Source organism: Giraffa tippelskirchi, chromosome 10, assembly GCF_054371585.1.
Source record: "Giraffa tippelskirchi isolate mGirTip1 chromosome 10, T2T-mGirTip1v1.2.pri, whole genome shotgun sequence".
In the NCBI taxonomy this organism is placed as follows: Eukaryota; Metazoa; Chordata; class Mammalia; order Artiodactyla; family Giraffidae; genus Giraffa; species Giraffa tippelskirchi.
Genome location: NC_137284.1, coordinates 10,418,196 through 10,663,911, shown reverse-complemented (window position 1 = coordinate 10,663,911; position 245,716 = coordinate 10,418,196). Strand labels below are relative to the sequence as shown.

The window sequence follows — 245,716 nt, the reverse complement described above, 5'->3', positions numbered from 1 at the left end:
GCAGTCACTCGGATCCATCAGTTCCCCAAACCTCCCAGCTCACCGTCGGGTCAGCTCCCAGCTCAGCCCCGCAGGCGATACACTTCTGCCGAGGGACCCTTCCAGGCAGACGCTGCAGAGCCTCCCGGGGCAGGCCCGACACGCCAGCCCACCTTCCGACCAGCTGGGTCCAGAGCTCCAGGCACAGGCTCTGGGCGCCATCCAGCCCCTTCCACAGGTCCCATTTTGTCTGCCAACTCCGTTCCAACCCTTGGGGAATTCTGCTGGGTGAGATGAAGCCCTGTCCTCTAGACACGAGCTGGACAGGGCCCAGCAAGTCTGCCCCCGCTGCCCGGAAGGTCAGGGACGTCCATGTCCATGGAACTGGCACGGTCCACCTGGTACCACTGGCTGGGGTTCCCTGGCAAGGTGGGCGGGCACCCAGACTAGGTCTGGCACAGGCTGGCTCTGGCACCAGGCCAGACCAGTGACCGCCCCAACAGAGAGTGCTGACCTTACGGGTGGCATGTGCCACCTGCCGGGCATGCCCAGGGGACAGGGTGCTGGCTCCATGCAGGGCCGCTTGGGCCCATCCGAGAGGCCTCGATGCCTTTGGGGATCCTCTGCGGCCGGCTTTTCTTCCAGCCAAGAGTCCTCTGCTCAGGACTGGGCCTTTGGCCCCTATCCCCCAGCCCCCACACCCTCCTCGAGGCCCTCCTCACCACACCTCTCTCTGCTCTCTGCTCCAGCCTCACTCCCCTGGGGGAAGGAGCTATTGAAAACGGTCCAGCGGATTCAATAAGAATTCAAAGTCCCTAAGAGAATAGGGGGTGGGTGGGCGGGCAGGTGGGCGGGGTGGAGGAGGAGGGGGGACCGCCCACTCCTCCTCTACCTGTCCCTCGGGGACAGTCCTCCATTGTCACCAATGTCACCTCGTGCTGCCTTCACTGTCCCTTGGGCCTGAGCTTGGGGTCAGCTGGGCCCTAGCTGCCCGGGGCCTGTCTTTGTCCACCTGACGCCCACCTGTTCTTCTGCCTTCCACTGTCCCTCACTTGTCACCTGCTGGCCTGGGGGTTCCCACGCTGGTCCAGCCTGCTCGAGCCCTTCTTCCCGAACCAGGAGGGGCTGTGAGGTTCTCTTCCCCTCCACCATCCCCTGGTCCTGAGCCCCCCAGCCTGTTAGTCAAGCTGTCCCCACAAGGCCACTGAACAGCACGACCCAAGGCCAAGGTGTGGGGGGTGGTCCTGTCTTCCTGGAAATGTTACAGCCTGGGGGTGCTGGCTACCTTGACCCAAGCCCCATAGAAGTCATACATCCAGCCCTGCCTTTCAGACCGGCCATGGCCCGTTGGGCAGTCCTGTGATCAGTTCGAGACTCTGACTCAAGCCTGGGAGGCAGGCCTGGGAGGTCTGGGCCAGTGCAGGTGGGGTGGGTGGGGGGTGGGAGGGGAGAGTTTGTCCTTGAAACGGTCAGATGGTCAGGCCTCCCTGGGCCGTCCCACACCCCAGCCCCGTCCCTAACCTTGATGGCCCTCACAGTGTATAGCCCTGATCTGCCCCTGGCCAGGCCCTGATTCTTGTCCCCCACACTAGCCAGCAGCCTCTGCCCCTCACTTGTGCCCACGGGTGGAGGGCTGGTCTTGGGGTTGAGAGAGAAGACCTGCTGTGCCCCCTGGCCCGTGGGGTGTCCCCCACACTCCCTAGGAATGACGTACCCGGCAGAGCTGCTGTGGGGGGAAGCAGAGTCCGCTAGCAGGTGGACAGACAGAGGAGACTTTAAGTACTACTATCCCCAAGGACAAGTTCAGAGAGGGCTGGGGCCATGGCTGGTGGCCCTCAGGACCTGAACTCTCTCCCAGAGCGACGGCACCAGCCCAGGCTTTCTTTCTCTGGCCTTGCTCACTCGCTCACCGCAAGGTCACCTCTCCCTGCCTCCCTCTCTGCTGCCGTCCTGCCTGCCCACTGCAACGCTGACCCCTGTGGGCCGGCCGAGGCCCTGCCCTGCCAGGGGACAGGGACACAGAGTGGCCAGGCCAGCCCAGCTTCGGGATGAACAGAAGATGGAGACGGAGGGGCGGGAGAGGGCTGCCTGTCTATGGGAGGGTGGAGGAGAGGTTGCGGGCCCGGCTGGGGGGAGGCGGGGCAGAGTTTGGAGCAGGAGTGACAGAGGTGCGGGGTGGGGGGCTGGTCTTCCTTCTTCACTGGGCTCGGGCTTTGCCCCGCAGTCCGTTGCTTCGGCCAAGGAAGAGAATTCAGATCCAGAAGAGAATGGCCTGGGGGCCAGGGGCCCACACAGAGCTTGCCTGTCCCCTGTTGGGGTAAGGGTCTTAGCAGTAGGCTGAGGCCTGTGGGGACTTGCAGCAGAGGGCATGGGTTACAGGAAAGAGTACCACAGGGACCATCTGGAACCAGCCTGGGGCATGGGGGAGCAGGAGAGGACAGGAGACGAAGATCTTATTTTGAAAGGATTGGGCCGCAGGTGTTCCAGGCAGTGGGATGAAATGATGAGGATGTAAAAGGTCCACTGGCCTTTGGGGGACCAGAGGGATGGGCCTGAATCACACAGGAATTCATTGGCGTATCTTACTCCCACCCACTGCCAGCCTTGGGGGACACACACCCTGCCTGGGGGAGCAGAGTCCGGGGAGCCTGGGGTGAGCTGGGGAAGGGGGAAAGCCTGGCCTGGAGCTATAGGGATGAGAGGAGGTGGGCAGGGATGCCACGGGGTGCAGAGTCCAGACTCAGGTCCCTGGCCCCTCAGAGATTCCCAGAGATCTAGGATCAAAAGCAAATTCTGCCCTCTGCAGCCTGTTTCTGACCCCATCCAGCCCACTGCCCACCTCAGACAGAAGTAAACCAGTTGTAAGTAAGGCCAGTCTGTTTCCATCAGAATTGGCCCTGCCAGAGGACTGGTGAGTCCTGCAACTGGAGTGGGCAAGACAGGTCTCCGGCCCAGACAGGGAGGCCCATTCAAGGAGCAGAAGGAAAAGGTGAGGGGCTGCCAGCAGGCCAGGGGGCAGCACTGGGCTCCAGGCCCTCTGCCCAGAAGATGCCAAGCACATCAAGTTGGCCTCCGTGGAGAGGGCAGAGGTGCTTGGGGTTGTGGTGATGTCATGGTGGCCATGCGTGGGGGAAAGAAGAGGGAAGGAGAGGGGACAAGGGTAAGGCCCAGGCCACTGGCCCTAACAGGAGGCTGCTAGCCTGTCAGGGGGAGGGGAGTGTTCTCACTGCATCCCCTCTTCCATCTTCACACCCCAGGGCTGGTCTCCGCACTGAGCTATTGGCTTCTGAGAGGGTGATCCAAGCAAGAGAACGCCTCTGTCCTTGGTCCCAGTGTTGGAAGCTGGCAGCCCACATGGGGGAATATGCCAGGGTGGGTGATCTGGGTCCCGAGAGATGAAGGGAGGGGTCTCCAAAGGCAGTGTCCCTTCTGCCATCACCTAGAGGACATTCACAGGTGGCCATGAGGCTGCAGAGTGGGAGACTGAGTCCTCTTTCACACATATACACAAGCACAGAATGAGTGCAATGCCTGGCACCCAGGAGGTCGTCCTGGGTGGGCCCGATCTCCTATGACTTGATGAGGGTGAGGACAGACCGGGGACAGGCTGAGCCTGCCCCTAGAAGGAAAGAGCAAATGTGGGGCTGGGGTAAGAGTGGGCAAAGCTGGCACCAGAAGGAGTGCTCTCAAAAGCCTTGGGGCTCTAGGGCCCTTCTGCAGAGGGCCTCAGAGCTGTCCCTCCCCCCACCCAGGGCCCCCAGACCCCGGAGGTTAGCATCAGTAAGCCTAGAGGCTCTTGGTCTGGGAGCAAGTCCTCGGGTTTGGGTGTCGTGCTTTCAGCATCAGAGAGAAACCCAGAAGCAGAGACCCTGCTGCCAGGACTGGCAGACTCGGGTGCTGGGTCTGGGGTGGGGCACCCCAGGTGGGAGTTGAGACGGAGCCTGGGGAGGAGCCGCAGGGGACCTGCCTACAGGTGGGCACTGTGTGAGGAGGCGTCATCAGGAGCCAAGGAGGAAATGGCAGAGCATTTCCCGAGAAAGGTGGAAAGATTTCTGCTTCCAGGACGCCTGGCAGACGTGGGCTTTCAGGCCACTCCCCGGCTTGGGCTCCGCAGAAATGCAAAGGAGCACGGCCCCTCCCCCTCCCACCCCCGACAGGACAGGAGTGAGTTTGGGGTTCTTTGCTTCCCCCCTCCCCAAGGCCAGGAGAACATCCCCCTGGCACCCCTATTCTCGCCAATCTCTGCTCGCCTTCCCTTCAGGTACCCCTGCCTCCCTCCTCATCGTTCCTGGGGCTCACCGCCCTCCAGAAGCCCCCCTCCCCTGCGGCTGCACCAGATTTCCACTTGCCCCCCGGCACCCTCTCGGTTCACAGTTGTCACGGCCGATGTCACTCTGCTTCCCGGTGCCCACAACCTTGGCTGAAAGCTGCCCAGGGTCCTTGTCCTGAGGTCCCCTAGCACTGGGGGTACCAGTGCTAGGGGACCCAGGGGTGCCTGTGAGGGCACTGCGGGGGCGGCAGCTCCCCGTTCAGCCACACACGTTGTCCTTGGGCTGCGGGGGGTGGGGGGGGAGGTCCTTGTGGGGACACTGCGAAGCCGGCGCCGGGCATCAAGCTTGGCAGTGCCCGGACTGACTGCGGGGGGCCGGGGTCCGAGCTGCTGCCGCTCCAGCCCGCGCCCCCGGGGCTGTGGTGACCCTGGGTGAGGGGAGTCCGTGCGGCTCGGTTGGACAGCAGCCCCCGGCTGGGGCTCCGAGACGGCGCCCGGTGCTGCCGCCGTCCTGCCCGCCGGTGCGGGGCGCCCCAGACCGCGCGGGGCCGAGCTTACCTGGGCTGGCCGCCTCCGGGTCCCGGTACATGGTCCCCTCGTCGTCGGCTCCCTCCGGGCTCTTCAGAGCCGCCCGCGGCCGCGCGTTGCTCCGCCGCCGCTGCAGGGCATGGGGCCGGGCGACCCCCGGGGGCGGGTCCGAGGGCGGGGGCCGTGCGGGCTGCACCGAGCCGCGGAGCCGGGGAGCGGGGGCCGCCCGCCAGCCCTCCCGCCCGCCCGCCGAGCACGCTGCCGCCGCCGCCGCCTCCGAGCCGCGCCGAGCCTCCTCCCTCCGGCCTGCGCGCCGCGTGTGCGCGCTGGAGCGTGTGTGAGTGTGTACGAGGCGGTGTGTATGTGTGTGTGTGTGAGCGCGTGTGTGAGCGCGCCCGGGACACCGCCGGCGCCGCCCGCCCGCCGCCGAGCGCCGCGGCCACCGCCACCGCCTGGCGTCCGCCGGTGCCCGCTGCCGGCCGCGAACCGTACTGCAGCCCGCGCCCGCCGCCGCCCGGAGCCGCCCCGAGGGCACTGCCGCCGCCCCGCGCCCCGCCCGCCTGCAGCCCCCGCGGGGAGGGCACGGAGCCCGCCGGCGGGGCTCTTCGGGCCTGCGGGTCCCACCGCACTGGGCACCCCAGCCGGCCGGTGCGCCCCAGATGGCAGCGGCTTCGAACTCGGTAGGGCGGCGAGGCCGGCCACCTCCTCCGAGGTGCCCTTTGACTCCGTTCCAAAAGGCGTGCAGATCCGCTCCGCGTTTTCCACTCGGTGGCGGCTGAAGGGCGTCAGCTCGGGACTCGACAGAGCGGCGGTCCAGAGGAGGGAAGCTGGTGTGTGCAAAAACCAGGAGTGGACTTTTGCCAACGCTGAGCTGGGTCCACCACGTTGGCCATGCCCACAGCTTGCTCACAGCTGGAACTGATATGTCTAACATCTCGACCCTCAGTGAGGGACTAGGCCTAGTGACCCTCCCCACTTAACCCAGCCACACAGTAGAAGGAAACACGTTTTAACCTCTGTCCTTGTTTCCCTCCTACCACTTTGCTGCCCTCTTGTTTTCCTTGACCCCAGCCCTTCAGTGAGTAAGAAGGAAGGGCCTCCTTCCCCGCCCAACCCCAGGGCTCACTTGGCCTTCTCTGCCCCTGTCAGCTCAACACAGTCCAAGTCAGGTGAACCGTAATTCTCCTCTCTCTACAGAATTGGAACTGTTTGATTCTGGGGCAGGGAGGAGAAGGGGCCATCTCCCAAGGCTTGTCAAAGCATGGAACCAATCCATTGCTGGTTTCAGGTCCAGAAACGCCTCCCTGCACGTACCTACACACCTAATCAATGATACCACCTCCTCTACAGTATCCCCACCCCCACCCCCTCGCAACACATACACACATGCAGGCACACAAGTACACTCCTACACAAGGAGGTACAGACACCGAAGCATCAAATACAGGGCCTGCCCCTACCCTGAACTGAAGGGGATAAGCAGGAGGGCCATATCCCGGGGACTGCCGCAGCATCGTCCCCTCCCCTCCACTGAGAATGCAGTCAGCAGGGAAACCAGGCTTTCCAGAGTCATGGATTCCTACTGTCACCTCGAGAAATGGACTTTATACTGCACAGCTCACACCTAGCCACACCTCCACCTTCCCACAGAGCAGCAGGCAGCCAGCACTCCAGGGACAAGCCTCCATCTCAAGTCTCCCCCAGCACATTCACTCACACACACACACCATCTCCGTGAACTCACATGGAGCCTATAACACACACACATTCACCTCCACCCACAGCTTTTCTGGTTGAGAAACAGACACGGAAATTCCCCCAAGCAAACCTCCATGAAGACTGTTCCGGTAGAGAACAGATTTCCTTGGATTGAATGTTCTAATTAAAAATGGAAGGGGGGAAAAAAGGCATCTGTAGGTTCTAGCCCATAATTCCTCAGTGGCCAGAAATCTCAGCTCCTCTGCCCCTGGTCAAGGGCCGTTGTGTTTCACACACTCTGCAGCCAGTCACATCCACGGTCAAAAATTCAGGTACTCTCCACACACCCCTTTTTCACACACCCCAGAAAGCCAAGCCAACAGGCTGGGATTCCAAGGTCTCTAGGCTTGGCTTATTCCCACCCCCACCCCCACCCCCAGCCACCTCTCTCATTGCCCTGTGTTAGTCGCTCAGTCAAGTCCAACTCTTTGCAACCCCAGGGACTGTAGCCCACGAGGCTCCTCTGTGCATGGAATTCTCCAGGCAAGAATACTAGAGTGGGTAGCCATTCTTTTCTCCAGGGGACCTTCCTGACCCAGGGATTGAACCCAGGTCTCCGGCCTTGCAGGCAGACTCTTTACTGTCTGAGCCACTAGGGAAGCCCAGTGCCCTGGTGAAGAGCAAATAATGCACCCCTCCCCACACCCACCCTTTCCATCCCTTTGCCCACACCCCTGTCATGAATGGACACCGCACAAAAAAACTCCCGGTTCAGGAATCTCCTGAATCCATCAACCTGAGAATCCAGAAAGGGTACAGCAGAATTCATCACTGTGACTCACTAGGTCTTTATAAGCATCTAGAATCATGGAGTGTTTCAGTTGGTGGAAAGGACCTCTGAGAGATGACCCAGGCCACCCCTCAGGTGACAGATGGGGAAAATGAGGCCTTGAGGGGAAGCTAGAGGCCCAGAGCTAAAGCCCAGGGAGCTGGTGAGAGAACCAGGAGTAGAACCCTTGGTCCTGACTCCCAGCCTTGTGCCAACCACTGTGAGATTTGTGAGAAGACCCAGTACTTGCTCCCACCCAAGAGCTTATAGCTTATCCCTTACAAAACTAAAAACCTCAATCTCATTCCCTGCCAGCAGGCATTAGACAACCGTTGTTCCAGAATGTCAGAGCTGGACAGTCCCTCGGACATACTGGACAAACCCCATGAGATATCATTGTGGAATCTGAGGCTCTGGGGGCATTGGAAACCTCAGGTGGGTTTTTCTTTCCTGCTTGACACAGGAAAAGCTCTAAAGACACTCTTTCACTGGGCCTCAGTCACTCTGTCTAGGGGATGCAGAGTCATCGGAAAGAGGAAAGAATATAGATTTATGTGGCTCTGCCATTCATGGCTGTGTGACCTTGGGCAGACTACTTGACACCTCTGGGCCTCAGTTTCCTCATCTGTACAATGGAGAGAATAATGCCCACTTCCTTCGACTATTATAAAGATTAAATGAGATGGTACAATTAAAGCACGTAAAATGATACTGGGAGCATAGCACTTAGTCTTGATTGATTCTGAATGCCATTATCATTTGTTTATCCTTAACAGGGATACCACATACTCCCCATTCCCATGCTTTGCCTGTCAGGGAAGTTCTTCCAGATGTCTAACCTTGAACTGTTCTCCTGCTTGTGAAGGCTACCCTCTCCTGCTGGAGCACCACTGAACGCCAAGCCAACTGTGAGTGCCTGTCTTCTGAGCACTCCCCGAGGGCTGGGCACAAGCAAGAAATGAAGCCTGGGGGAGTGAGCAGTTTCTCTGAGAAAGGAGATCAGAGGGTGTGAATCACCCCTGTTCTGTCTGGTCCCTCGAAGGTGGTAAGGGTCTGGGAATTTTGCCTCCCCACTTCCCATCTCTCTCTCATTCTCTGATGCTGCTGGCCCCTGTGTCCTGGGTTCCATGACATGGCAGGAAATGCTGGCAGCACCAGGTTCTCCAAGGACCGGTGCAGTGCTTGCTGTGGACCCCTCAGGCCTGTTTCTGATATGGTGCTGTCATCAGAGCCCAGGTGTCCTGGGTCAGCTTCCAGAGGGATGGGGAGCAGGGAGGGACGTTCTGTCCCTGCAGGAGCAGATGCCAGGCCTGCACTCTCCTAAACAGGGCCCCTGAGGCCGCCTGGCTCCGTTGCTAGGTCACGGCTGGAGGCAGGGCTCTTGGGTTCCCCTGGCCTCCACCTGGCATGGTCTCCAATGCTGCTGTCTCCCCACAGCTTCTGTCCCCCCCTACCCCACCCTCCTGGCCATAGGCTGAATTATTAATAAAATGCTGAGGAAGCCGTTTGTGCAGCTCACGTGACAGAACAAACACACCTCTCTCCTCACCACCATCCATGTAGCAGGAGACTTAGGCTGAGCACCACTCCCGATCCAGGAGGGGCAGGCTCCAAGAGGTAGCTGTGCAGGACAATGGCAGAGCCTCCCGATGTGCCAGGCCAGGAGTGACTTGTTCCTCCACCTTGTCCCCCATCCCTGCACATATACCCTCCCCAGGCTTCCCTTTCCTCATCTACAGAACACAAAAGTCTGGAGAAGGTATAACATTAACGGATGCCATCTCCCCACAAACGACTCAACGGCAAACTCCTAGAAGGTAGCTGCAGCCCTCTCTCTGCCCACCTCATCACAATGGAGACGCCACGCTTGTCTACCCAGAGCCCACGCTTGTCAGTCTTCTGCTGGGTCTTCCTTTGGATACCTGATACTAAAGAGGCAGGGTCTGGCCTGCAGCATCCTGGGAAGAATCCGAGACTCAAATTCTGGTCCTGCCTCTGCCACTATCTAGCTGTTTGGCCTTGGCCAGTTACTTGACACCTCTGGGCCTCAGTTTTCTCATCCATAAAATAGGGCTAATAGTTGTACCACACAGGTCTGTGAGAATACACTGGGGAGATGGCAAGGCAAGGGCTAGGTGTCTTTCTTGCTTCCCTGGGGGTGATCCCAAGCACCAAAGGCACTACTCCAAGCTGACCTCCAATAGCCCTGAGCCCCCATTCCACACCCTTGGGTCATGTCATAGGGTCAGAAACTCTCTTTGCAGAAACCTCTTACCCACTCCCAACCCCACCCACATCCTTTCTCCCTGTAACCTCCTCCGTATCCAGATTCTGGCTCTGGATCTCTCTCTCCATGGTCACCCTGACACCCTTGAGGAGTGGTTCAGCCACTCAAACCACTTGTCACCCCAAAAGATGAAAGCTAGTTCCCTTTGTCCTTGCCAGTCCCTGCTCGCCACAGCTTCAGTCAGAATCTTGGCCTTTGGCCTCTGTTTTGAGACACCCCTACCCCAGTCTCAGACAACTCTGGGCCCCTGATACAGAACCACAGAGGACTGGTGAGATGCCCTTATCAGGGTGCACTGTGGCAGCATCTTGGCTTGCCAATTACAAGCTGAGTGACCGGAGGTAAGTGATTCGATCCTTCTGAGCCTCAGTTTACCAGTCTGTACCACAAGGGTGTTGATTTTTAGTCTTGATTTGGCCTTGGACACCTTTGGGAATCTAATGAACTCCATGGACCTCTCTTCCCTAGGAAAAAGCATATTCAAATACAGACACAACATTCTGTCCATAGTGGTGGGGAGAGGGTCCTATAGATTCCAAATAAAAATCCCTGAGCCAGAGGTTTACAAGGTGGCTTCCAGCTCTGACAGTCTGAGCCCAGTTCTCTGCCCAACTCACCCTCCCGGCAGGGATTCCTGGGTCATGCTGGGGGTGGGCTAGTGGTCTAGCCCCAACGTTTCTCCCTCCTGCCTCAGTGACCTCCTCCCCCAGCACTCGGTGTGGCTGGAGCCAGTTTGCTGGCAGCTCAGACTAACATTTCAGTATCTCCTGGAGTCTACTGAACAGGCTCCACCTGCCTTTCAAGGTATTTAAAGGTTCTTTGACCAAATGCTGTTTGATCCTCCGCTGATGGGAACCAAGCAGCAGCTCTTTCACCAACGGCCCCCCTCCTCCCATATATTAGTGACTAAGAGTTCTTTTGATATTGCAGAATCCTTCTGTGGTTTGTTCAAAGCCCTGGCCCTTGCGGCCACCTCCCCCAGAGACCCAAGCCGGTCAGCTCCAGCCGCCACGGCCCACCCCCAGCGGTGGCCTAGTTAATGGGGGCCTCTCAGTGCTAGACGGCTCGGCCTGCAGTGGCGGGACCCCAGTCCCCGAGCCCAGCTGGTAGAAGGTCCAGTTCAGTCAAGCCCCGCTCCCCGCAGACAGCCCCCCCCGGCCCGCACCCCCACCCCCGCCTGGTCCAGAGAGGATGGAATCGGAGTAAATATCCCCCAGACTCCAGCCGAACACGCCTCTTCTTCCCTCTCTAATGAGGCTGCATAGACGGGCATGCGGCCCACGGGATCGATTCACCTGTTTCCAGGGTCCAATAAAAGAAAGATCCCTTAGCCTGAGAAGGGGAAAACCGAGGCTTTCAACAGTCTCGGGTATAGCTCTCGGTCTGTGAGGGGACAGGAGCCGGCACCCACCGACTCAAGACCTTCGCCCCCTCCGCAAGCCCCCAGCACAGCCCATGCCACTCGCCCCTCGGCGCTCCAGTTCCTCCAGGGCGGCGCAGAAAGAAAGCGCGCCTCGGGTGGGCCCCTGCGGCAAAATCCGCAGGGGGCGGGGGACGAGGCATGGGGATCGAGGGCGCCAGCCCCCGGCGACAGGCGCTCCCACCCAGCGCGGCTGTCCTTTTCGTCAACTTGGACGGACCCACCTACAGCGCCCGCAGCCGAGTCTGGGGCCGGGCGGGGGCCGAGGCAGGGACGCGCGTGCGCGGAGGGGGCGCCGCGGAGCCCGCGTGAGCTGAATTACCGCGTACGGGAGAGGACGCGTCCACGTCCGCCCCGGAGGAGGAGGCACCGCAGGCGCGGGGGCCCCCCGGGGACTGAGGCCCCCCTCCCATCCCCGCGCCCCATCTGGAGTTGCAGACTTTAGTAGGGGTGGGGTCCCCTTTCTCAGCAGGTGAAAGGGTTATCCGCGCACAGAAAGCTGTGACTCTGCCCCAGTTCCACGAAACCCACTCTGCGCTTGGGAGGGTCACGGGAGGGGCCCTAGCACTCCGGGAGCTGGGCGAGTTCAGGTTGCCAGGCCCCCTTCCTCGCTAAAGGCTCTGGGGGCTCCTGGGCTCCTTGGCCCGACTAGACCGAGCGCCAGAATCCAATCCCAGCCCTGTAATAATCATAATAGCAGCAGCCACCATTTATTGAGCTCTGAGGGCTTGCCAGGCCCAAGTGCCAAGTGCATAACGCACATTATCCCTCTTAATAGTCGCAGCAGCCCGATGAAGGAAGTCCTGTTGTGATCCCCTCGGGAAGGTGAAGAAAAGGCTGAAGATCACAGGGGGTGTGGCTCGTCTGAGGTCACACAGCCAGGAAGGGTGGGGGAGGGGGCAGTCCCCCCTGCTGCACCTCCCGGTTCCGACCAGGTCTAGAACCCAAGCACTCCAATCGCTGGCTTGACTGCCTTTCACCGGGGAGCATTCCGGGGGCTGGGCAGGCACCAGGGTCCCTCTGGGCCGCCTCCCCCCACACACACCTCTTGAGAAGTGAGGGGGGAAAAGAGGGAGACGATAGGGAACCACCCCCACCTCTCTGGAAACTCCGTTTCTTCCTGGATCCCCTGTCTTTCTGCTCCTCTCCCTCCACAACTGTGAGAATTCTCCAAGACTCTGTCCTCAGTCCCATTTCTTTCTCGCCCCACATTCTGTCTTGCATGAGCTCATCCACTCCCAGGGCCTCAGCTTTTGCTTTAGCCCAACTCCCAGCTCTTGTCTCCAGGGCCCTGACCTCCCTCCCAAGCTGGCATCTGCCTTCCTAATGAAGCGTCTCCATCCTGGTGATGGAATGAACTCGTCATCTCCATGGGAAGCAGTCCTTCCCTCCCAGGATCACGCCATACCTGTTAAGGCCTCTTCACTCTCCCAGACTCCAGATGGGCACCCCAGAGCCCCCCCCCTGCTCTGCCCCCACATCTAATGGGTTTCCAGATCCTTTAGATCTTCCTCTGTGGAGCCTCTCACACCTTCACTGCAAACTTGGCAGCTGCCTCCCTCAGTTAGACACTCTAAGACACTCCAGCACACTCTGATCTCTGGCCCCGAGCACTTTGATGGCTCCCCACTGTCGGTGGAGTCAGGCATGAGCAACTTGGCCCGACCCAGAGTACCACCCCTGCCCCCCACCACCCCTAGTTGGAGGACCTCGTCCTTCTTGTCTTGCACAATGCCCTACCTTCAGCTGAAAACTGTTCCTGAGTTTCTGCCAGGTGTTTCCACCCTTAAACACCCAACTCAAATTTTTCTTCCTCCAGGGAGTCATCCCTGATTCTCCCAGGTAATTCTCCTCCTCTGTAGGCCCATGGTACTTCTTCATCACTACTCCGATGTATTTGTACATCTCTCCAGTCCTGCTCTCTGCCCACCTCCCCCATCCATGCTATGAATCGGGAGCTCTTTAAAGGCAAGGATAGCCCCTTCCTATCCATCCTCATCTTCCTTTCTTCGTTTTTTAAATTGATCCATTCAGCAGACATTGTGCCACTGTGTGCTAGTGACTGCATATTCACAATCCCTCTCTGAGCTCATCCCCGGGGTAACTGGCCTACAGTGGGATAAGTACACTAATGGAGGAATGCCCTCGGCAAATGTGTCTCCAGGCTCCCGAATGCCAGGCCCTGGCCTGGACGGTATTCGAGAAAGTAAGCTCAAATAAGACCAAGCCCGCACTCCAGGATTGTTGATCTATAGAAACAGGATGACATGTACACAGATGCAGGTGTGAACAAAGTGCTCTGAGACCACAGAGAACAAAACAGTGACTTTGCCCTGGGGAAATCCAGAAGCTTCTCAAATACCGTCGTTGCACCAAGTGGGGGCCTCTTACATCTTTGCTGTATTAAATTGGATGGGAGAAGAAAGGGGAAACAATAGAGACTGAAGAAGAAAAGGAAGAGAGGGCAATGACTGAGCATTTTCACAACATCTGCATGGAGTGGCCCTGCCACCCATCCCAGTGGGATGTCTCGGGGACAAATTAGATCATGGATGTGCGGCATTCTGAACTCTTGGGAAGAAACGAGTTATATATACATTTCGATGACATTATTAGTCTGTCCCTGTCGGAAGGGCAAGTTCTTCTCTCCAGGAAGCCTCAGTTTCCCCCCCCCCCGGAAAACTAGATGTACCCTCTGATAGCTCGCATCTCTCTCTGGACCTCAGTTTCCCCATCTGCAAGGTGAGGATGTGAGATGTGCGAGTTTCCTCCTCCAAGGAGCTGCTGCTGCCGGGGACAGCTGGGGCTGACCAGGAGACGCCCTCCGTCCTCCTGTCCGGCACACCCTGGGCTTCGCTCCGGAGTCCCCATGATGACACAAAGGCCACTCCCTGTCCTGTTTGTCTTTCTGGTCAAACAAGGCTAGGCAGAAAGTGAGGCAAGTGTGGACTTTTCCACCGGAGACCAGAAGTTCTGTAAATTTAGAGGCACAGGCTTCAGGCTTCTGTTCTGAAAAGGCCTCCTGGTGGGCCCCTCTCTGCCATCCCAGGTCCAAGGTCTGGATTCCTCTGGGGAAACCCTATCTTTTTCTAAACCCCCATGGGCTGCCTCCTCTATGGCCAGAAGTGTTGGGGTACAAGATGCCCCAGCGAAAAGGGATGGAGGCTGGATCTGGAGGAGAGAAGCTGGTTCTAGGAACCTCCTTTCCCCTGTGAAGTGTGATCCCATTCCCTGGGCTTGGCTGACTCGTTATCCCATCCAACCCTGTAAATCAGACACCTCAGCTGTGTTCCTGTGTACCTCCCCTGTCTTCCTCACTTGCCACAGTGAGCTGGTGGCAAGGCTGGCAAGGCCTGGCCTTTCCCCCTTCCTGGCTACCTCCCCAGCTTGCCCCAGACTCCCCTCTCCCCCCGTGTTGCTCATCCACTACCCTGGCCAGGGTCCTCTCGCCTCTCACCAGCTTCTTCTCTGGGTCTCCTCCTCTGTCTCCTGCTGGCTCCCCTCCCACCCACCATCCATGAGCATCACAGCACAAATGTGACCATGTCACTCTTCAGCTCAAATCCTTTTCATGAATTCCCATTGCTCTTGGGGAAAAGCTCCCTCCCTGCTGGCAGGCTGGGCCCTTCCTGATCTAATGAGAGATGAAGTGTTCTTTGAGAGGGTTCTGAGTAATGGATAGTGTGGGGGACAGGGGGCAGGGCGCATTGCAGAGAAAGCAAAAGGCAAATGCAAAGGTGGGAGGCGTGATGAGCCCGGTGGGGAAAAAGTCTGAAACCTGCCTGAAGTGGGTGTCCAGGGGGCATTAGACACTCCTCCAGTGTGCCAGCCCTCTCCTCCTGCTGAGTGGACAACAGTGACCAAACAGGGAGCCCCCCGCCCTGGGGGGGCTGGCATCTAGCAAGCAATCAGCAGTAAGCAGAGGAAGTAAATGTCATAGTATTAGGTGTGTTAGGGAAGAAAGGAAGGGTCTGGAGAAGTAAGGGTGATCTGGAATACTGAGGATGGACTGCAGTCTTAAGACAGGGTAATCAAGGACTTCCCTGATGGCCCAGCGGTAAAGAATCTGCTTTGCAATACAAGGGACACTGGTTCAATCCCTGGTTGGAGAACTATTTCAAGATCCCACGTGCTGTGGAGCAACTAAGCCCATGTGCCACAACTACTGAGCCCGTGTGCCACAACAAAGAGACCCCACGTGATGCAACAAAGATCCTGAACGCTGCAACTAACACTCCAGGTGGCCAAATAAGTAAATAAATGTACAAAAAAAAAAAAAGACAGGGTGGTCAGGACAGGCCTTGTTGACAAGGTGGCACCTGAGCAAAGACTTTAGGGAGGTGAGGGATTCAGACCTGTGGCTGTCTCGGTAAGAGTGAACCAGGGATCACAAACAGCAAGTGCAAAGGCCCTGGTGTGGGATGGTGCCTGGAAAGTTCGCCAAAAGGCTTGTGGGGCTGGAGAAAAATGAGTGAGGAAGAGAGGAATGGCAGAGGGGGTCAGGAGAGGAAGCGGGAGTGGGGAGTGAGGGCCATCATGAGAACTTTGGGAGATGGGAAGCTTCTGCAGAGTTGGATGAAGAAGAACATGAGCTGACTTACATTGTAAAAGAATTGCTCTGGCTATGTGTCAAGGAAGCAGGGGTAGGGAGACCAGGAAGGAGGTTGTTGCAATAATCCAGGCAAGCAATGAGGCAGCTCAAATCAGGGTAGCTGCCATGGGGGTGGGGGTGTGAGTGGGGGGAAGTGATTGGATTCCAGATCTATTTTGAAGGCAGAACTAACGGGATTTCCTGATGGATTGGATGTGGGTTGTGACAAAAAGGGAACAGGCCACATCACTCCAAGGTTTTGGCCTGAGCAGTGGAAGGAGGGGCTTGCCATCCACCGGAATGAGAAATCTGTGTTACAGCAAACCCTCTTTCTCGGCCTTTTAAAAAATTATCATCCACCCCAAGAAGCCTTGTAGACTCTTCCCCTATAATCACCCCCTTCGTATGAAATTGTAATTCCACAGCTGTGATGTATATATGTTTATGTACTTTGGCCCTTTGGAGAGTCACAAACCACTGCAATATTTAAGAGTTTTTTCCCCCACCCCAAATCAATTTCCCCCTCCTTGGGGGAGATGGTGCCCCAAGGGAGAATGCGTGTGTTAGAGCAAGTTGGGTGACCCTAACCCTAACTGCAAGGTCTGGGAGAAGAGAAAGAACCAGCAGAGGAGACCAAGGAGGCATATCCAGAGAAGCTGGAAAAAAACCAGGGGAGCACAACAGTAGAGGGACGGCTACCCAACTGTCCAGTGCTGTGGGAAGGGCCAATGTGGCCACACTGAGCTGGCTGCTGGGTTTAGCCACACAGAGGCCATTGGACAGGAGTACTTCCCATGGAGTGATGGGCGGGGAGGCCAGACTGGGGTGATTTTGAGAGAAGCAGGAGAGACATGGATGACAACAGACACAATCAACTCTGAGCAGTTCCCCTGGAGAGGGGAGCAGGGGAGTGGCAGTATCTGGGTGGGGGGGGGGTCAGGGGAGTAGGATCAAGATGGCAGGAAAACAGTTTGTTCATCAATAGGTGGAAAGGATCTGATGGCAAGGGTAAAGCTGATGATGTGAGAGGAAGGGAGAACGAGCTTCTGGAGTGGGGAGGCTTGCTGGAGTGGTGTCCTTGAGCAGAGCAGAGCTTGGGCTCCGAGTGGTGCAGGGAGCGTGGGTAGTCGAGTCTCCTAGGACGAGGCAGGGTGAGTGGGTGCAGATGCTGGCGGGGGCGGCTGTGCCCCTGCAAATCTGGAAGCACTTCTGAGAGGCTGGATTGTCTTGGGGGAGTGGGAAGCAAGGTCACAGCTGAGCGTGAGGGTGGGGGAGGCAGGGGTGGGTGTGAGGAGAGGAGATCTCGAGAAACAGTACCCCCTGCACGCACGGGCCAGGGGTGGCAGATGCAAAAGCAGCAGCGAGGCTTCCTGCCCCACCCCAGGCTCAGGTCAGCCGCCCACCCTCTAAGCATTCCCAGGCCTCTCCTCACACCCTCAGATTTTAGATGTTTTCTGCTCTATTTCCTTCAGGAGAGGGTCTCTTCCTTAGCATTCCTGTTACCAGCAAGGGCTGTGCAGTCAGGCAGCCAGTGTTTGAATTCTCTTCCCTGACTCACTTGCTGGGTAAATGTGGACAAGCGTTTTAGTGTCCCCATGCCTCAGTTCTCCCATCTGTGGACTGGAGGCAATGGTAAGAGTTGTTGCCAAGCACGGAGGAGGGCTCAGTGCATGAAGAGTGAAAGCCTGGTGAGTGAGGGGAGGGGAGTTTGCTCTGGGTGCCTGCAGCCCAGGAGTGGGGAGAAGAGGGCTGGTGTGGGATCTGTGCCCCCTGCTCAGCTCCCACCGTGTGATCTGAGGGTCCCGACCTAGCTCTCAGGTGGGCAGCGGTCAACTGGGGACAACCCCCCCACCCCCACCCAGCATAACCCAGGACAGTCCCTAACTCAGCCCTTGACCAGGGCCACAGTGGCCACTCCCTGGCACCTCTTCCTCTGGCCTGACCCCACCCTCAGGACTTCCTGCTCAGCCAGGCCCTTCCTGTTTTTCCTCCTGGCCCCTGGAGGCTGTTTCACCTAACGAAACTTTCTTCAAGAATGTTCCTTTCTCTTTCTAGAGCCCAGAACTTTCTAGACATGGCAGACTTCCAGGTGTGGACCTTCAAGTTCCCTGGAAAATAGTCTACTGGCTAGTCCTGCCTCTGAGGCTGTGATGTCGGGGATGGGGGGTGAGGGGTGGGGGGAAGGGCTCTGCTGAAGCGATGTGTGTGTGTGTGTGTGTGTGTGTGTGTGTGTGTATGTGTGTGGAGGGAGAGGATAGAAGGATTCATGGGGGCAACACCAGGGAAAGACTTCAGGATGGGAGCTGCCCTCTCTAGGCTGGGGCTCACAGACTCACTCTGCCCAACTGGGGCCTCTTGGCTCCTGGACTTGCACTCATCCCCCCACCCCCTTGCAACCTGGAGGTAGACACCCTCACGGAGGCTTGCAGGTAGTGAGAGCTAATGGCCAGAATGGGCTGTGTGGTCTATTAGAGCTGCAATGTTCCTTATATTCCCAAATGCCTGGTGGGGAGGGAGCTGCTAAGTGCGGGTGGTGGTGAGGCCAAAGTGGAAGTGGGGGCCCGTGAAGTGCTCAGCTGGCTCTGCCCCTCACCCCTCTAATGAACCAGGCAGCATCCACCATCAGCTTGGCTCTCAGGCCAGACTGACACCTGGCTCCTCTGATCACTCGTGCGTCCTGCAAGCAGGCAGCCTAATAGAGTCCAGGCCTTGGGAGCCTCGCAGACTGGCTGCTGCCTCTTTCCCATCCCTTGTGTCCAGCCTGACCCTCAGTTAGTGCTTAAGGTACCCCAGAGAGTAAGAGTCAGTGCCCTCAGGCAAGGTCAGGAACAGTTCCTGGAGCTGAAGGCCTTCAGTCATCACTTAGCAATGTCCTCCCTGTGCTGTGGGAAGGGACCAAACAGAAAGGGCATGGGACCTGCCTAAGGGGGCACAGCCGTTCTTCCTAGGATCCTGGCTACTTTCCTGTACTGTAGCCAGATTCCCCCACTTCCCTCTGGGGGACTTGATAGTTAAACATATCAAGCCACAAGTAGTATAATACACAGTGATAACTTTTCCCTTTTATTGAGGGCGTGCCATGTGTCAGGACGCTGGGAACACAGCCGTGAGTGAGGCCGAGTCTATCCTTTTGGGGCTCTTGTTATGGCATTCAGTTCAGTTCAGTTCAGTTCAGTAGCTCAGTCATGTCCGACTCTTTGCCTCTCTGTCCATCACCAACTCCCGGAGTCTACCCAAACCCATGTCCATCGAGTCGGTGATGCCATCCAACCATCTCATCCTCTGTCGTCCCCTTCTCCTCCCGCCCCCAATCCTACCCAGCATTAGGGTCTTTTCCGATGAGTCAACCCTTCGCATGAGGTGGCCAAAGTATTGGAGTTTCAGCTTCAACATCAGACCTTCCAATGAACACCCAGGATTGATCTCTTTTAGGATGGATTGATTGGATCTCCTTGCAGTCCAAGGGACTCTCAAGAGTCTTCTCCAACACCACAGCTCAAAAGCATCAATTCTGCGGCGCTCAGCTTTCTTCACCGTCCAACTCTCACATCCATACGTGACCACTGGAAAAACCATAGCCTTGACTAGACGGACTTTTGTTGGCAAAGTAATGTCTCTGCTTTTAAATATGCTATCTAGGTGGGCCATAACCTTCCTTCCAAGGAGTAAGCGTCTTTTAATTTCATGGCTGCAGTCACCATCAGCAGTGATTCTGGAGCCCAAAAAAATAAAGTCTGACACTGTTTCCACTGTTTCCCCATCTATTTCCCATGGAGTGATGGGACCAGATGCCATGATCTTAGTTTTCTGAACGTTGAGCTTTAAGCCAACTTTTTCACTCTCCTCCTTCACCTTCATCAAGAGGCTCTTTAGTTCTTCTTCACTTTCTGCCATAAGGGTGGTGTCATCCGCATATCTGAGGTTATTGATATTTCTCCCGGCAATCTTGATTCCAGCTTGTGTTTCTTCCAGCCCAGCGTTTCTCATGATGTACTCTGCATATAAGTTAAATAAGCAGGGTGACAATATATAGCCTTGACGTACTCCTTTTCCTATTTGGAACCAGTCTGTTGTTCCATGTCCAGTTCTAACTGTTGCTTCCTGACCTGCATACAGGTTTCTCAAGAGACAGGTCAGATGATCTGGTATTCCCATCTCTTTCAGAATTTTCCACAGTTTATTGTGATCCACACAGTCAAAGGCTTTGGCATAGTCAATAAAGCAGAAATATATGTTTTTCTGGAACTCTCTTGCTTTTTCGATGATCCAGCGGATATTGGCAATTTGATCTCTGGTTCCTCTGCCTTTTCTAAAACCAGCTTGAACATCTGGAAGTTCACGGTTCACGTATTGCTGAAGCCTGGCTTGGAGAATTTTGAGCATTACTTTACTAGCATGTGAGATGAGTGCAATTGTGCGGTAGTTTGAGCATTGTTTGGCATTGCCTTTCTTCGAGATTGGAACGAAAACTGACCTTTTCCAGTCCTGTGGCCACTGCTGAGTTTTCCAACTTTGCTGGCATATTGAGTGCAGCACTTTCACAGCATCACCTTTGAGGATTTGAAATAGCTCAACTGGAATTCCATCACCTCCACTAGCTTTGTTCATAGTGATGCTTTCCAAGGCCCACTTGACTTCACATTCCAGGATGTCTGGCTCTAGGTGAGTGATCACGCCATCGTGATTATCTGGGTCATGAAGATCTTTTTTGTACAGTTGTTCTGTGTATTCTTGCCACCTCTTCTTAATATCTTCTGCTTCTGTTAGGTCCATGCCATTTTTGTCCTTTATCAAGCCTATCTTTGCATGAAATGTTCCTTTGGTTTCTCTAATTTTCTTGAAGAGATCTCTAGTCTTTCCCAATCTGTTGTTTTCCTCTATTTCTTTGCACTGATCGCTGAGGAAGGCTTTCTTATCTCTCCTTGCTATTCTTTGGAACTCTGCATTGAGATGGGAATATCTTTCCTTTTCTCCTTTGCTTTTTGCTTCTCTTCTCTTCCCAGCTATCTGTAAGGCCTCCTCAGACAGCCATTTTGCTTTTTTGCATTTCTTTTCCATGGGGATTTTCTTGATCCCTGTCTCCTGTACAATGTCACGAACCTCTGTCCATAGTTCGTCAGGCACTCTGTCTGTCAGGTCTAGTCCCTTAAATCTATTTGTCACTTCCACTGTATACTCATAAGGGATTTGATCTAGGTCATACCTGAATGGTCTAGTGGTTTTCCCTACTTTCTTCAATTTTAGTCTGAATTTGGCAATAAGGAGTTCATGATCTGAGCCACAGTCTGCTCCTGGTCTTGTTTTTGCTGACTGTATAGAGCTTCTCCATCTTTGGCTGCAAAGTATATAATCAATCTGATTTCGGTGTTGACCATCTGGTGATGTCCACATGTAGAGTCTTCTCTTGTGCTGTTGGAAAGTCCTTATAGTACTCTATGTGGTCAGTATTGTTATCCTTGTTATCCCCAGCTTACGTGGGGATGGAGAAACTGAGACTCGGAGAGACTAGGGTGTGAAGTGAGGCCCCATAGCCAGTGACTGGCAGAGCTGGCGTTCCAGCCCAGGTCAGTCAGCCTCCAGCTGCAGCTCAGCTTCTTAACCACTGATATACCAGGAGAGCTTGGGCTAGGGGATAGAAGGCATGTATTGGCCACTCACTGGGGTCTGGGCTTTGAGACAATCTTCTCCTCCCAGGGCCTCAGTTCCCATATCTGTAAGTGATTCAGAAGATTCCTTCCAGCATTTCTTTAATTCTGGAATTTTGAAAGATCTGGAAGTCTGGCTTCCTGGAACGTTGAGGCAGAGATTCTTTTTCTCCCTGCCATTCACCTCAGTTGGTGGGACAGGAACCCGGTCCACCTATGCACAAACCTTTTCAGCACAGGGAGGCATAGAAGCTGTGGTCCGGCTTGGATTCTGGCCCTGCAGCAGCCTGGCCTGGCTGTGTCACAGTCCTCAAGGGGACGCTGCTTTCCATCCCCACCGCTGGTCCCCGCCCGGGACTAGACGCTGAAGGCCCAAGTCTAGTCCTGACTCTGCCTCCTTTAACCTGCTGTGTTACCTTGGAGAAGCCCAGGCCCTTTTGGGCCTCAATTTTCCCATTTATTGATGTTTTTGTGTTCATTTGTGTCTGACTGTTTGCAACCTCGTAGACTATACCCCACCAGGCTCCTCTGTCCATGGAATTTTCCAGGCAAGAATATTGGAGCAGGTCGCCAGTTCCTGCTCCAGGAGATCTTCCTGACCCAGGGATCAAACCTGCATCTCCTGCGTCTCCTGAATTGGCAGGCAGATTAATGACTGCTGCACCACCTGAGAATCCCATTTCTTGGATGAGACCATTCCTGCTGCCCCCCGACTCTGCCAATCTGATTCATAAGCTTATCAAGTCGTTCATGGGGGTCAGGCTTTCAGGGAATTGAGCCAGACTCAGTGTGTCTGCTGGTGATGAACTCCACTCCCTCCCCATACTCCCCCTATAAACCACGAGGAGAAGAATAGCCTGTGTGAAACTGGCCCTAGGGCTCCCCCCTCACCTTTCTGTCCTTCCAGCCCCCACACCTAGGTTCCCAGTCCCCAGCCCACCATGAGAGATGCCTTTTCCACCCCTCCCCAGGCAGTCCGGGGGTGTGCAGCCACAAGATCACGACAGGTAGGGTTGGGTGGTATTGAGGGCTCAGCAGAAAGGCATTTCTCATCGTGGGCACGCTTGCCAGGTGGTGGGAGGACCATTTCTTTCTTTTCTTTTTTTATCCCCATCGACAGTGGCTGGGAGAGAGAGGGGGCCAGGAAGAGAGACTTCTGAGACAGGGAGACTCCACAGCCTGGGCTCAGACTGGTGAGCAAGATCTCTCTGCATCTGACCCCTGCAGACTCAGTCCCCAACCCAGGCTGCACCCCCTGGCCAGGCTGGGAAAGACTGTGCCTGCTCTGTTTTCTTTTGGGTCTCTCAAAATATTAATCATGTGGGCCTGAGGGCCCCAGCCCATTTATCAGACGAGGCAACTGAGGCTCAGAGTGGAGAAGTGACTGGCAGCTCAGGGGGCATGGGGCCAATGGTCAACCTCTTGGGATTCCCCTGGTCTCTTCAAGCAGGGATAGGAATTAGGGAAACTCATTCGGTGGAAGAGAATGATCTCCTTTCTTTTGTTGATATTAGAGGGATGGGAAAGAGCCAGGGAATCAGGAGGCTAGCCCAAATACTTAGTTTCCAGAATGAACCATGCTTCCTCTACACTCCAGACTCTGCCTCAGCTGTTCCCTCTTCCAGGAACCCTTCCCTCCGCTGGCTAACTTCTACTGATCCTTCAAGTCAGTTTAGATGTTGCCTCCTCCAGGGAGCCTTCCCTGGTTTTCCTAGGGTCAAGTAAGCCCTGTTGTGTGCTCCCAACTGCTTCCTGGGCTTCCCCTGCTAGTGCGCCAATCATCTGCTATGTAGTTGTGTTTCTCGACAGCAGACTTGGAGCTCCTTGAGGGTAAGGCTGTGCCTTATTAGCCTTTAATATCCATATCCACTACCCAGCATGGAGCGGGGTATAGTTTGCCCCGAGAGATATTCGTTGAATGACTGAATGGACATCTATAGAGATCAACTATGTCCCAGGCCTGTGTAGGGCATTCAGCCCTAGCACCATGGAGCACCCACATACACAGTGGTCCAAGACATTGTCCAGGGTGAGCCTAGACAGGGTGTGCTGGGAGCTCAGAAAACAGAGGGGCAGCGTTGGAGAAGGGATCCTAGGAGACTCTGCCCAGAAGAGATGTGAGGATCCTGGAATGATTGCTTGGACCAAGGGTTAGGGCTGGGGGTGGTGGGGCTGGCTTAGTGACCTGAGAATGGGTCACTTTGTCTCAAACTTGGGGCCGCACTCAGGAGTGGACTGGTGAAAGGGCTGCTAGACAGAGAAGCCGGGTCACGTTACGGAGAGCCGTTTCCAGGTGAGACCAGAAAGGGCAAGCCTTGTGCTCAAGGTAACACAGCTAGGTAGTGGCTCCCAGCCAGGGCTCTGTGCCACCCACTGCCCTGTCCCCCGACCTGGCAGCATCCTGGTTCCTGGCAAACAAGCTGCCCCAGAACCTGGGGATACAGCACCAGAGGGAGGTGACAATAAAAGCTTATCAAACAGCATGTAGGAGGCAGCCACAGATTTCAGCGGCTAAGTAAGCTGTGTCTAATGTTCACTTAGCCGAGAGTGAACCTCCGAAATGTCAGTGTCCGCGGTCTGACCCTGCAGCGGCCAAGGCTGTTGAAACCAGGGAAATGGAGTCACTCGGCGTTCCTAGAGCTCCCGGCCAGGCTGTGGTGGAGGTGGGAGAGTTTTCTGACGCCAGACCGTACTGGTAGCCTTAGCTGGCTGCTCCTCAGGGAGCATCTTTTGGTCTTGGGGAGGCCATCCGGGAGCACGGAGTTAGAGCTGCCCGTTCACAGATGGGGAAATGGAGGAGGCTGGTCTGGGAACCCACTGTGGAACACTTGAGAGCCTGGTTTCACCCAGGAGTCTGCTGCTGCCGAGTACCTGGGAGCCCCTCCCCCAGGAGGCAGAGGAGAGGGGTTCTGTACTCATCAGCCCCCAACCCCCAGGAATATATAGATGCGGCCCCATATGGACCCCACCCCCCAGGACTATAGAAAAGAGGCCCCATATAGATCCCACCCCCCAAAACTATAGAAATGGGGCTCCATATGGACCACATTGGTGTCAGCCTCACCTCTGAGCCCACACACATGGTCTTGGGACCTGCCTCTGCCCTGTGTCCCTGTGCAACCTCAGGCAAATGCTTAGCCCTCCCATGCCTCAGTTTCCCCATTTGTCAAGTGGCTGGAAAGTACTCCAGGATTTTGTTTTTCTACATTATCTTTCAAATGATGAATAAGGCGGCTGCCCCACACCCTCCCTTACTCTGCTCTGCTTTTCCTGTTCTCCAAAACACAGAGTTGTGTTTTGTTGACTATAGTATCCCCAGCCCTGCATCTGTACCTGTCACATTGTAGGTCCTCAAAAAATTGAAACTTCCAGCAGGCATGTCTCTTCCTGATTAACTGCCTCCTCCCAACCCCAATCACAGTGAGGGTGGCTCAGACCATAAAGAATCTGCCTGCAATGCAAGAGACCTGGGTTCGATCCCTGGGTCGGGAAGGTCCCCTGCAGAAGGGAATGGCAACCCACTCCAGTACTCTTGCCTGGAGAATTCCATGGATAGAGGAGTCTGGCAGGCTACAGTCCATGGGGTCCCAAAGAGTTGGACACGACTGAGCAACTAACATTGTCCCAACCCCCAGGTTCTGCTTAGTCCCCTCTCAGATGGGGCTCTTTGCAGACCCCTGCACACAGGTTGATATGCAAATCTGGAAGCTTCCCTGGTTCTATTCCACCCTCTCCTTTCCATAGTGGGTGCGTGGGAGCCGGCCATGGCTTCTTTTAGATCCCCCTGGCATGGCTAGGACGAGTGCCAGGGCGTTGGTGGTACAGCCAGTGCTCTGTAGACTTGTTTACAGTCTGCCTGTGACTCACCCAAAACAGCCCAGAGAAGGCTCTGCCCAGGCTGGGCCCAGGCTCAGGGAACCAAGGGAGACACGATCTGAAAAGCCCGCTGGGCTCCTGGACCCAGGGGAGTGGTGTGCTATCCTCCTGGGATCCCCTGCCAGGGGAGCAGGCTCAGGGACTTGAGGGAACAAGGATGGGCCAGGCTGGAACAGGACTGAGAACCTGGCTCTGGCCCACTGATTCTCTCACTGCCAGTCCTTTATCAGGGCCTCACTCTGGGCTGGGATTAGGGGCCCAGAGATGAAACACCCAGGTCTTGGCCTTCAGGAACTTGCAGGGTAATACGGAGACTTTATGAACCCATGGACTGTAACCTGCCAGGCTCTTCTGTCCATGGAATTCTCCAGGCAAGAATACTGGAGTGGGTAGCTATTCCCTTTGCCAGGGGATCTTCCCGACCCAGGGATTGAACCCGGGTCTCCTGCATTGCAGGCAGATTCTTTATGGTCTGAGCCACCAGGCAGGCCCATAGAAGGTAGTGGGTATTATTGGCTGTAACGGAGGCAACCATGGGGATTGATGTGGGGTTTCCTACGAGGTTGTCAATCATTCGGTGGGCTGAGGCTGCACCAAGGAAGTGATTTCCTGGCTAAAGGACCAGCACACTCAAAGGCACAAAGGTAGTGCTCAAACCCCAGCAAGCAGTGGGAAGCCGGTCCTGTCCTCCTGGGCTGTAACCTCAGGCCACTCCCTTCCCTCTCGCATTGTTTCATCTCTCTGAGTGGAGATGGTGTTACTTGGGTAAGTGGTTAGGGGGTGTCCTACGAGTTTTCCGTGGGGCTCTCCTGCTCTGGCAGGGGCACTGTGGGAGAGAGACGGGGGTGAGTGGCTGACGGGGCAGGGATCTGGGCGACAGTGAGGTCATGGTGGTTGGGCACACAGGATAAACAGGGCTGTGTGTTTAGGCAAGGAGGGGAGCTGGGATCAGGGCACTGCCAGCCAATTAGACTGTTCTCCAGGCCCAGTGTTTGCTGATGGAATAAGGGAGACGGGTGTGTCAACAGTGAGGAATGAGGTGGCCCTGAACTGCACACACACATGGGCTGTCCCTGGAGTGAACTCTGGAGGTCTCTGCGCAGGGCGTCAGCGGGCAGGAGCCCGGGAAGCCTGATACCCTAGGAGCTCCTTATGCCCGCTAGTGGAGGTGCTCAGAGTATGCGGCCCAGTCTGGGTCCCCAGCCCTCTTCCTGGGCTCTGGTTCAGCCCAAGAGAGGGGCCGGGGAGTGAGGCCACCCCCTCTGGGAGGAGAGAGAACCCTGAGTCTCTGTCTCGCTCCACTGGGGAAGTTCCACCGTTTGGGTCCAAGACTGACTCTGCCACCAATTTGATGGGTGATGTCCCCATCCCCCCGCCCCCCAACTCAGGCCCTTTCTTTTCTGGACTTCAGCTTTACTCTCTGAAAATGAGAGGCAGGGAGAGAAGCACTTTCGCAGTTTTCCAATGGCACTCCGTCTTTGTTTCCACCAGAGCACTTCTGCTTTAAGCAGTTTGCCTGAGGATTCCTTCCTGCACCAAACAGTGGCTGGGCTGAGCACCCCTGTTGTGCCAGGTCGGGGTAAAGTTTAAAGGGACAGCCTGGCCAGGTTCCGGCTTGAGAAGGGGAGCCCCACTCCCACAGCCTGCACTGGGGCCACGTGCAGCTCTAGGGCTTGGTGAGGGGGCTCCAGGGTGACACCGGCCGTGACTCACATCCCAGGGCTGCCATTTTCTAGCTGTGTTACCTTCTGGGGCCCTAGTGCCTCAGGCTCCTCACTGTGGATGAGGAGAATGCCTGCCCCACCCCCCTGAGATCACCTGGCATAAAGCCTTCAAAGGGTGCACGGTGGGTGCTCTGTAAGCCTCATGCATGCTAAGTCGCTTCGGTTGTGTTTGACTCTTTGCGACCCCATGGACTGTAGCCCACCAGTCTCCTCTGTCCACGGGGATTCTCCAGGCTAGAATACTGGAGTGGGTTGCCGTTTCCTCCTCCAGGGGATCTTCCCGACCCAGGGATTGAACCCTCATCTCTTATGTTTCCTGCATTGGCAGGTAGGTTCTTTACCACTAGCGCCACCTGGGGAGACCCATTGCTATTATTATTCCTGAGGGTTCTGATGGCTCCTCCCAGTTCTGGGAAGGGGCAGCCATGGAGAACAAGTCCAGTGATCCAGGCAGGGGGAAGACAGAGGGGACTGAGAACCCCAGAGGTGGTGGGCAGCCTGGGATGGGGTGGAGCCAGCAGGTGCTTCTGCCTTCATCCCTCTGCACTGCACCCCATGCCCAGCCCAGAGAAGTCAGCAGTTCAGTGTCCCCTACGGGACTCTAACACATGCAGGAGCCACAGGAAAGACACACGGGGAAACACCTTCGCACACGAGGTCCCGGTGGCTGAGGAAGCCGGGAGGGGGCTGGACAGCCATGTCACCTTGCAGATGAGACCTTGAGGTTCAAGAGTCAGGGAAATGAAGCATTGAATGTCCATCAGGGGCCAGAGACAGACCCCAGCCTCCTGAGCCCACAGCCTGGATCCCTGACCCACTGGTGGGAGGCAGAGCGAGGCTCAGAGCCCCGAACACCAGGCCAAGCGAACCTCAGGTCCATCTGCCCTTCTAGGGGCAGGAACACCCTGGCACACCCTCTGCAGAGCCTCCTCCCCAGGGGAAGCAGACGGTGCGGGGCCTGCGGAGAACTGGCTGTCTCGGAGCCCAGCTGTTGCACAGATGTGAGGGGTGGAGGGAGGCGGGGCGAATGGGGGTGAGGACCCTTGGCAGCCCCGGGAGTGGTAATGAGCAGATTAGAGTTATTACAGACGGATGATTCGGAGCTCACTAGCTCACCCCAGCAACCGCCAGCAAAGGGCAGATCACCGCGACTCCGCAGCCGTCATGCCAGGCCCGCTGCGCCCCTGTCCTCCCATGACCATGACTCCGAGGCAGCCTCTGTGGCCTTCCCACGCCTCATTAGAGCCTCATGGGCATGCCTGCTGGCTCTCTGCCCTGACATCGCCCTTCCCCCACCTCCCAGGCTTGGTGAGGGGAACCTGAAGCCTGCTTTGGGGCATTGGTAAGTGAGCACAGGATTCCTGCTCAGGGAAATTGGTATAAAGTGCCCCCATCCACTTGGAACCGGGGCAGGACAGGGTGTGGCAGGACCCATCCTTGCCTGTCTGGTCACCTTGACCAGGCGTCTGAAAACAGAGGGGACTGCTTAGATCCGGGTCAGGGACACCGCTGTCTGCAGTGAGGGCAGGTCCTCCCTCCCCGCTGGCTTCCTGTCTTCCCATCTGCTTCCTCCCAGAGCAGGAAGAGGGAACCAACATGTCACGTAGCTTAGGGCTGAACACCAGAGTGACAGTAATAAAAAAGAACAGCTGAGACTTAGTGCTTACTATGTTCTAACAGGTTCTGCTCTATGTGCTGGACATGTTCTAATTCCCTTTGTCGTCAGAACAGCCCTAAGAGGTGTACTACCATCATCCCCATTTTATAGATGAGATGACTGAGGCCCAGAGAGGTTAAGTAACTGGCCCAAGGTCACACAGCTGGGCAGTACAGCTGGGCTTCAGTCTCAGCATCCTAACTTCAGAAGCCTCTCTTTCAGCTACCATATTCTGCATGTCACTGCACCCGCTCCAGGGCCTCTGTTCCTGAGTTGGTGCCCACATCACCTCCTCTAGGAATCATTTAGAAAGACACTTCTCATTTCGCCTGTTCCCCCAATCAGAAACACCCTGTGGGGTCCCAGTGCTCCTATCCTGGCTTTTGAACCCCATCTTTCCTGGCCTCCTGACCTCCCTCCATTCCCCGTGGTCATCCTCCACATGGTAGAGACCAAGCACACATCTCACACTTCTCGTCCACTTTATGAACCATCCCACCTCTAGACACTTCACGTGGACTATGCCCTCTTCCTGGAATGCTTGCTCATTGCTGTAGGTTCTAACTGACTCCAGCACCCCTGGCCTGTGTAACTGAGCTGACCCAGGATATACAACCCCTCCAGAGGCACAGTGAGAGAAGGTGGGGTAGGGGGGAGAGGCAGAAAAGAAATCAGGGGCTTTGGGGGGTAGGTATGTGACTTCAGGGCAAGTCACCAGCTCTCTGAGCCTCAGTTTCTGCAAAACAGGAATGTTCATCCCAGCTTCTCATGAGGTCTAACGATGATGGAGGTGATGGTCCCAATATAGCTGGTCTACGACCACCAGTTGGAACAGGTGTAGGGTGATCCCTCCTCTGTCTGTGGAGTTCAGCAAAGACCCTCTGGGGTTGGCAATGCAGGAAAAGCCATCACCCTAGGCCTTTGTTTCTAGGGAACACCTACCTTCAGTCCTCTCTGCTCTGCTCCCACCACTAATAGCAAAGCTGGGAAGGGGTTTCGGTACCCAGGGACCAGTCCTGGCGGAGGGCCCACCCCCGTCTCCGAGAGCCCAGCACCAGCCATCCCCCACTCTGGGAGGGGGTGGAAGGCACCCTCCCTCCTCCACGTTGCTGTCTCCTCAAAGAGTCAGAATCCAGGGAGACGGTCTCCTGGCAGCACGGCTTCGGCTGCTCGCCTTGCATGGGTGTCTGCAATGCTGGTCACGCCCGAGGGCCGCAAGTGCTTTGGCGTCAGGGCTGACTGGACCCTGGGAGCAGGCCGGTGTCTGCCCAGGGAGGCTGGAGACAGGGCCAGCCCTGGGTGCGCACTTCCCAGGAGGGCAGGTGACAGTACGGTAGCGGGGGCAGATGAGACGGCGGTCCTGGCTTCCCCGGGGCCTGTTCCTTTGGGAGGGAGAGCAGCTGGCATGCAGGTGCTCAGAGAGTGGGGAGAGCCTTCCCCAATGGACTCTGAACACCCTGGGTGCCAGCAGGGGCAGAAAACCGGGGGGGCAGGGCATGGGATTTGACAGTGGCTGTTGGGAATGTTCAGTATTCAGTGCTCCCTCACACTAGAGGCAGTGGTGACTTCAGCTCCAGGATCGTCCCACACCTCTTCACATTTACCCTCTCCTTCCTCAGTGTGTCCGCTCTGTGCCAACCTCAGCCGGACGTGGGCAGAATGTAATGAGGGCCGACCTGTACTCTGGGACTTTATACCAGCGTTGGGGCCATGGCTGAGCAGGTGCCTATACAGCTCCTCGGTCCCAGTGTTTTCCCACCTTTGGGGTGAACTTGAGGTCCTAGGCCTGGCCCATCTAGGTCCTGGGGGTCCTGCCTCACTGCCTAGGATCCTGGGCATAGCTTCTGAGGTTCCCTGGTCTCCATTCCCACCACTGGACACACAGAACCAAAAGCACATCTGAAGCTTGGTCTCTGCCAAAAGAATCTAGTTTTTTTTTTTTTTTTTTTGGCCACGCCAAAAGGCTTGTGGGATCTGGGTTCCCCGACCAGGGATCGAACCCACGTCTCCTGCAGTGGAAGTTCAGAGTCCTAACCACTGGACCTTGATGGAATTCCCATAGGAGAGTCTAATTTTTAAAATGGACTTTAAAAAATAATTTACAAAAATTACTTTAAAAATAATTCACCTTTGTATTTTTGAGTGGGTCATGCACTTGCACGATTCAAAATTCAAAAGGGATATACAAGGGAAGGTCATTCCTCCACTCTGGGCTGCCCATCCAGGTCCCCTCTCCAAAAGGAGCGCTATTGCCAGCTCCTGTGTGTTCTTCCAGACGGTTCCGGAGAACCATCACATTCACACCTGTTCTCATTTGTTCTCTTTTTCAATGCATATACATCTTGCTCTGTACCTGGCTTTCTTCCCTTAAAACTATTTCTTGATTATTGTTGTATGTCAGCTGAAAACTGGTTCCCCGCTCTTATTTTATGGCTGCAGATTACTTCATTGTACAGAAGGACTGCAAATGATTTAACTGATCTCCTATTGATGCATGTTTAGCTTGTTTCTAGTGTTGAGCAATTACATTAAATATTATAACAAATAACCGTGTACCTATGCCACTTCAAATGTGTGCCAGCGAGCCTGTAGACAAATTCCCACAAGTGGAACGGCGGGCTGGGATGTGGCTAGGAGCACCCATGAAGGAAAGGAGGGGGTCAAATGGCCCTCGCTGGGGCTCTCTCATCCTCCCCTCCCACCAGTCGTGCCTGCGTTTGCCTGTTCACCCACATCCTTGCCAGCACAGCGTTTTATCAAACTCTGTGAGCTTTGCCAATCAGATATTTGAATAATGGTTTGTCGCTGTGGTTAGAAATTTTAAAACAGCAATTATATCGGTGGCTGTTTACTGAGCAGGAAGGCACCGTGCCAAGCACGTGTTGCATGTGACATTATGCTCATTTCTCACAGAGAACCGTTGGAAACAGATAGCAGTTGTCTGACTTTATATGGAACAAAACTGAAGCCCAGAGAGGTTGGGTATTTCCCTAAGATCCCACAGCCTTCAAGAGGCAGACGGGAGATTGGAACCCAGGTTGTCTGCCTGGAGCCCATGCTCCGTCCTTGTTTCTGGCTGCTGTCCAGCTCTGGGCTGCTCAGGATCCCCCAGGGTGAGGACCACCCCCTCCTAGCCCTCCCCAATCCCACCCGGGCTTTGGGCCTCGGCCCCCCCAAGGATGTTGCTTCCCAGAAGTGGGTAATGGACAAGACTTGGTCCCTACTGTCCTGCCCAGGGGTGGGGCTTCCCTAAGAAGAACTGCCAGAGCCCCTGCTCCACCCTCTTAGGGCAGAGGCTCAGCAGGAGGGTGGCCCACTGGTCCTAAGCTCCAGGCAGGTGGCATCCTAGAAGGCAGAGCCAATACCAGCTCCCACGGCAGGCACTCACAGGGGTTCGTTTCCCAGCAGCAACTTCCGCGGGCAGCTCCCCCAGGCCTTTCCTTTCCGGAGTCCTCCCCCCCTGTCCTCTCCAGGAAACCCACAACCCCAGCGGCCTGTCCACATTTAGTGCTGGGTCCCCCGGGCCTGGCCCCTTTGCCCTCTGAGTCCACGCCCCCTAGTGTCTCAGGCACAACAACAATCAGCTGGTGAGTGTTTCTGGATTCTCCTTTGAGGGCCCAGAGGCGGGGAAGGGAAGGCACTGAGCCAGGGGTCAGGAGTCCACCTCACTCTGTGGTCCTGGGCTGGTCGCTCTGCCTCCCCAGCCTCACCTCACCTACACCTCCTGCAAGTGTCAAGCGCCTCCCTGACCTGCCCCCTCCTCCAGGCTGGCCTCTGGGCAAGAAGGCTGAGGAGACTCCAGCTGCCTAGGAGGAGCGGTTCCCCTAACACCACCCACCAGGTGGCTCCTGGGGGACTGTGAGCCCTTTACCACTAAGGCCTTTTCCCTACTCCACTCCCTCGGGCCCCAAACACTCAAAACTCTGAACTCTGGGCTGGTCTGTTCAGCACCATAGAGCAGTGGAGAAGGGCTCCGCAGGGCAGGGGTGTGTGTGTGTGTGTGGAGTAGGGAGAGAGAGAGGCAGAGAGAGAGAATGAGAAAGTTTGCAAACGAAGATTGAGCCCTGGGAAGTGTTCTGCCTGGAAGCCTTCCGAGGAGGCTGTGGACAGCGTCCTGGGGGACTCAAGAGTGGCAGGTTTGTCACTCAGGCAAGGATGAGCTGTTATCAAGCACCCACGGGGTGTCAAGCTCGTCACTGGTTGCTGGGGGTACATGGAGCTCTCAAAGCAAAGAGAGGAGAAGGTGGCTTCAGCCCCAGAGGATTCCAGACACACGGAAGAGCGGCTGACTTAGAAAGATCCTTGACTGTTGCCCTTGGGTCTCTGCTGAGTCTGAGGCTCAGAGAGGCTAGGTGAAGGTCTTGAGGTCGCTCTGCAAGCCAGATACAGAGTCCTGAGTCCGGGACTCCTGGCCCAGTGCTCCCTGCAAGGCATCACCTACCACGCAGTTGAGCGGAACACATGCCCAGACTCTCAGTGCCTGATGTGGGCTGTGGAGGGCATCTTTTTGGGTCTGCTGGGCTAAGCAGATGGAGGGAAGGTGGCCGAGAATGGTGGGGGCTGAGGAAAGTGTAGAGACCTGCTCACTGCCTGTCGGAGGTGACGGTGACCCAGGTCTGAGTTCCAGCCCCAGCATTCCACACGCATGTGATCTTGTCAGGGTTCTTCTCTGAACCTCGGTTTCGTCTCTTGGGACAGCAGGATAACAACAGGATGTTAGCAGGTTTAAAGAAAAGCCTCTGGCCTGTAGCAGGGCTCCACAATTCTGCCCAGGAATCTCGTAGAGTGGAACTGGCCCCGGACAGAATCTGGGGGAAGCCAGATAAACAGAAAAGAGGGCTGTTTGGTGTCCAGTTGTTCTTGTCTGGCCCCTAGAATCTCTCAGTCGTGGAGCCAGGGGAGCTGGTGGTGGAAATTTCAGGCAGACAGCCAGAGTCCACCCAGAGGGGCCCCAGTCCACACCAGCCAGAGCAGCTCCCACCCCCTGCCCCCAGCCCTGCTGAGACCACTCCCCCATCACACCCGGGGCCTCCCTGGGGAGGTGCCCGCAGCAACGGGGAATCCCAGAGCTACCCATTTCCAGACACGGCCCAGGACATCTGCTGTGCCCGTGCTGCCCAGAACTGCTGGCTGGCATACAGACAGACAGGCAGGCTGGCCAGCGGGCACCCGGGAGTGTAAATTCCACATTTGCATTGTGGATGTTCCTGGCCCCAAGGGCTGCTGACCTTTACAGCTGCTGCCTGAGTCCTCCTTTTCCTGTCAAGACCTCTGGGCTCAGCCTGGCTGGCCATCCCTCGGATGCTGGAGTCTTCTGGAATAGCAGGAGAGGCAGGGGGGCCAGGGACTGCTGGGCAGGGGGCTTGAGAGGTGGGGCCCACCTCTTCATCCAGGCGGGGGTGGGGCCCACTGTCCCCTGACTCAGCATCAGCTATGCTCTCCCCCCACTCCGCCCAGTCACTGCCTGACTCACGGGCAGCTTGGGCCCCAGATTAGCAATGTCACTGAGACATCGGTCGCCCCCGGCTGGCATCTCCCCTGGGATTGCCCCATCTACACTGAGTGACAGCAGTGCTGAGCACAGTGGCAGCTTTTCTGGGCTCAGCAGTCAGGCCTGCCCTTCTGAGGGGCAGAAACCTCTACCCTCTACCACTCCCGGCCCCAGAGGACTCTTGTCACGGGTGGCTTGGTCAGGCAGCTGGCTGGGAAAATTCCCCCAGATGCATCTAAATTAAAATCCGTCTAAGTGATAATCATTCAGTCATGTCCGACTTTTTGCAACTCCGTGGACTCTAGCCCGTCAGTCTCCTCTGTCCATAGAATTCTCCAGGCAAGAATACTAGAGTGGGCAACTAGAGTTGCTATTTCCTTCTCCAGGGGATCTTCCCGACCTAGGGATCAAACCTGAGTCTCCTGCATTGCAGGCAGATGCTTTACCATCTGAGTCATCTTAAAGCCCTCCAAGAATGCAGGCTTTGCCCAGCTCCCAGGACCAGTGACTCCTGCCCCTGGGGGCTCACAATCAGAAGATCCCATTTACTCACATTTATCATCTACCCCACAGATCTCTCTGGAACCTGGTGCTGGGGTTGCTTTGATGAGTGTTATGGGTTGAAACATATCCCTCTCCTCCTGACCCACCTCCAGAGGATACATTGAAGGCCTAACCCGCATGAACTAAGTTCGAACATGAACTTATTTGGAAAAAGGGTCATTGCAGATGGAATCAAGTTGAGAGGAGATTGTACTGAAGTAGGGCAGACCTTAATTCAATATGACTGATGGTGTCCTTATCAGAAAAGGGAAGATGGCTGTGTGAAGACGCAGACACAAGAAGAGAACACCACGTGATGGCATGGGCCGGGACAGGAGAGGTGCGTCTACATGCACAAGAACGCCAGGATTTCCGGCAATAGTGGAAGGAAGCTAGAAGAGGCAAGGGGGATTCTCCCCAACGGATCTCAGTGGCACCAGAGCCCTGCTGACGCGTTGACCTCAGACTTCTGGCCTCCAGAACTGTGAGACAATGCATTATTACAGTTGTAAGGCACCCAGTTTGTGGCACTTTGTTACAGCAGCTCTAGGCAATGAATACAGTAAGTGACACCGTTCTGGTTCACTGGAGCTTACAGTGTAGCAAGGCGACAGGGGCCCATTAACAAACGTATAGAATCAGGGCACTCTGCTAACAGTAGCTGACCTTTACGGAGTGTTCGCTCCCTGCCTGGCACTGTTACAAGGCTTTTCATGTACCAATTTTAAGAAATTTATTTATTTATTTATTTGGCTCCGAAGGATCTTAGTTCTGGCGTGCGGGATCTTTAGTGGTGGCATGTGGGATCTAGTCCCCTGACCAGGGATCGAGCCCAGGCCCCCTGCATTGGGAGTGCAGAGTCTTAGCCACTGGACCGCCAGGAACGTCTCTGTGTAACAATTTTAACCTCCATACCAAAACCATGAAGTAGGTGGTGCTTTTAGGATGTCCATTTTACAGATGAGTCAATTGAGGGACAGAAAATTTGGATAGATTGCCTGTCAATTGCCAATAGTTGGCGTATTGCAGAGAGAGGATTTGAGCACAGGCAGTTTGGCTCTGGATCTGATGCACTTTGCCACCACTCTACATCCCTATGAAGCAAACAGGAGGAAAATCAAGAATGTAGACGTTGGGGGTGGTGTTTAGAAAGACAACCAAGGATCCTCTTAAATGCAGGTGGTGGGGCGAGACTTCCCTGATGGTCCAGTGGCTAGAACTCTGTTCATCTGATGCAGGGGGCCCAGTGTGATCCTTGGTTGGGGAACTAGTTCCCACATGCCGCAACTAAGATTCCAAGTGCCGCAACTAAAGATCCCACGTGCCATAAGGAAGACAATACATATAAATGAGGAAATATTTAAAAAACTACAAATGGGACATATAACCTCCTCTTGCTCAGACCTTCAATGACTCGCCTTCCTCAAAGTCCAGGCTCCCCTATGGGCCCCTCTTCCATCCTCCCAACGGCAGCTGAGCCCGGCGGAGGCTAAGAGGGCAGGCTCGAGAGGGAGGCAGATCTGAGCTTGAGTCTCTATTCTGCCACTGATGAGTTGTGTGACTTCAGAGCCTCAGCCCTTTCATCTGTAAAATGGGAATGCAAAGAGGACCCCATGGATGTGGGAGGGTTCCATGAGATAGCGAAAAGTGCCCTCTTGCAGCAGGTACTACCTCCATTGTCCCCATGCCCACTGCATGACTCCAGTTGCCCCTCCCTGGAGGAAGTTGCAGCAAAACAGGCCCTGACAGGCTGGCAGGTCCCCATGCCTTTGCTCATGCCGTCCCTTCTGCCTGGGTACCTTTCCTGCCCTTCTTTGCTTCCTCCAACTTGAGGTATCCTTGGTTCTGCCCTCCACCCCCACCTGGACTTTGGTGTCCCCCACCGGGGTCTTCTAGGGACACCTCCCAAGGAGCCTGGAAACCCCGCCACAGGAGAGGCCCTGCACCTTAGCTCCTCTATCCCCTGGCAGAGGTTGAGCCCCGGTCTTGCCTCAGTTTACCCATCCTAACTGCTCTGGTGCCTGGCATCCTTGCCCTTCTCTCACTTGTCCATCTGCCTACCAGCCGGCCCCCCATCATCCCCTCACTCACTAGCTACCCTGCCACCCCCCTGTCAGCCAAGTGTCAGCCCCAGCAGGGGGTGGAAGAGGGGACACCCCCTTCTCTCCAGCTGACAGGCAGATTATATGGCTGTTTTTCCCAGAAAACAGTGGGTGACGAGGGTAATTAACTGCCTGCCAGCTAGCCACCCCGAGCAGCCGGCTCTGCCCCTGGGAGATGGTGACAGTAGAGAAGTCCTCCTTCACCTCCCCCTATGGCCAATGTCTCCTCTCCTCCAGAAAGATTCTGGGTGCCAGAGCCTTGGGGTCCCCAGCCCCTGAGTCCTCTGATGGGGGCTTGTTAATGGAGCCATGTCATGTTGGCCAGGGGAGAGGTAAGAGTTTTGCCTGTGGCCTTAGAAGGTCTGGGTTCCAGTACTCCCTTGTTTTGCTATGTGACCTTTGGCAAGTCGCTTCTCCTCTCTAAATCCCAGGGCCCTAGTATCCACATGGAGGGGATGAGCTTCAAGGCCCCTCCATCCTGTGACTTATGGCAAACGCAGCTAACTACCCACGATACCCATTCCCCTTTTGCTAACCACACTCCAATTTTGTGAAGGGTTGCCTTGTCCCCTATCCCCATGGATGGATCAGGGCTAACCTGAGCTAATCATGCTCCCCAATTTCCCATGACTCTATGTCTGACCAATAAAGCATAAGCAGAAGTTAATTGTTTAGGGTTTCAAGAGAGTTTTTGCTTTTTTTAATAAGAAGCAGACTGAGCTGTCGTGTTCCTTTGACTCCAACTTCTCTTTTTCTTGCCAGGAACCTAGACATAATGCCTGGAGTTATGGCAGCCACTGTGGCACCATGAGGTTGAAAACTGACATCTAAGGATGGGCTTACCTCTAGATTCCTTGATATGTGAGAAGAGAAATCCCTGAAATGTTTAAGCCACAGTTTTCAGGTTTTCTTTGGCTAGTGATCAAATGTTTTTCTCACCAATGCAGATTGTAATCTGTCTGTGAATGTCTCCATTGCTCTAGGCCACTGTAGGATATTTAGACCCTATGGCACTATTACATGCCTGTTAACCGACTGAGTGGATAGTAAGGATCAAGTTTATATAAGTTTATGATAATAATAATAATTGTCATATCATTATTACTATTATTATTACAACCCCATATATTGAGGATTTGCTATACCCTTTATATGAAGTATTATCTCATTTAATACTGACAGTAACACTATGAAGCAGAACCCTAACTGTTCCCATTTTATAGATGAGGAAAACTGAGGCCAGGATGGGTCACACAGCTGGCAGATGGTTAGGCTGAAATTTACTCTGTGTCTGTGGTCTCCAGCCCACACTTTCTGTTCTCCTCTCCTTACACTTTTGGGTCAGCTTGATCATTTTGTCTTTTGCCCAAAGAACAGGCTAGGGAGGAAGAATGGTTGCTCTAGATAGCGTGGCCCTGGAGGTTCCCAGAATCTTAGCTGTCATAGGCAACTGTGCTGAGCTTGGGGAATTGAGGTCTGGGATGAGGGCTGGAAGTCAGGGGAGGCTGAAAGAGAGGTTCTGGGAGCGAGCGGTTCAGAGGGCTCACGGTGGACCAGGCAATGAGGAGTCTGTTCCCAGGGTCCCCGGCCTCAGTGATCCAGACCATGAGGGGACCATGAGGTGCCGCCCACCTGGCCCAGACCCCTCTGGGAAGAACCCACTGTTCTCAGAGTTATCACCACAGAGGAAAAGCCTATGGAGGAAACCAGGCCCAGCCCCTCTCCTGGCCCCTTGGGCTGGTGCCTCCTTGCTCAGCCAACTTGGCCAAGGGCCTGATCTGGGAAGGAGCCCTGAGCCAGGCAGCAGGTCCTCGCCCTCCAAGGGCTCATACTCTACGTCAGCCTGGAGAGCTCCTATTCCAGAGGAGGAGAGCTGGGGAAACGTGAGAGCTGAGGGCAGAGAAGGGAGGGAAGGAGGGCTCCAGGGAGTGGGACCCGCACGGCCCAGGCCTGCTGGCTGGGCAGGGAGGGGCTTCGCAGCGGCCGTGTGAGGGGCAGAGAAGAGAGAGGAGGATGGGGGGTAAGCGGAGGTCAGCCCTGGGGTTTGAGAAGCCACACTGTGCCACATGGAGGAGTGGAGTGTGGAGGAGTGGGCGACGAGCCAGAAAGAAGGAACAGGCGTTGGGCTAGCGTTTGAAGCAGCCCTCAGGTGTCTCCTGGCTTAGATGTGCTGCGTCTCCAAAGATATAGTTTAGAAAACCATGCAGAATGGGCTGCATGGAAACATTCATGAGAATGAACCCACCGAGATGAGGGACCCAGGGAGAGTCTGCAGTTTCCCTCAGTCCCACCCTCAGACTGCGGGGCGAGAGTTGTTTTCTGTTCCAGTGTTTCCTGTGAATTAATGCCGTATCCACAACGATGCCCGTGGTGGCTGAGGAACATTTATCTTGCAATGTTTAAACAATTTCTATTACTCTTAAATCCGTACAGATAAATTTAGATATAACGTGAGCGGAGTATGATACTGATTCTTTACATTATCAAGGATGGGCATTGAACACTAGAATGGCTGAGAGTGTTATTTTTTTTAAATGTCTCATAACATTTAATTTTAATTAATTAAAAAATAAAAATAAAAATTTGACTTTTAGATGTTTTCTTAATTGAATTTGTATTCTGCCTTATAATGTCAATAAATAATTTTAATATGTTAAAAATGTATATTTTTTGAAAAATATTAAAACATTTTTACATTTTACTATAATTCATCATTGTCGTGAAAACATATTTTATCTCTTTAGTCTTTTCAGATCACTCCTTTTACTAGAACACAAATTAGTATTTTTGGTGAAATGAAGGCATGAACATTTTTTGTGGAATAAAACTATAATAATTTATGAATAATGCATGTCTTTATTTTATCACTTGTCCGAACACAGCCGTTCCATCAACAGAATACCCAAACACACCAGCTTTCAATCATATACAAAGCATAGCTTTATACATACTTTTCAATTTTACCACTATGGAGATATATTTGTCAAGGTAAGAGAAGGGAATATATTTTATTTAACAGCTTGTTTGCTTGATTTTTAAATATTTAGGCATATGGTGTGTGGATCTCCATTTATGCTCTTGCAAATATTAGAGACAAGTCTAGGTAGTTTTATTGATATATAATTCACACATCATAAAGTTCATCCTTTTCAACTGTACATTTCAGTAGTTTTCATTATATTCAAAAAGTTATTCGTCTACCCACTCACCATCTAATCCCAGAACATGGCCCGCCCAAAGAAACCCTGCTCCTATTAGCAGTCATTTCCCATCCTTCCCTGCCCCTGAGGCCCTGGAAATCACTAATCTACTTCCTATTTCTATAAATGTGCCTATTCTGGGTATTTCATATAAATGGGATTATACGTGTGGCCTTAGTGTCTGCCTCTTTCATGTAGCGTAATGTCTTCAAGGATCATCCTTGTTGTAGCATGTGCCAGAATTCTGCCCCTTTAAAAGGCTGAATAACATTCCATCACATTGGATATACCATGTTGATATCCATTTATCAACTGATAGGCATTTAGATTGTTTGTGTTTTTTGGCTCTTGAGAATAATGCAGCTATAAACATTCAAGTACAATTTTTTGGTGGACATATGATTTCAGTTCTCTTGGGTGTATACCTATGAGTAGGATTGCTGGATCTTTCCTGGTAGAGAATCTGCCTGCTATGTGACAGATCCAGGTTCGATCCCTGGGTTAGTAAGATCCCCTGCAGAAGGGACTGGCTACCCACTCCAGTATTCTTGCCTGGAAAATTCCATGGATAGAGGAGCCTGGCTAGAGGATTCCATGGATAGAGGAGTCCACGGGGTCACAAAGTTGGACATGACTGAGAGCAACTAGCACACTTTCACAGTAATCTGTATTTAACTTCTGAGGAATTGCTGAACAGTTTTCCAAAGTGGCTGCACCATTTTTTGCATTCCCGCCAGCAATGCACAGGGGTTCCAATTTCTTCACACCCTTGCCAGGACTTGTTATTGTCTGACTTTTTGACTCCAGCCTTCTTAGTTGATCTCACTGTGGTTTCCATCTGCCTTTCCCAGATGACCAGTGGTGTTGGTCATTGGTGTTGTTCAACACCAATGGTGGTGTTTCCCAGATGACCAATCTTTCGTGTGCTCTTTAGCCATTTGCAGATCTTTTCTTTGGAGAAATGCTTATTCAGTTCCTTTGCCTGCTTTTGAACTGGGTGATTCCGGTCTGGTTTTTTTTTTTTTTCCATTTATTTTTATTTTATTATTTTTTTGGCCATGCTGCATGGCATGTGGGATCTTAGTTTCTGGAGCAGGGATCGAACCTGCATCCCCTGAGTTGGAAGCTCAGAGTCTTAACCACTGGACCACCAGGGAAGCTCCCAGGCCAAGTCTGGTTTTAATACTTGTAAAGATACAGCAACAATCACTATGGATCCAACACAGAAGCCTTATGTTTCCTTTCACACTAGCCTGTGCATTTTGGGATGGGCAGACTGCCTTTTTTGGGGGGGGTCATACTGGGTGGCTTGCTGGATCTTTGTTCCCCAACCAGGAGCTGAATCTGGGACCTTGACTGTTAAAGTGTGGGGTCCTAACCACTGGACCACCAAGGAATCCCCCAGATTGGCTTTTCGTCATTGCAGACCTGGTTCCTACTGCCTCCCTTTCTCACTTTCTCGGTAAAGCCTTCTTGGTAATCCTTCCCTGCTTCTCAGAGTGATAACTGACCACACTGCAGTCGATCATTGTTGCTTGTAGCCCGTAGCTGGGAACTTGGAGCCAGCTGGCCTGGTTCACACCCAGACCCCCAAGTCTCAGCCATGCAAACCTGGGCGGTTAACTTCTCAGTGTCTCCTCTGTGAGATGGAATTGCAAAGTCTTTGTCATGGCCTTGTTGGAAGCACTTGCTGAGAACACACACATAAATCCTGCTGCATGTTGTGCGTGACCTGTTCTTGGTGGCTGTTCCCTAGGCAGAGCACTGCCAATGACAGAGGGTCACAACTTTCAGGGCAGGACTTGCCGTTTATGGATGATATTAACTGGAGGAAGCTGTTGTGATATCTGGCTGAAAATCGCCTCCCCATGAGTCACCCCCACTGCAGGGTCTTGGGGCAGCAGCCTCTGCTTGCCGAGTCCTCCGGTTTGGGGCAAAGGCTATGGGTCCCCCCACCTCTTCCAGCCCCAACTGTCCATCCACCCTTCCCTTCTGTGTCACCCACACCTCCTCCCTCCTTCCTGAGTGGCGTGTGACTGCTCAGGGGACGTGAGAGGCAGCTGGAAAGTGACACAACACCCGTAATTACCCTTGTTCCTTCCGTATCCCTGTGCCTAAATTTAGCCAGCAGAGCCTGGGCACTGGGGACCTGAGTCCTCCCCCATCAAGCCCCCCACCCTCAGCAAAGACAGGAAAATGAGCCCCAGGACAAGGCTTCTCACCCAGCACCTGCTCCTCACTGCCCCAGGGGTGGGTAAGGGATGCTGCTAAGAGGCCAGCTGGGGGCACTGGGCTCCAGAAGGGGCTGTTGCTGCTGCTGCTGACGGAGCAGGGTGCCACTTTGCCACTCCCTGCCCTTCTTAATGATGGGGAAGCCTGGGAGGGAGGGTCAGAGAAAGTGGTCAGGCTCAGAAATCAGACAGCCCTGGGTTCTTAGCTTCTGCTCTGCCACCTGACAACTGTGTGACCCTGGGCAAGTCAGCAAACCTCTCTGGGTGTGTTTCCTCATCTGAAAAATGAGGACAATCATAGAATCTCCCAAGTAAGGTAGTTGTGAAATTGAAATGAAATGATGCAAGGAAAGCATGTAACACCAAGCGGGTGCCCAACAGATGGTATCAAGGCCCACCCCCTCCAGGAAGCCTTCCTGGCTGGCTCCAGCACAAGTCCCCCGGGTCCCCCAGGGGCAGCATGTGTCTGCTGCTGACTGCGGCTCCCTCCCAGGCTCCAGGAAAAGATCCACAAGGGGAGGGCTTGATTGTTGCTTGTCTTCAAGTTTGCAGGAGAGAGTTGCGGTAAACTCCAGGTCATTGCTGTTTGGGATAAATAGACAAAGAGGGGGCCAGCAGGTGGGACTAGAAGGCTGGACCCCGAGGAAGGGAGTCAACTGAGGGAAAATGTGCCTCCCCAGCTCTGCACCCCAGAGACGGCGACAGTGGCTTCACACTGGAGCCGGGAGCCAAGGTGTCCAGGGTGGGCGCCACCAGAATTAGTCAAGGTTGGGATCACCCTCATTTCTGGGTCTCTGGGTCTCAGTTCCTCATCTGCAAAATGGGGCAGTAAATGTCAGCCTCCTACGGGTGGACAGAAGATGAAGTGGGGTAGCTGACTGGGCACCCACCCCGTGCTCCCTGTGGATGGGGCCTCCAGCTGTGTGGGGTGAAGCCTGAATCTCCTGTTTCGCCCGATGAGACAGCTGTGGGCCCTCTGGGCAACTTCCCTGAATACAGCTCTGACACACACATGCACGCACTGCTTCTTAGCCACCCTGGAGCTCCTGGGCACAATCCCTCAGGGGCACGTTGGGGAACAGGGGGTGCTGGGGCAGCCAGTCCCATGGCACTGGCCCCTGGCCTCCCCACACCCTTAGTGCCAAGCTGTCATCTGGACTCACAAGACAGTTATACCTCACTGATGAGGCACTTGCATTATCCTACATCACCATAAGGAGTTGGGGGCACAGAGGGGTTAAGGAATGTTACAGAAGGACAGAACTTGGGTTCGGACCCAGACAGTCTGGCCTCAGAATCTGTGCTGGAAGCGACTACATGCCTCTGCTGCCCTGGATGAGTTTAGCCCTTCTCCTCTGAAGGGCTGGAGTGATTAGACAGCTTTACAGAGTGGGAGGTGATGCTTCAAGGTGTTGAGGTAACACCTCAGAACTTAGATTCTTCACCGGAATTTCTCTTCACTGAGGGGGCTCATGGAGTTTGAGCTTCTCTCTTGAAATATCTAATAATAATAAAACAACTAGCAGCTAATACTCTTCCAGCCCATTTCATACACTACATGCTCATCCTAAAACTTGGCATGTAACTCATTTCATCCTCATGATGGCCCAAAGAGGAGGGGAATTGTGAATTTCTTCATTGTCCAGATGAGGAAACTGAGGCTCATAGATGATAAGTCACTGGGCGAATCTCAGAGCTCGTGGTGGAGCCGGACCAAACCCAGGAGGCAGCTTGGCTCCAGTCATTCATTCATCCCTCCCCCACCCCACCAGCCTCAGCCTCCTGCCTCCATCTGCTGTACCTGGTGCAAAGCCCCCCTCCCTTCCCCCTGTCCACCCCCATGTTGGGAAGCTGCGTCCTGGCCACCAGGAGGGACCTTCCCCCAGCAGCCAGGATACTGAGGAGCAGCCCAAGCAGCGCCCTCCTTGCCACTCCAGCCAGGAGGGAAGGGTGGGCTTGTCCTAGGATAGTCCCAGGTCATCCCGGCAGGGCCCCTGCTGGCCTACCCCGCCTCCCTCTGCAGGCGTGGCCTGGCTGAAAGCTCTGGGAGCCTCACAAGCTGCTACTGAAGGTAAACACGAGACTCAGAGACAGAACGACCTGAGCCCCTTAGGAGGCTTAGAAATGTTTTCCCAGCTGCCTCCCTTTCTCTACCTGGCTCCTGCCCGGGATCCAGTAAGTGGTATGAGCCTAAGAGCAGCTCTGGGGCCCTTAACAACTACTCCTTCAGCCACGCAAGGAGAAGGTTGCTCCCATAAAGGGCTCCATTAAATCCTTAGCCAAGGGCTCTATTCTCCCTTTCCATCTCAGCCGAGGGGGGAGGCCACTTGACCAGTCCTCTCAGAGAGAGCTGAACACTTAAGGTCTTCGTTAAGTGGCAGCTTATCATCATAGTTCTCATGATCATTTCATCATGATCATGATGAAATAAATGATCAGAGATAAAAGACCACACAACCCTGTGCGTTGAGAAAGGGGTTAAAGGGATCCACCCAGGCATGCCAAAGGAGTAATGAAAGTTTCACTCCTCCAACAGTGAGTGGCTCAACCTTCTGGTACCTCTCTGGGCATGTGACTCTCCAGCTGGGGGTTGGGTACCTGAGTGATACCATCCAGAAGAACAGGCAGTCTGGATGTGCGGCCTGGCCCAGGGAACCAAGCTCTCTCAGGATGTTGTATATTATCTGCAGTAAAGATGGTACATTTCCTAGCATTCTGTTGAAACTACAGGGAAGGGAGACTGGAAAGGATCCAGTGGGTGAGGGATGATACCTGGAATAGAATTGTTTCGTGCCTGTTGTTACTGCTTAACAGGTGTAAATGCCCCCGGGGTTTTCCTTTCTCATTTGGTTTTGTTTACAGATTTATTTCAGTGGCAGAACAATTGGGTACAAGGGTTCTGGAGGTTCTCTTCTGACCTGTGTGTTGTTTAGAATTATGTTCAGCTGAAGGAGACAGAAAAGCTCAAAGAAATAATGTGTTGAACAATAGAGAATCTCTTTTCTCCCAAGCAAACAACATTTGGAAGGACTAGTCCAGGACTGATGTGGCAGCTCCATGAACATCAGAACCCAGATCACCTCCTTCTTGTTGTTCCATCTTCATCCTTAACACGTGGTGTCTACCTCATGATCTAAGGTAGCTGCTCCAGCTCCAGCAATCACATAAACACTCCAGCAGTGGAAAAGAAGAAGCAGAAAGGGTAGAAACCTGTCTTTAAGTGACATTTCTTACACCCCAGTGGCAGAGGTTATTCACATGGGTCATAGTTTACTATAAAGAAGGCTGAGAAATATCTTTATTTCAAACGGTTATGTGCCCAGCAAAAAATCAGGAGTACTATGGCAAAGAAGATGGGGAGCACAGATTTGGGGGCATAGTTAGCAGTCTTTAGTACACCGTAATGTTCTTCCATTCCACTGGCCATGTATTTTCTGGCAGTGTGTTCCAGGCACCCTGGGCTCACCCTCAACTTATGCTCATGTGTTACTCTTAACTCCTCTACACAAAACCAGAACTACCCTGAGAGCAAGACCTGGCTCCCGAAACATGGTCCTTACCCTGGCTTTCAAGGCTCTTGGATGTTGGGTTTCATCACCTGCTATTAACCCCTTGCAGCCCTCGCCCAGTGGCTCTGAGCCCCCACTTGCTCCATGAACCCAGATTACTCCCTCTGCTGGCATGCCTCATCTGGGGCCTCCTCTGGGGCCTCCTCTGCCAGGGGGTCCCCGATTCAACCCCAAAGACTCACCACGGAAACATTGTCTTGTCAGTGCAGCCTCCCTAGGCCCTCTGGGGAGAATCAGAACCCTTTCTCCTGCCCTCCCTTGGGCTTCAGGAGCCTTCCGTCATCCCTCTATTTATAGCCTGTTCAAGTCAGGTGCCCCTGGACACATTGCCTGGAGAGAGGGAGGGGCCCCAGGCTGGGAGAGCAGGTTCTGTGACCTGCCTCGGGAAGGGCTCGGAGTTTTCAGGACGGCTCCACTGGCCTGATGTTCCCACATTCATCTGTCTACTGGAAGATGGGGGAGACAGAGCTCCCATACCTGGAGCAGCCCCATCACCGTGCAAGCAGATGGTCTCCTGTCTCCCCAGCTTTGCCTAGTGCCTTGGGGTCTGGGCTGTGCTCCTCTCCAACCCTGGAGGAGGAGTCCAGCCCTGGGCTGGACCCTGCCTCCACCATTGCTGCTGTGAGTGACAGGTTCAGGTTAGATGTCTCCATCTAACTGGGGAGGGGACTCAGTCCTGCTCTGGGGTAGGGTTGCGGCCGAGATGCCCCGACTGGGTGGGAGGGCAGGAGCTGGCTGTAACTCTGGGGAGGCAAGGAGGCTCTCTCCCCCTATACTCAGTCTCCCCCTTGCTTTTCTGGAAGGTCCAGGCCACCCATCCTGGATGTCAGAGAAGCATCCATGCTTCGGAAAGCCAAGCAGGGGACTTCCCTGATGCTCCAGTGGTTAAGATTCTGCGCTTCCAATGCAGGTGGCACAAGTTCGATCCCTGGTTGGAGAACTGAGGTCCCACCTGCTGTGCCGTGACACCAAAAAAAAAAAAAAGAAAAATACCCAATGAACAAAAACAAAACAAAGAAAAAACCACAGGAAGCCAAGCAGGGAAGAGAAGGGTCTTGCAGCCCTACACTCAATGTCACTGTCACCCCACCTGGGCCAGCCCCTCCTGTCAATGCTATACCTGGATCCAATGCTACTGGATCCTGTGCATAAGCCCCCTCCCCAAATGACAGCCTTCCCACCCCCATCCCCGAAGGCCTCTCCCCACCCCAGTCCCCCATCAGCACCATCCCCTTTCCTCCCAGTACCCTGACAAATCTGAATTCTAAGCCAGAGTGACCTGGGGGTCCTGAGCCCAACACACACCCCCTCTGCTCCCACCCCCCACTTCCACCCCACTTTCCATTAAAGACGCCAACACAAGCGTCAAGGACAGCCACCAGCTGCCCGCTGAGTGCCTGCCCTGCCCTTTCACAAGCCTCCATGCCCATCCCCGACTGCCGGGACCGAGGGACACATTGTCACCACCAGGGCTCACAGGCCTAGCTGACCGGGACCTTCCTGCCTGCTGTGGGCCATGTGACAGGCTGAGTCCAGTACACCTGCCCAGAGCTTTACCTGAACCAGGGCTGGGCTCCGGTGTTTAGAACCAGACACACCTAGCGGTATGACCTTGGGCAAGTTACTAACCTCCTCTGAGCCTCTGCCATTTGTAGCTGACCCCAATCTGGCATGCCTCCCAGGGCGGGCCGTGGTAAAAATCCACCTGCCGATGATGGAGACACAAAAGACATAGGTTTGATCCCTGGGTTGGGAAGAGGTGGGTGGTCCCCTGGAGGAGGAAATGGCAACCCGCTCCAGTATTCATGCCTGGAGAATCCCACGGACAGAGGAGCCTGGTGGGCTCCAGTCTATGGGGTCGCGAAGAGTCGGACACAACTGAGCCTCATGCACATGGACATCAGCCTTCCCAGGAACTATTGGACACTGTGGGTTTGAGACACCTCTCTTCTCTCCCTTACCCTTAGAAAGAGGCTCCCCCATAAGGGGTGGGTTGGGAGGGAGAGGGAGGACCAGTGTGTCTTCTGATCTTGCCCCAGGAGCTGGCCCCCAGGCCCACCTAGCTCAAAGTGGGGGAGGCCACACAGGCTGAGGAGGAAGGTGCTGGTGCCCAGGAGAAAGTCTGGGGCGCCTCCTAGTGGACACCAAGGGGATGTCTATCTGAGCAGAGGACACAGTCACCCAGCTTGTAGTCCCGCCCTGTAATTAATGGCTCTCAGCTCACAGTCGGGGTCCAGTAATGACCCATTGCTGCCAGCTCTGGCAAAAGCCACCTCTCTTCAGGGAACCTCAGTTTCCTCATCCCCCGAATGGAACTGATGATGACAATACCACCGCATGGGACCACAGCGAGGTTTCCGTGTGCCTTGCACACAGTAATGTTTCTCAAGGTCCAGCGAGGCAGGAGCTCACCCGAGGGGCACAGTGAGTAGTGGCCGAGTCAGGGTAATGAGCCAGGGGTTCAGACTCCTGGTCCAGTGCTCTTTCCACTCCTGGGTGCTGTTCAGTGTGCCCTTGGACTCGCCAGGCCTTTTAATTCCCCCTTGTGTCTCTAGACGTTTTCAGATGTTTTAGCACTGTTGGAACAAGCTTACGGCTGTGTCCAATTAACCTTCCTGCCAACCGTTATGGGACATGATATCTTTTCCAGGGCTGGCTGGGATATCTCTCTTCCCATCTCCCTTCCAAAAGACAGAAGCCTCCCGTGAGCCCTGAGGTGGCTGTCATGTCCCTCTAGCTGGGGTCACGTGACCCCATGCAAGGCTGACCAGCTCAACCAGGCCCCAGGTGGGACCTTGTTTCTGCTCCAGGTAAGAAACAGGGGTTGGGGTGGAGGTGGAGAGAAAAGAGGCCTCCCCAGGGGAGAAGAGGGGTGCAGAAGGGGAGCCCCAGCCTCAGAGGATGAGTTTACGTGGTGTCTAATGAAAAGGGCCCCTCCTGAAATGCACTCTCCCGAATTCCTCTATGGTGGTGATGGGGGTGACCTGGGGGACATGGAGGAGATCAGAGGGGAATTTGGCCCTGCCTGATGCTGTGTTTCCACAGTGGGCTCTCTCTTTTTACCTGGGTTTTGTGCTTATCTGGGGTGGCTGGAGCGCCTCCCTGACTCCCTCATGCCAGGTCCATATTTCTGCGGCCCCTAGAATCCCCTTTTTCAGCCTGGGAGGGCTCCGGGGCCTCACTGAGGATCTGAAGGGATTGCACTCAGATATCTGCACATGATCTGTGTGCTCAGGTTCGTGTCCAATTCTTTGCGACCCCATGGACTGTAGGCCACCAGGCTCCTCTGTCCATGGGATTCCCCAGGCAAGAACACTGGAGTGGGTTGCCCTTTCCTCTCCAGGGGATCTTCCTGGCCCAGGGATGGAACCTGTGTCTCTTGTGTCTCCTGCATTGGCAGGCAGGTTCTTTACCACCAGCGCCGCCTGGGGAGCCTGTATGTGCTATTCAGTTTCAGTTCAGTCGCTCAGTCGTGTCCGACTCTCTGCGACCCCATGAATTGCAGCACGCCAGGCCTCTCTGTCCATCACCAACTCCCGGAGTCTACCCAAACCCATGTTCATCGAGTCGGTGATGCCATCCAACCATCTCATCCTCTGTTGTCCCCTTCTCCTCCTGCCCCCAATTCTACCCAGCATTAGGGTCTTTTCCAATGAGTCAACCCTTCGCATGAGGTGGCCAAAGTATTGGAGCTTCAGCTTCAACATCAGACCTTCCAATGAACACCCAGGATTGATCTCTTTTAGGATGGATTGATTGGATCTCCTTGCAGTCCAAGAAACTCTCAAGAGTCTTCTCCAACACCACAGTTCAAAAGCATCAATTCTGCGGCGCTCAGCTTTCTTCACCGTCCAACTCTCACATCCATACATGACCACTGGAAAACCCATAGCCTTGACTAGACGGACTTTTGTTGGCAAAGTAATGTCTCTGCTTTTAAACATGCTATCTAGGTTGGCCATAACCTTCCTTCCAAGGAGTAAGCGTCTTTTAATTTCATGGCTGCAGTCACCATCAGCAGTGATTCTGGAGCCCAAAAAAGTAAAGTCTGACACTGTTTCCACTGTTTCCCCATCTATTTCCCATGGAGTGATGGGACCAGATGCCATGATCTTAGTTTTCTGAACGTTGAGCTTTAAGCCAACTTTTTCACTCTCCTCCTTCACCTTCATCAAGAGGCTCTTTAGTTCTTCTTCACTTTCTGCCATAAGGGTGGTGTCATCCGCATATCTGAGGTTATTGATATTTCTCTCGGCAATCTTGATTCCAGCTTGTGTTTCTTCCAGCCCAGCGTTTCTCATGATGTACTCTGCATATAAGTTAAATAAGCAGGGTGACAATATACAGCCTTGACGTACTCCTTTTCCTATTTGGAACCAGTCTGTTGTTCCATGTCCAGTTCTAACTGTTGCTTCCTGACCTGCATACAGGTTTCTCAAGAGACAGGTCAGATGGTCTGTATGTGCTATATACCCAGCTTTTAACAAACCACCCACAAGTACACAGATGCACAGACAGGCAAAGACAGAGACTGCATGATCACACAGCCCTGAAAGCTCACACACACACACATACACGTACTGGGTCCAAAAACTAGAGTCAGGCCCTTGGGAAGTGGGCCAAGCCTGGGGTATGAGTGGATGGTTGGGAGGCAGTAGGGGTTCCGAGCAGAGCTGTGCCCCCTCCCAGATACGTGTCTTTGCAGGGGGAGACCCCCACGAGGGTGTGGGACGGTGAGGACTCACTTAGGCCTGAAGCTGGTAAGCTGATCCACACTGGGGATCCGATGGCTCCATGAGGCCAGGGTGGAGCCAGCCCTGGAAGTTCTCCCCTACGATCCCAGCTGAACCAGCTCTTACCTCCTCCCTGCTCAGCCCCTTACAGACCTAGCCCCACCTCCACTTTCATTTTTCTCCCATCTCCCCTCCCCCACTCCTCCCCTGGGGTCATCTCCTCCTGACCTTTGCTTAGCTGGCCCTTTACCCCAGTCCCTGACAGACACCAGCTTGCCCTCCAAGACCCAGCATAATGCTTCCGTCTTTCTCTCTCTTTTTTTGGCCACTCTGCTCAACTTGCAGGACCTTAGCTCCCTGACCGGGGATTGAATCTAGGCCCTCGGCAGTGGAAGCGCGGAATCCTAGCCACTGGACTGGTAGGGAAATCCCAACACCTCCTTCTCAGAGAAGCTTTCCTGCCACCCTCTCTCTGATGCAGGATCAATCCCTGCCTCCTGGTGCCCTGGGGCCCGTGTACACACCTCTTCCATAGCTCCAAAGGCTCCTTGGTGTGATGCTCGGAACGCACCTAACTTCTGGACCCTGCTAACGGGGGCTGTGCGTTTTTCTCTTCTGTACTAAGGGCAACGGGAGGCTGGGCAACAGTTTTGATGGAGCTTGTAGGATCGGATTTGTGATCTCAAAAGGTCACTAGGCAGCTAGCTGCCTGGTGGAGGGAGGCAGGGAGAGGGAGCACGGGACTTCTAATCGTCAGGATAGGGGGTTGAGACAGGAAAGGTGAGCAGGTTCAGGAGATATTCAGGGTATAGCCTCCCCCCACCGCCAACCAGTGGTCCCCAAGCCTGGCTATGCACCCAATTCCCTGGGGGAGACTTTAAAAAACAGATTCTTAAGCTCTACCTGGATACACCTAAATAGGATCTCAGGAGTCAGAGACAGAATCAGTAATTTTTTTTAAATTGTGATTAAAAAAAGACATTACATAAAATTTATCATCTTGACCATTTCTCAGGGTACCATTTCTCATGTTAAGTAAATTCACATTGTTGTGAAAAAGATCTGCAGAACTTTTCATATCTTACAAATCTGAAACTCAACACTCACTAAACAACTCGCCACCCCCACCCCAACCCAGGCCCTGGTAATTACCACTCTTCTTTCTGTCTCTTTGAATTTGACTACTTCTGATGCCTCATTTAAGTGGAATCATGCAGCATTTGTCTTAAAAAATTTTTTCCTTTATTTGGCTGTGCAGCATGTGGGATCTAGTTCCCTGACCAGGGGTTGAACCTGGTCCCCAGCATTGGGAGTGCGGATTCTTAACCACTGGACCACCAAGGAAGTCCCTCTGTATTTTTTAGGATCCCCAAGTAGCTCAGATGAAGGTGGCGTGTGGTCCAGAGTTTGGAAACTACTGTCCATGTTACCCAAGCTGGAAGGACCCCTCTCCCTTTCTCTTTGCTCCTAGGAGAAAAATCAGATCCTAGCGCCCTCTGACTTTCAGAGGACAGTGTTCACTTTGACCTCTGGGGAGAATCATCTCTCAGACAGGATGCTGAAGACAACTAAAGTCAGACCAGATAATAACTCAACAACCCATATTATTGTTCATTTTCATGATCTACGTTTATGTAGTGTTTTAGATTCTGGTTACTCATGTCTGTTCCTAAACCAGCAGCAACAGTATACTTGGGGGCCGGTGAGAAAATGTGGAGTCTCAGGACCCACTTGGGGTTCCTCTGGATAGTAAAGTTTTAGAAGCTCAGCTTTGGGGCTTAAAGAGTGGGTGGGCTGGGGGCTGGGGGAAGGAGAGGTGGTTGAGAGGCTGGGGAGGTGGCCCAGGTTGGCATGGGCTTGGTTTGTCTCTCCCACTCCACTGCCACGGTCTTGAATAAGTTCAGAACTCCAGGCTTAACCCCTCAGTTACCTGCCTCCTGGTCAGCTCTCCGGGGCTCAGCTACAAATTCCCAAGGCTCAGCCTCTGTGTGGGACATGGGCTGTCTTCTTCACAGCCCAGCTGTGGAGGATACCCTGCCCTTGGCCAGCTCCCTCCCCAGCCTGGCCTGACACAGACCCTTGCAGCAGGGCACCGGTTCTTGTGACGTCCAGCAATCCCATCAGGTCCTCGCGATGACCCTGAGAGATCATGGTCATAACAATGGCTTACTGAACACGTATTAAACTCCAGGCACTGGGAGAAGGGGCTCAGGCTTTCAAGGACACCATGAGGTTGCCACAGGGGTTATCTCTACTTGGCAGATGAGGACACTGAGGCTCAGAAGGATTGAAATGAGTTGTACAAAGTGATAGGACTTAGCACAAGTGCTATAAGTGCTAGAGCTCGGATTTGAGTTTCCATTAGTCTATCAAGTCTGAGTTGTTTTTTTTTTAATTTATTTATTTGGCCTCGATAGGTCTTATTAACAATTAGCCACATGTGGGATGTATTGGGGCTTCCCAGGTGGCTCTAGTGAAAAAGAACCTGCCTGCCAATGCAGGAGACATGAGACATGGGTTTGATCCCTGGGTTGGGAAGACTCCCTGAAGGAGGGTATGGCAACCCACTCCAGTATTCTTGCCTGGAGAATCCCATGGATAGAGGTGCCTGATGGGCTACAGTCCATGGGGCCACAAAGAGTCAGACATGACTGAAGCAGCTTAGCTCGCTAGCTTGTGGGATGTATTAATAGTCCTCTGACCAGGGATCGAACCTGGGCCCCTTGCATTGGGAGAAAGAAGCCGCAGCCACTGGACCACTAGGGAAGTCCCCGTTATATCTGAGTTCTTAACCAGGATGCCTCCTTCTTGCTGTCTTTTTACAGAAGGGGACCCTGAAATTCAATTCTGTAATTTACCCAAGGTCAAATGGCTGATAAGTGCCAAACCTTGGACTTGAACTCAAGACTGTGTACCCCAGACCCCAGATTCTTTACTGATGAACCTGCTCTCTATCCCAGCAGCGTGTCCACACACTGGTCTGTCCACCCCATTTCCAGCCGCCTCAGACCCTTCCGCCTGGGTTGTCATATCAGTGCTAACCGGCACCGGCGGACCAGGGTCCCTGGAGCCATAGCTGCAGCCGGGAACACAGGGAGCTCAGCACTGCAGGCAGAAATGGAAAGTGACACTTCCTGGCCCCATGGGTCCTCGCCTGAGTCGGGGAGCAGATCACGCACCTGGGCACGGGAGGTGGCAGAGCGCAGCAGCTGTCAGAGGATCAGGAGGCGAAGGGAATGGAAACTGACAGCTCACCCACTCGGGCACCGCTGGGCACCCAGCACCACCGCTGGGTTGGAAGCTGGCGGGGGCAGGGCAGCCGAGATCCTGGGATGACCCCTGGCTTTCAGTGGGCTACCCACACAGTGGCAGGAGGACTAGGGTCTGTAAGCATGGATTCAAATAGCGGGTGACCCCTCATTAGCTCCACAACTGCAGTGCGTGCGTGGTCCTTGCGACCCTACAGACTGCAGGCAAGTTGCTTAACCGCTCTGGGCCTCGGCGCCTCGTGTATCAGATGTGGACGGTCACAGTACCTCTGGCATTGCTAAGAGCCTTAGGAGTGTCAGCATATATAAAAATGCCTAGCTCCCAGTAAACATCATCATTTGAGTTGACCAAGTCCAAGAGAGGCAATTTACACCCTGCCGCTGTGGGGGACAGATGAATTATAACTAGGAGAAGCTGGTCATACCTGGCATACAGCAAGATCTAGAGCTGTAATTGTTGCTGTTGCTGTTGTTTAGTTGCTAAGTCGTGTCTGACCCTTTTGTGACCCCATGGACTGTAGCCTGCCAAGCTCCTCTGTCCATGGGATTTCCCAGGCAAGAATACTGGAATGGGTAGCCATTTCTTTCTCCAGGGCATCTTCCCGACCCAGGGATCGAACCCGTGTGTCCTGCTTGGCAGGCGGATTCTTTACCACTGAGCCTCTAGGGAAGCCCATATCAGCAATAGGTATTATTATTAGGAGCAAGACAGGCTACTTAACTTGCAGAATCCAGTACAAATGAAAATGTGGGGTCCTTGTTAAAAAATGATTAAGAATTTCAAGATGGCAACAGCAGAACATTATCCCAAGCTTGGGGCCCTGAGCTACTTGCGCATGTTGCTAAGTCATGTCTGACTGTTTGTGATCCCATGGACTACAGCACGCCAGGCTTCCCTGTCCTTCACTATCTCCCGGAGTTTGCTCAAATTCATGTCCATTGAGTCGGTGATGCCATCCAACCATCTCATCCTCTGCCACCCTCTACACATGTTAGACACCCGGGAAGCTGGCCCTGAGCAGGAGATAGGACACCCCGGTCGTTAGAGCGGCTCCATGGTCCATCCTCAGGAAGGTTGCCCTTCTGCTCAATGCCGAATCTAAGTGAGGGCTTCCCTGAGCTTGCCTTCCCTGGTCTCCAGATTATTCCAGAAGCACTTGTGACTGGGAGCATCCAACTTGTCCTGCATAAGGAGGAGGCCCTTGGGGCTGCCCCCTGGGCTTTGAGCCCTTCCAGACAGGCCCAGAGTCCTTGAATGTTAGGGCCCTTTGAGATTATCTCCAGGCCCACCCCAAGACAGGCAGGCCCTGCCCAAGGACACACAGGATGCTGCGGCAGGGCAGGACGAGGACCCTGGCCTCTGACTTCCCGCCTGGGAGTTCTGTCTCAGGGAACCAGCTGAGACGCAGTGGGGGTTCCAGGCCCGGTGGTGGGAGAAGTGTGTGAGGGGGGAAGGGCAGTCTTCCATGGGGAGGATGGGTTTTCAGCATGGAGGAGGGGAGTTTCTGTTCTCTTGGCTTCTCCCTGTTTCTGCAATGGCACACACTGCTTTTGTAATACCAGGGGAGAAATACCATAAATGAGCCTTCAGTTAAGGAATAGCATAGCATTCTCATAGGAACCAAGAAGACAAGCCCTTGATGCAAAGTACATTCAGAGGGAAGAAAAAAATTTAAAAATAGAAAGACGGTTAGATCAGAGCAACTGATCTTGTTGTAATAACTCCTCAAGGCTTACCTCCCTCCATGAGAACCCTGGTTCGAGGGACTGAGATGTCTCAGCTGGGCTCTGAGATTTTGGGTGGGGGTCCGTGTGTGTGTGTATGTGTGTGTAGTGTGCTGTGTGAGTGACTGAGTATGTGGGGTGAGGGACAGTCAGTCCCTCCAGAAGCCAGGCCCCAGGGGAGAGGAGGGAGGCAGATGGCCCCAGAGAGCATGCAGTCTCTGAAACCAGGCACAGTACAGCCGGAATCCAGCCCCATCAACGGCTCTGGTTCTCTGAGCTGCAGTTTCCTCATTTATAAAATGGAGAGAATGACGTCTGCTTCACAGGTTTGGAGCTCTGGGGATTAAAGAAAATGAGCTGGCTCAAAGAGTTAGCACGTAGTAGGTGTTCAACCGCCATGAACACCTCCCTCCAGCCGTGACCCCTCCCCCTTATGCTGACATTGTAACTGGGCGGTTTGAGAAGCTTATCCTCACCGTTGTCGGTGATCTGCCCCAGGGAGGGCAAGGGGAGAGGGTGGCATCGTAGAGGCCAGTATGCAATGGCATCGTAGGAGCCATGGCATCCTCAGCGGGTCACCACCAAGCCTGTTCTCAGCGGGATGGACCCTCCTCCCAAGCTAACCAATGCCCGCTGAACCCTTGACGAGACCCTAGAGTAGCCATTTGGTGGAGAGTGGAGACCCCTAGTGGCCTCATGGGGGACTGCCGTCTCCTTGGGAAACCCACCAGGAGCGGAGCTCCTCTGGGAACTTTCCTCTGTGTGGCCATCTTTCTTGAGTCCCTATTAAATGCCAGAGCTGGCACTAGGTGCTGTGCAAGCAGAGAGAAGAGAAGCCCACCGTCTCAGGGAAACCCACCGCCAGGAGATTTGCAGAGGTTGTTCCCCGCCAACTTGTACTCCCATATCCATCCACAAGGAGGAGAACGCAGGGGTCAGTCTGGGACCTGGGTCAAGACACTCCCTCTCCCACAAAGCACCTGGAATAAACAAGATTCAACAGTTAATATGATTATTAAAGGTATAAAAGGGCAGACGCTTTGGGTTAGGGGTCATGCTCCCTTGCCCTTCTCTGAGCACATTGGAAACTGCCAGATACTCGCATAAAATAAGTGCTTACTCATATGGCATCTCGTCTGATCTCTGAGGAACAGGTACTAAAGACTAGACTGTGGATGAGAGAGCTGGTGCTTAGGGAGGTTTAGATAATTAAGTAAGAGTCAGGATTTGAACTCAGGTCCACCTGGCTCCAGGGTCTGTGCTCTTATGCAAGAGGATCTGCCAAGTGGGGCAGCCTGTGACTTGCCAAGCAAACAGACTCACCTCTCTGGGCGTCAGAGTCCTTATCATACAGGCTAGATGTTTTGCTTTGTTTTTGTTGTTATTGTTTTAAGCTCACGTGGGCACTGGTTCCCAGTCCCGACTCTGCATGGGGTTCACTAGATTTCCTTGGTCTGGGTGCATCCTGAGCCTTGGGATCACAGAGCATCCCAGGTGATTCTGAGATGCAAGGAAGACTGGGACAAGACCCAGAGGTTAAACTGTATTTATTCTGCCAGGTGGTATTAAGCCTAGGGTGGGGAGGAGGGTTCTTCCTCCATCTCCCTGTGTCCAGTTCTGCTCAATTCTCTTTTATTATTTATTTATTAGAGAAAAATCACTTCCTCTAAAGTGTACAGTTCAGGAGGTTGTTCAGACAGTAAAGAATTCTCCTGTAATGCGGGAGACCTGGGTTCAATCCCTGTGTCAGGAAGATCCCCTGGAGGACGGCATGACAAGCCACTCCAGTATTCTTGCCTGGAGAATCCCCATGGACAGAGGAGCCTGGCGGGCTACAGTCCATGGGGTCACAAAGAATCAGACACAACTGAGCGACTAAGCACACACAGCATGAAGTGCACAGTTCAGTGGGCTTTAGTATGTTCCACAAGGTTGTGCAAACATTACCACATCATATTTCAGAAAGCTTTCATCACCCCAAAAGAAACCTTGTACCTATCAGCAATCCTTCCCCATCAGCTCTCCTGCTAGCCCCTGGCAATCTCTAGTCGACTGTCTGTCTCTACAGATTTGTCTTTTCTGGACATTTCACATAAATGGAGTGTACATGGCTTTCTGTGTCCAGCTTCTCTCATTTACCTTTATATCTTCAAGGTTCATCCTTGTTGTAACATGTACCAATTCCATATGGCGACATCACACTCAAAAAATCCATTCATCAGTTGCCAGGTGGTTTAAAGGCTCTGATATTCTCTTGGCCAAGAAAGGTGACTGGGTTTACCCAGGTGGAGGGGCCAAGGGTGACGCCAGGGAGCCCGGATGCTGCCTCTGAAGCCTGCCTGAAGGAAAACCCAGAGGGGCAGGGATGTGAAAACCAACCCTAAAAAGCTCCAAGGGGCAGATCCAGAGCAGCCATGAGAGGTGGGCCATAACTGCTCCCCCCGCTTCCATGAAGATAACCAGAGACCCAGGCAAAGTTGTATCCACAAAGCTGCATCATTGCAGCACAGCTGAACAGTGAAACACAGAAATAACCTGGGTGTCCAAGAAAATAGGGAACTCATTCCATAAGCAATGTTACTTCTATCTGAGGGAATACCATGCAGTCAAACATGATGCAGTATCAGCTCACTTTTATTATAGTGCCAAACCCTGCTTGTGCATTTCACATGTGCTGACTCTCACGGCTCAACCCTCATGACAAAAACATGAGGAAGGTGCTCTTGGGATCCTCATTTTAAATGAGGAGATGAAAGTCGAGAACTGTTAGGTAACTTGCCCAAGGTTGTGCAGCTAGCAAGCGGCGTGGCTAAGATCTGAACCAGGGTCTGCTTGCTTGGTATCTCTGCTCCACCACCTCTCCGAGGATAGAAAAAAATTTACCAACATGAGAAACCATTCACAAAATATTAGTTCAGTGAATAAATCAGTTCATGGGATAATATGCAGGGTACCAAGTAAGACTGGAAGGAAAAACACCAGACTGTGCAGAGGGATCTCCGCACAGTTGGAGCAAGTATAATTTTTGTTTTCTGCTCTGCGTTTGTATTTTCCCAGTTTTGTACAATACAAGGGACATGTTTTCATTTTTGGGAAGAAAAGTATTTTATTTGGTTCATGTGAAAAATAAACAACATTCATATATAGATGGTGGGAATTCAATATGGAGCATTCCCTACGAAGGGCAATAGTTTAATATTTATCAAAGTTGCAAATGCATTTGCCCTTTGACTCAGCAACCCTGGGTGGCTCAGACTGTAAAGAATCTGCCTGCAATGCAGGAGATCTGGGTTCGATCCCTGGGTCAGGAAGATTCCTGGAGAAGGGAATGGCTACCCACTCCAGTGTTCTTGCCTTGAAAAGGCCATGGACAGAGGAGCCTGGTGGGTTATAGCTGCAAAGAGTTGGACACAGCTAAGTGATTAACACTTTTTCACTTTTCAGCAATCCTAAATCTACGTTTTATCCTATAGGTAGAGCTGTTCATAAATGAATACAAGGCTGCTCCCTATGAAAAGTGAAAGTGAAAGTGAAGTCGCTCAGTCGTGTCCAACTCTTTGTGACCCCATGGACTGTAGCCTACTAGGCTCCTCCGACCATGGGATTTTCCAAGCAAGAATACTGAAGTGGATTGCCATTTCCTTCTCCAGGAGATCTTCCCGACTCAGAGATTGAACCCAGGTTTCCCGCATTGTAGACAGACGCTTTACTGTCTGAGCCACCAGGGAAGTCTCTACTCCCTATACCATTGCTTATTATAACAAAAGCTTGGAGGCAAATTAAACATGCACTGTATATAAATAATCTTTGGAAGGAATACTATACAGCCGTAAAAAGAATGAGGCTGCTTTCTATACTGCTAGGAAAAGAGCACTGGGATATTTTTTCAATGAAAAGGGTGAGATTCAGAACCGTGTATTCATAACAATAACTTACTTTCTGTGTGAGAAAGTAAGGAAGGGAGAAAATATTTTTTGTCTGCTTGTGCTTTATCATGATGCTGGCAGGCAAGGTGATAATCAGAATATTTTACAGCTAGCACACAACAGATTACAGCTGGCCTTATAACCACTGCAGAAAGGACACCCAAGAAACTAAGAAGTGACTGCCCTTAGAGACAGGAAAGTGGGGTGCACGGGACAGGGGTGGGGACAAGACTGACTTCTCAGATTCTGACATCTTATACTGTTTAAATTTTCGATTCATGGCACTGAATTACCCGGTTGAAAAATATGATTTCAAAAACACCAGAGGCAAAATCGTGGCTTCCAGTCCCTGCTATCCCCATGTCTTGGAGGAGAGAGCACTTGGATTGCATGAGCCCTGGGTATCAGGGCACCCTCCGTTGCTGTGGCCCAGGCGTGTAGAAGAGGGCATAGGTAAGCGGCGGAAGTGTTCCTCCCGTTTTCAGAGATCCCTACGGGCTTTCTGGTGGGGGAAAACTTTCCTCAGCTGCTTCGGCTTGGCACAGTGCTTGGAGCATAGTAGGCTCTTAGGAAGCATCTGTCTAATTAATTGCTCCCCTGCTGGCCTGATTATTTCACTGTTGGGGTGGTAAGCCTCTTACCTACACAGATCTGCCCTGTGGCTTAAGCCATGGAGTTGCTGGTACTCGGGGCCACATTACTTTAATCAGATAATCAGATTACTCTTTCCCCTGCATCTGGCAGAGACCAGGCATTACAGAAAGGGAAATGAAAGCATAAAGCATTCATCCTGTTGGGCAGACATTTATTAAGCACCTGCCACACATAGGTCCTAGGCCTAGGTCTGCCACGCAGCAAGCCCTTGGACTGCCTCTCCTGGGGCAGCCATTCTCCAGCACCCCTTGCAGCTAACGTCAATGGTGCATTCACCTGCAGCATCTCTCTTGGTCCTTCGCCCAGCCCTGCATGGGATGCCATGCTTAGTCGCTCAATAGTGTCCTACTCTTCGTGACCCCATGGACTATAGCCTGCCAGGCTCCTCTGTCCATGGGGATTCTCCAGGCAAGAATTCTGGGGTGGGTTGCCATTTCCTTCTCCGGGGTATCTTCCCAACCCAGGGATCAAACCCGGGTCTCCCACATTCCAGGTGGGTTCTTTGCTGTCTGAGCCACCAGGGAAGCCCATGGGAAGTGCTTTCATTATTCAATGCCTATGGGTGCAAGTGACACAAACCAGACTCAAACGCATTTAAGCAGGAAGAGATTTGTATTGGCTAGTACAACTGAAGGTAAGTAGGTTTCAGGTATGGTGAGATCAAGACTCTAGCTGTTTTTGTTTTCTTTCTTCTGTATCCCCTTTGTCCTCAGGCCGGCTTGCCTCATAGCTGAGAGATGTCACCAGTAGGAGAAAACAGTATGTTTTCCTGTCCGTATCCATCAGAAGAGACACTTAGCTTTCCAGATCTCTCTCAAGAATAAGGAAGATTCTTTCCCCAAAACTTCAAAAGCTTTGAATAAGTCTAACCTCACATCTTACTAACACAGATTGACTTAGAACTTCCCACCCCATAATCCAATGGTTCTCAACCCTGGGGCTGCACATAAGAATTACACAGGGAGTTTTTGGGGATAAAAAAAAAGTCTGATTCCCAAGCCCTTCTACCCTGGGTCCCATTAAATCAGAAACTATGTGGGTGGGGCCCAGGCATCAACATTTTAGGAAAGCTTTCTGGGTGCTTCTAACGCACCCTGAGGGCCTCAGGGTTAGGCTTAGGGCATTGTCTCCCAAGGAAGTCGTCTGTCCGGTGACAGAGAGCTGGCCTGACTGAACCAGAAAACTTCACACCTGTGGCCCACTGCTGGCCCCTGCCGCCTGTAATAGACTAGCAATTAATAATTTTAATAAATCCTATAATTTTCTTGTGAGCAGCATAATTATATCACTTAGCAATTTGTGTGCGTGCTCAAAGCATTAATTTGCTCAACGTAAACATCTAAAATATGCCACAATTATCGTAAGCCGTGTGAGCATGTCTTGTTTTTTTTTTTTTTAATAAGCTGGGAGCTTCCAGAACTGGATGTAGCCCAGGGCCTCTGGGCTCATGAGAGATTCCCACCTGATGTGGGCCCAAGCTGAGTCACTCGGCCCAGGACCCCTCCCTTCTTTGGAGGTTTGAAATTTTGATCCCAGTTCTTCCTTGCCCTGTAGCGGCTTTGGGACGTTACCCCTTCACAGGGGCGTTGTGGTGGAAGGGGAGCCCTTCCTGCTCTTGCCTGTGAACTTGATCGTGTGACTTGCTTTGACCCTTGGAAGATGAGGTGAACAGGGGTCCTAAACCTGCTTTCCTGGCTGAGCTTTCCCCTCCTCCCTTTGCACATCTGCCATAGCCCCAGGAAGAACACATCCAGATGTGGGCCCCTTCAGGCTGGGCCCCAGGAGGAGCCGAGCATCTGAGCTGAGCTGGACCTTCTGCGTGGAGCAGAGCCACACGGCCAAGCCCAGCCCCTCTGCAGACCCATGAATGTGAGAAGTTGTGATTGTCCTTTTAAGCCACTGAGTTTGGGGACTTGCCTGGCGGTCCAGTGGCTAAGAATCCACATGCCAATGCAGAGGACATGGATTCGATCCCTAGTTCAGAAAGATCCCACATGCCATGGGGCGACTAAGTCCGTGTGCCCCAACTACTGAAGCCTGCACACCTAGAGCCCGTGCTACTCAACAAGAGAAACCTGGGCACTGCAACTAGAGAGTAGCCCTGACTCACTGCAGCTGGAGAAAGCCCACGCACAGCAAAGAAGACCCAGTATAGCGAAAGAAAAAAAAAAAAATTAAAAAGCCTTAAGAAAACTGGTGACTTTCAAATGAAAAAAAACAGAAATAAGCCACTGAGTTTGGGCTTGTTTTGTTACACAGCACAATTGCCACCTTCATTGCCTGTTACACCTTCCCAGACTGTGCAGTGGACAGACATACCCCTAAGCTCTTTTGGTCCCAGAGAACATTAGGGACCAAGCATAGTGACAAGAAGGGTCTGAACAGAAAGCATTTCCCTTCTGCGATCCAATGATAGCATCTTATGTTTATGAAGGTTGTGGCCAGGCCTTAGTCCAAGCCTAGTGATTACAAGCAGAGGTTATTTTGGAAACAGTTTGCCTGGGTTTGAAGCCCAGCTCCACCACTTGCATGCTGTGTGACCCCGAACAGTCACTTAACTTCTCTGAGCCTCGGGTACCTCATCTGTCCAATGAAGATGTTAATAAGCTGCTTTGTCTGCTTCTGTTGTGCAGATGAAACAAATTAATTTGTCTGAAATGTGTAGAGCAGGGCCTGGCACACATTGTAAACATTATATAAGTGTGAGCTCCTATTATTAAGCACTGTCCATGCATCTAATTCTCTCAACAAAGCAACCTGAGAACCTTATCACTGTTTTGTGGATAAAGGAACTGAGGTTAAGAGGGGTTAAATAACTTGTCCAAGGTTACATAACATGTGAGTCACTGAGCTAAGGTATGAAAACAATTCCATCTGATTCCAAAACACTTTTTATCTCTGTATCCAGCACGTTTGAAGCAAACGTGGTGCCTGTCAGGAAATAAGGCATGTTGACGAATGAATGAACAGGCATGGCTGATGGATAGCAGGCTGGACCGTGACCAGAACTCCTTATCCAGTGCTGTCTTTACTTACCCCAGCTTTTAACTGAGCTGGGACTGGCTGGTGAGTGGGAACCTCCTCCAGAATGGTGTGGGAGGATGGAGGGCCATGGAAGCTGCCCTAGCTTAGGAGGCAGGGTCCCACATTCCCATCCTGGCTCTGCCCCATCCACCTGGGCATCCCTAGGCCAGTGGCTCTGCAGACTCTCTGAGAGCCAGTTAGTTTAACCAGTGCAGGTTAAAGCAGGAGCCTGCAGGGAGGAGAGCCAGGGAGCGGCAGGGCAGCCAATGCCAAGGTCTCCCTCCTGTCCTCCGCTGCCTGCGAAAGGCTCTGACCTCTGAGGGAAATCTGAGCCCTGCTGAGCTGGCACATTCTGGGGTCTAGACAGCTGTGTCTCCGTGCCCCCCAGCCCAGGGCGAAGGCCTGTGCCTCCGAAAGGCAAGGACAGGTGTGGAGCCTGCTCAGGGCGTCAACGTGCCCTGGGGTGGACCCATAAGCTGAGTCTAGAGGGTTCCAGAGTCATATACGCCAAGATGTTTCCTGACAGAGAGGGGCAGGGCAAGCAGAGCCCTGTGGCCTGGTGCAGGGGAAAGAGAAAAGACTCGGAGGCAGAGACCAGCGGTCACTTCCCAGCTCTGGTCACTTACCCACATGGAGCCTTAGTTCCCTTGGAATGAGAGTCACGATTCCTGCATCTTGGGGCTGCATGTAAGCTCCAAAGGGGCTCCCTGGAGGGAGAGGTCCCTCTGTAAACTCTAAGGGCTTGGGCCCCAGGAGGGCACTTCCTGGACCTCAGTTTCTGCATCTAAAATGAGAGCAAGGAGCTCAAGGATGCTTCAGCCCAGCCTTGCAAGAAGTGGTCAGTGTAAGTCAGCATGACTCCTGAGATGAAACGTGGCTTCTGGTGTGATGCTCTGTGAAGGAGACCACTGTCACCCACCACGCGTCCTTGTCCAAAACACCTCGTAACCAGAGCCCAACAGTTCTCCTGGTGACATAGGAGATAGAAGAATGAACTTAACAAGGCCAGGGGGAAACAAGGAGACGAAACCTGAAGGTGGAGCATTTGGCGAGACAACCAGTCTGGTCCTCAGAAGCCTTTGTCATAGAAAATTTAAGTGTGAGTCGCTCAGTCGTGTCTGGCTCTTTTTGACCCCATGGACCGTAGCCTTCTAGGTTCCTCTGTCCAGGGGATTTTCCAGGCAAGAATACTGGAGTGATTGCAGTATGGCAACACTGATGGCCATTTCTCCAGGGGAGCTTGCTGACCCAGGGATCAAACCCTTGCCTCCTGCATTGCAGGCAGACTCTTTACTGTCTGAGCCACCAAGGAAGCCCGTCATAAGAAAAGGACTTGCCAAACCAAAAGAGACCTAAGTGCATCCAACCAGAGGGTCACAGGGGAGTCTACATGAATCGGCTTAAAGGACACTGGGGGACAAAGAGGGATTTTGAATATGTGCTGTGCAGTAGGTAAGACAAAAGTGTTTTGATGGAGAGGTTGAGATTGTTAATTGGGGGGTGGGGGAAGCAGATTACAAAGCATCAAGGGCATTATGAGCTTGTCTTGATGATTATATATATCTATAAGCATAAACAGAGATCTGGGAAGACAGACAATAAGGTATTTACAGTGATCCTCCCCAGATGGTAGGAATAGAGATGGTTTTGTTTTTTTATTTTTGTTTATCTATGTGTTCCAACGTTCTACGATGTACATATACAGCTTTGGCGATAATCAAAATGTTTTAAGTTAGAGAATTTCTCTGCACAATCCCTAACTCTGACGGTTTCCTCTGGCCTCAGCCTCCTCTCTGAGCCTCTGCCCCGTCTCCAACCTGCCCTCAACACTGACCAGGCGCTGGTGTCTTCATCACAGCTTCCCTTCCTCCCACCCTCTCTCTCATCATGTTTCCACGCGGAGGAGTGTCCCTTGAATTGCGGTAATCTTCCAGCCTCTCCCTCCTCCTCCCCTGCAGAGAAGTGACTGATGTCCAAGTTTGGGAGAGTGCTTGGGCACGCCCAGCCCAGCCCCTTCTCTTTGGGAAGGCTTTACCACATCCGCGCTTGGGCCGGGGACTGGGTGGTTTGGGTGGGTGAATGTCAAGTTCAAGGGTGGGGTCATAGGAAGTGCCCTTGGCCAAGGATCTGAAGTCACAGAGGGAAATGTTTTGATCTCTGCGCAGCTGCTGTGTGTTTCTCCCAGTGGGTTCCAGGCTTGGATGGGGAAGAGGAGGGCTCTTGACTGAATTCTCTAAAACCCGACATCTCACTCGTCCTTCCTCAGTGGCCACTGCTCTCCTGCTCAATCCAGGCCCCAATGGAAGCCCATCTTCTCTCAGTAGACCTTCAGGACTGAGTTTCTGCTGAAGAGGGGACTAGGACATCCCTGGCAGATGCAGCTGAGGGTGGTGGTGGGAGGGGTGGGGGATCCAGCAGAGGAAGGAGCCTGGGCACAGGCTGGATGGCAAGGTGGGAGGGAGGTGTGAGCAGAGAGGAGGCCATGCCCTGTGCCCAGGCTCAGCGTGGCCAGGCTGAGGGACTCTGACTTCAACATGGGGCCACAGAACAGTTTTAGGTCCAGATGTGGCCTTGTCACCTTTGGATATTGAGACCATCTCTTGGGGCCACTCGGTGAGCCTCGATCAAGAAGGAAGTGATCTGGGAGCAAAGGGACCAGCAGTGGGATTGTTAACCCGGAGCATTTACAGGGGAGAGAACAGAGCTGCTTAAAAGAATAAATGGAGACTTCTCTGGGGTCCGGTGGTTCAGAATCCTCCTTCCAATGAAAGGGACCTGGGTTCAATCTCTGGTCAGGGAACCGAGACCCCACATGCCACAACTAAACCTGTGTGCTCCAACGACAGCCTGAGTGCCCCAGGGAAGACCCAGCACAGCCAAATTAAAAAAAAAAAAAGAAATAAATGACTTGCAGCAGCCTCCACAATCGAGTGAGCTGAGAACTTCGTTTCAGAAACAATCACTCCTGGTTGGCAAGAGCTCAAGGAGGGATTTTTTGGGGGGAGGGAGGGGTAAAAATTATTAAATGTTTTTAATACCTAGGTTTTTTATGTTGATTTCAAGTATTTACTATTTAAGTGAGAGTAATAACAAGTCTGAATTTTGAAAATAAACAATGTTAATTATTGTTTGTGTAAAAAAGAATGGGTTATTAAATTATGCAGAGGTGGGCCCTTGAGAGGTAGCTGGTAACGCCGGCAGACCCAAGCCCCTTTCAGGAGACAAATATTTTGCAAATATCTTAGGGCTTCTCTGGCGGCTCAGCGGTAAAGAATCCGCCTGCCAGTGTAGGAGACGAACATTTGAATCCTGGGTTGGGAAGATTCCCTGCAGAAGGAAATGGCAACCCACTCCAGTATTCTGGCCTGGGAAATCCCAAGGACAGAGGAGACTGGCGGGCTACTGTCCATGGGGCCGAAAAGAGTCGGACATGACTTAGCAACTAAAGAGCAACACTGCAAATATTTTGTTCCCCTGTTGCCAAGCTGAAATGGAATTCCTAAGTGATCACACATGCCCTCACACGTGTTTTTTTGAAAGCAAATCGATGTAATATCCTGACCATAGTATGAAGAAGAAATTAAAGGGAAGTCATTTATAATAAAATAATGTCAAGGTGAAAATGCACAAGCTGACTGTGGAGGAAACAGGCTGACGTAGCCCTGACATTTGCTCCTCGTGGCCCCACTGGGAACATGACAGCCACAGAGGCAGACAGACCCAAGTGGTCCTCCTGACGGTGACTCATACACCACGAGCCGTGCTAAGGCTGGTGACGTGAAATGGGCAACGAGTCCTGGCAAAATTCCGAACAAAACAAAGGACAATCGTCTCCTTCCGTGTACATAATAGAGTTGTGTTCCTGGAAGATTCTGTGTATATTAGAAGCGTGCAAAATTACTTGGTGTTTATATGTAATAACTGGTTACACACACACATTATAACAAAGAAAAACACCCGTACCGTTTTCCTAGACCCTTCCTAAGTGAGTATCATTGTCCTAGAGCCTCTTCTACAAGACAGCAGCTGAGACCAAAATGTAGATGCCCTGCAAAATCAACTTTGCACCTTCTGATGGCTAAGAGGAGGGTGGAACCGGAGAGGAGGGTCTGGAGAGGGGGTTGGTGAACAGACTCCAAGAAATGACATCAGGTTTGGGCCAGAGGAGGTAGCAGGCTGGTGGGCACTTCCTAAGATAGACAAGAGATGTTAAATGTGGTGAGATCTGTGCTTCAGCTGTAAGCTGTTCTGATGCTGCACTGTAATCCCCCTCCTTGGTCCACCTTCCATAAAATCAGTTATAGGGACTTCCCTGACAGTCCAGTGGTTAAGACTCCAAGGTTCTACTGCAGGGTTTGAGGGTTCCATCCCCGGTAGGGGAACTAAGATCCCACATGCAGAGACAAACATGGCCAAAAGATTCTTTTTTTAATGAATAATAAAATAAAATCAGTTGTAAACAGTAGTACTTGGTGAAAGGGAAAGTCACTCAGTCATGTCCGACTCTTTGCGACCCCATGGACGTTACAGCCCATGGAGTTCTCCAGGCCAGAAGACTGGAGTGGGTAGCCTTTCCCTTCTCCAGGGGATCTTCCCAACTCAGGGATCGAACTGGGGTCTCCTACATTGCAGGAGGATTCTTTACCAGCCAAGACACAAGGGAAGCCCAAGAATACTGGAGTGGGTAGCCTATCCCTTCTCCAGTGATCTTCCTGACCCAGGAATCGAACTGGCTGAGCTATGAGGGAAGCCCTTGGTAGTACTTGGTAGGAGATGAATAAAAATGATGGCTGTGCCCCCTAGCTACCAGGCACTGGAGGCTTTACCCGCATCAACTCATGTGACCGTCAACCAGCCTGGAGAGGAGGGGCCACACTTGCCCCTATTTCATAATGAGCAAATCAAAGCCCAGAGAGACAGAGAACCTTGCCCAAGGTCAGTCAGCTGTCTGTCAATGGAAGAGCTGAGCTTTGAACCTGGGCACTCTTGCCCTGTTGTCCAGCTTAATCACCCCATCAGCAAGGGCCAGGCCTGTGCTTGGGTGAAGAACTTTGGAGAGAAATCATAGCAGCAGGTGTGTGTATGTGGTGGGGGGGATACTGGGATGAGGCTGCAGGAATCTAGACTAGGAGGCGCCAAGAGAGCAATCATGAGCATCCATTGGAGATACTTGGAGACGCGGTGAAGGATGACAGACATCCCCAGTGCGAAGAAGAGGGTGTCAAGCCACTTCACCTGGATCTTTCAAGGCAAGGGCAACCTGAAGAGGGTGGAAGATGTGAAGCATCCCATGACACCCCCATGCTTTGGTAACCTCCAAGTGGCCACATTGACTGACATCCAAGGCCTTCTGATCTCTTTTGTTTTCTGAACTCTTACATTTCAGTTTGACCTCTTCCCACCCCATTTACTAATAGCTGCATTTTTGTGAAGTCACGAACTGAGAAAACATAACACAAAAGATGACTGTGAATACTGAAAAGCTTTCAGTCAATTCAAATGTTATTAAACCACAATGGGATCCACATACATTTGAAAAACATTACCTATGCAGAAGCCAAATGCATTCCAGCTGCAATGCCTGTGGAACCTACAGGCAATGCTGGGTTGAGGGCACAGGTGGGAAGTGAAAGCCATAGTGTGTGTGCGATAGTCACTCAGTCGTGTCCAAGTGTTTGTGATCCCATGGACTGGAGCCATCTAGGTTCCTCTGTCTGTGGAATTCTCCAGGCAAGAATACTAGAGTGGGTGGCCATTCCCTTCTCCGGGGGGTTTTCCTGACCCAGGGATCAAACCTGGGTCTCCTGCATTGCAGGCAGATTCTTTACGGTCTGAGCCACCAGGGAAGCCCAGAAGCCATAGTAGAAGCAGGCATTAGTCACACAATCCCCCAGGTCCCAGATCACCCCATGGGGTGGGGGTGCTTAGGGTCACCAAAAGAGTCCTGACCCATGTCATCTGCTCCCTGCTGATACTGTATGTCCTGAGGAAAGGCTTTGACCGGGTGGTCCTAATGCCACACTTTCTGGGATTCCTGGCCCCAATTTCAGTGTGTGTAGAAGGCTTCCTCACAACAACAAGGAATTCCCCCACACCAGCAGGGTGTCTGAGAATTCAGTTCAGTCCTGACACCATCTGCCTGGAGATGGCATCAGATTCCATAGGTTAAAGGTTCAGTTCATCCAGACTGCCCTCCACTGCAGATGCCAGGCACAAACCCAGGCTGTTAGCTGTGTTTCTGACTGACTGACTGTAAATCAAAGTTTCCTCCTCAAGTGCAGTAAATTTGCTAGAGCGGCTCACAAAACTCAAGAAGCCAGTTCAATTACCAGATTACGGGTTTATTACAGAGGATATTAAAGAACCCGACTCAACAGCCAGATGAAGAGGGCGCGGTCTTGAACAAAGGAGCCTCTGTCCTTGGGGAGTTTGGGGCTGGCCAGGAAGCACAATTGATGCTTTTGAACTGTGGTGTTGGAGAATACTCTTGAGAGTCCCTTGGACTCCAAGGAGATCAAACCAGTCAATCCTAAAGGAAATCAGTCCTGAATATTCATTGGAAGGACTGATGTTGAAGCTGACTCTCCAATACTTTGGCCACCTGCTGCGAAGACCCTGATGCTTAGAAAAGACCCTCATGCTGGGAAAGATTAAAGGCAGGAGGAGAAAGGGATGACAGAGGATGAGATGGTTGGATGGCATCACCGACTTGATGGACATGAATTTGAGCAAGCTCCGGTAGTTGGTGATAGACAGGGAAGCCTGGCATGCTGCAGTCAATGGGGTCGCAAAGAATCGGACACAACTGAGCAACTGAACTGAACTGAGGTAGCACATGGAAGCATTCTGGTTCCCCTACACGTCAGTTCTTGGAAACCTCACGCCTTTTGTTTTTTAATGGAGGCTTTATTACTTAGGCATGATTGATTAATGCATTGGCCATTGGCGATTGATTCAACCTCCTTCTCCCCAACCTGGAAATCAGTCCCACTCCTGTATTCATGGTGGTTCCCCTGACAACAAGCCTCCATCCTTAGGCACTATACAGAAGTCACCTCATTAACGTAAACCTAGTTGTGGTGGAAAGGGATTTGTTATGAATAAAATAGGGCTCCCCAGGTGATGCTAGTGGTAAAGAAACTGCCTGCCAATGCAGGGGATATAAGAGGCGAAAGTTTGATCCCTGGGTCAGGAAGATCCCTTGGAGGAGGCCTCGGCAACCCACACCAGTACTCTTGCCTGGAGAATCCCATGAACAGAGGAGCCTGGAGGGCTACAGTCCATAGGGTCGCAAAGAGTCAGACACGACTGAAGAGACTTAAACACCTACACACACACACACACACACACACACACGAATAACCAAACACTCATTTCACCTCTATGACTCTGAAGAGATTTCACGAACCATGGATGGGAACCAAATACAGGAGAAACATGTTTTAGTCATATGAATGACCAGGGTTCACTTCTTTTGAATCACAGCATTGAATACTTATTATAGAATGATTCCATGGGGTGAAGCTTAGATCAACCCCCACCAGGGAGTTAACTGACCTTCTGTCTGGTCCACATGGAGGTGCCTTCAGACTGGGGGCCAGCCCAGGGCTATCAGCTCTGACCAGTGGAGTCATTACAGGAGGTGGGAAAGGAAATAAATTGGGTCACATTCCTAAAAAAAAGCGGCTGGAAAGTCGACTAAAACAGAAAAGAGTGACCATACCAAGTGTTAGCAAGGATGTGGAGCAACAGGAACTCTCATACACGGTTGGCAGGACTGTAAATTGGTAAAGCCACTTTGTGAAACTGGGAGAACTGACCAAACCTAACATACATATATCCTATGACTCAGCAAATGTATCCCTAGGAATGTACTCAACAGAAATGGGTGCACGCATATGCTCACCAAGACGTAGAAACAATGTTCACAGCAGGACTCTGTGTTGTCACTGCCAAGGGTCCAGGCTGAATCCCTGGTCAGGGAACTTAGATCGTACAAGCCATGTGGTATGGTCAAAACAAAACACCCCACAAACAAACAAAAAGTACAACAAATAAAAACAAAGCAAATGAGTGTTTCGGCAAAGCAAAATATAAAACAGACAGAAACAAATGAGCAAGTAAGTTGCCAACCAGAAAACAAGTGTTGGCATGGATGTGGAGAGATTGAAACCCCGGGGCATTACTGATGAGAGTATGAAATGTGCAGCTGCTATGGAAAACAGTATGACAATTCCTCAAAAAGTCTAACATAAAATTAGCATATGATCCAGCAATCCCACTTCTGGGTGTTAAAAACAAGGTAACAGGACCTAAATAAAATGGTTCATGCTAAACCCCATGTCACCAAACTGAGACTGAATGACAGTTTTGGATCTCCCAGAAATGGAATCTTAAACCGGTCAATCAGGAATTGTCTGATCAGCGTTAGTTAGGTCATCTGCCTGACTGATCCCGGCCAAGTCCGGAAGGAAAGTAATTTTGCAATAACCAACCCACTTTTTTTGCCTAGTGTAACTTGCTTGTTCCCGTTCCCTTCTGCCCACAAAAGTCTTTCCTTCTGTTCAGCTCCTCACAGCTCCTTTCTGTCTGCTAGATTGACTGCTGCCTGATTTGAATCCATTTTTTTCAATTCTTAACAATTTAACATGCCTCAGTTTATATTTTGACGTGGATACATACCCAAAATAATTGAAAGTGGAACTTGACCAGATATTTGTACATCCACGTTCATAGCATTTTTACTGCCAAAATGCAGAAGCAACTCAAATGCCTATTGATGGATGAAATGTGGTCTATATATACAACAGTATATTATTTAGCCTTAAAAAGGAAGAAAATTCTGACATATGCTACAACATAGATGAACCTTGAAGATATTATGCTGAGCAAAATAAGCCAGACACAGAAGGAAAAATATTGCACGATGCCATTTATAGGAGGTACCTAGTACAGCAAATTCATCCAGACAGAAAGTAGGAGAGAGTTTGGGAGGGGCTGAGGAGGGAGGGGAATGAGGAGTCCCTGTCGAATGGATACAGAGTTTCAGGATGTGAAAGTTGCTCAGTTGTGTCTGACTCCTCCCGACCCCATAGACTATACAGTCCATGGAATTTTCTAGGCCAGAACACTGGAGTGGGTAGACTTTCCCTTCTCCAGGGGATCTTCCCAACCCAAGGATCGAACCCAGGTCTCCCACATTGCAGGCAGATTCTTTACCAGTTGAGCCACAAGGGAAGCCCAAGAATACTGGAGTGGGTAGCCTATTCCTTCTTCCTGACCCAGGAATCGAACCGGGGTCTCCTGCATTGCAGGCCGATTCTTTACCAACTGAACTAAAATTCTGGAGACGGTTGCACAACAATGTGAATGTATTTAACACCACTGAACCGCACACTTAAAAATGGTTAAAAGGGTCGTTGGAAAAGACCCTGATGCTAGGAAAGATTGAAGGCAAAAGGAGAAGGGGGTGGCAGAGGATAAGATGGTTAGGCAGCATCGCTGACTCCATGGACATGAATCTGAACAAACTCCAGGAGATTGTGAAGGACAGGGAAGCCTGGCATGCTGCAGCCCATGAGGTCACAAAGAGTCAGACTCAACTTAGTGACTGAACAACAACAACAACAACAAATATTTCACCATCACACACACACACACATATTTTAAACTACTAAGAAACAGATGTCTGAGAGCAAACGCCATCCCTGAGGTTTCTGGGGTTCACCCTGCCCACTGAAGTCCGTCAGATTCTGTCCCCTCTGACATCTACCCTCCCAGGAAGACCTACTGCAAACCTGCCTCCAGTGCCCTGTGGTGCAAATGCTTGCTTACCTTCTTGACATGGCTTCAAAAGTCAGGGAAAACATCAAGGTCCTACTGTACAGCACAGGGAGCTATATTCAGCTTTTTTTGTTGTTGTTCTGTTGCTAAGTCGTGTCCAACTCCTGTGACCCCACGGACTGCAGCATGCCAGGCTTCCCTGTCCTTCACTCTCTTCCACAGTTTGCTCAGATTCATGTCCATTGAGTTGATGATGCTATCGAACCACCTCATCCTCCGCTGCCCCCTTTTCCTTTTGCCTTCAATCTTTCCCAGCATCATGGTATTTTTCCCATGAGTCGGCCCTTTGCATCAAATATCCTGTGATTAAACCATAATGGAAAAGACTATGAAAAAGAACATTATATGTATAAATGAATCACTTTGCTGTGCAGTAGAAATTAACACAACATTGTAAATCAACTATACTCCAATAACATAAATTTTTTAAGTCAGGGAAGTCTCTGAAAAGTGCTCGGTCTCTTTGGAGCCCATTGGGAAGCCATTGTTATTCATGAAATTACCAAAAAGGCCACCTTCTGATTCACAGCTCAGGAAGGGACTGATGATATCGATTTGTCCAAGTAGGGGGTCAGCATTGAGTTCCTGCTAACTGTGCTTGTGTGCAGCTTAGAATGTCGCTGGGACCTCAGGGAAGAGGCTCCAGGAAAGTGCCTTGGCCGAGCACCTAACAGCAAGCTCAGTACCCTGCGAATCATATTCACCACTGCCTGTCCAGGGCAATATTATTATTTTCTTGATCAGGAAACTGAGCCTCAGTGAGGGTCTCACATCCAGGAGAGGGGTGTGTAGGCTGGCTCTACTTGACTCCAAATCCTGCTTGTGGACCTTCAAGCTGGGGACTGCTCTGGGGAGAAGGAGGTTCCTTGAGCTTGGGGGCAGCTCAGTCTTTCTTCCAAGGTGAGAGGAGGTGGGGGGAGGGCAAGGTCCACGCTGTGAAGCCTGTCCACACAGAAGTCCTTGCATACCTGGCAGGCCTCTTCGCTGGAAGTCTGTTTGGTAGAGGAGGCTTCAGCTAGAAGGACTTCCAGTGTTTTCTACAGAATACATGTCTCCTCCCACCTTTGCCTGCATCCTCACCCATTGTCAGGGTCCCCTTGACCCTTTCCAGAAGGGAAGCCTTGAGAGAGGATATAGGGTGTGTGTGTGTGTGTGTGTGTGTGTGTGTGTGTGTGTGTGTGTGTGTGTGTGTGTGTGTGTGTGTGTGTGTGTGTGTGTGCATGTGTGTCTGTCTGTCTGTCCATAAGAGGAGAGCTTGAAAGGAGAAGTTGATGACTCAGAACAGGGCTGAGAAGGGTGAAATGGGCGGGAGTAGATGTGGGGGTCCTCCTGAGTGGAAAGAGCCCCAGAATGGGAATCAGAGTCTTGAGTTTTAGTCCTAACTCAACCTCCATCATGCTGTGCAACCTGGGGGAGGTCCCTGACCCTCTCCGTGCCTCCGTTTCCTTATCTATACAAGGGCAGGTACTTAACCATTAATTATGGTTCATAATTGCTAAGGGTTCATCCACCAGTTACGTAAATATTCATGGAGCCCCTGCTCCAGCCAGCAGCCAAGATCTGGGGACCGAGAAGGCAGACCTGTGCCCTCCCCTCCTGGGGAAGATAGACCCAGAGTGACAAGCGCACTGTTTGCTCCAGGGGAGAAGAATGAAGGGGCAACAGACACCCACAGCTGACAGATCCACAAGGATGGGGCTCAGAGAATCAGCTCAAAGAATAACCTGCTTTCTGCCCGGCCTTGACCCTGGATCCCCAAGAGGCTCTCTGGTTGCTCCAGATCCCAGTAGCGACACATGGATCCCAGAATAGGGGTGGGGTGGGGGGAGGTCCCACTCCTGCCTTCCTGTTGAGCCATGGGGTAACCGGAACTGTCCTTCTCTGAAAGGAGAACTCAGAACAGACCGGAAAGGGCTGAGAGGAGCTCAGGGCAGAAGGGCCTGCGGCACATTGCTTTGTAAAGGGGAGCGGCTGAGACAGCGGTGGTTCCCAAGGCTCTTCCAGGAGGCAAAAGCAGAACTAACACGCCCTATCAGCTGCCGAGAAGCAAGCGGGTCCTGCTACACAGTGGTTCTCAACCTGGGCTGCCTGCTAGAGTCGCCTGGGGAGCTTTGAGAACTCCCAATGTCTGAGTGCAATCCCCAGAGAGCCTGCTGTCATTGGCCTGGGGTGCAGCCTGGGCAGATAATTCTAAGGTTCTGAGTTGAGAACCAGTCACCTGGCAGAAGGCCGGGGTCTGCTCTGAGGCCGAAGACGGTGAGTTAAGGAAGCCAAAGAGGTCAGAAGGTGGCCAGTTCTGCCCAGGGGCCAAATAGGTTCTGTGTTTTCTAGAGAGCATGGGGACTCGGGTCCCCAGATAGGCCTGTTTGGTAGCAAAGCAGGAATTAACTGCTCCCCATCTCTGCCCTGCAGTCCTACTCCCTACCCATTGCCAGATAAAATACAGGATGCCCAGTTAAATTTGAATTTCAGATGAACAACAATAATTATTTAGTATAAGTATGTCTCGTATAACACTTGGGACACACTTAAACACTAAAAAAAAAATTTTTTTGTTGTTCATCTGAAATTCAAATTGAATCGGGCATCCTGTTTTTTAATTTGCTAAATCTGGCAGCCCTACACCACCCCACCAGCGAGCCGGGAGTCAAGAGCTCCAGTTTCAGATCCCAGCTCTGATTCTAACACGTTGGGGGGACCTCGGGAAACCCACCGCCCACTTGGGGTCGAGGTCAGCTCCAGACTTATATATAATACCCCTCCTTCCTCAGGGGCCAGGCCGACTGTTTCCAAGGCAGTAGGTATGAGTCACAGGTCCCTGGAAAGGCATCGAGCTGTCTTTAAAGGAATACAGGGCCTTTCTCACTAACAGATCAGCATTTCCCTCCTGTGGGTTTGATTCACATGGATGGTTTTCAAGAGTCTTCTTGCCCTGGGGATGCTGGTGAAATGAGACTGAAATTGAGGGTAGAATCTGGGGCTCGATGGTCTCCGGGGTGTGTGTTTCTGTCTCTCCTCCTGCCTCCTTTCTTCCTCTTCCATTCCCCTCTCCACACTTTCTCTGACAACCTCACTGAACCCAGACATCTCCCCAGCCCTATCAAACAGAAGTTCATTCATTCAACAGGGAGCAGTAAGCTGCTGTGGGCCTACTATGTGCCAGGCACTGGAGCTGTGTGCCAAGGACATGAGAGTGATCCAGTCCCTACCCAGAGGGAGCTTCTAGTCTGTGGATAGGGTGCTGCGTAAGGATAGGGGGCAAGCTCAGCTACTTAAATAAATTGTTGTTCGGTCACCAAGTTGTGTAGGACTCTGAGCCCATGGAGTGCAGCACGCCAGACTCCCCTGTCCTCCACTTAAATGCACATATCATGGTATATCTTCACCTCTTGAGAAGTCTCTTGAGAGTTCCTTGGACAGCAAGGAGATCAAACAAGTCAGTCCTAAAGGAAATCAACCCTGAATATTCATTGGAAGGACTGATGCTGAAGCAGAAACTCCAATACTTTGACTACCTGATGCGAAGAGCCAAGTAATTGGAAAAGACCCCTGATGCTGGGAAAGATTGAGGGCAGGAGGAGAAGGGGACGACAGAGGATAAGATGGTTGGATGGCATCACTGACTCAGTGGACATGAGTTTGAGCAAACTCCAGGAAATAGTGAAGGACAGGGAAGCCTGGCATGCCGCAGTATGGGTGTGCCAAGAGTTGCCACGACTTAGCAGTCAAACAAGAACCTTGACAAGTGGCCTGGAGGAAAAAACCAGAGTGCTTGGAGAGCCCGTCAGTAATTGGGAACTTGACCTCCTGCCCTTGAGGAAGCATCCTGGGAACTGAGAGCTTAAGAGTGGGGGAGGGGAGGGCCACCCTGGCAGAGGGAAGGGCACACGCAAGGGACACCTCTGAAGAACATCACGACAGGCTTGCCTGGCTGGAGGGTGGACAGAAGAGCAGAGAGTGGCCCAAGATGAGGGCAGACATGTTGGCAGGGCCAGTCATGCTGGATGGTGGCGTGAGGAAGAATTTGAGGGTTTCATCCATCCTGTGACGGAGCAGTTCCACCGATTCCACTCCTAAGTATCTACCTGTATTTTTTTTTTGGCTGCTCTGGCTCTTCATCCTGGTACACAGGCTCTCTGTTGCAATGCTCAAGGTTTCTCCAGTTGTGGCTCGAAGGCTTCTCTTGTCGTGGAGCACAGGCTCTGGAGCGTGGGCTCAGTAGTTATGGGGAGTGGGCTTAGTTGCCCCAAAGTATGTGGGATCTTAGTTCCCCCACCAGGGATCAAACCTGTGTTCCTTGCATTGGAAGGAGGATTCTCGACCACTGGACCACCAGGGAAATCTCACATCGATCTGTATTAGGTTTCTATTGCTGTAAAAAACTGACACAAACGTGGTGGCTTAAAACAAATCTCTATCTTATAGTTCTGAAGGTCAGATGTCCAAAATGGGTCTCACTGGGCTAAAATCAAGGTATCAGCAAGCCTGTGTTCCTTCTAGAGGCTCTAGAAGGAAACCCTGTTTCTTTGCCTTTCCCAGTTCCTTGGCTCGTCTTCAAAGCCAGTAATGGCTGGTCAAGTCTTTCTCACGCTGTCATCTCTCTGTTTCTCTTACCTAGCTTCCCTCTCCTACTTATAAGGACGCTTGTGATTACACAGAGCCCACCCAGATAATCTAGGATAATCTCTCTATCTCAAGATCATCTGATTAGAGACCTTAATTCCACCTGCAACCTAAATTCCCTTTTGTATTATACTTGAGGGCTTCCCAGGTGGCACTAGCGGTAAAGCTCCTGCCTGCCAATGCAGGAGACGTAAGAGACACAGGTTCAACCCCTGGGTAAGGAAGATCCGCTGGAGGAGGGCATGACAACCCACTCCAGTATTCTTGCCTGGAGAATCCAATGGACAGAGGAGCCTGGCAGGCTATGGTCCATGGGGTCGCAAAGAGTCGGACACGACTGAAGTGACTTAGCATGCACGCACACATTATACTTAAACATACAAGTTCTGGGGATTAGGATATGGACATCACTAGGGGGCCATTATCCCGTCCACCCCCAACCCAAGAGAAATAAGTGCAATATCCACTAAAAGACTTGTACAAGAATGTAGCAGCCTTATCCACTAGAGCCCCAAGCTGGAAAAAGCCACAACAGCAGAATAAACAAACAAATCATAGTATACTTATCTAATGAAATATTGTTGCTGTTGTTGTTGTTTAGTTGCTAAGTTGTATCCTACTCTTTTGCAACCCCACGGACTGTAGCCCACAGGGCTCCTCTGTTCAGAATACTCGAGTGGGTGGTCATTTTCTTTTCCAGAGCATCTTCCTGACCTAGGGATCAAACCCGCATCTCCTGCATTGGCAAGTGGATTCTTTACCACTGAGCCACCAGGAAAACCCTAATGAAATATCACATAGCAATAAAAAACGGTGAACTACTGGTATACATAATAACATGGATGAATCTCACAGACATAATGTTTCTCAAAAGAAGCCAGACACAAGAGTCCATGCTCTATGATTCCATCTGTAGGAAGTTCGGAAACAGACAAACCTAAGGTGTAGACATACAATTAGTGTCTACATCGGGGAGCAGGGTAACTGACTTTTATGGGCACAAAGAACTGGAAATACTCTGTGTCTTAATCCAGGTGTGATCACAGGTATACACATATGGGGAAATTCATCATCTGTACACTTTACTGTATACCCAACAAAAATTGGGGTCTGTATTCTAAGAGCGATAAGAAACCACAGCAAGGTTTTAAGCAGTGACATGATGTAATCTGATGTTCATTCATAGGAGGTTGCTTTATCTGTTGCGTGGAAAACTGGATGAGAACTGGGAGCAGTTAGGAGCCCGTGGCAGTGGCCCTGAAGAGAGGTAAGTGTGGCCCGTGCCTGGGTGGTACTGGTAGAAATGGACAGAAGTGGGTAGTTGCAAAGATATTTAGGAGGGACAATCAATTAGACAAGATTTAGGACATAGTTGGATAGGTGAGTGGATAGATGGATGAATGGATTGATGGATTTGTGGATGAGTGGATGGATGGGTGGGTGAATGGAGGAGTGAGTGGGTGGGTAGGTAGGTAGGTGGGCAACAGACAGACTGGGTGGAAGAAGGTGAGTGGGTGAATGGGTGGGTGGGTGGATGTGTGGGTGAAGAGGAGGTGCGGGAATAAGTGAGTGGTTGAGTGGGTAGATGGATGGATGAGCACCCTCAAGAGGACTCTCTACTCTTGTTATTATTGTCCAGAAAGTGCAGATGAATCACACGAGTCAATAAGCATGCAGTCTTTCTCCTGAGACATCTGTGTTTATAATCCCATAGCTCCCTAGTGCCCCAAGGAGAAAAACTAGTTACTACAATGCCCGTTAGGGAGCAGACACTTAGAAATAGGCTGGTTTAATGAGATGCAAGGATCCCCCAATCCTTTGGGCATTACAGTGAAAGTACTAGTGATACCCAAGTGAATGGAGGATGAGGTGGGAAGGGAAAAACTTCTCAGAACTACACCCTTGGAAGCCATCAGTCCTTTCTCCTCCCCATCAACACCACCACCTAGAGCACCAACACTCTCACCTCCTCCAGCATCTCCACCGTTATCACTCCATCACGATACAGATGTGCTGAGACTCTGATTGCAAATGATGCTCACTCAGGTAAAAGGCACGGGTTGCAGGCTCCCCTCGGGTGGGAGGGGACGACTTGCTTCTTGCACAAGATCTCAGCACATCCCACTGGCAGCTGATTTTAATCCTCATGGGTCCAGCCCCCACTTCTAGGCTATCTGCCCCCATGACCTGTTCCTATATCTCATAGCGGGAGGATCAAGAAGGCAGGAGAGCAGCAATTTTTAGGGGAAAAAAAGGGCTGAAATCCTGCCATGAGAAACCCGGGGTGATCCTGAGCTGGCTCAGGACCCCAGTTCACATGCATTCATTCCCTAGACCTCGAAACTGACTAATTTCTCTCCCTGTGGGAGCCTGACAGCTCAGCCTCCAGAGCTTTTCTCTCCCCTCCGCAGGCAGAGTTTGTGCTATTTGGATAAACAACATTGCCCGTGGTTGTCAGATGTTTACCTGGTGGTGTTTACCTGGTGGTGGGACTGAGCCATTCCTTCCCATCTGCCCCACCATGGGTGCCGGGATTCTGGGTGAGAGCCAGCATCCTACAACACTCAGAGATGGGGGACCCAGCACTGGTGAGTGGGCAATGATTTCACACCGACTACTGGGAAAGTCACATTCATTATTTCACTCGGGACTCCGGCATCCTGGAACAAGCTAAAGTCACCATGCCCAGAGCTGATTTCATGCCTTATCCTATACCCTGCATCCAAGCTAAAATGTAGTCATTGGATCTCCAGCGGCCATGAGCAGATACTTTATACTTTAAAACGCTGCATGCTCTGAATTCCCGCTTAAGCCTTAAGCCAGTAGGCCACATTGACTTTCCCTCTCTCGGGCTGTGAGGAAAGGCAATCACTCAATTGCTGGGACCATGGGGCAATGCAGTCAGGGGCTTGGTGCCCAGCTCAGGAATGCTGCAGTTGTCTTTCCGCAGGCAGCCCTAACCCGACCCAATCACTGGCCGAGCCATCCCACCCTGCAGCTGCTGGGAGCCGAGAGTCTGAAGCAGGGCACAGCTGTGCCAGCTGTCAGAGACAGATTACTCTACAGAGCTGGGCCGTGACTCGCATTCCAGTTCAGGGGAAACACGCAAAACTTAGACACCGTCTTTGGGGTGCCAAAAATCATCTTGGTTTTGTGTTGCAAGATGTTCAGCTTGCAGAGTGTGGGGCAGACGGAGGAACGGGGCGGGGAGGAGGCGAGCGAGGGGAGTAGATCTGTCTGCAGTTGACTCTGCCTGTCACACACCCTCATCGCTCTAATAACAACACTCAGCATTTAATCAGCCCCTTTGCAGAAGCAGACGGTGTCACGCTCATTAATTAGTTAATCCACACAGCCCCCCTGGAAGGAGGAGCTATGTTATTATCCCCACTGGGACCCAGAGGGAAACTGAGGCCAGAGTAGGAATTTGGCACGGAGCTGAGGGAACACAGCCCGGCAGCTGGACCGGGACCAATCTATGGCTCGTCGCCCATCCGGGAGCCCTCAGTCTTGTCCTCCTCCCTGACTCCATTCTGCTCACAACTCTGGTGGCTGTCTACAAAGACACCTGGCCAGACTCTGTCAGAACCGGGGCTGAAGGCTTTCAGCAGGGAGGGCAGATGGGATGCTGGAGTGGAGAGGGAGCAGCCTGGTGGCTGGACCAGGTAAGGCCCGCAAGGAACATGTGCTCCGAACCAGACGTCTGGTAGGGTACGTTCCTTCCAAAGGGTCTCAGAACTAGGGGTGGACGCGGTGATGTGACTTTCACCATCGTCAAAATGTCTGCTATCTGCCTGCCGTTCAGGCAATTCCTGAGTTTCGATTGTCTGGTGATTTCAGAACCAAAGAGAGGGACGTTTCCACCAGGGGGCGCAATAACGGTTCCGCTGAATCGGAGACTGGGACTGACACCTGGCCACTTGGGGATCCTCATCTCACACACACACAGACACACACACACACACATAAGAACAATACAGGTGGAACGCAGGGTCCCCATGGAGTACCTCCTAGCCCTCATGCCCTACAGTAAAGGCAGACAGAAGTCTGTTGTGCTGCTTTATAGTCAGGATCACCAATAGCTCAGGGCCTCAAGGATGGTCCCTGGAGCAGGAAATGGCAACCCACTCCAGTGTTCTTGCCTGGAGAGTCCCATGGGCGGAGGAGCCTGGCAGGCTACATTCCATGGGGTCGCAAAGAGCTAGACAGGACTGAGCGACTAACACACACCTTCAAGGATGGAGGCTCGGGTCAGTCCACCAGGAAAATGAGATGTAGGCAGGAGTTAGAGTTAGAGGAAGAAAGTCATAAACACCTTTTAGGAGTTTGCAAACAGTTGCAAAAATAAGACTACAGCCACTATCTTGTTGGTTACTGGAGTTGCTGAAGATTAAATCAATAACCCCTCCTGCCTTTCTTTTTAAACAGCAACGATCACCATTAAAACACATTTGTTATGTATTTCCTTTTCCTTTCCATCCTTATTTGGAACAACAGTGCTTCTCAAATAGTAATGTGCATACATAACACTGAGGGATCATGCCAACCTGCTGAGATGTGGGGGCCTGAGATTCTGCATTTCTCACAAGCACCCCCCATGGTGCTGCTGCCACCCTGTGAGCATCAAGAATTCAGAGGACATGTTGGTGGTAGTTAAAAGTACCCTTTAACTCAGTTGTTAGGTGCTCAGATGGGATCACCATAAACCTTGAGGAGAAATGGACATGGACATCACCTTGAAGATCTTGAACTGGGATCTTGATTATGACATCACGTCTGGAGGCAGCTGACCAGGGAATACTGGAACACAATGTTGTTTAGTGAAGATGACTCTGAATGAATGGGAGGAGGTTGTGTGTGTGTGTGTGTGTGTGTGTGTGTGCGTGTGCGTGCATACATGTGTGAATTTGTATGCACTGGGCAGCTAAGGGGGTGGAATGTAGCTGCTATGATTGACCACGGCCCAAGCTGGACCAACAAAACTCTTTCTTTTGGGAATCTAGAACTTTGAACCAAGGGAACGTTAAATTTGGCAGTTTTGATTCTGATTCATTGCAGTGATCTAGTCAGAAGGTCCCTGAATTGCTATGCTACAATCAGTCCTTAAATCCTCCCTGATATCCTGCTCTTCCTGAGGCTGGGAAGGTCCGCTTCTTTCTTGAATCCCCTAAGGTATCCCATCCAGTATTTGTCCTCCCTGCCTCCATTTTTCTTTTTTTAAAGCAAACTGGAGTTTGCCTTCAAAATAACCATGGATAATACAGAACTCCTTCCAGAAGTAGCTCCCACATGCTTCAACAGAGAGGAAGACTGCCCTGGACTCAGTCTTGCTTTAAATGCAAAAGTCCAGAAAATTTTCAGGAGGGTGGTCCACCTCAGTTCCCCTTCACATAGCTCCCACTTACACGAAACTGCTGTGGGTCACCCTATTTCCTTGGGATGACAACACGGCCCCCAACAACACTTTAGAGACACTCCCCTGGCTGAAATACGAGGCTCCCCTCTTTGCTCTGAATTCTACTCCACCTCTGAGACCCAGCTCCGGGGTCCTCTTGGCCTCTAGGCCCAACTCCCTCCCCCAGGGCTTGCTTAAGGGCCCGTCTAAGAGCTCCACCGCCCGCTGTCTCTGCTGAGCTCCCACACCGCAAGCACGTTGTACTGTGACGGTCTAGTATCCCTGAGATCCAACTCCTGCAGGAGGGCTGGGCCTGGGTTCTGCTCATCTCTGTGCCCGCTCATTCCCCCGGCTTAGCACAAGGCACGCGGACAGTGGCTGGCGCTCCCTGCTCAAGGCTGGCTCTCAGGGAAGGTGTGTTGAGGGAATGAATGGATGCGTGTGAAGCAGAAGAGGAAGGGCAATTTTCTTCGTCTGCCAGGAATTCAAAATTGACCAAGTGCCCTTTTGGAAGCCAGGCGCTATGCTGGGCCCCAGAGGGGTGGAGGGCGAGGGGACACAGTTGGTGGAGATGCGCTCTGACTGCCCCCCATCCCCCTTACTCCAAGGAGCGCTCTGCCCCCGGAGGAGGTGGAATCCAGCTCCCTCTCTCCTCCCCCCAAATGAACCAATTCTCCAGTGATCCTACACGCTTTTTTTTTTTCCTCTCCCACGCTAAACCCCGTCACGCGGGGCCTGCAGGAGGGGGACCCAGGCGGCTCCCTTCCCCGCATGCCGCGCGGCGGGTCGTGCCCCTCCCAGCCGCCCACGGAGCCCCAGCGGCTGCAGGAGCCCGGCGCCCACCGCCCCCACGCGCCGGGCCCCAGCCCGCGAAAGACTCCGCTCCCTCCGGCCTCGGCGCCACTCCCCTCCCTGGCACCAGGGGGCGCTGCCACCCCACGGCCGTCGCCATGGTCACCGCTGGCGGCGGAGTGGGGTTTACGTAAAGGACGCAGCGTCCCCCGGGGGGCGGAGGCGGCCTTCGCGCCGGCGCCGGCGCCCTGCGGAAGCGGCGTTAGTGAATCGGGGCCTTGGGGAGCCCAGGATGGAGGTGGCGGTCGCGGTGGTGACGGCGGGCCGAGCCCTGCGGCGGGCTGGAGGTAAAGGGGCACGCGGGCGCGGCGGGCCGGGCCCCGGGCTCGGGCGCGGTGAGAGCGGCGCGGCAGCTGGGCAGTGTCCAGGGCGCGCGATGGCCCGCCCGACGGGTCCTCAGGCGGAGGTGCGGCTGCCGCGCGCGCCCGTGACAGGTGTGGGATCCGTGGAGCCCCTGGCACCGATGTGGGAAGGGTGACACCCGTGGCGCGGCGTGGGCAGCGTGGGTCTGGCCCGAGCAGCGTGGTTTTCCTGGCACGGGTGTCAGAAGAAGACTCACCCCCACCTTGGTGTGGTGGTGGCCGCCCAGGTGTGAGGCGGGCGCAGCCTTCTGTGCGGGCAGGTAATGGGCACAGCAATCGGACTCGTGCTGGGGTGGCGGTGGCCAGCTGTTGGGCGCATGGTGGTGCCCCCAGCAGGGGTGTGAGAAAGTGCTCTCATTAGTAAGGTGTCCAATGGTTCTGGCCTTGAGATGGTCTGGAGTGATGGCACCCGGGGCTTGAAGAATTTGTGTCCTCAGCATGGCAGGAGTTCCTGGCTGTGACTGTGAGAAATGGCCCTGGCACAGCATAGTGCTGGGGCAGCCTGGCCCTGTGAGGGGAGAATCCGTGGCCCTCAGACCCTGGTGGACAGGCAGGGTGAATGCCTTTCCTCCCACTCTGGGTATGATGAGGGGTATTGCTTCTGGCACAGAGACCCACCTTTAACGTCTGCTGGGCATGCTGGGGGACTGAGGAATGCAGAAGTCTGGGAGAGGGTTGGTGTCCTTTATAATGGACGTGGAAGAGGGATACCAGGAGATTCTTCTACCTTGAAGAGCCTGATGGTGACCCAGACGGAGACCTGTCCAGGCACTAGCATCGTCCTGGGCTCATGAATTCAACCAGCTTTGGGGAAGAGGGGAGGGGTGGGTGGTTCTCAGCTCTGCTCACTATCTCTGAACATGTGTCCTGAGACATTTGCAGGGCTGAGAGGTGGGCCATGTCGGTGGGCAGGGGGAGGCATAGGGCTCCAGCCATCTGTGGTCCCCGGGCCCTGCCATTTCCTAGGGGTGATGGTGTCTGTGATGTTCAGAAGCCTTTGGGTCTGGAGGATCGTTTGGGGCAGGTTTGAAAGACGAGTCTGTAGCCACTAGGAGTGTGCTGGGGTTGTGACTGCCCTCACCGATCCTTTGGGAAGCTCTGGGTGAGGGTCTCACTCAGCATCACATATGCCCTACTTCACAGAGGGGCAATTTACAGACCCACCCGCCACCCCACCCCCAGAGAAGTCTTAGGATGTGGGAGGAAATTGTTAGGTCTTCGTGGATCTCTTGGGGAAGTCGCAGGAGAAGAATAAATGAGGCTGGGCCTTTAGGAGTCCAGAAAGACCAGGCTGAGGATATAGGAGACTAGGGTGGGGCTGGCAACTCATTTGCCCAAGTGAGTGCTTGGAGATGCTGCTGCGGTTCCTCAAAGCTGGAGTGTTGTCCGGTGCATCTGGAGCCAGAAGACTTGAATTCCAGTCTCGCCAGTGTGACCTTGAGCAGGTGACTTTACCTCTCACAGCCACATCGGAAGGTAGTCGCAGAGGATGAAAGATGGTGCCGGCAGAAACCCTTTGTGAAGACCTGTCCAAGGGTCAGGGATTATCCTCAAGTGAAGAGACCAGGGCCAGAGGCCGAGGAGATGGGAGCGTGGAATGTGAATGGGGAGGAAGGGCCTGTCGTAGGGAATTAGAGGCCCTGAGCGTAAAGGCTCCTGGTGGAGAAAGTGGGATCTGTTGACACTGTGAGTCAGCTGCTGAGCTGGAACCAGGCCCCAGGTCTCCCGAGGACGGTCCGAGCGTGGCCGCAGCCACTGGAGAGCCCTGCAGGAGTGGCCCGAGCAAGAGGAAGCCCTTCGCTGGGGCTGCAGATGCGCCTGTGGCCGCGCAGGTCTGGGAGGTGTCTGTGGCTGGCAGATCTGGGGTACCTGGGTGGGAGCAGGACTTGGACGTGTGTGCTTTCTCTTGAGAATTTACTTTGGCTCCTGGTTCAGAGGATGCGAGTGGGCAGCAGTCACATCTGTGTTTTGAGGGGCCGTGGCCTAAAGAAAGCCAAGTGGGTCAGAATCACCAGGACACAGGGCAGGGTGGTCCTGTGATGGAGGCAGAGGCTGGATGGCAGGAGGCTGGGGCCCATGAGGGGTGCAGGGGCCAAGGAGAAGGGGTGATGGACACCCTCAGAGTGGGCCTCTTGAGAGCAGACAGGTGTAGCAGGAATGCCCCAGGACCTGCTTCTGTCTGAAGGGCCGACCCAGGTGGAGAAGATGAGTGAGGGTGGCTGCCAGTGGCTTTACTTTCTGCCACTGGGGCCCAGTTACTAATAATGGGCTACAGAGCCTGAATTACATACCCCACGACTCGAAGGCTTCATGCTGGCAGGCCGGATTCCATGAACCCAGGCCTGTTTCTCCAGCGTTCCACAGGAGTATCCGCCTTAGCCAGCAACCCGTTTCACAAGCTTGGTCCCCAAGGCAGAAAGTTTTTGCCCTGGGTCCACGCTGCAGTCACAGCACAAGGGGCAGAGGAGGACATACCCTCCCAGGCCCCAGATGGTGAGCTGACTTGTCCAGGCCAAGGACCGCGGCTTCCCAGGGGTCGCCACCTGGACACTGCCTGGTGCTTCCTCGGCCACTTGTTCCCAGGTCACCCTCAGGGTGCCAGAGGCCTATTGTATATGCTCTCCGCGGCCTTTTTCGCTGCCTCCCCAGGAGATGCCAGCACTTCAGCTCCTGCTTAGAATGCTCTCGTAGTGAGAGTCCATTAAGAGGAAGTCTCAGGCCTCCCCGATGTGAATACTGAATGATCATGTCCCCTCAGTGCACCCTCCACACCTCTGCCTGTTTGTTCTGTTTGGTGGCTCAGCCTTGTGGTTTGGGGATCCAGGAGTCCTTTGCAGCCACCCCTTGCCATCTGCCTGGGAGGCTGGGACTCTGCACAGGCGAGCTGGGTGGCAGGTGGGGGAGATGGGAGAAGCCAATGGGAGGACCCAGCCTCTGTTGGCCCGAAGCAGAGCAGGGCTGTCTTCTGAGTCCTAGGGTTTGAGGCCACCAGGAGCCCCACAAGGCTGCCACCACCCCTTGTCATGGTTTTGAGCAGATTCCAGCTGGGGGGAGGGAACTGGTAACATAGGAGTGGCCATCGAGGGCTCTCTGGAGCCGAGGTTTTTTCCAGCTCGGGTCCTCAGTCCTATTCCCATTTCTTTGTCCATGTTTCTCCAAAAGTTGCTTAACTCAGCTCCTGGCAACCTTTCCACCTCAGCTGCCTCGTAAATCATGGTGCCCAGCTGCTCAGCTGCAGGGGCGCCAGGGGATCGGGCATCTCTGGACAGAGGCTTCTAGGCCACAGCTGAAGGCACGGACCCTCCCCGCAGCCCCTCTCTCCAGGACCAGAGAGGGATCCCGCTCAGGGTTTAATCACCTGTTGGCCCAGCGCTCCATCTGAGTTCGGTTTCTCCCTGGAATAGCTTTGCCTTACACTCCAGCAGGGTCTTCCCTGGTGGCTCAGTTGGTCAAGAACCTGCCTGCAATGTGGGAGACCGGGGTTTGATCCCTGGGTTAGGAAAATCCCCTGGAGAAGGGAAGGGCAATCCACTCCAGTGTTCTTGCCTGGAGAATTCCATGGACAGAGGAGCCTGGAGAGCTACAGTCCGTGGGGTCGCAAAGAGTCAGACACGACTGAGCGACTAACACACACACCCACACACTCAAGTGGGCCAGGCATGTGGCGCTGGGGAATTATCAATGAACATGCAGTCAGAGGACAATAAATCTTCTAGCGCCGTGGAGCCTAGGATGTTGTGGGATGTGGTTACATCCCAGCGGGCAGGGCTGAAGGCTGTTTATCTTGATTGTCCTTCTTCCTTTCTGATTCCGACTTTGGTGTATGGGATCTCTCTGGTGGATGGGGCAGTGGGTGTGTTGGCGAGGAGGACACAGGAAACCGTCTTCCCTGTGGGGTCCTCTGGGCCGCTGAGGGACGGTTCCGGGGAGGTGATATGGAGGGGAGTGGTGTGGCCACCGTTGAGGGCCACGGGCGGGAGTACCCCAATCCTCAGCAGGATCGTGGTGGAGACGGGCAGGGGTGGGGCCGTTCCCGCCACAGGGCTGCGGGGCGAGTGCACGTGTGCGAAGCCGCGTGTGCCTGTAAGCAAGTGTTTCTGTGGGAAGTGAGGGCTGAGCAGGAGGAGCGCCTGGTGGCGGGGGAGCCCGTGGGCTCCTGTGTCTGGCTGGCCTGGTGTCAGTGGGTGTGCGTGCTGGGGTGCTGCTGAGCCCCAAGAAGCAGGAGAGAACAGTGGGAGGCGGGGGGGAGGGGTCGCCTTCCAGCTTGGGGAGGGGGAATTTATCGTCTTGGTGTGATTCTTACCGGAGCAGCCTTTCTGCTTTCTCAGTATTCCTCAGAAGGAAGCCCAGGCTGGGGGGAGTGGTTCCAACGCCCATATGTGCTCGCACAATGCCTGTTCCCACCTCCTCCCCAAGCCCCCCGGGGAAGTCAGCTGGGGACAGTCCACTCGAGTGACAGAAGAGAGCAGTACAGCCCATGGGCCTTAGGACTTGGGACTCTGGGGTCAAACAGACCCGAGTTCGAATCCTGGTGCCTCTCTACACCTCAGTTTCCCCATCTGTAAGATGGGGACAGTAAAACCTCCCACAGGGAGCAGGGGTTGTAAGGACTGCATGCCTGGTGAGTGGAGAGATCACAGTGGTGAGAAGCACACTTGGTAAGTGCTTCTGCTCCTGCAGTCAGGATCTTTCCCACAAAACAAGCAGCTCCATCCTGATCTGCATATATTAGCACCAGGGGATACACAATAGGTCATGTCCCTTTTCTTGATGAGGAGAAATTAGCTCCACCCTACCCTTGGCATGGATGGAATCTGGCGTATCTGTCAATAGAATCATACTCAAGATAACGTTGTGGCCCCTAGCGTAAGTTCCCACTCTGATGGAGCTGATAGTTATTTCTTGAGCACCTTCTGAGGGCTGGAGGTCAGTGAGGGCCAGGAAGATGAAGTGGATACGCATGCGTGCATACTCAGTCGTGTATACTCAGTCGTGTCTGACTCTTTGCGACCCTATGGACTGTAGCCCACCAGGCTCCTCTGTCCATGGGATCTCCCAGGCAAGAATACTGGAATGGGTTGCCATTTCCTACTCCAGGGGACCTTCCCCACCTAGGGACCAAACCCGAATCTCCTGTGTCTCCTGCACTGGCAGGTGAATTCTTTACTACTGAGCCACCTGGGAAGCCAAAGTGGCCATACCAGCACCTATAAGGTATGGAATCTGGTGTTTACAACCTATTGAGAAGCTATGAGATGGACCTAGAGGTCTCCACTGTAACATCAAGAGGTGGGTGCTACCGGAGGTCAAAGGAGAGAGAGCGACTCAAACCACGGAGATCAGGGGAGACCTAAGTGGCGGTGGCCTTTAACCTGGGCCAGCTAGGTGATTGTAGAGGAAACAGCAGCAACAGAGGGTATGGCTGAGAAAGCGAGGGGCTGACCTTTTGTGGTCTGGCTTGACCGTAGGAGCAGGAAACGGAAGTGATAAAAGGTTGAGAAGTGAGTTGGGGCTGGGTCCTCAAGAGCCACAACCGTGAGACAGAAGGTCCGGTCCTTGAACGTGGGCAGTCACTACAGTGTTCTGAGCGAGAGTGTGCCAGGAAGAGGTGTTGCTGCAGGTGCCAGGGGGGACCGGGGGGCAGGAATGGGGAGGCCAGCTGGCGACTAGGGCAGAGGGCAGGTTCGGGGGACTGGCACCCAGGCAGTGGCTGCCCTGGGGAGGCCAGGAAGGTGGAGGCCACGAGGTTTGTCGCTTTGGTCAGTAAGAGATGGGGCCTGGGGCAGAGCCTCTTCTGGGACTCAGATGCGGCTCCCACACTTGCCTTCCAGCTGCTTTGACTCGGGGGTGGGGGTGGGGTGTGGGTTCCAGGCTAGGGGTATGAGCAGGAGGCTGTTGGGGATGCCCTGAAGGAGGCTGTGCTCCTTTGTCCCCGAGCACCCAACAAGGGTGCTCCAGTGTTCCTTGCACTTCTTGCCAGGTGTCTGATCATTTTCTCACCACATTACCCCTTGAAATTTTGCCTGCCCGAGTTCAGCCCAGGAGGTTACTATTCTGGGAAGTTTCATCAGAAACCCTCTCAGCATCTGAGAGCTCTCTGAGCTGGAGGCTGGGTGGGAGGAGAGCTGGGCTTAGCTTCACCTGTGTTTGGGGAGCTGCTCTTGAGGACCAGTTCCTCCACCTGGAGATGCCCACGGCCGCAGAGCCTGCGGTCCAGGTACGGGAGGGTGGGCTGTGCCGCGTAAGGTGAGGCAGTCTGCTGCCCCGAAGAGGCCCCTTGTCCTTGCCTTTCCCGCAGCCATTTAATTAATTTATGATTGATGTTCCTGGACTTCCTTGAGGTTAATTTATTATTGATATCTCTTCATTATATACAATCCACCCTGCACCTCCCAGCACGCGGCAGCTCCCACTAGGCAGGCCTCATGTGGGGTGAGCTCAGTGAGGCGAGCTCAGTGAGGCCGCGCCCCACCCCCACCCACCTTAGGGCCAGAGCCTTGCCCTTGGCTCTTGGGGGTCAGGAGGCCTCAGGGCATCTGTCTCCAGGAGCCTTTGCTCAGCCACCAAATAACAGTAATAATAACAATAGTTTCCATTTTGTGAATGCTGGGAACTCAACCTGGAACAGCATACAGCACAGAGAGAATCCCACTTACTCCTTGTGATAGGTATCCCTCTACGTCCCCATTCCTCTCCACTCGTGTCTCATAGGAGGCTCAGAGAGGGTGAGTTACCTGCCCAAGGACACACAGCTAGTAGGTGGGAAGCCAGGGCTTGAGTCCAGGACCCTCCCCTCTCCTCTCTGAGCCCTGCCTCTCCTTCAGGGCTGCACAGCGCCCCACTCCCATCTACCGTGATGCCTTTCTTCTCCACCCCCCGACATTGCACTCCAGGACTGTACTACGTGACGTGGTCAGGGGGTGGAGCATGGGTGCCGTCCTGAGCGTGTGTTGTTAAATGTTCATGGCTTGCTCCCCTCACTAATGCATGTTCTCACTGAAGACTAACAATGATGGCAAATAGCACTTACCGAACACGCCAGGCGCCATGCTAAGCACTTTTCATGCGTTAGCTCATTTAATCCCCATGACCACCCAAGAGGCAGGTGGTATTAACCCGTTTTATAGGTGAGGTGTAGAAATGTGCTCTAGGCAGTCAGCTGACAGAGGGCAGGGCCTCCTGGACTCCAGCAGCCTTGAGATACAGGGTGCTGGCCTCATCCTCCCATAATTCTCTCCTCTCTCCATCGCCTCTGGCTTGTTTATCTGATATCTGTATATTTATCTAGCGGCCTCAAACATTTTGCTTGTCTGGTCTGATGTGTTGGCTTGTGTCGGGCCGCCTCCTTTGCCGTGGGGACCAGGAGCACCCATTCCAAGGGTCCCAGGATGGGTGATTTTAGGGAGACAGCAAGGCAGGTGGAGGGTGCCAGGCTTAGATCCTGCCTCTGACTGTGCTGGGCAACTTCAGATGAGTCATTCAGCCTTTCCGAGCCTCAGTTGCCCCATTCGTTTAATAACAACAATGATATTTACTCTGTCTCCTTCCCTGGCTGTGCTCATGCTCAGAGGCGAGGCTGGGTGGGCAAGACACTCTGCTGATCAGGGGTTAGAATTGCTTGTGTGTGAGATTCAAAGCTTCAGGAGCTGGCATGAAGGCCAGGAATGCTTACGACTGGGCACACACCCGGGCCAGGGATCTACACCCACGCTCTGAGCTGCCCGCACGGACTAGTGAATTCCGTGGTTTACCAGCTGGGAGGCCTTGCTTGAGGACCCTGCTGGGCCAAGAGCTGGGCAGGAGGTCCCTCCAGGGGGCCAGGCCCCAGTCTGGTGTCCCGGATGGCTGACCAGTGTGCCTGGGCCCTTTGGAGGCCACCCCGCCTGCCCTGGGGCGTTGGGTCATGTGGAAGTGCACGGGGCCCGCCTGGGGTTCTGGACCTCACCACCCATCTTGTCTGCTACATGCCCGGGCAGCCTGACCAGGTCGCTTCAGGCAGGTTCGGTGCGGACAGAGGATGGCTCACCATGCCACCCCGGGGGACCTCCCCTCACCCCTCCAAGTATGCGGAAAGCCTGGTGGAGAGGTGAGCCCCGCGTCTGCTCCGGAAGGCGATGAGACCGTCAGCCTCCCGATGGCAGGCTTCCCGGGGCGTTGGCTAGAAACCCTCTGCCTTCTCATCAGCTTTACTCCGAGCACATCTCAGCGCTGGACCGGGTCTGGGGGCAAGGGAGGGGTGCTCCCCCGGGCCTCCAGGAGAAGGGCAGAGGCCTCAGACTGTGGCAGGGGCGAGGCCCGCCTGGCATGGCCTTTGGAAATCTGTGGCCGGGCTGCAGCGAGGTGACGGCTGGCTTCATTTCCCAAGTTTCCGCCCTCTGCAGGCGGGGATTACATCAGACTCAGCTTCATAGGCACTCTACACTGCCCTGGGCCAGCTGCCCCACTGCAGCTTCGGGCTGGCCCGGGTCTTCCCGGCAGCCCTGGGCCCAGCGGACTGTCCTGGCCTCTGCAGCCTCATCGGACCCGCTACCTCCTGGTTGGCACTGCCCACCCAGCCCACTCGGCATGGCCGGGCCTCCCAAGACCACGCTGCCCCTCTTGTTCTTCGAATCACCCAGCTCCGATTCATTCTCTCTCTCTTTAAAGTCAGTGTAACATGGGCCTGCGAACATGGAGTTTAGCATAAAGCTCCATTTGAGTCCACTGCTATGTGGGCAAGTCCCTCAACTCTCAGAGCCTCAGTTTCTTCATCTCTAAAGTGGGGGGGAGGTCTAGTGGAACACGGCACACCGGGCACCTGTTAGGATCAAATGAGATGCCACCTCTTTGGACGTTCTGCCCAATGCCAGGAGCACTGTAAATGTTACCTGCCATCCACTTGTCTGTCCCCTCAGAGGACACCCCCCCCTTCCGTGAGGCTGCATCTTGCAGCCAGACAACCCTGGTGCTTCTCAGAGCTGGCAGTGGCCCGCCGGCCCTCTGGCGTCCAACCCTGTTCCCGCCCCAGCACTCTCCGAGGTGGCCCGTCCCTCTTGGTTCCTCTCCTAGTTTGGTTTCCTTCCCTTTGGCGCCTCTTCCATCCGGCTGCCTTTTTTTCTTCTTTCTTTTTTTTTTCATTCACCTTTTCCTCCCCTGAGGTCTCTGGGAGAGGCCAGTCTTTCCTTAGAGAGTCTCTGACCTCTTTGTGCCAAGCGGCCACCCCCCCGCCCCTCCCCCTCCCCACGACTGTGGGAAGATGGACTGTGAGTGAGACTGTGCACCCCAAGCATGGGGGTCACGACTTGGACTCACAGCCAAGAACGCTGGCGACCTTGACAAGTCCACTGTCCCATCCGGTCCTGTCTAGCCCTGGAAGCCTGTCGGCTGGGGCAGCCTCTCCAGCGACTGGAGGAGGCCAGCCTGCAGGGCCATAGCGGTGCTTCCTGAGCCAGCAGACCCCGCTTCATCCTCCTGGGTTCCGGGGACTTGTGGAAGGAGAAGGCGAGGCAACCCTGGTGTCCCGGAGCCAGAAAAACCAGCCACATCTGGAGAGTCTCTTTCCTCCTAGGAAGTCAAGGAATGTTTCTCAAGAGGTGGCTTCAGCCTCATACCTTTGAGAGAACTTGGTCTTCTGCCCGACACCGTCCCCGGGACCCAGGCCAGCCTGCAGAGCCAGGAACAGCCCCGCCACTTGTAAAACTCCTGTCCACCCGCTCCCAGGGACCCTGGTCAAGCAGCTACTGCAGGCCAAGTTCTGTTCCTGGAGCTAGGAGTAAGCAAAGTTCGCACCGCTTCCTCAGAGAGTTCCCAGGTTGGGGCCGGATACATAAACAGACAATGTAACAACGGCAACAAATAGCAAAGAATCCTCTCCCTGCCGGGCACACCTCCTCAGTGCTTTGTCTGCTGTTAACTCATTTAATGCGAAGAACAGACACAGCTCTGGTGCATGGGCACTCACCCAGCTCTGTGCTGTGGCCGTACCCTGGGAGGGAGGCACGTTTGTTTGACAGCTGAGGGGCAAGATGAGGATCTCAGCTTCCTTGGAGAATTGAATAAACCTGCTCAAGGCCGTGTGTTTGCAGCTGGCTGGCTGGGCCTCAGATCCCCATTGGTCTGGCCCCTGCTCTCGGGGTGGGGGGGGGTGTTCCTTCTTGCTCCCCCACCTGGCATCAGGTTGGGAGACCCCTTGAGCCCCAGGAAGGACAGGTTCCTACAAAAGGAAGACCCCTCCTGGAGCCACCCTGTTGCTGAGAGGACCAGCCTCCTGTCTCCTTTGTCACTGTCCACTTGTGGGCCCATCCGTGGCTCAGACCCTGCGCCTTGGCAGGCCCCACGAGGTTGGGCTTCCTCTCACCCCCACACCCCCTGCGAGCCTTGCTGAGCTGCTGCAGATTGTTCTCCTTGTCGCCTGCCTGCTCCACCGTGCGGCGTTAATAAATGGCTAATGGAGGGCCCCCATTCTCTGGGACCGCCTTCTCCATTTCTTGGCCCCTTCTGAGAACCTGATCCCCCCCTCCACCCCAGGTAAACCCTATTCAGCAGGCTTCCGGCAGTGGTAACTAAGCCGGGCGCCCAGCCCACCACCTGCTCAGTACTTTATAAAAGTTTAACCTTAATGGTGTAATGAACTCCCATCATAAAGCGGCTGGAGCAGTGCATCCTGAGATGTATAAATTACAGGCACCTCTGAAGTTGTAATTGGAAATGGCAGCAAGGGGAAGGTTGAAAGGGGCCAGCCTCGTTGAGCTGAGCACAGATATTCTCTGCTGCCTTTCAAAAGGCACACAGAGCTGAGTCTGGCTGCGAAGAAAGAATGTCCTCAGACCAAACTGAGCTGCTGGTAGCTCCGCCCCAGTTCCTGCTTCCTGCCCCCCCCAACCATGTCCACAGAGCCTGTAGGTTTCAGGAGGCGCAACCCCTACCCAGACCGGGGGCCACCGACAGAGTGGGCCCAGAGGGAAGGACTCGGGCGTGGAAACAGCAGATAGCCCACCCCCCAGCCCCGCCTGCATTTCCCGAGGAGCACTTCTGAGTGGCTGGTCTGACTCTCCTGGTCTCTGAGTTCTTACCTCTTGCCATGGTTGTGGGGCTTGAATGGAAAACTGCAGGGGGTGTTGAGAGTTGGGGTGAGGAACCTGGGCTCTGGGGCTGGACCATCCGGCTTCCTGTCGCAGCTCCTGCTGGTGGCACTTGTGAGACCTTAACAACGTCACGTAACCTCACAGCTGCAGAATCTCGGCTGTAAAATCAGGGATAATTGACCTGCGTCGGAGGAGTGTCAGGAGGATGACACGGGAAGACGGGGTTCGGGTCTCAGCAAAGTGCTGCTTTAGGGACTTCCCTGGTGGTCCAGTGGTTGGGACCCCACGCTTCCACTGCAGGGGTCACGAGTTCCATCCCCGGCTGGAGAATTAAGATCCCACAGATTCCCTCTGAGGCCGAGTGGGGCCCAGATCTGGGAAGAGGCTCACGGACCACACCTTGAGCGGCCTGGGCAGTGTTCATGCCCTCGGAAGTGCTCATTCAGTGCCCACTGAGATTGCCCTTCCAGGCACGGTGCCCAGCACCTGCGCTTGCCCACTGTAGTTGCAAATGATGCCCACACCGGTTTAGTTTGAATGCTCCTGAGTGTGGCCCATGAACCAGCGGCAACGCCTGAACACAGATTCGAAAGAGCAGAATCTCAGGGCGCCCTTCCCCCCACTAAATCGGAATCTCTGGAGGGGGGCCCAGGACTCTGCAGTTCAAGCAGCCCTGCGGTGCCTCCTTGGCTTACTCAGGGAAGAGAAGCGTGGCTGGGCCTCTCCTCTCCAGGAGGGCATCTCTCAGTGCCAGGAAGCTCACCCAGCCTCAGAATCACTTGGGGTTGACCTTAATGGCCTTGATGGGCTCAGCTGTAGGCTCCTAGACTCTACCTTGGACCACCGGCTTTCACAATGCCTGGTGGGGCCTGGGAACCTGCATTTACCCACCTCCTCTCTGCCTATTCAAGTTTGAGAGTCCCTGGAAATAACTCATTGTCTGAGAGCGGTGGAGAAGGGCAAGACCCTTCTACCCACCTCCGCACACAGCACACAAGGCTCTGCCTCTGCTAGGGGAGAATGGACCCTAGATGGGGGCCAGGAACCCCCAGTAGCCAGCACCACCCCGCCTGGGGGCCCAGAGCAGCTCGTCCTTGGGTCCAGCTGTGGGGCTTTTCTCAGCCTAATGGCCACCAGTAGGGAATTGGTTGAATAAAGTCACATATCACATGCATGTGGACTGCTGTACAATAATGAGAGAAGATTGGACTGGAAGAATGCTTAATGAGAAATATTCACCTTCTCTGGCTCAGTAAAAAATAAATAAATAAAAGTGGCAGGTACGGAATGATCTTGTATTTGAACAGGGAAGAAAGACTATACAGATCTTAATAGTTAATAATTTTCCTGGAGGGATCATGGATGATTTCTGTTTTTTTGTTTGTTTCTGTTTTCTGTGGAGAACATGTACTTTGTGATAAGAAGGAAAAAGAAGGCATAGGTAACCATGTCTGGTCCAGGGTCCTCAGGCCACAGGCGCCGGTAGCAGCCCGGGACCCCCAGAACAGTGTTTCTCTTGCTCCGCCTGGCCCCTGGGGTGTCCTCCACCTTGGTCTCTTCCCTTCCCCTCCAGGCTGTGCCCAGTGTTCCCCAGTTTATTCCCACTGTTTCTCCCACGTTTTCACTTCCTTCTTTAAGTCTTCCCCTGGTGATGGGAGGGCACCTCCTCTTCCTCTTTACACAAGAGGAATGAGTGGGGAGGAGAGAGCCAAGCAATGGGATCCCTACCCCCCCCACCCCCACCTCCTGGCTTGGAAGCCTCAGGGGATAGCCTTCAGTTTTCATCAGGGCATCACCTAGGAGCCTAAGCCTCAATTCCAGAGTCTAGGCACCTAGGATGTGCTCTAGAAATAACGGTTGAAATGAATGAGTCTTGGATTGAAGCCAGGGACAGGACAAGGACCCATAGCTGTGTGACCTCGGGTACATCAGCGTACCTCTCTGGGCCTATTAGAGTCTTCACCACTAAGATTCAGGGAGTCTTGAACTCTGATTTCCCTGGGCCCTTCCAGCTCTCATCTCTGGTGAGTCACATACCTTCCCACTCTTGCTCCTTTGCCTGGTTTTGTAAGCAGTTTGTGCTGTCCAGGAAAACCTCACCTGTTTGTTCTGGCTGCCTAGTGAGACTGTGTGCAGAAGCAGCTGCTCGGGGCAGGGCCCTCAAAGCGAGGGTGAAGGGAGGACCAGGAGAGAGGGAGACCCACGGTGCTGGGAAAGCCACCAGTAGTCAAGGGCTTGAGGGTATTCGAGCATTCCTGGATCTGATACTGGCCTCCCACAAGCCCTCCTCAACCACCTTTGCCCTGCCCGTGGTCGGGTGTTATTTTTCATCTCCTCCTGCCCAGAGCTGCCTTTATCCGAATGCCTCTTGCCGGGCTTTGCAGCTGAGACTCCGTTTCCATCGGGCCCCAGCAGCCCCGAGTCTCTACCCTGTGAGCTGCTGTTTTCCAGTGAGTGGCTCAGTGGAGAGAGAGGGTGAGAGAAATCCATTCAAGCTGTTTGCATTTCAGTAAACTCATGGGATTTGTGGTCACATCTTTTCAGTGCTCTTTGAAAGAAGTGGATGGGTTTTGGGTCTCTCCCATCACCAGCTTCCCTGCCTGGCAGCAACCTAGAGGCCTGAGTTGGGAGCTAGCTGTGATGCTCAGCCCAGAGCGCCTTCAGGGCAGAGGTGAGGGGGGCAGGCTGAGTGCTGGCTGGGGCCCAGCCCCCCCGCACAGGCTGTGTTTGCCCCCAGGGGTTCTGGGAGGCTTGTATATATGGGCGCAGGAGGAGGGGGAGGACAAGAGTGACAAGTGCCTACCCCCTCTTTCGGCCTGGTGGTGAGCTCCTACTCAGCCATCAGCACCCGATTCGAAGCCTTCTCTGTCTGCCTTGGGCTAAGCAGCTGTCCTCGCTGCGGGGTCCCTGGCATTAGAGCCCTGTATTCACTGCCCCGCGTTTGGGTGTCCTTGTCATTCTGCACTGTGAGCTCCTCAGGGTTGGGGCTTGTCACCTTCACATTCACAGCCCCAAGGCTCCTTCTTAAGAGCCCGTTGAGCCCACTGGGGCAGGGCGGAGGCAGTGTCTGCTTTCCCACCCTTGGTCTGAGAGCCCACCTGAGGCAGTGGGGTCGAGCATGCTCAGAACATCTCCCTGCCTTCACTTGTGCCCAGAAGGTGGTCCTACCTGGGCAGGTGTCAGGCTGGGAGGGAATGGAATAACGGAGTGGGCAGGGTCGACAGTGAGGCAACCGCTAGGCAGGATCTTGCTCAATGGGCACCCCCCCCCAGCACCCTCAGGCAGCCGGCAGCAATGAGGTGGCCGCTAACCGGTCTGGCAGGTTTGTGGGGACCTGGCTGGGTTCCTTGAGGGACAGGACGTCCTGCTGGGAGCAGGCTTTGTGCCCGTCCTCTCTGGCCTCCCCGCTCAGGCTGCTCCTCTCCTGGCCTTGCTCTTCACTTTGCTCTGCCTCATTTCTCCTGGACAGAGCCTTGACCCTGCCCTTCCTGAGGACCAGGACAGCTTGTGGTGGGGGTGCCCAGGCAGGAAACCAGCCAGGGCCCCCCAGGAATGAGGGAGAGATACCGAGGATATGAGCTCTGGAGATACCGAGACCCCGGGAAGCAGAATACCCAGAGGCCGGGGTGATGGGCGCTGGGCTGGAACTGGCAGTGGCCGTGGCGACCCTGCTCCCGCCTCCTTCCCGACTGATGCACCAAGGATGAGAGACCAGAGCCCCGAAGAGGCCGCAGAGCAAGGCCCAGGCCCGGAGCTCCCGCTCGTAAAGCGTCTCTTGAGCAGTCACTTCTCCCTGCCCCGCAGCCAGGCTCCCATTTCAGGGAACAGGGCTTGGGGGTGGGGAGCCCTTGGGGTGTTCCTCTCGCCCTGCGCCGGGAGGGGCTGGGCGCCCTGCTCCGGAGGTGTCAGCGGAACTGTCACCCAGCAGTGGGTGCGGGCGCTGGGATTCCCCTGGCTGACTCACTCACCCCGGCCTGCCTGTGCCTCAGCCCAGGCGGGAGCCGTTCCTGAAGGTGTCGCTCACTCGGAGGGTGTCCCGGGAACCAGGGGAGCTGGGGCCGAGGGGTCCCGGGCAGCTGGGAGCAGATTCGCCCATGGAGTCCTCAGGCCTCCCCCGACCCCCTGCACCCGGCTACCTCCCCCTACTCCCCTTCCCTGACAGCTCTGTCAACCACAGGGCTCCCGCTTTCCAACACAAGAGGAGCCTTGAGGCCTCAGGGGTCCTGAGCCGGGGCCTGGCTGCTCCCTGCCTCCCTGAAAGATTCCCCCCAAGGGTGATGAAATGCCTTCCCTCTGGAGAACAGAGAAACCATTGATTCCCTTGATCTCCTGGGCACTTCAGAGCCAGGGCGACCCAGTGGGGACTGAGAGGCAGCAAGTGGGGCCAGGACAGTGACCCAGCCTGGGGGCCAAGAACCCCTGGAGAAGGAGAGAAAACTGCAGGCTGCCCCCCAGAAGAGTTCACACAAGCCGATGCGCGATCTCCGAGCCCGTAGATGCCCACGGAGCCCGTCTTCAGACCCTCTGGCCGCTGATGCCTGTGCCACCCTCCAGAGAGCAGGCAGCGGGATGGAGGTGTTGCAATCACAGCATGGGGTGGGGGGGTTGCTGGGGGAGGACCAAGCAGGCAGAAATGTGGAGCGCACGGCTAGAGAGCAGGCCTGTGGGGGCGGCAGCAGCAGGCTGCGTGGGGCGAGCCGGGCTGGGGATGGGATGGGAGGCACAGTTCTGGGTGATTGCCCCAGAAATCCTGCCTTCTGAGTGCCGAAGGGAGGAGGGGCTGCCCCCTGACCCCTCCAGGCTGGAATGGCAGGGGCCGGCAGCCCCCCACTGCCTCCACCGCTCCGGGGGCCGGGCTGCCCATGGCTGAGTGAGGTCCATGGAGGGGCATTCAGAACCCTGGCACAGTTCAGTCTAGGTGGGCAGCCTTCTCCGCAGCCCACCTGCAGATACCACCCTCCTGGTTTGGTGAGAGAGGCCACAGGTGTGGTTGGCCGGGTGCCATGGGGCAGCTCCAGCGTCTCAGGTGAGCGGGCCACCCAGCACTGCTACAAGCATGCCCAGCCTTGTTGGCCACATGAATCCCTCTGCAAGCAGGCTCCGGGCAGGGCAACCCAGGGGTGAAATGTGGCCCCCCGGGCCCAGCCTCCAGAGCAGGCCTGGGGGCAGAGCCAGGAAGACAGGCCTTTCCTTCCCTGGCTCTAAGCTCAGCTCCCCCAACATCCCCCCGCCCCGCTGCCCCACCACCCCACCGCAGTCAGGGGCATGGAGGATAACGGAGGCCTGGTCCAAACCGGAATGGGCCCTCGAGGCAGGGCCAGCCCTCTTAGCCCTCCGAGGGCTGATTTCTTTAAAGCCCTGCCCGGGAGCCTGCTGAGGCCCTGGGAGCCGGGTCCCAGGCCAGGGTTCCCGCTGCTCCCAACCTCCCGCTGACCTCAGGGTGGCCCGAGGCAGATCTCTGCCTCCTTAGCCCTCACTTTCCTCCCTGAAATGCTGGTGTGTGACTCCGTGGCCCAGAAGGTTCCTTCTCACCCAGATGTTCTCCTGTTGCTCACTAAGCCCCCCAGCTTAGAGAATAAAGGAGGGCCCAGGACCGTCTCCTAATGGACCTCGGTGGCCAGGTGCCCCGCACCCTGGGGCAGAGCACAGGCGCCCTCCTGGACTCTCCGTGTCTCCCCCCTCCTCCCTGGGGTGACGGCTGAAGTGAGATGGTGGCTGCAAGCTCCCAGTACAAGGCCTTCTGGCAGGTCCTCCGGCTCTCACTGAACAGTAGTTGGTGTTGTTATCCTTGTTATTGTTATGTCTGCGATGTTATTATCATTGTGATGGAGTTGTCCCCTCAGAGCCTGTGGGGGGCTCCTTGGAAGAGGTGGCTCGAGTCCTGGGCTGGCATCCCCTCTCCCCCGCCCCCCAGTCCAGCCTGCTTGAGAAGCAAGAGGTCAGACGGGGGCAGCTGGAAGGTCTGAGTGGTGGGAGGGGGCCTGGCCCCTCTTGGGCTTGGCTGAGCCCGCTGGCGCCCATCTGCAGACGGGCGGCCGCCCTCCAAGAGTTGGCTGGGAGACCTCCGAGCCGAGGAGTGCGTGTTCTCCAAACATCTTGTTCACAGCAGATGGCAGCCGCAACTCCCTTTCTCCCTGCAGTTCCGGCTGCACTTCCCTTCCCTGTGCTCGCCCTCCTGTTAACTTTGCTTTCTGCTTTGGGAGACGGGGAGGCAGCCTGCAGCCCCCGAAGCCGCCTCTGACTGTGGGGAAGCTTGGTGTGCAAAGCGCGGACAGTGTCCAAGCAGAAAAATCCTCGAGCCCCCATCAGCTTCGTGAGCGAAGCTGGGTTCCCACATGCTGCCTGAGTCTCTTTGGCCAAAAAGGCCAGTGGCGAGATCTCGGAAGAACAAGGGCCTGGGCCTTGTTTGATGTTTCTTGAGCAGCTGCGAGCCACTAGGCACAGTCTGGGTGCCAAGGACACAGGCAAAATGTACCTGAGCTCCCAGCTTGGTGGGGAACCAGGGTACCTGGGACAGGAATGGAGGGGCACCAATCAGATCTGCCTTAGGGTTGGCAGGCTTCTGCGGGCTTCACAGAGGAGGGCATGTTTAGGCTAAGCCCTGGTAGGTTGAGGAGTTCACGGGAGAATAGGATTAGAAAAGGCATCCTATGCCATGAGAATGGCCTGTGCAAAGGCACCAACGCATGATGAACTCTGATGCCACGTAACATTCGACCATGGCAAGTAATCGAGCAAATGAAAGCCAGGATGTTTCATCAGTGTGTGCTGTTCAACCCCAGAGTAGGGTCTGTGAGGAGGAGCAGACAGTGACTCTTTGGCTGCTTGTGGGGCGGGGCCAGCCTGAAGCAGAAGCCCTGCATGGGGGCCAGTGGGGCCCTCGGCAGCTGGAAGGAATTCTGGGATCTGACTCATGATTGCCCTGAGTTTGGGGCCAGCAGGACCATCTCCTGCTAGTGGAGCATCTCCTCCTGGTGGAGCATCCCCTGCTGGTGGAGCACCTCCTGCTCTTGGAGCACCTCCTACTGGTGGAGCATCTCCTGCCGGTGGAGCATCCCCCTACTGGTGGAGCATCTCCTGCTGGTGGAGCAGCCCCCTACTGGTAGAGCACCTCCTTCTGGTGGAGCACTCCTGCTGGTGGAGCAGCCTCAGCTGGTAGAGCACCTCCTGCTGGTGGAGCACCTCCTGCTGGTGGAGCATCCCCTGCTGGTGGAGCATCCCCCTACTGGTGGAGCATCCCCCTACTGGTAGAGCATCTCTTGCTGGTGGAGGAGCCCCTGCTGGTAGAGCCATTCTCAGAAGTCTCTCCTAGAGGCGAGACAAGGGGGCCATGAATAAGCATGCCCTCGGAGGGTGTGGTGCCCAGACTTCCAGGGATGCTGCCCCTCATTCTGTAACCTGCCCTGGCTTCACCCCACATCCATGTAGCATTGGACAGAGCCTCCATGAATCAAGACCCTAGTTTATGCCAAACCATGCCAAGTGCTCCCACACAGGCATCCTCCCATTTAACCTTCACAAGAGCGGTGCATGTGGGCACTGCCCCAAGTCCTGAGACATGTTCAGAGTCACCCAGTCAGGACCATGGCCAGGCTCCAGGCCCAAGTCAGCCTGATTCTCCCTGGCAGACTCCTGCTTGGGTGCATCCCCTGCCCCCTGGAGAAGGCTTGGTGTGCAGGGTAGGGTGGGGGCGGCTTGCAGTGTTTGCTTTTCCCAGCCCTGCTTTTGCCATGCCTCCAGCACCTGGCTGACTGTTTGCCCAAGGATCTGCCCTCCAGGAAAGTGGGTGGGACTGGGCGGGGGTGGCGGACGAGTGGTCCACTGCTTCTGACGTCCAGCTTTTCCGGGTAATCGAGAAGGGCTGCACTGCCCGTAAGCACCACACCCGGTAGTCCAACGCTGCCCCGGCAGTGCCTGGCCTCGCCCGCGCACAGCATGTGACTTTGCACTGCTGGGCCCGGCATGCCTGGCGTGCCAGGGCAGCAGTGGCAGCGGCAGCTGGATAGTCAGCAAGGAGCAGGAGAGTTCCCCAGAGCCCTTGAGTCAGGGCAGCAGCGTGGAGGCGAGGCCTGGCATCAATGGGGCTTTTGTGCGGACAGGGGCAGAGGAACACGTGGCCCAAAGCTGGGAGTGTCCCCCCAGACACCTCTGTCCCTTCCTTTCCTGGGGCAGCTGCGCCTGTCCACTGCCCTGCTCTCCCTCCCAGGGAGGAGAGTCTGCCTTGATTCAGGCCATCCCTGCCCTGCCCTCACCTCCTTTCAGATGAATCAAAACCAGAAACTTCCCTGATCCTGGGCCCGCCCCCCCACCCCCACCTCTCTCGCCCTCCCCGCCCCTGCCCCCACCTCTCCTCCTGAGAACGGCATTCACCAACTGGGGAATGTGTTGGTGGCTCCTTGAAGTCACAGGCTGGATCTTTGGGACCAAGGGGAACAGATTAGGTAAACAGAGGGTGGGAGGGTCTGGCGTCCCAGTGGAGAAGGAGCCGTTTCTCCCCCAAAGCTGGGGCCCCAGAGAGAGGCTTGAATGAGCTGGACAGGGAGCTGGCACACCGCTCCCTGAAGTCTTGCCTGTGGCTCAGGTCCTGGGATCTTGCCCCACCACGGGGTGCCCACCTTGCTTGGCACAGTGGCCTTTAGCAAGCCCACGGCTGTGGCTCATGGTCACGGCACCCCTTGGTGCCTGCCAGACAAGCCGTGAGAACCAGCAGGCTGTCACCAAGTGGCTGGACTGCACCCACCATGGGCAAAGAACTCTCTACACAGAGGGCAGCCAGGAGCGCGTCGTAGCTCAAGTTGGGGATGGTCTTCCCAGATGGGCGCGGCTGTGTGAGGTTGTCCAGTCACTCTCATGCTGGCCCTGGAGGAGCTGGCTGTGTGCTGGGGCCAGGGAGGCAGCCTGGTGTCTCCACCACCACCTCTTATCTGGGGAGCAAGACCGACGTGGAAGAGGGGAGTGCTAGTCCTCTGAGGTTGTGATTTAAGTCACAGAGGCTGCCAGGCCCTGCTCAGCCTTCTCTCCTGCTGCTGGCCTGTGTCGGTATCTGCCTGGGGACGGACAGAGAGCCTGGAAGCTTGGGTGGCGTTGCAGACAGCCCCATCTTCAGGCCTTTCGTCTATGACTCAACTTCCCCAGCAGAAGGATGCTCCCTAACATACATCATTTTCACGTGGTCCCCTGCCAAGCCCTCAACTGTCACCCCCATGGGAACACTGTGAGGCTGGTACCCTGGCAGTCCCTGTTTGTAGGCTGTACTTTAACTAGCATCACTCAGATCTTATGTCCCCTCCCCCTTTTATAGGAATCAGGGCTCCAAGAGGTTGCAACTTGCCCACGGCTAGTAGAAGCCAAGCCCAGTACGAAGCCTGGGTTCTCTGACAGCGAACCCCATGCGTCTCCCCCCTCTGCCCCGACCTAAACCAAAGTGCTAATAAATGAGCCCACTATACATAAGCCATCCCACTTTGGATCCCTCTGGCTTTTTTTCTCTGAGGAGCTCCGAGCACTTCCCAGATGTGATCTCATGTGTCCTCCCAAGGCCCGGAAGAGCTGAGAGGACACCGGACGCCAAGGATGGGAGGGCCGCACAGAGCTGGCCACAGGGCCAAGAACCAGCCTGCCCACCGTGCAGGCCTCCCTTGGTCCTCTGCGTCTAGTAGGGGGATGCTGGGGCGTGCCTCCCACTGGGCCTGCCCTCAGCCTCCGGTCTCAGTCTCCCCGTGCAGGTGTGAGCCAGGAGGAGGGGGGACGCTGGGAGAATCCCGATGAGGCCCCACGGGGGCGGGGGTGTCAAAGCCCAGGGTTCTGTCTTAAAGGGAAGTAATCATATTGTGAGGCTTTTTATAGTGCTTTCCTTCTAAGAAGCCTCCGCTCTGTCTTGTTTGTTCTCCTCGCGTTCCTGGGAAGTTGGCAGAGAGCAGATGAGGGTCACAGGGAGGAGGCAGAATGAGGATCTGCGGGGCAGGCCCTTTCCCGGGTCATCTCTGGTCCCCACCCCCAGCCAGCCCCCAGCCCAGGAGGCAGCCACTGTTCCCATGCCCATTATCTGGAGAGGAAAGAGGCTTCCAGGCTCCGCAATCATGGGCAAGTCACCAATGGCCTAGGTTTGGGCCTTGGTTCTGATTGATCTAAAACAGTGGGCCTAGAGTGGTCATTCCTGGCCCATCTCCCGCTCAGGGCGGCCATGCGGCAGTATTGATATTTTAGCATCTTTCCTAGGAGGCTGAAGGCCCTTGGCAGGTGAGCATGCAGGGGGAATAAAAACGTGAGTCCTGGGGAAATGGGAGAACGTGTGCATTGCGTGCTCAGTTGTGTCTGACTCTCTGCAACCCCATGGACTGTAGCCCACCAGGCTCCTCTGTCCATGAAATTCTCCAGGCAATAATACTGGAGTGGGTTGCCATTTCCTTCTCCAGGGGATCATCCCAACCCTGGGATCGAACCTGCATCTCTTGTGTCTCCCGCATTGGCAAGGGGTTCTTTACCCACTGTACCACCTGGGAAGCCCCAAATGGGAAGATCACTGAAGCTCTAATAGGGCAGTCATTCTCCGGGTGTTCCCTTTCCTTCTTGCTGACAGCATCCCGGGGATCCTAGGGAGCCCCCCGGCCACCTGGGCTGCAGGCACGTGGGTCTCTCAGGGACCCTGCCATGGGGAGGGGGCTCAAGTGCTCGCCACACCCTGAGAACACAAGCCCCGGTGCTCTCCCCGCTGACGTGTGCCCTCCCTCCAGTGGCAGGCTTTGCGGTGGAGGGGTACCACAGGCCACCCTCCCGTGGACAGGCAGGCCTGGGTGCCTGCTGGGAGGCCAAGGGAGCAGGTTCATCAATGCAGTGGAGCCCCTTAGCCAACAGGACACCCCCAGACAACTGGCCACATCCTGGCTCCACTGCTCACTGTGTCACCCCAGCAGATCACCAGCACCCCGACCCTGCATTTCTGCATCATCAAAGCAACGATGGTGCCACCTTTCTCCCCTGCCTCTCCTGCACTGTGGTCGTCGGGCGCCAGGGAAGCCTGTCCATGGCCTCCGCTGCAGGAGAGCCATCCAGGCCCAAGCTAGGACTCAAGGCACATGGCCTGTGGGTGCAATGGAAAGAGCTGGGGCTGAAAGTCAAGAGCCTGGGTTCTGGACTCCGCTCTGCACTGGATTCCCCAAGGCTGTGCTTAGATGTGGCTCCTGCCACCTGCCAGGCCCTTTGCTGAGGGCTGGGGACACACCAGGGAAGGAGACAGATAAGGCCCCTGCCCAGGACCCACATCCTGGTGGGGAGACTCAGACAGTAATGTGCGTATTAAGTCACTTCAGTCGTGTTCCGACTCTGTGTGGCCCTGTGGACTGCAGCCCGCCAGGCTCCTCTGTCCATGGTATTCTCCAAGCAAGAATATCGGAGTGGGTTGCCGCTTAGATAGTAAACACGTCAACATAGGAATAAACCAGAGAGGGTTAGATGGTGGAAAGTGCTGAGAGGGTAATAAAATGGTAATGTGATGGAGAGGGCCTGCGGGCTGCCCTGAGGCTGGGCAGGAAGGCGGGAGGAGGGATGCGTGAGCTGGGATCGGAATGATGGGGTGGGCAGGGGAGGGGTGGCGTGTCCAGGAGACAGGACACACTCGGCCGTCTGAGGGACAGAGAGAACGCCTGTGTGCCTGGGGCGTAGTGAGCAAGGGCAGCATGGAGGTGAGGGCAGGCCGGCTGGCAGAGGAAGGAGAGTGTTTTCCACATGTGATGAGCTCTGCACAGAGACTGGAAATGGGGTGTGGGGGTCGGGGGGAGGCTGGTTGACTGGCAGAGACATCCTCTCTCCGAAACTGTTTCCCTGCTTTAGTGCAGCACATCCGCCCCCCCTACCCGCCGCCCCGCCCCGCGTGGTGGCATTTGTGGTCAGATCCAGTGGGCAGAAGAGTGAGGAGATGAGCACAGAAGGAGGAATGCCTCCACCCTGAGGCTCGTTATGGGGTCCCTCGGCTGTGGGAGTGGAGCCCAGGGACCACCCCTGAGTGGGCGCCTGCTGGACGAACGCCCTGGCCTGCTGCACCCGCTGAGGCCAGGACTGGGCAGAGCTGAAACTGGGAAGTGGGTTCCCCCAGGATGGGGTGGAGCAGGGCGTGGTCCCTCCTCCCCTGCCTGCAGGAAGAGACTGGACAGGAAGTGCTCTAGGCGGGCAGCCCCGGGTGGCGCCTCAAGGCTCTGAGGGCTGATGCAGTGCCGGCCCCTTGTCCTGTCCAGGGGCACCATCACCGGGCCAGGGCGCCCTCGGCAGCACCTGGCCTGTCGGTCACCGCCGTCTGCTGCCTCTCCGTCTGGCCCCCCACCCCTCTCCCCCATCACGCCCTCCTTCGCCCAGAGTTTCCCACCCAGCCCCAGAATGAAGCTGGCTCACAAGACCCCAGGAGCCTCTCTAGCGCGTCCCTCCCCTCTGCTCCCGTCTGGCTGGTTCTGGTCTTCGCTTCATCCTCCAGGTTCCCCCCACCCTGTACATGGACCTCATCCAGGCCGGATCCCCCTCCACCCTCTCCGTGTGGCTGGGTTACTCCGCCTTATCCTTCAGATGTCAGCTTCAGCTCCCAGTTCTTAAGGCAGCTGCCCCTCAGCTCTTTGCTGGGGCTCCGATGAGGACCCCTCTTCTGAGCACAAGTCATAGAATTTTTCATTATCATATGTGAAGATTAGCTTCAAGCCTGTCTTTCCTTTCTGGCCTGTCGGATCCGTGAGGGCTGGCCCCACCTGGGCCTTTATTTATTGCCGCGGCCCCTTGGCACATAGTGGGCTCTCGGGTTGTGTGTTGGAGGGTGGAGGATGGCTGTGTGCGGGAAATTAATTTTTGCGAGGTTTCACCTGTGTTCACACCCTGGGGCCCACCCCTGGGGCTGATCCTGGCCTCCTCTCCCCTTAGGTCCTAGCGCTGCCCTGAGCCAGGGAGTCTGGAACCAAACTGGCCACATGTGGGAGTTGGGGTCCTCGCAACCACCAGGCCTGGGGCCACTCTGTGTCCTCTGCTCCCAGGTCTGCCCAGCCTGGGGTTTGGGGCCTGGGCCCGCCTGGGGTCCCTCCAGGGGGGATGGGCTCACTCAGATGCCTGCCACTGACTGGAAGGAGGACAGTCACAGTTGAGTCCGCCCAGGGTGGCTTCCGGGCGGTGGCAGGTTTGGAAGCCAGGAGGTGTTGCCGAGGAACCTTGGACTGAGAGAGGGGTGGGGGGCCCTGGAACAAATGGCCTTGAGGCCTTTGCCCTTGGGCTTTAGGGTGGAGGCTGCGGTGGGTGGTCTCGGGCCTCCCACCTATCTCCCCTGCGGACTGGCCAGGCCTTCGATCTCAGGGGACCCGGAGTCCCTGGCGCTTGCCGCCAAGTGGTAGACAGGATGGTGGTGGGAGACTGGGGTTGGGAAGCCGCAGCCGTCTCCCTCAGTGCCGGGGTCTCCCCAGCCCCGGCCGGGGCTGTGCTCGCCGTGGGGGTGGGTTCTTGGGCTGCAAGGACATTCAGGTCAGGCTGCCGCATCTGATGCTGGCGGGGAGGGGCGCCCAGGAGGCCCCAGAGCCCACAATTCTAGGTCACCTCCTGCACCATCGGATGCAGGAGCCGTATTTATAGCAGCCAGCGGCCACCGAGGGTGGGGCAGTCAGCAGGAGCCGTGACGCAGGCCACCCCCTCCGGTCCCCCAGCTCTCGCCGACTCTCCCACCGCCACCCCCGACTACAGAGCCTTCCTGGGCGAGCGGAGAAGGGCTGGGCCTGCTGAGGAAACAGGCATTGACAACCTCCTTCCTGAGCCCCGGCGGGGACATGGTGCCACTCTCTGCCTGGCAGGAGCCTCGGCCTCAGTCGGTCTGGCCAGGACCCTTTCTGTCTCCTGGGCCCCAGGTGGGCATCCTGTTATAGCACTCAGTGCCCAGCCCTGCTGGCCTGTCTCCGTGGTGCCGTCAGCTCTGGTTGAAAGGTCTGGGCCCTGGAGTCACCGGCAGCTTTGCCGACCTCCCTGGGGCTGCCAGGTGCGTCCCTGCCGGTGGCAGGCAGTTAATGGGGCCACGGGTGCCTGCCCCAGGGTGACGGGGTGGAGACCCCGCCAAATGCCTGTTACCTCCCTGCCGTGACCTTGCGAAATGGCCATGGAGTGCCACTGGGGGCAGGAAGGGCGGGCAGCGGTGCAATCTACGGTCACCAGGGCTGTTCCTCCTTCCACACCCAGGCTCCATCTCCTTCCACCCCAGGGACCAGACCTGGAAGCCGAGGCCCCAGGAGTGACAGTGTGATGAGCCTGGGGCCCCAGGCCCTGAGAGTGAGTCCTCTGGGGAAGAAAGTGACACCCTACTCCGGAGCCCAGGTCGGGCCCTGCTCTCTCCCAGGCCTCACGTGCCCAGATACAGAGCTGGCCCTTGGGTCCTGCCCAGGCCTGAGGAGGCAGAAGGCTGAACTCTATTCGGGGCCTGATGGAGTCACCCCCATTGTGGAGGCCAGTGACCCCCCAATTTCCAGTCTATGTTGCCCTGAGCCACTGGACCCATCCCCTAGCCTGGGGGGAGAAGAAGGGGGAGGCCAGGATTTCCTTTTGGGGGGCCTCCAGTGTAACAGATAAGGTGAGGCAGGAGGGCCCAGAGCCTGCAGGATGGTGGGCTGCAACTTCACTGATGAGCCGTGGGCTGACCAACCAGGACTGGGGCTTAAGGCCGACAGGATGGGCCCTGGGCTTCACCAGGGAGGAACCCCTAATGTGAGCAGGTGTCCGGAGAGAAAGAAGCACCAGGCAGGGGTCACTCCACTAATGAGCAGGAGAGGGACATGGGTGCAGGGAACAGGCTTGCCCAACAGCAGGGCTGGAGGGGCTGGTTGGTGCAGAGCTCAGTAGCTAATGGTTGTAAGGAATTTAGGGGCTTCCTTGGTGGCTCAGTGGTAAAGAATCTACCTGCAATGCAGGAGACGTGGGTTTGCTCCCTAGGTCGGAAATATCCCCTGGAGAAGGAAATGGCAACCCACTCCAGTATTCTTGCCTGGAAAGTCCCATGGACAGAGGAGCCTGGCAGGCTACTGTCCACTGTGTCTCAAAGAGTTATACACAACTTAGCAACTAAATAGTAACAACAACAAGGGGAATTTAGGAGTCTTAATGCACTTGTGTGGAGAAGGCAATGGCAACCCACTCCAGTAGTCTTGCCTGGAAAATCCCATGGACGGAGGAGCCTGGTAGGCTGCAGTCCATGGGGTTACGAAGAGTCGGACACGACTGAAGCGACTTAGCAGCAGCAGCAGCAGCAATGCACTTGTGAGGAGGGGGTTGATTTAGACAAAACTGTAAACAGATGTGTGTGTGTGTGTGTGTGTGTGTAGCCAATGCTACCAAGCATCCCCTGTATGCAGGACCCAGCTCTCAGCACTTCACAACTTTGAACTCACTTTGTCATCTCCCACGAGGGAGGCACTGTCATCACCAGCCCTGCTTCACCGAGGAGGAGAAAGCAGTGGTTGATTCGTCCTGACTTTGAAGGTCATGGTTCAATGCACGCCTGAGTGGACAGAGACACTAGAACAAAAAGCAAGTCTACCCTGTTCTCCATCCAGTGGCCTTCGGAGCCCCCAGCCCTCCCTGGAGACCTGGGGTCACGTGCTTGGACCTGGCTTTGCTGTGCCTAAGGAAGTATGAGGGAATGAGGGGGCCGGAGGGAGTCTCTGAGCACCTGGGTCAGTGTGTCCTTTGGCACCGGCCAGGCAGACACAAGTGATGGTTGAATTAGCCTAGACCCCTGGGTGGAGCCCCCAGGCTCTCTCCTGCACCCAGACAGCAAGTAGAACTCTAAAAGCCAAGGCCAAAGTGGACCTACCTGCAAGGTCAGGCTGTTTCCAGGGGTTTCTCAAACGTTTTTAAGCCCTGAGACCATTTAGCTCAAACACAATGTCACAAGGAGCCCCAGTGGGTAAAAAAGCTAATAGCCACTCTGACCAGCATAGCCTGCAAGCCCCAGCCTACCGTGACCCCCTCCCCTCCCCTGGGAGTGCCTGAGAAACCCACTTCGGAGAACGCTGTCATCCACTCGCTGGGCACAGGAGAGGAGGGCAGAGGGGCCGGGCCTGGGCCGAGGCCCCAGGGCCCATGGAAGCAGCACCTGCCACCTCCATCGATGCTCCTGTGGCACACGGGGACTCTGAAGACCTCGTCCCCCGGGAGAGAGCTTGTGTTACGCAGTCACTCGATCCCTGCCCACTTCTGCGATGCCCAGGGAATGGTTGACGTGAAACTCGATAGCCGAGCGCAGGGCTGTGCCCTAGATGTCCGTGCTGCCCGGAGATATGGCACCCCTCTGCGGATCCTCTGTGGCCCATGCAGCCCCCCCCCCCGCCCCCGGATTCAGGAGCCCCCAGTACAGGCTGCAGAGGCAGGAGCATAGGACCGTGGTGGCACAGGGTATGCGGGGCATGGGGGTGGGGTTCCCGATGGGAAGGTGTCAGGCGAGGTGTGCCCACTTAGCAGACTCATTAGCGGCCTCGCTAGGGGGCTCCTCATTAAGTGGAGGGTGCTAAATCCTCTCGGAGGTGTCGCCAGCACCTGGAACAGGGTGTCTTCTCTCGGAAGCTCTGGAAAGCCCAGCCAGAGCGTTGCAGATGAACTGCCTGGTGGGGTTCCCAGCGACTGGCTCACCCGAGAGCAGAGGCCCTGGGGGAGGTGAGGGGCCAGCGGGTCCACAGGGGGCACTGCCAGCAGGACGCTGGAGTGGGCACATGGGCATGAGTGGTGGGCTCTGCCCCTCGGGGCATCTAGAGTCTGGGCTGGGAAGGGGCCTACAGGGGACCCCCTGAAACTCTGAGACAGACAGACGACAGGGGGCGTCTGCAGGAGTACGGAGTGGCCTTGGGCCAGAGCTCCCCCATCCGAGCTGAGCCGTGGGATAGTGATTCTCATCTCAGTGGCTCGTCCTGGGTTAAGGAGGCAGGGCTGGTGAGGCCTCGGCCTGGGCAGGTGGGGCTCCTGCCATCCCTGCCTGAGAAGGTGGGTCAGGGCATCCTGTTGGCTGGCACAGGTGATGGCAGGCATGGGTCAGCCTGGTGCTCAGCGGTGGGGAGCAGGGCCTTTCTGTGCAGGAGGCCTGACTCACTCGCAGAGATCAGCGGCCCTGCCACAGCTCGGGCAGCGAGGGACTTGGGCCATGAGGACGAGATCTAAGAACTCTCAGGAGAAGATGATGGATAAATAATAATGGTGGCAACGAACACTTGCTAGGCGCTGAGTGCTTTCGATGCGTTATTTCATTTACTTCTCATGACTCCCTGTGAAGCGGGGACCTTCGTTGTCCTCTCCTGCAGATGAAAAAACAGAGGCTCAGAGAAATGAAGGTCACAGACACCTAGAAGTAACAGAACCAAGATGCAGACTCAGAGCTGTCCCACCTCAGGCTGGAAGGAAGCCAGCGGTGGGCTCCTTGGAGGAGCCATTACCCTCCAGGTGTTCGTATTTGCGACTGTGGGTCCCAGGGGAAGGGGGGACGTGACACGACCACAGGGGCAGTGCAGGAAAGACTGCCTAAATATAAGCAAACCTGGGATGGGTGCCTGCCTCCATGCACAGACAGGCAGGAGGAACTGGCCAGGGGCTGGGAGACCAGAGCCGCGCCTCTCTGGGCCGCCCCAGGGCACCTCGGCCCCGGGCACCAGAATGAGTGTGGGCCAAAGCCATTCCTAGTTTCAGGAACAGAAACAGTCTCCAGGGAAGAATTCAGAAACAAAACTTGGACTGGCCAGAGGGGAATCTCTTCTGCTCTCCAGAACAAGTCCATTCCGGCCTGGGACAGAGCTGGAGGAGAGGACCAGGGAGGACTGCAGGGTGGAAGGAGGGCCCGGCCTGACTGCCATGCCCGGGGTAAGGGAGGTGGAGGGGAGGCACATCCTGCTGCCTCTCGGGGCGGCCCCCCCACCCTCGTCCCCCAGCAGCCAGCATCCCTCCCAGAACAACTAGCAGGAAACGAAAGGCCTCAATTGATTCCCAGGGAGTTGGCTGGTGTCAGTGACAGGGCCCGTGGCAGATGGCAAATTCTGCTTGTTGTAGACAAGTGGAAAATAATTAGCGTGAGAACGAGAAGCTGGAGCCTCTGTGCTAAATGGAGCCCTGATGAGGGCTCGTCAGGAGGGGCCGAGGGCACAGACTGGAAGCTCTCGGTCCGGCTCTCACTAGCTGAGTGACCTTGGGCAAGGAACCTAACTTCTCTGGGCCTGATTCTTCATCTGTAAAATGGGGTTAACAATAACACATAGATCATAGGGTTGCTAGAAAGATGAAATTAAAGTAGGTGATACCTATGAGCTGCTCACTAGTGCACCTGGTGTGTAGGAAATGCTATATTAAGATTTTTTTTTTTTTAATAACTGGTGATACAATAATTGCTGGCACCATCTCCAGGTCCAGCCCAGCATGACTGTAGGTGTGGCCCCCAGAAGTGGGGCTGCTTCGTTTCATCCTCTTCCCTGAACTCTGTGCCCAAGCCCCAGAGTGCTGGCTTGTGGGGTGCCATGGGCTTCCCTGGTGGCTCAGATGGTAAAGAATCTGCCTGCAATGCGGGAGACCCAGGTTTGATCCCTGAGTCAGGAAGATGTCCTGGAGAAGGAAATGGCAACCCACTCCAGTATTCTTGCCTGGAAAATTCCACGGACAGAGGAGCCTGGTGGGCTACAGTCCTTGGGGTCGCAAAGAGTCGGACACAACTGAGTGACTAACACATGGATGCTCATGGGTGTGGAGAGGACACCGAAGGGAGGCCCAGCTTCAAAGCCTGACTTGGCCCCTCGCTTAGTAGGTTACTTAACCTCAGAACCTCAGTTTCCCCACCTGTGACATGAAAACAGTCCTGCCCACCCACGGGCTCCTAGTGAGGGGCATAGGAGGCACGTCCCCGGGTCCTTCAAGGCTGCCCTGGTTGGGGGGTGGGTAGGAAAGGTGCTCATGAGCCTGAGACCCTGGTGGGGGTGGGGGGCGGAGTGGGGTGGGAGCACAGACAGCAGTGTCCCCCCTCCCGCCCCGCCGCGGGGCTCGCCAGGCACCTGTTTCCGTCCCAGGGCCTGGGCGTGTGAGGACCCATCTCCTGCCGAAATCCGTCCCCAGCCCTGGGCAGGCTCGCCTCTGCCTTCTGCTCCGGCACAGCTGACGTGTGAAAAGCAACAGCTTTCGGGCCCCGGACTCCGGTTGCGCACATCCGGGCCCAGGCGGGCAGCCCCCGCGGCCCCCGGCCCACGCGTGTTCACTCTCTGTCGCCTCCCTCGCCGCCCTCCCCTGCCCCTCGCCTCTCCAAGCCCAGCCTCTGTGGGACCCTCACACCTGGGAGGCAGAGGGACTCTCAGGGCAAGCAGGAATCAGACCGAGGGGCAGAGACATTGTTTCCTTTGAAGTAACCCCAGGAGGCTGCTTTGAAATCCCAGCGTTGCAGCCTGATGAGGCTGGAGTAAGGGGACACATGAAGTTTCTAGCTCCGGGCCGCAACCCATGCACCTCCAGGCAGCCGGTGTAACAGCCCCTTCTCGGCCTCAGTTTTCCTCATCCGGGAATGGGGTCGATGCTCACAGTCTCCCCCTAGTGGTGGGACCAGGAGTCTGGAGCCAGAGGAGGACCCAGAGAGCGGGTTGTGGTCCCCAAGGCCCTGCCGCCTCCTTCCACGGGGTGGGGGAGCATGAGTAGCCCGCTCCCGGGTTCAGAAACGCGTTTAATTGGATCCTGCTCCTCCAAAGCGGCAGTTAAGACAGGGGCTGTGGAACTAGGCTATGTGACCCCGGGGCAAATCACTTCATCTGTAAAATACGGTAACAGCAGTGCCTCCAATGAGGACTGAGTGAGTTATGTGCACAAAGGGCTTACACGAGGCCCAAGACAAAATAGGCAACTGAAAAATGCTGGAGGGCGCAGAAGGGCTGAGCCCCCAACTCGCGGTGGGCGGAGCTCTCCTCCAGCACCCGGAAGCGCCCCTCAACCTCGGGAGATGATTGGTTACTACGTGCCGCGCCCCTCCCTCTGCAGGTGCTCCGGGTTTAAGTCTCACAAGCCAGCAGGGAGGTTAACGAGCTCCCTAACAAGCCACACAGCTGAGTAGTAGTGGCCGCGTCAGGATTTCATCACCCCTGGAGCCTGTGCTCTGGACAGAGATAAAGAGGGCAGGAGCCGTCTGCCAGCCCACATAGGCCAGAAGGGCAGCCCCTGGTGAGCCTGCCCCAGCTGGGACCGAGCCTCTGGGGGCCAGCACTCGCCCTGCAGGCTGCCCGGGGGCCCAGCCTCCCTGCGGTCAGTCCTCCACGTCAGATGACCACCCTTCAAGACTAGTCAAGCTCCAGCGGCCAACACAGACAGACCCAGAGGGCCTAGGAGGCAGCAGATCCCTTTCACCGTTTTGGGAGTATCTTTTCATTTCAAAGCCCTGTCGCATGGGGGCATCCAGTTCATTATGGGAATGGGAGTCCTGGGCCCTCCCCTCAGAGCCCCGAGGAATACAACTCCTTACAGAAAGCTAAAAGAGGACTTGCATGCATGTGTATGCTCAGTCGTGTCCAACTCTTTGCGACCCCATGGACTGTAGCCCACCAGACTCCTCTGTCCGTGAAATCTTCCAGGCAAGAATACTGGAGTGGGTTGCCATGCCCTTCTCCAGGGGATCCTCCTGACCCAGGGATCAAACCCATGTCTCCTGCATCTCCTGCATTGGCAGGTGGATTCTTTACCACTGTGTCACCTGGGAAGCCCTCAAGAGTGCATACAGATTACCTAATTTCCCTTTTCACTTTGGCCACCAGATAGCATGGAGGCTAATGCTAGTTTTACATGCAGCTCCTATGATGGGCTTTATGTCTTGCACATGTACGATGATTTCCCCAGCCTTCTATTTTAATTTACTTAGTTTTTGTTGTCAAGTTTGTTTTTAAATTTGTATTCCACCTTTTCATTGTTTTGGATTCCTATATAGGCACATGCAGGCTTCGATGCAAATAAATGTTAACAAATACAAAAACATCAGCCTCCCCTTAGTCCAGGCTCCTCATTCTTCAGAAGAGGTCACTGAGGTCTGGAGAGGCAGTGACTTTCTGTCCTGGGGACGCTGCCCTTGGTCTGGGACTGGCAGCTCTGGAGCGTGGCTGGACCTAGCCCAGTCACCAGCCTCAACCGGCAGGGCTGTTCCGGATCCAGGGAAGGTGGGCTCGGGGCTGAGGTCTCCTCCTCTCCTTTGCCAGCTGAGCTGCAGAGCCACGGGGACCCCACCCGCCGGGCAGTGGAGAGCTAGCCACCGATGCGTCTGCTTGAAACTGCTCAAGTGATTGATGCTTTCTTGCGGGTTAATCTCCAGCAAGGGAGCTCATGTGGATTTTGCCGGCTTCCGAGAGGGTTCTGTATCCAGAGTGTGAGAGAGGATCTCAGCCCAGGCTCCCTGGGGCGACACTCTGCTAATGGGAGCGGCTCTCAGGAGTTGGAGAAGGCAGGCTGTGTGGCAGGGAAGGGCCGAGCCGGCTGGGAGACTCTGGCTGCGTGTCCAGCTCCTACTGAGAGGGACATAATGGGAAAGCTGGAAGCCTCTGGGGCCTTCCTGAACTTGTTTCCTCATCCATAAGCGGGGGCCTCAGGACTGTTTCCAGGATCCCTTCTAAGCCTGACATTCCTGCAGTGGGTGTGGGCTTTGGATGGCAGGAGAAAGGACCCAAGTCTCTTCCCTGCCCAGCCTCCTGCTCCTCAGAAGGTGTGGGGCCAGGTCTCTGAGTCTCAGCCTCCTCATTTTCAATGAAAATATTAGCAGAAGAGCCACATTTGCTGAGCATCTGTGACAGGTGCTAGCTTAAGTGTATGTGACACATTTAACTCTTGTGACAGTTCCAAGGTAGCTACTGTTCTTAGCCCCATTTTAGAAATAAGGAACCATGGCACAGAGAGGTTAAGTAACTTGTCCATGGTCACACAGCCAGTAAGTGCAGAGCCGGGACCCAGACACATGTGGAGTGAGAGCAAGGCTGTCACCCTGCATCGCTGCTGTGAGGATGGCAGGCGATTCGTCCAGGACTCAGAACAGGGAAGGTGCTCAGCTGATGTCAGATGTATCCTAGTGGCCTGGACCTGGCTGTTGTCCCTTCCTTCAGGCTCAACTTCCAGCCCATCCTTGGGCCCAGATGCCCGAGGCCACCTCTGCCAGGGGGGAAATCTCATGGGCTGACCTAGGGGCTGCTGGACGGGCCTCCTACAGCACATCTTCCTGCCCTCTGTGGTTGAGCCTGACTCTGGTGCCCTGGCCCCACTGCAGACTAGCGAGGTGACCTCCCACCTCCCACCAGCCTGAGCTGGAATTCCCCGTGCCCTCATCCCTCCCCTGGGGGCTCTCAGTACCCCATCAGCTGGGACCCACTGCTGAGGGGCACTTCTACCTGAAGCCTGCTCCCAGGGCCGAGCCCAAGGGGAGCTTTCGGGTCAGGGGATGAGGCCCAGCTGCGGTACTCTAAATAGCAGCCCCTCAAAGCCCATGGCAGGGCAGGAGACCCTGTTAGGACTCATGTCAGCTCAGTCCAGCCCTTCTGATCAGCTGGAGCCAATCAGGGGCATCCCAGCAACACCTGCCCAGACCCCGGCACCTGTCACAGGTCTCCCTGCAATGAAGCCCCCAGAAGCCCTGTTGATACGATCCCCCCACCCACCCGCGAGGGGAGCCTGGGCTCTGCCGGGACCCATGCAGACCTCTGTGACCTCGTCCCAGCCTACTCTCGCCGCAGCCTTCTGGGGGCTGGGGTTGCCCCCCCTTTTGCAGCTGAAGAAACTGAAGCCCTAGAATAGTTAAGACAGCCAGAGGAGAGGGTGGTCCTCTGAGAGCGACTGGGGGGGCGCCGGGGAGGGACCTTTCCTCCAAAGTGAAGGATTTGAGCTAAGAGGGGCAGGAGTCATGTCTCCTACCCTTATAGCAGCTGCTTCAGGAGGATGGAGCAGTGGTTTGGAGGCGCCGGGGCTGCCCAGGGGGAGAGGGGCTGTGTTGACACTCCAGGGGCAAGAAAAGGGGGGGTGTGATGTGAAGGAGAGCAGTGCTGCCTGGCCCACACCCCCCTATCCCCCGGGACTCTCCGTTGAGCAGGACCGGGATGGGCAACAAGGAATCAGCAAATGTAAGCCAGTGTGCCCAGGATATTGAGAGGAGGGGTTCCCATAAGGGAGTGGCCTGTTCTGCAGGAGAAGGGTGTAGGGGGTTGCCATCAGGGAGGGTTTCAAAGAGGGCTGGCTTTTGGTTGGCTTACAAAGATGAGTAGGATTTTGCCTGCCAGAGGAACTAGGATAAACAAAGCACAGATTCCAATAAGGTGTTTTTAAGGGAGCAGCAAGTTTGGGGGTTGGGAAAGGAGGGTGAGGGAGTATGAGGGGGCACTGGATCGCCTCCCCAGCCAAAAGGTGGCCCTGTGCCTGTCTGTGCCTCGGATCCCTAGGGGTTGGGGAGTGACTTCCTGCTCCAGGACTCAGAGAGGGCAAGGCCCCTGCCCAAGGCTGCACAGCTTGCCTGCCAGTGGCTGCGCCCTTAGGTGCTGCCTGATAGGCTTGGACTTTATCCTGCAGACCCCTGGAGCCATGGCCGGTTTTTAAAGTAGGGGTCAGCCTGTGCATTTTTGAAAAACAGTTTTACATTTTTAGAAGGAGGAACTCGGAGGATAGTTCATACTTAAATCAAAGGCCTGAATCCCTATCAAGGAAACTGGGCTTTGTGAGTGGAGGAAGAAGGGGCCTCGGAGCATCACTCAAGTCATTCCACCCACGTGTGGGGAGTGTCCTGGGCATTCACACATGCCTGGGCGGTGGGGGAGGGTGTCCAGCCAGGGGCATGGGAGGTACCCAGCAATGCTTCTGTTCTGCCCTCGCTGAAGGGGGCACCGCCCCTCCCCTGGAAGTGCCCCTGGTCTGGATGCCCCCTGCCCCATTGAGGCCCTTGTGCTTTGGGGGAGGAGAGCCAGAGGAGATGCTTTGTGGCCTCCCCAGACCAGGAAGTAGCCTCTGCCCTCCCCCATCCTGAGACATTTCCTCCAGATGAAATCACATCCCCAGCAGGGGAACAGGCCCCCATTGTGAAGGGCTGGGGTCTCAAGAGAAAGGGCTTCTTTCAGGCCCTTAAAAATAGCAGTCCTGAGATTTATGAATCCGCATGGAGTAGCAGAACCCATCCTCCCCCCCCCCCCCCCCCGCCATCCCCAGCAGCAGCACAGGCCCTGTCATCACCACCCCCACCTCACCCCCCCATGACCTGGTGGTGACCAGCTGGAGAATCCGCTAGCCTGGGCAGGGGAGGGACAGCTCGTCCACCCAGTTCACACGCTCTCTCTCTGCTTCACCCTCCTGAGCTAAGACCGCCGCTGGCTTCGTCCAGCGCTGCCAAGGCCTCTCGTATGGTCCGCACCAGACCCTTAGCAGGTGGGCACCATCGACATTTTACAGATGGGGAAACTGAGGCACAACTAGGAAGTCATACCGTGAGTGGATGATGAAGCCGGGGTTGGGAGCCAGGCAGCGTTGGACCTGGGATTCTGCAGTGGCGGGCTGGCCCCGGAGGTTGTGGGGTGTAGCCCCCAGACCTGTTACCGGGCACCCCGGTGGGGTCAGCCCGCAGCTGCCCTGCCACATGACCTAGGTGGGACTGGCATTGACCATGGCCGTCAGCCGGGCGCCCCCACCTCGTCGAGCTGAGGGTCTCGGCAGATCTTCGGGCCCCCTCTGCAGGGGTGCCAGGCTCCCCACCCCCCAACTTCTCCTACCTGCGAGCCGGGAGGGTGGGGCAGCGTGTGAGGTTGTTAGGTGATAACATGTGAGTTGAGGGAGTTTTAGCCATTCTAGACTCTAAGAGGTGAAGGGCTGGGAGAGGAGGCAGTTGGGAAGGGTTCACTGGGTGTACCCCTGAAAGAGAGACGTCCTGGGCTCCCGGCAGGGCAGCTCTCGCCCGCTAGCCTCTCTGGGACAGCCCTCCCCTTCCTCTGCCGGGGTCTGGACTGCTGAGAGCGGCTGCTGCACCTGCTGGGACCTCGCAGTGGTTTCACGTGTGTGTGAAGGATCCCCGAACCCAGCCCCACGCGGCTCCTCACCCTCCGGGGGCCACCTGGCGTCGGGGAGGGGCTGGCGGCTGCCATCCAAGCTGTTGGCAGCTCCGTCCTCCCCAGCCCGGCCGCCGCCCACAGCGTCCCAGCCCCTCCCATCCCGCCGGCCTGTCCCTTCCAACCGAAGCCGGAGGCGCGGTCAGCCCCTCGTCACCGGCAGGCAACTGGAAGCCCCGGTCCCAGACCCCCGCCCCCGGCCGCCCCGTCCACGCAGCTCTGGGTTCTCCATCCTTCTCCCGCTTCCCAGAATCCGCGCTCCGACTCCTCCTTGGAGCGAGTGGGATGATGTCACTTCCTGAGGGTGGGGGGAGGAGTAGGCACGACCCCGGCAGGCTAGCCCGCCCGCCCGCCTGCCTGGCCGCCACCTCGCTGGGAGCAGCCTGGCAGCGGCCGGATGAAGCGGCTGCACCGGGGAGAGGGCAACGGAGACTGGCCGGGCCGGATGTGCTGGGCCGGCCACCTGGCCCCACACCCCCTGGCCCACCCTGAGGGCCGTGCCCACCGGCCGGGGAGACTTGGCCACTTTCTGAGTGATGCTGGTCTCCACGGACGCTCTTCTTCCCTGGAGCCGTCACAGGGGAGAGGAGGACTTGCCGCACACCGGGGACCAGGTGCCATGTAAGCCTCTGCCAGCCTGGGGGCAGCGGCCCACCAGCGCCCAGCCTCCCTTCGCTGGGGTTTCTCTGTTGAGTTGAGCGCAGGGCTACCCTGAGCCCCTCCCTGGTGTCTCCCCACCGGCCCCCTGTGGGGAGCCAATGCCCCCCGCCACTGCCCTGGTTCCTGCAGCTCTTGGGAGTGGGGGCCAGGACTCCTGGGCCCTCCTCCCCAAGATTCCCTGCAGCTAATTTGAATTCAGCTACTTCAGATAGTTGGGATCTGGGCAGTAGAGACTGCATGGCTCAGGGGGAGCATGGAGGGTGGAGGGCGGCTGCCCGGAGGATGGGATACCCCCAGGGCTCGCCCACTGCCCTCCTAGCAGAGAAGCTGGGCACCCTAGCCATGCTCCTGATCCCTCTTCTCAAGCTGGTCCTTCCCTACCAAGCGGTGGCACTGTGGTTGGGGATTCTGTCTGATGGGTACAAAATCAGGTCACAGAGTGTCCTCCCAGCATTCCAGCAAAGCACGAAATGGAAGACCTCATTCAACAGATATTTACTGAGCATCTTCTATGTGCTGGGTGCTCCCATCCTCCGTGTGTGCCAGCCCCACGTGTGCGCTCACCCCCCACCTTCCCCAGCGCCTCCAGCCTTCCACCTCCCTGGCTCAGCTCATGCCGGGGGACAGGCTCAGGCTTGGGCTGGGAAACCCCCACCCCACGCCAAGGACTGCAGGCACTGAATAGGTGGGTAGGGGTCCCCTGATCCTGTGGAGGGAATCCCAGGAATAAGCCCAGGTCTTTAATGGAGCTAAGCAGTTCCTGTTGGGGCAACCCCAGGCTGAGCTGATCTCAAGGGGCCTGTGCCACTCTTGGGGACTGGCAAGTCCTCGGGGGTTAGACTGAAGCCAGTGTCTGGCTACTGCAGTTTTCGATACTGGCTCCAGGGAGATGGATATGGTGGGAGGTGGGTCCTGCCCAGGGACGGGACTGACGCCCTGGGGATGTCGGACTGGGAGGATGTCCCTGCTGCTGGGCCTGCCTGGCCAGGAGCATGGTGGCCCTGGATGCGGCCGCTGCCCGGGCAGCCTGGGGGTCCTCTGCTCTGTTTCAGGAGGTGAGCGCCAGGCCCGCTGAGCCTCCGCAGAGCCGCCAGCCATGCCCGGGATCGTGGTGTTCCGGCGGCGCTGGTCTGTGGGCAGCGATGACCTCGTCCTGCCAGCTATCTTCCTCTTCCTGCTGCATACCACCTGGTGAGTCTCCGGGCCATGCACAAGCCTGGGGTGGGGGAGTCACAGGCCTGGGGGAGGCCTTCTGACCCTCTGTCCTGACCCTGTCCTAGGACTCAGTGCTGAAACATTCACCCCCTTTAGGGCAATACCCACGTGGAACCCAGAGACCCTGCCTGGCCACCGCGGGAGCTAACCCAGCACTGGGCTCCCTGCTCCCACTGCCCTGTCCCTGGGTGCCTGTGTCCTCAGAGAGCCCTGCTGCCTGGCGGACAGCGGTCCCCTGCCCAGATCAGTGAAGCCCTCCACCCTGGAGTCCAGGCTGGGCGGGGCCGCCTAGCCCCTCTAATGTATACATTCCCCCAGGTTTGTGATCCTGTCCGTGGTGCTCTTTGGCCTGGTCTACAACCCGGACGAGGCCTGTTCCCTGAACCTGGTGGACCACGGCCGCGGCTACCTGGGCATTTTACTGAGCTGCATGATCGCCGAGATGGCCATCATCTGGCTGAGCATGCGCGGCGGCATCCTCTACACAGAGCCCCGCGAATCCATGCAGTACGTGCTCTACGTGCGCCTGGGTAAGGGCCACCCGCCGTGGGCGGGGGGCTATTCTGGCCCTCCCCACCCCTACCCCCCTCCTGTGCCCAGCATTCATTCAGCCAGCACTGGGGGCCAGCAATGAACAGGCAGACTCCCTGCACCCACTTCTGGACCAGGGGTGGGCAGACTGCAGCCTGAGGGCCAAATCCTGCCCGCTGTCTCTTTTTTTGAAAAAATAAACTTTTATTGGAACCCAGCCACACTCACTCATTTAGTACTTACCGCCTCTGGCTGCTTCTGCACAACCATGGCAGAGCCGAGGCGTTGTGATGGAGAGTATGAACCACAAGGTCTAAAATATTTACTCTCTGGCCCTTTACAGAAAAAGCTTGCCGACCCCTGTTCTGTCTAGGTTGTGTGTGTCTCTTCAGTTGCTTTGTGATCCTTCCCCAAACAGCCCCTCCTCGCCATCCTGGGGAGGCCCCTCAGGAGCCTAGACCAGCTCCCTGAGGACCCACCTGTCTCCTCCTCCTGGACTCGGGTTCAGCCGCCTCCCCCAGTCACTCCTGCTGGACACTCTTGTGCTCCCGTGGCCTGAGCTTAGCCCTCTTCCTGTGTTAACTCAGGGAGGAGCCCTTTGTTGGTCTCATTTTGCAGATGAAGAATCCGGGGCCCAGGGAGGTTAATTAGCTCCCTTAAGGTCTCCCAGCTACCAAGAGTGCAAGTGTCAGAGATCTGAACCCAGGTTGTCAGGCTCCAAAGCCTGGACTCTTGGCTGCCACATGGGGCTGCCTGTGGAGCTGGGGCTTCCAGTGCTGTCCCCAGGCAGGGGGAGTGCTGTCCGTTCTCCCCCCTGCTCCCTGCACCCAACCCCATCTCAGCCCTGGGCTCAGCCCTGGACAGGGTGCCTTGGGCAGCTGGTTCGCCCCTTTCCTCTTTTTGCCTCAAGTGCTGGAGGCCGCTTCCCCAGGAACAGCTATTTCCATGAAATGAACACCCTGTCCCCCAGTTCTCACAGCCCTGAACCATGGACCTCATCACTCCCATTTTATAGAGGAGGAAATGGAGGCTCAGAGAGATTAGGTAACTTGCATAAGATACAGTATTAGTAGCTCATTCATGTCTGACTCTTTGTGACCCCATGGATGACCCCCTGCCAGGCTCCTCTGTCCATGGGGGTTCTCCAGGCAAGAATACTGGAGTGGGTTGCCATTTCCTTCTCCAGGGGATCTTCCCGACCCAGGGATCAAACCTGGGTCTCCTGCACTGCAGGCGGATTCTTTACCACTGAGCCACCAGGGAAGCCCCATGTCTGATTCCAAAGTTCATAGATACAACTCTAATTCCTGAAAGAGCAGGGAAATGCCTCTTCATCATCCGCCTTTGTAGTCATCTTCTCGGGGAAGTGTCAGGGCCGAGGGCACGTGAGCCAGAGCAGGGGATGGGACAGCCACACTCCTTGGGCCTCTGCATCTCGAGGCCTGAGATCGGGGCGGTGGGTGGTTTGCTGCTGAGGAGCCGGGCCCGGGTTCCAGGGCCTCCCCGTCCTTCAGCCAGGACCCTGCTCTGCTTGCAGCCATCCTGGTGATCGAGTTCATCTATGCCATCGTGGGTATCGTCTGGCTCACCCAGTACTACACCTCCTGCAACGACCTCACTGCCAAGAATGTCACGCTCGGTATGTTGGTCGGGCCTAGGGTGGAGGGGCCGAGCTGGGTTAGAGAGGGCAGCCCCGGGGTGGAGGGGACACAGCATTTTTAACCCTGGGTTGGGGGCTTCCCCAATGACTCAGGGATAAAAGAATCCACCTGCCACTGCAGAAGACATGGGTTCAATCCCTGGGTAGCGAAGATCTCCTGGAGGAGGAAATGGCAACCCACTCCATTATTTTTGCCTGGGAAATCCCATGGACAGAGGAGGCTAGCTATAGTCCATGGGGTCTCAAAGAGTCAGACACGACTGAAGTGACTAAACAACAACACATTCCATGGACAGAGGAGCCTGGTGGGCTACAGTCCATGGGATCTCAAGAGTTAGACATGACCGAGTGACTAGCACTCATGCAACCCTGAGGTGGAGGGGACATGGCCAGCCCTAACTCTAACCGCGGGGTCAGGTATCAAGGGGCCAGGGTAGAGGGTAGTGAGCTCAGGCACCTTGAGAAGGAAACAGTTTCTGTGAGCTTGGCCGACAGATTGGCTGGGCGAGGCTGTAGCCTTCATCCTGAGGTTCGCTGTCCCTCCACTTGGGGGGCCCTGGTCTGGAGGTGCACAGAAGCAGGCACAGAGCTGACCAGGGCTCTGGAAACCCACACAGCCGTCTGCTCTGTGCCAAGGATGGGCCTTGGTGGGGGGTGGGAAGGGTGGTCACAGCTTAGCCAGGGGATGGCCATGTAGCCAGAGGCTGGGGCTGGGGCCTTTGGAGTCTGGCTGTTGGGCCCCAGAAGCATTTTGAGGTAGGGAGGCCCCAGCGCCCCTTTCTTCAGGGTCAGAGAGGTGTCCTCAGTGCCATGCCCCTTGGCTTCCCACCCCTCCTCCGCAGGGATGGTCGTCTGCAACTGGGTGGTTATCCTGAGCGTGTGCATCACGGTCCTCTGCGTCTTCGACCCCACGGGCCGAACTTTCGTCAAGCTGAGGGCCACCAAGAGGAGGCAGCGCAACCTGCGGACCTATAACCTGCGGTCAGTGGGCTGGGCAGGGGGGGGTGGGGCCTGCTGACCCCAGGCAGGTGGAGGCCGGTCCCACGCCTCCCTCACTGCATCTCAACCTGTGTGAGCCCCAGGTGCTGGCCCAAGGCTTACCTCACTTTCCTGGTCTGTAAAGTGGGAACGCAATCATTCCTGCCTTGTGCAGCTGCTGTGAGGTTTATCAGAGTGATGAACACAGGCGCTCACGGGAGCTTCGTGCTCAGATCATCTTCAGGACTAAAAACACGAGAGTAATAGTAGGAAGCACTCAGACAAGCGAGCCCAGAAGTGCACGTATTAACTTACAATAACTCCCTGAGGTCGCTGTTCATGTCATCCCCCTAATACAGATGAGGAAACAGGGGCACAGAGAGGTTATGTGACTTGCCTGAGGTAGCACAGCTAGCAAACAGTGGGGCTGGGATCAAGCTCAGACAGTCTGGCCTTAGAGCCCTGACTCTTAACCACTAGGCGGGGCTGCCTCTAGGATTAAGGGGGCTGGAGGAGGTTAACCAAGGCAGGCTTCTTGCAGGCAGGAATGTTTTGCATAGTGTTTTGGAGAAAGAGGGAGGCAGAGAAAATGAGACAGGACGTCCAGGATGGTCACAGAGTTCCTGTTTATTGAAAGAAAAAGAGCAGAGGGACTTCCAGGGTAGGCCACAGTGGCTCCCGTTTGTCGAGCTTCTGTCCTGGGTTAGGCCCTGCACTTCCACCAGCAGTGTGAGACCCATTCTACAACTGAGCGGTCCGAGTCCTAGAGAGGGCAGGCCATGTGCCCCAGGTCAGGTTGGTGGGGGAGTGGAGCTGGCACTCCATCCCCAGCCCAGGGCAGCAGGGTTGGGAGCCCTCACCCAGGGGAGCGGGTTGCCTGGGCCCCCACCCCACCCTCCCATGCCCCTCCGTCCAGCCCCCCTGGGCCCTCCATGTCAGCTGGGCCCTGCAACCAGAGCCACACCCGCGCCTGGACTGGCCACCTCCCAGCCCCAAATGCCAGGTTTGGGAGCCAAGGCCCCAGAGCCCGTTGTTCCTCCCGGCAGTGCAGCTGGCCACCACCACCCGTCCCATTTTGCTCATTCTGAGCACATGCCCCCACCTGACCTGGTTTCTCGACTCCTGGGGCCCTGGGTGGGGGGGGTGAAAAATTCCCCTCCTCTACTCTGGATAATTGCCTTTGGGGCCCAGGGCTGCCAATGCCTTTACAGTGGGGGGGGAAGGGGGGTGTTGGTGGTGGCTGTCATCTGAATTAGTAAGTCTTCCAGCGGTTCCGGGCCCTGTGCGGGTTGTAAGAGGCCTCAAGCTCCTAGACCCCCACCTGTTGTGGTTTCTCCAGCTCTCCGATGGAATGGAGAGGGCAGCCCAGTCCACGACTGGGTTACTGTGACCAGCTCTCTGGCTCTTCCCCCTGGCCTCCCTCACTCTGCTCTTAGACCAACAGAAAGTTTTTCTTAACAAGGGCATTTTTCAAGCCTGCTGACCCTTCATCCGCTTCCAGGTTTGGTTTTGTGCACAAGCTGTGCTGCTGCCACACCAGTGGGTTATTTTAGTTTCTGGGAGTTAGGGAGCTGCTCAAGTCCTGGGCCCTTTCTCCTTCCAGTGAAATCTGGTAGGGTTTGGGATGGGTTCTTCCCACCACTGCTCCTTGGGAGCCTGACCTTGGATCGAGTGTCTGCCCTCCCTTCGCTTTAGTGAGCCCCAGAGCAGAGGGGTGCCGGGTCCATGAACTTTCTGTCCAGACGGAGTGTCTCTCTGACTCTCTGTCTTGGTCTCTGTAGCGGAGGTATTAAGCCAAACGTGTCATTGGCTCCATCTTCCCCCTGGTGGGCATAAAGGGTACTGCAGTAGAGTATACAGGACTTAATCAGCCAGAGGGAAGGGAGGAAATTGTCTTTGAATGTTTGACAGCCAGTTTGGTTAGAAAGAGTTAAAGAATGCGATGCTCTGGGAACTTAGCTTAACCTGCATGCTGTCCTTTCATCCAGCACCCAGTAGAGGGGACACTGGCTTAGGATATGAGGCTGCCCACGTCCCTTAGGGTTGGCAGGTTCCAGAAACAGCAAGTCCCTTGTCCTGTTTCCTAACCCCCTCCTGTCACCCTGACGGCCCTGTGGCTTCCCCGTCCTTGTGGCCCATAGCACCGTGGCACCAGGATTGGGAGCAGGAAGTGGCTGTTAGCTACAGAGAGGAGGCGGAGGCAGCAACCGCCTGGCCTGTCATTCCTGATGGATGCTAAGTGTCTTGCAGGCATCCAGGGTCATTCAGAGCTTGCCCCTCCTGACCACCCAGCACCAGGCTCGAAAGGGCTGGTGGGAGGGTGCATGTCACAAAAGCCAGCCAGCCCCTCTTGCTCAGTCTGGAAATTTACATTTTTAATGTTGGATCTGTGATCTTTATGCTCAAAACACACACCGACCTCTGGACACTCAGCGTTGGAAGGGTCTCCGTGGATAACTGGCCAATCACTCTCGCTTTGAGTGCAGACTCCTGGGTACCCTGCCTCCGCATCAGAGCAGCCATACCCATTGGGGCTGGGGGTGGAGGCGGGGGGAACAGAGAGGGGCCAGCCATGCAGATGAAGGGCAGGGGCCCTCTCCCCTGTAATATAATGGATCCAAGGCGCTGCAGCATGCTGAACCTCATTCAGCCCCTTAAGCTTCCCCAAGTACACAGATGAGAGAAATCCTTTCTGAGAGGGGAACAGGTCTGGCCAGCAGGTCTGCTCCCAACGTGAAACAAATTGGCAGGGAGGCCCAGCACCTTGCCGCCGTCTCCCAGGGCCCTTGGTTGGAGCCTTTGGAGTGGGTTTCAGGGTGGCCCCTAGTTCAGGCTCCCAGCTCCAAAGCCCCCCAGGTGTGCTGGTGTCCCTGTGCCAGAAGCTGGAAACACAGGCCCTGGCCTTGGCCAGCAGCGCGCCATCGTAGGCCAGCAGGAGCCCCTCAGGGCGAGCCCTGCAGGCTGACAGCTCACTGGCCACCCAGCTTTGACTGGGCCCAGGCCTATTGTCCTCCCCAGACCCTCCTGCTGGGGAGCCCTTTGCTGGGGTCCTGGGAACAGGCTGCCCTGTTTCTGTAATGTCTGGGCCCAGCTCTTCTGGTCCAGCCCTCTGACCTCACACATACCAACTCTCCCCCACTGCAGGCACCGCTTAGAAGAGGGTCAGGCCACCAGCTGGTCACGCCGGCTCAAAGTGTTCCTCTGCTGCACTCGGACGAAGGACTCCCAGTCAGTAAGTACTGGGAAGTCGCCACCTAGGGGCTCAGGTCCTTGGCTCTGCCGGGTGGGGCAGGGCTGGGCTTTGAGCAGGACCAGAGGTGACAGCCTGCTCCTCAGAGGACCTGTTGTTATTCACCACCCAACTCCCTCCTGCGTGTGAAACAGCCCTCCCCTTCCTTTGTCAGGGGACAGAAAAATGGGAAGACCTTTCATTGACCCCCTTGGAACTTAGAGATGAGTCTAGGAGAAGAGGTACTCAAGTATCAGGGTGACCTGAAGACAAAGAAAAGCAAGCAGCATCTCACCAGCTACAAGGGCTTCCCTGGTGGCTCAGCGGTAAAGAATCCGCCTGCCAATGCAGGGGACACGGGTTCGATCCCTGGGTCGGGAAGATCCCCTGGAGGAGGGCATGGCAACCCCCTCCAGTGCTCCTGCCTAGAGAATCCCATGGACAGAGGAGCCTGGCTGGCTACAGTCCATGGGGTCGCCAGTCAGACTAAACCACAACCAGCTGCAAGTCCTTCTATAAGATCAGCTGCTGTGTGGTCAGTGCGGCCCTTGCTGTGCACTGTCAGCCCTCCGCACCCACTAGGGCGCTGCAGAAGGAAAGTGGGTCAGCAGTGGGTGGGCCCCGGGTGGGGGAGGGGAGGCAGGGCCCTGGGGAGCCCTCCGTGGAGTGCCCCCCCTCCAATGCTGGCAGGGTCCTTAGGGATCATCTAGTCCCACCCCTCATTTTGCAGATCAGGCAACTGAGGCCCAAAGAGGTGGAGTGACTTGCTCAGCGTCCCACAGCTAGGTAGTGGCAGAGCCAGTGAGGTCAGGAGACCACTCCTGCCCGAGCCAGACAGCAAGTGCCCTCCATGGAAGCCACCGGAAAAGCCTCCAGTGGCTCCTACCCACCCGCAGCCCCTGCTGAGCCATAGAGTGAGTAATCAAGTGTAAGAAAGCCCCTCCCACCCCCGGAGGTTCCCTGGTGGGTGGGAAGCACCCCCCACGGGGCTCTCTGGGGGGGGTCTCATCCAGGGCACACCCACCCCTCCTGGCAGGCAGACTGGGGGCTAGTGTTGGACCCCCCCCCTCCCCGGGGAAAAGGCAGAAGTCTTTTCTCAAAAAAGGCAGGGGGTCCCCAGAACCTGGGTCCCACCAGACACTGACAGTGGTCAGGTCAGGTCAGGTCAGGTCCCGCCCAGAGTTTTGATTGGCTCATGCTGTGTTGTTCAAACATTTGCCAGCATTTAAAAATCGGGGGCGTTTGTGTCAAGTTCAATATTTCTAGATTTGGCCCTTGCATTAGGCGTTTGAGTTTGCAGCCCTTGATTTTTCTTCTCTCACAAGTGCCAGATACTCAGGGGCGAAACCCAGCAGGAAAAAGCCGGTTGCCATGAGTCTGTTCCCACCACAGCTCTCCTGACGGGTTAAGGAAGAGGCTCCAGGCTCCCACTTGTCGGGAGGCAGAGAGGACTCTGGCGGGGTTGCCTCTGTCTGCGCGACCTCCCCCCAAACCATGGCCCCAAGCACGGGTGTCCTGAGGACAGAGCTTGCAGGGCAGCTGAGGGCCAGGGGCCCCGCATCACACGCCCCTTCTCCAGGCACGTGGTGGGGGTCTCTGCGCCTTCAGCTGTGGGCAGGAGGGGGATGGGGGCCTGAGACCCTGGGCTCCAAAGGGCCCTTGGCAGGCCATTCAGGGTCACAGCTGGAGGGAGGTGGGAAGAAACTCAGCGTGGGGGAAAAGCAGCCAGGAGCTCAGTTTTGGCTCCTCTGCTGGAGAGAAGGGTGGAAGGAGAAACAGGCCAGGCCTGCAGGCCTTGGTTCCTAGTCCTGGAGCAGGAAATGGCTCTGGGGCCTCAGGCCAGTGCCTGAGTGCCGAAGGAGTGCCAAGGACAGGAGGACTGGGAGGTGGGGGCTGGAGAAGGGTCCCTACACAGGGACCCAGAGCGGACGCACATCCCCGGACATTCACGCCCGGCCCCTGTCCTCTCTCCTGCTCCCTGCCACCGCCCCCCGCCGCCTCCCCGGACCACGTAGGATGCCTACTCGGAAATCGCCTACCTCTTTGCCGAGTTTTTCCGAGACCTGGACATCGTGCCGTCAGACATCATCGCCGGCCTGGTGCTGCTCCGGCAGCGGCAGCGGGCCAAGCGCAATGCCGTGCTGGACGAGGTGAGCCCATGTGCGGGTCATGTCCCCACACTGCCCTCTGCCGAGGCCCTCCCTGCTGCTCCCAGGTTCCACACTCCCCTCCTTTCCCCAGCTCACCCTCAGCCAGCCACCCAGGGCCCCTGGTCTAGCTGCTTCCCTCTGCACGACCCAGAGGCTGTCTCCACCCATCTGCTGTCTAATCACAGGGGCCCCATGACCCACCCAGCTCTGTGCTCTGGCCTCAGCGCTTGCCTCATCACCCGCCCCCCACAACTCACCAGTCCTAGTTGGGGGTCTCCCAGCACCTCGTATAAAATATGTTTTCTGCTGGCCTGGGCCAGCTCCCTCCCCTGGCATGGATGCTTTGGGTGGAAAGGAAGCAACTGGAAATATGAGGAGACCTCGGATTTGGAAAGCGGGCCGGGACGTGGAAGAGCTAAAAACCACACACCTCTTTGAGCTCTCAGGCCCCTGGGAGGCAGACAGAATGCAGAGCCGGGGCCTGGTCCCCTTTCTCGGCCGCACGGCTGGGCCCGGGGCTGCCACCCTCACGTGCCTGTCTTCCAGGCCAACAACGACATTCTGGCCTTCCTGTCTGGCATGCCGGTGACCAGAAACACCAAGTACCTCGACCTCAAGAACTCGGTGAGTCAGGACCACCCCCACCGCGTGCCGGGTCCCTCTCTCGCTCTGCTGGGATGATGACTGGAGCAGACCACCTGCCCGCGGCCTGTGAGGCGCTGGCTGCACCTGCTCCCCTGTGGGTCCCGCCTCGGCTCTCCTTCCTCCCCCTTCCTGCCAAGCACGCTCTGACCTGCCCCCCTTCCACCTTGCTCTGGTTCTACAGGCAAACCCCTGAATCGGTTCCACTGAGCTCAGAATGTTTGGCCCTGGCCTCCTGAGATTGTCAAGTACTTCCAGGGGCTGAGCTGCTGTTACTCTTGCCACGGTTGTTATTGTTATAAAAGGCAGCAAGATGTCACACTTGGTTTCCAAGGGTTTTTTTGAGTAGCCAGAGCTCTTCATAAGCGCCTTTAGTAGAAAATTTGGCGTTGTGTGTCCCAGTGAAGGAGGGGCTGGTCCCAGGCTACGGGGAGCCCCTCACCCAGGCCTGAAACTGCAGCCTGAGAGCCGACCCTGCTCTGGGAGCAAACGGATTTAATGTGCAGCCGGGCAGCCGGGCGTGGGGGGTGGGGGTGGGGTGGGCTGTGACCTTAAGCGAGTCCCTGACCCCGCTGAGCCTATTCCCGCAGCGGAAGCAGTGCTGGGCCTGCCTTCCACCCAGCGCCCTGTTGGGGAGGGGATGAGTGAACCTTGGTACCCGTCAGGACCGCGTTAGAAAGGATTCGGCCTTCACATCTGACTCCCCTGGAAACGCCGGTTCTCCATCGCACCCCACCCAACCCGCCTCCCCGGCTCTGCAAAGCTGGCAGGCGTTTGCATCTCTTTTCCAAACAGCCCACCCATAGCAGGCCCCCCGGCTGCCCGTCTCGGCCTCCCTCCCACAAGCCCGCCCGGCTCGCTCTCCCCTGCGGAGGGGCGGGGCGGGGCGGGGCGGGGGCGGGGCCGCCGAGCCCCCAGGTGCCAGCGCCCCGCCCTCCGGCGTGAGCCAGAGGTTAATTACCTCCTCCTGCGCCTTCCTGAAGAGCAGACTGAGCGGCCCGGGACGGTTCCACCCCTCTGGGCCCTGATTAAGGTGATGCTTATTTCACTTCGCTAGATGACTAATCACCGTCTTTAACTTTTACAAGGTGACTAATTCCCTCTAAGTGCAGGAGTCCCCCAGCGCCTGGAGCGCCCGGGATTGGGAAGAAGCGGCTTCCCTGGGACACCTGTGCCTCCCGCCTGCCTCCCTGGGCAGTCTGGCTGATAACAGCAGCCACCCGCCTCAGACGCCGGCTTTTAAACCGGCGCCTTTCTCAGAACGATCCGGACTGCCCCAGACGCCCTTGAGTCAAGCCGGGGTCTCCCTGAGTGTGGAGCAGGGCGGGGGGCGATTGGTCTGGCCCCCAGCGTGTCTGCATCTCCAGGGCCGGCCCTGCTGCTTCTGGCCTGGGCACCTCGCTCCAGAGGGAAGGGTCCGGGCCTCTCTGGGTTCAATTGCCCTTCCCGGGGCCTGATGGCCAAGGCAGGTGATTGTGGCTCTCACCTCCCCCTCTCTTCCCTTCTTGGGAAACCGGCAAGGAAATCGATCCAGTGCTCTGAGGGTTTTTCTGTCCCCAAATCATTAATTCTGAGATTGGAGCAACAGGACAGGTCTCAGGAGGTTTCGTGCCCTGGTTGCATGCATATAATTAGGGAAATACAGTTATCATCTGGAGGCGCGGTCCCTCTTCCTCCTGGGGTGGGGGTGGCGTGGTCTGCAGCCCGTGGGCAGGGCCGCTTCCACCTCCATCGCCTCCGTGGAGGGGAGCCCATGGGCGCCAAGGCTACAGGTGGGAAGGGCAGGAGGTAACCCCTCCTCTGCCTCTTCTCTTCCAGCACGAGATGCTCCGCTATAAGGAGGTCTGCTATTACATGCTCTTCGCCCTGGCTGCCTATGGCTGGCCCATGTACCTGATGCGGAAACCCGCCTGCGGCCTCTGCCAGCTGGCCCGGTCCTGCTCGTGAGTACCCCGGCCCATCTCCCACCCCCACCAACAGCACATGCAGAGGGGCTGAGGGGCGCAGCCCATGGTGGAGGGGTCTCCCTAAACGTACCATACCTACTACCCTGACCCCTGCAGCCCCATCGCTGCTCTTCTGCACCATCTCTGGGCCGAGACCTTTCTTGTTATCCTGGCTGGGTTTTTAGAATCACACGGTATTGGGTTTGAACCCACACTTTGTCACTTTCAGAGTCAGGCAAGTCATCATACCTCCGCAAGCCTCAGTTTCCTTATCTGTGAAATGGGGATAGTAATACATACCTCCCAGAGCTGTTGAGAGGCTGAAATGAACCCAGCATCTGGCTAGCACGCCACTTCCTTCCCCCCACCTCCCATCTCCCTCCCCAACCCTCTCAACCACTCCCCTCTGCCCACATCCTCCCTTCTCCCAACTCCCCTCCTGTGCTCTGCCTTTCTGGGTAGAGGCCCAATCCAAAGAACCCTCTGGAAAGGCAGCAAGAAAGCCCTTTGTGAATAGCTCCAATCCTCTTCACAAGGAGTTGGCAAGACCTCAGCTGGGTGCCGCCCTCGGCCAACTGCGGGGGGTGGCCGGGGTGGACTCTGCCTTCCTAAGTGGGCCAGAGGAGGGCTTTCCGTGAGGGCCCCTCCCCTTCTCTGGCATCTCCACGTTCTGCCCAGGCCCGGCAGAAGGAAGATGGTTGCCCGGGTTCCCTGTTCTGGACAGGCTGGCATGCTGGGCAGGCAGCTTCTGTCCACCACAGCCCTGCCCTTGGGGCCCACAGCAGCCACCCCCTCCTTCAATGTCCTTTCCCCAGAAAGCTGGGGGGTTCTCTGGGTTGTTGTCACCATCTCCCAGTGACTGATAGAGCCAACCAGGGCACCCTACGCCCCTCCCTGTCTCTGCCAGCCCACAGACAGCATCCTTGGGAGCCCCTGCGGCCACTGAGAAGTCCTTGGAATGAGCCCAGCACTAGGAGTCCTGAGACCTGGGCTCCCCAGCCCTGCTTCATTACTCACTGGCAGGGTAGGGACGTCATTTGCACAGGCAGGGTCTGCCTCTCCTGCCGGTGGGATCTTTCAGAAGCCGGGGGTTGGGGGGGTGGGGGGCGGTGTCCCTAGTGGTCTGGGCATCTGAGGGGCTGTGCCAACAGGGGCAAGGCTGCATTCATATCAGCTTCTCAGAGCTGCCAGGAGAGGCAGCAGAAAGACCTCAGACCCGTGAGGGCTCAGCTGGATCCCTACTGAGAAGAGCCAGGTGTCTGGAGGGCGGAGAAGAGGCAGGCCCAAAGTCCCAGCCTACAGCCCAGAGGGTTGGGCTCCCTTCTCCGAGCTCAGCTTGTCCACAGCAGCCCAGGTTCCCAGTACGGGCTGGAGGAAGGAGGGCTGCCCACCCCCCTCAGGCCCATCACCTGGAGTGGTTTTCCCATCCCATGCAGAGCATGGCAAGCCAGGCCTGCCTATGCCCCCCGAACCCTGGGGACACCCCATTCAGCCCCAGCCCTGCCCTGGATGTGTGATTGGTCTCCTGTGGGCAGGAGAGGCCCTGCCAGCGGCCAAGCAAGTGCTCAGGGTTCCCACGACCTCTGAGCCCCTCAGCACCCAGCCTGCTCTTGGCGGGAATGCTGGCCTCGAAGGTGCCATGGGCCTTTCCCTCCCAGGCTGCTGGCCCTGCTGCTCTCATGGTTCCCCAGGCCCCCAGATCACTGACTCGGGGGCTGCCCTCTCCCTGGTGCCTACTGTGTGTTAGGCTCTTTCTGCATCTTGGGCATCTGATCTCACCCCAGCCTTGTGAAGTAGCTATTGGCACCTGCCCCCCAGGCCGTCGCAGTCAGGAAGGGCCACCAGAGCAAGGATTCCAGCCCAGGTCTCTGTCTCCCCAGGCCACACTGTGGCAGTCACGTGCTCAGTGCTGGAGGGCCAGGCTGAGGTTGGAGAGGGGTGATAGCTGCCTGAAAACGAGAGCCTGGCCCACAGACCCAGAGCTGTGTCCACATGTACCAGCAGTGGCAGGGGAGGGGGTAGGGGTCTCCTGGAGTAAATGGAGGTGGTTGCCCACCCCAGGCCCAGTCGTTTCCAAGACGTGGCTTGACCTGGGTTTTCCCTTGGAGGTCTCTTTCCATTGGGAGGTCTGTATCAGTCCCTCAGGGGCTGCTGCAGTGAAGACAGACCTCTCTGCATCATCTAAATCTAGGATTCTTGGTAAAATCTTAGCCATCAAATCAGGAAAGCAGATGGTGACTGCAGCCATGAAATAAAAATTGCTTGCTCCTTGGAAGAAAAGCTATGACAAACCTAGACAGCATATTAAAAAGTAGAGACATTATTTTGCCAACAAAGGTCCATGTAGTCAAAGCTATGGTTTTTTCCAGTAGTCATGTATGGATGTGAGCGTTGGACCGTAAAAAAGGCTGAGCACTGAAGAAATGATGCTTTTGAACTGTGGTGTTGGAGAAGACTCTTGAGAGTTCCTTGGACTACAAGGAGATCAAACCAGTCAATCCTAAAGGAAATCAACCCTGACTATTCATTGGAGGGACTGATGCTGAAGCTCCAATACTTTGGCCACCTGATACAAAGAGCCAACTCATTAGAAAGGACCCCGATGCTGGGCAGGATTGAGGGCAGGAGAAGTGGACAACAGAGGACGAGATGGTTGGATGGCATCACCGGCTCGATGGACATGAGTTTGAGCAAGCTCCAGGAGATGGTAAAGGACAGGGAAGCCTGGCATGTTGCTGTCCATGGGGTCGCAAAGAGTCAGACACTGAGCTACTGAACAGCAACAGGAAAGCAGGCAGATTTGGGTCACATGCTTTCTGGGTCCCTGAACCCCATGTGTTGGGCGCTCGCTCCCTCTGGTGGCCCAAGGAGTAACTGCACCCAAGCTGGGTGCCCTGCTCAGCAGCTCACCCATTCATTTTGGGGAAGCCTACTGTGTTGTGGGCAATGCCAAAGAATGTTCAAACTACTGCACAATTGCACTCATCTCATACACTAGTAAAGTAATGCTTAAAATTCTCCAAGCCAGGCTTCAACAGTACGTGAACCATGAACTTCCAGATGTTCAAGCTGGATTTAGAAAAGGCAGAAGAACCAGAGATCAAATTGCCAACCTCCGTTGGATCATTGAAAAAGCAGGAGAGTTCCAGAAAAACATCTACTTCTGCTTTATTGATTACACCAAAGCCTTTGACTGTGTTGATCACAACACACTGTGGAGAATTCTTCAAGAGATGGGAATACCAGACCACCTTACCTGCCTCCTGAGAAATCTGTATGCAGGTCAAGAAGCAACAGTTAGAACTGGACATGGAACAACAGACTGGTTCCAAATAGGGAAAGGAGTATGTCAAGGCTGTATATTGTCACCCTACTTATTTAGCTTATATGCAGAGTACATCATGAGAAATGCTGTGCTGGAAGAAACACGAGCTAGAATCAGGATTGCCGGGAGAAATGTCAATAATCTCAGATACCCAGATGACACCACCCTTATGGCAGAAAGCGATGAAGAACTAAAGAGCCTCTTGATGAAAGTGAAAGAGGAGAGTGAAAAAGCTGGCTTAAAACTCAACATTCAGAAAACTAAGATCATGAAATCCAGTCCCATCACTTCATGGCAAATAGATGGGGAAACAATGGAAACAGTGAGAGACTTTATTTTCTTAGGCTCCAAAATCACTGCAGATGGTGACTACAGCCATGAAATTAAAAGATGCTTGTTCCTTGGAAGAAAAACTATGACAAACCTAGACAGCATATTAAAAAGCAGAGATATTACTTTGCCAACAAAGGTTTGTCTAGTCAAAGCTATGGTTTTTCCAGTAGTCATGTATGGATATGAGAGTTGGACTGTAAAGAAAGCTGAGTGCTGAAGAACTGATGCTTTTGAACTGTGGTGTTGGAGAAGACTCTTGAGAGTTCTTTGGACTGCAAGGAGATCAAACCAGTCAATCCTAAAGGAAATCAGTCCTGAATATTCATTGGAAGGACTGATGCTGAAGTTGAATCTCCAATACTTTGGCCACTTGATGCGAAGAACTGACTCATTGGAAAAGATCCTGATGCTGAGAAAGATTGAAGGCAGGAGGAGAAGGGGATGACACAGGATGAGATGGTTGGTTGACATCACCGACTCGATGGACATGAGTTTCAGCAAGCTCCAGGAGTTGGTGATGGACAGGGAAGCCTGGCGTGCTGCAGTCAATGGGGTCACAAAGAGTCAGACACGACTGAGCAACTGAACTGACTGACTGTATTGTGGCAAGAATACTCAGAAGAACTATACAAAAAAGGTCTTAATGACCTGGATAACCACAATGGTGTGATCACTCACCTAGAGCCAGACATCCTGGAATGTGAAGTCAAGTGGGCCTTAGGAAGCATTACTACGAACAAACCTAGTGGAAGTGATGGAATTCTAGCTAAACTATTTCAAGTCCTAAAAGATGATGCTGTTAAAGTGCTACACTCAATATGCCAGATAATTTGGAAAACTCAGCAGTGGCCATGGACTGGAAAAGGTCAGCTTTCATTCCAATCCCAAAGAAAAGCAATGCCAAAGAATGTCCAAACTACCGGAGTATTGCACTTATTTCACATGCTAGCAAGGTAATGCTCAAAATTGTTCAAACTAGGCTTCAACAGTGTGTAAACTGAGAAATTCCAGATGTACAAGCTGGATTTAGAAAAGGCAGAGAAACCAGAGATCAAATTGCCAGCATCTTCTAGATCATAGAAAAAGCAAGGGAATTCCAAAAAAATCTACTTCTGCTTCATTGACTACACTAAAGCCTTTGGTTATGTGGATCACAACAAACTGTGGAAAATTCTTCAAGAGATGGGAATACCAGACCACCTTACCTGCCTCCTGAGAAATCTGTATGCAGGTCAAGAAACAACAGATAGAACCAGACATGGAACAATGGACTGGTTCCAAATTGGGAAAGGAATATGTCAAGGCTGTATATTGTCACCCTGTTTATTTAACTTATATGCTGAGTACATCATGCAAAATGCCAGGCTGGATGAATTGCAAGCTGGAATCAAGATTGCTGGGAGAAATATCAGTAACCTCAGATATGCAGATGATACCACCCTTATGGCAGAAAGCAAAGAGGAACTAAAGAGCCTATTGATGAAGGTTAAAGAGGAGGGTGGAAAAGCTGGCTTAAAACTCAACATTCAGAAAACTAAGGTTGTAGCATCTGGTTCCATCACTTTATGGCAAATAGATGGGGGGAAAATGGAAATAGTGACAGAGTTTATTTTCTTCGGCTCCAAAATCACTACGGACTACGGTGACTGCAGCCATGAAATTAAAAGGCACTTGCTCCTTAGAGAAAAAGCTATACAAACCTATACAGAGTATTACAAAGCAGAGATATCACTTTGCTGACAAAGGTCCGTATAGTCAAAGCTATGATTTTTTCAGTAGTCATGTATGGATGTGAGAGTTTGACCATAAAGAAGGCTGAGCGCTGAAGGACTGATGCTTTTGAACTCTGGTGTTGGAGAAGACTGTTGAGAGTCCCATGGACTGCAAGAAGATCAAACCAGTCACTCCTAAAGGAAATCAATTCTGTATATTCACTGGAAGGACTGATGCTGAAGCTGAAGCTCCAGTACTTTGGCCACCTGATGCGAAGAGCCAACTCATTGGAAAAGACCCTGATGCTGGGAAAGACTGAGGAGGGTAGGAGGAGAAGGGGGCAGCAGAGGATGAGATAGTTGGATGGTATCATCGACTAAATGGACATGAGTCTGAGCAAACTCCGAGTGATTGTGAAGGACAGGGAAGCCTGGCGTGCTGTAGTTCATGGGCTTGAAAAGAGTCAGACACGACTGAACGGCTGAGCAACAGTCGTGTTTTTGGTTCTGGGGAGGCACAGATAAGGAAATGAGCGCTTTGGAGCACAGGAGTATTTTGGCGAAAAATTGAGCTGACTGTGTTGTCAAACTGGGGAACACAGGGCAAGGGCTAGCTGTCACATGAGATGGCCCCGGGCGGATCTGACAGCAGTATAAACTTTGTACAGAGGCCTGAAGAAGTGAGGGATCCGGCCACACAGTATCCAGGAGGGGAATGTTCCAGGCAGAGGGAACCACAGTGCAGAGATGCTGAGGCAGGAATGTATCACCAGCGCATCCGAGAAGAGTGGGAGGCAACAGGCCAGAGAACGGGGCCAGACGGGGCAGGGCCCTCAGCGCTTGCTCGGGCTCTGGCATTTACACCGGGCAGGAAGGGCAGCATTGGAAGGTGTTGAGTGCAGTGATGTGGCTCATCTTATATAGTTTTAAAAAAATAATTTTATTTATTTATTTTTGGCTGTGCTGGGTCTTAGTTGCTGCCCAGGCTTTTCTGTAGCTGTGGAGAGTGGGGGCTACTCTTTCTTGCCCTGTGCAGGCTTCTCACTGCAGTGGCTTCTCTTGTTGCGGAGTGTGGGCTCGATAGTTGCAATTCCTGGGCTCTAGAGCACAGGCTCGGTAGTTGCAGCTCACGGCTTCGTTGCTCCAACGCATGTGGGATCTTCCTAGACCAGGGATCGAACCCATGTCTCCTGCATTGACAGGCAGATTCTTTACCACTGAGCCACCAGGGACGCCGCCTCATCTTTTATCATAAAAGATCACTCTGGCTGAGAACGTAAGGGGCAGCTGTGAGTGAGGAGGACCAGTCGGGAGCCCCTGTGACACTCTGAGGCAGGGATAAGGTGGCTTGGAGCAGGGTGGGCGGCGAGGCTGGGAAAGTATTTGGCATCTGGACATGAATTTGAAGGCACAGCTAATGGATGTGCGGACCGACGATATGGGATATGAGGTGGGTTGAGGACCTGGTGGCTCTAAGCGTGGGCTGAATGCTCAGGGGTGGGCGTGGGGGACTGTTGAAGCACAGGGGCTAGGCCCTCGGGATCTGGAGCTGAGGGGACTGCAATCCTGGGGGACATCCAGGTGGAGGGTTTTCATAGGCAGTTGAATGTGAGCAGGTCTGGGGGGCTCTTTGGCACTCAGGTGGTATTTAAAGCCCAGGACTGGGTGAGGCCCCGGGAGCTCGTGTCATTAGAAAGAAGAGGAGGTCCAGGCCTGAGCTCTGGTCTCAGTGAGAAGACACGGATGAGGAGAAGCAGTCCAGGAGAGGGGGTGCCTCCCCCGAATGGAGAGAGCGAAGCGGGATGGGAGAGACCCCCTGGGTCACATGTTGTCAAGAGGCCGAATAAGGCGAGGACTGGGGAACGGGCTGGAGAGCTTTGCAAGGGAGGCTTTCAGAGAGGGTGTGGGGCTGGCTGCAAAAACAGGCTCCCAAGAGGGTGGAGGAGACCGTGGCGCCCTCCGGGTCCTGGGCTCCGAGCCCTCTGCCGCCCACCCAGGTGGCGCCCCCCAGGTCCCGGGCTCTGAGCCCTCTGCCGCCCACCCAGGTGGCGCCCCCGGGGTCCCGGGCTCTGAGCCCTCTGCCGCCCACCCAGGTGCTGCTTGTGCCCTGCCCGGCCCCGGTTCGCCCCCGGGGTCACCATTGAGGAAGACAACTGCTGCGGCTGCAACGCCATCGCCATTCGACGCCACTTCCTGGACGAGAACATGACCGCGGTGGACATCGTCTACACCTCCTGCCACGATGCGGTGAGGGTCCAGGCTGGCTGGTGCGCAGCCTCCCCGCATCCTGGGTCCTGCGCAGGCTGCAGGGGGCAGGTGGGGCTGGGCCCCCCTCAGGGGCAGGAGCCCTTGGCCTGGCTGGCATGGCTCCCCTAGGTGGGCAAACCAGAGCTGGGCTGCCTCCTTCTCCCCACATCCTGGCTTGTGCCCACTCTGGGGCTAGGAAGTGGGCCCAAGCCCTGCACCTGCTGTTGGGGCTTCCTGGCTCTAGCCTTTGGGGGAAGGAATTGAGGGACACGGAGAGGCACTGAGGAGGAGAGAGAGCAGCCCCTCGGACCAGGCAGGCAGGCAGGACCTGGTACTCGGGGCGCCCGAGTCAGCAGAGTTGGGAGGGCAGGGCTGGCTGAGCGCTGGGCTGGGAGGGACCTACTGTGACCCTTGCAAGCCTCAGGGGCTCAGGGGCCAGTGCAGCCAGAGTCCTGGGCCCCGAAGGAGACCTGCTTCCATCACTTTCCCAAATCTGGCCCCAGCCCAGGGGCCACTGAGGCTCACGAGCTGCCCTTCTCCCAGGTCTACGAAACCCCCTTCTACGTGGCAGTGGACCACGACAAGAAGAAAGTGGTGATCAGTATCCGGGGAACCCTGTCCCCCAAGGTACGCCGCCTAGTGACCCCACCCGCCCCCCGGACCCCCTCACAGCCTCTGGGGGGTGCCCACCTCTTTCCTGTTCTCAGTCCCACTCCTCACTGTCCTCCCTGCCCCCCAGGATGCCCTGACAGACCTGACCGGTGACGCCGAGCGCCTCCCCGTGGAGGGCCACCATGGCACCTGGCTGGGACACAAGGTACCCCCACCCGCTCTTGTGGGCCCCCAGTGGCCCCCAGGTTTCTCCTCTCTGCTGCCAGCAGGCAGGCCTGGCCCATGGTTGGGACGGGGGCTCTTCCAGTGTCACTCCTTTCACCAAGAGAGATATGGTCAGAGCGGTGTGGATCAGTCTGGAAGGTTCACTGCCCCCCACCAGCCAGGATCCCCACAGCCCTGCGCAGCCCAAACCCTGTCCCACAAGAGAGAGCTCAAAGAGGCAACTGAGGAGGGATCTCACTGGTTAATCTTAGACCCGCAATCCCTCTGAGCCTCAGTTTTCTCATCTGTGAAATGGAAATAATGTGATCAAGTGTCCAACAGCTGCCCCCGCCCCCAACCGCCAGGTTGTTGTGAGGACCCAAGGGGGACGTGGGCAGGACGGGGTTGCCGAGCTTCACATCACTGGTCTCACTGGTCCCTAATGGGGCCCCCTGCCTGCCCATGATAGTGACACCCACCTCTGTTCCTCCTCACCCAGGGGATGGTCCTCTCGGCTGAGTACATCAAGAAGAAGCTGGAGCAGGAGATGGTCCTGTCCCAGGCCTTCGGGCGAGACCTGGTGAGGGGTTTTTCATGCCACAAGGCCTCCCCCAAGGCGACAGGTTGGGGACAGAATGGGTGAATGATGGCACCCCCCACCCCGGCACAAGCCAGACTCGGACACTCTCCTTCCATCCCAGGCCCCCAGCCCTCTCCTCACTGCTCCATCCCTCCCACCTCGTCTGGCCCTTTCTTCTTTTGTACCAGCTCCTCTTGGACACCTCTGCTCTGCCCCACCTGGGTTGTGAGCACCTGCCTGGTGCCGGGCACCTGAGGCACAGAGGTGGCTCAGGTCCAGGGCTTCTGAGATGCTGAGCAGAAAGAACACAGAACGTGACTGCAGAGCAGATAGAAGGGGCGCTGCTGTGGTTGGGTTGATCTGAGCCAGGTCCGCTGCCCACCCCTCCCTGTGCAGGCAGGCAGCTCCCGAGGGGCTCCCAATTGCCCTTCCCAAAGCCAAGCCATCCCTGGGCTCAGGAGACCCGGTCCAGCTGTTGAGGCCCAGGGATGGGAGCAGGTGACCGCATGGTCATAACAGAGCATAATCACTCATATAAAGGTCTGTCCCGGGTGCCGGCTTCCCTGGTGGCTCAGCGGTAAAGGATCCACCTGCCAATGCAGGGGACCCAGGTTCAATCCCTGGGTCAAGAAGATCCCCTGGAGAAGGAAATGGCTACCCACTCCAGTATTCTTGCCTAGGAAACCCCATGGATAGAGGAGCCTGGCAGGCTACAGTCCATGGGGTCGCAAAGTCAGACATGACTTACTGACTGAACAACAGCAACAATCCCAGGTACAGACACAGTGTCTTGGAGGGAGTTGGCCCCTCCTGGAAAATCAGGAAGAGCTTCTCCAAGCTGGTTACCTCTGTGCAAAGTTTTGAAGGATGAGTAGGAGTTTGTTAAATAGTCTCTCTAAGAAGTTGCTCCGTGGGCGTCTAGCTTGGCTCTTCCTCTGCCCAACACAGCACAGACATGATCCCAGGACTCTGGAGAGCACCCTCTGCCTCCCTGGGGTCAGCCTGGCAGGTGACAGGGCAGGGGTCTCAGGGCTGCTCTCCATCCCCAGGGCCGCGGAACCAAACACTACGGCCTGATTGTGGTGGGCCACTCCCTGGGCGCGGGCACTGCTGCCATCCTCTCCTTCCTCCTGAGACCCCAGTACCCAACCCTCAAGTGCTTTGCCTACTCCCCCCCAGGGGGCCTGCTGAGGTAAGCAGTCCTGGGCCCCAGACTTGGCTGGGGCTAGTTGGGCAAAGGGTGGATGGCGGGGGGAGCTGGCTTGGGCCGGGGGCTGCACTGGGCAGGCTGGTATCTGGTCAGGGAACCTGGGGATGGCCTGGAGGGTGGAAGCAGGCGCTCTGTCAAATGCCAGGCCCACCCTGGGATCCAGCCCCAGCAAAGCCTTGCTGACAGGATAGGCGGGGCAGGGACTCCAGCCACACTCCCCACGGGGTCTTTTTTTTTTTTAATTTCTTTATTTGGCTGTGCCACGTCTTAGGTGTGGCACTCGAGGTCTTTGCTCTTCCTTGCGGCCTGCGAGATCTTTTTAGTTGCCGCATGTGGGATCTAGTTCCCTGACCAGGGATCGAACCCAGGCCCCCTGCCTTGGGAGCGTGGAGTCCTAGCCACTGGACCACCAGGGAAGTCTCCCCCAAGAGGGTCTCGAGTCAAGAAACTGCCCTCAGGAGTGCTGGAGCAGAGCCCCCCCGGGAACACACTGCACCCCTTCCCTGCCTTAGAGCCCCCTTGGCTTCCCTTGCAGTGAGGACGCCATGGAGTACTCCAAGGAGTTTGTGACGGCTGTGGTTCTGGGCAAAGACCTTGTTCCCAGGCAAGTGGGTCCCTCTCTCCCCCAGCCTGGTCTGGGCTGTCCTCCCCCTCAGGCCCTCACCCAGGCGGCCCGTCTTTCTCACTGAGATTCCCACCTCCTCGAGGGACCCCAGAATCCCTCCAACTCATGTCCAGGGTGAGAGGACAAGGTGGGCCTGGCCTGCCCTGCCCGCCTTCCTGGCTGAGCCCTGCTGAGCTGCAGGCCCTCCTCCACCCGCCCCGTGACCCTGACGGACCTGTCTCCTTGTTCCTGGGGCTCCAGCTGCCCCTCACCCCCACCTCCCTGTCCCTGGCTGGCCCCCACTGATGTTCCGTCTTGCTCCCTCACCCAGGATTGGCCTCTCCCAGCTGGAAGGCTTCCGCAGACAGCTCCTGGATGTCCTGCAGCGAAGCACCAAACCCAAAGTGAGCTTGCTCCCCTCTCTCCCTCCTGGGCACCCAGGGCTCTCATCTCCCCGCCCTCCTCCTGGCCCATGGGTCCCTCGGCGCAAAGCACAAGAGGCCCCCGCTGTGGGAGGCCAGACTGGGGTGTGTTTGGTGCCTCAGGGACCTCAGGCTCTTTGACTCTCAGCATCTCCACGCTCCCCCCAGCTGCCCCCTGCCTGTCCTTGTGCAGATGGGGAAACTGAGGCCCACAGTGGGCAAGGGACTTGCTTTTGCTCACACAGCCAGTTGTAACACAGTCAGGACTGGAGCTGAGGACTCCTGAGTCCTGGGCCCTGGGCCCAGAGTCAGGCCAAAGCAGCCCGAGGTTCAGTGGTCCCGTGTGACCGGAAGTCCTCCTCCAAAGCCCATGGCGATCCCCCAGGCTCAGGCAGGCTGGAGGTCACCTGCAGAGGGGACCTGGGGGCAGTGGGTTCTGCTTTTGCCTGAAGCTGAGAGGAGAGGGCCTGCCCTTCCTAACGCCCCCCTCATGCCCATGTAGGGAGGGACACGGGGGCTCCTCCTTTAGCAAGTTGGCCTTCAGTGTGCTAGGCCAGGGGTGGGCAGACTGCAGCCAGGCACCCTGAGGCAGGCAAGGCCTCTGTGCCCCCAGGCCAGCCCTCACTCCACTCACCATCTCAGCCCAGGTGGGACCATTCCCAGCCTTGGTGCCCAGGACCCTGTGGCAGGCAGGGCGCTGAGCCAGGTACCAGGTGCCAGGGTGGGCAGGCAGCAGAGCCTTAGGAGTGGCCTGGTTCCAGGATGTGGAGCTGCCCCTCCCAGGCCCAGTCCCAGGCGTTCGTCTGGCCCAGGAGGCAGTGGGGGGACCCGACACTGACATGGCCCCGTGGGTACAGCTGGCCTGAGCTTCAGGGTCTGCTCTGCCTCTGACTTACAGCCTAGAACAAGTCCCCTTCCTTCGCTGGACCTGTTTCCTGTCACTCCACAAGGGGTTGACTGGTCTTGCAGCCCCAAAATTCAGCCATTCCACGCCAGCTGTCCCTGGCACCTTTCAGCCATTGTGGCCGCCAAGCACTCCAGCCCGTGACTCTTCACTGGGTGCTGCCCTTCCCCTGCCCCCTCCCAGCTTCCCCATCACCTGTGAGCCCTTCCTTCTGGACACTTCCCCACCTGGCCAGCGCTGCTCAGCCCTGACCACCCCCCCCACCATCCCCACAGTGGCGAATCATTGTGGGAGCCACCAAATGCATCCCCAAGTCAGAGCTGCCCGAGGAGGTGGAGGTGACCACCCTGGCCAGCACGCGGCTCTGGACTCACCCCAGCGACCTGACCATCGCCCTGTCAGCCAGCACGCCCCTCTACCCCCCCGGCCGCATCATCCACGTGGTCCACAACCATCCAGCGGAGAAGTGCTGGTAGGTGCTGCCCGTGACCTGGGCCACTGGGAGGCAGCAGCGGCCGGGCAGGGGGGCAGGGGGGCAGGGGATGGGCCGACCTTCACTCAGCCACCCTCGGGGCAGGGGGCAAAGGCTGGGCAGTGATGGCCCAGGGCCCCCACCACGGGGCTGCCCCAGCCTCGGGCCCTGGACGTGGAATGACCGGCCAGCCCATGCCCCCAGCTTCAGCCCTCTCCTGGTGTCCCCCAGGACAGCTCTCCCCACTTGTGTCCATTTAAAAGCAAATGCCCTGGAGGGTTACCCTAAGGCCCTGGCTGGCCCACACCTCAGCTGTCAGTTGGCATCACTGCTGGGATCAGCTGGCAGTCAGCTGGTGGGGGCAGGAGAGAGACTTCTCCCACCTCACTCCCCCCATTCCACTCTCTCAGAGGGCTGGGCTGTGAGCCGGGACCCTGCCCCAGGGGTAGAGCAGGAATGGCCGAGACCACAACTGATCAAAGACTCTGTGAGGGTCAGGACTGAGGCCCCAGGTCAGCCTCTCTGGCTCCATTTGGCATAGATGCTCCTGGCGTGGGTGGGGAGCGAGGGGCCCAGGGACGCAGCCCGGCTGGCCTGGCCAGGCAAGGAGTCTCCAGATCTACCCAGGATCGAGAGCAGGGCCAGGGGCCTGGGGGCCAAGGCCAGGCTGCCCCCCACCCCCCGACCCCCGCTTCCCTCTGGTCCCTGTGCCCCTCAGCTGCTGCGAGCAGGAGGAGCCCACGTACTTTGCCATCTGGGGCGACAACAAGGCCTTCAACGAGGTGATCATCTCGCCGGCCATGCTGCATGAGCACCTCCCCTACGTGGTCATGGAGGGGCTCAACAAGGTGAGCCACGGCCCCGCCACTGGCCGGGTCTGTCCCCACATTACACACAAGGGGGCGACGACGCTCAGAAGTGTCCATTCCCTGGACACCCAGTGGGCCAGGGAGCCCCTTCACGTCCTGGCCTCCATACCCCGGCTCTGTCCACACCACCGTGTGGTCCTGGGGTGGGAGGGTCTAGAAGATGCGTGAGGACCTGTCCCTAAGGCAGGCTGGGCTCAAAAACCCTGAAGCCACTTGGTGCTGGGTGGATACACAGCCAAGCAGGGGCCACCTTGGCCATCTCCCGGCCGTGGAACGGCCGACCACAGGGAAGCTCCAATCTGGCCCACGTGAGGCTCCATCACAGGACCCGTCCCCGGCCTTCCTGGAGGAGCAGGGACCTGGAGGGGGCAGGAAGGAGGGTGGGCCCAGCCGACCCCATGAAGGTCTGTTGGGCCTGAGAGGCCTGCCCTGCCCCTCCCCGGACCCACTCGTGATTGTCAACCCTCGGCCACTGCCAGCTTCCCCATCCCATCCCCAGGTGCTGGAGAACTATAACAAGGGGAAGACCGCCCTGCTGTCTGCTGCGAAGGTCATGGTGAGCCCCACGGAGGTGGACCTGACCCCCGAGCTCATCTTCCAGCAGCAGCCACTGCCCACGGGGCCACCCGTGCCCGCCGGCCTGGCCCTGGAGCTGCCCGCCGCAGACCACCGAAACAGCAGCATCAGGTCAGTGCTGTCCCCCACCCCAGAGAGTGCGTGCAGGGGCCCCAAGTGTGCCTTCAGAGCGTGAATGCTTGTGGACCTTCGTATATACATCCTGAGCCCTCGTATGTTCACACAGCTCTGTCCGTGTGCACAGGAGGGATGCCCCCCTGTTTGGGGTCGCTCCTGCTCTGCCCTCCACTGCCCCTCAGCCTGCCACCACTGAAGCCCACGTGGGCCAGTGGGCATCTAGGGATGCATACATCCCCAGTCACAAACATAGATTCACTCATAGCCATTTAGACCCAATCAGGTGGACACCCACACACTTACACATAAACACACACATTTGTTGTTGTTCAGTCGCTCAGTCGTGTCCAACTCTTTGTGACTCCCTGGACTGCAGCATGCCAGGCTTCCCGTTCCTGCACCATCTCCCAGAGTTTGCTCAAACTCATGTCCATTGAGTCGGTAGTGCCATCCGACCATCTCACCCTCTGTCGTCCCCTTTTCCTCCCGCCTTCAATGTTTTCCAGCATCAGGGTCTTTTTCAGTGAGTCGGCTCTTTGCATCACGTATTAAAGCTTACATGTGTATATACTTGTGTTCACAGATAGTAGCTCTGAGTGTACAGAGCCACATACAGACAGACTCACATATAGGACACACACCAAGACAGCAGCCGACACACTTGTACGAACACAGGGATACGCTTGCACGGGCAGCCATGCATGTAAATGCACAGATGCACTGTACCCAGACCCAGCCACTCAGATACCTGGACCAGCTGACACGCAACCGCCTGGTATGCACGCTGCACACAGAAACAGAGGTGTGAGCACACTCTTTGGGGGCTCTTGAGGCGAGTGGGGCTCCTCCTTCCTCTCTGGGACCCTTCCCTCCCAGGTCGTGGGTCCAGGTGACACATCTGGCCCAGAGCTGTTGAGAAGGGTGCTGGTGGCTTCCCGGGCCTTGGTGGGCACACCTGGATGTCTCTCCCTGCTGCTGACCAGATGGGGGAGCCCGTGTCCGTGCAGCCACAGTAACCGCTGTTTCCCCGTCCCTGGACCTTCATTTACTCTCTGCAGGCTGGTGTGCGGAGCCTGGGGCTCCGGGGCCCCATCCAGCAGAGGGCTACACCCCCTGGGAGAGGTGGGAGGAACCCCAGGGTGAGGAAGGAAGTGACAGCAACTCGGAAGAGACCCCCTCTGGGTGCTGGCCCAGAGGGTGCTGGACCCGGTGGATGCGGCTCTCAGCTGTGCAGTCTCCCTCCCTGCCTTCCCTCCTTCCCTCTCTCCCCTTCACTTCTGCCTCCAGGGACCTGGGGCAGCCAGTGTCTCTTGGCCTCAGTCTCCTGGTCGGTACAATGGCACCAGTGCCCCCCCACCACCACCGCTGCCCTGCTCAGCCCTGCATCGACCCTCCTGTCTTCTATCTTGGGGTCTCCTGAGCTGGTTATAAAAATGAGGGTTCCCTGTGCCCAGAGCGTTCAACCACCTTCCCCTCCTCCCCTCCCCAAGTTCCCTCCAGCCAGAGGACCTGGGGGTGGGTCTCCCTGCCCCTCTGAGTCTCACCACTCCCTGCTCCCCATTCCACAGGAGCAAGTCCCAGTCTGAGATGAGCCTGGAGGGCTTCTCAGAGGGGCGGCTGCTCTCCCCCGTGGCAGCGGCCTCGGCAGCCCGCCAGGACCCGGTGGAGCTGCTGCTGCTGTCCACCCAGGAGCGGCTGGCGGCCGAGCTGCAGGCGCGGCGGGCGCCGCTGGCCACCATGGAGAGTCTGTCGGACACGGAGTCGCTGTACAGCTTCGACTCGCGCCGCTCCTCCGGCTTCCGCAGCATCCGCGGCTCGCCCAGCCTCCACGCTGTGCTGGAGCGCGACGAGGGCCACCTCTTCTACATCGACCCAGCCATCCCCGAGGAGAACCCGTCCCTGAGCTCACGCACCGAGCTGCTGGCGGCCGACAGCCTGTCCAAGCACTCGCAGGACACGCAGCCCCTGGAGGCCGCCCTGGGCAGCGGGGGCATCACCCCCGAGCGGCCCCCCAGCGCGGCGGCCAACGAGGAGCCAGAGGAAGGGGGCGGGGGGGCAGCCCCCCGCAGCGGAGAGCTGGCGCTGCAGGAGGGGCGCCTGGGGGACTCACCCAGCCCACAGGTGCTGGAGTTCGCCGAGTTCATCGACAGCCTCTTCAACCTGGACAGCAAGAGCAGTTCCTTCCAGGACCTCTACTGCATGGTGGTGCCCGAGAGCCCCACCAGCGACTATGCCGAAGGCCCCAAGTCCCCCAGCCAGCAGGAGATCCTGCTCCGAGCCCAGTTCGAGCCCAATCTGGTGCCCAAGCCCCCGAGGCTCTTCGCCGGCTCGGCCGACCCCTCCTCGGGCATCTCGCTGTCACCCTCCTTCCCACTCAGCTCCTCGGGCGAGCTCATGGACCTGACCCCCACGGGCCTCAGCAGCCAGGAGTGCCTGGTGGCGGACAAGGTCCGGACTTCTACCCCGGCCGGCCGCGGGGCCAGCCCCACCAAGCAGGATGACCTGGTCATCTCGGCACGCTAGCACCCAGGGGTGGCTACCGACCGTGGCCGAGGCCAGAGCAGGTGGCTCCTTCGGGCTCCCGGTGGCTGCCCCTCGGGCCGGGCAGCTTTGGGGAGAGGCCCCTCCTGGGCCAGTGTCGCCTCAGGCGTTGCGCACTGCTGCTGAGCTGGGGGGTCCTCCTCCCTACCTCAGCTTAGGACCCCCCCGGAGCCAAGGCAGCTGGGATCTGGGCCCTCCAGATAGGGAATGACAGGGAGGGCCGTGGAGCAGGGAGGAGGCTGCAGGGACAGCCTGCCAGGGGTGGGGCAGGGCCGCACTCTGCCCTCCCAGCCTGAGTGCCCCGCAACAGGGGCATCCTGGCACCCCCTATTCCGGGACAGGCCATGAGTATGCTGACTCCCCATCACTGCCCTCTGGCTGCTCTCCCAGGGCCGAGATGGAGAGTGGCCCCCTCCCCACATATTCTCATCTGTGGTCCAGGCTGGCACCTGCCCTGGCCACCCCGAGATCTGGTGCCTGCTGGCCAGCCCCCTGGGGTGACCCCCCCCACCAAGGTGGCCTGCAGTGCCGTGTATGTTTACAGAAGCTGCTGGGCTGGGCTCAGGATGTGTCCTGGGCTTGCAAGCCCCCCTCGCCCTTGCAATCGTGTGTTCAGCCGCCCCTTTCTAAGCAGGCAGGGGCCAGCCTCCACAGGGCCCAAGGCAGCCATGGGGCCTGGAGGTGGCCCATCCATCTCTGCTTGATGTCCTTCACGGTGATCCCTCTGTCAATGGGTCCCGAGTGCCCAGGCCTGCCTGTCCTGCCAGCCCGTTCCTTCCTGGCCTGCCTTCTACCCCCAGGATCCTGGCCACTCAAAAGGTGGAGGGCACAGGTGTGACAAGCCCTGGCTGCAGAGTCAGTGCCCTGGGCAGAAGGAAGGCCCCACCAAACCCCTCCCCCTTTTAATCACCTCAGGCCTCAGCACCCCAGGTCCTGGGATCTGAAACCAAACAAGCCTCCGCTCCCCGCAGCTTGCACTCCTTGCCCCCGGCACCAGGCTCTCTCCTGGGAGCTGGACTCTCTCCCCTCCCACCTGCCATGTCCTGTTGTCAGGAAGTGGGGCTGAGAGTAGGGTATTGTGGGACCTGGCTAGAGACCCGGGAGGGCCAGAGTCTTAGCCTGAGGCCTCCACAGCCTCCACTGGAGGGGCTCCTTCCCTGCTAGGTTGGGGAAGCATGGGGGATGGGGTGGAGACCCTGCCTGTCCCTGGAGGCCCAGCAGGGGGGTGGTGCATGCTGGGGTGGGGGCGTGTGTGTGCATGTGCATGAGTGTGCGCCATCCCTGAGAACGGGGTCGGGGTGGCTGGGGTGCCCTCCCCACCCTCCCCACCCTGCCTGCTGCCCCCCACCCCGGCCTGCCAAAACAACAGGCAGCGAACACAATGGGCGCCATGCAGCAGGGGCCATGGGACGAGCTCAGCTTCTGACACATTGTCCCCCTCAACTCGCCGGCCCCTCTGACCCCTGGTTTGGAAGACGGGCGTGTGCCGAGGCATTGACCGCCTGCTTGTGCCTTCATCTCCTCGGAGGCATGGTCCCCCCTACTCTGGGCCCACCCAAGGCCTCCCTGGGTTGCCTAGGGCTTCCTTCACCAAGACCCCCATCTCACAATCACTGGTACCTGGGACCCCTGCCCACCCTGCCACTTGGGGACAGAGACCTGGGAGCTGGGCCTCCCTCACCCTCTGTGACTCCCATCCTCATCAATCTCCCTCACCCACCATCAATCTCCTGCCCCTGCTGACCACACCCCACCCTCGGCCCCCTCGCACAGAAGCAAAATGGAATCAGTGGCTCTTAGAGTTAAAAAAAAAGACAAATCATAAATCAGAGTAAAGTTCCAACTAGCACCCCAGCCAATAGCAGGGGGACTTGGGATCTGGCCTTTTAATTCCTCCTCCACCAGGGTGGGCCTGGGACTTCTGAGGGGGCGTGGTGCCCACCCATGCCCAGGACTGAGCCATCAGGGACAGACTCCCCACCCCCGAGGCTGCAGCCGCACAGGGTTGCAGGCTTGGGGCTGGGGCAGGCTTGGACTCAGCCCTGGACGCCCCCGGGTCAGCCCACTCCCTCCCCACCTCGCCCCTGGAGGACGGGCCTGCTGCGTGTCTCCCTTCCTCCACGCACCACACTCGGGGGGGTCTGAGCCACCCCCCTCAGCCCAGCTCGGCTCAGACCAACCCCCCACTCTGTCCCCCAGACCCGCAGCACAAGGTCTCCCGGACGGCACTGGCCCGTCCTCCCAGGGGCCTGGGCGACCTCCATATGCAATCAGTAGTGAGAGCTGGGCCCCACAGACACTCATGCACTGTTTGTGCCATCCTCCCATGACTTTTTTTGTACCTAATGTATGAAAGATCCAAACTAATATTGCTGTAAAAAGGAGAGACAAATTAATATAGCTTATTCTATAAATATATCTGTATATAAAGGTTTCTGTATATTGTATAGAGCTGTGTATAAACTGGATGTAGAAGCACGCTGGCCGCCTGGAGTGACCTCTCTTCCCCACAGGTTGGGTGGGGGTGGACCTCAGTGGCAGACTGGCAGGAGAGGACCCACCCCCGGGAGGACCCACCCCCTGAGGTCGGCTGTCACTGCTGTCAATGCCCTGGTCCAGGACCACCCTTGGAGTCACAGTGAGAGGCCAGAAAACCCTTGAACCCGTTTGAATGGGGGCAGCCCCTTGTTGAGCCCGGCCTGTGTCAGACACGTGCCAGGGGATCTGTCTGACCTCGTTAGGGCCCTTTCTTCCCCCTGAGGAGTCTGGGACCCAGAGAGGATGGGGAACCAGGCAGGTCGGACAGTGCCTGCCCTTCCTCCCCACCCCGACTGCTGGAAGCCAGGGGTAGGGGGTGGCCGGTTGGTAAGGGCACTGAAAATCCCTGTCTGGGTAGCACTGGAACGCAGGGGCCACTGGAAGTCTTTGCTGAGGGCTTCCCTGTGAAGGTGTCTCAGTCGTGTCCGACTCTGCGATGCCATGGACTGTAGCCTGCCAGGCTCCTCTGTCCATGGGATTCTCCAGGCAAGTGGGTAGCCATTCCCTTCTCCAGGGAATCTTCCTGAGCCAGGGTTTCCCACATTGCAGGCAGATTCTTTACCGTCTGAGCCACCAGGGAAGCCCGTCTTGGCAGCACTCAGACCGGAACTCAGGATCTACTATCATGGAGACCTCCTAGCCCACCCTGCCTAGGGAGGGTGCAAAAGACCTGGTCAGGCCCAGGAACCCCCTTCCAGCCTGGCCCCAGGCCAGAGTGTCCTGATGAGCGGCTGCAAGGCCAGGGTGGGCAGGCGGCTGGGCCTCCTGCCAGCCCGGTGCCCAGGTCTGCCCCCTCCACACAGCAGATGGCGCTGTTCCTCCAGCCAGTCCCCAGGGGGCCTGCACCAGTGCCGCCCAGGCACTGACCAGCCAAGGTCTGACCAGACCTGGACCTTCCCCTCCCCACCCTGCTCCCCCTCCCAGCTCTGAGTGCAGACTGAGGGGGTGGGGAGGGTGACAGAGTGGTTCGGTCTTCCTCCAGGCCTCTTTGAACTGAAGAAACTGAGGCTACATAAAGGTGGAAAACTTCTCGAGGGCATCAGGCCGAGGGACAGATCTAGGACTAAAATCCAGGCCTTCCCAGACCTGGACGGTGGCCTCCACACTCGCCTAATGGTTTTCAGAGGTTCTTCGCACCTTGTGGTCTCATTTGGTTTGCAAATTATCCTATCAGGGGAGCAGAACAGACGCTGAGGATCAGAGAGGTTCTGTGACTTGCCTGAGTGTGGAAAGGTGAGAGCCTCTCATGAGGAGCGATTGGGGGAAGGACTGGAGAAGCGCCTTGCCTCCCAGACCCCACTCGGCACCCCAGATGGCCTGTCCCATCTCAGCTGGGAGGGAGGTGGGAGAGAGGTGACCCTCCAGGACCCCTTGCTCGCTGACTCCCTGGGTTCACGCTCACCACCCTTTGGGCCCTCCTCTCTTCCTCTGCAAAGTGGGCAGGTGCCAAGGGCTGTGTGAGTCCACAGGAGGCCCAGAGTCCTGCAGGCTGCAGTAGGGAGGGTTCTGTCCACAGCGCTCCACCCTCCCCTGGGCCAGCCTCCAGCCCGTTACTCATTAACCCTCATGTCCCTGCCTCCCTTTCCCCAGGGTTGCCTGCTGAGTGGCCGCCTCTTCCTGACCCTACTGCCCCCTCAAGGGCCAGCGCTGGGCTCTGGGAACTGACCTGGAATCAGAGAAAGCCTTATTTATCAATCACCTCCCTGGTACTTTACCTACACAGTGAGGTGGGAATAATGGGCTGACTCAGAGATGAAGGTGCTGAGGACGGGCCTTGCAGAATGGCTGAGCCAGCCCCAGGGACAGCTATGTCTGCCGGGCCAGCATGGAAATCTCAGTCCCTCACTCGTGTGGCGTGGTGAGGAGGGGGTACTGGCAGGGACTCCTCTCCACGGATGGGTTCCCTCAAGGTCCTGGTTACGCAAGGCTCTCTGGGGCTCCCTCACCGGCCTCAACCTTCTTCATTATGGAGTTGGAGGGTGGCAGCCTTGACTCTTCACTGAGCCCTGGAGTCTGGGACCTTTCAGCCACCCTACTCTCCCAGTGCAGAGACGAAGACCCCAAGGGACCACTGCTCCCTCGCTCAGTGGTTTAGTGGAGTCAGGGGAGACAGCAGGACTAGAACCCCCCAAGCGAGGCCAGCTCCCATGAGATGAACAGGAAGCCCCATCCCACCGCATGCATCTTCAAGGCTAACGCCGCCGAGAGCCAAAAACCCAGCCTGAGGAGTTGGGTGCTGGGGACAAAATACACATAGCCCCACCCACCCACTGCCAGGGCAAAGCATCGCTCACAGATGGGGACAGCTCTCTAACGGTAGACTTTTTGGGCACCACGTGGGATGTGGCAGGAAGACCTGCAGATGGGGGAGGCTTATAAAGAAGCTGATTTTCCAGGCGGTCCTGGGCAACTCCTAAAATAAATTCATTTTAAAAAATCACTCGGCGTAGGCGGGTGTCTACTTTGTCCGCAGGGCGGGCCTGACCCCGGTGGGGGAGGGGGCAGAGCAGAGAATAACAATTGTCTTAAGGGAGGCTGCAGAGGGGGAAAAACCTCTGGGGTGTATCAGCTGGAAAAGAATAGGCGTCTCAGTGTGGCCCTCTCCCTCCCTTGGTCGGGCCCCTGCGGGGGGAGCGCCAGTCAGCACACACAGCTGGGGCCTCCAGCAAAATCCATTTCTATATATCTAAGAGCAACAGCTCAGAGAGCGGCCCCCGGGGGACAAAACCTCATTGTGAGGTGCCCGCCGGCATGGGCACCCCCTCCCCCAGCCCCAGAACTGTCGTGGCATTGACCCTCCTCGGCAGGCCACCACGGGCCTGCTGACTGGGCCACATCTGGGGCTCAGGCCCCAGCCGTCCCCCCCAACCCCCCCAAGGCTGGCCGCTGGGGAGGAGGAGCAGGGTGGCCTGGGTGGGAACCACTTTGCAGGCTCTCATCGCCATCCCCATCCGGCAGCCCAGCTCGCCTCCCACCCCTCACTGTCCTCTGAGGTGCCACCGGTGGGCTGGCTAGACTGGCATCTTGATCTGCCAGTGAGTCCTCCCACCACCCCCTCCTTGGCCTCAGCTTCAGTTCTGTCGTCTGTCAGTCAGCGCTGAAGAAACAAAGCCTGAATAGTCACTGCAAGGACTGATGCTGAGGCTGAAGCTCCAATACATTGGCCACCTGATGCAATGAACTGACTTCCTGGAAAAGCCCCCGATGTTGGGAAAGATAGAAGGCAGGAGGAGAAAGGGGTGACAGGGGGTGAGATGGTTGGATGGCATCATCGGCTCAATGGACATGAGTTTGAGCAAGCTCTGGGAAATAGTGAAGGACGGGGAAGCCTGGCGTGCTGCAGTCCATGGGGCCGCAAAGAGTAGAACACAACTTAGCGACTTAACAACAACAAAAGAGTGCTGGGGTGCAATGGGTTTTTCCAGCGCCCTTGCTGTGTCTGAGGACCCAGGAAGGCTGTGAGCAGAGCCGCTCTGTATGTAGTGAGATGATTCACTGGGTCCGGGATTCCAGAATTCTCTGCTTCTGAGGTTTCAGAGTTCTAAGATTCCGCAGTTTGAAGACACCACCCTCCAGTCATTCGTTCATCACATCTATTAGTATTTTGAGCACCTACTGTGTGCCAAGTAGCATTTTTGGTGCTGAAGTTAGAGCGATGACCAAGCCAGAAAAAGCCCTTACCCTCATAGAGTTTCCGTTCTTGAGCGAGGAGAAGAATGATAACAAAGAGTAGATACAAACCTTTTATGTGGTGAGAAAGAAAGGCTTGGTAGGGGGACCTGGGCTTCCCAGGTGGCCCTAGTGGTAAAGAACCCGCCTGCTAGTACCGGAGACTTTAAGAGATGAGGATTCAATCCCTGGGTCAGGAAGATCCCCTGGAGGAGGGCATGGCAACCCACTCCAGTATTCTTGCCTGCAGAATCCTGTGGACAGAGGAGCCTGTGGGTTACAGCCCGCGGAGTTGCAAAGAGTTAGACACAACTGAGCGACTTAGCACTTATGCACACAGGGGGAATTGCTTTCAATAGGATGGCCAGTGAGGTGATGAGTGAGCTGAGACTGACTACTCCCAAGGAACCAGCTCAGGGGAACCAACATTGCAGACAGATGGAACAGTATGTGCCAAGGCCCTGTGGCAGGTGTGAGTCTGGCATGTTTGAGTGATGGTAAGGAGGACTTCTGGTGGCTGTGACTTAGCAACAGAGAGAAAAGTAGATGATGAGGTCAGCATTACAGGCAGGAGCAGGTCACACACGGCCTTGGAAACCAGGGTGGGAGTTTTGATATTGTTTTTGTTTTTTAAATTTTTATTGGAGTGTAATTGATTTACAATGTTTTGATAGTTTCTGCTGTATAGCAAAGTGAATCAGTTATACATGTGTGTGTGCTAAGTCCCTTTAGTCAAGTCTGACTCTTTGTGACCCTACAGACCATAGCCCATCAGGCTCCTCTGTCCGTGGGATTCTCCAGGCAAGAATACTGGAGTGGGTTGCCATTTCCTCTTCCAGGGGATCTTCCCAACCCAGGGATCGAATCCATGTCTCTTAAGTCTCCTGCATTGACAGGCAGGTTTCTCTATCACTAGCACAAACTGGGAAGCCTATCAGTTATACATACACAAATATAATGCCATTTGCAGGAGCATGGTAGGACCTAGATATTATTTTGAGTGCAAAGAGAAACCCCAGGTTTTAGGAAAGAAGTGACATGATCTGATTTACATTTTAAAAAGAGTGATTTGGGTGACTACCTGGCTGTCCAGTGTTTAAGACTGTGCTTTCCAACGCAGGGGTACGGGGGTAGAGGGGGTTCCATCCCTGGTTGGGGAACTAAGATCCCACATGCTGTGTGGCGTGGCCAAAGAATAAATAAACAATAAAAATAGGTAAACAACAAGAGTGATGTGGGAGGGTTATAGAGGAGATCAGTGGGGAGAGAGGCCGTGATGTTTGGCAAAAAAGAAATGAGAGGCGCTCACAGAGACGGAGACAGAGAGAGAAGGCTGGTGGATTCACTCAGAGGGGACCCTCCTGGATGACGGATGGGGCAGTTTCCCGGGTTAGCCAGGACCTGGCTCTGATGTTGCCTTCGACCCTAATCACTTTGAAACAGTTAGACCTGGACTGTCCAATACCGCAGCTACACATAAGCTATTTAAATTTGAACTAATTAAAATTAACTAAAAATTGAGAAGTCAGTTTCCCAGTCTCAACAGCCACTTTTCAAGTGCTCGGGGGCCAGATGTGGCTGGCGGCCACCCTGACGGAGGACAGAGGGATTCCCCCATCACTGCAAGGTTGCACAGGACAGACTTCCTCAGCCGGTACTGAACTTCACTGAGCCTCAGCATTCTCATCTGTAAAATCACATAATAGTGTATCCTTCGTAGGGTGCCTGAGAGGACGAACTCAGAGATGATTCCCGTAGAGCACGCAGGATAGGCCTGGCCCCGAACGAATGTTTGACAAATGCAAGTTATTATTGCTGAGATGGGCGTTGGGTCAGCAGAGGAAACGGGGGCTGTCCCTGAGGCTTGGTTCTGAACATCTAAGATTGAGAAGCCCGCTGTCTTCTCTTACCCCAGGGGCAGGCGGGGACTGCAGGGGTCCTGCCCTCTCGCAGCACAGGGGTCGGGCGGTGCAGCGATCCCCCAGCACCTCGATTAGGACCACCCCCCGCCCCCGCTGAGCGCCCCCTGGAGGAGCCGCGCCCGTCCTGCCCAGCGCGGGGCTGCGGAGGGCCGGCAGGGGGCGCGGCGCGCGGCCGGCGGGCGGGGCGCGTGCGGGGCGGGCAGGGGCCGGGCCAGGGCCGCGCTGGGGGCGAGCGCGGCGGCGGGCCGGGCGGGACCGCAGCGGGAGCCGAGCCGGGACTGTCGCGCTGGCCGCGCCGGCGATGCCGCGCCCCCGGGCCGGGCTGTAGCGGGGCCGGGGCGGAGTGCGCGCCGGGCAGGCCGGACATGGAGGTGGTGGACGAGACGGAGGCGCTGCAGCGCTTCTTCGAAGGTGAGGGACCGCGCGGGGCCGGCGGGACGGCGACTCTCTCGGGCTGGGAGCCCCCAACCCGGTCTCCCTGGGGACTGAGACCTCTGACTGTGCTTTCGCCACGCCAGGACCCCGCCAGAACGGCTCCTCTGTGCGGGGGGCCTCCTCCGTCTCCAGCAGGTTAATACCCACCTCTGCTGAACTTGGGCTCCCCCTCCTTGTGCACCGCCTCCCCCCCCAACACACACACAACTTCCTTGGAGCTGCGTCCCGTCCCTACTCAGCCCTCCTTCACGCCTTCCAGGACCCGCAGTCCTCTCTAAATTCTGACACTTCCCAACCCTGGGGATCGTCTCTGTGCTTCTCTGGAACCCACTCTAGGTTGGAGCCCCCAGCACGCCTTCTGGGGGTCTTCCATGCCTCTTAGTCTGGTACCCCAGCGTGCCTCCCAGAGACCCCCGCCTAACGACCCAGGCGCCCTGCCGTGACTTTCAGGTTGGCACCCTGCTCCCGCTCCCCCCTGCCTGACTCCTAGGAGCTGGGACCTGCCCCATGGTGCTCCCCGGAGCCTACGACCCCCCTCAAGATGGGGAGACCCTCTTCAGGACCATCACCCACCTTCTCCAAGGCCGCCCCCTCCCCCACGGCTGAACTTTCCCTGGAAGCAGCTACCCCTCCCCTACTTGGGGCTGGGGGACCCCTCTCCGGCATTCCTCTGTGGGCGGGATTCCCCCCCCCCCCTTCCAATGCTCTCCTTGGGCTGGAACCTTCTTGAAGTTGGCACCACCACCCCCCTACCCCCATCCCGTTAGCCACCTCCGCCCTCTGAGACCCTCTGGCTGCCTCCTGCTAACCCGTTGAGGGTCCTCTGGGCTGTGTCTCACACCTGTCCCTGGAGCTCTGCCCCCTCAGACAGTGCCCCTGTCCCAGGAGTGACCTCTTCTCCTCACCTTGACCCTACAGGACCCTTGCCAGGGCTGGGATCTACACACACCCTACAGTGTTTTCTTCTGCCCTCTCCCCGCTCCTGAGCAGTGGTTTTGGGGGCGCTGCACCCTTCATCTCGCCAACTCCTCTCCCCTTTTCCTGAGTAGCCTCCGCCCCTCCTCCAGGCTGTCCCCCTCCTGGGTGCTGAGTTCAGGAGGGAAGAGACAGTGGGGGAGGGGGACAGGCACAGGCTGACATCCCCCAGCTTCTCAGACCCTTGCTGGAACATCTAGCCAGACCTTCTGGGTCCTTTTGTGTCCCTCTCCACCCACCTCGGTTGCCCACCCTCTGCCCCTACCCGCTCCCCAGTGCCTGAGCCCATATTCTGCACCTCACTGCCTTCAGAATGCAAAACTCGATGATCCAGAACCTTCCATCAGTGTGAACCTGCCCCTGGCGAGTTGCGGATGGCCCACAGGGCACACAGGGCAGGGAATTAGGGCCCAGGTTTCAAGCCCAGCATCCAGATCCCTTTGGAGTCCGGTGAGGGAGCGAGGAAGTCCTTTCTTTGGCTCAGTTTCTCCCTGTGACTTCCGGGGGGGGTGAGAGTGGGAGCCTTTGTGCACTCTGCTTGCTGCCTCCCCGGCCGGAAGTCACAGACAGGGAGAAAGCTTGCTGAACAGCCCAGGTAAGGGCATTCCCAAGCCTCAGGCCTGCCCACTCCAGTTTTTGGGACCCCCAGCAGCCCCAGATCCAAGAAGTCAGGTTGGGACTAGGTTGAATGGTTGATCCTGAGTGGTTCAGCCATTTGAGGGTCCTGACATTTCCCATCGGTCCCAGGGTCTCTGGTCCTCCCCAGCTCCTGTTCATCCTTTAGGAGCCTTGAGGGGCTTTATGGGGACCCTGGGGAGGTAGGAACGGGACATTCGTCCTTGCTTGTGGGCTACTCTTTTGGGGGTGCCCTGAGCATGCCAGACGTCCCAGTGACTCACAAGCCAGACCCCCTTGCTTCCTGCAGATATCCCCACGCCTCCTCCCCCAGGACCCTGGGCCCGGGGAAAGGGGTGGGCCTGGCTGGCCCAGGCTCCCTGTCTCTGGAGCCAAACTTTCCCTCCTGGCCGTGGGTGGGGGGTGGGGGTGGGGGCTGACGCCACGGCTCAGCCATGCGGCTGGCCTGGCTGGCCTGGCGGGGAGGCTGTGCTGCTCCCTCCAGAGAGATAAGAGGAGACTCAAGAATGTCTGTGGAGAGAGCCAGGGGCTGGAAAAGTGCTCCCAGAGCCTGCGATGGGGGGAAGGTGGGGCAGGCGCTGAGGGCTGGGGTCTCCCTGGCAGCTTGGTTGGGGAAGGCCTGGCCGGGAATCTGGTGGGCAGTGGCACGTGGAGGACTCAGTGTGGGTGTTAGGGAGCCCCTGGGTGGGGTGGGGGGTGTGCTGGTGAGTGTGCTCATGAGTGGAAGTGTGAAAGTGTGGGCAGCGGTGCTGTTGTGATCGTGGCAGATGTGTTGTTCCATGGGGAGGGAGGAGACACGATGCGTATGTCCCTTGGGGCTGGGGGACACCTGGCTCTCATCCCGGGTCCTGCTTGGTGTGGTCACCCCCCAGGACAGTGGGTAAATAGGCGCAAGGTCTGTGCTTTCAGCTCTGGGCTTGGAGCCGGGAGAGGGTTTGACTGAAGGGGGCAGGGCATGCCCAGGCCCCTCGTGTGACATGGCCCCCTCTCCAGGCACATTAGGTGTGTGTCCTGGGTCCTGCCCGCAAAGTGTGGGGGGCCAGGCTGTACCTGGCCCCAGGGTGGGGGGCTGGAGGCTAAGGCGCTTTGAGCCTCAGGTGGGAGGCTGGGACAGGGCGGCCCCCTCGAGGCTGGTACAGCCGGGCCCCCGTGACCGCCTTGCTAATCCCCTAGAGGGAGGCTGCGGCCGCCCAGACCCGCGGGCAGAGGGCCTGCAGAGAGTGGACCCTCCGGGCACGATGCACTGGCTCCCAGCAGGTAACCAGGACACAGCGGCAGATGTCCTCCTCATCACGTTGACCGGTTGGGGCCTGGGGCTCCCAGAGCTGGTCAGGGCCAGGACCAGGGGGCGTCGGAGGATCCCTATGGGGTCTTAGAGGTTGTGGGGTGGGCTCAGCCACTGAGAGCTGTGTGGCCCTCTCTGGACCCCTTTTCCTCACCTGCAAGACAGGAGTGGGTGGCAGAGAAGGTCTTGATGTGGCCCTGGGCTCTGATGAGCCTTCTCCTCCAGCCCTGGGGAGGAGGGATGTTTTAGAAGGCAGAGGGTGCTGGCCTCTGGCTCCAGGGACACATGGGGAGTGAGTGAACAGCGGTCAGCCCTCAGAAAGCCGGTGGGGATGGAGGAAGCGACTGAGCGGAGCTGGGCTGCCAGCATGTGCTGGAGAGGCCACCCAGAGGCTGAGGTGCCTCCCCTGGCCTCTAGAGCCCTGCGAGGGTTGGAGGTGGGAGCCAGGTTTTCACTCCTTCCAGACATGATGGGAAGCTTGGGCTGGTGACTTCCCTTCTCTGGCTTCATGTCCCCTACCTGCCTGGGGTAGGCAGGTAGGCTGGACCAGAGCAGGGGCTTCCAGTGTGATTCTTTTTAGCCACCAAACAAAGGCAAACTCCTGACCTCGCAATAGGACATATACACTGGACACGGGGGGAGGGGGCGCTGGGCTCCTCACCGACCCCAGAACACCAGATCCTGGTTTTGACCCTTCCTCAGCTCTGGGATGGGGAGGGGAGGGATGGCATTGGCCCACTTTCCCCAGGGCCCAAGACTGTGGCTCCGAGAGAAGGGGGTCAGCCCGGGTGAACCAGGGCTGATACCCAGGCCTCAGCACGCCCCGTCGCCAGGGCCTTGGGGAGGGAGGGTGACTTTCCTATGGGGACCAGCCCCTCTGCCTCCAGAGGAGGCCCCCAGGGAGCCCAGCTGACCACTCATGGGAGAGGACACCCACCGTGGACGGGAGTCTGGGGCTGAGATGCGGTCTGTGACCAGGCATTGTGCCCGAGTCCACCTGTCTACAGTGAGCCCTGGGGAGTCAGTGGGTGAGGGAGACCACCAGACCCCTGACTCTCAAGGGGATGAGATGGGGTGCCTCCTGAGTCTGCCTAGAGCCCCTCTGGAGGACTCCTGTTCCAGCCCCACCACCCTAGGTCCTGACCCCAGCTGGAGGGGAAGTGGTAGGTAGTGGGGGCGGTGGGGGGCAGCCTGACTCATCCCCCTGTTCTCAGCACCCAGCGCAGGGCCGCATGGGGTGGGAGGGGGCAGGAGATGGAAGCAACAATGACCTTGTGAACAGAGGCAGGGTCGGGGGCCCGGCTCAGCGCAGAAGAGTGGACCAGGCTGCTTCCAGCCTGCCAACCCCAGGGCCTCTCCTGAGTCTGGGGGCCTGGGCAGAGGGCCCCTGGAGGTCTTAGGCAGAGCCAAGCAGGGTGCTGGGGGGAAAGATAGGTTGCTCTGGGCAGGACGGCCCCTTCCTGGGGAACTGGCCCCCGCTCCCTTACTCCTCACAGGACCGGGGGCCCTGGCAGCAGAGGCTGCTGGGTAACTGCCCAGCAGGGGCTGCTGATTGGCTGCTGCCCTTGGACTTTGCCCACTCGATAAGGATGGGGAGAAGAAATCATTAACTGAATTATTAACCGGGGTTGGCCCCGCCCTAACCAGGCTGCATGCCCTTTTTCTCCCACGTTCTTCCTTTTCACCGAGCCCTCCTCTGGGCCTCAGTTTCCCCCACAGCCTGGGTGTGTGTATGGAGGGGCATCCTCTCCTGTCTTGGTCTCCAGCCCCTGCTGCCAGCATGTTAGGCAGCCCCTTGAGCCCATGTGGGTCTCAGCATTCACTGAGGTGGGCTGTGGGTCTGTCCTTAGCTCTGCTGCTAATCCTTCTCCTGGTCCTGTCCCTAAACCTCTTTGTGCCTCCACCTTCCCATCTGTAGAATGGGAACACAGCTGTAGGCATTGTACCTGCCTCTCAGGGTTTCCGTGGGGATTAGGTAAAGGGGGTCTGGGACGGTGCCTGGTGGGGTACCGCTCCAGGACTGTAACCTGGACTGTGATTGTTCTCCCCTGGGAGGCTCACACCAGGTACTATGCTCCCCGCTTTATCGGTCCAAGGGTAGGTCGGTACCCCCAACGTTGGACTGGGGCCTGTGGCTGGTGCTGTGTGTCTTGGGAAAGCCCCTCACCCTCTCTGGGCTGCTCATTCCAGGGCTGAAGGGAAGCTGTCACCTCGTTGAGCACCCTGTACTCAGAGGCCGCTCCATGGCCCTGCCTGGTCCTGATACCACTCCTGGTTCCCAGTGCCTCCAGCGGGGGGCCTGCCCCACCCTCCAGCTCAGAGATGAGGAACTTGGGCTGGTGGCTGGGGGAAGGGGCTTGACCATCCTTTGTTTTTGCTGCCCGCACCCAGGCCGGAGGTTTAGGTGTGTGTTGTCTCTCGGGAGTCCTGGGGCCCTATGGAAGTGCGGCTGGGGTCCCCTCACTTCTGAGAGGGGGCTGCTGAGGTAGGAGGAGGAGGCGATGGGGCAGGCTCACTCAGGGCGGCTGTGACAGAGCTGGATGGGATCCTGTCTCCTGACCTGCAGCCCGTCACAGCTGGGTACTGGCTTGGAGTGGGGAGGGAGGGGGCCTCTCATCTGTATGCTGGGGGTCCTGACCCATCACCCCTGGGTGACTGCTGTCCAGCCCCTGGACCTCTCTGGGTCTCAGACCCCTCACTCAGATGGTCAAGGTTGTCTGATAGAAGCAGTGAGACCCCAAGACTGTTGAGGCTGGAGGAAGGAAGGAAGGGAAAATTCTGGATCGAGGAGCAATTGACTCCTAAGCAGCCCCTGGCCTGGACCACGGACAGTGGGCTTCAGGGCTTCCGGGCCTCTCCCTGCCTCCTTGCTCATCGGTGGGAAAGGTTTTCCTCCATCTGACCTAGATCCCTCCGGCCCCACTAATGCACAACCACAGCTTCTGTCTCTTGGAGGAGCTTGGGGACCCACCCCCCTCACTCCCCTCTTCATCACCTCAGTCTCCCGTGCTCCCTTCTCCCCGCTGTGGTTCTTCTCCTGGGGTCTGTGGTCTTGGGGGGTTAGGGGGGAATCCTTATCCCCTGCTTTGCTAACTTGGAGGGGGCTGCCTTTGGTGATGGAGTTGGACTGGCTTCACCTGGAGCTGATGGGGAGGTGTGCTGGCCTGGGCCTGCCTCGGGTCAGCAAGCACTGTAGTCACGCGTGCGTGCTCACTCAGTCGTGTCTGACTGTCTGCGATCCTACGGACTGTAGCCCGCCAGGCTCCTCTATGGCGTTTTCCCGGCAAGAAGACTGGAGTGGGTTGCCATTTCCTCCTCCAGGGAATCTTCCCGACCCAGGGATTAAGCCCACACCTCCTGAGTCTCCTTCACTGCAGGCAGATTCTTTACATGCTGAGCCACCGGGGAAGCACTGTGGGCAAGAGTGTAGAAATGTGAGGTGTGTTGAGATGTGAACATGCCTCAGGGCCTTTGCACTGGCTCCCCACTGCCTGGAATGCTCTTCCCTGTTGTCCGTGTGGCTCACCTCCTCCCTGTCTTTGCTCTGTGAAGCCTTCCCTGCTATCCTGCTTAAAATCGCAACTCCTCCTCACTCTCCTAGCACCCCAACCCCATCTCCCTGCTTTATTGTCTCCATAGCATTTGTCACCTTCTAAAATGCTGTGCGGTACCCATCTATCTTGTCACCTGACTCTGCATCCAGAATGTCAGCTCCATGTAGGCAGGAGGTTTTTTATTTTTATTTTTTTAAGGAAAGTTTAATTTATATGTACAGCCAATAAATCTGATACAGAAGAGGGGACTGAGACAGGCCGGGAGTGGGTGTGAAGAGACCGGGAGAAGGGCAGCCAGAAAGTGAAGGGGAGCCAAGGGGAAGTGGGGGGTTCCTCGTGCAAACTGCCACCCTCCCCAGGCCCTCTTGGGAAAGAGGGTGTGCCCACGTCTCCCCAGCTTGCCCTTCGCTATTTTGCTCTGGTCCCAAAGGCAAGGTCGTCCCCTGACTAGGCCCCCTCCCTGGCCCATGAATGGGACAAGGCAGGAGGCTTTATCTGTTTACTGCTTCATCTCTGGAGCCTACCATCATGACTGATACATAGTAGATGCTCAGTAAATAATGGTGTGAATGTATGAATGAGCATACTTGGAACATGCAGGTGTGTGCACATGTGTGTGTCAGTGTTTGGCGTGTGTTCCTCTGCATAGGTGTATATTTGGATGTACACGATCATGTATGTGCCAGTGGATACCTGCCTGGGAGTGTGCCCTTGTGTGCACACGTGCATGTGAGGCCTGCTGGTGTGTGCACACAAATGGGCCTAGGTGACCCTGGTAAGCCCACCCCGAGCTGCAAGGTACCTATTTTATCTCTGTGGGGAGGGGTCTTCCCCAGCCTGCCTGGCCTGGTCACTGTGGGAAAAGGTTGGGGGTTGCAGAGCAAAGTAGAAATCCCTAGGGACCAATGCGGTTTCCCTAAGAAGGGGCCACAGCTGCTGGGTCCAGCTCTGTTGAACCTGGCTTGGGAGCATCTCGGGGCTGAGAGTTCAGCCTTGTGTGGATCTGAGGACAGGGTGGCAGCTGTGTGGGGACCCAAGGAGGACACAGCTATACCCCAGAGGGGGCTAAAGATTTCAGGTCCCCTGGAGTAGAAGGGTCTCTGCAGACAGGATGCAGGACTCGACTGCATTTTTGACAAGAAGTTGAGAGGGAACAAAGACAACCGTGGATCAGATTTAAGGACCTGCTGGCAATGACTCCAGAGCCACATCCTTGTCATTCAGCCCCAGGCTAACTGGGGATTTGATGCTGAGATGCAGAGGGTAGCTTGCAGAATCAAGCATTTGACCTGAAGGCATTTTGGGTGAGAAGGCTCTGGTCACAATCTGAAGCCTGAATTAGTTATCATATATTAATCCTAGGTCATATTAATAAAGATAGAAAGTCCAGACCAAGGGAGGTGAGAGCCCATGTGCCCTGTCCCAGTGGGAACTAGTTTGGCACACGTTGGTCAGCTCAGTCAATATTGGGAGATGAAACCACAGCACTGGGGGCCCTCTGTGAGTGGGGTGATTGCAGAAGGACTGCCAGGGCAGGCAGGCAGTCACAGAAGTCTTACCCACTGGAGTGGGGATGGCTAGAGCCAAGTCCTGGAGGCTGGACTATGCCACAGGAGTGCCAGAATAACAACATGGCACTGGTTGTGCCTGGGCAGGAAAGGAGACGGGAGTCCCAAGGTTGATGGAGGCAGGATAGTTAACGCTGACTGAGGAATGGCCTCCTGGGGTGAGGAGCTCTCCCACCATCTCATTGAAGACTCACGACCACCCCATGATGCAGGAATCTTCTGCACTTGAGAGAGAAGGAAGCTAAGGCCCAGAGAGGTCAGGCCACTTACTGAGGGTCACACAGCAATGAAGGAGGGGCCCACATTACCAACCAGGTCTCTTTGACCCCAGGGGTCCATTTAGGGTGTTATGGTAGTGCCAAGGTAGGCAGTCTCCCGACCATTGCTACCCTGGCCCAGCCCTTGTCTGGAGGCAGGATCCCTGGCGTGGACACTTGACAGAGAGAGGACAGACCTGTGCCCTGATAGCCCCAGGTTCCGATCAGCTAGGCCCGGCCGGCATCCTTAGGCCCTGGCCTGCCCTGCCCACAGCCACGTGGCCGACGGGATTTCCGCCATGTTTGGGGCATGAATTGACAAGTGCCCCATTGACGGGTGGGGGGGAGGGTGTGGACAGGGCACAAGCCTCCCACTGTGCCGTGTCCCCACCCTCCCCCGTTCCTCGGGACAATGGCCGAGACTCAGCCAGCGGCCACAGCTGGTGGTGAGGGGGCGTGAGCATGAGGGGGGAGGAAGGGAAGGGTCCAGGGTGGAGGACCACCTGGGCCCCCACCCGCCCTCAGCCCGCACCTGGCTTGTGTCCCCTGGGTTCCCCTTCTGCCCAGCTGGGTGGCCTTAGAGGGAGGAGGAGAGAGGAGGGCAGGGGGCTTCCTTCCCACAGCCCTGATCCCTGTCTCCCTGGGAAGGAGCAGTGTCTGGCTCCTGTTAAAAGCAGGTAATAAAGGGCCTAATTAATGAGGAGCAGCTGGGGTGCATAGCTCAGTGGGGCAGGGGCGGTGCCTGGAGGGGCACTGTCTAGCCCTGGACCCTGACCGCAGCACAGCCAGGTGGAGGTCCCCAGACCCAGGCAGGCCTGGTTCCAGGGCCCCGCTTGCCACTCTGCTCGTTCATCCCGTGAACATTTATTTTGTGCCTACGGTATGCTTAGATGCTAAAGCCACAGAGGGCAGAATAGGGAGGACTCAGCCCAGCTGCCATACCTGCAAGGCAGCAGAAAGGCGTTTATCTTTTCTGAGCCGTGGTTTCCTCATCTGTGAAACAGGGAACAAGAAAACCACCTACCCCGTCGGATTGTTATAAGAATTATATATGAGTTATATATGGTCCAGTGGTCAAGACCCAGTGCTTCCAACGCAGGGGGCATGGGATCAATCCCTAGTTGAGGAAATAAGATCCCACATGCCGTGCAGCCAAAAAAAAAAAAAGCTGTATGAAGTGTGTGACATGGGGCTGGGCAGAATGGCCACTCGGTGAATGGGGGCTGTGGGTGGGCAGAGGACCAACTCTGCCCTTGGGGAGTGTGAGCAAAGAGCCTGATGAGAAAGTAGAAAGAAGGCTGCCACTCAAGGGGTTGGGAGAGTCAGACACAGTCTCTGGGAGGAACTTAGACTTAAGGCAAAAACTAACGAGTGATGGGGAATGGGAACAGCGTGAGGGACAGAGGATGAGATGGCTGGATGGCATCACCAACTCAGTAGACATGAGTTTGAGTAAATTCCGGGAGTTGGTGATGGACAGGGAGGCCTGGTGTGCTGCAGTCCATGGGGTCGCAAAGTCGGACACGACTGAGCGCCGGAACTGAACTGAGGGAACAGCACGTGCCAAGGCCCAGATGAGCAAGCAGGGCTTTTTGTCCCAGGAGGGAGTGAGGCGGGGGCTGGGCCGTGGAGAATCGCAGGGAGAGGAACTGGGGCAGGAGCAGCCGTGGGGACAGGCAGGGGGCCCAGCTGCCAGGCTTTGCATGAGGGTTCTGGGTGTCCCAAGCAATGGGAAGTTGGAGGGTCTGGGGAGAAGGAGGGCAAGGATGTTGGTTTGTGACCTGGTGGTGCCACATTCAGGCTGTGGGACCTTGGGCAGCCTCCACACCTCCCACGGAGGTCTTGAGGATCAGCAGGAGACACTCTTTAGCTTCCTGCCTGACAGGTGTCTGCTCCTGGCTCAGCGATTTCCAGGGTTCTTTTAAGGGAGAGGTGGGGAAGGGGGCACCTTCAAGAGTGTGCCCCAGGTGCCCCGCCTTCCTCCTGGGTTCCTGGGGGCCTCTGCTCCAGCCTCAGGAGTCCCTGGGCTGGAACGTTGGGTTAGAGATCTCCAGTGTGGTTCACGGACAGACTGGGGGCATCTGCTTAGTGGCTGGACCCTTTAGGATGGGTGGTGCAGGGAGAGGACGAGGCAGGCCTCGAGGACTCCCAGAGAAAGCGAATATTTGGGGTCAGTGTTCTTCAGGAGGCCCACCAGCCCCCCAAACCTCATACTTCTCTCCCACCCATTGGCCCACCCCCACCCTGCCCCAGTGGCTCACCCCTCCCTCCTGCATCCTCCCGTCCGCCCGGCCCCTGGCACCGGAGGGCCTCTCCTCCCCCCAACCACATCTGGTTCTCGTTAGGGTCTCCCAGGATGCCTCTGTCTGAGCACCCCCCCCATCCCCAGGGTGGGGGGAGGTGGGCAGGAGGATTAGGGGTGATTAGGAGTGCTCCTAGCCAGGGGAGGAGGAGGAGGAGGAGGGGAGGAGGGGGCCTGGCCTGTTATAAATAGCAACACCATGACTCCATCACCCCATCATTCACCGTGGATTCCAAGTTCAGTCTCAAAAACCTGCAGCTTCAGCGGCCAAGGTGGGCGTGACGCTCCAGTACCTCCTCCCTCCCCATTCCCTGTGCCCGATCCTCCCTCCCTTGGGACCATCTCCCCATCCAGGGGGGTCGCCCAGGATGGCCAGGAAGCCTCTGCCACCACCAACCAAACCTTCCCGTGCCCCTGGCCTCTCCTCGCCCTGTTGCCTTGGGTAAGAGACTTGGCTTCTCTAGACAAAGGGAATGAGGCTAATAACAAACACCAGGTCTTCAGGGGCGATTGGGAGGTAAATCCGTTAAGCACTTAGAAGGGCACTGGGGCCTGGTGGGCACTCAGTGGGAGCCCCTGTTGCCATCATTATCATCATGTCACTGTCACCATTACAGGTTGGGAGGATGAAGTGTCTCACTGCATGGGAAGGGCCTGTAGGATGCCTTGCATAGAATAAACTCCTATGATTATTAACGTACTCGGCTCCAAAAGTACCCAGCATACAACAGGCGCTCAATAAATGGGACCGTCAGTTAACTGGGAAGGACGGGGTGGGGGCCGGAGTGTGACCGGAGTCCTAGGATCTCGGCCTGCAGCCTGGTCAGGACTCCCAGCTTGAGAAGCTCCCCTTGCCCCGGACAGCCACTGGCGATGCTTGGTGGGAGTCCCTTGTTCCCGGCTGGGTGAGCCCAGGCAGGAGGGCCTGTCCCAGGCAGCGCGTGACTCCTAGGAGGGCTTAGCCACTCATTAATCACCTAAGCGGGGCTCAGCATTCTTGAAATGCCGGCCAGGGCCAGGGAGAGGCCTGGGCTGGGGGTTCCTGGGGACCCCAGGGCTCTGGGTGCTGGGGAGTGAGGACAGCCACTGTTTGCTGAGCACCCACTATGTGCCGGGCCCTTTATATACCTTAATTGGTTTCATTCTCAGAACAACCCTGTAAAGTGTTAGCTGTTTGTGTCCCCATTTTACTGAGGCGCTTGAGCCTCAGAGAGGGTGAGTGACCTGCCCGAGGTCACACAGCAGAGAGTAGGTGATCTAGGATTTATTACTGGACCTGAGGTCTGTTCCCAGGGTTCACCAGGGGAGGGGGCATGAGGACCAGACCCCAGATTCAAGGCCTAGGGGCCTGTGGGAGGGGTACCTCCTGCTTCAATGGGGCCAGCCAGCCCAGGCTAACAGGGTGGGTGGGGCCAGCCTCCATTATCGGGGTTGACGCATCTCCCACGTCAGCCCCCTTATCACCCCACCCTCCAACTCTCCCTGCAAGGTGACCCCGGGAGGGGAAAGGCCAGTGCCTCCCCATCTCCTCCCCTACTGATGCCCGAGAGCATGGGGACGTCTTTTCTGAGAGTACCTCCCCTTGGTGGGGCCCCCACTATTCCCCGCTGAACCTCTCTGAGGCTGTTTCCTCCTCTGGGCTCAGCACCCTCGCCCTCATTGTGAGGGTGGGCTGGGCACTCCTGACTCCGACCCCCTAGGGTGCAGGAGTCTCCCCCAACCCCATGCGCCCCCACCCAGGATGTGTGGTCCAGCCCAGCCAGGCCTGATGCTCCCGGCTGCTCGCAGCTGGGCCATCTGGAACTGCCGCCTGGAGGACAGGGCAGGACAGAGTCAGCGAATCGGCCCGAGTCCGTGGGGGTGGCGGCACCTTGTTTGCTGCTCACGGCACCCTGTAAGACGGGGACACGTTCACCCCATTTTACAGACAAGACAAGGAACTTGCTCGTGTCACGCGTCTGGGAGAGGGGATGGAGGGGCAGGAGGCGGTGGGTCTGTCCAGATCCAGACTGTGGGCCCCCTCCCCTCCTAGGGGGAGTCCAGGGGGCCTTGTGGGCTGGGGGCGGCAGGTGGTGACCGTGAAGGGCTCTCCCTCCACGTGGACACAGGTGTGGGGGTTGCCGGATCTCTGCTCTGGCTCACGTCCACTCCTCCCCGCAGGCCACGACATTAACGGCGCCCTGGAGCCCTCCAACATAGACACGAGCATCCTGGAGGAGTACATCAGCAAGGAGGACGCCTCAGACCTGTGAGTGGCCCCACCCCCAGCCCTTCGGGCCTCACCTGGGAGGCGTGACAACGCCCCGCCTCCGAAAGCCACTCCTCCCGCTCCCCCGGCCTCTGAGTCCTCTGCAGGGTCCACGCTGCCCCGCTGGGTGGGGCCTCGGGAGGGGCTGGGGGCCCCCTGCTGGCGCTGAGCTTCCTCCCTTCTCCGCAGCTGCTTCCCTGACATCTCTGCTCCAGCCAGTGCGGCCTCCTACCCCCATGGGCAGCCAGCGATCCCCGGCTCCAGCGGGGTCCACCACCTGAGCCCCCCGGGGGGCGGACCCTCCCCAGGGCGCCATGGGGCCCTCCCACCCCCGAGCTACAGCGCCCCGCTCAACTGCAACAACAACAACGGCATGGGTGTTGCTCCCAAGCCCTTCCTGGGGGGTTCTGGGCCCCCCATCAAGGCAGAGCCCAAGGCTCCCTATGCCCCCGGGTGAGTGAGGGCAGGGAGCGCGGCGGGCGGGGTAAGACGCAGGGGCCCAGGGCCAGGCAAGGTGTGGGCGCAGTGACGGTGGGCCTGGGGCTGAGGCTGGGCAGTGGGGAGCCGGCTGCCCTGTGGGTAGTAAGGTGGTGGTGGTGGGCGGGGTCTCCAGGGCTAGGCTAAGGAGGCTTTGTGCTGAGGCAGTGGGCAGCTGAGGGTTCTGAGCAGGGGAGTGATGAGGGCTGATGTAAGTGCTAGAAAAGGCTCCTTCCCGAGCTGTGTGGAGAGTCGGGGGAGGGGCTGAGACCGGAGGCAGGACTGTTTGCATTTAAGGGCACTTCCACAGGGGTGCAGGCACCCCAGGCGCACCCAAATCCCTCACTGCGCTGTTTTCCACGGCCCCAGGGAGTTGGCCGATGGTGCAGGTGTGGGACCTGAAGTCAGTGCAGCTGTGGGGACAAGCCAGCCCCCACCCCCAGGTCCTCCCCGGCTCCTCTCCAAGGAGCCCACATCCCCGCCTGACCCAGGGGCTCAGCCTGGGCCCAGCTGTGACCCAAGGTTCCAGGTGGTCACCAGCCCAGCCCACGTAGAGGCAAGGAGCATGGGTCTGCCAAGCTCTGCAGAGGCGCTGAGAGAAAGTTCTGTGTTCCCCCCAGGCTGAGGCAGGGGGCAGGGGACCCCATCTCTAAGTGGAAGGATAGTGGGGTGCTGGGAGCACCCGTCAGACAGCCAGGCTCCGCCTGCAGCTCCACTGTTCCCAGCCTTCTGGGATTGCAGGCAGATTCTTGACCAGCTGAGCCCCCAGGGAAGCCCATTCTTCCAGGTACTGACCTGCAACCTGCAACCTCGGTTAGGGCCTCAGCAACCACCAGCTGTAAAGGGAGCCCCAAATGCTTCCGCCCTGTCACATGACTGTGGGAATCAGGGGAGGACGCCCAGAGGAAGTACTGGGAGGCCAGGCAGGGGTGAGCCATTGCGGCAGAAGGCAGCTGGCCGCTTCAGGCCGAGATGCTGTCCCTAAGCCGCCGATCCTGAAGGGCAGGGAAGGAAGAGAACTAACACCACCTAACAAGCGTCTGCTGGGTGCTGGCTGCTGTACCCCAGGCCTCTATATGAGCTCATCAACTGCCCCAGTAGCCAGCCCCTGGGGGACCCTGTAACCAGCCAGCCTGCGAGTAGAACCCCGTCTCCCTCACAGCAGGATTCGGATGGCCCACGGAAGCCATTTCCCAGGGAGAGAAAGCGCCTGTCCAGAGCCCCACACGCCCTACCCCTGCCAGGCCCTGTTCTAAGTGGAAAACAAAGCAGGCTCGTCTCTCCTGCAGTGGGTCTAGTTGAGAAGGGAGTTAGTAATCAGTAAATCAGCAACTCAAGCACTGTGAGGAGTTATGAGGAAGAAGGCAAGGTCCTGTGGATTTGGCACGTGTGTTTGCAGGGGCTGGAGGGAGAGAAGGGCCTTTACACAAGGCCACTGTCAGGGCAGTGCAGGGAGCAGGTGGGAGACGGACACGGAGCTGGAGAGGCCCCAGTCAGCCCGCCAGGCCACGAGGGCCACAGCAAGGACCGAGTCCCCATCGCTTCTTCCTGTCGTCCTCACCCATGGGGCCTGGGGGAGCCGGTGGGGGGTGGCTTGTCCAGAGGAGTTGGGGACCCTCAATCAGCCCAGGGCCATGTCTGCAGTGACTGGGCTGCCTCAGACGCTGCCTGGGCCTGACGGTGGGCAGTCTTTCCAGATGTGGGGGCCACAATGGCCAGAGAGCCAGCCCCCTGCAAATGACCACCACCTTCTGGTCCGGGCGAGCGCAGGGTTCATGCAGGACGTACTGACCTCTCAGAGTCGAGTTTGTTCTTTCTCGCCTGAACCACTGATAACACAAAACCTATGAGCACAGGCCTGGCAAGCTGGCTCCCTGCCCAGCCCACACCTGCCTGTGGCAGGGCAGCCCCTCCAGTGACCCACTGACATCTCCCAGGCCCAGCCCCCTAGAACCCCCTAGAGTTTCCAGAAGTGGGGCTTCAGTGGGTGTAGGAAGGAAAGAGCTGGCCTGGCCCTTGGGTCTGGGGAGGGAGTCCTTGAATCCCTGAGCCAGCATCAGGGACACAGGTGACAGGCCCCCCAGTGCCCTGTAGGTCTGAGGGGATGTGGGGTGGGAGCCCAAGGCCCCCCACCCGCAACTCAGCCCCGGGCCCTGCCGGTCACCCCAAGGGGGCTGGTAAAGAGAAATGCCCATAACAGGGGAGGGGGGAGACCTCGAGGCCTCCAGCCCCTGGGTCTCTGGGACCCTGCCCCGCAGAAGAGCTGCCCAACTGGAAGGCAGGGGTCCTGTGGCCCAACCAACAGCCCTTCCCTCTCCTCCACAGCACCCTGCCAGACTCTCCCCCAGACTCGGGCTCCGAGGCCTACTCCCCCCAGCAGGTGAATGGTGAGTCTGGCGGGCACCGCCCTCCCCCTCTGGGGTATGGGCAAGTGGTTGGGGCGGCCTTATCGGGAGGGAGGGAGCGAGCGGGGGGGGGGGGCAGCGGCCGCCCAACAGGCCCAGATTATCGCTGGTCAAATACTCCCCGGCGCTGGCTATTGTTTCCCCGTGGGCGGGTGGGGAGCCGGCCCGGCCTCTGAGCAAGTGTCCCTGCCGGTGATGCCACCCGCCTGCCCGCCTGCGCCATCATGGACGCACCCTTCGGCGGTGAGTGGACGGCTGGGGGAGGCAGCCTGGGTGCAGGCCTCGTCGCTGGCTGGGCCCACTGCGCCTTGGGGGGTGCTCAGGGGTGCCGTGGCCCCCAGGTGGCCAAGAGCAGAAGGATGGCAGGCAGCCTTCTCCCCACGGCCCAGAGAGGGGTCAAGAGTTCTGTTTATCTTACCAGAAACATCTCTGGAATGCCTCCTGGGGAACAAAGGGAGCTGGGGCCTCCCCCCTCAGGCTGGGGGGCTGGCCCCTGGAAGCCCGGTAGAGGGGCTGCCAGAGGGAGGAGGGCCCCCCCCACTGGTAGGACTGCGCTGGGGGTCCCCGGAGACTCCTTCCTGCCTGAAGTCCAGAGGAGGAGCAGGCCTGCGAGGGGTTTGGGGGAGAGCCTTGGGATGTGGGTCCTCCCCAGGGAGCTGGGCCAGGCCTGGCCCTGGGGAAGGAGCGGGCTTGGATGGGGTGAAAGGCTGCCGACCCCCTGGACAGGGTCTGGCCTCCCCGCCCAGGCCTGCAGTAGGATTGGGCTGCCCAGCCTCCTCCCACGTGGGATGGGTGGGAGGGCAGCCCCCAGGCCAGGCTCAGGAGGGGGTGGGTATGAGGAGACCCTGCCCCAGGGAGAGCTGGTGCCTGGAAACCTAATGTCCAGCCCCATGCCCGCGTCTCTCCCACAGACCCCCATCTCCTGCGCACCATTACCCCCGAGACCCTGTGCCACGTGGGAGTGCCCTCCCGCCTGGAGCACCCACCCCCACCTCCAGCCCACCTGCCAGGCCCCCCACCGCCCCCACCGCCCCCACCGCACTACCCCGTCCTGCAGCGGGACCTGTACATGAAGGCCGAGCCTCCGATGCCCCCCTATGCCGCCATGGGGCAGGGGCTGGTGCCCACCGACCTCCACCACGGCCAGCAGTCCCAGATGCTCCACCAGCTGCTCCAGCAACACGGAGCTGAGTAAGAGCCGGGCAGCCTCCTGGGTGGGTGGGGAGATGGGCTGGTGGGGGCGTGGGGGGTGGGCCTCAGGGCAGCAGCTGCAGGACAGAGACAGGTAGGAGCAGGGATGAACCCAGGAAGGGCAGAAGGCTCTGACCCCAGAGTCAGTGAATGTATATGTATATGCTCAGCAATGCCTAGGGGATTTACAGTCAAGGCCAAATGCTCACTATTAACTTATTTGATGAGCATGGCCATCCCTGTTGCCCCAGTAGGAGAACTGAGGTTTGATGGGGGCAGGGAGGAGATGCTTGCCCAGGTCACGGAGGTAGGAAGGGGCAGAGCCACAACCTGAACCTGGGCCGGTGCTCTTACCCACATAGCAGTGACTTTCTAACCACCACGGAGTCCTCATGTTTCTGAGGAGGTTCTATAGACCCAGAACTACTTCCGCTCTGACTCCAGCTGCAGAATTATCTTTTTATCTGTTTTGCACATTTGAGATTTCGTGAAAGATTTCATTCAAGGAACGATTCCACTGGCAAAGCTTTTTGTAAACCAGAAGGGGGAAGGGTGCTGCGTAGCCCCCGCAAATCATCAGCCCCTTTTCCAGGAAACTCTCCCAGCCTTGGTGGTCCAGGCCCTCTGGCTTGTTTCTGGAGGCTGCTCTCCAAAGAGCCCTCACTATAACGCGTGATGCTGAGAATGACCCCACGAGGAAGGGACAGACTCATTCATTCCACCAACGATTCTGAGCACTTGATGCACCAGGCTAGTTGCTGGCTGTGATGGGGACACACGGACAAGTCAGGTGTGGTCCTGCCCTCCTGGATTCCACAGCCTGGGGGGCAAGGAGGAGGGACAGACACATAATGATAGCACAGAGTGATGGGAGAGCACAGAGGAGGTAAAGACGTGGGCTTCCTGCAGGAGGTGACCACTGGGCTGGGCATATCCTGCTGGAACAGGGCAGAGAGGGGAGCTGGGGTGCTGCCCAGTGGTAAGGGTCCAGGTCGGGGACTGGTCCCCCATGACACACACCTGTATCCCCCAGGCTCCCCCCACACCCCTCCAAGAAGAGGAAGCACTCTGAATCACCTCCCAACACCCTCAACGCCCAGATGCTGAACGGAATGATCAAACAGGAGCCTGGGACTGTGACGGCTCTGCCCCCGCACCCAGCGCGAGCCCCTTCCCCACCCTGGCCTCCCCAGGGCCCGCTCTCACCCGGGCCTGGCTCCCTGCCCCTCAGCATCGCCCGGGTCCAGACGCCCCCTTGGCACCCACCAGGTGCCCCCTCACCAGGTACACGGCTGGCCTGCTCAGGTTTTTGAGTTGGGGGGGTGGGGCCCGGGGCTTGGGGCCCATGGCCGTTCCCTCTCTCCAGGTCTCCTGCAGGACAGTGACAGCCTCAGTGGCTCCTACCTGGACCCCAACTACCAGTCCATCAAGTGGCAACCGCATCAGCAGAACAAGTGGGCAACATTGTACGACGCTAACTACAAGGAGCTGTGAGTGATTCGTGCCCCTCCCCTCAGTAAAGAATCCTCCTGCCAACGCAGGAGACCTGGGTTCCATCCCTGGGTCAGGAAGATCCCCTGGAGAAGGAAATGACAACCCACTCTGGTATCCTTGCCTAGAAAATCCCATGGACAGAGGAGCCTGGCAGGCTACCATCCATGGGGTCGACTTAGCAACTAAACCACCACCACCGCCGCCGCCAACCACCCCTCCTGGTCATGCCATCTGGGCACCCCCAGCCCTGGCTTCAGGATCCTAGAGCGGGGCTGGAAGCACCCTAGGAACAAGATAGTCCCTTTTCACAGAAAAGCGAACGGGCTCAGGGCAGAGCTAGGACGGCCACTCAGGGCTCCTGATTCCTGAGCCAGCCCAAGGCCTCCTTAAGAAGGTGGTGTTGGCCAGGGAGGGGCCAGTGGGGGCGAGTCTGGCAGCAGTGGGTGGAGAGGGGTGTTTTCTGGCCCCTCCCCCCCCCTCCCCCCTCCTCCAGCATTCCAGGAAGGTAGCCGGAAGCTGAGTGTCAGGGAGGCCCTTCCAGCAAGCCCCCTCCCTGCAGGGGAGGGACCAGTGGGTGGGGGAGGACTGGTCAGAGGCTGCCCCAGCATTCCTAGCTCTGCTCCAGCACCCACCCATGTGGATTCAGCTTCCTGGGACCCAGCCAGGAGCACTCTGGGACCACTCCCCTCACTCCCACAGAAGGCCAGCGAGGGGTGAGAGCATGGCTCACCATCAGCTCACTTTGGACCTTGCCAGGCCTGGGCAGGGTGTCCAGGACTTGCCTTCTCACAGACAGTCCAGCCTCCTGGAGTTGGGGGTCCCAGGCTTTGTGGGGTTGTTAGCGCAAAGCCCTCATGGCTGGGGCAGGGAGCTGTCCAGCTGATGTAGTGGCTAAAGGATCCTTTGAGACCCTATCCGGGTAGTGGGGAGTGGTCTTTGGATGTCCAGCCCTATGGCCTGGTGAGGACCCCCCTCATTCCTATGGCGATACTTCTCAGGTCAGCCCTGCCACCTCAAGTCCCAAGGCCAGGAAGTTGGCACCTGAGGCCCCCCGCAGTGTGGTCCAGGCACTTTCTGGGTGGCTGGCAGATGAGCGGAGCCCAGGGAGGGAGAAGCAGTGAGCCCTGCGTCTTTCCGTAGATGTTAGCCTGGCCCAAAGGCCTCTCCAAGTTTGGAAACATTCTCCCTGCCCAGCTTCCTCCAGGCAGGCCTGGGCATCAGGGGCATTGCTTGTGCCTGGGGACCTGGGGGAAGGCGGGCCAATAGTCTCCCCATTTCCTACCCCCTGGAGATCCCCTGAAGAGCCCAGACCTGGAACACCTTCCTACCAACAGATGGGTAAACTGAGGCTGAGTGCGGGCTGCCCAGAGAGCCCTGCCCCCACCGAGCAGGAGTCAGGATGAGGATGTCTGGGGGCTTGAGCAAGCTGGTGGGCAGGGGCTGGGCCCGTGCAGAGCCGGCGCCTGGTTCCACCGTTTCCATGGCAACCAGCTGTCAGGCACAGTGAGGCTCTACAGACGCATCCCCTCTCACCCTGTCTCCCTGGAGGGAGGGGGCTTCGGGCAGCATTCTGGGAAGAAGCCAAGTGTGGTGAGGGGCTGTCAGGCCCCCTTGTCAGGAGCTCACTCCCGTCCTAGGGTCTTGCCAGCCTCCCCCATCACCGGGGCGCGGTGCTCCCAGGCACGTAAGGGAGGAAGATTGGCTGAGGCATTGTCAGATCAGAGCTCAGATCCTCCTGGGGGGCTCAGTTTCCATTTCTGAGAAGTGGGAGTAGTCCCAAGAGAGGTTTGAAGATGGGGGCACCAGGTAGGAAGTTGGCTTGGGGATACAGGCCATGGACAGGACAGGCAAGGCAGGCCCGGCTGGGGGGCCTCGGTCGAGTGTCCTCACTTGCCCCCAGGCCCATGCTCACCTACCGCGTGGACGCCGACAAGGGCTTCAACTTTTCGGTCGGCGACGACGCCTTCGTGTGCCAGAAGAAGAATCACTTCCAGGTGACGGTGTACATCGGCATGCTGGGTGAGCCCAAGTACGTCAAGACACCCGAAGGCCTCAAGCCCCTGGACTGCTTCTACCTGAAGCTGCACGGAGTGAAGGCAGGTCTGGGGCTCGGCGAGGAGGGTGGGCAGGAGGCTGGGGGAGCCGGAAGAGCCCGAGGCCAGGTGAGTGTGTCCTGAGGAGACTCCTGGGTGCTGAGTCCAGCCCCCTCTTCCCACCTGAACTCCCATGCCTGCCCCTTAAGGGTCATGCCCCCCAGCCCTCTTCTCGGTTCTGTTTCCCGTTTCCTTCTCTACCCTGTGACCCCGAGTCTGTGCCCCCAGCCAGGACCCCGCTCCTGACCCTGCTGTCAGCTGCCTCAGTATAGCATCCCAAAATGAACTCCCCGCAAACTCACCCTCCCCAGGCTCTCCTCTCCGGGAATGGGACCCCGGGGCCTTGGTTACCCAAACTATGAATCTAGGACCTGCTTGCTCACCTCTCACCATGCACTAGGCCCCGCTCTCTCTCCTGGAACGTTCCACAACCTGGTCCCCTCCTCTCTTCCCCGTATCTCTGCCCAGACCAGGCTGGCCCCCTCCTTATCTGACCACCCACAGCCGGACTCCTGTTCCACCTGAGACAGAGGTGGACCCGACGTTACCCATTCAAGGCCCCCAGGACCCCGTCTCCCCCATCCAACCCCAGCAAGGCCCTGACTGCTAGGCTGAGCCAGCAGAGGCTTTCAGGACCCCCATCCTCACCCCAGCCCTGGTTTACTGTGCCCAGTCGCAGCCCCTGCCTCCCCCCAGGAGGCTCCTTCACTGGGACGCCCTCTGAACCCCGCTGCCTGCCTCCTCCCCTGGCTGACTGCTCCTTCACCTTCGCCATTCACACTGCTGCCTCTGCGGGGACACCTGCCCTGAGGCCCATCTTGAGGCCCATCTTGACTTGAGGCCCTTCCCTGTCCAGCACCACCACGGTGGTGGTGGCTGGTTTTGAGCCCACAAGCTCCCTGATGGCCTGGCCACGTGTGTCTCCTTCCGCGTCATGAGTTGGACCTGGCATTGCTGTGGCTCAGCCGGTGCTCTAGAGGGCTTGAGAGGCCTGGGAGTGGGATGGGGTCTGGGGAGTGTGGTTTTGGGTGTGACTGGGTGTTTGTGGATGGGTTTCCTGGGAGGCTCAGCAATGAAGAATCTGCCTGCAGGGCAGGAGCCGCAGGAGACATGGGTTCGAATCCTGGGTCAGGAAGATCCCCTGGAGAAGGGAATGGCTACCCACTCCAGTATTCTTGCCTGGAGAATCCCATGGACAGAGTAGCTTGCTAGGCTACAGTCCTTGGGGTCGCAGAGTCAGACAGGGCCGAAGAGACTTAGCATGCACACATGGGTGATTGTGGAGGCTGATTTGGGGTGTGTACTTGGAGATGGGTAGAGTGCGTGGGTGTGAATTGGTGGCCAGCGAAGTTGCCTGTGTGTGTGTGCACATAGGTGGGGAGAGTGGTGTGGGTGTGGGCCCATGCAGGGCACGGCGGTGTAGGAGAAGGCACAGGAGTCTGTGGGCTGAGGGGAGGGTGGGCCTCAGTTTTCTCAGGAGCTCCCGCTGGGCTGGGCCTGGGCTGGGAGGCTGAGGAGGGCAGGACCAGGTGGGGAGACTCTGGGCCCTGAGGTGCCCTTGGCCTCTGCTCCTCCCCCAGCTGGAGGCCCTGAACCAGTCCATCAACATCGAGCAGTCGCAGTCGGACCGAAGCAAGCGGCCCTTCAACCCCGTCACGTGAGTGTCTGAGCTGTGTGTGTGGGGAGGGAGGTCCCCAGGAGGGCTCCCCTGGCAGGAGCCAAGGAGGGCTGAAGGCACCCACAATGTGCCCCTCCCACACATTCCTGCCCCCGGGGCCCCTCCGCGGCCTGGCTCTCCGCAGCCCCCCTTCCCTGGCCCCTGAGTACCCTGCTCTTCCTCTGCAGGGTCAATCTGCCCCCCGAACAGGTCACGAAGGTGACTGTGGGGAGGCTGCACTTCAGCGAGACCACCGCCAACAACATGCGCAAGAAGGGCAAACCCAACCCCGACCAGAGGTGAGCGGGCTGCGCCCCTGCCCCAGAGCCCCTCCATTTCTGAAGACCAGGGGCTGGAGGGTGTCCCCTCACCCCCAATAGCTTGCCAGGCACAGAGTCCCAGAGATTGACCCACTTCCCAGGTGATGGACCTGGGCTTCAGAGCCCTTCACCACTTACGGATGGGAGAGCGGAAGCCGGCTTCCTAGCTGTTTCTGCCCCCTAGTGGAGACTCAGGTTCCTTCCCTGTAGTGCGTGCTTAGTCGCTTCAGTCGTGTCTGACTGTGCGACCCCATGGACTGTAGCCCCCCCAGGCTTCTCTGTCCATGGGGATTTTCCAGGCAAGAATACTGGAGTGGGTTGCCATGCCCTCCTCCAGGGGGTCTTCCCGACCCAGAGTTCGAACCCACGTCTCTTCTGTCTCCTGCATTCGCAGGCGGGTTCTTTACCACTATGGCCACCTGGGAAGCCCCTCCTCTGTAGGGTGGGGGTGTTCATGCTCTCCTCCCTGGTGCCTGGGGGAGAGGACCAAGTACACTGTACAGCTGACCCAGAAAGGCTGGTGGAGGTGGGAGGGGGATGGGGCAGGACCCTGGGCCCCTCTGAGACCCTCTTGTGTCCAGGTACTTCATGCTGGTGGTGGCCCTCCAGGCCCACGCACAAAATCAGAACTACACGCTGGCCGCCCAGATCTCAGAGCGCATCATCGTCCGGGTGAGGGCCACCTCCCCACAGAAGGCTGAGAGTCTTCCCCAGACCTGGGAGAAACAGTACCCAGGGGAAATACAGGGTCCTCAGGGGTCAGGAGCTGGAATGCTGATCCTGTGTGGCCCTGGGCAAGGCTCCCACCCTCTCAGGGCCAGTGTCTCCTTCACAATAAAGTGTGGAGGTGGCCAGGACCGGGTTAGTGGCTTTTCTGAAAGTTGCAGCCATGGGAGGACAGTTTAAGCTGGGCATGGTGGTGTGAGGAGCTCCGGCTGGAGCTGGAGGGGTGGCAGCGGGGTTTCCCCCTTTCCCAGGGCGCTGCGCGTCCCCCAACCCCCAGGATTGATCCAGCCCCAACTCCTGCCAGGCCTCCAATCCAGGCCAGTTTGAGAGTGACAGCGAGGTGCTGTGGCAGCGGGCGCAGGTGCCGGACACGGTCTTCCACCATGGCCGTGTGGGCATCAACACTGACCGGCCCGATGAGGCGCTGGTGGTGCACGGCAACGTCAAGGTCATGGGCTCGCTCATGCACCCCTCGGACCTGCGGGCCAAGGAGCACGTGCAGGAGGTGGGGGCAGGGCCGGGGGCGGGGACTCCCTGAGCAGGGAGGAGCCGGGGGCAGGGGCGGGCCGGGGCTGTCTCGTGGGCGGGGCTCCGAGGGCGGGGCTCCAGGGGAAGGACTTGGAGGAGGCTGGCCCTGGGTCTCTGGATCCTGCAACACTGGTGATATCAGGGTCTCCCCACTCCACACTCCTGCCACCGGACGGGCCCAGGAGGGGAGGGGTTCAGTTGGGCCCTGGCTCCCGCGCAGGTGGACACCACCGAGCAGCTGAAGAGGATTTCGCGCATGCGGCTGGTGCACTACAGGTACAAGCCGGAGTTTGCCGTCACTGCCGGCATCGAGGCTGCGGCGCCAGAAACCGGTAAAGATCTAGGGGCTGAAACATGTATATTATCATATGTGAAACAGAGCACCATTCCAGGTTCGATGCATGAGACAAATGCTCAGGGCTGGGGCAATGGGATGACCCAGAGGGATGGGATGGGGAGGGAGGTGGGAGGGGGGGTTCAGGATGGGGAACACATGTAAACCCATGGCTGATTCATGCCAATGTATGTCAAAAACCACTACAATATTGTAAAGTAATTAGCCCCCAACTAAAATAAATAAATTTATTAAAAAAAAAAAAAAAGATCTAGGGGCTGGGATCTGGCATCTGGTAACCCCGCCCCTGTCCCTCTCTGGAAACCCTGCTTCCAAGAACCCCTTTCCTTGTCTCCTGGAACCCCGCCCCCGGGAATCCTGGCCCTCTGGAAGACCTGCCCTTTCGCCCGGAGCCCCTGCACTTTGACACTGGAAGTCTGGCACTTGTGGCCCCGGGAATCCCTGCTCCTCTGTTCCCTGGATGAATCTTGCCTTTATTCTCCTGGATCTCTGTCTCCTTTCCCTTGTGGTCCTTAATTCCAGGAATCTGCCCCTACCCCTACCTACCCCATGGAACCCCACACCTTGATCCCTGGAACTGCCACCCTGTCCCTGGGAAACTGCTCCAGGGCTCCTTGGATCTCCGATCTCTAGCTCCCAGAATTTCACCCTCACCAGTCCCAGCCCCTGGCTACATGATGGTGCTGTGGGCAGTCCTTCCTCCAGCACACACTTGGCTTGTCCCTCCCCAGGTGTCATCGCTCAGGAGGTGAAGGAGATCCTGCCCGAGGCCGTGAAGGACACGGGAGATGTGGTCTTTGCCAATGGGAAAACCATAGAGAACTTCCTGGTGGTGAACAAGGTCTCTGGGTGGGGGAACTGGAAGGAGCACAAGAGGCAGAAGGGTGGACGAGCTGGAGGGCATTCAGCACCCCCCCCCACCCCCACAGAGACAAGGCACTGAAGCGCAGAGGGTCGGAGCATCCCCCCACCCCAGTCTTCTCTCATGCTGCTTCTAGAGCCCCCACCCCACCCCACAGGGAGAGGTGGAGGTGGGAGATGAGGACTTGGCCAGACTGTGGCTGTGTGATCAAGGGCAAGAGGAACCTCCTGAGAGTCATCTTCCTCTCCTGCAAAAGGAGGAAACGATCGTTACAGCTGAGAACTTCTCATGCTGTTTTGTTGTTCAGTTGCTTAGTCATGTCCGACTCTTTGTGACCCATGGACTGCAGCATGCCAGGCTTCCCTGTCCTTCACCATCTCCCAGAGCTTGCTCAAACTCATGTCCATTGAGTCAGTGATGCCATCCAGCCATCTCTTCCTCTGTCATGGGGTTATGGCAAAGTTTAAACACGCGGTTTGTTGAGGATGATGTTTGTAACTTTCCTGGCATGAGGCTGGGGACCAGTGAGCATGTCCTAGGTTTTGGCCTCTGCTGAAGTCTCAGACACCGTGTCCATCAGAGGGGGAGATGGAGGCGGGAGGCTCTGAGGACTGTGGGTTCTGACCACAGGTGGGGAAAGGTGCAGAGGTGGGATGGTGTTCAGAGGCAGGAACAGGGAGCCGGGGGAGCTGAGGCTGGATGAGAGGTGAGGCTGGCCGGGCTGGGGCTTCGAGGGCTCCCTCCTGCTCCCCCATGGGCCCGTGGCCCGGGGCTCCCAGGGGCTGATTGTGCCCTCGACACTGGCCATCGCCTGCGGCAGGAGCGCATCTTCATGGAGAACGTGGGTGCGGTGAAGGAGTTGTGCAAGCTGACGGACAACCTGGAGACACGCATCGACGAGCTGGAGCGCTGGAGCCACAAGCTGGCCAAGCTGCGGCGTCTCGACAGCCTCAAGTCCACCGGCAGCTCGGGCGCCTTCAGGTGGGGGCGTGGGCCGGGAGAGGGCCAGACCCCCTTCCTAGGGGCACCTCTGACCTGGTCCTCTTGCTGCAGCCACGCAGGGAGCCAGTTCAGCCGGGCGGGCAGCGTCCCCCACAAGAAGAGGCCCCCCAAGGTGGCCAGCAAGGTGAGGGTGGGCAGGATGGGGGGCAGGCTGGACTGGAGCCTCCCCATCCTCATGATGCCTTTCCAGCTGGTGCCTCTCCTGGCTTACTTGACTAGAAGCGCTTCCCCGTCTCTCCCCTCCAGACCCTCTAGCTCCCCCAGCCCCCGGTTCCTCCTTCCTCTCCCTCTGCCCTCTGAGGGGATAAGTAGCCTTCATCCCCCACCTCCAGCAGAGCCCACAGTGGGCAAGACCATGGGCTCCCTAAGTCTGGGCCTTTGTCCCCTTTCCTCTTGGTCCTCAGTCATCATCGGTGGTCCCAGACCAGGCCTGCATCAGCCAGCGCTTCCTGCAGGGAACCATCGTGGCCCTGGTGGTGGTCATGGCCTTCAGGTGACTGGTCCTCCAGACTCTGGGGGTGGCTGGCTCGGGGCGATGGGCTGCCCGCAGGCCCAAGCCTGGGAAAGCAGGAGGCTGTGGCCTGGATGAAGTGGCTAAGCTCTCGGGGAAGGAGCGGGGGGCTGCCTCATCCTGTCTCCTCCTCCCCCTGCAACTGCGGAGACCCACATACAGCCATCACTTTGGGAGCCTGTGCCCTGGGACCAAAAACCACAGGCCCCCATCCTGGGGAGAGGGCGCTGGTCCGTGGCTCTGGCTCTAACAACGGCCCTTTCCTGCGGCTCCCAGCGTGGTATCCATGTCCACACTGTACGTGCTGAGCCTGCGCACTGAGGAGGACCTGGTGGAAAGTGATGGGTATGTCCCTGGAGGCCTGGCTACCAGCCGTCACCAGGCCAGGTAGGGCTTGGGTGGGCAGCCAGGGTCAGAGGAGCCCTGGAGAATGTCTTCTGTAAAGGGAGCTCCACCTCAAGATCTCAACCCACCAGGGGTTTGGAGGGAGGGGTCAGAAGGTCCCCTGGTTTGGGAGGGAAGCAGCTGCTCTGCTGTCCTGCTGAAGCTGGTATTGCTCCCTGGCCTGCTCAGTGCTTCTCCAGGTAGCTGGGCCTCCGAGGGGCTGGGGGCCTCTGAGGGGCCCAGGTTAGAGCAGGGGATGGGGGAAGGAGGGCCAGAGTGGGGCCTTGGGCTCTTCTGCCCACTGTCACCCTCAGCCCTTGGGCCATCTCTGACCGTGTCTTCTCTCTCTCCTCCCCGTGCCTGCCCCCCCCGCCCCGTTTCCTCTCTGCCGCCCCTTAGCTCTTTTGCCGTGTCTACTTCCTGTCTTCTGGCCCTGCTCCGGCCCCAGCACCCTGGGGGGAGCAAGGCCATGTGCCCATGGTACGTGTCTGGACCAAGCCCTCTCCCCACTGCCTCCTTTCTGCCTTCCCTGTCCACCTCCTCGCGTCCCTCCCACTTCTCTGGGACTCCCAGCCCAGGCTCTCCCAGCCCCTCTGAGCTCAGCCCACCCTTCCCCAGCAGGTCCAGCCAGAGCTTTGGGACCACTCAGCTCCGACAGTCCCCCGTGACCACTGGGGTGCTGGGCCCGCAGCCCTCTCTGCTGCTGGGTGCGTGCCGGGGTTGGGTTTGGAGGGGGTAGGATGGGGAGCAGTGGGTGTGTCCTGGGTGGGGAGCTGTGCTGACCTCTCCGGCTCATACAGCCTCTGGTTTCCTCAGGTACCACCGGCCCGACCCGCTCAGCCCCAGCTTCGGCCCTCCGCACCTTGGACCTGTGCTCTACCCATCCCTGCCGGGTCATCTGCTGCTCCTCACCCAGCCCCACCCCCTCCACCGACCCTAGTCTTGGCTCCAGCTTTAATCCCGGTCGTGGTCTCAGCCCTAGTCCCAGTCCCTCTACCAACCATTCAGGTATGGCTTGCCTGGGGCCCAGGGTTTGGCTTGAAGGGTTTTTACATGAGGTCTAAGAAAGGCCCCAAGGACCCATTAGCAGGAGGGTCTGATCTCCTGGAGCCCAGAATAAGGTTCTGGAAAAAGATTGAGACCAAGAGACGGATGGGAGTGACCTGGAGTCCTGTGGAGCCCTCGAGACAGCTGGATAGGAGGCTGCCCATGCCCTCCTCTCAGCGTGGGCCTGTCTCTCTCCACAGGCCCCAGCCAGATGGCCCTGCTGCCGGTCACCAACATCAGAGCCAAGTCCTGGGGCCTGTCAGCCAATGGCATTGGCTACTTCAAGCATCCAAAGAGCTCGAACCCCATGGCCAGCCCTGTGGTCCCCTTCCCTGGGGGCCAGGGCAAAGCCAAGAACAGCCCCAGCCTTGGTCTCCATGGCCGGGGCCGCCGAGCAGCTCCTGAGCCTGGCCTGAGCCCTGCTCAGCCCACTCAGGCCCGAGGCCAGCCAGGTACCTGCCCTACCCTCTGCCCAGTTCAGCCCAGCCTTGCAGGGCTCACTGGCCGGGGCCCATTTCAGCCCATCACCAGACTCCCTGGGTGCAGAGCTGTCAGTCCACATTCACTGAACATGACTAAGTCCCAGGAATCAGACCAGGCTGATTCTGTAGCCTTGTATCCATGGCCTTGCTTAATGCTCAGAACACTCCTGTGAGAAAGGAATCATCCCCATTGTTCACACGAGGAGATGGAAACTTGGGTGAAGTGACTTCCTGGGATCATACAGTCTGTTAGCAGCAGAGATGGAATTTGACCCCATGTTTGCCTGGCTCCTTCTGTGTCACCCTGCCAGGGCAAGGAGGGTGCTGTGGTACCTCCAGTTTTCCAAACCTCAAACTTTTGGTTTTAACAAAGCTAGAGAACCCTTTACTGTATTCGTTTTCAAACTGGGTGTCTCCGAAGTTCCCCCACCCTCCACCCCAGGCTGCCTAGGAGGTTGAAGGCGAGGCTGAGAGAACCTTCCTGGTTTCAACCAGGAATCTCTGGCTCTAGGTACTGGGCCTCCTCATCAACTTTCATTTGATGGGTTTTGTGGCTTAAAGAAAAAAAAAAAAAGCTTCCAAACTGCTTTGCTGAGATTAAAGTTCAAAGTGATGGGGAAACCCCACGAGGTAGATGCTCACCAGGCACCATTTCCTGGGCCCCTGCTCTGCGGCTGGCTCTGTACAGGGCACCCTGGGGTGATGGAGACGGATGAGCCCTGCCCCCAAGGGCTCGCAGACACAAAACAGCAGTGTGGCGAGGTTCCCCTCACCTGTCCCGAGGGGACACAGAGACGGCTTGGTGACTGGAGAGGGCACGGAATCTGGACTGAGGTGGAGAAGCCATCAGAGGAGGCGTCCCTGAAGGGGGTGACATGGAAGTTGAGTCTCTGAAGGACAGCAGGGCCCTGATCTGTGTGTGGGAATACTCTTCCCATGGCTGACTTCAAGCTACCAACTTGACATCCCTGAGCCCTGAGTTGGGGAGAAATGTGTGCAGTCAGGAGCAGAGTCCCAAAGAGTGGGCTCCTGGACGCTCCTGGCAGGGGGTGTGGAAGATCCATCCCTGCTCCTGGGTGTTCTGGGTCCATCAAGGAGGAAGACCTTGGGCTCATGTGAACTGGGGAGTCCTGGGGTTGCTGGGGAAGGTGGTGGTGTGACCTCAGTCTAAGTGGGAGCTGGAAAGAATAACCTGAAACTTATTCATGCTAAAGTGTGAATGACTGACCCAAGTTGGGCAAGGGAAGATTTGACTCCTTCTCATTTGTGTCCTGACTTATTACCCTCCTTCCTGCCCCAACGGCCTCTCTCCTTGCAGACCCAGTGCCATCCCTGACCTCCATCCAGGTGCTGGAGAATTCGATGCCCATTACTTCCCAGTACTGTGCTTCAGAGGATGCCTGCAGGTAGGTTTGGCTGCCTCCCGACACCCCCCCAGGACGGGTTCCCTCAGGTGACATGAGGCCAGGGGACAGGATCTTGCTCCCCTCAGGGAGGAAGTTCCCTCACAAGGCGGGGCAGCCCCTTGCAGGCCCTCGAAGGGCTCCCCTCTAGTCTGGGGGCTGAGGAATTGATGGGCGTTAGGCATGGGGTGGCAGGGTACTCTTGGGCTGAGCCAGCTTGACCCTTTCAGGCCTGGAAACGTCACCTACCACATCCCCATCAGCAGCAGCACCCCCTTGCACCTCCGCCTGACCCTGCAGATGAAGTGAGTGCTGGTGTGGGGGATGGGGGCGTGGTGGTCCCAGCGACCTGGGGGAGGGGCTAAGGGGGGCTCTGGCTCTCCTGCCCGCTCCGTGCTTCACTGGCTGTGTGACCTGGCAGTCTCCGAGCCTCAGCTCCTCATCTGTGAAGTGGGCTGTGAAGAGCGTGTGGGACGGGGGATGGGAAGGAGTTTGTAGCCATCGAGGGCCTTGACGGCCGCGCGTCGTAGACTGGCCAAGAGGATTCAGTGGCCGGTTTCAGTGGGGAGAGGGAGGCCGAGTGGAGAGCTGGCTGGGAGGGGGCTGGGGTGGAGCTCAGAACCCCAATTCCCCGCTGACTGGGCCTTCCCCAGCTCCTCGTCTCCCGTGTCCGTGGTGCTGTGCAGCCTGATGTCAAAGGAGGAGCCGTGCGAAGAGGGAGGCTTTCCACAGAGCCTTCACGCCCACCAGGACACTCAGGTAGGGGGCGACAGGGAACCTGTGGGCCAGCCAGGCTGAAGCTTCCTCTCGCCGGCACAACTGAGCCCCCAAGTGGGCGAGGAGCGGGACAGGGTCAGAGCAAAGGCGTCTCCACAAGGGACCCTTTGGGACCTGGGCCTCTGTGCCCCAGGGAGGGTGTGTGCACGCACTCCTCCATGGTGTCTCCCGGCCCTGTCCTGCCCTGCCCAAGGCCTAGCCTGGGGTAAGAACAATGGAGGAGACAGAGGGTGTCCTGGGAGCCCAGCAGGAAGAGCTGACCTTGTCTGGTCACATGCTTGATTAAGATGAGACCTGAAGGATGATGTGGGATCAGCCGGGGGAAGGAAAGGGGACAGCATCCCAGGAGTCGGGGAACAGTGTGTACAGCGGCCGGGCGACCAGGGAGAGCACGGCATGCCGGCAGAGTTGGAAACATGGCAAGGGTCGTGCCTCAGAGGAGCCGGGGAGGCTGGACCTCAGGCTCGGGCGGGGGTGGTGACCCAGTCCCATCTGTGACTTTGGAAGGTCTTGGGGTGCATGGAAGGGGCTGCCTCCTGGTCTGGGAACCAGGCGGCTGGGACCCAGTCACTGTCCAGCTCCTCTCTGGCCACGTGACACTCAGCACAAGTTAAGGCAGTTTCTTCTCGCCAACTCGTGTGTTTACTCAATCAATATTTCTTGGGGCCTCCCCTGTCCCCGGCCCTGGGCTGGGCCCAGCTGAGGGGAGACAGAGATGGGGTAGAAACAGACCTTGCCTTCCAAGAACACAGTTCCCCGCCAACGAGAAAAGAGGTGCAGAAGTAGCTTGCGTAGAGGATGGAGTGGTGAGAGCCCTAAAGACGCTCAGGCCCCGGGGCCCGGCAGACAGGGGAGGGCGGAGAGGGGTGAACCCCAGCTCGGCCACGTGTCACCGCGGGAGTTTAGGCAGATAGCTCAGCAGTGTCCTCATCTGTAAGCAGCACCTCCTCAGTAGCGAGGACGGGCTTAGTGAAACACTTCCATGGGCCCAGAGCACAGTGGTGAGAGGGAAGGCAGTGAGACAGGAGGCTGTGGACCCTCAGTGCTGGGCACAGAGCATGCAGATGGTGGCTCCTGCTGCTCCCCAAAGCAGAACATGTGCCCTCCAGCCTCTCCTGATTTCTGCTTCTCCCCTCTTGTGGCTCAGCTGGTAAAGAGCCCGCCTGCAATGTGGCAGACCTGGGTTGGGAAGATCCCCTCGAGAAGGGAAAGGCTACCCACTCCAGTATTCTGACCTGGAGAATTCCGTGGACTGTATGGGGTCACATGGGGTCACAAAGAGTCGGACACGACTGAGTGACTTTCACTTTCTTTGTTAACAGCCCGGGGCTGCGATGGCCATGGTGAGGGATGCAGGTTGTAGGGGCTAGGGTCTGTGCCACTGTCCTGATCCCTCTTCCCCTCCCTCCCCAGGGCACCTCCCACCAGTGGCCAGTAACCATCCTGTCCTTCCGCAGATTCACCTACCACTTCCGGGTGGCATTGCTGGTGAGCAGGGCACCCTGCCTCCCGGAGACATTCAGTGTGGGGCTTGGAGAAGTGGGGGGGTGGCGTTGAAGAGCACATGGTGGGACCTGGGGCAGAGTCAGGTGATGACGTTAGCAGGGGGACCGCCTCCTGCCCGACCTTGGAGCCACTTCACTGGTTCCCCCTGCTCTTCCACCCAGGGTCAGGCCAACTGCAGCGCGGAGGCCCCGGTCCGGCCCACCACGGACTACTACTTCCACTTCTACCGCCTGTGTGACTGAGCTGCCCTCTGGAGGCAGCGCCACACTAGGGCCCGGGGGTTCCCGGGTACCCCTTCCACACTGGATGCAATGGTGTTACACTGGAGCCCGCCGCTGGCACTTCTTTGGAGACTGAGCCAGCTTGGCCCTTCCTGCGCCTGGTGAAACTGGAAGTCCTCACACTGGAGCTGCTGTTCCCGCTGGCAGCACCCCCACACCACGGACGGAACTGGAGAGAGACCTGCCGGGTCCAGTTCACATCTATCCAGACATGGCCAATGCAGGCCTGGCAATGTCAGGTGCCCCAGAGGCGGGGGAAGCTGTGACTGTCCAGAGCCCACCCTCCCTGCCTCCCCTTCTGCCACTGGGAGCCGTCCCTCTTTGGGGAGAGGACCTGTCCACCTTTGGTATTGGCGGGGGCTTGGCTCGAGCCCTCAGAGACCTGGCCGAGTCAGGAGTCAGTGGAGGGCGGACAGCCCTCACTCTCAAAGCTGCTCCCTGGGGAGGGTTAGGGAGCAGACGTTTAAGGGTTTGACTGTTACTGGACTCGGACTTCTAAGCTTTAAGCGTGGCCCAGGAGGTCTCTTCTCCCTGGAAGAGCTTGGCTCCAAGAGCTCCCAGGGCAGCTGAAGCCAGCCCTGGATGGGCTGGCGATTGACCATGTGCCTTCTATACACTCAGTGCCTGGCTGAACCAGGGGCGGGGCCAGTGGGCCAGGTAAGCCTTGGACCCTAGAACCTGGAGTATCCCAAAGGGAAGTTCCCTGTGTAGCCACACAGCCTGGGCTCTGGGGAGCTTCCATTGGTCTCTGAGCAGAGGAGCAGGAATCCCTGCAAGGCAGCAGGCTGGTCTTGGCTGGTGGATGAGTGGATGCAAATAGCTTTTGCTGTTATTAATGAATTACTAAAATGCACTTAAACCAGGGCAGGAGTAGAAGAATGGAGATGGAGAGTCCCAGCTGGGCCAGAGCTCTGGGGGACACTTGAAAGGCAGAGCCCTGGCTCTGATCTGTCCCTGGGAGCCTCGAGATACCCACCCCAGTCCGACCAACAGGATGGGCCTCTCCCCCCTCTCCTGTACGCTGGTGGCCTCACCTTCCCAGATCAAGGGCCCCATGCTGGGCTTGGCCAGCCAGGCTGGGGGCCCTGTGCTTGGCAATAGGCCCCAGTTCTGCCCATCCTCTCTGGAGCAGAGCAGTGGGTTTGGGTTACTGAAGTCTTATCTCCAGTGCCAACGTTAACCCTTCTTAGTGGGTATCTAGAGCCTTCTGAGGCCACAGCCAGGCTCACGGAAGGAGTGGAAATCACTGCGCAGCGTCTGCCGAGGGTTCAGAGATGGGGATGGAACTGCCGTCCTCGCCTGGTGATGTTCTGCCACCTCTTTGGGAACCAGGCCTTGCACCTCCTGCCTCTCATCCTCAGCTTTGAGTGGGAGCCTTTCAGGGGAGACCTGAATCCTGAAGAAGCCTAGGAACCACGGGCCCCGTTCTGCTATGGACATCAAGCACTTGTCCACACTGGCAGGATGGGGGGTAGCCAGGATACCTCACCTCCCAGCCCCTCCGCAGTGGGATTCCGTGCCCTTCTTCTGACATAGGAGTTAGACGGTTCCCCACACCACTGCTTCCCTGGTAGCTCAGCTGGTAAAGAATCCACCTGCAATGCAGGAGACCCCCGTTCAATTCCTGGGTCAGGAAGGTCTGCTGGAGAAGGGGTAGGCTACCCACTCCAGTATTCTTGGGCTTCCCCGGTGGCTCAGCTGGTAAAGAATCCGCCTGCAATGCGGGAGACCTGGGTTCGATCCCTGGGTTTAGAAGATCCCTTGGAGAAGGGAACGGCTACCCACTCCAGTATTCTGGCCTGGAGAATTCCATGGACTGTATAGTCCATGGGATCACAGAGTCGGACATGACTGAGCAACTTTCAGTTCACCACACCACACAGGTGGCTGAGCCTTACTTAGCACTACTGTTCTTCCCCCCACTGCGGGAACCCTCCCTAAATGCCATAAACCTGCCAAGCCTTGCCCCTTGTGATAGGATTCTGGGGCTTCCTCAGTGGGGCTGCAGGTTTCTTGGACCACAGCCGCTTAACTGGAAAGTGACCCTCCACTGCCCCCTGGAGCCACTTGAACACAGCATCACCCCAATCTGGTTAGCAGCTGGCTGTTTCCATGCCTGGGGAGGGGGGCCTCTGTGCGGAGGCTGGGGCCAAGTGGGGGCTCCAAGCTGCTCAAGGTGGGGGGGGTCAACCTTGGACCAAAGTTGCCTTAAGCCCAGGGAGGTAAAAGGGCTTCAGGGAAGGCCAGTGAGCCACCTGCTGGAGGCTGACAGCTGCCCAGCGGGTGCTGCTAAGTGGGTGTCTTGGCTCTATCCCCTACCCGTGGTCCAGCAACCCACCCCTCCCTTCCTCTCTCCCGTTTGGCATTTACTCCTGTAGCCATTGGGCTAATCTCCCCAAGCTTCAAGCTGTATATAGGGCCTCTCAATACGTAAGCGCCCCCGCCCACGTTACAGCCCCCAAGAAAGCCTGCATGTGCATAGCGCACCCCCTCCCTCCCACGTAACTGCCCCCCGCCATCCTGCCCCTAAGCTCTGACTCATATTTATCGTACCAACTCTGACTCCAGCAGGCAGAGGGAAGCGGCCCCAGGCCTGCTTGCTTCCTGTCCCCTGTTCTTGTCTGAAGTAAATATACGTATATAAATAAATGTATAAATACTGCTTTGTATCTGAGCTTGCTTCCTGTCTTCTTGAGATTCTTCCGGGACAGGGTGGGGGTGGGGGGACGATGGGGTCATCTGTGGGGCTGGGACCACGTGGAGCCCCTGAGCCTGATAGATGCTCTGTACCCCATTATCCTTCGTAGCTTCAGGCCTGGGAACAGGATGCGGCAGCCCCTCCCCCTAGCCATACCCCATGGACCTACTGCTGCCTGGCCTGGGTTAGAAGGAGCCACCTTAGGGACAAGCTGAGCCTTTCGAGGGTCCCTGGCTACACTTAGAGGAGGGGACTGGCCCCGGGACAGACTTGACTGGTGCGGGTTCCTAAGAAAGTTTACTTTAGAAGCCGCAGAAGAGGGCAGGCTCAGTCCCTTCCTGTCCACAGGAAGCCCTCAATTTTAAGGATAAGACACTCCCCACATTCCCTTCCTAGGCAGACCGCAGGGCTTCCCAGCCACAGGAACCATCTGGAAGGCAGCAGAGACACAGGAAGGGGAGGGACTGGGGAACCATGGGTCCCAGCACCAGACAGGCTGTCACATCTGCCTTTATTGTGAGCAACAGGTGGGACACTTCCAGCCACAGTAAAAAAAAAAAAAAAAAAATTAATTTACAAAAGCAGGGATTCAGTGAAGCTGCCCGGTTGGAACCTGAAAGAGAAGGGTATCAGAATAAGAGCAGGGACCCATCTTTCCATCAGCTTCTCTCACACAACCCCTCCACTACATGACTAAACATCAGTCAAAATTTATCTCAGTGACTGAGAACGCTGAAACCAACTAAAATGGAACTCCTGGCAGCAAGTCCTGGATCCTGGCCCCCTGCCTGACCATTTGCCGACGGCTCCCCAGCCACTATGCGTGATATGTAAGAACAAAGAGGTGGAACCACGTGAAGCCTGTGCCCACAGCCCAAGGCAGTACATTCCAGCGCCAGACCCAGGTTGGACAGTGTGGAGACCTCAGATCTGACACAGGTCCTGCTTGGCTCAGATTCCCACCAGGGGACAGGGAAAGAAGCCCATGTGTCTGGTGTCCCTGTCCTTTCTGCCCAGTCTGTCTCCATTAGCCAAGGGGTCACACAGGCCCAAGGACCCCGATGTGGATGTGGGGAGGTTTCTCCAGCGTCCCACCCTGTCACTGCTCTTACCCTTGGGAGGTCATATGTAGATGCCGACCCAGAGCAGCAGGAACAGGACTCCAAAGCCCATGAAGAGTGAGGCCACCAGGGAGATGAGGAGCTCTTTGTAGATATCCCGGGTGTACTTGGTGGACGTGACCTCATAACTGGCAGGGCGATTAAGGAGAAGCAAAAGGGTGGACTATGCAGGGCAGGGAACCCGGCCAGGGCATCTCTGGGAGAAAGGCATGGGCTGAGAGCTTTCCAGGAGGCTGGTCTGGCTCCATGCAGCCAGGCAGAGGGGTCCAAGAGATGACCTAGACCCTGGTGCTGCTACTATTGGGGCCAGTGTGAGGAAAGCAGGAGAGACTCCATCTTGAAGCCTGTCATGCATCTTAAAGACAGGATGCGAACTGGGCCTGAACCCTGCCCAAGAAATGAGGAAACCACTGCTAGTGAAAACCAGGTCTGGAGACTTCCCTCCCTACAGATGGCAAACAGAGACTGTAGTTGAGGTCAGGCTGCCCCTGTTAAGATTAACCATGGAGACATCCCCCCTTGATGTATAATCATTGTCCCCCCACCCCAACCTTTATTGTTTGTTCTCCTAGCACCTACTTGTTATGAAACTCAATCATATACAACAAAGGGATTGCTAACATGTAACCAGTCACGTAGTGGGGGGAATAAAGCTGGGCCTCTCAGAAACATCAGAGTCCCTGTTGGGAACTGATTCCCCTTGGACCCGCTGGCATAATAAACTGTACTCCACTGTCTTGCGTGTCCTCCGAGGTGTGCTTTGTGACTCCGGATTCCACAACACCCTTCAACCACCCAAGGTCACATAGCTAATGAGCAGCAAAGCTGGGACTAGCCCTCTGATCTCCTGACACCTGAATATATTACTCCTTATAACACTTCTCAACTTCAGGACCTTGTCCCCAGTTTCCAGTCCAGCCAGGCCCTCTGTTTACTATGAAACCTGAAGAGCAAGCTGAGCTCACCTGAACTTGGAAAATAAGGCCACAACCTGACTTTGGATGTCAACGGCCCTTAGCCCTTAACCTCCTGACTGTCCTGTTTCCCCACGCCAGGACAAAACTGGCTGGGTGCACCCAGTGTAGTTCCTCCCTCCATTTCCCACATCACTAACTCTGGCCCACTGGCTGCTCAGTCAAAGGATACACGAAGAACCAGGCGGTGAAGAACATGCCAATGGCCAGCAGCACCACGGTCAGGTGGGGAAAGACAGCCGGGTTCACTGGGCTGGTGTATCTGCTCATGGCCTCAAGTTCCTAGGGGAAGGCGTGAGATCAGAGCCACTGAAGAATCTCAAGACTTCAAGCTGGGAGGACTACAGGGTTATCAGAGCTTTGTGCTGCTGTGACTGCAAGAAGCTTATTTCAGCCTGGGAGACAGGGACATCCTTCCTGGTTCCTTTGACAGAACTACTGTCAAATGATACCTTTTGGGAATGACAATGATTATGATGACATCTTCGACTAAGGTGGCACTTTGCCTTTTCAGTAGGAGATGAGAAGGGCAGCTAAGAGGCAGAGGCTGAGACACACAAGATTAGCTACAGATCAATAGTCCTTAACTTTTTTTTTTTCGGCTGCACCATGCAGCTTGTGGGATTTTAGTTCCCTGACCAGGGAATCGAACCTGCGTTCCCTGCATTGAAAGCGCAGAGTCTTAACCACTCGACTGCCAGGGAAGTCTGGTCCTTAACATTTTCTGAGGCCACTGATCATCATGGAAAAAAAAAAACAAAACTTGATGAAAGGTCTGGACTCTTTGCCTGGGACAAATCACATACAAGAAAAAGTTTGTGGCAGGGGTGAGTCCCTTCACTGTTCACCTGAAACTATCATAACACTTTTCTTTAATTGGTTATACCTCAATACAAAAAAAAGTGCTTTGTTTTTTAAAGAAAAAAGTTTGCTTATTATTTTAGGAGCTTTATGGACCCATGTCTGTAGACACCAAGTTCAGAATCCCCACTGAAAGGCAGACTCTGAAGTGGTACCCAGGCCTCAACTCCTAATTCTCTATTCTTCCCACTATACAATTAAGGAATCTCGGGATCTGCAAACAAAAGACATAAGTCAAAATTCTGACTCTACTAAATACCATGAATCTCCGTAAGTGATTATAAGATCTCTCTCATAAGGTTGATGTATGATTTAAGACAAACGTCATAGCATCCAACTCACTGCCTGGCATAGAGTAGTTGCTCAATAGGCGTTTGTTTCCTTCCCAAGGTTATAGGGAAGATCATGAGCTAATGCTTGTGAAAGAGGGCTGTAAAAGTAAAGTTCCGTACAAATGTTAATTTCCATTGTCACCCACCAGCCAATGTTTAAATCCAGAACATAACAACTCTAGACAAGTAAACTGAGCCCATTGTTCTAAGAGACACTGGAATTCAAATCAGTAAACATTTATGCCCCCCCTATAAACGATAAAGACAATCGCTGCCATTGACTGAGCCTCCAATTGCAGGCCCAGTGTTTGGCACTGGGAATACAAAGATGAATAGACATCATCCCAGGGCTAGAGGCACGTCAGATGGTGGTCACTAGGAGGCGTGGCAGATAACAAAGAAGTCCATGACACGTGGCAAGAGGGCTGTACACAGGTTGTGGGGGCTCCCAGGACAGAGGGGACAAGCGCCCGAGACAGTTGGAAGTGCTTCACCAAGAAGGTGACTTTTGCCCAGGGCTTGGGTAGTATGAGTACGAGTTCGGCAGCGGGGAGAAACTTGTCAGATAGAGGTAACAGTTTGACCACAGGTAACAGAGCTAAATGCTGGAAGGTATTAAAAAATGCACCCACGCTCCTCATCCTCATAAATCGCGAGGTCAGAAGCCCAGTGAGATCAAAACCTTACCTAAGGAGTCAGCCCCTTCCCCGCCCCTCAGTCCAAATCGAAGGATCCAGGGTCCTCCCGCCCTCTAGACCTCGAGCACCTGACGCCTCTGTAAGAGAAACAGGCACAGGACGGGCCCCAGGAGTTCCCCAGAGCCCTGTCCGGAGCTCCCCTTAACCCTCTCACCATTTTGCCGGGCACGGGGTAATCCGCCACTCCGCCACCGGAAAAACACGTCGGCAGGAGCAGGCGCGCTGTTCAACCGGAAGAGGAAATGCAGCCACGCGGGTGGCATTGTGGGACTTGTAGTCCCGTGGTTTCGGGTGTGGCGGGTTCTGGGGCCTTCGGGAGCCCAGGGTGGAGTAGGGGCAAGCAGTGGAGAAGGGTAGGGTCAGGTCGCAGAGCAGGTCCGTCCGCCCTGGCGGGACTGATTGCCATGAGAGAAGCTGGCCGAGGGGGCTGGGGCCTGTACTACACTTCCCAGGAGGCTGTGCGCCGCGGCAGGTCACGTGACGGGAGCGCGGGCTTTGGAAGGCGGCAGAGCGAGAGTACCAGAGACTGGTGCTGAGGAGGCTTTGGGGTAGAGGCGGGAGTCGGGCTGAGTTCTGTTCTGAGCCACCCAGGAGCACCCCAGAGGCCAGGTGAGACCCTCGGGAAGCGTCTCTGAGAGCGTCGGGCCCGTCTTGCGCCGGGTGTTGGGGAAGGCGGGCGGCTGCCGCGCGCGGGGCGGAGCGAGCGCGGGATTCTGACGGGCCCGCCACTTTCCAGCTGTGAGTCCGGGACCAGTCCCTTAATCTCTGAGCCTCTTTCATCATTTGTAGAAAGATGGTAACTCCTACCTCATGAGGTCGTTGTGTATTATGACTGAGCTCCTGGAGGAGACACTTTTTTGACCTGCACTTGTTCATATCACTGCCTTTGTCGGACGCAGTGGGAGGATGTCTGCCCTCGTTCTAGCAAAGCCGGCAGCTTGAGGCACCAACCAAAGGATCTAGTGGGTTCTGCTGGGGGAATGTTTACGAGCACCTAGTGTTTGTCAGTTTTCGTCTGATATCTCAGTTAACCCTGGCAGTAATTCTGCAAGGCAGGCATGGTTATCATCTTACTTGGTAGATGAGAAAACCAATCCTAAATGGCTTAGTAATGTCACAGGCTAAGTGACTTAGTGATCGCTATTATCCAGGTAGTAAATAATGGTGCCTAGATTCAAGGCCACTGCCATTCACAGAGGAACTAAAACGAGATAGATAGAAAAGGGCTGCAGAATGGTGGGAGGAGGGTACAGCTGAACAGAAGTGAGACAGGGCAGTCTCATCTCAGTCTTTGTCTTGGATTCCCAGACTGTATACCGTGTTGGACACACCACCAGTGGGTACATGATGACTTTAAGTGGCACCCCCAAAATCCCCCTTTTTTAAAAAAATTTTTTTTGTGGCTATGGGACATGTGGGATTTTAGTTCCCCAACCAGGGATCAAACCTGTGCCCACTGCACTGGGAGCGGAAAGTCTTAACCATTGGACCTCCAGGGAAGTTCCCCCGAATCCTTTTGAATACTTATGCATTTAACATGTATTAAAATATAACTGATAAAGCACAGGTATTATTGCTTAAGATGAATTCTCTTTTCCAATTTAGATTTTAGAAATTGGTGTCCATATAAAGAAAATTTTAAGTATAGGTTTTCGTGGGAAGTTGCACAGAATTGTGAGGGTGGTTTAGGCCTGACTGACGTTTGGAAAATACTGCCCTAAGGAGTCCAAACCACAGAACTGTGGTACTGGGCTAAGTAACTGTAGCATCACTGGATCAGAACTCAGGGTAGAGAAGAAGCTGTGGAGTTCACATTTCAGACTTAGCGGTGGAGAGAAAATACAAAGGGAAAGACTTAAAACAACGTCATGACAGAAGTAGAAACTCTTTTGACATGCTGAGGGGATGCTGAAGAGAGATTAGAGAAGTGTTGGAAAACCACATTACTCTCACACAGATGTTATTCCTGCCAGTTCTTCAAAGCTGCTATGTTGCTCAGAGAAGCAGAATAAACAGGATCTAGAATATGGATATATGGGAAGACTGACTTTAAGGAATTAGTTCAGGTAATTGTAGGTGTTGTAAAGTTGAAAATTGTAGGTCAAGTCAGCAGGCTGGAGACTGGTAGGAGTTGATGACTGGTCTTGAGGCAGGATTTCTTTGTGAAACCCGTTTTTGTGCTTACGGCCTTTCAGCTGATTTGATGAGGCCCTCCCACTTTGTGGCCTTCCCCTGGTGGCTCGGAGGGTAACGAATCTGCCTGTAATGCGGGAGACCCAGGCTTGATCCCTGGGTCGGGAAGATCCCCTGGAGAAGGGAATGGCTACCCACTCCAGTATTCTTGCCTGGAGAATTCCGTGGACACAGGACCCTGGTGGCTACAGTCCATGGTGTTGCAAAGAGACACAGACACGAATGAGTGACTAACACTTTCACTTTGCCACATTGTGGAATGCAGTCTCCTTTTCTTAAAGTCAGCTGATATAGATGTTAACCACATCCACAAAATACCTTCACAGCAACAACCTGCATTAATGTTTGATTAAATAATTGGATATTGTGGCCTTGACAGATTGACACAGAACTAACCCTCAGAGCTGCTGAGAGGAGGTGAGCTGGAGGAGTGAGTTGGGAATAAAGATCCAAAGGAGGAGTGAATGTGTTGTTCATGAATTGGCAAGAAGACAGATACTCCTAAGTTTGTTTACCACTTTAGACATTTGGTTGCCTTTTTATCTGTCTTGTCTCACTTTTGTCTAACTGGGATTTGCGTGTCATTCAGGGGGCAGTTCTGCCATCATGGTCCCTGGACTCCTCGAGCTGGCCCAGGCCTCCTCCTCTGGCCTTGCTGCTGCCCTTTTTGCATGCTAGCCCAGTTGCTGCCTTAGCCACAAAACTTTTAGCTCCCTTAAGGACTTGAACATCTTATCTTATCCTCTCAGCATGTGGTTTAGTTCCTGATACTCAGGAATCCTTAGTATTAATTGAGTGGACTAGTATTAATTGAGTAGACTTTCTTGCTGTACATTTCTTGATGACTTGGTATCCTTTTGTTGTGCTAAATTTGTTTAGCCGAAGGCAAGATGTTGATGACATAGCGCCCCTGGTAACCCTCCTGCATCCTTTAAGTTCCTCCTTGTCTTACCCACCTTTCTTTTTTAGCTGTCCCTCCTGTATTGCTATGGGAATTCAAGGACTGGCCAAACTGATCGCTGACGTGGCCCCCAGTGCCATCCGGGAGAATGACATCAAGAGCTACTTTGGCCGCAAGGTGGCCATCGATGCCTCCATGAGCATTTATCAGTTCCTGATAGCTGTTCGCCAAGGGGGGGACGTGCTGCAGAATGAGGAGGGGGAGACCACCAGCCACCTGATGGGCATGTTCTACCGCACCATCCGCATGATGGAGAACGGCATCAAGCCCGTGTACATCTTCGATGGCAAGCCGCCGCAGCTCAAGTCCGGGGAGCTGGCCAAGCGCAGCGAGCGGCGGGCCGAGGCAGAGAAACAGCTGCAGCAGGCTCAGGCTGCCGGGGCCGAGGCGGAGGTAGAAAAGTTTACAAAGCGGCTGGTGAAGGTCACCAAGCAACACAACGATGAGTGCAAGCATCTTCTGAGCCTCATGGGTGTCCCGTACCTCGACGCGCCCAGCGAGGCGGAGGCTAGCTGTGCGGCCCTGGTGAAGGCCGGCAAAGTTTACGCTGCGGCCACGGAGGACATGGATTGCCTGACGTTTGGCAGTCCCGTGCTCATGCGGCACCTGACTGCCAGTGAGGCCAAGAAGCTGCCCATCCAGGAGTTCCACCTGAGCCGGATCCTGCAGGAGCTGGGCCTCAACCAGGAGCAGTTTGTGGATCTTTGCATCCTGCTGGGCAGTGACTACTGTGAGAGCATCCGGGGCATCGGGCCCAAGCGGGCCGTGGACCTCATCCAGAAGCACAAGAGCATCGAGGAGATCGTGCGACGACTGGACCCCAGCAAGTACCCTGTGCCGGAAAACTGGCTCCACAAAGAGGCCCAGCAGCTCTTCCTGGAGCCCGAGGTGCTGGACCCAGAGTCTGTGGAGCTCAAGTGGAGTGAGCCCAATGAAGAAGAGCTCGTCAAGTTCATGTGTGGGGAGAAGCAGTTCTCCGAGGAGCGAATCCGCAGTGGGGTCAGGCGGCTGAGCAAGAGCCGCCAGGGCAGCACTCAGGGCCGCCTGGATGATTTCTTTAAGGTGACCGGCTCCCTCTCTTCCGCCAAGCGCAAGGAGCCAGAGCCCAAGGGAGCCGCTAAGAAGAAGGCAAAGACTGGGGCAGCAGGGAAGTTCAAAAGAGGAAAATAAACAGGTTTCCCTTTACGATACCTCTGTGATCCCAGGATGTTTGCCTCTAACCTACAAGAGCTGGCGCTGGAGAAACCTCCATGGGGGTGGGGAGGGGCTTTCATCGCTTCCCTGGCACCACCCTGCTCAGCAGTGCTTTTCCCTTTGTTACTTGATCTCATGGCAGGAATGCCACAGAGGTACGTCATTGTCTTTTTAGCTCAGGAAAGTCTGTCAGGCTGAAGCCGCCCCTCAGGCAATTTAATGGACACTGAATCCATTGTTACATGAAAGCAACAAGTTGTGAAGAAGAGAGGGAGATAAATGGTGGAGATGAAAGACTGGGGATGATTTCCTGCCTGGCCAACTGGTGGCTGGTGGGAGGTGACCGTGGAACCAGACTGCTTCTCTCTCTGGCTCAGCCTTGACCCGCCCTAAAGAGTAGCCATCAGGGAGATGCAGTGTCTTAAACAGATGGGAAGAGCTGCTGAGAAGTAAGATAGGCAGAGAGCCGAAGTCCCTGGAGTTGGCAACAAGGGTTTGATTACCGGCTCTGTATCCTGGGGTGGGCAGAAACTTGAACTGGCTATGAAATTCCATAGAGTGGTAATTCAGAGGCATAAGGTGGTGGAATGGTTCTCACAGCCTTCCTGAAACATTTGAGTTGAAACTTTGGGATAAAATGCTGTTTTCATGTGCTGTTGTTTTGTTTTTTTAAGATATGAGAAGAAAAGATTCAATAAAATTATAAAAAGTAACCAGAATGTCCTGTTCTTTGAGAACATTTCAAGACATCTCAAGTGCCCCGGGGTTCAGGCGATATAAAATGTTCTTTTCACTCCAAGGTATCATGTTAGAGTTGCACATTATTAACAGATGATTTGAGAGTGGCCAGAAGATGGCGCCATGCTCCACAGGATGACCGAGGCAGCGTTGGAGGTTCTTGAGCCATTTAGGTGATGAAGCCTGGTTTACCTTGCTGGGAAAGGAGTTTTAATAAATTGAATGAATTTCTAGTTTTGCACCTACTGTGTGAGATAAAGGAACTCCTTTGAGAAATCCTCACAAGTTAGATCAACTACATCATAGCATCCAGGCATTTTACTTTACCAGTTTATATATCATGAAAGCTGTCATTCAAAAATCACTTTCTTCTTTCTTTTGTGACATAAATTTCAGGTTACTCTTTTTCATAGAATTGGAATGTTCTTTTTTTTTTACCAACATAAATTTTATTAATAAAACATACCCTCAGTAAAACATCGTAATTCAGCTGTACTTCAATAAGTTTTTTTTAAAACTAATTAACACATTGTAATTAACCTATACTTAAGTAAAAAAATCAAAAAACGTATCCGGATAGGTGTGATGTGGTATCTGTTGTGATTTTGATTTGCACTTCTCCCATGATTAGTGAGGCTGAGAACATTTTCATTTATCGCTTCACTGTTTTCACTTAATTTTGGGGAGATGTCTGTGATTTAGTCCATTAAACTGGATTATTAGCCCTTTTTTGGAACTTTATAGTTATTTCTTAGTCCTTTTTCAGTCATATGGTTTTAAAATGTTCTTCCCTTTCTGTATGACTGTTGGAGACTTCTTTCCCATTGTGGAGTCTTAGAGCCTTGGTGAAGATGCTTGTGCCAGTATGTATGAGTTTACCTGAGGGCTCTATTCTGGTGCATAGGTCTGCCTGTTTCTATGCCAATACCATACTGTTTTGATTGTTGTGCCTGTGTAATATATTTGAAGTCAGTAAGTGAAGCCTCCATCTTACTGTCAAGATTGTTTTGGCCCTTTGTGTTTTTATATGCATTTTTCAAAAATTTTTACTGGCATATAGTTGCTTTACAGTGTTGCGTTAGTCTCTTGCTATACAGCCAAGTGAATCAATGATATGTTGGTGTGTATCCCTTTAAAGACCAGTGGTGGTCAGATATTTTAAGAGGAAACTCTCTTTCAAATGAGATCTTACCTGAAATGTAAGACTTGAAGAGCTCTGGTTGAAGCAGGAATGGGATAGTCTCCCCAGCAACATCCCATAACCAGGGACCTCTAAACCACTGGTGTCAACAGAAAGTCCTGTCCTTAGGGCAAGGATCTTAGTCTGTTTCTAGCAGTTTACAAACCAGTTTTCCAGATTGAACCAAGCCATATAACTTGAGTTCTGGTTTCTTTTCTTTTTGGCTATGCTGCGCAGCATGTGGGATGTTAGTTCCCTGACGTGGGATTGAACCCTGCAGTGGAAGTGTGGAGTCAGCCTGCAGAAATAGTGATGGGGGCCCAAAAGTGGGAAGACTTAGGAGTTACTGCCTTGACATGGTGGTAGCCCTAGTTAAGGGCCTGTCTTCTGTGGTGGCAGGTAGAGTGCTTTGTCTTTGGAATTACCTGGTCTTTTCTAGAAGTTTATTAACCACTACAGGGAGAATTAGTCCTGCACATTTTATTTAGCACATTCTAATATTCTTGCTTGGAGAGGAGAGCTGTTCCAGTAGGGCACTGGTTAAAAGGGCATTGCTTTGCAGTCCAACTCTGAGGTATAAGCCTACAGATTTAGGCAAAAAGCAGTCTTAGGGAGACCACCTACACTGAGATTAGATACGAGTTTAAAAGGGTGAGGGCATTGCCTCACGACAGGAGGTGACGCACTCAAACGACTTCATGTACGCAGGCAGTCTGGCATTTAAACTTCTGAGTGTCATGGGAAGGGGTTGGCTTTTCTTGCCACAGTTCATCCGAGCCTTGGTGTTTTTCAGAGGGGCCTGACGATCCTCCCTCTACCCCAAGGGAGCTCGTGTTTTAGAAAGTTAGAGCCATAGAGGTAGATAGTAATTGGAAGCAGTGGTACCGGCAGCCCTATCAACAGGTACAGGAAAGCGTCATAGATTATAAGTGAAGAGCCTTCGTTTGGTCAAAATTAACTTTTATTTCTCAGTTTGACTTCATTGGCACGTGGTAACAAAACTGGTACACACAAAAAGGATACTGACACAGAGGCTACTTAAAAGGCCTGTGGCAAAGTGGTAGGAAATGAAAGTAACAAAGATAGCCTAGAAGTTGGAGTTTTTAAAAAGTGAGTTCAAATGTTAGTTCTGCCACATCTATGACCAGAGAGGCAACTTATCCTCTCTAATCCTGTTTTCTCGTCGTAGTATGGATCCTGTCATTGTGAGATCACTCATGTTATCTTGCAGCTCTGAGCTTTTTGTCACTGGTCTGTCCCTTTGTGGCCATGTGAGGCCACACTGGGCCAGACTAAGGAGAGGCCACAGTGGTTGAGGTGCTTTGAGGACCTGGACTTGGCTCAGTAGGACCCACTAGCTTTGCTCAGATTGGGCAGCCTGGGCTCAAAGCAGATGGCTTGATAGGCTGGGTTTAGCACCTATTCTAGAGTGAAGGAGCCAGCAAAAGAACTCTCCAGTTCTGCTTCTCATTGTTCTGCCCCAATGGAAAAGACCTAAAATCTGCAACCTGGTTTCCTATGTGTGTGTTTGTATGTAAAAGTCTGTTTTAAGTAACAGCAAAGCCTGTTGAGTAGTACCTCTAACCTCACCCCAACATGCCCTAGGGCCTTCATTGCCCTGATCATCGCTCTCATCTCTTTGCCGTTCTCTTCCTAAACTAAATGTGAATGCTCCCAGGCCTCTGCTTTTTTCTTCTGGTTTAAGGTTCTCTCTTTCCAGTGTCCAGAATACTCAATATGCTTAGAGAAGATGCTGTTGAACAGGTGAATTGATCTCACCTGAACTGAAAGGCTATGGGGGTGGGGATGTGAATGCTGATAACCCCTGGGGGACAGTCGTGGTGTTCCCTCTCTAGAGATGGGTTAAACTGTTTTCAATCTTTTAAAAAAAATAAAAACAAGATTAAAAAATTGTATTTCCGTGTTAGACTGATACACTTTTAAGAGTCTCCTAAACTCCAGCAGAGAAAGACACTTAAACACAGTTGCCAGAGGAAGGATTCTAAGGGCCACTGTGATGGTCAGACTTCAGTTTTTATCTTCCTATTTCTGACAAGAGCTATGAAGTCGTTGTATTTACCCACTGCCCCTGCTCAAAAGTGATACTGTAACATAATTTGTTATAGAAAATCTCTTACAGCCCTTACGTTCTTCGTGACTGAATTCTTCATGACTGGTGATTCCAGTCTCTCCCCCAGCCTGGTCACTTGCGCTCACTTGGCTGCTGTTTCTACTCCATTTGGAACCACAAGTAGGGCAGTTCAGGGAAACCACTGGGAGCCCCAGTTTGTTTCTATGGAGAAGCCTGAGTGCCACATGTACCCACCCTGCTTATGGAGCAAGAAGTAGACTCCCCATCCTAGGAGTGTTCTGTCCTTTGGGTGATAGTTAAGAGGTCACTCAAAAGCTGAAAGGATTTTTAATGGCCAGCGACTCCGCTGGCAGCCTCATGCTCCCTTAGTACCCTAGATGGAACATGAGACCAAATCCAGTAGTGTTTTAGCATCCTTCAGGGCTGGATGCCTCCAATAGCACAGCCCTGGCCTCCGCTCCCCCCAACCCTGCTTCTCAAAGTGGAAAAACTGCTTCTTGAGTCTGAAGCAGACATGGGTCACACCTAGCCCTAGAGTGAGCTGAGCTCCCAGGCCCCGCACTATGCCAGGCCTCAGAATTCTAAATCTCGCCCAGGCGGTTCAGCTGCTCTGTCTTCCTCCAGCCTGTGAACCTATTGAGGTTTGCAAGCCAGTGTAGAGAAGGCACCGAGACGTGGACCAGTGGGCTGAGCTCCTCCCTTTCCTGGGTGAAACTGCAGTGCTAAATCTCTTTCTGATTTCTGGGTTCAGTAGACCTTCCCTATTCTCACACCCTCCCGCCTCCCTCTTGGCTCACCAGCCACCTGCCAAACAAAAAACAAACAAAACTCACAGCCCTACCCCAGCAGCTCCACCCCTCCTTTCAGGGGGCTTGTGTGTTCCCCCCACCCCTTTGGATCTTAGATCTGTGCCTGGAAAACAAAGGGGAGGGGTTTGAGTCCTCAAACCCACCTCCTCTGAATATTAGGATTGTAGTGGCTTTGCCCCCAAGCCTCCATCTGCTTTGGCGCCATAACGCTTCTTGCAGAGGGAGATGGCTGTTATTGGTGGAGATAGGCATCTAGCCAGAGCTGCCCGGACTCCTTCAGTGAGCTGTGGGGGCAAGATGAGGGCAGGTGGTGAGGGAAATGGGGCGGAGCGGAGCCCAAAGCCAGACCACCCACCAGAAGTGCAGCAGCGAGGCCCTTCCAGAGGTGATGCGAGGCCCCTTTGCTTGGTGACCCTCCACTCCAAAAGACCTGGGAAGCATTGCTCTGGCTCCCACCCTGCACTCTTTATCACCGACCCCACCACCTTGCCCTCTTCCCAAGCTCAGATACTCACTGGACAATGTCAGCGAAGGCTGAGAACAGGGGCTTGGACTGGTACTTTATGCCATACTTGGCACACAGGGACTGCACCAGGGGAGCCACTTTGTGGTAATTGTGTCGAGGCATCGTGGGGAAAAGACTTCAGGGACAACAGGGGACAGTCAGTGGCTCCAGCTCCTCGGTCCCGCACCGCCCCCCCCTTCCCCCTCCTACGTGAACCCTCCCCAGTCCCTGCCTCCTTGGCCTCCCTACTCACTGGTGCTCAATCTGGAAGTTGAGGTGGCCACTGAACCAGTCATTGAAGGGTGACTTGTGGACGTTGCATGTTGCCTGGAGCTGGAGGGGAAGGTCAGAGGGAGCATGGCTCTGGGTACCAGATGGAAAGGCCAGCCCAGCCTTCTTCAGGCAAAGCTGGCCTGCTTCAGTCACTCCCTTCTCCACGTGGTGGCAGGAGAGAAGTGTCCAGCTAACGAGGCAAGGTTTGGGAACTTCTGTTGTTACCACCACCCACCCCCTACCCTGGGTCTGTGCCCACCCACCCTTTTAATTGTGTTATGCCCAGGTCTTTCAAGTGACTGTCTCTTACCTGGGTAGAGACCCAGTCCATGTTGCGGTCATGGTCAATGTGCATAGGGATGTGGTTCATCTGTGTGACCCACACAAACCAGTTGCTCTCCAGGAACCTGGTGGATAAGGCACCCAGACAAAATCAGTACAAGCAGAGCCCAGAGTTCTCACTCTCCCTCAAATAACTGCTCCACCCCAACCTTCCCCAGCCAACACTCCTAGACTGGACTGGTTATTCTCAAACGTCTGCTTCTCTGTGCCAGCCCCTCCTCCCCCATCAAGTACTACCTGACCATGAAGAAAAGCCCCAGGAAGCCTTTCAGTCCCAACAGCGGCACATAAGTGAGGAAGATGCGGACGTAGAAGGTGATCATCCAGGCCAAGTCCTGCAGCGAGAGGCAAGAGAGCCCTGTGATGCCACAAAGCACCTCTCCTCTTGCAGCACCTGTTTCTCGTATGGAGCAGCCACCCTCCCCAGTCCTGAGACAAGTGGTCACGGCAGCCTCTCTTAGCTGCCCCTTCCAGTGCCATCTAGCACCACTGCTCCTTTCCGAGCAGCGCCCCCAGCCCTCCTTGTTTGTTTCCTTCACAGGTGCCAGGTCTCCCTGTCTCCAGTTCCCCCCAACCCATCTCTGCCTTCCTCTGGCTGCCAAGTGAACCTTCCAGGACCACGGCTCAGTCCGTGCCAGTACCCTGATCAAACTGTCCATCAATTTCCTGCACCACTCTCCTCCCCTGACACCCAAGTCCAGCACCCCTCATCCAGTGACCAAATTCGCCCATTAATTCCCAGCTTCTCTGCTCAGAGTCCATTCCTACTTCCCCACCTCTGCCTGTCCACGGCCAGCTAGAAAAGTGATGTCATGAAGTCCTTTCTGAGGCCTCCCATCCAGCCAGGTGCAGTCAGCTCCCTTTTGGAATCCCAGAACCTTCAACCTATACCTCTTCTCTGGTTGTAATCACATCCTGCTTCATCAGACACTTCCTGAGAGTAGGGGCCGTCTCTCGTTCCTCTTTCCCCTACCCAGCCTGGCCCCTGCTTTATGCCAAGCACAGTGACCTCAGGAGATACTTGCTGAATGAAATAGGGCATCAGAAGTCAGGTTGCCTGCTGAGCCCAAATCATCTCATCTAGAGATATGGGCGGTCTCTACCTGGTTCTGCTACTTTGCTCTAAATTAGGCCTGGAGTAAACCCTAGTGGGATTTTCCCTGGGGAACCCCATTCCCAGCCCTCAGGGTACTGGTGACAAAGGATGTGGGATCTGGGGGCTATGGATACTTACCACCCACTTCTTCCTCTTGATAACGAAGTAGAAAATATACCACTGGAAGTAGAGAAGCAGCAAGGCTGGGGGCCCAACTGGGGAGGAAATGGAGACATGGGAGGAAATGTGAGCCACAGAACGGTCGCCAAAGGGCCAGCTGATATGGGACAGATGGGCTCAGCACAGGGCTGCCCCTCTGCCATCTCCTGTCGCCCCTCCAGCTGCCCCCCTCAATCCATTAGGACTGACCAGGCACTGAAAGTGGGCATGAATGCCAGCCTGAAGAAAGAATCTCCCAGTGGATGCTGAGCGGGTGAGGGGTAGGGCGTGGCATTCTCTTCAGTGGAAGAGGACAGCTGGGGGAACGAGCTCCACGTGGTGTGGAAGCTGCCCTGCACCCGTTCCTTTAAGAAGGTGCTGCTCATCCTCCCCGAGCTGAGCTGCCCTATCTTCAGCCCTGCCTCTGCCGGGGGCCCTTCTCCTGGCCCTATGCCCATCCTTGCAGCCATCAGCCCCCTGCTCCCGGCTGCTCCACCACGCAGGTGAAGGAACAGCAGCGGAAAGTGTGCGTGTTGAGTGGGGGGACCCTGCTGATCCTCCACAGGCTGAAAGCTCACTTCCCTGGACTAGGGAAATGAGCTGGTGCCACCCAACCTGAATAAGCCTGGAGGTCAACTATGGAAAGGGGTGCAAGAGCATCTCTTAGAACTGGGAGTTGAAGAAGTGGCTCCCGTCCACTGTGCTAGTTGGTTTCCTTCTGTGTCCCTTCTCTGCAGGGCCCTGACGTTACCTATAACCCAGCATCACGATGCCCACCCATGGCTCTTCTACCCTGATGTGCCATCAATTCTAGCCTTTCTTCCAATGTTTCTGTCCCACCCTTCTATCCCATCCCCGTTTCTACATAGGGATGGAGTTCCAGGCAGTTAAGATAAATTCCCTTGAACTAAAATGGGATCGATAGAATCATCCCCTCCTTGGGGGAATGGCTGACGTTTAAAATTCATTAGGCATTATGGAAGGGCTTCCCTCGTAGCTCAGTTAGTAAAGAATCTGCCTGCAGTGCAGGAGACCTGGGTTCAATTCCTGGGTTGGGAAGATCCCCTGGAGAAGGAAATGGCAACCCACTCCAGTATTCTTGCCTGGAGAATCCCATGGACAGAGGAGCCTGGCAGGCTACTGTCCATGGGGTCGTAAGAGTCGGACACGACTTAGCGACTACACCACCACCACAGGCATTATGGAGCAGATCTTTAAAGTAGCAGCAGTCTTCAGAAAGAGCTTAACGACTTCCCTGGTGGTCCAGTGGTTAGGAATCCACCTTGCAATGCAGGGGTCTTGGGTTTGCCCCCTGGTCAGGGAACGAAGATCCCATATGCCGTGGAGTAACTAAGCCCACACTCCTCAACTACTGACGCCGGTGCTCTCCAGGGTCTGCACACCACAACTAGAGTCTGCGATTCGCAGCGAAGTTCCCTTCGTGCAACAGCTAAGACCCAACACAGCCAAATAAATAAGTATTTTTTAAAAAAGAAAGACAGAAAAGAGCTTAAGGCAACCATAGAAATGCTGTCTCTTCCACTCCCTCTTGTGGTCCGATCCTCCCATTGCTAGTCTAGCTACCTTTCGTCCCCCCGGGGAGTTGGACTGTGCCCTACCTTGACCCTGGTGTGTGCCTGACAAATCAAAGTGAAGTTTCACAGGTTTAATCAGGATTGCTCCCCACCACTCAGTTCCTTTGTGGAAGCCAGGGTGGGCCTGGAGGAACCAGTTTGATCCCAACACCAGTGACCTTTGACCAAACATTAGCCAAACTGTTGACTTTGCTCCTTAGAAGGTCGACTGGTCCCCTGCAGGGAGTAACCTGGTCCATGAGGAGAACTTCCTCCGGCCTTTACTTCAAATACTGTCATCTCAGGAGGCTTACCCCCTACTCACAGCCCAGTTGGCAGCCCCTGCCAAGGCAGCGGCCCCCCGGGTGCTGGAGGATACTCACTCAGGAAAAAGTATTTGTGCTGGTGGTTGTAGGGCATGTACTTTTTCTTCTGTTTTCCGAGCTGGGAAGGAAAAGCAAACACAAATCAGCACCCACAGGCCGGTCACCCACTCCCCTCCTCTTGTGACTTTGACTTTTCCCCGAGCAGGAACAGAAGCCTGCCGCAGGGGCCGTCAGCTTGCTGGCACCATGGAAGGCTCCCGTAGGCCCAGCCTGACCTCCAGCTCCTGGCGCATGAAGCCCAAGCTGCTGGGCTTGCTAAGCTCGCCATACCATGGACGCGGCTCGGTGGCTCACACCCGCACAGCAGAGCCTGTCCTTGGGGCTCCCCATGTTCATCCAGAGACACCCTTGTCAGGTTTCCAGGGCCCTCCACCTCCCCTTCCTTTCTCCATCTGTTACTTTTTTGACACCAGGGTCTCCACAGACAACCATCTTCACCCCTGTACGGGCCAGCAGTCTCTCTATATCCAAGCCCCTGACCTTCTCCAAAATCATTTGGTTTCTTCAGATGTCAACATGAGCTTTATAAAATCCCTTGAAAGCTAAGCAACATATGGCAAATATTTGTGGAAAGAATACCAAGAACAGTTTGGCAATCTGAAGGTGCTGGCAAGCCAGCAGGTGGTAAGGTGAGCTGCTGCCAGTTCAGCCAGGATCCCCTAACAAGAGCGCTCAAAACCATGACAGCGGAACTCTGCACTCTCATTCAACAGCTCCTTCTGCCCCACATGCCCTCGTTGGTTCTGGTGACCAGAGGACCACAGGGTACAGGAGGAACTCCACCCCAGAGCAGGATACCCCAGAGCTCATCCTTCCTTCATGAGTCCATTTGCTGTTTTCACAGAACATTTACTGAGACTGTGCCCGGCACTTTTGCTAAATGCAGCATTCTTCCTACATTAACTGATTCACTCAACAAGTATTTATTAAGGGTCTATGTGCCTGGCACTGTTCTAGGTGTGAGGATACAAAGATGAGCAACACAAAATTCCTACCCTTGTGGAGCTTACAATCTTAGGAAAGGAAGCTGGTAATGACTTTATAGACAGAGTTGAAGATAATTACAGATTAAAAACAGTAAAATATGACCGAAAGGGAGGGAGGCACTGTCTTGGGTAGGATAGTCAGATACGGCCTCCCTGAGGCCCTGACATGAGAATGGAGACCTGAATGATGAGAAGGAGCCAGCAGTGCTGGCACTGGGAGGAAAAGCATTTAAAGCAGAGGGAATAAAGGTTTGGGATGTTCAAGGGACAGAGGAAGGCCAGTGCGGCTGGGAATATAAAAGGGAGAATAGTCAATAAAGCCAGAAAACTAGGGATGGGCAAATCATGCTGGCCCTGGGAAGGCTACAGGAAGGAGTTTGGATTTTATTCCAAAAGTGATGGGGAGCCTGGTTGGCCTTCAGCAGGTAGCAGGATCTGCTTTGCACTTTAAAGGCTCACTCTGGATAGTGGTGGGGAGAATGAACTGCAGGGGGCAGGCAGAGTTGAAGGGAGACCAGCAAGGAGACTGGACCAATATTCCAGATCTGAGAGAGACCAGACCGAGGGATGGAAGGCAGGGGAGATGAAGAAGTCTATGGACTGGGAATATGTTTTGAAGGCAGCATCCTATTCCAAGCAACATTAATTAAGAGGGAGAAGCCAGAAGAGAAGCATCTGCCATGTTTGGTGGGGTAGGTGGGTAGAACTCGGGCCTTCTTGTTTTGGGGACTGTTAAGGAAGGGAGCTCTGTCTGCCGGCTGCCTCCTTGAATGGCAATCAAGACTGTAGTGTCCATTACAATGCTGATAACTGCCCCACTGTGTTTCAGCTCTTGAAGGCCAGTAAAGTTATCTTTAGCATGAAGAATTCCCTACACGTCCCTTGTTCTCCAGGGGAGCCGGGAGGCACTGGGACAGATGCTCCTGGGTCAGCCCAGGGGTCAGTGCTCAGTCTGGACCCACTGAGGCTGAACCGAGAACCAAGTATTCTGTAACCCACACCTTTCCTAACAGACAGCCTATCCTCAGCCTTGTAACTAAACAAACCAAAAAAACCAAAAAACCCCACAAAACACCAGAGAGCTATTTTGGTCCCAGAGCATTCTCTATTTTTAGTGTCTACAGAAAGGAATTTCCTAAAAACCCGAGAACCAAGAAACAACACGAGGGGAAAACAAAAAGCACCAGAGGCAGTGGTGTGAGAAGGTTCCACTTAAGACTCTCATCCCTTTTTAAAAAAATCTTGATAGTGACAACAGAAGTGCCACCAGGAGCCTCATGCTCTGCCCCGTAAACAACCCACACTGCTCTCTAAGGAGCCACCCGAGCCAGGGGAGGCCAGGGCTGGTGTGTCATTTGCACAGTGTTGGGCATATAGCAAACCAAGTAGGTCTCTTCAGGAAGTGGGAAAATTAGAACCTTGTGGTCAGAGGAAATACAAGCTCCAAGCTATGGGTTCCTGGTGCTAGGACGGCCAGTGCTGCCAGGACCTTCCCACAGGGTTCTTCTCACGGTCAGAGAGGAAGGAGGGCCAGGCTGTCTTGAATTCAGGCCTGGAACTGAAATGTTTTTAACGACCGTTTAATTCTGGGTGTGCTGAAATGTCATAGCGTGTCATGGAGTAGGGGAGGGGGACCTGGCAAAACCCTGACTACTGCCCAGAGCCTTGGGACAAAGTGTTTTAAATCCACTTTTCAAAGAACTCCACTGGCCACTCACAGCCTTCTGTCACCTCAGTTCAGTTCAGTTCAGTCGCTCAGTCGTATCCTACTCTTTGCGATCCCATGAATTGCAGCACGCCAGGCCTCTCTGTCCATCACCAACTCCCGGAGTCCACCCAAACCCATGTCCATCGAGTCGGTGATGCCATCCAACCATCTCATCCTCTGTCGTCCCCTTCTCCTCCCGCCCCCAATCCTACCCAGCATTAGGGTCTTTTCCAATGAGTCAACTCTTCGCATGAGGTGGCCAAAGTATTGGAGTTTCAGCTTCAACATCAGACCTTTCAATGAACACCCAGGATTGATCTCTTTTAGGATGGATTGATTGGATCTCCTTGCAGTCCAAGGGACTCTCAAGAGTCTTCTCCAACACCACAGTTCAAAAGCATCAATTCTTCGGCGCTCAGCTTTCTTCACCGTCCAACTCTCACATCCATACATGACCACTGGAAAAACCATAGCCTTGACTAGACAGACCTTTGTTGGCAAAGTAATGTCTCTGCTTTTAAATATGCTATCTAGGTTGGCCATAACCTTCCCTCCAAGGAGTAAGCGTCTTTTAATTTCATGGCTGCAATCACCATCAGCAGTGATTCTGGAGCCCAAAAAAGTAAAGTCTGACACTGTTTCCACTGTTTCCCCATCTATTTCCCATGAAGTGATGGGACCAGATGCCATGAACTTCGTTTTCTGAACGTTGAGCTTTAAGCCAACTTTTTCACTCTCCTCTTTCACTTTCATCAAGAGGCTCTTTAGTTCTTCTTCACTTTCTGCCATAAAGGTGGTGTCATCCACATATCTGAGGTTATTGATATTTCTCCCGGCAATCTTGATTCCAGCTTGTGTTTCTTCCAGCCCAGCGTTTCTCAAGATGTACTCTGCATATAAGTTAAATAAGCAGGGTGACAATATACAGCCTTGACGTACTCCTTTTCCTATTTGGAACCAGTCTGTTGTTCCATGTCCAGTTCTAACTGTTGCTTCCTGACCTGCATACAGGTTTCTCAAGAGACAGGTCAGATGGTCTGGTATTCCCATCTCTTTCATAATTTTCCACAATTTATTGTGATCCACACAGTCAAAGGCTTTGGCATAGTCAATAAAGCAGAAATATTGAACATCTGGAAGTTCACGGTTCATGTATTGCTGAAGCCTGGCTTGGAGAATTTTGAGCATTACTTTACTAGCATGTGAGATGAGTGCAATTATGCGGTAGTTTGAGCATTCTTTGGCATTGCCTTTCTTTGGGATTGGAACAAAAACTGACCTTTTCCAGTCCTATGGCCACTGCTGAGTTTTCCAAATTTGCTGGCATATCAAGTGCAGCACTTTCACAGCATCACCTTTGAGGATTTGAAATAGCTCAACTAGAATTCCATCACCTCCACTAGCTTTGTTCATAGTGATGCTTTCTAAGGCCCACTTGACTTCACATTCCAGGATGTCTGGCTCTAGGTGAGTGATCACACCATCGTGATTATCTGGGTCGTGAAGATCTTTTTTGTACAGTTCTTCTGTGTATTCTTGCCACCTCTTCTGTCGCCTAGGACTCACTAAAGGCTCACAAGGTCTCCCACCCACTCTCAGGAATTCATCCAGTAGCGGCTGCAATGTAATTGTCGCTCACAGCCTCAGATGGCAACTCAAACCCAGTGCTGACCACTCTGAAAGTCAGACTAGAATCAGGTGGGCGGGAAGAATTACTCAGTGGATGAATATTCTAGGCATTGGGCATCAGAGGAGAGATCCAGTCTAGCTGTTGTGGGGGAGATGATGACACAGTAGGATGCAAGTGTGACGCTTACCAAGTGCAGGGGGCTGACTGCCTGGAGTGGGGGTGTCTAAAAAGCACCCGCGAGGAGGACCATCCATCCCCTGCCTTCAAGGCTGAGCAGCGTTTGCACAGCAATCTGGTCATCCTTTGGGCCCTTAGTGGCATGTGGTACCTTTCTGCAACAGCTATTTGCTGACTTGAACTCCCTACGAAGGACTTAGGCTGTCCTAGGCAGCCTGTTTACTTCCTATGGCCTCCCACAACTTCCAGTCGCCCAGCCAGCCTGGCCCACCATGTCTTACCCACACAGACCAGCATTGTGAGCACTTCCCCACAATCCCACTGTGCTAGCTGGTTTCTGTGCTCTAAGACCGTCACTGATACCTCTGCTCACCTCCACAGAGAGGACCTTCCCCAGGGCAAAGAAGAAGGGGTGCATGTTGATGTCGGGGTCTTTGCGGAAGCAGTTGGGCTTGGCATGGTGCTGGAAGTGCAGGTGGTTCCACCAGCTGGCAGGGGCCCCCTACAGAAAAGTGGGGTGTGAGTATGAAAGCCTTGTGTCCCCTCTCCCCCGAGGCAGCCCGTCGTCGACTCGAGTTTCAGAGAGTTCCTCCCCATCCCACTGACCTTCAGGTGACCAATCACAAAATGATGTACCAGGTGGTTCCACTTAGAGGTGCCGAAGACGGACAGGTGTCCAAAGTCATGCTGCAGCCAGCCAGCCTGGGCCTGAGTGAGAAGGGTTAGCGCTGAGAGCGGCCCAGCGTCCGTCTCAACTGACTCGGCCTCTCCCCCTTCCTCATCCAGCTGGCCTGTGCTAGCCAAACTGAGTACATCCGGAAAGGGGTCAGGAAGTCTGGGTCCTGCCTCTGCCACCGACTCACATGAGAGCTGGGGCTAGTCACTATCCCTTCTCTGTTCTTCACAGTCTCCAGCTCTGGGCCTCTGTGACTTCCGATGGACTAAACGGTCTGCACTACAGACCGGGACGGAGTAACAAACTCAGGCAAGTAGGAGGCTTAATGAACGAGTGGGTTCTGACAGCCAGGTGTTAGGGAAGTGTTGTGGTGGGGGTGCGGGGGAAGCCAAGCTTTACCGAGAAACCAGAATCTTGGTTCTTGGCATGCCTGGATCATGACAGAATCTGAACATGAAGTTTCAGAGGAGAAATGCCACGAGAAGAAGGGAACCCTGGGAGGAGCAGCTAGAGAGGCAGCGGGAGAAACGAAGGTGCATGTGTGGTGAAGACGAGCAGAGAGAAGCCACAGACAACGCAACGGGTGTTCTCTTTCTGTACCAACTCTCCCGTTGTGTCCTCAGTTTGTACCTCCTAAGGGGTACAAAGAACCCACCCTACGGATGCTGGGTGAGGCTGTGCTCTCAACAAGCCCAGGGCTCTCACCTGAACTGTACTGAGCAGCACGCAACACAGGAGGAAGGGCACAAAGGATGTCCCAAAGAGCCAGAGAGTGAGCCAGGCGGCGACGTCCAGCAGCAGGATGTGCAGCAGGTACAGCAGGAAGAAGACAGGGTTGGCCTTCATGAGCCCCATCCGCTCCACCGTGGCCCGAAGCTCCCGGAACTCATGAGTCAGCTCTTTCTGTAGAAGAGTGGAGGTGGAAAGGCTGTTATTCTCCCCAGTGCAACCCCAGCACTGGAGCCAAGATCCCTCTTAAGCTCAAGGCACTCCCACTGCAATAACTGAGGAAGCCCACAATCCTAGGTAAAGGTACCACAATGCCAAGGATAACAGGAGGTGCTGTGGGATCAGGTCTAAGATCATGTGGTCTTTGGAGTTAAACAGAATCATTCTACCCCTGCTCTGCCACTTACTGACAGCGTGATCCTTGGTCATGTTGCTTAACCTCTCTGAGCCTCAGTTTTCTCATCTGGAACTGTGGATTATATGATGTTATGCTTGGTACAGAGTTAAGTACTCAGTCGATTGGTCTCAGGTTGAGGATGGTGATGGTAGTGGTGGTGGCCTTGTGAGAACCACAGCTTCCAAAGGCCCTGAAACCCAACAACTATGCAGGAAAAGCAAGGATCTCAAGATTTGCAGGAACTAGTGACTGTGGTCACCTGTGAGCATATAGAGGCCTGCCTTCTACCCCCTGCCCCTCCATCACCACAGGTTCTCACATTCTTAGTGGGCTCAAAGCTGGGCTGCTCCGGAGACAGCTCTCCAATCAGGAGGGAGTTCATATACTTCCTCACAAGGCCCTTGTTGATGTGGAACGCCACAAATGGATCCTGCAAGGATGGGGAGAAGACAGAACAGTGAGGAAGTCAGTCCTGCCCCCTGGACTTGTGGAGGGCTCACACCAAAGGCCATCCTCCTGATCCTGCAAGGACACTGCACCCAAGTTCAAATGGAGACCACCACCCTCCAGGTAGCCTCCCTTTGAAGCTGCTCAGACTAGTCCCTGGTGTCCACCACTCAAGATCACCCACAGCATCTGTGTTCTAGTAAGAAGGGTACCACACCACGGAACAGGAAACACGGGGAGGGGGACCACAGAAAGCCACGCCTGGGCAGGCCTTTCCTCTGGGTGGCTCATGAAACGTGACGAGGGAGACTCCTTGTGTCCGCTAGGGAACTTGTGCATTTCTCCCGCTTTGCTCCACAGCTGTTCCGGTCGGCCTTCCATATTTCTCCTCCCACTCTGAATACCCCATGCCCTGGCCACCAATTTTGGTTCTCCAAGGTGACGTCCTCAATGACTAAACTGATGAGATTAACGTCCTGAAGGTCAGACAGCCCCCAGGCCCTAAGGCAATGCCACTAGCGAGGAGGGAGCCGGGGCGGAGCCAGCGGCCAGTGGCACCACACGTCCGGACCAATCGCGCTCCCCGCTGCGGCCGGCCCCGGCCCCCAAATCACACTGCAAGAAGCCCCAGCGTTCAGGCCTGCTCCGTCTACGCATGCGCCAGTCCACACCTTCGCTTTCGGCCACAGCCTGCGCGCCCCAGTGGTCTCTCCGGGGACGAGCACAGCCTCGCTGGCTTGCCGCGTCCGAGGGAGGGGCTGGTGCTCAGTTAGGCTCCACCGCGACATCACAAGAACCCTAGTGGCCCGAGGGGCGCTCTGCGATAGCAGGGAGAACGCTGGGAACAGGAGAAGGGGTCGAGGCGCCAGGCTAAGGACATAGCGTGAGAGGACACAGCGAAGCGAAAGCTCCAACCTCTGGGTCCCAAGGAGTGTCCTCCCACCCTCCAGCTCTGAACTCAGAAGGGAGGTGCTAGGGGCTTTAGTTCAGAAAGCAGGTAGTCTAGAGAGGCAAGCAGCAGAATCGGGGCTGGGGAGCGCGCTGGCCCGGGAGAGGGATGCAACCAGCACCGGGCTTAGAGCCCAGGAGTGCAAACAGCTGTCCGCTGTGGCGAATAGCTGGAGACCCTGCTGGACTGAGGCTGAGTGACCTCTCCACGGGATTCCAGGACTGCTCCCGGGTCCTAGCTAAGTGTATGCTGGTGCAGGCTCCCCACCTTCCGCACGATGCCCCCATTCCTCCCTGGGCACAAGCAGGCGCAAGGCGTCTCTGGCCAGTGCTGCCCCATCCCCACTCTCTCGTTTTCACCCTGTGCGGGGGTTTCCAAGACAGCGGGCGCCAGGTGGCTTTCCCCCAACTCAGTTCTCCGTCCTGCCTGCACTCGCCAACCTAGCTAGGCATGCTCGGTCCAGACGCCGCTGCACTTCCCTTCCAGCCACCCAGACAGGTCAAGAATCCCTCTCCCCGCCATTGACCCCTCCTCCCTCGGTCTCGGCAGGTCCGCCGTCGGGGAGCCCCGCACCCCGGGGCTTCTTCTCCCTCCTAGCCCTGCTCCCCGGCCTGCCCACGCTTCGAGACCGCAGGTTACGGGCCGCAAACGGAGCCCACAGAGCGGCGGGGCGGCCCTTTGTCTGTGCGTGCACATTGCCGGCCTCCGTCCCTACTCCCCAGACTCCACTTTTTCACCACCTCTCCTGCCCTTGTATCCCGTTTTGGCAGCACACCCAGTCACCCAGCAACAGGTACGCTCCAGCGCCTCCCGGCTTTTCCTAGAACTAGTGAGAGTGTTCAGCCACGAGTGCCAAACTTCCTGCCTCGCGCGCTGAGCCTCCAGCTCTACCGTCCGGTCCCGCCTCCTTCGGTGCCCCAATCTGGCAGCGCTCACCGTGGCATCCTGCCCCGCGTAGTGGCTGATGACCCGGGAGCCCCCGGGATGCCGGCGGACGAATTCGCTGATGTTGTACACCTTTCGGTCAATCACGAGCCACCGCTCTTTTTCACGTCCAGAGCGCTGCGCCACTTCGTCCCAGGTGAAGTAGCGCGGGGTCGGCCCCTGGGCCGGGGTCTCGGGGGCCATCGGGGCCGGGCGACGCCGCGCGCCGGCTCGGTGGCTGCGGTCAGGGGCGCGCACAGGACCCGCCGGGTAGCGCGCGCCGGCCGCGCAGGCTCGGGTAGCCGGTCCGCTAGTGCGCGTCCAGATCCCCGCCGCTCGCGCACCGGGTTTTCAGCCCCTGAGGGGGGTCGGCGCCGAGCCCTGCTGCGCACGCTCCTATTGGTCGAGCCGCGTGGCGCGGGGAGCGAGTCCCCGCCTCCCCGCCGGCCCCCTCGGGGTGGGGCGCTTCGGGAGGGTCTTGGCTGGCGGGCGGCGGGCCGGAACGCGCGCCCCCTTGCGGGCTACTTGCCGGGGTCTCCGCGGGATCCCACTTTTCGACTCGCGCCTTTCGCTCACAGGGGGCACCGCGGACTGGATAAGGGTTCCTGTGAAGACTCCTAGGTGCGGGGCCCGGCTGGGGGGGTGGGGGCGGCGGCCCCGATTGAGCGAGCGCCCTGGGTCTTTAGGGTAGGGTGGGCTCGGCCGGAGTAGGGGGCAGTGGGCAGAGTCCGAGCCGGGTGAGTGGGTGAATGAAGGGCGGGGCTCGCCGCCAAGGAGGCCTGCCATGCCTACAGGGTTGAAGGTTGGGGGGTTTGGCGAGGGGGTGTGGAGGGGGCTGCCCCAGGGGCCTCGTCTTTGGAGTGGGGGCATCCTCGCTTGTTCCAGACCATGACCTGATGAATTCTCCCGCCTTCTCCCCACGTCGCTCCACCAGTTGTGCCACTGGACTGAATCAAGAACCCTTGGCAATTATCTTGTAAAGGCATAATTATGGGGTGTTGGCTCTAGAGAGGGTGGGAATGGTTAATGCTTTACTGTGCTCAGTATAACATTAAAAATGCCCCACAAATGTTATAACCCTGTTTGCCTTTTTTGCTTGTTTTTATTTTTGTTCTTTTTTTTTTTTATTCTCCCAATTAACTGCCATCTTTAAATAAAAGGAAGTGGCCCAGCATCTCCGAGTCTCTGGAAGGCCCTGAGTGAAGAGCCTGGACCTTCCTGTTGAGTCATTGCGCCTCCATCCTGGAGGAACCTGGGAGCTGCGGGAGGCCTTTAGGTAGCTTAGGGGCTTGGAGCTCTGAGCTTCCTGAAGAAAAGGTGGAAAAGAACACAGAGGTTTCCGGGTTGGGAGGGGGGCAGTCAAGAAGCTGTTAGAGTTATGAAGAAGCTCAGTTCACGTGTTAAATTTTATTTATTCAGAAAGCACCTTACAAAGCATGTACTATGTGCTAGGCACTGTTTTTAGTACGTTGTGAACGTTAAATTCATTTTATTCTCTTAACTACACTTTGAGGTAGGAACCTCACCTACAGATGGAGAAATGGAGCCACTGGGAGGTTAAGTATTTTGTCACACAGTTATGTGGAAAGACTGAGCTAAGAACCCGACTGTACTCTGAACTCCTGGACTCTGCTGTCTCTCCTCTGATTATACTAGTGAGATTCTGCAGCCCAGACAGAGAAAGGAGGCTATATTCCATGCACTTAAGTAGGGTCTTTGCCCGTAGGAGTCAGGAGACTTGAAGAAATACAGCTAGCTAGATTTCTGGTAGGAAAGAACCTTCATCCATTCAACCCAAATTCCTCATTTCTTGAGATAAAAATGGAGGTTCAGAATGGGGAAGGGACTTCTGAGGGGAAGTTCAGGTGTCCTGGCTTCCAGGTAAGATGCCAGGCCACTGTACCTTGCTCGGGAATGATGGCCCATGAAGCTCCCTCTTAGCACAGCCAATTTTCCATTTTAAAAAAGAATTTGCCCAACAACTTAGCAGGAAGTGGGGGGCAAGGGGCTTGTGGAGGATGAACGCATGGGATTTCCTTAATGCAGTTGTCTTCTTATTGTTCTGTAGACCCCTACAGACCAGTATAGTCAACCTACTATTTAATAGATAAGAAGACTGAGATCCAGAGAGTAGGAGCCACACATTGGAGTAATGAGAATAAAAAAAAAGGGCGGGGGGGGGAACCTAATTAAACTGAAAAGCTTTTGCACAACAACGGGAAACCGTAAGTAAGATAACCCTCAGAATGGGAGAAAATATTTGCAAATGAAGTGACAAAGGACTAGTCTCCAAAATATACAAACAGCTCAATGCAACTTAACATCAGAAAAAATAATCCACTCAAAAACTGGGTGGAAGACCTCAATAGACATTTCTCCAAAGAAGACATACAGATGACTAACAAACATGTAAAAAGATGCTCAATATCACTAATTATCAGAGAAAGGCAAATCAAAACTACCATGAGATATCACCTTACATGGGTTAAATGGCCATCATCACAAAATCTACAAACAGTAAATGCTGGAGAGGGTGTGGAGAAAAAAGAACCCTCTTGCACTATTGGTGGGAATGTAAATTGATACGGTCACTGTGGAGAACAGTATAGAGTTTCCTTAAGAAACCAAAAATAGAACTACCAGGTGACCTAGCAATCCCGCTGCTGAGCATATACCCAGAGAAAACCATAATTCGAAACACATACACCCCAATGTTCACTGCAGCACTATTTACAATAGCCAAGTCATGGGAGCAACCTGAATGTCCATCAACAGAAGACTAGGTACAGAAGATACGGTACATACATACAATGGAACATTCAGTTCAGTTCAGTCACTCAGTCATGTCCAACTCTTTGCGACCCCATGAGTCGCAGCACGCCAGGCCTCCCTGTCCATCACCAACTCTCGGAGTTTACCCAAACCCATGTCCATCGAGTTAGTGATGCCATCCAACCATCTCATCCTCTGTCGGCCCTTCTCCTCCTGCCCCCAATCCTTCCCAGCATTAGGGTCTTTTCCAATGAGTCAACTCTTCGCATGAGGTGGCCAAGGTATTGGAGTTTCAGCTTCAACATCAGTCCTTCCAATGAACACCCAGGACTGATCTCCTTTAGGATGGACTGGTTGGATCTCCTTGCAGTCCAAGGGACTCTCAGGAGTCTTCTCCAACACGACAGTTCAAAAGCATCAATTCTTTGGCACTCAGCTTTATTCATTGTCCAACTCTCACATCCATACATGACCACTGGAAAAACCATAGCCTTGACTAGACGGACCTTTGTTGGCAAAGTAATGTCTCTGCTTTTAAATATGCTATCTAGGTTGGTCATAACCTTCCTTCAAAGGAGTAAGCGTCTTTTAATTTCATGGCTGCAATCACCATCAGCAGTGATTTTGGAGCCCAAAAAAGTAAAGTCTGACACTGTTTCCACTGTTTCCCCATCTATTTCCCATGGAGTGATGGGACCAGATGCCATGATCTTAGTTTTCTGAACGTTGAGCGTTAAGCCAACTTTTTCACTCTCCTCTTTCACTTTCATCAAGAGGCTCTTTAGTTCTTCACTTTCTGCCATAAGTGTGGTGTCATCTGCATATCTGAGGTTATTGATATTTCTCCCAGCAATCGTGATTTCAGCTTGTGCTTCCTCCAGCCCAGCGTTTCTCATGATGTACTCTGCATATAAGTTAAATAAGCAGGGGGACAATATACAGCCTGACGTACTCCTTTTCCTATTTGGAACCAGTCTGTTGTTCCATGTCCAGTTCTAACTGTTGCTTCCTGACCTGCATACAGGTTTCTCAAGAGACAGATCAGATGGTCTGGTATTCCCATCTCTTTCATAATTTTCCACAGTTTATTGTGATCCACACAGTCAAAGGCTTTGGCATAGTCAATAAAGCAGAAATAGATGTTTTTCTGGAACTCTCTTGCTTTTTCGATGATCCAGCGGATGTTGGCAATTTGATCTCTGGTTCCTCTGCCTTTTCTAAAACCAGCTTGAACATCTGGAAGTTCACGGTTCACGTATTGCTGAAGCCTGGCTTGGAGAATTTTGAGCATTACTTTACTAGCATGTGAGATGAGTGCAATTGTGTGGTAGTTTGAGCATTCTTTGGCATTGCCTTTCTTTGGGGTTTGAATGAAAACTGACCTTTTCCAGTCCTGTGGCCACTGCTGAGGTTTCCAGATTTGCTGGCATATCGAGTGCAGCACTTTCACAGCATCATCTTTGAGGATTTGAAATAGCTCAACTGGAATTCCATCACCTCCACTAGCTTTGTTCATAGTGATGCTTCCTAGGGCCCGCTTGACTTCACATTCCAGGGTGTCTGGCTCTAGGTGAGTGATCACACTATTGTGATTATCTGGGTCGTGAAGATCTTTTTTGTACAGTTGTTCTGTGTATTCTTGCCACCTCTTCTTAATATCTTCTGCTTCAGTTAGGTCCATACCATTTCTGTCCTTTATCGAGCCCATCTTTGTATGAAATGTTCCCTTGGTATCTCTAATTTTCTTGAAGAGATCTCTAGTCTTTCCCAATCTGTTGTTTTCCTCTATTTCTTTGCATTGATCGCCGAGGAAGGCTTTCTTATCTCTCCTTGCTATTCTTTGGAACTCTGCATTCATACAGGAATATCTTTCCTTTTCTCCTTTGCTTTTCGCTTCTCTTCTTTTCACAGCTATTTGTAAGGCCTCCTCAGACAGCCATTTTGCTTTTTTGCATTTCTTTTCCATGGGGATGGTCTTGATCCCTGTCTCCTGTACAATGTCACAAACCTCTGTCCATAGTTCATCAGGCCCTCTGTCTATCAGATCTTGTCCCGTAAATCTATTTGTCCCTTCCACTGTATAATCATAAGGGATTTGATTTAGGTCATATCTGAATGGTCTAATGGTTTTCCCTACTTTCTTCAATTTCAGTCTGAATTTGGCAATAAGGAGTTCATGATCTGAGCCACAGTCTGCTCCCGGTCTTGTTTTTGCTGCCTGTACTCAGCCATAAAAAGGAACAAAATTGGATCATTTGTAGAGATGTGATGGACCTAGAGACTGTCATACAGATGAAGTCAGTCAGAGAAACACAAATATGGTATATTAGTGCATGTATGTGGAATCTTTTAAAAAAAAAATGTATAAGCGATCTTATTTACAAAGCAGAAATAGAGAACAAAGGTATGGATACCAAGGGGGAAGGGAGGATGGGGTGAATTGGGAGATAGGGATTGACATATATACACTCTTGACGCTATATATAAAATAGATAACTAATGGGAACCTACTGTATAGCACAGGGAACTCTATTCATTGCTCTCTGGTGACCTAAATGGGAAGGGAATCCAAAAAAGAGGGGATATATGTATATGTATAGCTGATTCACTTTGCTGTACAGATACTAACATAATATTGTAAGGCAACTGTACTCCAATAAAAATATCTTTAAATAAAATTGGATATTTGGGGCTAGGAATTTACCCTAGGACTCATTTATACTTTTCAGTTTCTCTCTGCAGGAGTTCCTAAACTGGTTTCAATAAACGGGTTTAATATGAGTCCTTCCTGGTTCCAGAGAGAAGTGGCAGGGTCAGCATTGCTGTCCTTGTTTCTCTGGTCATCTTCTTCCTCCCATGCCTTTAGACCTCCCTGTACAAAATGGGAGAAGGCAGGCCTGAACAGATAGGCCCCAGACCTTCAGATTTCCCCAGGAAACCAGTCTGCAGTGCCCCAGCCATCAATGTCAGCTTTTTGCTGGTCTTTTAATGTAACTTTACAGTACGTGCGTGCGTACCAAGTTGCTTCAGTTGTGTCCAACCATTTGTGACCCCATAGACTGTAGTCTGCTAGGCTCCTCTGTCCATGGGATTCTTCAGGCAAGAGTACAAGTGGGTTGCCATGCCCTCCTCCAGGGGATCTTCCCAACTCAGGGATCAAACCCATGTCTCTTAATGTCTCTTACATTGACAGGCAGGTTCTTTACCTCTACTGCCATCTGGGAAGCCCATATTTAAAGCGAAAAGGAAAATTCCCTTTTTGTTCAGTGGTTAAGACTCTGAGCTTTCACTGCCTTCGGCCTGAGTTCAATCTCTGGTCAGGGAACTAATATCCTGCAAACTGAGCAACATGCCCCCCAACCCCAAAATTGCAATGCTGAAAAAGTTTTAAACATAGATATTGATTTATATTCATGAGCATTTCCTTAGAATAAGTTCCACATGTGTAATTAGTGTTGCTGCTGCTGCTGCTAAGTTGCTTTAGTCGTGTCTGACTCTGTGCAACCTCATAGATGGCAGCCCACCAGGCTCTGCCGTCCCTGGGATTTTACAGGCAAGAACACTGGAGTGGGTTGCCATTTCCTTCTCCAATGCATGACAGTGAAAAGTGAAAGTGAAGTCGCTCAGTCGTGTCCGACTCTTCACGACCTCATGAACTGCAGCCTACCAGGCTCCTCTGTCCATGGGATTTTCCAGGCAAGAGTACTGGAGTGGGTTGCCATTGCCTTCTCTGGTAATTAGTGCACTAAATGATAAAAACATTTTTAGATTCCTGTTAAGTGTTGCCATGTTGCTTCTCTGCAAAGTTTGTTTATTGAGCACATACTTTGGGTGATTTAGTTTCACTGCAGCTCCCAACACCAGAACAAGACAGGAATGCAGATCTACCTGGCCAAGTGCCTCCCCACCAGCACTGTGAGCTCTAAACATTCAGGAATGAAGCAGGACCACTTGGGATCTCACCAGTCCCCTACATTCTATCCAAATAATTATAATATCAACTTGCAAGCACATTCTACTCTAAATGCATTTCAGGCTTAAAAAGGGCTCTGTCAAGTTCCAACAAGATGTAGCAAGAAAGGGAGGCAGTGTGATAGAATAGAAAGAGCAAGGGTTCGTATCTGAGAGACCTGGGACCTAGTCCGCTATTCCACTTGCTGCTGTGTAATGTCATGTTAGAAGTCACGTCAACCTCTCTGGTTACAGGTTCCATATCTAAATTAAAGAGACCAGATTCCTTCCAATACTAGTAGTCCATATGGTTTTTGATGAAAGTATTACTTAAGATTCCATATCTCTGGTCGGTATTTACTTAGATACAAGGCTTTTGATAACCATTCCTTTCTTGGATAGATTATGCAGCAGTTGCCTGTCATTGAAGTCAAATTTGACACTCCTATTAAGCTTCTGCCATTTTTATTATTAAAAATTACTGAATTTTTAAAATTAGCACAAATTAGCAAATTGTTATCTAGTGTACTTGGTTCCAGCAGTTTGGCCAGACTGATAGTGTTAAGGTCTCCTATTTCACAGGCAGATTCTTTACCATCTGAGCCACCAGGGAAGCCCAAGATAATATGTGTACAGTTCTTTTCATACAGGGCTTCCCTCGTGTGGCTCAGCTGGTAAAGGATCTGCCTGTAAAGCAGGAGACCTGGGTTCAATCCCTGGGTCAGGAAGATCCCCTGGAGAAGGGAAAGGCTACCCACTCCAGTATTCTGGCCTAGAGAATTCCGTGGACTGTATAGTCCATGGGGTCGCAAAGAGTTGGGCACAACTGAGGGACTTTCACTTTTCTTTTCATACAGCCTGTGTCCTCTGAGCCTCCTTATTTAAACAGAAAAAAATTAAGAAATTCCTTAGTGGTCCAGAGGTTAGAGCTCTGTGCTTCCACTGCAGGGGACGCAGGTTCAATCCCTGGTCGGGGAACTAAGGTCCCGCATGCTGTGCTGTGTGGCGCCACCTGCCCCCTCCCCCAAATTAAATAAGATCAGAAATTATAGTCTCCATTTTGTCATGAGGAAACTGAGAAACTACCATCAGGCAGTAAGTGATGGAGCAGGAATACTGTGACCTGTGATTTCTTTTGATCTGTGACGTCCCACAGATACTCCTCTGCAAAGCCCAGATCCGCCGCTGTATTTGTGACCTAATCCTAGTGAAGCAGAACATCTTATTCCTGACAACAGTAATTGGACCAAGGGTCAGAATGTGACCTCAGGCTCGTTAAAACCAGTCCCGGAGGGAAGCAGGGGCTGGGGAAACATTCTGCTGGGGTTGCTTAGCAGGTGCAGCCATTTTTTTCTGTCACATTGAAATGACCTTCCCGCAGTAAGAGAGAATCAGGCCAACAGGGCAAGAAAAGCAGAGACAAATATCAAGTGTTGAATTGCTGCTTCCAGAGGCCCTGGCTTCCGAAGCTATTTAGTTCTCTGGGAAGTCGCAGATCAAAAGCAATCACAGGTCACATTAGTATTCTCGCTCCATCACTTACGGCCTGATAGTAGTTTCTCAGTTTCCTCATGACAAAATGGAGACTATAATTTCTGACCTATCTTACTTAATTTTTTTTTGGGGGGGTGATGTTTGGCTAGTCTTCCAAGCTAAGTAAATTTATTTGTTTCCTTACGCTAATTAGAATTTCTTTCTTTCTTTCTTTCTTTGTTATTTGCAGCCAGGAAATGAACCCAGAAGCTCTCTCAGGCACCAGGGTTCTTTCTTCTAATGCTGACAATAGCAAGGAGTCACTGAGCACTTCCAGTGCACCAGGCAGTGTGCTAAACATATCACTTATTTACTGGACCAAAACTAAGTCTCAACCCAGAAAGGCTGAATCGGGGATCTTGGAAAAGAGAAACCCCTTCCCCAGGTACCATGACATCCGAACTCTCTTTTTTAAAGACTGGGGAGATTTGAGTTTTTGTAAAAAGTGTGGCCAAATGATTCTGAAACCCAGTCCCCCTAAAATCAAATTCCCTGAAGTCCCATACCATTTATAATTAATCTGTCTAAAACTTAATCCCTTTCTTGTCCCCTCTAACCTCAATCCTGTGCTAACTGAACATTCATCAGCCAGAGTCAGATGACTAAAATTACCATGGTCGATAGCATCAATTACACACTGAAATTTCGAATCTAGATATCATCATTAAACATACAAACTCCGTTGTTTCTTCAGGGCAAGATCAGCTAACAGATCCTTGAATCATGTACCACTTAACCAGAGAATTGTAAATCAAAGACATCCTGACTCCTGAAACTACGTCTAAGAAATGTCATAGAAATTTCACAAGATGATTAATCCCAACCTCTTTGTTCTTCCCACCATTTGCAAACTATGTATTTATTTACTTTAGCTGCCCTGGGTCTTAATTCTAGCATGTGGGATTTTTTAGTTGCAGGATGGAACTCTTAGTGGAGGCATGCAGGACCTATTTCCCTGACCAGGGATTGAATTCCAGGCCCCCTGCATTGGGAGTCTCAGCCACGGACCACCAGGGAAGTCCCCCTTTTTAAAAAAAAAATTATTTTTGGCTGAGCTAGGTCTTTGTTTTGGCACACAGGGTCTTGGGTGCTTTGGGCTTTCTCTAGTGGGGGCGATCTGGGGCTACTATCTAGTTGTGGTACCCGGGCCTCCCATTGTGGTCAATTTTCATGTTGTGGATCAGGGGCTCTAGAGCACAGGTTCAGTCATTGTGGCACACGGGCTTCATTGCCCCATGGCATGTGGAATCTTCCTGGACATAGAATCAAACATGTGTCCCCGGTATTGGCAGACAGATTCTTAACCACTGGACCACCAGGGAAGTCCTATTCTTCTCCTTTTTAAAAAACCCTCACTCAAAGGCCAAGTTAGAATAGATCTGAGGCTTGTCTCCTATTCCCTTGTTTGGTGCTATGCAATAAATCCTGACTTTGCCGCAAACTCCCACTGTCAGAGTTAGACTATCTGTGCCACAGGCACCTGAGCCCTTGCTGGGTTTCAGTTCTTCCCTGGTCGGAAAGGATCCCCAGTGGCAGGCTCTAGATTGCAGCACACTCTTCTACAATGAAGGAGCTAGTCCTTTCCCTGCCTCCTTCCTGCTTAATACTTCCTCATTCTTATTAGCCATTCTGATTTGATAATGTGCAATGAGTTTTTTGTTTGTTTGTCCCCCCACCCCACCCCTGCACTACATGGCATATGGGATCTTAGTCCCCTGACCTGGGATTGAACCCACTCCACCCCTGCAGTGGAAGCATGGAGTTTTACGGAGTCTTAACCACTAGACTGCCAGGAAAGTCCCTGCATTGCACTTTTTTTTTTTTTTTGATGTGGACTATTTTAAAGTGAAAGTGTTAGTTTCTCAGTCATGTCTGACTCTTCGTGACTCCATGGGCTGTAGCCCGCCAGGCTCCTCTGTCCATGGAATTCTTCCATGGCAAGAATACTGGAGTGGGTTGCCATTCCCTTCTCCAGGGGATCTTCCAGATCCAGGGATCAAACCTGGGTCTCTTGCACTACAGGTGGATTCTTTACTGTCTGAACCACCTGGGAAGCCCTGCATTGGAAGGCGAAGTCCCCCACTGGACTGCCAGGGAAGTCCCCCTGCATTGCATTTTTGAGAGAAAGGCTTGATATAAGTGCAAGATACTTTCTCTGCTAAATCATTAATTTTTTTTAAATTTCTAACCCATTGCTCATTGAAGTATAATGTATATGTATGACTGAGTCCCTTCACTGTTCATCTGAAACTATGACAACGTTGTTAATCAGCTATACCCCAATACAAAATAAAAGGTTTAAAAAAATAATTGAGGTATAATTGACATATATTAATTTCAGGTATTGAAACATAATGAGTGAAAAAGGTAGCTTAAAACTCAACATTCAAAAAACGAAAATCATGGCCTCCAGTCCCATCTCTTCGTGGCAAATTGAAGGGAAAAAAGTGGACACACTTTTTTTAATTTCTTGGGCTCCAAAATCACTGTGGATGATAACTGCAGCCATAAAATTAAGATGCTTGCTCCTTGGAAGAAAAGCTATGACAAACCTAAACAGTGTATTAAAAAGCAGAGACATCACTTTGCCGACCAAGGTGCATAGAGTCAAAGCTATGGTTTTTCCAGTAGTCATGTACAAAACTGGACTATAAAGAAGGCTGAGCGCCAAAGAATTGATGCTTTTGAACTGTAGTGTTGGAGAAGACTCCTGAGAGTCCCTTGGACTGCAAGGAGATCAAACCAGTCAATCCTAAAGGAGATCGACCCTGAATATTCACTGGGAGGACTGATGCTGAAGTTGAATCTCCAATACTTTGGCCACCTGATGCGAAGAGCCAACTCATTGGAAAAGCCCCTAATGCTGGGAAAGACTGAAGGCAAAAGGCGAAGGCGGTGGCAGAGGATGAAATGGTTAGATAGCCTCACTGACTCAATGACATGAATTTGAGCAAATTCCAAGAAACAGTGAAGGACAGAGGAGTCTGATGTGCTTCAGTCCACGGAGTCACAAAGAGTCGGCCATGACTTAGCAACTGAACAACAACAACATACACCATGATGATTTGAAATTTCTGTATATCGGAAAATGATCACCACAAGAAGTCTACTTAACAGCTGAATCATTTTAGATTGCAAAACTCTAAATGTTCACATCATTACGTTTAATCACCCTCAGGCTTCATGGTGAAACCTGATGCTTTGCTTGTATTGGCTTCCCTGGAGGCTCAGTTGGTAAATAGTCCGTCTGCAATGCGGAAGACCTGGATTCAATCTCTGGAGGATCCCAGGAAGATGCCCTGGAGAAGAAAATGGCTACCCAAGCCAGTATTCTTGCCTGGAGAATTCCATGGCCGAGCCTGGTGGACTACAGTTCATGGGGTCACAAAGAATCGGACACCACTAAGTGACTTTTTCGCTTTCATGGTGAAAACATGAAGAACGTTTCCCATTAAATTTATATGGTTAGTCCAGATCACTCTTTTGAGCTTCTAACTCACATATCTAATGCTTTGTGGTCACTTCCATTGGGGTGTCTTACCATCATATCCAGATTAGTATGTCTAAAGCTGAACTTGCCATCTCCCTCTTCAACTCCCAAGCCTCCCCTTCTGTGGTCTTCCTTATTATTATAAGTGCTTTGTTGACTCAGAGGAAAGAGCTAAAGACCAGGAAATCATTTCTGCAACTTCAGTCATCACGAGCCGCCACGGTTGATTCATTACCCAGTCCTGCCAGTTATACCTCCCAAAATATCATCAATGTACTCCTTTTTCTCATTCTCCAAGGTGTGCGTGCTTGCTGAGTTGTTTCAGTTGTGTCTGACTCTGTGCGACCCTGTGGACTGCAGTCTTCTAGGCTCCTCTGTCTATGGGATTCTCCAGGCAAGAATACTGGAGTGCGTTGCCATTTCCTCCTCCAGGGATCTTCCCAACCCAGGGATCAAACCAGCGTTTCTTTGTCTCCTGCATTGGCAAGCATGCTTTTTACCACTAGCGCCATCTGGGAAGCCCAGGCAAGAATACTGGAGTGGTTTGCCATGCCCTCCTTGAGGGGATCTTCTTGACTCAGACATCAAGCCCGTGTCTCTTACTACTACCTGCGTTGTCATGTGGATTCTTTACCTCTAGTGTCACCTAGGAAGCCCCATTCTCCAGTGTCTCCACTCTATCCAAACTGTTGTCACTTACTCAGATTCCTGCGTTAGTCTCCTCACTAGCCTTCCTGCCTTTGTCCACATTTGCCTCCCTCCTATCCAGTTACAGAACAGCTAGAATGGTCTGTGAGAATTTAAGATCACGTCAGTTTCCTAGTGTCAGTTTCCCAAAGCACTGGAAGTAAAATTCATATTCCTGTGACACCAGCCCACCTCTCCAATCTCATCTGCTGGCTCTCTTCCCCTCACCAAGGACACTCCAGCCACAGTTGCCTGCCTGTTCCTGAAACCTGCTAAGCTCATTCTTGAATTAGAGCTTTTGCATATGGCTGTTCCTTCTGCTTGAAACGTGATCCACTGCTCCTTCCATGATTCACTCCTTCTCAACCATCTGTTCCTAACTTAAAGTTCATTTCTTTAAATAATCTTTCCATGACTACTTTTTCTAAGGAAGATTCTCCCTACTGCTGCTTACTCATGATTTTAACAGCCTCTTTATCTTCTTCTCACAGGAATTGTAATTATTTTATTCTTTCTTTGCTAATTTTCTGTCTCCCTGACCAGATTATAAGCTTCATAAGGACAAGGTCTTATCTTGTTCACTGTTGTATCCCTAATATGTACTCAGTACAATTAATTGGATGAATGAATAAAATAAATGAGAAAAAAAGTTAACACAAATGAGTGATACCAACAGGAAGTCATAAGAAAAAATGTACACACAATCAATAAACACAAGAGGTTGCTCAGGTTCCGTCTCATAATTTAAAAGGCAAGAGACGGCACTTTTTATATGTCAGATTGCCAGAATTTAGATGTTTGGCCATATCTCTTAGACTTGCCTAGAGTTTGGAAAAACAGGTTGTGGGATGGTAAATTAGTACAGTGATTTTAGAAAGCATATGGCAGTATCCATCAAATTATAAAAGGCATATATTCATTGACCCAAGAATTCCAGACATAGACTTGCATGAGAATGCAAATAAATAACTTCCCAAGTGTTTATTGTAACATTTTTTTGTTATAGGGAAAATATGGAATAATAATATTTTAAGTACTAATATTAAGTAGCTAATATTTTATGTTGCTACTAATATTAAGTAGCTAATATTTTAAGTACGCACTGTGTTCCAGGACAGTTCTCATATACTTCACAGAGCAACTCTACAAAGTGGTTGTTATTATTATATTCCATTTTGCAAATAGGGTAATTAGCAGGTAACGTCCCCAAGGACCCACAGCCAGTAAGTGACAGAGCTGGGAATTTAACCCAGAGCTGTACACTTAATCATTACAGAAAGTTCCATACATACGAGCGAGTTCCATTCTGAGAGCACGTTCTTAAGTCCAATTTGGTCATAAGTCCAACAAAGTTAGCCTAGGTAGTCAACAAATACAATCAACTCTATAGTACTGTACTGTAATAGGTTGATAATACTTTTCACACAAATAATATGTAAAAAGCACAAAAAAATAAAACATTTTTAATCCTAACAGTACAGTACCTTGAAAAGCACAGTCGTACAGTTCGACAGCTGGAATATTAGGGGCTGGCATCATCTGAGCAAGCAAGAAGAGTTACTGACTGGAAGGGGGAGAGGAGGTGAGAGATGGTAGACCTGAAGGGTCATCAGCAATAGAATATGGAGGGCAAGCGGCACAACTTGCAGAGGATGCATGCGCTTGACAATGTACGCCAGACACATGAACTAACTTTTTACATGATTGGACATGCAAACACACATTTGCATCTTTGAAAGTGTCCAACTTGAAGTTTTGTATGTAGAGGACTTACTGTATCCTATGCTGTTATTTGCGTGTTGGTTGCTTAGTCGTGTCTGACTCTTTGCGACCTAATGGGCTGTAGCCCACCAGACTCCTCTGTCCATGGAATTCTCCAGACAAGAATACTGGAGTGGGTTGCCATTTCCTTCTCCAGGGGGAATTTCTAGACCCAGGGATCGAACCCAGATTTCCTGCATGCAGTTCAGTTCAGTTCAGTCGCTCAGTCATGCCCAATTCATTGCGACTCCGTGGACTGCAGCATGCCAGGGTTCCCTGTCCATCACCGACTCCTGGAGCTTGCTCAAACTCATGTCCATTGAGTCAGTCATGCCATCCAACCATCTCATCCTCTGTCACCCCTTCTCCTCCCACCTTCAATCTTTCCCAGCATCAGGGTCTTTTCAAAGGAGTCAGTTCTTCACATAAAATGGCCAAAGTATTGGAGTCTCAGCTTCAGCAGCAGTCCTTCTAATTTGATCTCTGATTCCTCTACCTTTTCTAAATCCAGCTTGAACATCTGGAAGTTCACGGTTCACGTACTGTTGAAGCCTGGCTTGGAGAATTTTGAGCATTATTTGCTAGCGTGTGAGATGAGTACAATTGTGCGATAGTTTGAACGTTCTTTGGCATTGCCTTTCTTTGGGATTGGAATGAAAATGGACCTTTTCCAGTCCTGTGGCCATTGCTGAGTTTTCCAGATTTGCTGGCATATTGAGTGAAGCACTTTCACAGCATCATCTTTTGAGGACATTATACTACATGAAATAAGTCAGTCAGAGAAAGACTAATACTGTTAAGATCTCACTTATATGTGGGATCTAAAAACAAACAAACAAACAAACTCAGAACAGAGAGTAGAATTGTGGTAGCCAGAGAGATGGGGAGGAAAGTGTGATGGTGGTCAAGGGTACAAACTTCCACTTAAAAGAGGACTACGTTCTGGGGATCTAATATGTGGCAGCATGATGTCTATAGCTAACAAAACTAAACTGTGTTTTTGAAAACTGCTAAGGGAGTAGATTTTAAATGTTCTCACCATCTACACACACTAAAAGAACTGTGTGAGGAGATAGACAAATCTTAGTCTATTTTGGCTTCTATAACAGAAATACCATAGACTGGGTAGCTTATAAACAATAGAAATTTATTCCTCACAGTTTTTGAGGCTAGTAAGTCCAAGATCAAGGTACTAGCAGGCTGGGGATCTGGTGAGACGGTTCACTTCTTAGACGACTGTCTTTTTGCTCTACGTTCCATAGTGGGTCTGACTTTACACCTGAAGAGATGAGGAGGCATGCCTTCGGATGCAGCAAGCCGTAAGACCTAAGACTTTAGTTTTCAGCCGTGTCTCCACCAGATACTGATCTGCAAGGAGAAAGAAGGAAGTGACATCAAGGAGGAACAAAGGAGGAAGAGACCCGCCAGCCTTCAAGTTCCTGCATCTGCTCATTCCCAATCCCCTCCATTCCCACCTTCTAGTGGTCAGATTGTCCTACCTCTCCTTGAATTTAGGGAGGCAACAAATTTCTCCTTTTTCCCCCGCCAATTCAAGTTTAGTCCCATGCAACCAGCATGGCTTCCATTCCACTCTTCTTCCCCTGGGAAGGAAGTGGCACTAAATTGTAGTGGAAGGAATTTGGACTTCAGAGTAAGCTCCTCGGCAAGATGTGGCTAAAACAATATGTTATGCTATTTGAGCTTTAGAAACTGTCAGAAGCACTGCAGAGAGGATAAGAGACTGGGCTGTTGTCTCAAACACCACAGTACATTCAGGCTGCTATTGTCCCGGAGGACAAAGGTCTTAGATCTATTTGAGAAAAGGAAACAAAAACCACAAACACTGTATGTTCATTTTCAGTTCACTCACTCTTGACATAATAACAAAAAGGACAACTGATGAATGAAAATTCTCTTCTCCACCAGTCATGCTTTATAATTTTAACATTTTACGGTTGCATTTGTCTTTTAGAATGCAGTCTGCACATTCTTTTTTTTTTTTTTTTTCAGTCTGCACATTCTTATGGTTCAAAATACAAAAAGTTCAAAAAGGGATACAGTAAAAATTCTTCCTCTCATCCTTGTCCCTGGCTCAGTCCTTCCTACGCCCCCAGGCAACCAGGGTAGCCAGTAAAGAAATCTTTCCAGAGATACTTTCCACATGTACTTGGTGCATGACAAGTCGCTCCAGAACTTAGCAGCTTCAAGTAACAAGCATTTGTATCCACTCTAGATTCTACTGGCCAGCTGGGTAGTTCTCGGCCAGGCTTACTCAGTGGGATGGATGACCTAGAATGGCCTCAGTCACGTGTCTGGCAGTTGGCAAGCTGTTTAGACTGGGGAGTCTTCACATATCTGGAAGCTGGCTTAATGTCAATGTCAGCCTGAGTGACAGACACCCACCTCCCACCACGCAGCAGGCTAGTCCAGCCTCCCTCTTGAGACGACAGGAGATTCCCAGCAGTGAGGGTACGCTCCGATGCACGAGCACTCTCGGAGCCTCTGCCTTCATCATGCTTGCTAATGAACCTCTGGCAAAGCATATTAAATCAAAGCAAATGGCCAAGTCCTGATTCAAGGGGTCTGGAGAAATAGACTCCATGTTTTGATGGCAAGAGTGTTACTTTTTCTTTTTTTTAAATATGTTTGTTGCTGTTTGTTTGTTGGTGTTTTGGCTGTGTTGGGTCTTCATTTCCGTGCTCAAGCTTTCTCTAGTTTCAGCGAACAGGGGCTCCTCTCTAGTCACAGTGCACAGATTTCTCATTGCAGTGGCTTTTTTTGGTTGCAGAGCACTGGCTTTAGGGTGCCCAGGCTTCAGTAGTTGCAGCACGTGGGTTTAGTTGTCCTGCAGTGCGTGGAATCTTCTTGGACCAGGGATTGAGTCCGTGGCAGGCAGATACTTAACCACTGGGCCACCAGGAAAGTCTGGAAAGAGCTTTAAAATCTCATTGCAAAAGGGCATCCATTCAGGGATGAGTAGAATTCGTGACTTTTTTCTTTTTTTGCAGTCTACCACAGCATATGTTTGTTAGTATATTGACTCTGTGTGTGTTTATACTTTTTCCTATTTTTTTACAGAAATGGTAGCACACTATTTTATGGCTTTTCATAAGTATTTAAAACTGGTTTTACAAACTTTGATGTCTACTCTAACATAAAAGTTATATTATAGATGATTAAGACAGACTGTTGTCAAACAATTGGGCAGGAGACTTATCTCTTGATGTCAAGTGAAACAGAAGGGTCTGTAATTTATGATAGAGAATAAAACAGACTTCACTTTAGTTTTACTGGGTACTTTTGCCTTAGTTGACTCATCAGCTACTCAAGGATCTTGGTATAATTCTCAAAGATGGCAAAGTCAGTTTCTCACAGAAGTACCCACACAGTATCTGAATAACCAAAGTCCTTTTTGGTCCAAGGATTTCCTTCAAGATCTCTGTTTAATTAGTGTGTGTGTGTGTGTGTGTGTGTGTGCACTCAGTCGTGTCCAACTCTCTGTGACCCCATAGACTGTAGCCCCCCCAGGCTCCTCTATGAAATCTTCCAGGCAAGAATACTGGAATGGGTTGCCATTTCCTACTCCAGGGGATTCTCCAGACCCAGGGATCAGACCTTACATCTCTTGCATCTCCTTCATTGGCAGGTAGATTCTTTACTACTGAGCCACCTGGGAAGCCTAATTAGAGCTGATTCCCTTCTTGAAAGAAGATTCATCTTTCAGTTATCCTTTGTCCAAGATCAGACTCTCCTCCTTCAGGTCTCAAATGTCACCTTCTCCAGAAGGTCTTCCCACCCAGAATACAGGAGTACCCCCTGAAACTTCCCTGGCAGTCCCGTGGTTAAGAGTGCATGCTTCCACTGCAGGAGTCACAAATTCAATGTCTGGTCAAGGAACTAGGGTTCTGCATGCTTCATAATGTGGCCAAAAAAAAAAGTACCCCACTTCAACTCCTAGCTTTCCCTTCCTTTCCAGCTTCATTCTTTCCCATAGCACAATTACCACCTGACCAGGTATATATTTATTTGTTGATCTGTTTATTATCCATCTATACTTAGCTCTAGGATATTCTCTTGTTTACTCCTGTATCCCCTGCACCTAAAACAGCACACACATAGAAGGCCCTTGATGCATATTTATTGAATAAATGAAAATAGCAAATATTTCCACATATTAGTTACCTTACTACACCCCAATGACCTCATCTATAAGATGGAGGTTTTTGTTTTTTTTTTCTAGGCTTCACCACATGCCATGTGGCATCTCAGCTTCCCGACCAGGGATCAAACTTGTGCCCCTTACAGTGAAAGCAGGGAGTCTTAACTACTGGACAGCCAGGGAAGGAGACTCTTAACACCTCCTTCAGAGGGTTCCACCCAAATAAGTGAGTTATTTATGTATGACACCTCATATAACACATGACATCTAGACAGACATCTATTGCTCTGTTGATTGGAAAATGCACTCACAGGGAATTCCCCAGTGGTCCAGTGGCTAGGACTTGGCACTTTCACTGTCTGGGCCCAGGCTTGATTCCTGGTCAGGGGACTAACAAGCCATAAACCATTTGACTTGGCAAAAAAAAAAAAAAGAGAGAGAAAAATACATTCACAGCTTTCACTTATATAAGGGCGTACACTTCATAAGAGCAAGTAGTCCTTGTCTTGTCCCAAATGTCCTTTCTTGGGACATTTGAACTTCAGTGTGTATCTAAACCTTGTAAAAAGAAGAAAGTTAGGTTTTTATAAGGTTACTCTGGACTTCCCTTGCAGTATAGCAAACCAAACACATGGGCTTGTCTTCTTCCTCTCTTGATACTCCACCAAAATTAGAAAAAGGAACAGCACAGGGAGCTCAGTTCAGTGCTCTGTGATGACCTAGAGATGTGGGATGGGGCCGGGGATGGGTGGGAGGGAGGCTCAAGAGGGAGGGGATATATGTATACATCTAGCTGATTCACTTTGTTGTATAGCTGAAACTAACATTACATTGTAAAGGAAGTATACTCCAATAATAAAATTAAATTTAAAAAAAGAAACAGAACTAAACTCATAACATTGAGGAGAACAGCATGGGCCATCAGTGGATGGTGGATTTCAGTGAATTTCTAGAAGATATAAACTGGATAGAAATGCCTTGATGGATGGAGTGGAAGAAACCACAGCCAAGAATAAGCACTGGCAGATACAGCCAACCCACTGAACAGAATGCCAGGAAGTAGGGTACCTCCAACAGAGAGTAGAAGCAAGATGGGAAGGCTGTCAGGGAATTAAGTCAGGGAATAATGAAAGTCCATCTGTTGAGCAACTGTACCCATCAGCTGCCCCCACTCCCATACCCTGTTCTTCCTTCCTCACTCCTGTGCCAGTAGAGAGCCAACCATTTAGACCTAGCCAAAAAGCATATTCTCCAAAGAAACTGAATGAACTGTAGCTAAAGGGAGTGTTGGTGCCCCAGAGGAGAGGCCTCTCCATTCTGCCGTTTAAGGTTTCACACAACCCAAAGGCTAGCTCCTCGTCCATTCACTCATCCTAAAGCATCACATGAAATCAGCAAGTCCCACCCAGGTACATAGATGGACCAATCAGGAGAGAGGCTTTGTGGGCAAAGAGGAAATGCCCACTGACCGCTATGTGTAATAACCAAACTTGCCTTCATTGATAGATGTAAAACCTTAGCCAAGGATGAAGACCAGCAGCATGGAAGAGAAAGAAAACCATTCCTACACAGAAAGCCAAAGTCAGTCGTTCACTGGGGGCTGGGACATTCTTCTTAGAGGGGGAAAGACAGACCAACAGAGAAAGAAGTAAAGGAGAAAGGGGAAACATTTACTCATCATGTACATCTGCCCTTGGAGAGCACAGAAGTGATAAGATCAACCCCTCACTTCTACTTGTAGGGATGGGAGAGGACTTCACAGAGAGAATTTATCTGAGGGGTTCTCGGGTGGTGTGACAGTTAATTTTATGTGTCAACTTGATAGTGCCACCACAGTGTCTGAATATTTGGTCACACACATCTGGATGTTTTTGTGAGGGTATTTTTTGGATGCTGCTGCTGCAGCTAAGTCACTTCAGTCATGTCCGACTCTGCAACCCCATAGACAGCAGCCCACCAGGCTCCCCCGTCCCTGGGATTCTCCAGGCAAGAACACTGGAGTGGGTTGCCATTTCCTTCTCCAATGATGCATGAAAGTGAAAAGTGAAAGTGAAGTCTCTCAGTCGTGTCCAACTCTTAGCAACCCCGTGGACTGTAGCCTACCAGGCTCCTCCGTCCCTGGGATTTTCCAGGCAAGAGTACTGGAGTGGGTTGCCATTGCTTTCTCCTTTTTGGATGTGATTGACATTTATTTATTTATTTTGAAAAGTATTTATTTATTTATTTATTCATTTGTCTGTGCCAGGTCTTAGTTGTGGCATGTGAACTCTTAGTTGCAGCATATAGGATTTAGTTCCCTGACCAGGAATTGAACCCAGGTCCCCTGATTAGGGAGTTCCAAGTCTTAGGCCCTGGACCACTAGGACCAAGATTGACATTTAAATTAGTGGACTTTGGACTTCCTTTGTGGTCCAATGGTTAAGAATCTGCCTGCCAATGCAGGGGACATGGGTTTGATCCCTGGTCTGGCAAGAGTCCCAGAATTGTGGTGCTTTCAAATTGTAGTGCTGGAGAAGACTCTTGAGAGTCCCTTGGACTGCAAGGAGATCCAACCAGTCAATCCTAAAGGCAATCAACCCTCAATACTCATTGGAAGTACTGATGCTAAAGCTGAAGCTCCAATACTTTGGCCACCTAATGTGAAGTGCTGACTCATTGGAAAAGACCCTAAGGCTGGGACTGAAGGCAGAAGGAGAAGAGGGTGGCAGAGGATGAGATGGTTGGATAGCCTCAATGACTCAGTGGACATGAGTTTGAACAAACTCCAGGAGATAGTGAAGGACAGAGAAGCCTGGTGTGCTGCAGTCCATTGGGTAGCAAAGAATCAGACACGACTTAATTACTGAACAACAGCTGGGAAGATTCCACACGCCTTGGGGCAGCTAAGCTTGAGAACAACAACTACTGGAGCCCGCGTGTCCTAGAGCTCATGCTCTGCAACAAGAGAACCCACTGCAATGAGAAGCCCGTGTACTGCAACTAGAGAGTAGTCCCTGTTCGCCAAAACTAGAAAAAGCCCGAAGGTAGCAACAGACATCCAAGGCAGCCAAAATAAACAATAAATATTAATAAATACATTAGTGAACTTTGAGAAAAGCAGATTACTTACTCTCCATAATGTGGATGGCCCTCATACAATCAGCTGAAAATCTTAACAGACCAAAGACTGACTTCCCTCAAGCAAGAGGGAATTCTCCCCAATAGATGGCCTTTAGACCTGACCTGTAACTTTGGCTCTTCTCTGGATCTGCAGACTTCCCACTGGGCAGATTTTGGAGTTGCCAGTTTCCATTATCATGAGAGACAATTCCTTAAAATAATCTCTCTTTCTGTCTCTCTCTCTCCACGTATATTTATATATGTTCTGTTTCTCTGGAGAACCCTAATTAACACAAACAGGTATCTCTGGCCCTCTCTAAGGGCACTCCCGGGCCATTTTGCTCATGGCAAAGATGGGTATTTGACAGTAGATGTTAGAGAGTCAACCAAGGACTAAGTTGAGACAGTAGTTCTATGCCAGGGAGGCAGAAATAAAACCAGGAAATTGCTTGTCACAACAGAGGTGGTTTAAGAGCAAGCTTGGGCATGAGGCTAAGCCCTGGGGTTGTACTGCTCACTGTTGATGAGCGATATTCTAAGGAAGAAGATAGTAGAGTCATAATTTCTTTATCTCAACTGTCCCAAACGCTGCCCAGAAGTATGGCTGCTAAGGGAGCTGAGAGGACCATGCCTGGTTGGGAAGTCAGAGAGGGCTTCTCTGAGGAAGGGATAATTATCTGAGATCAAAGGAGAAGTGGGAGTCAACCAGCAATGGGGGAAAGCCTTCCAGCTAGAGGGAACGGCATGCAGGAAAACCCAGACTGGGAGGAGGTTTGTAGAGCTGAGAAGTCCAGTGAGGCTGGAGTGAGATGGATGGAGAAGAAAGTGGTGCAGATGAAATTGAAGCAGTAACAGGAGGAGGTCATTGACATTGTAGGTCAATGTAAGGAACATGGGCAGTATTTTAAGGCACCTGGAAAAAGATGGAATGATTTTCATCAGGAAAGTGGCCCATGTAGTTCTTCAACTACTTTTCCTGTCTCCCCCTCCCTCCTCTCCTACTGCAACTTGACTAACACTTATGTGAGAGTGCTGGATATTTCCACAGGTCACAAAAAAATGCTCTGCTCATTTTTTGTCAGCCTTTTTCTCTCCATTCTTCAGTGTGGACAATTTCTATTGTTATGTCTTCAACTTCACTGATCTCTTCTTCTGCAGTCTCTAATTGATCATTTATCCCACCCAGTGTAGTTTTCAATTTAGATACTGTAGTTTTCATCTCGCAGAGTTTAATTTAGGTCTTTTTAAGAACGGTGTTTCATTTCTCTCCTCATTTTGCTCCTGTTTCCCTCTAGCTCCTTGAACCTGTGAAACAGATGTATTTTCTTCTTTCTTTTTTTAAATACCCTTGTCTGCTAATTCCATTATCTCTGTCAATACTGAATCCGTGAATAAACTCCGAGAGATGAAAACTACAATATCTAAATCTATGAAGACATAGCAATAGAAACTGTCCACACTGAAGAATGGAGAGAAAGAAGGCTGACAAAAAATGAGCATTTTTTGTGACCTGTGGAAATACCAGTGACTTGACAAATTGGGGAGGGAGGGGAGCCACAGTGCCCAATCTGTTAAAGGAGAAGCCCTTGTATTTGATTTGATGTTTTGGGCTACACCTGTAGGTGCAGGACCATCATTCCCCAACCAGGGATTGAACTTGTACCCCCTGCACTGGGAGCCTGGTCTTAACCACTGAGCCTCCAACAGTCCCTTCTTTATTTCTCTTTTGAACTGAGGCAAAATTCATGTAACATGAAATTAACCACTTTATACAATTCAGTGTACACTTTTAAATGCATTTAGCTTTTATACATTTATAATTAAAATGCACTATTTATAATGCTGTGCAGTGATCACCCTGTCAAGTTCTGAAAGATTTTCATCAGCCTAAAAGGAAACCCTGTATTCAGTGACCAGTCACTCCCCATCCCTCATCCCACCCACACCCCAGAGAGAAGCCCTTTTTTGCCCAAGATTTCTGAGTGCCAGGGTTGGCACTAAGAGTATTTTTTCAAGGGTTTGAGGCTGGGAGGAAAGACACATGAGCTCTAGGATCAGACAGGAGCAGGTTCTAAAGCCAACTGCATCACTTTTCTGTGTGACGCTGGTCTACTTGTTTACCCTTTCCAAGCCTCAAGTTGGGGATAACATCTACTTTGCATTCAGTGTTGAAATATCTGGTGGGGAATACTTCTTAAGAACTGAGACTCAGGTATGGTGGCTGTTGGTCCTCATATAGCCCCCTGTCTTCCAGGGTCTCCATGGAGGGCTCTACGAAGCTAAACTTGGTCATGATGTCCTTCCATCAGCCTTTAGTAGCAGGGAAGCCTAGGGAAATTACATTCAAGCTTATTTCAGGACATCAGCCTCTATTTGCAATACATACTTAATTCCGTGCTTGGCTTCTAGATTCTTAAGAATAAATGAATACAGAAGGCAGTCATTACCTCCACAGGCAATTCTGGAGAGGTGTTGGGAGTTTTTTAAATTACTTCATTATTTTGGCTGTGCTGGGTCTTTGTTGTTGCATGTGGGCTTTCTCTAGTTGCAGGGAGCAGGGGTTGCTCTCTAGGTGCGGGGCTCAGGCTTCTGATTGCAGTGGCTTCCTGTTGTGGAGCGCAGACTCTAGGGCTCGCCAGCTTTCGTAGTGGTGGCACAAGGGCTTAGCTGCCCTGCAGCTTGCGGAATCTTAGTTCCTGAATCAGGAATTGAACAGTGTCTCCTGCACTGGTAGGTGGATTCTTAACCACTGGACCCCCAGGAAAGTCCAGACATGTTGGGAATTGACTCTGAATTCTTCCACTGAAGTTTCATGATGGCAGAAGAGAGTGAGGGGGAACCCTGGGCATGGACCATGTTTATCCCATGGCCTTGTGTGCCCTCAGAGGTACTGACCCCCAGCCTAAGAGGTGTAGTTGTGGCATAGTCACTGGGCTCCTTGCCCTTCCCCAGTGGGAAGGGAAACTCTCTCCCATGTTCTCAGGGTGCTCACGATGTGCACTCATCACTATTGGTCACATGGGTTCCCAGGTTCTGATCTGTGAGTCCATAAGTGGATTCTGACGGTTGGGGATGATCTGGTCTAGGCTTTTAGGCTGAAGGAGCAAACTGACAGGGGCTTTGGGTTCTTGGGGAGTGAGCAACTTCAGAGAAAGCTTAGCAGCACAGTCTCAACAAGCTCTGGAATCCCAAGGTGAATGCAGAGCTGGCCTTTCTTCAAGAGCCTACTGGGGGACTTCCTGGGTGGTGCAGTGGCTAAGACTCTGCGCTCCCAGTGCAGGGGGCCCAGGTTTGACCCCTGATCAGGGAACTAGTTCCCACATGCTGCAACTGTGAGTTTACATACTGCAACTAAATATCCCAAGTGTAGCAACTAAGATCCAGTGCACCCAAATAAATAAATATTAAGAAAGAAAAAAAGAAAAAGAAAGAAAGGAAAGAAAAAGACCCTATTAGGCATAGCAGAGCCAAGCAAAGGACCTGTGGACCTCAAACTCCTGGGAATGATCGGATCTGGTCCTGCAATCAGACAAGACAGTTGATTACAGTGCCAGTGGTTAGACATAACGTGCCCTGTTTAAGGCAGTACTAGCAAGAGGTCCCCAGAGCTGGGAAGAGCTGGAGTCTGTTTCTATGATGCTAGTGAAGTTCCCAGAATGTAGTTCTGGGCCCTGGGGAAGGCTCTGGGGTCACAAAGCTGTGACTTATTCAGAAGACATGGTTTGCTGGACTTCAGAATTTCGGGGAGAAGAGACCTGGGTTTCTTAGGGGTTGGGAGCTGGGGGTGCTGGGGGCTTGGCCAGATAGAGGGTCACAGAATTTCCAGTGTGGGTTTTCCAAAGGAGCTCTTCTTTTATTAGAGAGCCCCCAAATCTTGTCAAAATTCAGTAACAACCTCCTCACTGTTTGACAGCAGGTAAGACAAGTTTCACTGATGGCTCATTAACCACAGCACTGAGTAAGGCACCAACATGGGTCTTTCTGAAAGGCTTTTAGCGTTACAGAATGAAGGCAGGGGTTGGGTGCCATCAGTGGCTGTGGAACTCTTCCCAAGCCTTGGGCTGATCCCTGGAGACCACCTCTAGAAGGAAAGGGGTGCCAGAAGCTCTAATGACCAATGAGCCTCAGTTTGATCACCTATGTGAAAAAAATGGCCCTAGACTATCTGCTAGTGAGGACTTGTTTCTCCCTGTCTCTCATTTTTCTCTGTCAGAAGACCTCTGGAGAAATGTGAAGGATGTTCGTTTGCTTTGTTCATCCGGGGAGAGGTCAGCCTTGGTCTTTGTTCTAGTAGTAGTTTTCCCTGCAGGCTTGGTAATGAGACCCATCTTTTGAAGAGCAGGAAGGTGGTGAAAGGTGCACAGTGCTGCGTGGGTGGATGAAGAGAGGACACCTGAGATCTTAGAAGGGGAGGCAGCTCCCTCTGGAACTGGATATTCAGCAAAGCCAAGGGTATATGATAAGTATAGGTTTGGATATTCTGAGTATGAGAAACTTGGGTTGAAGAGGAAAACTTAAAATTTTACATAACCTGCTCCTTCTGCCTCTGTAACCAAGCTTGCTCCTTGCAAAGTCTGAATCGCATAGGTCACATGGTCTCAGAAAGTGGGGACTTACAATATTAGGAGCTGGAGCTTATCTCACTCACCCTTGTCCTGCTCTTTG

The 245,716-nt window shown here is 54.8% G+C and overlaps 5 protein-coding genes across 15 annotated transcripts; 3 read left to right on the top strand and 2 right to left on the bottom strand.

The window, feature by feature from the left end:
* Positions 1 to 83,814: 83,814 nt before the first annotated feature.
* Positions 83,815 to 152,379, top strand: DAGLA (diacylglycerol lipase alpha). Of its 2 annotated transcripts, none has more exons than XM_081536702.1 (20): positions 83,815 to 83,971; positions 121,874 to 122,012; positions 122,355 to 122,566; positions 124,105 to 124,206; positions 125,070 to 125,208; positions 128,350 to 128,437; positions 130,450 to 130,584; positions 131,131 to 131,208; positions 133,045 to 133,169; positions 140,636 to 140,789; positions 141,333 to 141,416; positions 141,529 to 141,606; positions 142,105 to 142,185; positions 143,235 to 143,377; positions 143,931 to 143,999; positions 144,331 to 144,403; positions 145,601 to 145,797; positions 146,516 to 146,645; positions 147,166 to 147,353; positions 148,928 to 152,379. In XM_081536702.1, the coding sequence occupies exons 2-20, from the start codon at positions 121,918 to 121,920 to the stop codon at positions 149,880 to 149,882; spliced, it is 3,126 nt and encodes a 1,041-aa protein (XP_081392828.1). In that variant the 5' UTR covers positions 83,815 to 83,971; positions 121,874 to 121,917; the 3' UTR covers positions 149,883 to 152,379. The 2 variants fall into 2 exon arrangements, with proteins under 2 accessions (XP_081392828.1, XP_081392829.1); XM_081536703.1 differs by lacking the exon at positions 83,815 to 83,971 and adding an exon at positions 84,118 to 84,306.
* A 5,892-nt stretch (positions 152,380 to 158,271) lies between these two features.
* Positions 158,272 to 193,462, top strand: MYRF (myelin regulatory factor). Of its 2 annotated transcripts, none has more exons than XM_081536640.1 (26): positions 158,272 to 158,440; positions 171,202 to 171,289; positions 171,479 to 171,742; positions 174,092 to 174,153; positions 175,083 to 175,362; positions 176,396 to 176,646; positions 176,729 to 176,852; positions 178,757 to 178,952; positions 180,530 to 180,606; positions 180,795 to 180,905; positions 181,508 to 181,598; positions 181,957 to 182,157; positions 182,401 to 182,512; positions 183,267 to 183,376; positions 184,218 to 184,378; positions 184,451 to 184,523; positions 184,804 to 184,892; positions 185,187 to 185,255; positions 185,913 to 186,001; positions 186,111 to 186,302; positions 186,542 to 186,793; positions 188,142 to 188,229; positions 188,457 to 188,531; positions 188,880 to 188,985; positions 190,417 to 190,491; positions 190,671 to 193,462. In XM_081536640.1, exons 1-26 carry the CDS (start codon positions 158,395 to 158,397, stop codon positions 190,749 to 190,751), a joined length of 3,363 nt encoding a protein of 1,120 aa, XP_081392766.1. In that variant the 5' UTR covers positions 158,272 to 158,394; the 3' UTR covers positions 190,752 to 193,462. The 2 variants fall into 2 exon arrangements, with proteins under 2 accessions (XP_081392766.1, XP_081392767.1); XM_081536641.1 differs by lacking the exon at positions 158,272 to 158,440 and adding an exon at positions 161,314 to 161,332.
* A 520-nt stretch (positions 193,463 to 193,982) lies between these two features.
* On the bottom strand, positions 193,983 to 197,683 carry TMEM258 (transmembrane protein 258). Of its 3 annotated transcripts, none has more exons than XM_081536700.1 (4): positions 197,464 to 197,683; positions 195,756 to 195,865; positions 194,601 to 194,737; positions 193,983 to 194,101 (listed from the first exon to the last, which is right to left on the bottom strand). In XM_081536700.1, exons 2-3 carry the CDS (start codon positions 195,851 to 195,853, stop codon positions 194,611 to 194,613), a joined length of 225 nt encoding a protein of 74 aa, XP_081392826.1. In that variant the 5' UTR covers positions 195,854 to 195,865; positions 197,464 to 197,683; the 3' UTR covers positions 193,983 to 194,101; positions 194,601 to 194,610. The 3 variants fall into 3 exon arrangements, with proteins under 3 accessions (XP_081392826.1, XP_081392825.1, XP_081392827.1); XM_081536699.1 differs by having other exon boundaries at positions 197,629 to 197,683; XM_081536701.1 differs by lacking the exon at positions 197,464 to 197,683 and adding an exon at positions 196,923 to 197,114.
* Positions 197,232 to 202,532, top strand: FEN1 (flap structure-specific endonuclease 1). 6 transcript variants are annotated; one of them, XM_081536691.1, is made up of 2 exons: positions 197,232 to 197,277; positions 200,637 to 202,532. In XM_081536691.1, the coding sequence occupies exon 2, from the start codon at positions 200,656 to 200,658 to the stop codon at positions 201,796 to 201,798; it is 1,143 nt and encodes a 380-aa protein (XP_081392817.1). In that variant the 5' UTR covers positions 197,232 to 197,277; positions 200,637 to 200,655; the 3' UTR covers positions 201,799 to 202,532. The 6 variants fall into 6 exon arrangements, with proteins under 6 accessions (XP_081392817.1, XP_081392819.1, XP_081392820.1 ...); XM_081536693.1 differs by having other exon boundaries at positions 197,232 to 197,347; XM_081536694.1 differs by having other exon boundaries at positions 197,232 to 197,365.
* A 2,151-nt stretch (positions 202,533 to 204,683) lies between these two features.
* FADS1 (fatty acid desaturase 1) lies at positions 204,684 to 219,944 on the bottom strand. 2 transcript variants are annotated; one of them, XM_081536689.1, is made up of 12 exons: positions 219,612 to 219,944; positions 217,599 to 217,709; positions 216,859 to 217,056; positions 216,084 to 216,185; positions 215,851 to 215,979; positions 210,974 to 211,034; positions 208,996 to 209,072; positions 207,999 to 208,096; positions 207,730 to 207,826; positions 207,400 to 207,479; positions 207,157 to 207,282; positions 204,684 to 206,925 (listed from the first exon to the last, which is right to left on the bottom strand). In XM_081536689.1, exons 1-12 carry the CDS (start codon positions 219,801 to 219,803, stop codon positions 206,874 to 206,876), a joined length of 1,323 nt encoding a protein of 440 aa, XP_081392815.1. In that variant the 5' UTR covers positions 219,804 to 219,944; the 3' UTR covers positions 204,684 to 206,873. The 2 variants fall into 2 exon arrangements, with proteins under 2 accessions (XP_081392815.1, XP_081392816.1); XM_081536690.1 differs by lacking the exon at positions 219,612 to 219,944 and adding an exon at positions 217,988 to 218,017.
* Positions 219,945 to 245,716: the final 25,772 nt, after the last annotated feature.

Excerpts from the sequence above, each read along its gene's own strand:
- DAGLA (XM_081536702.1), top strand. The coding sequence starts at position 121,918 with ATGCCCGGGATCGTGGTGTTCCGGCGGCGCTGGTCTGTGGGCAGCGAT. Across the intron at positions 122,013-122,354 it reads TTCCTGCTGCATACCACCTG|GTTTGTGATCCTGTCCGTGG; the intron begins GTGAGTCTCCGG and ends ACATTCCCCCAG. Across the intron at positions 130,585-131,130 it reads GCAATGCCGTGCTGGACGAG|GCCAACAACGACATTCTGGC; the intron begins GTGAGCCCATGT and ends CCTGTCTTCCAG.
- MYRF (XM_081536640.1), top strand. The coding sequence starts at position 158,395 with ATGGAGGTGGTGGACGAGACGGAGGCGCTGCAGCGCTTCTTCGAAG. Across the intron at positions 180,607-180,794 it reads CGGCCCTTCAACCCCGTCAC|GGTCAATCTGCCCCCCGAAC; the intron begins GTGAGTGTCTGA and ends CTTCCTCTGCAG. Across the intron at positions 185,256-185,912 it reads GACCTGGTGGAAAGTGATGG|CAGGTCCAGCCAGAGCTTTG; the intron begins GTATGTCCCTGG and ends ACCCTTCCCCAG.
- TMEM258 (XM_081536699.1), bottom strand. Across the intron at positions 194,738-195,755 it reads TTCACCGCCTGGTTCTTCGT|TTATGAGGTCACGTCCACCA; the intron begins GTATCCTTTGAC and ends TCGCCCTGCCAG.
- FEN1 (XM_081536691.1), top strand. The coding sequence starts at position 200,656 with ATGGGAATTCAAGGACTGGCCAAACTGATCGCTGACGTGGCCCCCAGT.
- FADS1 (XM_081536689.1), bottom strand. The coding sequence starts at position 219,803 with ATGGCCCCCGAGACCCCGGCCCAGGGGCCGACCCCGCGCTACTTCACC. Across the intron at positions 217,057-217,598 it reads GCTTTGAGCCCACTAAGAAT|AAAGAGCTGACTCATGAGTT; the intron begins GTGAGAACCTGT and ends ACTCTTCTACAG. Across the intron at positions 216,186-216,858 it reads TGCTGCTCAGTACAGTTCAG|GCCCAGGCTGGCTGGCTGCA; the intron begins GTGAGAGCCCTG and ends CTTCTCACTCAG.